The 288,358-nt window shown below is 40.5% G+C and overlaps 4 protein-coding genes across 16 annotated transcripts; 3 read left to right on the forward strand and 1 right to left on the reverse strand.

Annotated features, from left to right (window-relative positions):
• Positions 1-6,599: 6,599 nt before the first annotated feature.
• CREM (cAMP responsive element modulator) lies at positions 6,600-46,133 on the forward strand. 12 transcript variants are annotated; one of them, XM_082324072.1, is made up of 9 exons: positions 6,600-6,736; positions 7,642-7,775; positions 12,636-12,759; positions 19,822-19,968; positions 23,864-23,955; positions 24,098-24,243; positions 30,770-30,958; positions 38,950-39,106; positions 40,849-41,381. In XM_082324072.1, exons 3-9 carry the CDS (start codon positions 12,640-12,642, stop codon positions 40,991-40,993), a joined length of 996 nt encoding a protein of 331 aa, XP_082180198.1. In that variant the 5' UTR covers positions 6,600-6,736; positions 7,642-7,775; positions 12,636-12,639; the 3' UTR covers positions 40,994-41,381. The 12 variants fall into 12 exon arrangements, with proteins under 12 accessions (XP_082180198.1, XP_082180200.1, XP_082180202.1 ...); XM_082324074.1 differs by lacking the exon at positions 7,642-7,775 and having other exon boundaries at positions 41,250-46,133; XM_082324076.1 differs by lacking the exon at positions 19,822-19,968.
• A 22,900-nt stretch (positions 46,134-69,033) lies between these two features.
• Positions 69,034-195,043, forward strand: CCNY (cyclin Y). 2 transcript variants are annotated; one of them, XM_082306089.1, is made up of 10 exons: positions 69,034-69,263; positions 144,257-144,331; positions 150,162-150,196; positions 162,345-162,445; positions 166,017-166,052; positions 169,870-169,927; positions 170,028-170,147; positions 183,924-184,090; positions 188,682-188,844; positions 194,799-195,043. In XM_082306089.1, the coding sequence occupies exons 1-10, from the start codon at positions 69,110-69,112 to the stop codon at positions 194,913-194,915; spliced, it is 1,026 nt and encodes a 341-aa protein (XP_082162215.1). In that variant the 5' UTR covers positions 69,034-69,109; the 3' UTR covers positions 194,916-195,043. The 2 variants fall into 2 exon arrangements, with proteins under 2 accessions (XP_082162215.1, XP_082162216.1); XM_082306090.1 differs by lacking the exons at positions 69,034-69,263; positions 150,162-150,196 and having other exon boundaries at positions 144,305-144,331.
• Positions 195,044-212,509: 17,466 nt separating this feature from the next.
• On the forward strand, positions 212,510-216,962 carry GJD4 (gap junction protein delta 4; the record flags this gene model as incomplete). Its single annotated transcript, XM_082308102.1, has 2 exons — positions 212,510-212,573; positions 215,782-216,962. 2 exons carry the CDS (start codon positions 212,510-212,512, stop codon positions 216,960-216,962), a joined length of 1,245 nt encoding a protein of 414 aa, XP_082164228.1.
• A 19,645-nt stretch (positions 216,963-236,607) lies between these two features.
• On the reverse strand, positions 236,608-239,927 carry FZD8 (frizzled class receptor 8). Its single transcript, XM_082306623.1, has one exon. It carries the CDS (start codon positions 239,247-239,249, stop codon positions 237,234-237,236), a length of 2,016 nt encoding a protein of 671 aa, XP_082162749.1. The 5' UTR covers positions 239,250-239,927; the 3' UTR covers positions 236,608-237,233.
• Between the last annotated feature and the right edge of the window lie 48,431 nt (positions 239,928-288,358).

Here is a 288,358-nt window from a genome sequence, read left to right on the forward strand (position 1 = left end):
GCCAGCTGGCAAAATAGCATCATCAAGGAGATAAATTAGTTGGGCCAGCATTTGATAAAAGAGATTCCCTCTTCATGAAAAATATGTTGCTTTAGCCATTTATGTGTGTTACTGGTAGATTAAGAACGTAGGACTCTTGACATGGAAGAAATACAAAAGCTCTGTCACATAAACTGGACTGTGAATAATAGCCTGATAATCTCCTGTTATACTGAATACTATTCCATTTCATTATTTTTCACTTGTATCTCTTCCTTCTCTTATAGCTCCCAGACACCTCTACTTTGCAGCTAGTGAGCTCCATTTATTCAGTTGCTTTTGCTTTTCGTTTTTTATTCTCCACTTTTGCCCTTCACTGTCATTTACAACCATCTACCGCCACCACCACCAAAGTCTGCTCCCCCATCGAAAACAACCTACAGGTGCTAGAAAATCTAATCTACAGCCACACTGTTAACCAAATGCAAATTCTTCTTAGTATTTTTTCATATTTTCATAGCATATTTTTGAATGAATATGAGATCTTTCTATGCATTTGTCTTTTACTGCATTATCTGAATGGTTGATGCCATTCACCTTTCTGTGAGGCAGTTTCCCAATGTCTGTATTAGTGCCTGCCACATTTTTGCATTGGCTTACCTTGGCAGGTAAGGATTTATCCTTTATCCTTGGCAGGATAAATCTTTTGCAAAGCATGATCGTACAACAGCGAACAGTTTGTGGTATGCACATTCCTGTGGTACGGTATATTCACATTAAGCTACCTGACCCTTTCTAAACCTTTCAGGAAGCTTTTCATACTGGCAAACTCTGTTTTCTGTGTACTTCTTTTAACACAGCCTACTCAGAAGACTTCTAATAGTAAAGTTTTATGTATTTACATTTTAAATAGAACCCAAGCAGTTGTTTGGAAAATGACATCAAGTAATATTCATGTTATAAAGTACAAAATAATGTTTTATACAAACCTTATGCTTTTCACCAAAGAAGCTCTCTACAAACAGTAATAAATTGTAAACGGTTAAGAATACTGTGAAGTACATATTATGTTCATGTTACAAGGAAATTATTATATAGGGAAAGTTCATTATTCAGCAGAGGAAATGAGAAAATGTCATGTAATAGATCTCAACTGCCATTCTTTTTTTCTGCTGCAGCAGAAATACCATCACTGAACTCACCAGTCAATTCTTTACACATTTCAGCCACCTTACACTGGTACCTAGTCAGACTATTATTTTTTCACTATAATAATTTTTCTCATGAAATGAGAAAGTGCCAAATGAGTACACAGCAATCATAGAACGTCAAGTTATTTCCCAAACTATGAGTTTTCCCATTTTTTACTTCGTTCTGGCTCCAGTGTGTGGGGAGACAACAGTGCTGGAGGCATGACCTAGGAATGGTAGATGAGAAAACAGACACTGTGAATCGTGTCAATTCTCCTTCTCATCAAGCTTTCCTTACAAACACCACATCAAATACCTAACTACACATTCACAGATCATTTTCGTCATTTGTGTTGTTCAGGCAGTGATTAATAATGTGACTGCAGTTTAGCTGCTAGTGTACTCTGGCTTACTTTGGCATGTTTTGGTGCATCAGTAAGTACCCCTCCTTTCAAACTCCAGGACGTAGCAGATAGTAGCGCATCACTTGTGATTCCTGTTTAGTATTTATAAAATGAGATTTCTGATTACAAATCCCCAAAAAAGTAAAAGAAAAAAACAAAACACAAACAAACACATTGAAACGTTGTATTTCAGACTGTACATCTGTGTTTTGGGGTGTAAAATATTGTAGCATTACTGCAAGTTATTACCCAAAATCAAATAATTACAAACACAAGAAAATCAAAGTAATGATAGTTTTAAAAATTTATGTTATTTACATGAGACAAGGCAATGCTGAGCTAGCTGAGGTACTGCAAAGCCTCACAGCTGTTAGGCCGCACTTGTCACCATGCTGTACCTGGGACTCCTCAAGGCTATTCCTTCCTGCGCTTCTGGCTTCTGCAGCCCACAGAAGTCAAGGCAGTACCTTAGCACAGCACTAATTTAGGCAGTATTAATTTTCAGAGGTTCCAGCAATGGGCAGTAATGAAAAATAAGAATAAAAAACCCAGTAATTTGCTCTCATACTACTCATACAGTCACTTAGTCTTAATTCCATCTTAACAAGGTTTAGGAAAGGAAACATAAATTTTTTTAAAACCTATATACATTTGGGGAAAAAAAACCAACAAAACCAACAAACCTATTTATAAAGCTTTTACCTTTTACAACATTGACCAATATTTGACTTTTTAAGGGTGTGCCATTTCTGTTTGTATTTGTAAGCCAATTTAAATACACATTTTTCTTGCATTGCCAGCAGCTTATCAAAAGAGAATAGGTAAAATAAATGATTAGTCTTATATTTTATATTCATTACAGTATTTTATATTTTATACCCATTACAGTGTACTTCTTGCCTAACCTGTCTGCTGTTTCAGACAGATCAGGATTCTGTTGCAGCCTGAGGGTATTGGTTGCTTCTGACTTTCATCACACTTACAAAATAAGTTGTGAAAACAATGGCTGTGTGCTGCCTGCACTTTCCTGTGACCACTCTACAAGTGCTGCACTTGTCCTTCTGTTCCTTTAGAGGCAGTGAAAGAGTAGAGGTAGGGTTATTTAATGACCAGCTAAAATTTCAGTGGTCCGTGAAGAGATCTCTGGTACAATTATTTTATGGTAATTCAGTCTCTTCTAGGTTCATACACCCAATAAGGAATTAATTTATGACCTATGACAATAATTATAAACATGCAATCTTTAAGGAAACAAAGATGTAGACATCAAATATCAGATTGCGTAAGTGAAGAAAAACAGAACGCTGTTAGAAAAGCCTAACGGTGAGCTTCATTAAGTGTTACATGAGAATACATTTCCTGGACATCTTTCAACTAAGCATTCAGTGGCAATTATTTCTGGCATAATAAACTACCTGTAAGTTATAATTTTCTTTATATAAATAACATTTAGGGCATTTCAGACATAATTTGAATAAAGGTTTTCCTTTAACCTAAAAGTTCTATTTCATCATTCCTAAATGTTTAGGATGTGTAGGTGTGGAATGGGCTGAAAAGAGATATATGTAACACACCAAATGGCTCTAGGATGAAAAAAAAATATCACAGAACAAACACTTAAATGTCAGTCAAGATGGCAATAATGGGATCATTTCCATAATGGATAACCAAAGCAAAATTATTAAATATCAGTATTATTTCAAATAGAACGCCAGTCTGTTTTTCTGTCAGTCTAACCTACATTATCTTCAAATGTCTGGATCCTAATTAAAAAGAAATCTATAACATAAGTAGCACCCCCCTTTTTCCATCTTTACTTATGCCATGACGATCTATGAACTTTTTTTACAAGAAAACTACATAGGCATTTCATAAATTATAACTGAAATGAACCAAGTTCTTTTAACCCGATTCCTTCAAAAAACTATTTAGGAGAGCTGTGAAGACCCAGTATGTAAAATCAGCTGTCTGAAGATTACATAGATGGCATTCATATTGATGTAATATGCATTGGTGAAGTATTTATGTTCTCTGTAAAGAGCATCGCATTTCTTTTGGCGTCAGTGCCAGCTGAAGTTGCTCCAACTCCCTGCTCATGTATTTACCCCCTCTCGGCTGCGGTAGTACTGCTCTCTGCGTGATGGTGTAGTGGACCAGACTTCAGCACTGATCCAGGTTGAAAGAAACTTTCTTTCTTGATATATTGTTTCTAATTGGAATTACTTCCCCAGACAGGGTTCTGGGTTGCCCAGGCAGTGGTATCAATGTAACTGGGGGGGTGGGAATAAGATGCCAGAGGCTACCTGGGGCTGCTTAAATTGACACTGCTCTTTCAGTTACACTTTTAACTTCTCTGTACAGAACTTTGCCCACCAAAGCCAAAAACCAATGAAAAAGTAACTGCTACTGAATCATTGATACTTCCTTGAATCTGCAGGACACGGCATCAGGTTGGACGTTTCAGGTCAGAGAGAAGGGATGACCCAGGTAGTCATTCTGATGGCAGCAAAGTGCCTGGATTCCACATTTATGTTCAGTACCATCCCATGTAAATTATGACAATCATGAAGAATCCTGACCTGGGCGGTCTTCTTATGGATTGCTTTTGGTCTTAGCATTTGAAATTGAACTGGTTCATATCAGGGATTGATACCAATTGAATTAGAACAATTTCAGAATTATTTTAGTTAAAGTGATGCACTTCTGTAGCAAAGGTTGTTTTGGCCTCAGCTAACAAATACCATGCCCCAACCCTGTCACAGTAAGAATGCAACACTTCTTCATTGCCCTCCTCTCCCAGCCCACCAGCCCTGTGGCCAGACTAAACCCTGGCAGAACTTGACCAACTTTGGCAAGCCACGTCAAGAGCTGAAGCTGGTTAGTGGTCTTTGTGTCACCAAGGACTAAATCCCTTTGGCAGTTCACTCACTCCTCTGATACACTTCATTAAATTATCAGAGAAAAGAGGTATGAACAGTAATAAATTCTTAGTTAAACACTTCAAAGCTGCTTATGACTTACTTGAAAACAAATTGAAAATAACCGCTTTTCCAAATTCACACTGTAAGAGTTCCATGGAAATTCTCAGCTTGTTTATAAATAACTCATTCCAGTGGTTTCCGTTATTCAACGCACTCATTCGAAATTTCTTCCTGTTTGTAATCAGACTTCTACCTTCAAAAATACTTTTGAGGTGCTACTAGTATCACAACAGCTACTTTTGCCTTTTTAAGTATCCTGAGCAAAGACAGAATTTCTTCCAAAGGCTTCAGCAGAGTTATTCTCAGTAGTTTTACACTTGCTTGCTCATTTGATTGACTTATTATTCTATCCAATATTTTCTAATTCACCAGAGGTTTTCTAGTAAAGCACACCTTTTGATGAATGGGCATAACAATTTTGTACCTAATGGGTTACCTGTCAAACCAGAAGGTTACTAATCATGGGAAGAGAAACTCCTATTCAAAACCCTGAAAAGACACATAAAATATATGCACCAAACAAAAGGAGGGAAACAGAACTCAAAACAGGAAGGGGGTGTTGTTCAATATTTCAACAAAGGAAATGTAGGATGAAAACTGAAAACTTGCATAAGCAATTGGGACATTAAAAATTTTGTATTCTTTGCACGAGATTGTGATTTGGATAGCTGTGTTAAATAACTTCTGTGAGGCAAATTAACAAACTTAAATGCTTAAAGGCAAAAACCTTTGTAAATAAATCAAATTCATCTTTCATGAAATGAGAGAGAGATAAGAGTTATTTGGCTTTTTTTAAACACATTTTAAACACAGGAAATCAATACCTAGGTTCTCTTCACTCCGTGAATAAGACTGAATATTTGACCTGTACAGACATATTACCAATCCTGACACGCACATCCTCCAATTCTTCAATCACAATGAGTCATGTGAAATTAACTTCTTAGGTTTTTCATTCTTATTTAGCACACTATTGAATAGTTTCTCACAGAAAAAAAGATTACGTAAAAATGGGTAAATACATTACGTGACTTCAAAATGTCAGTGTAGTAACGTATAGACATGTAATTTAAAATATACTGTAGTATAATCCCTTCTGACGCTACTCTGTAAAATACTGAACAGCAGTAAGACATATGATATTAAAACACCACTAGTAACACCAGAGTTTAGAGCCCATGCATTTATGGCATTTTAATATTATTAAAACTGAGAGTATGGGCCCTATACTTCCCGGAACAAGAAATGCTCAAACATTCAGTACAAACCAAACATGACTCATGACATTTGAGCGTATCCTGTGGCAGCCAGTGGGGAGACACGCACGTAGCTCCCCTTCGTTATCTCTTGGCAGTTTCTGCTTTGTTTAGCCGAATAAATACAAAATACGATGTCATACTTCAAAAGGAAAAATACGCAGTATTAGGAATCACTGGTGCAAGGGACGTGCTTTCAGGAAATAGAGGAATTAAAAAACAACCTGCGGGCACTGGCTCCGCGGGCGGGCTCGCTGCCGGCTGTCCCCCCGGCCGGCCCCTCAGCAGGTTTCCTTGCACCCCGCCACTCCGGCACCGCCGAGGGGACAGGCAGCGATCTGTGCGGGGCCCCCTGCCCTGGGGACGGCTCGGGGAAAGCGCCAGCCTGGCCTCGGCCGGGCTCTGTGGGGAGGCCGCTCCGCCGAGGGCCGGCGTGGACCAGCCGACCGCCCTTACCGGCGGAGGCCGGCCGGCACGGAGAGCGGCCGGCACCGCGCCCCTGCTACCGCACACCTCGAGTGCAAACCCCGTCCGGGGAGCGGGGCCGCCCCCCGGCCGCCGCTGAGGGCGCCCCGGCCCAGGCCGAAGCCGCCCGGCGGCCCGGCAGAGGCCAGACCCGCCCCTCCCCGACACCAGCCGGCCCGTCCCGCCCCGGGGCCAATGAGAGGCGCCGCCGGCAGCCCCTCGGCGGCGGTTGGCCAGCCCGCCGGCCGTTGGGCGCCCCCTAGCCAATCGGCGGCGGCGCCCGAGCCCCGGCTCCTCCTCCTTCCGCGGCCGCTGGGGCTGGGAGTCGCCGCAGACGCCATTTCCTCAGCGCCCCCGCGGCGGCGCGGCTGCATCAGCGCTGACGTGAGGCCGACGTGCGGCTCCGCCCGGCCCAATCCCCCCCACCCCCTGTGACGGGGGCAGCACGTACAGGGCGGCGGGTGAGTGCGGGAGGGGGCGGGGACACGTGTGCGCGCAGCCCGACCCCCCGCGGGCCGGGAGCGGGGGAGCGCAGAGGGCAGCGGCCGGCCCCGGCGGCGCGGAGGGCAGGGGCCGGGGCCCGGGCCCGGGCCGGGGCAGGGGCCGGGGCCGGTCCGGGCAAAGGGGGCGCTGTGCCGCTCGGCTCAGCCCCTGCCGCCGGGAGCGCGCAGGAGCGGGCGGAGGCGCGTCCCCGCTGGCGGCCGGGAGCGCGCCGCGCTCAGGGAGGGCCGCGCAGGGCCCGCCTGCCTCGCTCGCCCGGCACGGCTCCGTCGGGCGGCCGCCAGCCCTCTCCGCAGGCCGGGAAGGGGGGCGTGCGGAGCGCCCTGCCCCGTGACAGCCCGGGAGCCGAGGTGCCCGCCGGGCCCCGGCAGGCTGCGGCTTGGGCCCTTCCTCCGGAGCGAGGCTCGGGAGGGAGAGCGGACCGGCTCGGCTCCCCTGTCGGCCGTCCGGCGAGGGAGGGGACGGGGCAGCGCGCCTGCCCGCCGCTGTCAGAGAGCCCCGGGAGGGCAGGTCCCGGGGGGCTCCGGGGTGCTGCCCCGGCTGCCGGCGGGGTGCCCTGGCGGAGGGGAGAGCGCTGGCCGTGGCGGGGTAGGCCGTGGTGCCTGGCGGTGTTGTCCCCTTAGTCCGGTGGGCCTGATTGCAGCCTTGCCCATGGGGTTTTCTGAGGTGGGACAGGAAAAGAGGTGGGAGAGGATCACGGTGGGCTTCGTGAGCCCTGGGTCTTGCTTGAAGTTTGAGGGTTTTGTCTGCATCCACCACTGCCGTGGTGGTGGATGCAGACAAATTGGTGATTGGTGCCGAGTGGAGCTGCATGTTAAATGATTCCATAGATACTGATGCTTAAACGATCCTCTTACCTCTTCAGGGACTGGTTGGGCTCTTCTTCTAAACGGGGACCGTGTGTCCTCTTCACAGCAGGCGCAGCACTGTCTTGTCCGGACTATTGAGGTGGCAGATGCAGAGTGACTGGTAGCATCCTCATGCTTGCAGTAGTGGCAGGTTGGGCTTTTAAATTTTTTTTTTGAGGATTTTGTTAAGATAATCTAGGAAGAAAAGGATGGGGAAGAAAAACAAGGAAGCACACTGGAGTTTAGGAGACACAAGAAACTTAGTATTCTGCTGATACTGAAAACTTAACAGAAAGATTACATTCTCAAAATCTGGTCTCTTGCAGTGTCGGTCATTGTACCTGGCAGAATGTTGTGACCACCTTGCCAGTTGGTGTGCTTTACAAAGCAGTGTAGTAAAACAGATTGTAGACTTCATACTTGAAAACACAGTGCTCTTTTGAAACTAGTGCGTTCTGAGAGTTTCCACACTCACTGTGGGGTCATCAATAAGTGCAAAATAGGTGTTTGTACATTCACATCCTTGTAGTAACTTCCCCGTGAATAAAAGCCTTCAAAGAGATTTGGAGCAAGGGCTGAAACTTATTTCTTAGCCTCTTACAATTTCCTTTGTAATAAGCTACCTTTGTATACAGTCTCTGATGTATAAAGTATTGTTGAAATAAAGAAGTTGTCTTTAAAATGTGTTTGGGTATTTAATTAGACAGTCATACATTTCCAGTTGTGCAAAATACTGTACCAATTTGCTTGTGCAGTACAATTTCACCAACAGCCATTAAATATTTATATCAATATTCAGTGATGTACTTGCAAAACAAACAGCAGTATTTGGGAGGAGTGAAAGGATTTTTTGTGCTCTTTGTTACACAAGAACACATCTTGATAGGGATGCTCTCCTTAACCATTTATCTGTGGACAAAACTATAAAAGGTTCACACCTCTAGCTGCAAATGACTTCCAGTTTTCTAGGTCACCTGGGGAGCGTTTCCCTTTAGCCGATGCTGTCTGTCAGTATTGTCCCGTCAGGGAATCTGCTATTATCAGCTGAAGAAGCTTTTGATGTGCACTATATACATCTTCTTAATCAGTGTTTACCTGCTACTGACCTACTGTATGTTAGTCTCAGTGACTATAGTAAATGTGTGCTAATATATGTTGAAATGTTACTAGCTGGTTAACGTTAAACCTCCTGCCAGATCCTGATGATTTCTTTGCAGTTTTGTAGGAAGAAGCAGGTACCTTTGCCTACATTATGGAAACCCATTTTTTGCCCCTTTTTTATAGGAGGGGAGAGGTATAACTTGTTTATTAATTTAAAAATCGAGGCTAATATTTAAAATTACTGTTCAATGATGGTAAGCAACCAAGGTGAAAAATGTAAGAAATGAATGTATAATACTGAATATAAGACTAAAGCTTGTATATAATTAATCATACAATGAAGAAGAACATTATATAATTTTAAACAGGACCTAAGACCGTATACTTTGAAACTTTGCTTGGTTTTCCTTGAAAATAGGAGGAATGTAATGTAAACTTTAAAGTGTGATGTGTACCACTACTGATACACTTTCATAAAGGATTTTAAGTACTTGGCAAAAGATTTTTCTTTTTTCTTACTTTGAAACTTAAAAGCAATAAATGTGTTAGAATTTCCTTGTAGTGTAGACTGATTGTGATACATGTTGAAACTGTTTATGTTGGTAGTTTATGGATTGGATTAATAACTGTTTCTTACCACAGTCCATATTACTGATGTTTTAGAAAAAAAACATAGTTACGATCTTGCTCTGTATTTTTCTGTGTATTTATTGAAAACGCTTCAGTGTACTCACGGTAGAACAATGTATGAGATAATACAGGAAATGCAAAACCTGTACAACTCGGGTTACAGAAATTTGAGAGTTTATGAGCGTGCACTAAAGACAGCGATAACCTGGACTGGACTGTGAAATTCAGGAGTTTCTCAGCACGCGTGGTCCTGAGCTGTGCACAGGCTCACATAAGGTGACATGGCCCTGTGGAGCTAAACCACTTCTAACCCTGTGGGCTCAAATGACTGCAGCTGACCTTCACCTGCAAGCCTAGTAATGCCCTATGGTTATGTCTACTGAAGATTCATAATATTGTAACATGTCTGAATTATGATACTAATGTGCTACATTTTGTCCTCAGTCATCTTTTCCATTGAAGTTTTATGCCAAGATAACTAGTGTATCTTTTAAAATTACCTATGTCCTTTGTTACTTTTGTTTTGGTTTTATAGGCTGTAGTTAGGTCTTTATATTTGGAGGGCGTTTTTAATAAAGTCTCTGTTTACAAACATACTAGAATTAGCAGGTTGTCAAAAAGAAGTGGGTTTTAGCTTATCTAGAAAGAGTATTTTGCTGTGTGTTCTCAGGTAACAGTTGCATTTTATGGCAGTCAGGAAAAAAAAAAAGCTAATTCAAAGCAGTATACAAATTTTCAGATTTTACTCCACATTGCTAAAGATTTAAAATAGGCAATCATTTCTGTTAAGAGTCAGAATATACACAATTATAGATGGAAAATCTATTTAAATTCTTGAGTTCTTTATGTATCTCATAAGTCTTAATTTGTCATTTCACTGACATGTATAATACTTGCTGTTGTTTTTTCTAATTTAACAGATAATCTAAAAAATACAGCCCTTTGTACCGTATTTTGTAAAAGACTAGGAATAAATTTTTATTAGATTTTCTGCTGTGCTGGTGCTTTTTTCATAGCTATTTGCTAACTCCGTTACTGGAGCATAGCAGATGAAAAGACTTAGGGAGAAAAATCCTGATAATCAAAGTAGTAAAAATAAATAATCTTTTTATAATGTTCTGCAGTCATTGAGGAATTAAGCTAAAATTTAGAAACTAAACCCTGTTTTTCACTACATGAAGAATAGCTCTTTCCAGGTAAAATTTCTATGGAATGCATTCAATGTCAATAAAGATACTTGATTTTTTTTCCCAGCAGTAGGTTATCTGTGACAGATGGCTTTGGGTAAGAAAATACTTCAAGGCCTGTATAAAGTGAATTAATTCTGAATATATTCCCATCTTTAGGAAGAGACTGCAATGAATATATTGCCAGTACCTATGCCTTATTTAATCTTCCTTAGTGTGTGAGCTGTTCTGAAGCTTATGAAGGCATTCTTACATGAACCAGATAAAGCTTTCCTGTTTGAGACTCTATGGATGGTCCTAGTTTACTGAGGAGGAATATTTTTTTTCCTACTTTTTTATTGTTATATTGAATGCATATATAAAACTGGAATGATTTTATAGATAAACATGTTGTTGTGGAAAGTTATGGCGGAAAGCTTGGTGAAAACATTCTCCCCGGAGTTGCTCAACTTTGGTGAATTTCAGTAGATCTTTAATTAGATCGTATTTGGAGAAAACAGTAAGTAGTGGTAACTAACAAGACAGGAATGTAGAAAGATATAGGTGTAAAATGCCTCCTTATGAATCTGATCTGAATTGATACTGGCATAGAGAATGTAACTTCTGTTGTCAGAAATACTAATGTTAACCTGTAAAAGTCTTGAACTGTGTAGAGCTTGGCTACCGCTAGCCGTAGTACTGCTAAGCCTGGTCAGTAGAATACCATTAGAGGAATACAAGCTAGAAATATGCTTCTCTGCATCATTTGACTGGATTCCTTTATATGTTTTCATGCCTTTATTCTAGGCAAAAAGGGTGACTTTTTTAAAAAAAATTTCTTTATTCTCCTTGAAGACTGCGGAATATTCTGTAAAATAGTGCTGCAGAAGGAGTTTGGTTTACATTTAATTTGATTTAATGTATTTAACTTTTAACATGTGGGACTAAATTCAGGAGCCTCAGAGTCAGGCACATAGCAGATTTCCTTCCCCGTCTCTTCCCTCTCTCAGTGTAAGACCTGAGAAGACACTGCAGTAACTATCAGCCAGTTAAACAGTTGAGCTTCGAGTTCAGATGGGCTTCTCATCCCCTAGTTACAGTAACTGAACCTGAGGAAGTGAGATTTGCAGCCTCTTAAATCCTACAACTATATCACGTCTTCCTTTTGTGGCCTCAATTCCTTGTGTAAGTAAGGTGTAGGTGGGAGTGTGCCTGCAGGGTGTCCTGCCTGCCTCTGTCTGACCCTGCCCTGCCTCTGTTCTGTTTGTAAACTGACTTGTTGCCATGGCAATGTTTGTGACATCACCTGTTCAATGTTGCACCTTCAGTGCAGGGTTTGGTAGGAGAGAAAGGGAGCTGAAGAGAACCAAGCTCTTGTTTCAAAACACACACCTTCTATTATGACTAAATGTGCCAAGAAATATGGAAAGGCAACTGTCAGGTAATTGCATTTTTATATAGCAGATATATTTGGAAGCTTTCTCTATGGAGTTTAAACTCATAGTTTAAATGGAGGGTCAGGGAGTTGCTTATTCTTCTGTGAAACTTAGCCTACTTTTAAACCTGCAAGACGAGAAGAATTGTCGTGGGTCTTGAGCCACGAGTAGTTTACAGACAATTCAAGCTGTAGATCCTTGCCCGGGGGTCAGTATCTCAGAAGGTTCGAGAGGACTGTGGCAGCACATGGCTGCTGGTCAACTTGAGCCTTGTCCGGTGGGAGACAGGAGGCACGAGAGACCTGCTGCGGGCAGTGCTGGTGGGCTGCTCTGGAGCGCTGCGCTCCCAGCCCCGCTGTCGGCGCTGCACAGGACCCCAAGACTCTGTGCTTGTCCTCTCATGCACTCTTGTGCATGAGAGCCATTTCCAGAACTGCCCCTCCTTGCAGCTTTCCAAAGTAGTTGTTTTAGGGCTCTTGGCTGTATGAATGAATATTTTAATACGGAGGAATGGGAAGAAAGGACTTCAGTAAATCTAATAGTTTTGAGAGAAAAAATCTATTTATTTTCTGTTAGTTGTCTGCTCCAAATATAAAATAGTCTGGAATTGCTGTTTTCTCCCTAGGTGCCTGATATACCTCCCTGTATTGCATTATTTAGACGTGTACTTACTTTTAGGCAGATGACCATGGAAATGGTTGAATCACAACAGGATGACAATGCAGTGGATTCTGTGCCAGAGAGAGATGCTGGTCATCTTCAGAATCAGCCAGGCCGAAGTCAGCTTTCCCCAGTATCTGAGGTAAGTTGAAATGTGGAAAGATGAGAAGAATCAATAAAGTGATATTCAGAACTGGTATGATTTTTAAATTACCAATTTGTATGGAGTTCCCATGTTCTATAAGTCTTGTTATTAAATAGGAAAAATATAGCAAAGGTATACTGAAAACTATGCCTAATGTACTTAACAAAGGGCTAGGATAACATCAGGTCTGTTAAAAGGTAACACTTTTAGGAGACCGGACTTTTCAGAATGATCAGTAGGCACTTTTTGTTTGTTTTTTTTTTTTTTTTTCCACGATGATTATGTTTGTTATGGAGATGGGAATAGGGTCTTAAAGAGTTGAGGTGGGTGCAAGATACACACGTTTTAGCTGTGTTTGATCTTGAAGATGTCTTGTATAAGAAAAATTAAAAATTAATAAAAATAACCACGATTCTTTCCTAGTTTCATTTTTTTGTACAGAATGTGTTTCATCTTCTTGCAAGTACATTTTTAATGTATGCTTGTTTTGTTTCATCCCTGTGCATCCAATGACAGTGTCTGGAGTTCTAAAAATATACCTTACGTGTTCTGTATGGTAGTCATACCTGGATTCTTCTTTGGTAGTTAATGGACAAAAGGTGACATAATAATAATTCTCAAGCATTAAAAATATGCACTGAAATGTTCAGTGCTTGAAAGAAACTGTGTTCTTGCCAGTACTAATATTTATAGCTTCAGGAAGCTGTATAGACCACTTAGAAGGATCTTCAAAAACCCGTTCTGAAATAAAGGAACTGATTTTAAAAAAAATCTTACAGAATTTCTTAATCATCAGAAGTTAGAAGTTACTTGGTAAGATTCCTGTCCAATCTAAGGGAGGGATGCTCAGTTATCTGATGCCATGTGTTTGGAATGTTAGATACTTGATTTACATTATAGGTATATTTTCAAGACTGAATGCAGCTGTTTTTTGTCAGGTCTTCAGACACAAAATAGACTGCAAAATATTTATGAACGCTTGTTTGTTGGTTATGTTACCTGTGGCATTTGTTGTGGTTTTGATACCTGCAGCATTGGCAATACTGTTTGTTTTGTTTTTTTTTTTCTTTAAGAACAGAGCATGAAACCAAGAATTTTTGTCACTGACGCTGTAGGAGGGCTTCTGCCGGGTCCCCAGGGAAAACATTTTTTATGTTTACCTGCATATGATGCTTGAGTACCTTATGTGAAGGTTCAGCCATACTGGGCATGGGCCTCAGGTCTTTCACATTAAAACTAATAACTCTGAAGTACTGATGGGTCTCGGTCAATTAGCACTAAAACAAAACACATGCACTTCAGTTTGAAGGCTCAGGATAATAGTCCGGAGTTTACATCTGGGAGTCCCTCTTTTTGGTCAGACGGCCTAGAGTGCCGGCCTGGACCTGTCAAAGCGGCTCGGCGCTCATAGCTGAAGTTGATGTCCCTCTCCTGGGCCATCCGGAAAAGTGGGGTTGATGCGGTTGTGCCACTCTGTGAAGAACAGCGAAGCCGAAGGCCACCGGCAGGCAGGCCTGTCACCTCGCTGCCTGGCAGTGCCGCCGGCCTCCTGGCTGCTGCTCCCCGGGGCCTGCAGGCCGCGCCGCCACCTCCCTGCCTGGGGCAGCTGGGAGTCCGCGGCGCCTGGAGGCTGAACCGCCACAGCGTTTCTTTTGGTAAAACGGGCCCTGACGGAGAGCTTACTGCTGAAAGGCCTTGTTGTGACATTTCTTTGGCTTAAGATGAGGAGGACTTTCTTACCTTATGTTCCTACCTGGCAGGCTCTGAAGGTGAGACGCTTTGTCACGGTGAGGGTTAGAGGCGGACGTTGAGAGGTTAACCCCCGCGCGAGGCAGGGACCTCGTGGGGGACACCTCCCGTCTGCTTTTGCTGGTATGGGATGGGAAACTCGGGGTGTTCCTGAGGAATTCGTGCCTGCGCTGCTGGTCCGGCGTCTGTGTATTTTGACTGTTACAGAAGGGCACAGGTAGCTCCTTCTCCCTCTTTGCCCCCCGGAGGAGTGCAGTTAAGAGAAGACAACCACTTAAAGTGACTGAAATATACTTTGCGCCAACTTCCAATCATCTCTCCTACTAATTTTCTTGCAAATGTGCAGAAATATGAGAAAAGAATGACTTGGTTCTTACCGAGAGGTAAAAGGCCTGGTAACTGAAACCGAGGGCTCCTTTGCAGACATCTCTGTTTTTTTCAGCCAAATATTTGTTCAACCTTGGTTTTGTTCAGTCTGAAGTAAAGCATTTTGGTATATTGTCTTTTAATACTCAATTTGTAGTTTTCTGTGTATTATCAACGAACTGCAGAATGGTTGAGGTTGTCAGGGACCTCTTGAGATCATCCAGTCCGACCCCCCTGCGCAAGCAGGGTCCGCCAGAGCAGGCTGCCGAGGACCCTGTCCGGCTGGGTTGTGAATATCTCCAAGGATGGAGTCTCCACAACCTCTCTGGGCACCTGTGCCAGTATTTGACTGCCCTCACAGTAAAAAAGGGTGGAGTTTTTTTATGTTCGGATGGAATTTTATGATTTTTTTCATTTGCTCAATTTTTTGTTTAATTATGACTTTGGCCAGGGAACGACTAGCAAAATGCTGAGGGATACAACTGCACAGGAGGTGTTTTTTTGTGGGTTTGTTTTTCTCTCCTCTGGAATTCAGGCTTTTTAAAGAAATACCCAGCATTTAGTTTTAAAAAGGCAGAGAAGGTATTCAATAAGATGACAATCTCTGGAGGGCAGGCATTGTTTTATGGTGAAGCACTCTTAATGTCTTCCCTGGGGAGGGAGGGGAGACACTAAGAATGTCTGGGCTGGAGCACTATGGTGTGATGGGGTAACCTCCAATGCTAAGGAGGACCTATTATACATTATTAGTAGAGAAAAGATAGTGTCCTTTTTTTTTTTTTTTACCCTAATTTGTGTAATAGATATTGCTATATACTCCTGCAATTTTGGGGGGATGAAAGTAAAATTACTTTTTCTGCAAAAGTAAAAATTAGTAAATTAGAAACTAGCAAAAACGAGATGCATAGATGCATCTTTCATCCATTGAAGCAAAATTGACAATTTCTGTCTTTAAGGGTTATTGTTTAAAATATTTAAAATTTTTTAAAATAAAAGTAATTAATGTAGAATAAGATCGCATTTATAGTGGAATTTCTTGCATCCCTCACTTTCAGCCAGTTAATGAATTGACATGGTATTGTTTTGGTGATCCAGCCACCAAAAGAATTAGGTAAGAAAGTATTAATTTGTAAAAACCTTGGTGGTTGTCTTCAGAAGCTGCTGGAACAGAAGCTTGATGCCTTTTCTTCAGGGAAGAACAAACGTGCAAGGTGGAAAATTTCTCAACCTGTTTTGAGATGGGCTCCATGGGTTCTGTCTTACATGCGTAGATCTTATGTTAATACATATAGGGCTGTTCTTAAAATGAATTGAATTTGGATTGAAATATTCTGATAATGTTGATGATAGTCAAACTTGTATCTTAGAACGGTTACATCTGCATTGGTATTCAAAGAGAAATTACATGTTCCTTTTGCAGGATTTCTAGAGGCCATATTGCATTCTGTGTTGCCCTGTGCTCAGCTACCCTAAATATAGCTCTAAAAATGTAAGAGCAATGTACTTAACCTTTCTCATATTTGACAAAAATACTTTCAGTTGTGTGGGTTTTTTTTTTCTGTAATCCTACATCCTTGATGGGTTCTTTGAATTGCTTTTTGTAAACTTTGTCTTATTCTGTCTATCAGTAGAGCTGTCTGGGTCTGAGATACCATCTGTTGGCCTCTTGGTGCTGGCCCTGAACTAGACATGGGTCAGGATTTACAATGTGAGAACTGCTGTCAGAGAGAGCAGAGGGAGTTTTCCAGAGCCCGGAGTGCATAGCCATTGCAAGCTGAGACTGCTCAGGTTTAGCACTTAAGGGGTATTCTCCTTGTGGGCTGCTGGCGTCAAACTTTGTGTTAAATCTTGCTCCCATCAGATTGAGCCCTGTAGAAGTTTGCCAGGCTGTTGTAAACATGGCTCTAAAACCAGCCTGCCAAATGCAAGTCCAGGACATTCAGCAAAATTGATGCTACAGCATTATAAACCTGCAGCCTTGTCACCATTTTCTGCTTCCTCAAGGGTATGCTGTCACCAAATGGCTGAAATCAGCCTAACCTTGTTGTCCTTAAAACTATGTGCTTCTTTTCTGTCATTAGCTTTGGAATTGACCAAAACTTCCCTGTCTTCAGCTTTTCCTCATAGAGGCTACTCAGTGCTTGAGTGTGGCGAGTCCTTTGCTCTTTTATTAGGTGAATCCAGGACGGGTTTGCTCTGTGTTTTCCTTTTCCAGAAGTACTTTTCACTTTACCTCTGGAGTCCTCGTAGTGTTTAGATTCTACGGCAGGGACAGAAATCAGATGGAGCTGTGCATTGCGTACTTCATATCAGCAGTCTTCAAGGTATGAGGGGTTGAATGTGAATGCAACCTCTGTAGTACTCTGTAGGGAAAAGTTATCTGACCTTGGGTGATGAGAGTGCATATATCCGCAGCATAACTGTTCAGATGGACAACGCATCGTGACTTCAGATAACTGATGAGTAACCCCTTTCTCTGAAACAATGCGTGCCTCAGTATGAAGGTAGTTAATGATCTTTTTTGCTGGCTACTTTTCTCTCCCATCTTGGAAGAGGGAGCACTTATATTTCCAAACATACGAAGTATGGGACCATACTGCTATGACAGAATGCATGATTGGTAGTTGTGGAAGCTATTAGACTTGACTGTTGCATACCTAAGAGGATAGAACCCCAAAGGACGTTACAACATCTGAAGTCTCTTTGCCATTGCCAGGAACGTAACCCTTAGACTATTAAACCAGGTGCTTAATGTGTTAAGCTTCCCCTCACCCTCTGTGTTCCTGAGGTGCCTCTGTGGATTGTTTTCAGTCATTGTGCCAGACAGCCCTTGAAGTAATGATGTTAAAGGTTGCATCGCTCATCACTGATGTCAGAAAGTCATTTTTTTTGCCAAGTCTGTTTTAGTCAGCACTTATGCGTGATAGCGTCAAAAGGTTCTGGATTACTGGAGTACTGGATTACTTCCTGATTATATGTGCCTGACCCATTGCTGATTAAAAAGAAACTCATAAACTGTTCACCTTGTACTGTTTCGTGTGTGTTGTACTCAGAAAGTTCTTCTGATACACAGAATATTGCAGCTCTGACAAAGATAGCAGTGAATCGAAAGGTTTGGTGAAATTGCCTTTGTAATGTTTTGAAAAGTTAGCGTGTTTTGTAAACATTTAGACTGCTCCATGCTCTTTCCTTGAAGCTTAAGTTTAGGATGATGTCAGCTTTGACACAAAATATATCATACTCTTCAGATCTTTGAGACTTTATAGATCTCAATCTCGAATATGTCTTTCTGATAAATTTCTGATAATGTTTGTTTCATAGATTGGGAAGAAGATTTGTATGTCCTATTTACATGTTGCCATTTAATACCATTTAAGAAATGAGTGTTTCCATTTTGGGGTTAGAAATTCTCTCAATTGTTCTATTTCCTGAAAAGCAGTTCAGTTTCCTATAACAATTGAACAATTACATAGTGAATGTTGACAAGATCCTGTCTGTTTCCTAGAAACATTGTTTCTTCAAGATAATTTGAGCCAACATTTGGTCTTTTTAATAGTAGTGCATCTTAATAGTGGTTAAAATTTTTCTCTTGCTTCAAGAAAAGAATGTTTTCCAGACAAGCAATGGCTTATGGATCAGGAATGAGAGCTTCTTTAATATTTGGAATTAAAAAAACCCTTCAGTGTGAATACAGAAAAATACAAAACTTTAACTTTTTTTTTTTTTTATATTCAGCATTCATCATGTTTTTCTTCTCACTGTCATCTCTTTTTACCTTTACTGCTCATACAAGTTACCTTTTGGGGCTGAGAACAAATCTAGGAAGGAAATAACAACAGAATTTTAGCTATGAGTCTGGGTTTGTTCTTGTACATGCAGGATATAGAAATAAGTTTTTTCAATGGTGTTTACTTTGAAAAACACGGTATCCCTTTTTATCGTATGATTTATGTTTGTCGTTAGCTTCCTTTTCTGAGTTTAGAGAGGTTTCATCACACAACTTGAGATCAATAATAGTGTTTTCCCTTTTCTTCAGTATTTGTTTCTGTTAATAGATTTAACAGTAATACCATAAATATTGAACTATTTCTTAGCTTGTAGGTATTTAACTGTTTCTTAACCCGTTCACCTTCAGTACCGATGGTTGAGAGCCAAGGGCTGGGGAAAGCTGTGTGTGCTCTAAAATGTCATGAGAAAAAGGGATCAGATTATTCCTAAACAGAACACTTTCTTCAGCTGTGCTAGACTTAAAGAAGATTCAGCTGTTCTTTCTTTTTGTTGTTGTATTGAAGCACTCCAATGCTTTTTTTATATATAAATATATACATAAAGAGAATTTATTAAACTAAATCAATTTACAAATCCATGTATTGCTTTATTTAACAGGGTTTTTTTTGCTATCTGAAAATTTTTCATGTCTCTTGAGACAGCTATCTGAAAAGCATAACTTCTTGCCTAACAAACAAAGCAAAACCAAAGCAGGTCTGGATTTTTTTTTTAAATTTTTTTTTTTTCCTGAGTAAGAACATTCTACCCTGTATGTTGTTGCAGCAACGTACCACTTCAGTGAATATTGGTATCTTTTGTTACATTTCTTGAGGGTCTTCCTAACCCTCATGCTAGCGAGAGCAGATTTAGTGTGTGATAGCTTAGGGTTGTTTCTAATTGAAAAGAAAACATGAAGTCTCTGGATTTAAAAAAAAAAAAAAAAAAAGAAAGATTTGCGATTTGTTAGGGGACAGTTTTAAGCTTTCCATGCTGTTTGGAAAGATACAAACCAAACTTTTACTAGTAAAACTAGCTTATTTCTGTGTGTGATAATTACACACATCTAAGCTATTTTAGATATGGCATCAAAACCAGTTTGTTTTAGTTCCGCTTCTAAAAGCATTTGCTGAAGTCTTAAGGCATGTTACTTAAACATGATGATTGTAATTTTTGCAGGTTTCTGTAGCTGCATCGAGTGCTGGAAGAGGATCTCCAGCTGTAACTCTAGTGCAGTTGCCTTCTGGTCAAACTGTTCATGTCCAGGGTGTCATTCAAGCCACACAGCCCTCAGTCATTCAATCACCACACATGCAAGCTGTTCAGGTTAGCTCTTTTATTGTTACATTTTCATGAATATTTGGTTCCTCATAGCTCTTCCCCCCCTCCCCCCCCCCCATCTTCAGTTTCTCTTCATTCCTACCAGTGCTTCAAGATTTACTCATATGGTGCGGGAAACGGCAGGGGGGAAGGTGGCAAACCGCCAACCAGTAGCAGCTCTATGAGCATTGTGTAGCGATTCCTTAATGCTTCCTGTTTATCTTTTAAGAAATTATGTCTTGGAACCTTGGAACTTACGCAACAGCAAATTTGTGTAATAACGTGGCCTTACTTTAGTGTATCTTGCTGTTTGTCTGTTTTGTTAAATTCTATGAACATTGTGTTTCTAATGAGACTACGAACTCATAAATTTGCAAGTATCTCATATTGTATTTTTGGAGATCATCTGGATGTAATGGAAGTAACCATATTATAGTCAAATAATTCCTTGTTGTTATTAGCAGGCCCTGTTAGAGCATCTGGTATTGCTTTTTGTGGGTGTGGATATGTAAAGACCAAAAATAAGGGCAGCCTCAAACATTTATTTGGCAAATCTTCACATGTTTAAAGTTGCTGATGTTAGAAAAGGGGGACCGGTGCAAAATGCTGAAGAGTTTTCAGAGCTTTTAAATAGTGAGAAAGACTAGAGAGAATGAACTTGCAGTGTTTTGAAAATGACTTGGCCTTCCATTGGTGTTTTTCTTGTAGCTAGGAATGCCTTTGCTCTAGTTTTCTTAAAATCTGATTGTGAAATGTCAACTGAATTGCTTTTTGCAAACAGAATTGATCTCTGGTAAGAGAGGCTATACACTTATGTGTGAACTGTTTAACCTGCAGTCATTGCAACATGTTAAGGAAAAGACATGCGTTGTCAGTCTTCTTGAGAAGCCACCTTTAACGTTTGAGACTTCTTAGTAGCTTTCAAGTATAATAAATAAAAAGGCATATGTAAGTATGATTTGTCTTAGAGGTTAGAGAAAAAGAATAAAACCTTGGCCAGATACTGAATATTTTATTTGTAAGCAGTAGGTGTAGGTGATGGGACCTGGTAAGGTTTTGAAATTCTAGATCACTACTGAAGGTGCAGTAGATGGCAAGAGACTTGGGTTTGGTCAAACTTGAAGTCAAATCAGAGTATTCAAAATATATACCTTTTTTTTTAATGGAATTGTTTCTAACTGTAATTTACCAGAGTGAACTTTTATCAGATAAGCATATTACAGTCATTTCCAGTTTCTGTCATTGCTTTTCTTCAAGTCAGTATAGTCAGGATATACATGCAAAAATAGAGGACTTGTTCGAAAGCTCAGAAGGAGGAATTTCTCTGGAATCTCTTGCCGGCTGCTGCTGCGTCCTCTTAGGGGAGTGGAAGTCGACTGTTTGTTGTATTGAGTGAACTTTGGCTGTCGTCTTTTTCCCAAAGGAGTAGAGACAGGAAAGCTGTGTCCTGATTAATACTGACCAGTTAGTTCCAGGGTTTTGCTTGGGTTTCATTTGAGCATGCTAATGGCAAATAAGGTGACTCTACAAGAAGGGCTTGAAGATGCTGTAAAAGACTCCATTACACAGATTGTTCACCCCTTCTGTGATCCTCTTAAGTACTTTATCCTGTCACCTGGCATTTCCTCCAGATCATTTGGCTTTAACTTGACATCCTATCTCTGCCAGACAGTGGGGAAGTTGGGAAATGATATCAGTTTAATTACACACAAAAAAAAGTGTGTTGAAGGTTGATGTTAAAGCTTGCATGACCTCTCCCTCAAACACCTGCAGCTTTAAACTGGAAGGTGTTCAAAATTTTTTCTTGTAATGCTGTTGCTTTTGGGATGAAAAAAAAGCTTATCTATATCATGTTCCTTGCTGTTTTGTTAATGTTGTTTTACTTGTAGGAGGGTTTGAAGATCAGACTGTTATTTAACTTTTCTACTTTGCTCCCCCCCTGTAATGTATCAGGTATTGGCAGACTAACATGAGCTTGAAGTTAAATTTGTTCAAACACAGAGTGGTGTGGTAAAGTTGAAGTCTGAGCGATGTCCAAGAAAAAATGACAATGGTTTCCATTGGTTAGCATTGTAAACGTGATTGTTTGCTATTAGAACAAACTGAAATGTTAAATTTATCTCTTTGTCTTGATGAAAATTAGAACTTTTGAAATTTCTTGCAGAAAATGTCATCTTCCATATTAAAATGCTTAAATTGTCTTGTGATTTCCTTACCTTCTTCCCAAAGTACGACTGTTCCTGACCTCTTTGGCCATCTTCACAAACTAGGGGTGGCTCCTGGTAACCCTTAGTGGAACGGAAGTTTTTAAAGGCACTAAGATCTTGTTTTCCTGCTGTTTGTCCTGGGACAAATCGATTTCCTTCCCTGCCCCCCCGCAGAATGAGAGTTCTGTTTTGAGATAGGATGCCCATGCCCTCGGCTATGTAATACTGTCTTAGTTTTGAAGGTTTACACTAGAGGCTTGAAGGTCGATACACAAGCAGATGCTCTAGGGCACTGGAGAGAAATGCCTTTCAGAAGATGTCTTTGCTGGTCACCATTGGTCCATCCTGCAAAAAGATGAATACAAACTTTGTGAAGCTCTTTGCCAGTCAGCTCTGAAGTCTGGTGTGGAGCTATACATCTGTAGACATGGAGAAGTACCTCTAATTATTTTTAGGTGGTCTTTTTTTTTTCGTTAGGCAGGTGTAGAGTTTTAATGACATTTCCTACGTATTGCCCAGCAAAATGAGGCTACATTAAATATTTTTACACAGAATTGGAATGTAATAAAATCAACAAGTGAAGAGACAATTTCATTCTGCAATAACCTGTAGTTCTTTCAAGGTGTAGTTTTATAGGTTTGAGTTGGGGTGACCCAGGCCTATGAATTTCCAGAGCCTTCCAGCCAGTCATTTTCTGTTGAGGTCAAGCACGTTTTGTTTCTAGCACTGAGCACTCGAGCCTGGCAGCTGCATTAGTTCTAGAGCTCTTCCTTGTCTTCCTTGAGCTGCAGAGAAGCCTCCGCTGCACCCAGCCTTCTAGTCACTTAACTCATGTTTATTCAGTGTTAGCTTAACACAGCGCTTAGTCTGAAACTGCAGTCTGGTCTGTCTTTATGTGGAAAGGTCATTTTCCACGCTAACTTCACTGCACTGTTTCAGTTTGGAAATCTTAAGCACCAGTAGCTCTGAGTAGTTAAATGAGTTGAGAAAATTGTGCGTTTTCCTTGTTCAATAATCATTTTCAGTTCTGTGTAATAAGATAGTTGCTGGTAAAGAGTGTGATTCAGCTCCAGGCCTTAATGTTGTCTTGGGTAATTTTAAGAGAAAAAGAACCTGTGAAAATGCTACTAATAAAGTTCTGAGAAAATGAGACGCTGTGGACTTGTCAGGGGTTTCTAAAACTCACACAGTATTGCTAAGCAATGTATTTGTGTTCATGAATATGTGTTGGTAAGTGTAATAAATGTGTATATTTAAATAAACTTATTTTCTAAATAGCTTTGTGGTTGTGAAGAGGCTTTTGTGTTGTATACTGTTATTTTAGGTGCATTAGTATAGTATTCTGTATTTTAAATGTTTAATTTCACTTCAAAAGTTAATTAAATTGTGTAATATTTTTATATTTAAAGAAATCTTCTGTCTTCAGTACTTTTTCTAGGTATCATTCACAAAAAAGTAACCTGGATTATTTTCATTTTTTCCTTTTTCAAATGGAAGATGTCATCTTAAGTGGCTATGTGTAGCTAACTTCATAATTTGTGATTTGCTTTGGAAAAAGAAGTCCAAGATCACATGATTAGTGATAAATAAGTGCAACTTGCAAGCATGGAAGGAATTTTAAAAAATAATCTTTTACTCTGTTGCTATCTTCTTTTTTTATGAAGTTACGAATTTTAGAAACTTTGCTATTACAGGTAGCATCGATTGCAGATGAATCTGCAGAATCGGAAGGGATAATTGATTCTCAAAAACGTAGGGAAATACTTTCAAGGCGGCCTTCATACCGGTAAGGAACTTTTATTTTGGTTTTTCTGGTTTTTAAAGGCAGCTTATATGTTACAGCAGAACTGTCTGATAAAAGCCAGTGACTTAGTTTTCTCATGGATATGGAATTTCAAATATATAAAGTTATTTACATTCTTTTTTAGAAAAATTTTGAATGAACTCTCATCAGATGCTCCTGCAGTACCGAAGATTGAAGAAGAAGAAAAGTCAGAAGATGAAGGAGCACCTTCTGGAATTTCTGCAATGGCCATGCCAACCAGCCTGTATCATACTAACACAGGGCAATACAGTATGTTTGCAAAGATACTATGTGGTGTTGCAGAACATGTATAGGAACAACTTTGTTTCTAAGAGTTCTATAATGAAGTAGAGATGTTGGATTTTGGTGAAGAATAAGAGCTTCTGTATTTCTATATGATTTCAGTTTTTATATTTAATTTTTCCTAACATTGCCATTATAGGCTTTTAGTCTGTTTCTTGTAATGTTTGTTGGTTGCTAGATTTAGTCCTTCTAGAACTCCTATGTATTAAAAATGTGGAGGTGAGGCTCAGGTGAAATGAAAAATGTTGACACTTTTATGTGAACGTTCAGTGTTAGAAATCGTTGCAGTTTCAAATTACTGCGATTTGCTATGTATGAGTGCTTTTCATTACATGAAATGACAATTAGTGAGTTAGACTTTTTTTAAAGTGTAATGTTGAAGTATAAAATTATTTCTTAACTTTGAATTTTCCTTCTTAAAAGAACTATGTCTCTTCCTCTCCAGTGTCAAATATGAACACTTTAGCTGCAGAATTAACTTAAATGGTGGTCTCCAACATTGGATACTTCATCCAAACACAAGTTAAAAGTTAGATTCACAGTTCTCCCCGCCCCCTCCCCCGCCCCCCATTTATGTTAAAGATGTTGCGTAACTTGGTCCCCATAGCTTCTTTGGGCTTAATCATGTATAAATTAAGGGATAACTTTCTAATAACTCTTTTTTCAATTATGTATTGCATAAAGTTTCACTCTTACAGGTTTGGTTTTTTTTTTTAAATATCTTTTCATGTGTAGCCACACTGAAATGCAGGCATTTTTCCTTTGATATAATGACAGGAAAATTGCGAAAGAAATGTTGTGGGTTTTTTTCCTGAAACAAGAGAACAGAGGAAGTCTATTAAAACATTGCAGTGGCATATAAGAGAGGATAGAATGGCTCTCTAGTTGTATTCTAGTCACCCTTAGAATTATTGAGTTATTTTTAATTTATGCAACCAAAGTAATTATCAACTCTGAGAAAGCAGAATTTCCTATAATATTATCTACCCCTTCAGCATAGAAAGTAATTTTGCTTGGTCTGCTAAGCTGCTTTTCTTACCCTTTCTGTAAGGTATAGACATAAAGAAATGTCTGCTTCATGATGTCCAGCATCTGAAGTGCTCTTTTCTGTGGACTTGTGGTCATGCTAAAGGACAGTTATCCAGTACAGAATCTGGCACGTATCCTTGACCAAATTAAATTCTTTTTTTTTCAATTTTTGAATTATATTCTTGGTTTGGCTTAGGTTTAGTTAAAAAAAAAAAAATTTGCAGTTTCAAGGCTTAAAAAGAAGTGCTGTAGTGTCTGTACTATGTTCTAGTGAGCCTCCAAATGTTTGAGGTTTCTAAGAAATTAGTAGTTTAGGTTTCTTAATCATATATTCCTCTAGGAAACCAGAGTTGTACTTTTACTCACAATGTCTTGCAGGAGGTGATTCTTACTTCTTAATTGAGGATGTTTTAATTTGAACGTAGCTATAAATTATAGTGCCAGGAAGGTGTGTATAAGAATAATGAAATTTGCAGTTTTTGCTTTCTTGTTCAATCAGACATTTACTTCTGAAAAATCAAACAACAGAGAGCATCACCAACGATGTGCTTGAATTAAGAGTCCACAAAAATTTAATTAAATCTTAATTTAAACTTGGCTTTTGCATGAGCCAGGCATAGAAGATTTCTGGTTTATGCTGCTTTTTCTTTGAATAAGTTATATTCATAGCCCAAAACATGTGCTGTATACTTAAAGTAATTTTAATTGTTAAATAGATTCTCAGCCATAATGAGGCATTGCTTCAGGATGCAATGTCAGCCTTTACAGGCTCTCCTGATTCTGGCTCAAAAACTTTGTTTTGAGAGCTTTGTCTTCCTGGAAATGTTTTTTCTTACCCAATTTGTTAGTTCCTTAATTTGATTTTTTTTTTTTTTTTTAAAGTTAAACTTTGTAGGTTAAAATATCACACATCTTTTGCTGCAGTGAAGTCTGTATGTTCTCTCTAATTCTGATTAGGAAAAATTACATCAAAATCTTTCTTACGATACTGGTCATTACCCTTAAAGTTATCACTTGCAGAAAAGTTAGATTTCAGGTTGAATCCAAGTGGCAGCAAGAATGGTCATCTCCTTGTAGTAGAGGGGGTCTTAATCTGGAATTAGAGAGCTTTACTGTTTACTTCTAGTCCTTAGGCATATAAGGCACTGATCTGCAGCATTTCTGAGCAGCCATCCTGTTGGCTGCCTGTGGTCCCTAGGAACTGCTGTCAGCTAAAACCAGGAACACTGTGTGGAAATGCAGCATCTCCTGCGTTGATTTCCATCTTGATAAGATGCAGAAGGTCACTACATGTATCTATTTTACCTTTACATCTCCTGTCAATAGCTCTTTACTTCTGCTTACCATTATTGTACCTGAATACTCTTCTTGGCCGGCACTGATTGTGTGGGATCTCTTGTGCCGGCACCCAGCAGTTCACGCATAAAGCTTGTACAGTGTTCATGGCAATGAAGAGCTGGTCTTGCAGTGTCACTACAGCCATCTACGCTGTGCCCCGGTTTAAAACAGATATTACTACATTTGCTGATTCCTTATGTTCTCTACTGTTCTCTCTATTCCTGCATAGGAAAGTCAGTTTAGTTGAAAAGATATTGACTGTGTATGTTGGTGTCTGGATGTCTGGGATGACTATTTTTGGAAGAACTTGATAAGTAAATTTTTCTGAAAAACAAATACATTTTTTTGTATTAGCAGCAGCGATGGCTGTTCTTTGCTTTCTTTTTACCAGCCAAAAGGGTATGTTGCCATGGTTTCCAAATACCTTTTTCCTCAGAGCTTCTTGGCTTTGGCTTATGGAAGCAGACATACTGACAGGCATGACCAGCTAGATAAAATGTGTTTACCAGTTGCCTCCATCAACATGTGTATTACCTTTCTGTAAGGGGAATGGATAGTTTTGTGTACGGTGGTGTCTGGAGTATGAGCCTTGTAGCCTGATCTGACTACAAACCTTCTCTGTTGGCTGTAGTTCCATCATGTTGGTTATTGATGACTGGAAAAAAAAACCGGTTTGCCTCACCTGTGGTGGTGGTCTAACCATGCAAAAGTTGTTTGTTTAGTTGGAGTGTGCGACTCAGCTGCCCCCCCCTCCCTGCCTACTTGTGCATATCATGACGTTATGTCTGAAACAATGCAGGGGAAATGAAGATTACTAGTTCTTATGCCGTCTGTTTGGGTTGCTTGCTGTCTTAGGACAGGTTTTTAACAACTGGAGAATTAAATCTTTTGGGAAAGACCAGCTTTAGTTGCTTTTCTGGAAGGGAGGGAAAATATCTGATTTTTCGGGATTAGATCTGTTGATCATACTCAGAGAATGGTATTTGTCATATTCAGTCCAAGCTAGAAGAGAAGACGCCACTTACATCCACCTGCATGAGGTACAACTCCACGGACTGTCCAGGGAAGTCCTACACTTTTCATAGAAGGCCCGATTTCTAGTAGAGCCCCAGCACAACAAAAGTCTGGGCAGTGGCTGAGATCAGGACAGTGAATGGGGTGGGGGCAGTGTGGTGTCCTGGCAATATGGCAGGAATCAGTCCTGTAGGGGGGAGAGTTACTGGAGTTAAATCACTCTTGTTTAGAAAGAACTGGATTGTGATCTGAATGAATAATTGCAGGACAGCTGTGACATAATTGTTTACCCAGGCTCACTGTGGAGCCAAGAACTTTGGATGATTATGTGCTGATGTTCTACTGCTCAGGAACCCAAATGGACTTTTTTATGTGGTATAGTACTGTGATGGTGTAGACATACCATTTTTGGTGCTGACTCTGTGAGAGGCAGAATTCAGCTGTGCATGACTTCTCTGGGAGGTAGAGGCGACAAATCCTGCTGGGAAGCTCACGTGCTGCTGAGAACCTGCTCTTGTCCTGGATCTCATGAAGAATAGAGGAGACAATGATTTATTTTTCTTGCTTCTCTTCCACTCTGCCCCAAAATGGGGTGCTTTCTGCTTTGGAGGCCTGACCGAAACAATATCTTGCTCATTTTCCCCCCTGCCCCGCCTCACCCACACCTTGTGGAGCCTGCCTGCAGCACTCAGCTAGTTCCTACATTACGTGTTCCCAATTCCGAGGGTGGGACTGGAGGTCTATGCTGAACCCTGTTCCAGTGTTGCAGACAGGGCTCAGTGCTTCATTCAGCATGAGAGGAATTCCCTGTTTTCCCCAAAAACAAGCTAATTGAGCTGCTGGGATTTGGCCGTTTTGGTAGATAACTCTGCTATGCTCTCAAAAAATTGGTTGAGCTGAGTAGATAGTTACTATGGTCTAATTTACCAATAACAGTTTACTAATCAACTGTTAGTATTTCAGTGCTCTTTGAACTGTTATTATGTGGTGTTGCCCTTTCAAGATAACCTACTATTGTCAAGACAGAACATTTGAAATCAGGTATCTCCAAAACTCACATGTGTGTCTAACAAATCATGTACTCAGATAACCAGATCTGAACCGTCAAGAATGTCATCAAATATCGTGAATCCGACAGTGAAATCAGAGGAGTTGGCAATTCTTCATCTGTACTTATATGTGACTTTTGTACCGTCTCAGACCACTTAAAATACAATGACAATGATTGTAGGGGATTGTCTCGGGAATTGGGTTCTCACCGAAAAGTTCCAGGAGTATTTTAATTAACACAAGAGACCTGGATTTGATGGGTGGACAACTCGGTGGATAAGGAATTGGCTGGTCACATGCAAAGAGTTGCGGTCAACAGCTCGATGTCCAGGTGGAGACCAGTGATGAGTGCTGTCCCTCAGAGGTCCGTATTGGGACCAGTATTATTTATCATCTTTGTTGGGAATATGGACAATGGGATTGAGTGCACCCTCAGAAGTTTGCGGATGACACCAAGCTGAGTGGTGTGGTTAATACTTTAGAGAGAAGGGATGCCATCCAGAAGGACCTTGACAGGCTGGAGAGGTGGGCCTGTGCAAATCTCATGAAGTTCAACAAGGCCAAGTGCAAGGTCCTGCACCTGGGTTGGGGCAATCACAAGCATGGATACAGGCTGGGCGGTCAGTGGATTGAGAGTAGCCCTGTGGAGAAGGACTTGGGGGTGTTGGTTGATGAGAAGCTCAACATGACCCAGCAATGTGCGCTCGCAGCCCAGGAAGCCAATGGCATCCTGGGCTGCATCAAAAGCAGCATGACCAGCAGGTTGAGGGAGGTGATTCTCCCCCTCTACTCTGCTCTCATGAAACTCCACCTGGCATACTGTGTTCAGCTCTGGGGCCTCCAGCGTAAGACAGTCATGGACCCGCTCAGGTGGGTCCAGAGGAAGGCCACGAAGATGATCAGGGGCTGGAGCACCTCTCCTATGAGGAAAGCCTGAGAGAGTTGGGGTTGTTCAGCCTGGAGAAGAGAAGGCTTCAGGGAGACCTCATAGTGGCCTTCCAGTACCTAATGAAGGCCTACAGGAAAGAAGGGGAGGGACTCTTTATCAGGGAGTGTAGTGATAGGACAAGGGATAGTAATTTTAAACTGAAAGAGGTTAGGTTTAGATTAGATATGAGGAAGAAATTCTTCGCTGTGAGGCACTGGAACAGGTTGCCCAGAGAAGCTGTGGATGCCCCATCCCTGGAAGTGTTCAAGGCTGGGCTGGATGAGGCTTTGAGCAACGTGATCTAGTGGAAGGTGTCCCTGCCCATGGTGGGGGGTTGGAACTAGATAATCTTTAAGGTCCCTTCCAACCCAAAACATTCTGTGGTTCTATGATATTTCTGCTCTTAACAAAGACAATGCTAATTTCAAAAGGAATATACAATTAATAATCTCTGTAAGGAATTTGATTTTTGTCTAAATATTTAATTATGGTGAACAACACTGATTTTTTTTTTTTAATGGGGAAAGTATGTATTTTTCATATTGTTGATTACATGGGTGGGGAAACAACTTTGTTCTATTTCTCTTTGGACATAAGTATTAGACTCTTTACAGCTTTTTACAACTGGGAAAAACATTGTTGGGCTAGAATTTCTCTCACACTAAGGAAAGGATTGTGAGTGTCAGAAGACTTGCTCTTCCTGTGTCTAGATGTTCTGGGTTTTGTTTTGTGGGAGTTGATAAATGTAGGTTTTTTTTGTTTTTTTTTTAAATAACTTTTTTACATTAGTGTTTAAAACAGCAATGATTCCCTATGGTTAGGAGCTACTATTTTTTCTTTTTTTCTTGTATTAAAACTATTGTAGGAGAGTTAATATTTCTGGAAGCATAGAGGTAAAAGGTGTGGAATGCTGCTTTTTGTCTGTTATACACATGGCATGTACTACATAACAGGCTTTATATTTGTGGAAATCAGTATTAACATAATTTAAGTTTTACTGTGCAATTGATCTTTAGCAAGGAGAGGACCAGGAGTCCTATCAGGGAATGTTTATTTTAAAAAGGGAGATGTGCTTTTTAACGTGTGTTATATCTTATTCTATTGCCTAACCGTTCTTTTTCTTTTTATGTTTAGTTACTATAACTCAAGGTGGTACAATCCAGATTTCTAATCCAGCCTCTGATGGTGTCCACGGACTACAGACATTAACAATGACAAATTCAGGAGCTCCTCAGCCAGGTGCTGCCATTGTGCAATATGCAGGACAATCACCTGATGGCACACAACAGTTTTTTGTTCCTGGAAGCCAAGTCGTTGTTCAAGGTATGTTTTATTAGTCTACTGCCTTTTAGTTTTTTCATATAAAGCGATTTTTCTGAAAAGGCTTTTTATTTTGTGTTGACATGATTGCACTGTTAAATAAAGTATTTGTGCATAACAAGATGAAAGACAGTCTTAGGAGGAGACTCAGTTTATCTGCTCAGTAAAGCAACTACTTCTTTTGATTAAAAAAGTTATGAGGAAGAAGTAACAGTATAAAATCACTTTCTGCTTTGAATTCTCTTGTCCAGACTTTGAGAGATATATTTAATTGCAGTAAAGGTGCTGTTATAGATTGGAATGAGATGCTGAGGGTGCATCTCATTTAATATATGAAACTAATTTTTTTTTTTTTCAGCAGTTAATCAATCTTAATAAAACACATTCTGGAGTTCTTTGGGTATGTTTCGGGCAGAATTTCCTTGCAATTTAGGACTCTTGTAATTATTAGAAATGAGATCCTTTACTGAAGCTAGTTTTTTCACAGAAGAACACTTTGTAGGTCCTATGAAATGCACACATGTGAATTGAACTGTGAATAGTGAATTTTTGAATCTTACTGTAGTTCACGCAGGATTTTTTTTCCTTCCACTGTTCCCAGCCTTTTGGAAACGCTGAGGGAGATTGAGAACCAAAGGTATCTTGGATTCTTACCAATACCAGGGAAAATAGGGTTGGGATTTGGGTTATGCTGAGGAAAACCTTTGGGGAAGAGATTTCTGTATAGAGAGACTAAATTAATGGCTGCCATGAAGGATATAGGGAATTTATTTCTCCCCCTCCCCCCCCCCCCCCCTTTCTTAATTGGTACAGAGAAGTAGGGGGGGAGGGCTGTATGAATGCTTTCTTAAGCCAAAACAGCTATCTGAAATAAACCATGAAAAGAGCTAGGAGGACTTTAAATATGTATTCATGGAGTGGATGAGAGTCATCACCTAAATGTAGACACAGATATCTGAGATAGCTGGTGAAGACCAGGTTGAGGTGCCTTTTTTTTTGCCCTAATATGGATGTTTGAAATAAGTTCTGTCTTTAAGTGGCTGTTTCTCTCCCTTTGCTGTAAAGGAAGTCCAAGATGTAAGTAAGGCTGATAGCTTGTAGATACCTGAACTTTTTGAGACGGTGCTAAATAATGATACCAAATTTGAATTCTTCCATTGCCTCTGGTTAATTCTTTGCTGAAATACATTGTCTTCCCAAGACTTCTCAGAAGCATTTCAAGGAAGCTCTAAGACTGTGATATGAAAAACCCTTAGCCAAAATGTTCATTTTCATCCTGCAGAGAGTAGTGTTATAACTTCCCTAAATATTATTATGAATACATTCTTAGCAAAGCCTTAAGACCCAAATTTGGCTGTCCCCCAAACAAATTTCCCACTCTGGTAGTCCGTGTTTTCTGAGTATGAGTCTAATGTTTTCTGTACATGTGCGTACACATCCCTTAAATTAGAGGACTTCTCTGTCTCTCTACATTGACTGTAGTATTTTGTATGTATTGCTTTGATTCTTCAGAACTCTGGGGTGGGTGGGCAGAGAGAGTAGCTCCGCAGTTGTTTCCTAAAACCTCCTCAGTCTGTGAAGAAGCACAGAACTTAGAGATTGTATCTGGCAGCATTTCAGTCCTTGGGAATTTCATTTGCCTGGCCTTCCTTTACAGGCTCGTCATTACATGGTTGTCCTCTGACAGGGCTGCCCTCTAACCTCCCTGTTAAGTCGCAGTGGTGGGCTCAACTACTTGATGGCATAGCCCATTAAGTGTCTTGCCTGTGATGAAAACTTTCAAAAAGGATTCAGAGACAGTTGCTGAATACCTGCTATATCCTGTTTCTGGAAGCTTCTAAATACTTTTAACTAAATTGATTTGTTCTCTGTCCATGCTCGGAGAAGTTGACTTCTTGGAATTCTCTGTCCTTTGGCCCAAAAAAAGTCCAGTGCTTTAGTGATGCTCATAGATATTGACACAGAATAAAAATGCTACGTAACACGTACAGAGAAAAATACAAAGGGAATAGTAAGTGAGCATGAACTCAGAGATGATGAGAAGATAAAAGGTTTCAACTTATTATACATGCTGTTGATACTGGAAAATCTTAAAAAAAATCTTTAATAAAAAAAGGAGTATATAAAAAGAGTATGAAAGCACCTGAGGATGTTTACAGTAATACAGATCTCTCTGTGATAATAATTGCATATCGTCAACAAACCTGAGTTATTCAGGATGGAGTGAAACAATGGAATTAGTTGGATATACAAGTCTCTAATATGTCCTTACTACAGGTCATCTTGCCTATGCTAAAAAGTCTGTAGGAATATAGTTTATGAACATTTGTCATTTACATACACTTTGTAGTTGACCACCTAATATCGTGATAGTACAGATTATAATAGGAAAGCAACATTCTGCTTAGTAATCTTTTCACTTATATGTATTTTTATAATGATTTTGGGTAGACAGCGTATAAATTTTATTTGTAATAATCATAGAAGTAAAAGGGAAAAAAAATAACAAATATCAGCCCTAGGGCAGAACAGATCTGTTTCAGAGTCTTTCAGAGAGCATATGTATTTATATTTTTTCTAAAGTATTTGTTGATGAATCTCACAGAATAATGGATGGCATCACATAAACCCTGTGCTTGATATTTTCTGATAACCTGTGATGGGGAAAAAGGATTAGTATAAAAGCGCCAAAGGTGTTGGTCCAACTGAGTGGTATTTCATTTGCTACAAGTTCACATTCATAGTCAAAGTAAGAGGCAGTTCTGATGTTCTGACAGTTTCCTAATCCAGGTTAAAGGTTTTTTTGCTAGCTGAAGCAGAAGAAAGTTTTTAATTATTAGGGAAAAAAGAGTGTAGAAAAGTGGTACCAAAAATCATTCTGTTGGGATCTATGTGTTTTCATAATATGGTCAGTGATATGAACAGTGATATTTGAGATCTGTGGCTTGAATTTCTTGCGTCCTTCAGTTCTGATCGCATGTTCATATGATCCCAAAGTGGTCCTGTAACCACAGGGCACTCCTTTTTTGCATTCATGCTTCCATTATTGCTGTCCTTGGCATAGTTTCACAGTTGACAAATTACCAGTCTGAATTTGTTTATTACAGACAAAAGCATTAGAAGTTTGCTATGCCCTACATACAAACCAGTGCCTGGACTGTTGGCCTGAAACCAATTTCATTTAAATTGATGTAAATAAGGAGTAACTCTGTTAGAGCTGAGGTTTTTTTTGTTCTTTAAAACTCAGTCAACCAGATCTCTTGGACTTTTTTTGAAAAAGGAGGCAACGAGGGAGAGGTGGCCCTTACCCAGAGTTACTGTTCTGCCTGTTACAGCATCTGAAATCACTAGCTTTAGGTTGACTTACTTTGTTTGAGCTTTCTTCAGTCTTTTCTGAAGCTTTTAACTGAAATTGCATGAGTGGGTTGTGGGTTTCCCCCCCCAAAGCAAGGAGCTTTAGCCTTTCATTTACCTATTTGTTATAGCTTATTAAGCTTTCCTGTCTTGCATGTCTGACAGAGTTCTCTGCCTTTTAGTGGAACTGTTCCAATCAAAACAATTGTACGGCTTTTTAAAATTTCCCTATTTTCTATCCAATCGTGACTTTATCATTCGGATTCATTCATGAATTCTAGAGCCATGTTTTAATTTCTGTCAGTCAGTGCTGTGAATTTTCAGGTCTTGGTTTACAGCCAGCTTTGTGATGAGTGCTCTCTGTAGCCTTATGAATAATTCAGGGAAAAAGAACAAAGCTAGGCTTATAGAAATATGGAAGAGGAAGGAAAAAAAAAAAAAAGGTTTACTGGAAAAGGAGTTCTTTGGGCTGCAGTTTGTGAGCTGTTCCAGTGGCAGAGCATATTAATGACAGTGGTAAGCAAGTGAGGTCACTGTGATGTCAGTGCTCTTGCCTGTAATCCTGCACATGCTTGCTAGTTTGGAACAGTTCACGCTGAGCTCTGGTAGAGGAACAAGAGAATCGTGTGTGCAGAAGCTGATCATGGCTGTAACAGGAGATGAAACAGGTAAAAATTTTCTTAGTCTTTTACATGATATTTTTGGATCTCTGAGCAGTGCTTAGTTGGTATTTGTGACATTTTCTTTTGAACCTGTTGCTGTAACTTTCATCTTTCAAAACTGGTACAAATAGCTTCTGGTTATATCTAGTCAGTGCAGGATTTCAGGGCAATTTTAACAGTTTCATTTGGGGGAAAAAAAAACCACTGTTAGTGCATGAGTTGTTGCACAGATTGATTTAGATAACTAATCTTTACTATTTCATGCAGGATTTTGCTGGAAAATCCACCACTTTCCTTTTAAATTCTTCTTTATTGTGGAGATAGCCATATATGTTACTATGTTTATAATTGGTTTTTATTTTGTAAAAATGACACTGCTTTTTTGTTTAGCAATAAACACTTCAGATTTGATAGCTAAAATAGGCTTAAACATAGTTGTAAGAGAAAGGTGTGCATTGTTTCAGTAGTGTAAATAAACCCTATGCTTTCATTATTAAAGAAAATAACGCAAACAAATTAGAGAGCGCAATAATTTTAAGTATTGTAACGCCTGCGTGTTTTCTCCTCCACTGTTAAAATGGTCTGTTCCTCAGCTAATTGAGTTCAAAAGGCTGACGTCATTAGATTTCCTGGAATCGCGTTGCAGTAGGGAACTGGAAAAGTTAAACTCCAAACAAGATACACATTGACGTCAGCTCCAAGTCATGCTGCGATTTAGTCAGTTCCTTTCTGCTTCGTCAATTGCCTCCGGCAGATCTGTAATGTTAACCAGTTCGCAGCCGGTACCTACGTGCTGCTGCTCATTGCTGGGACATATTGTTTCGTTAATCCAAAGATAAGTATCTTCTCCAAGTCAACGTTTTGGTTTCTTTTTTTATGCTCAAAGGGATAATGATTCATGCCTTGTTTAGCTAGTTCAGTGGTGAAGTTAAACACCCTTTGATAATCTAGTCCCATCATTATGACTCAGAAGGGGAGAACAGGCGTACTAATACATAGCATGCATCAGGCTTTTTTTTCTCCTGGATAGTCGCTGAAAGAACTCAAGTGCAGGGATGCTCTCTAGTGTTCAGCAAGTTACTTTTTCCAAGAACCTGCTGATACAAGGTGGTTGATTCTTTGTTGCTGTTTTTGTTTTTTTATTTTTTTTAATATAGATCTCGGAGCTTAATTTACAAGGTTAGTTGTACTCTTCCGAATGTGGTTTGTTTTTTGGTGTGGGCTTTTTTTTTTTTTTTGGTTTGTCTTCCTGTTAATAATTTCCTTTCTGTAAGTCTCAACTCAAAGCTTCAGGTTTTCAGTGACTTGCATTTTTAAGGAGAAAAGAAAAAAAAAAAAAAAGATGACCTAGGGCAATGTGTTAGGGTTTGTTGCTTTGTTAACAGTCTCAGTCCTAGGTCTGATACGTTAGGAATGACTTGAAACCTTCATGGAGTTTCATTAAAAACGGCCACAGAGATTTGTCAGTCTGGGTCAAGGTGTGGGATTTTTGTCTCAGATGCTGAAATGGAAGGTACCCTTCTCTGTAATATGTTGATACATTACTAGACTTAAATTAAGATTTTTTTTTTTTTTTTTTCCAAAGGTATTTTATCCCCCCTGCTTAAAGCCTGTTTCATCTTTCCCAATGCCTTTTTCAGGAGAAACAGTATTTTATTGTAACTTTTTGAGATATTATACAAAAAAATTTTGCAGACTTTGAAATAATTGATTTGCAGTAATGTATTGTAAAGCACGTATTACTGCACAACTAAAAGATACTTTGTCAGTGCTATGCTTTTTTTTTTTTTTTTTTTTTTTAGCTGCGGTGTCTGGGCTCGGCTTACAAGGTCTGTACCACCAAAATGGTTATTTATCTCTGTTACCACGCTGGTAGGTTTATAAGTGAGCCAACTGTTAGGCAGAGACGGGCACTACTGGAACTGGCTCAGACTATTCATGCAACATGTTGTTACTTACAGTGGTGTTTGCTGATTGCAGCTGAGATAGGGACTCACTTCTGTTAAGCCACGTTGCGGGTATTTTATCATGCCAAGCCCTCTTAACAAGAGCAGCAGTAAGTCCTGTTAGCTAACATCTGAGCATAAATCAAAGACAACACAGTAGTTAGTCTTGCCAGGCTGAGGTGACCTGGGTTATGGGCCTTTCCCTATGGCTTGATGTACAAAACGGTTCACTTGGATTTCTAATTCATTGTAGCTAATGCAAACTAAGATAACATCTCTTTTTTACCTAGTGATGAGAGATAGAAAAAGGTAGTTCTTACCATAGAGTCTATAAAATGTATGTAATGTGGCCAGCATAAAGGTGAGCCTGAAGAGTTTCTAAAATTCCATTTTTATAAATAGTGAGCTGAAGTATTGTCCCATTGACATAACTGGGACTACTAAGAGATGTGGAGAACTTAAAGAAAGGGTTAAGTAATTCTCGTGTAGATGTACAAGACGACCAAGCCCTGTGCTCATGGTGGCTGCTTGTTAGTGCTCACAGGGCTGTCCTGGGTTGATTTCTCTCTCCCTCCCGCATCCCCACGGGATTATCCATAACCCAGGTCAGTTCACTGGTCCAGTTCATCTTGTAATTCCACAAAGGCTTTTACCCACAGGACTGAGAGAGGGGGGAGGTGCACAGTGTTTAAGCTGATAATGATTTCAGGACATGGCTGTGGAACTGTAGTCTGAACACAGCTTAATGCTATTTTTTTTGTATTTAACTAGTGAAGCACCTGCTTAATAAGAATAATAGTAATTTTTTTATTAAGTTTAGGTTTTGGGTTTGTCCCCCGTCCCCCCCCCCCCCCCCCCGTAGTTGATCAATGTCTCTTTACTGCTCTACTCATCAGCCTCCCCAAAGTGTTTTTGTCTACATTTTATTTTTCCACATTAAGTTTTTCCAGTATTTGACTATTGCTTTAAAGAATTAAAGTATAAATTAAGTATAACATAACAGCCCCTGAAATTTCATCTTTTGTATTCAATTGCTTTAATGACAAAATTTGAAGTTCTGTTCTGTGATAATAGAAAATATTTATGGAAAGAAATAGGTAAATACTTGCTTATAATTTGAAGAGGGATAAGTTTTTTGTTTGATTCTGTTTCTATGCCAGAGAAGACACAAGTACTTAGGACTTTCATTGTGGTTTAAATGTGGGGTGCATCATCTAGTAACAAAGTACCTCAGAAGTACAGAAATGAGTGAGACTATCAGAAGGGTATTGGTTCCAAATAACATGTCGGATTTCAGATCTGCGTTTAGCCTGGGGAGAGCTCAAAACTGGTAGGCGCAGGAGCTGAATCTGCACTTTTGCACTCCCATTTACTGTGTGGCTACACCCCTTCCTGTGCAACCGCCACTACCTCCTCTTGCCTGCTAATGCTGCAGCATCCTATTTGTGGTCCTCTTGCTCAAGGAACATACTCCTGTTCACCATAAGCACTTGTCTGTTGCTTTTTGTTTTGGCAACAGCAGCTCTCGCTGGTTTTCCAAGGGTTCCCAAGCTGTTGCTGTAAAGGTAGGAGAGGCAGTAAGGCTGATAGTGTTGCTATCACAGGGAAAGAGGAGAAAGTTGTCTCCTGAAGCCTCTGTTAGAGGAGAGGGGTAGCATATAAACCTCAGTGGCTGCAGTAGCAGGACCATCTTTTTGTGGGATTGTGCAAACAGGAAATAAGTGTGGATGTTCTGACAGTGTATCTCAAACAGCTTTCCCTATGTTGGCTGAAAAGAGCCATGTGGAAGCTTTCACAGGCTTCAGCCTGGCTGGCTAGTGGGGCCACCTGCTAGAGCAATTTAGATAACTTATTTTGCAGCATGGAAATAAATGCTAGTAAGATAACAAATGTAGTTGTGACGTTACATGCCTGTGAAATATTTTATGTAGCAGGGATCCTGGATAACTCATCAACAGAAATGTTATTTCCAGAGAGACTTTTGCATAGTTCTTTTTTGCCATAAAGTTTAAAATATGATTCTTTTATACAGCTGCCACTGGAGACATGCCAGCTTACCAGATTCGAACTCCCACTACTACCTTACCTCAGGGAGTGGTAATGGCAGCCTCACCAGGGACTTTGCATAGCCCTCAGCAACTGGCAGAAGAGGCAACACGCAAGAGAGAGCTGAGACTTATGAAAAATAGGTAAGACTATATAACAATTAATAGCTGGTGATGCAAAAAAAAAAAAAAAAAGCCCAAAACATACTAATGAAGTTTTCTTCTTAAGGTCATGAGCACTGCCTGTGATTGATGAAGGGAAGGCATGAAATTCTTTGTCAGTCATCCCACATCCTTATAGCATTGAGTATTGGCTGTTAACTCTGGAAAGTTAGAGTTGACCTTATCACCATGGATTTTTAGTTCTAAAATATTATGGTAATTCAGAAATCAGTATTAGTGTCATCCCTTTCTGATAATTTTTGTGATGATCTGGAGGTATGCTTATTGTTGAATTACCCGCCCTGCCCCTACTGACAGTAAAATGACCAGTATGGGTTTGTTCACTTTGAAACATCCCAGCAAAGAATTGGTTAGGAAAATATCTGAGGATCTCATTAGCAGCTGTCCATTAATGATGCTGTGAAGAGGACTTATTCTAGGATGGAATGATAATTATAGACTTTCCTAAGTACTTGGCTACTGGGATAAGTTATTGTGCAGTGCCCCTGTCATTTTGTGAGGCATATTCTATGAGGTGGCTGTATATTTTTTAATTAGTTGACATGGACTTGACTGTATGCTGTAAATGCCAGTCTTTCTCTGTGCATTCTTCTTGCTATTCTTAGGGGACTCTTTCTTTTTTTTTTTTTTTTTTTTTTTTTTTCTAAAATGCGTAGCCACTGCTATCAGTGGCAGTTAGATTAATGGAAGAAGTAGTCTGCTATGCAGATCTCCAATACATTGAATAGCCACTTGCCTTATGATTGAATTCATGGTATTGCTTTGCTCTCATGCCTGTCCTTTTATTTTAAATTATTCATGAGGCTTGCTGCATTGTTGTGCCTCTTGTTTCTCCTCTCTTCAGTTTTAAAAAATAGCATCTATACTATCTCTCATATAACTTGCTGGAAAGTTACACCCTCACAATCTGACAATTTATCATGTTCCAAGATGTTAAAGGAGTGGACTTCCAGTACTTCTAAAATTTCTTCTGGAATGGAATGCTTGTTCAGTCACATGCTTCTGAAAATACTACCCAAAGTGTTTAGCTTCAATATAACAGAATTCTGAGCAGAGCTATGAGAATGGCTCCAGACTGCCATTTGCCAGCAACAAAAAAAAACTAGATGCATGTGGCTGAAACGTGCCCAGGTGGACAATTCTAAAAATGCTAATAAATTGTATTTGTTTGGACTTAAATTTTACTGTAGATTGTTACATGAAGGTAAAAAAACAACAGCAGGTTGTAAGCTTGGCATCTAGCTTGTTATCTGAAGAGAGGAGTGTTACGCTTGTATTTTCTGAAAGTAAATTCTTTGAGTTTGGTTTTAAGATTTTGATTGCAGAAGATAATATTCCTGATAAACACAAAATGGAATGTGACTGGAAGAAGAAATGCTGCTTTCAGTCTTAATGTTTAGTACAACTCAAGTCAACATGCTATCATTTACTCACTGTTTTTCTCAGTTCCCCTCTGTATTAATTCCATCTTTGTATTTGTTGGTGCTGGATTTGTTTCAAGTTCTAGTTGTTTTGAATTGTATTTTAACCATGTTATTGCTTATTGCTGTTATCTGCTGTTCTGTTTGTGCAATCCAACAGTTGTTGTTGTTGTTGGTTGTTGTTGTTATTGTGGAACTGCAGGGATTGCAAGTAATTTCATTTATCCAGTCTTTGCCATATTGTGGCTGTTCCTGTAGTCATTTGCCTTGTATTGGTTCCAGGGAAGCTGCCAGAGAATGTCGCAGAAAGAAGAAAGAATATGTCAAATGTCTTGAAAATCGTGTGGCTGTGCTTGAAAACCAAAACAAGACTCTCATTGAGGAACTCAAGGCCCTCAAAGATCTTTATTGTCATAAAGCAGAATAACTGTCTTTCATTTGGACCTCGTTTATTATGAACTTTAATCAAGGCATGAGAGGAAGCAATTCTACAGATTGCCATATGAACTTGAGAAAGAGACACTTGAGGCCCTTGTGGAACCCAGTTTTGCTTAGTGTTTTCAGACTGATTTGGGAGATATTCCAAATTTTGGAATTCTGTCATAGTCTCCATACTCTGCAGAGCTTTCTAATGGCATGCAAATGGCTTTTTTGTTTGCACTTTTTACTTCTGCTTTTTGCAGGGAAGCTGCTAAAGAATGTCGACGTCGGAAGAAAGAATACATAAAATGTCTGGAGAGTCGTGTTGCAGTGCTAGAAGTTCAGAACAAGAAACTTATAGAGGAGCTTGAAACCCTAAAAGACATTTGCTCTTCCAAAACAGATTAGTAAAAATATTTATTATACTGTGAACTGACTAAAATATGTCCAGTTGCTTTATAAAGCAATACATAGCCAACATGAATTATGGCTTTCTCTTTGTGTCATTTATATTATATTCCAACTCCTAACATTCCTGAAATGCTTTCCTGCTTTTTGTCAATTCATAGCTCTAATTTCAGGTTTTTCATGCTCCACCCTTCCATCTCCCAAGGAGCCAAATGTTAAAAAAATGTAACAAAGTAAAAAAGCGCATAATTTCTAAGAGTTGTTTCTTTGCCATATATTTGCATACTACTTTTTACATGTTACTGAGTGTCCTGCACATACAAAATATTTTACAATTGTTTTAGATGAATCGTAAAGATAATGCATCCAGTAATACAAGAAAATCAAACTACCCAAGCTATCTCAGGAAAGAGTTTATTAAAGAATGTTATGATTACATGTATGTACTAGCATACTAGTCTACAGATGATTTTATGGCATATTTTTATATTAGTTGCTTTGTGGAAAAAAGTATTGTATTGCTGTCACTGAGTGCCATGGTTAAAGATAGTTTTTAATAGAACCATGTTGTTTAACCTGTGTAGTGTCTGATTTCCTTTAAACATCTGGTTATTTGAGATGCTTTAAAACCCATGAGTATCTAGAAAAGGACAAAGGAAAAAAGCATACCTAAACTCGTGACATGATACCAAGTATATTGTAAATACCTGAAAAAAGCTGTCTGTCATATGGCTGCTATTTACTTAAATTTCCTGTAGTCTGTAGAATATTTGGTTTATTAGAGGTCTATATATCGAAACTCAATTTCGCATCCTGAATACTTCATGTCCTAGATCCTGGACAGTTGTAGACAGATGCCTATAGCGAAGGCTGATGGTGTAGTTCTTTTCACAGTTTCTGCAAAGTACTCAGAGGAAGTAAAGGTGACTTAAAGAAGGAAGCTTTCCAATAAATAGTAACTATCTGCTGATTCGCAGGGTTCCAGAGTGGCCTATAGGTGAGAGCTGAAGATTTTTAAAATAAATCCATGCTTAAACCAGATTACAGTTCTGGTAAATGTAGTACATGCCAACTTTCCATTGTGCTTTGAAAGAAAATAGTGCTTCATGCAAAATTGTTTCTGGGTATTTCTTTAATTCAGGAATGATCTAACTGTCTGTTGGCCAGTACAGTCTATGAGCAGAGTATTTGGGAGCTTTGCTGGAGCTAGCAGCACCGTTGCCTTACTGATGTGGTAGGAAGAAAGGCTTAGTTCCTATTTAATTGGCTTTACTGGGGGGAGTGGTGTGTGTGTGTGTGTAATCATACCATTCCTAAAGTCACTGAGACTTCTTCACTTAAACTGAATTCATATTTAACCCAGTCTTCACTCTGACACTGTTGGAGTGGGGGGGGAGGTATGGTGGGTTTTTTGTGGGTTTTTGTTTGTTTTGTTTTGTTTTTAATCTGGTTTTCCCAAATTACTTGAAATACACAGGATAAATTTCTCAAATCTTTTGAAAATCCCACTAGGTACCTAAGTGAGAGCATTTGTAAGAAGAGAGATTATCTCTCACTTCCTGCAGCCATTATCAGTTGATTTTAAAAAGGAAATGGCCTGCCTTTGGGGCCCACAGGGTCTGCTGCAGGTCTGGAACAAAAGTAAAGTAAACTTTGAAATATCTGTTTCACTGTGAAAATACATCTTAAGTGCTAAAGTCAGCAGAATTCAAAGGTTCTGTTAAAGCTGGACAGGATGAGTACAGTATGCAGGTCCACATTGCAGCCTCTAGACGGCAACAAAAGTGTCCAGCAAATTGTTTGTTGTGGCTTTGTCACTAGAATCTGTTTTCTGTTACAGGTAGGCATTGCTCCTGACTCTCAAGGGATTTGGAAACTTGAGTGGAAAGAAACTTGGCCGCATGGTGGATGTGTCTCCAGTAAAAATTCCTTTTATCTTTATCTTCCCAATAGTATTTGGTATAACTGCAGTTAGAAATTTGATAGGAGGAATCTTTGTTCCACATCTATGTAGTCTACAGTCATTTCTTTGCTAATACTTTTAAAACACTTCATTAATGTTTATTTTTTATTTAAATAATTACTGGCTGGGGTGCTTTGTTGATAATGGGAGCTAAACCCTAATGCTCTTGGTGTGTGTTTGGTCATTCTGAAAATCTCCGTTTGGCCTGTTTATCTGCACCAGGGAAAAGTATCCTGCTTCAGAAAAGTCAACTGCACAAAACCTGGCTCATTTAGACTAAGAGTAGAAAAAAAGAAAAGTTTATGACATATTATTCTTTCATTCTCAGTAGGTCAGTTTTGACAGTTTTAATTTTGACAGAATTAGCAACACACATTTCTGTATTTTAAAGTGAGAGTGAGTGAGTTTGTTGGTGAATAAGAACACTTAGGATGTATGGTCAGTAAATTAGAACCAAGACGCATCTTGTGGTGAAGGAAATATTTGAAAATGAGCAAAGACAGGTCTGTACAAATGTCAAGGATGTGTTGTCAAATTGCTACTGCAAAAATTAATACTTGAAACAATAAATCCAGTTCTGAATTGGTTTGAGAGATGTACATTGAAAACCTTGTGAGAGACTTCCCTGAGATTAAATGAAGATTTGAAGGAAAAGTCAATGTACCGCTGGGGTTCGTCAGAGAAATAATACCAAAATATTTTATGTGACGTGGGTACCAAAATACTTATGTAAGATGGGACTGCTGGAGCCTGGGTCTCTGTTCAAGCAGTATATCAGAGGATTAAACCAATAAATAGGATATATGTTAGGATATACAAATTAGTTTAGATTATAAAGGAAAATAAATCATATTAAGTCTTCCTTCAGTTTATTTTTTTCTCTTTAAAGTGTCAATATAGCCCTCTCAAGTTTTAGATTAGCTGTGGGACTCATTTTATTCTACGTCAGTGTCATGTTTCTGAATGTATGTCAGCACTGGAATCCAGAGTAGATACACATGTGCTATGAATGAGAAGAGAATTTTTCTTTCCACTTGCTGTCTGTCAAGCTTGCATTTTTGCATCTAAGTCCTGTGCTTGCTAGTGCTCCTCTCCAAGGGCAGAGAAAGTGAAAATGGCTGGAACTATTCATTGTTACTTATTACTTTTTATGGAAGAAAACTGAAATTTGACTGGGGTCTGAATTTGTAATGGCCAAAGTTCTTGGGAGGTGACACTAACGTTTTAGGAGCTGTGTTGCCTAATGTTCCGGGCGAAACTGCCTGTGCTTGTATAATGGCACCCACATTCTGGATACCAGGCCAAGAAAAGGTCAGTTTATAATGATTGTGTTGAACTTCTTAGGGTAAATCTTAGGGTTTTTATCAAGATCAGTTACTGATCTTTTTCCTGAGGATACATTTTGATGGGAGAGAGGAAACTGCTTTCTGCATTTTGTCTGTCTCTTCACTTTGTGACCACTTTTGGTTCATCCGAAGGCCAAACAATCGGTTTGTAGAGAATTACCAAGTGGATCAGATGCTGAGCTCAAAGTATTTCCTTCAGTGACAATGGCTGGACAAGCTGTCCCTTTGAGTTTCTTCACATCTCGTTCTTTGTGTAAATGATGGATCCATCTCTTTTTCTAAAAGTATTGTAATCTAAAATTGTACAGTGCAAGCATGCAAACTAACTGTTGATTTTTGTGAAAGGTCTGCGAAGTGGCTGTCAATCGTATACCTAAGGAAACACAAGGTCAGTGGCTGTTGTGGTTCATGTGAGTACCAGGACTCGCCCTCTGTCCCCATTTTACTACTTCAGTTCTCAGTTGAAGTAGGCTTTGGGTTCAGTACTCTTTCCAAAGAACTTCTTGACCACAAGATCAAAACCCACCTTCTGTCTTTTAGCATGTGTGCGTTGTTAGTTTGAACGCCTTTTGCCACAATTTGGTGATGTTTCTACTCCCAGAGGTTGCTAAGAATGTACAAATAGCAACTGAAGAGGTGTTCAGTCTTAATTATCTTACTCAACGGCTGTGTCACCATCTCATTTGACAAGGTTGGGAAGCACCTGCTTTCTCTAATAAAAACATAGGTCTGAGCTTTGGATACCAATGTAATTTCCACAGGAATCTGATTCCAGTTCAGATTTGTGAAGCAGAGTGCTTGGTGTGGCGCAGGTGAAAGGCCTTTTGAATGCAGTATTAGTACAGAAACATCAAAGGAATCTGAGTTTGTTTATTACACGAGGATTTGAGCACTGCCCAAGCTTTCATTTATCAGAGCCAGGAATTTTATTTTTTCAGTACCAGAAAAAAAGGCTGAAATAATGGTGATTTTCTTTCTGTAAGAAAACCGCATCCCTGTGGTACGAAACTCTTCTCCCTTGCTGGAACCATGCAATTGTTTGCAAATTTCTTTGAGGCAGATAGCTAGAGGATCTGCCTTTACTTTACGGGAAGGTGTACACAAGACTACATGGATGGTTTGGTTTTGGGTTTGTTTTTTTGTTCTTTTTTTCAAATAGAATTTCATGTAGCTCAGGGGAAATGGTCTCTTGAAAAATGTCTTCAACCTCCTAGAGCTGTGGGCGATGAGGGATGTAATAGTCAGCTTCCTCTTAAGGTACAGCTTTGAGTCATAGCTGTTTTCTTCCCCATCTAAATGGAGTGGGGAGCAGAGCTGTAAAGACAAATCTCTAGGCTACTCAGGCAGAGCTCTCTTGACTTGTCTAAAACAGCCTCAGCTGTTGTGAGCTGGGAAAAAAGGGATTAAAATAAGTGTGGTGTGTGAGTAGGTGTGGCTTTGGTTTGTTTTTTTTTGGGGGGTGGGGTGGGGTGTTGATTGTTGGTTCCCATGGATTTTTCTGTTTGCAAAAATAATTGTAGATTTTTCTGCCTGGACTGATACAGTCCTAAGGAGTGCAAGCTTTATTGTCTCCCACTTGGTTCTTCAGAGTTTTCCTTCCATTCTTATCAAGCATAATTGCTGACCTATACTGTTATCCTGCAGACATCAGTGTAATAGCTAAATCAAGCGTGATCTTTTTCGGAATGAAGTATCACTTCAAAGAAAACAAAGGGTTCTGCTCAGCTTCTGGTTTGGATTGACTCATTTTGCCCACAGTTTTTTTCTGTTTTGTCCACTTGGTGTTTTGTGCGTGGGTGTGTACATGAGAAGAATGTATTGAATGCTGAGCTGTTAAGCAGCTGATAGAAGTAGCTGCGTTTTGGTTGTCAGCATTCCTGTACAAAATACTGTCTTATGGGGAGTGGGTTTAATTTGACTGGGAATTTTTTGTGTTAAAGCACTATGAGGCTCTTCTGGATGAGGGATAACAATGATTTCATTATTCCAGCAAAAGTTGCGTTAGTTCTAGTATTTGCTTAACTTAAAAACTGAAGAAAATGAGTTAGTTAATTTCTAGGGCAATTTGATAGTATCTCATGCAGACTGGCAATGGCAGGTAGCAAAAATCACTTTATTCTTCTTCTGTCTCTAATGAATCCTTTCTAGGCCATTTTCTCACGTTTCTGTTTTTTCCTACTTCTGAGATAGAGCTTCCTTCTTGCAACTTGCTTGTTAGACATAGTTAGGAAGCAGAAGCTGTGTGTATGCACAAAGTCTTAGAGAGGGTAATGTGAGAGTTGAATGCTGTGTGTAGACTAAGGAAAAAAATAACTTCATTGTATTATGTATGACTTGAATGGAAAAAACAGTGAAGGAAGCGTCTTTGTTACGGTAACTGCTGAGGTTTTTCCTCTCCTTTAATAGCCGTATCAGTGAAATCGGGTGTCGTTAATACATCTTGTGAATGGAATTATAACTATAAAAATGTCACAATTTAGAAATCTGGTTACCTAGCCAAGTAATTGTTTTTGTTTTGTGTTTTCAAAAATATAATTTCTAAATGGCCTTGAATGAGGCTCTTAATGGTCTCATTTTCAGAGTTTTTTTATTTTTTTCAATTGTGGTTGTGCTCATACCAGGTAAAAACTGCAGCAGAGTTGTTTAACAAGACCAGTCTAGTCCATAGGGCCTGCTTCTTCTAAAGCAGTTCTTTAAAAGATTTTTTTTTTTTTTTTTTTATTTCACCAAGGTATTTATCATGTTTCTAGCTTTCATTAATTCTTACAGAAGTGAGAGAACTGCAAACATATTTTTAAGTTTAATGCATACTGAGGTGTTTTACGCGATGAAATTAGTTTTGAAGAACTAGATTCTCAAAGATCCTGGTTGTATGAACTAAAAGCTTTCAGAACTTTGTCAGCTGCCATATAAACAAGAAAATGCTTAAATCCTTACACACCTGCCTCTTTACCAGTGACGTTGTCAGTTACTTCAAAGATCCAGACACGGGCCTGGAACTTCAGCCTTCTTGACACAAGTGGGCAACCAAAATCTGTTGAGATCTTTGAAGCAGACATTCTGTCTCTCTGATTTGAGGCCTGACCTAATTAGTTTTTCTGAAGCGTGTCTACTAGAAACGGGCCTAATATGAAATCTGGCCGGAGAGAAACTGGGAAAAAAAATCAGATAGAGTGAACGAAGGGTTTGAAAGCTGTGGCGTTAGAGAGTAACACAAGCAGGCAGGTATTGTCAATTTGCATGTTGGACTTCTTATTTTTCTTTTTTTTTTTTCTCCCCCCCCGCTTCTGTATTTTTTGTGTAAGAATCCTGTTGGTCTATGCAGGGATCAGAGCTCTGCTGTATTGAGCACAGGATGAAAAGCATGAACATTTCAAAATTGCTTCCAGTTTCTATTGTTGTATCTTGTGTAAATTGTCATCTATAGCTATCTCCCTCATGGTAACAGATCTGTTCTATACATTCTGTGTCCTTTCTCAGAGATGATTTTCATTTTCTTGAAATATTAATCTCGTTTCCAGTGAAATGACAGTTAGGCACTCATGTCTGTGTCTGATTTCTTCTAGTATGTTTTGAACCTGATGGTCAATTTCAATTAAAATTGATAGATGGTGAAAGATCTCTCAAAAGTTCATGAAAATAGGTGGTTACCAAAGAAGGCATGGACGGACTAAAGGAAAAGCTACAATGTAAGCTTTGTTAGATATAAGAAGACTTACTTGGAATTCTCTCCTGTTAGAATCCAGAGAATTAATTTACCGATTGCAGGTGAACCACAGAAAATGAGGCTTCATTAGTTTTATTGCTGACAACTATTTGTATTTTGGGGAGAATGTTCAAATTTCTATGGAATACACCGCATTTATTTAAAAGGAAAATGTGTTTATAGACAAAATGTATTTTATTAAAAACCTTAAATGTCTTGCAGACCCAAGCTGCTGGGTCTGAAGTTGTTCTATGCCTCTTCACTAAGCCAACAGTAGTTGACTAAAGGGTAATGGAATGTACCGTGATAAAATAGTTGCTGGATGCTCTCCCAGATTTAAACAGTTACTGACAATTTTGCAGACTTCAGCTAGGCACGTAAGTTAAAAATAGGCTGGTTTTGACATACACTATTTACAAGAAAAAATACCCACTGCCTTTACTGTTACATTGTAGTAGCTTTGAGTAGAGAGTCTGGTAGTTCGCTCTGTTAAAGTTGAAATGCTAGTCATTTCTGACCTTTTGGGTTAAGTTCAAAACAAGAAGACATGATTTTTTCCAGCTGTTTTAGAGTGACACCTTGTGGAGTATAAATGTCCACACTTTATTTCCAAACTGATTAAGCAGCGAAAGAATATCACAGAAGTAGAGAATTTCTTGTATCCCAGGGTGGGGAGATGGGGTGTTTTGTGGCTATTGAGAACACAAACTCATTTTTCCTGCTGTCCCTGTGTTAACATATACCTAGTAAAAAATGGTTTATAATTTGATAGCTTTCTAACAGGAAAAAAGAAATCTTATTGATAAATTTTCAATTTATAGTATCTTCCTGACCAATAGCCCCGTTTAGTGAAAGCCAAAATGAGAATTACTAAATCTTGATTTATATAAATTCTAATAATCATAGAATGTTATCTGAATACTTAAAAATGATATTACAAATACTGCTATTGAAGCACAGTAGCTACTAGTTCTAGGTCACAAAAATGAAATATAGTAAAAAACTTTATTAAAGGATATTTATCAAAGGATACCTTTGAAACATAATGGTGTGAAGGGAAAAGGAAATAATGCAATTTTAATCCAGGCATATGAAAAGATCATTTTGGTAATGGAAAGGGGTGGGGGATAAAAAGTGTGAATACAGAAAATAGAAAAAGATAAAGGCACAGTGAGGAAGAAAATCAATTTTTCAGGCTAGATAGATTTCACTTTTCTAATAAATTGCTCACCTCTGCATTACAACCATGAATATATAGCATTCCATCCCATAGTCACATCTGCAAGTGGCTGGCTGTATGATAGATGATACAGGATTGTGTGGTGTAGTGTTTTTCCTTAGCTCCTGTGAAGCCTGAACTGAGTTCCTAAACAGGACTTTTTGTTCCTCATGCAAGAGAATTAGCCAAGTGCATCAGATGTGATCTCAAGATCTAGAAGAACAAATGAATTTCCATATGGTAAGTTAATGGGCCTGTTCTATGAAAAATGAAGATAAATGGTTTCAGAATTGTTGTCATTAAGAGATTCACTTAAATATTTATATAATTTAGTGAACAGTTAAATCAATTACTAATACCATGCAATTTCCAGTCATAAACGTGATGTTAACTTGGTCACAGTTTAAAGCTGTTCTTAAAGTCTGTGTTGCAACTGAGACAGTCTGAAGAGGGTCGGTATCCACTGTCACCGCAGCGTATGACTGCAGAGCTTATAAAGCTGATTTGCTCTCCCAGCTGTTTGCAGTGTAGCTGACTTGGCCAGCGTTGGATCTGGTTGTGTGTCTCTTCCCCAGACTGGAGCGTTCCTGAGGTCAGAAACGTTACGCTCAAACAACAATTAACATGAGCTCTCGCTGTTCGAGCGGATCAGTTGGTTTCATAGACAAAGCCCTTCTGTTTCCAACGCGCCGCGCCGCTCCTCCTCCCCCGAATGAAGGAAATAAATGCTATGTTTCTTTAGCCAATATTTTAGCCCTGGAAATGGTTACATCTTCTGATTGGTCTCCTGCATCTGCCATTAGTGCCCGGGGGATCAGAAATGGATTTTCCCTCGTAACGCAGCTGAGCTCTTTTCTTTTACTGACAGCAGAGGTCTCACTCTCTGACTTGAAAACGAGTGAGGGGAGAGGAGAAACAACTCGTGCAAACGTGCATTGCAGTATCTGCAGGCCTCGGGTCAAAGCCATCTCATAGTGGCACACTTGTCCCAGATCTCCTTAATAAATGACTGACAACAGAACCTCCGCTCGCTACTGGACATTTGCCCAAAAGCAGGTATAAGAGAACTTGTACAAGTTGTTCTCATTTCTGTGAGTATCACTTTCTATCAACACCTTTTAATTTGTTTTTCAAAGTCTTCCCATGGAGTGATAGCTCTTGTAGCAGAGTTTGACCTAGCTGCCTCTAGGTAACAGTGTCCAAGTTTGAATTTTTCTCTACAAAAGTCAGCTTCCACCTTTGGCAATAGAACTTGTTATGCTTTTTCATACACGCTTCACACTAAGGGGATGGCTACAGAGATGTCGAAGAGCTTTTTCAAGTGTACGAAGGTAAAATAGAGGCATATGCTCAAATTTGAAGGTAGGAAAAGCTTCCTCCCAGCAAGAAGGGCACCCCCATAATTATCAAAGCTGTGCTCTAAAGTTTCGTAACAGACACTAAATCTGGCCAAAGCATTTCCTCACCCACCCCTCTGCCCCCTGCAAAAATTTTGAAAATGTGACATTTCAGCTGTACTGCCAGTCTAAAGAGTCTGAAAGAATCAGTTGACAGCAAATTATATATATAAAAAAATCTGATTCCAATGCCTACTACTTCTGAAATTCTAAGAAAACAAACCTGGCACTTACGTGGGTTTATTATGCGCTGCATAAAGACTATATTTAGGACAGAGGAAAATGTGATTAACAGTGTCAACATAATTTTTGGTTAGGGTATGGAGCAATTTTATCTGACTGAATTAGTCTTTTTAAAAATTTTTGTATACAGAAAAAATTGACTAATGTATAACAATTTATGCAATTGCATAAGAGAAATTATATATAGATCAAACAGAAAATCTGAGTCGATTAGTGTCCCTTATGAATGGGCACAATGGTTAAGTATGTAGGTCACTTTTTAGCGATTAGTTATCTGGGATCTTGGATAGATGCCCAGTGAAGTGAAATACACTTAATGGAATTGCTGATACAAAAATAATCCTATTAAAATAAAACATGAACTTTGCAGTAATATAGAGAAGTGGTGTAAAAACAGCAGGTCTTTTAAAAGACATACTTGATAAAGAAATAAACCTATTGAATAAAATATCTTCATAAGCACAATGACTGAATACATCTTAAATGTGATTAAAGATTATATTCCTGATGAATTGATCTGCTTTGAATCTTTAGCAATATAATGCAAGATAAAACGTATTCAAAAATACTGTGAACGTAGCTGAGGTGTGACCCAGGTGATACTTGGTGTGTGACATTTAGCCCAGATCGGCAGGTTTTGTTTGCTCATGTCAGTCGATAATTGTAGCAGAAAGCCTTGCTGGACCTGGCAGCAGCTTTTCCACGTCAACCAACAGATGCTATACTGAACTTGTCTTTTTTTTATTTTTTAAGCTACTTACCTAAGCAAAAAAAAAAAAAAAAAAAAAACAAAAAAAAAAAAACACAACGCTAAACCCAGAACAACCAACCAACCCCTCCCCAACAACAAAAAACCTCAAACGGAGTAGGTACCTGAGGCAAAATGAAGGAGTTTTACTATTTTTTCCATCCCATTTGTTCCAGTAATGCCTACTGTCTTAGCCAAGTATTCAGTAGGAGTGGTACAAAATGAGTCTGGAGTGCTCTGCCTGGTTCTCCTTTAGCACTCATGAAGCTGAATATGTCCAATGATGGGAGAAGCAGAACAGCCTGAAGAAGTGTGCTTCACATCTGGAACCTGAACTGCAGATTTACTTGGTGCCTCGTCACTGCAGAGGCTCTAAAGGGGGTGAAACCTTAAACAGCATCCCATGTTGATGGTACCCAAGAGAACTACAATGGCGTTGGGGAACCTACTGTAGGAAATAGTATTACCTTAAGGGCCAGACATTAGATCATACAGTAAATTGTTGCACGTCTAAACTCTTAATCCGGTAACTGGATCTCTGTCTCAATGTGCACAAGCTCTACGTGGTACTGACTGTTACATGAAAATTTGGAAATGTTTATAGGAGCAGACATGGAGCGTCCCAGACTTCTTTCTTCAGACTCCTGGCCAAGTTTGTTGATTGCTTGAAGTAACATTTGTCTTATCTAACAATGGTCATCTAAAATCTAGGTATTCCTCTGCAGTCTAATTCTTTATTTCAGCGGGATCGCAGGCAGCATTTGCACAGTGCAGTCCCTAACTCTCTGAGGATGGAATTATTTGCCCTTGATGAAGTCCCTTTCCTTCCACTGAACATACAAACAGTTCAGAGAAGAGCTGGGAAGAGAGGGCTGACTCTTCCATAGCTAAAGTTGGTCAAGATACACCCAATACCAAGGTTATAAATTCCTGACCTTTCTCGAGACAGATCAACTTTTATCATGAAGAAAAAGTTCTGAGAGGACCAGCTGTGGTAAGGAAGTGGAGATTGTATTGTCAGCAGTGGCATACAGACGGCAGACTCTGGGTAGCGTGGTAGTTAAAGGCTCTTCCCAGGCGAGGTAAGGCTGGATGTTCTTGGGCAGAGGAGGAATTGAGTGTGGGTCCCACACATCTGGGAGAGTAATCCTGATTCTGTGCTACAGAAGATGCTCCATAAACATCCCAGGTGTGGATGATGTCATTTTAAAGGGTAGTAATAGCTTTGTTGGCTTCATATGTCAAGTTTGATCTGAAAGCATGAGGTAAGTTTTGCAACTTCGAAGCTAATTGAAATCCCTAATGGTATCAGGCCTGCGTTCTGGATTCTGGTTAGGTTGAGTGTAAGGAGCCCTGTGAGGACTGAAAAAACATTAGCTGTTCACAGAAACTACACAAAACTGTAGTCCTGTCAGGAGCTCTTAAGATTAAGAATTGAGGTATCCAAGTTCATTCATAGAATCATAGAATACCAGGTTGGAAGGGACCTCAAGGATCATCTGGTCCAACCTTTCTAGGCAATTCATATCCCATTTTAGGTAACAAAGCCTTTCTTTGCATCTGACGTTGTTGCAGTATATTTAGTCAAATATCATGTTTTCATTAATTTTTCTACCTTGGTGAAGATGGATATAAATACTTTCATAAGTCTAAAGTAAGAAGATATCCGTGACCATTAAATGATTGTTTTATTTCTCTTTTCTTTGCTCTTCCTTATCAGCTTAGCATATTTAGCATAACCTATGGTTTAGTAAAATCTTAATTATTTCTGAGTCGTTCTTAACCTTTTGAATGTATTCTAAAAATATTTTGTGGATATTTACAGAGTTGGACAATTGCATAGGAATACAAACAGGGCTTAAACTAATGTGTGACTCTGCAACTCTTGGGAATGAGTCAAATGTTCAACTGGAATTGAAAATACACAATCCCAGGAGAAGGTTCTGAAGTGTTGTCGAGCCATTTTGTTAAAATGTGTTGGATTTTTGTCAGTAAGTTAATTGTCAGCAATGGCATGTAAATGAGAACTCCCTGTTACCTGTGAAACAATCTCACAATAAAACCCCTAAACTCACAGGCTTTTTTTCTTTTTGTTAGGGAGGAAGGTTTAAAATCAAATATTGTACAATGTGCAAATTGTATATTGCAATAAAGTTCCCCAACCCATATCTCTCGTCTAACCTAGATAGATAGTTAGTTTACTTCGACTCCAGATGTCAACTTCAAAAGTTATGTTATTCAGATGAACAACATAAATTAATTATCAGTGCAGATCTGGAAATGTTTGAAGTTATTTTTGTCTTCATTTGCAGCACCACGTGCCACTGATGCTGGCAGCTTTAGGACATCTGTGATTACTTCTCTGTGCAGACAGGAACCTATTTGTTATCCTGTATTTAAGCGTATGCTTTCAGTCATACCAGTACCTCACAAAAAAATCTTGACTTACAGAGTTGAGTTACGGATCTTGCTTCTCCAATTCTGTATGTCTATGACCTGGTCAGTCCGATCTGGATCCAGTGCTTGTCTTACACTCTTGCAGTTTCTGTGTGTTACCCTCTGCACCTCCCTGTTCTGTTTACTTATACAATCTGGCAGATTGGAATTAAATCGATTTGCATTAGTAGGTAGGATAGCAAAATCTTTTAATTGGTGATGCCCAGTACATATGGATACAGAAATACAGATTAGCTTCCTGAAACCGACTGTTACGGAAGTTTTCCCTGAAAATGGGTGTTACTTTGCTCCATACAGTTCAATTACGTACGTAACAGGGTTCCAATGCATATGTGCAGTAAATATAGGGCTCCAGGATACTCGGTAAGATCAATGGTGGAATTAACAATGACCTAAAGAGTTACAAAACTGAGCTCCTTAGTTGCCAGAGAGAGAGGTACATAGACATCCCATAGACACAGAGTTAGTCTCTACTTGCAGTCCGTCAGCACCCCAGTACTTCCTTCAGCACTGCTTTTCCCTTTGTTGTAAGAAGGAAATTGGTTAGTGACAAAGGCGGCTGCCTCCTGCTGTGGCTGGCTAAAAGTATTTGGTTTGTGATGGAATAATGTTTCATCTCTCTTATTACACACACATACAAAAAAAAAAAAAAAAAAGGCACAAGAAAAACCCAACCAACCCCCAAAACTCCACACAAGAAGCCCCAAACCAAACATGTGTTGCCAGTGAAGGCTTCTGACTTGACAGCCCAGGAGTATGAAAGCCCAGAATGGATACAACAGCATTAAACACCCCGTAATATCTTCCCTTGGCCGCTTTTGACCTGAAGAGACCAGTGGGTGTGATGAAGATGCCATCTGGTTTACGGCTTTTTTATGAAAATGAACTCTGGAAAGTATAGAATGGGGTGAACAGGGTACTCTTTTGTTGGAGACCGGCTCAATACCATGAACGCCGTTTAACTTGCATCCATGATGGCCGTGATGCAGGGAGTGAAGGCGGGTGGCTACAGTGCCTGCTCTGTTAGGAGAATTCCGACCTTCTCCTTGGATATGTGATGAAAGAAGAGGGCTGCGCAATTAAGACGCATTCCGAAATAAGAGCTTGAGCAGAACAGGATATCTTGTGTGCACTTCTCTGTGCTACATTCATTAAATGCTGGGATTGAAGCAAAAGCTTAGTGTAAATGTGTATTTGATAATGCTTAGTTAATGGCGCGTGTGCATCTCTCATTGCGGTGTTTACTTCTGTGATTTCAGGATCTCAAATCTGTGAACCTGTAACCTAATTCCTATTCTTACTATATCCAACAAGTTCTTGGATGGATCACAAATAAGCTCGAAATGCTACACCAGTAGTGAAATCCTGATCCCTTAGGCAGTTGCCTCAGCTTCCCGTACAATGCTTGGGGCCGACAGTCTTGCAAAGAAAATCCTGTGAATCGCATCGGAGTTCTGCTGAGTTCGGTGGCTAGCGAAGACGGCACAGCTTTGGGTGCAGAAGCTTGAGCTGAAAACTGTTCTACTGTTAGTCCCACATCTTATACACGGATCTCACATGAAAAATGCCAATCCAAGTTGTGCAACACTTCTCCGCTTCAGGCCTTATTAGAGAGCTGGGGCTTGTGTTTATTCAGGCCAAGTGTTTGAATCCACTTGTTCTACGGTCAGGGCAGGTTTTGTACCACCCGAGTCTGAGGGCTTGCAGTCTATCCCTGATTTGTAAAAAATGCATTTTTATTTCGTAGCAGACTGACTCAATCTTGTTTCCTTTGACTTGATAGCTAATTACACAAATGAGGCAAGGTTCACTTCTAACGTGAACCTGGTATTCCTCAGAGATCTGCCCTAAAAACTGGATGAAGGCTGGAGGGGGTGGACTCCTGTGCGTATGTGAGGATGGGGGTACGCCGATGTTAGGAATTCTGTCCCAGGGCTGCTGGCCAACCTGTGCCTTATGCAGCTCCCAAGTTCTGCAGCAGAAACTTGACTGTGAAGGCAGGAATTGTTTCTTTATTAAGTTACATTTACATATTCCAAAATTGCACTGCAGAGGGACAATTTTATTCTAAAAATATTTTTTTCAAATAATATTTTTAATTCTCTTTTTTACTCTACTTTTCTTAGTCTTCATAATTTTTCATGTGTATACAGGGTATGGTAACCGAGATGGCCGGTACGCAGCACTCTATGGACTGTGGGTGAGGGAAGCTTCAAAGATGTGAATGATGCTAAGATGAATAAAATAGAGGTACTAAAGAGGGCCCATTTCCCTCCTGTGTAAAATGAAAAGAATAACTGGAACGCCTTGACAGAGAGAAGAAAGTAGGATTTCCCAGCTCTCATGGGCAAGAAGCAGCAGGTGTGCTTGGCCCACACAGCCGTGAATGCTGTGAATCCACAGTGCTGCGAAGCTTTTCAGGGAATGTGAAAAATTCACGTGTGTAGAGTTGATGGCTCGGTGGGTGACGTGGGCAGTGCGGTAGCCAGTCTGGACACAGCTGGGCCTAGAAATCTTGGACAAAATCTGAAAAACCTTGACCTTTGTCCACAAAAAATATTTCCAGGGGAAGTCCCAGATGTGTATAGTAAAAAGTAAAAGTATTTTTGTAAGTAAAAGTATTAAGAAGATACTCTGGACAATACACAAGTATCTTTATCTCAAAAATGCCCAGAACTGAACCTGCCCACTCTTAACCCAGACTTCAAGAACCGAAGGAGTAATTTTTCTCTTCTTTCAGGTGGAATTCAGTAAACTTGGAGACAACTGCAAGGAAGCTAAGATTTAATTCTTCCAGGCTATGCTTGTTCTACGAGTGTGTGAAAATTATTTTTCTAGGACTCTCATGCCAATGCTTCCATCAAAAATAATACTGTATAATCTCAAAGGTGTTAGTAATAACTGAGAGCGCTTTGCATTTGTAGGCCCTTCCTCAAAGGGTAAACCACCTCAAATTTATTATAATTGGTTGTTTCCCGATGTAATATATTTCTGTTGGTTTTGTGTAGGGAGCAGCCAGAGAATATCCTTCTCAGTCTTCTCGATGGCATCACCTCCTCTAACACTCGAGTAGACTGGTGGAAGTCAAGAGCAGCATGACATCACAGCTTTGCAAGTAGAATCCAGTAGCTTGCGATTCCCGCACGTCTCACCGGCAGTAAGCTGGAGCGGGTGGCTGATTGTGCAGCAGCTGTTCAGATTTTCTCTCTGAGAAGTGGCATGAAAAGAGGTTAAGTTTCACCTGGTCACATAGCCTCTCCTTTCCAGCTGAACTTTTTTCTGTTGTCAAAAACATGTAACTCCTTCTCTGACAGAACGTTACGATTCTAATTTTCCTTCGACACAGCAGAGAGCATTGCATCTTTTACTTAAAAATACATTCCCAAAATTATGCAAGCAGAGGTCCAGCAGCTCTGCTTGTGAAATGAGATAATTCAGAATTATGATTTCCAGCGGGATAGATAAAGATAACAGGATTTAATAAAGAGCCAGGGCTTGTTTCAATATCCATATTGTGTATTTTGGAGTCTTAGTCTGGGCTCAGCGATGCTGCCTGATGTTCCAGGTTCTTGAAGTGGAAGCAAATGATACAACCAATAGAGAGAGAACAGCACAGTGGAGGATTTCAAATAAACTGCTGAAGCTACAGTTGTCTGGCACTAGTCAAATTCACTTGATTAAAAAAACTGTCCTGCTTTTATTTCAGCATCTTACTTGGAGAAAACATTGAACTGTCCTGGACAAGGAAGTGGCAGCGTAGGAGTAGTAATAGAAAGAGAGGATTGATGAGAATCCATTTGTTCCCAGACGTGATTCCCAAATTTAGGCTGCTGTCTCTGTCACTTAGGCCCCTCGAGTGAGACCATGACCCAGAGAAACAGTCCTGTCTTTCCCCAGTCGCATGTTCCCACTGCTTCTCCTGAGCTAGTAATGCCCTCAGCACAGCTACCTGGTCAGCTGGGTTAGACACTGCCTGAAAACGGTTTTGGCTGATTTAGCTTCAACCAGAAGAGGCTCCTGATGTAGCTTCCTATACGGCCACACAAATAGTAGCGTTGGCGGAGGGGAACAGACATGGCCATGCATACCGGAGGTCGGGACAACAGTTTTGTAAGAGTGAACGCTTATGATTTAGGGTGAGTTTCAGATAGCATATTTTGGCTTTTTGGGGAGATGTGTGTGAAAGTTAGGACACTGCATGGTCGGGGGAGCACAAGTTCCCAACTCATGTGCGCGTCTGCGCAGAAGGAAATAACGCGCCGCGATGTTCCTTCCTCTGGTTGCGTACAGTGCCTTGTCCCAGGGCAAGGAGAGAGGGACGGGCTTGTGCCTTTCTGCGCTTGCCGTTTTGAGATAATTTGCGTACCGTTAGCAGGATCTAGAAGTTCTGCATATTGGAACCATACAGGGTGTAGGGTTGTAGGGTGAGATTTTCAATGGTGCAAATGAAAGTGAGGCTGTTGGTCCTTGTTTACTTTCACTGGAAAGGAGGCATTTACCTCCACAGTTCGGGGTGGCAATCTCTCTTCTGAAATGACCCCCTTAGATAGGTGCAAGCGTTTCTGTCATTGGGCCCGAGTGATTTGGCGCAGTGTCAGTGGAAATACGCTCTTTACAACATGGCATATCCTCTATGAAAAAAAAGGAGTATTCTTAATAAATATGGGCTTGCTAAAACAGAGCAGCGACTGGTAGAGCGAGGGTGAAGCAGTGGTCAGGCTCGGTGTTGGAGTTGTTGGGACTCTCCCTGTGACCGACCCTACCATTCGGTTTTCAGCGCTGCTTTATTCTGCAGAGGCCCCCGACACGTTTACTGCTTTGATGGCATCTGCAGATCTGTACGTTAAGTTTAAGCACGTATAAAAGCAGGATATTTGGGGGAGTGAGCTCTTGCAGTGAGGCAGTTAACTTGGTGGTGGTATTTCTGTTTCTTCCAGTGGTTGCTTCTGCGGAGTTTTGTTCTGCAAAGCTGGTTTTGGTTTGGGTTTTTTTTTCCTTTTCTTTTTTTTTAACTCTTCTCAATGGGATTGTGCATGATTAAGGGTATAGATCAAACTCAGAGAGTCTGTGAGCCCTAACACTCTAGACGAATGATAGAAAATGTATTTTGCATTACTTTCATGTATAATTTTTTCTCCTTTTCTTGACTACACTGTGGCCAGCAGTGTGATTTATCCTGAACCTAAACACTTTGCCAACACGTTTGATGAGAAATATTAGCCACCACCAAGATACATATTTTAGCCATGTAGGCAGCCCCATACCAGCTGTGAATTCTTAACATATCTCAGTCTGAACAACTGGGAATTATGAAACTGGTTAACAGACTCAGAGAAAATACTGTATTATCATTACGGATAAACCATCGTATTTAAACAGTGAGATGTATCTTTAGCAACTTTATTATGGACAAAGACAATGAAGGTTGAGGTTAGAGACTTTGTATAACTTGAATACATAAATAAAGTCCAAAGACTGGATTTCATTGGCTTTAAAGCTTTAAGGGGCAACGGCGAACATCTGACCTGAACTGCCTAAGCGCTCCAAAGAAAGAATTTTGCTTCGTAATCTTGTACCAAATTTTGCAATTTGTGTAATTCACCCAGTATTAGAAATTATTTTAACTCAGAGATTGCAGAAACAAAAAAAAGTCTTTTTTTCAATTTTGCTTTTGCTATTTATTGGAAAGATCTTGCTGCAATTTTTACTATAAGCTTTATAATAAAATTTGAAGAAAACGTGCATATGCTTATAGACAGATATTCTGTCCTGTATTATACAAGATAGATACCTTTCTGGTTTTAAAAATGAATTTGAGCAGGCCTGTCTTCTCAGTTTGGAGCCAAGCATATCTAGGAGGGCTGCAATTTATAGTCATATGTTGTAATAAGTTTTATGTTATTAGAACTTAATTGTCAAAATATGTGACAGTTCAAAGTTCCTGGAATGTAAAAACCTGGTGTCTAAATCCTTTCCCGTTAATAAGCTTTATAATAAGGGGCACTCATCCCCAAATTAGTCAGCGTTTTTCAAGTGTCACACTCACAAGAGCAACAAAATTATGCTACAATAAACGTGGCGATGCAGTGAACAGGGCCCAAGCAAATACCTGTTCTGAGGCACGTATTTAATTTCCTGAGGCACGCCCCAAGGGCTGTTTTATGAGTGACAGAGGTCCATCAGCAGAGGACACTTTGGGAAAGTGTTAGCTGAAGAGTTCCAGCAGTGAAGGGCAGCATTAATCTGGAAGGAAAAACAGCAAGCTAGATCCTTATTTGAGATAAAAATGTCTTCATTAATTGTATTCTCTTTAATTTGAAATATAATTCAAATCGACTAGATTCTTCCCAGCGTTAGTCATCAGTTTTCCACAGGAATTGCTGTGCTGCGCCCCCTGTCCAAGCGCCCGCTGGTAGATGCAGTGGCAGATCACGAGGCCGCCTGGCCGGCCAGCTGCTACAACGCCAGAGCTGCCGCAAGGACTGCAGGATAGTCAAAATATTTCATCATTTCCTCATTAAGAGTTTAAAAAGGATTCCCCGATTTTTATTTTTATTAAAAAGTAGCTTTAAATGGGTCAATTTTCCTTTCCATTATTTAAAACAATTGCACAATTGTTGATGTATTTTTATTACTTGTACTCCTCGGTTTTATTTTCACGGTTGCTAGGACACTCTATTCTTTATGGCACCATATGGTCCTGCTTCTTTATCTGCTTTAGTTCTTGTCCCTTTTAACTGTGTGAAATGGATCCACAGACATCCAGCGGGAAGTGTTTGTAGGTCAGTGCCTAATTTTCCCAGGCCCGTTTTGCAGACTCCGGTGATTTATACCAACTCTATTTATAGAGGACAGATGACTTTTTTAACCTATGAACCTACTATTCTCACGTTGGCATTTCTTCTCTCAGCTGATGTATCTGCTTGTTGAGCAATGACGACAGCAAAGTTAATAAGCTACACAAGTGGCAAAATGCACTCCAACATCCAAGAATTTGTTTCACATTTAGTGACAGGGACAGGCACCGTTAGTGTGCGCATCAGAAGTACCGCAACAGCAGAGCATATCTCCGGTTACAGAGTAATCTTGCCATTTTATTTGGTCTCCTTTCCTATAACACATGACCAACTTGCTGGTTTAAAGAATTTAGTCTTAAAAAATACCCTGTCATATAGTGAGATTATATGATTCCCATTTCACTGAAAGGGATCTGAGAAACAGGGACGAAGGGGTTTTCAAAAGGCTTGCACGCAGTCTGCAGTGGAGCAGAAAAGTGAATTTGGGTTCCTTGACTCTGTGCAAATCGGTGGGTTGCTATTCTCAAACATAAAGCAAGCAGTCCTACTATCTCTGTGATTCCAGAGTTTAAAATGTAGTAAATGAATAAGCAGAAAGAGTTCAAGCTGTCCCTTCAGGTGACTTACGATGTGTCTGACTGAAGGCTTGCTGGCAGTGACCGAAGCAAAAATAAAGCGAGCTTCACCTGGTTAAAGGAGAAAGCCGCCGCTTCCTTTTTTGCCAAAGTAATGGAAACCGATTCTAACCATCATGCCAGCTTTTGCTATAGTTGAGGGAAAATTCTTAAATGTTCACATGGGAGCCTCAATTTTAATTCTGTAGGCTTCCTTATGTCCTGGGTACTTTTTCTCATTGAGAGGGAAAGGACTCCGGAAATCATACAAAGAGGTTAATGTTTTTATTGCTTTTGTAGGGCAGCCTTGCTACTCAGAGGACGCTGATACCGATGCCCATTGAGAGTGGACAGAATTCCCTGTTCAAAGAGAAAACAAAGAAAAACCTTTGGCCCATTTAGGTGCATAGTTTTCAATCTTACATTATTTTTCAAAGGAAAGGGTACTGCCTAATACCATATAGGACCTGAGGAGGCCGAACAAAATCTTTAAGAAGTACGCATTCAAAATGATATATCTGCTGTTCATTTGTTAAGCGCATTAATTTTTAGTTCTTTACCTCTAAGATCCATATCTCCATTTTTCTGTATTTTCCAGGCATATACACAGAAACTTAGGGGATTTGTCTTGAGAAGGGTGATTTTTGGCCTCTCTGCAGTTCTAAATGAGTTCCTACAGGTATTTACAATCGTAGTACCTTGCTAAAAATCAACAAGGTTCATGCCTGCACACTTCTCTATTGAAAACTTGGATGCTTCAAGAGTTTTAATTTTCATATTGAGAATTTCCTCACTCTTTCATTTCACCTCGATTTGAAAATTAACTGAAGAAAGTCTATTTTCACTCAGTACAGATGTTAATACTTAGCAGACCTTTACTCAGTTTCACAGGAACAGTTCTTGAGATGAGCTTGTACTGTTCACCATACTTAGCTTGATTCCCCGTCTCTGAAACCTTTAACTTTTCTTCAAATCTGTTCTTCAAACAAAGCCCTCTGTTACTCTAGTTAAAGAGGCTGGTCTTCTAGGGAGCTGTAGGCTAAAGCGATAAACTTCCCTGATGCTTTTCTTCATACAGAGGGCTCGGCCTGAGCACATGGATGTACAGACACATGCTTTTCTGAGGCGCTGTTTCTGAATACTTCGATCCTTTGCATATTAACCTATATTGGTTCCTAATACAGGACTTGTAAGCTCATACTACACATATAAATGTTTCTAACTGCGAGCTGCCATGCCTGATGATACTCAAAATTGCTGGGTATTGAGAGTGGGGTAAAAGTGGTTTTTTTTTTATTTATTTTCTTCAGATGAATTTGAGAGAAAACAGTTCTGTCTGAACATGCTACCCTGAATTGCTGGGCCTGGTTCAGATCTCATTCTTAGCGTAAATTAGGACTAGCTTCATTGAAACTAAAGAAGTTATACTTGCCTAGACTTGTATGAAATCAGAACAGATTAACAGATATCTCTTTATAAAATAGGATCTTTCACAAGCAGAAAGGACTAAAACACAGTAGGTTCTCATTCATGCTCCATATAGACTGTATAGCTGGCAAAGTGCTTTGTGGCAGCACTGCCTGTTTTTCCACATTATTTTGTTTTGTTTAGTTAGGCTTTTCCCTACAAGGGGTTTTGTTGTTCAAGAGGGGGCACTCCCACCCTTGCTCGTAGTCGTCAGGCCATACTATTGGGTAATTACTGCGCTTTCCGTGCCAAGATCTCAGACCGAGAAAAGGCAGCCAGCCCTGATATGGGAAGACACACACTGGCACCGAAAAACTTACTGGGGAGACAATGAAGAGAGAAAAACACAGAAAGAGACTGTATGGGATTGTGCTCTGTCTGCCTACGGCAGCAGCATCAGGGGCAATGTTGTTTTTCCCCATTAGCTTTCCAATATAGTTACTCCATTCACTGATGAATTAAGAGTATGTGAAACTGTGCCAAAGCTAATCCAATCAAATTCCACCCAGCTGCTTAACTCCAACTGCCCGGGCCTTCCTCTGCAGTGCCAGAGCATCCATGGCACAATTTGCTAAACTGACTCCTCCCCTCCCAATTCTCACTGCAGATCGGTGCTGCACGGGTGATCTTCCCTCATCTGCATAATGCGCGGGTTTCTGGCTGCTTCCAAGTGCAGATCCTATCTTGTTCCATCCCTGAAGAAATACAAAAAATTGTGAACGGTTATATATATATATATATATATATTCTAATATTCCAGCATAGTTGTTCTTGAAGTACTTCACCTAAAACAATGAACCATCTATCCCTCGTTGAGGGGGAACTGCCTCTTTCTGCAGTGATTTCAAGCTGGTGAATAATATGGCAATAATAAAAATTATAATAATATAATATACACTTATCTGGGCTATGTATGTTTAGGGGAAATATTCTAACACCTGCTCTCCGGTGTATCATCACCTTCATTCCTGAATTGCCTATGTCCTCCTGCGTAGTAAATGAAAATAGACAGGGTCCTCTACTTGCCGTGCACTTCAGAGCAGGACCTTGACTTTGTGCTCTGTATTATTGCCTGGAACAGTATCTCTTCATCAGCTAGCATGACATTAAAATCCTAATCTATGCATTAAAGTTAAATGCATGAACTAGGTACCCCAAATTTCTCCCTTTATCTTCAAAAGAAATCTTGATTTACTATTTTCAAGTTTCTCTCTGATTCAAAGAAGGTACTTGATTTCTGAGGAATGAGAGTGCCATTCACCAAAGGACGAGCTTCACTGATAATGAGTATTTTTAAGCAGTAACTCCCATCTCTTAGATACTTCTTCTTAGGTCTTGATGTCTTTCCCGTGAACAGCAGCTGCAGCTCCCTGCTGAGTACCACAGAACCCCCCAAATCTCTCTGATGACAGCAGAATGGCTGGGGTAGGCACGGAAAGCGCTTCGGATAGCTTGTGACAAGGCTGAAAGGATGTTTTTTGGCAAGCACTGGATTTCTCCCTCCAAGAAAGAGAAGACTGCCTTAATCCTAGAAGAATCAACACCTTAAGGGAAGGGGGAATCTGCCAGAGGAGTAGTCCATTCACATCCATAGGGGTGGGAATCTCAGACAAGATCCACGAACGCGCTCTCCTGAGGAGCACAGTGACAGGCTTTGCCACACGGGTTAGGTCAGCGTCAAGGATGATGCATTCGGAACTTGCCTTGAGGAAGAAAGTCTTTTACTGCTACTGAATTTAGGCTTGTAATAATAAACGTCAGTAATTACAAATATAATAACAAATAGAATTAACATTCCTTGGGTGTGTTCACCACTGCAGTTTTAACTAATTTGGAATTTAATATTATAGCCAAAATAAATTTAGCTATTACCATCAATAGAGTTTAGGGTATGCTTCAGTTGGCCAGCCAGATCACTTTTTATGTAGGAATGCTTATTTTAAGCTTTTGCTTAAACTCCATAGAACGATGAGCTCTGTGATAAATTTGACAATACGGCATTTTAGAGCGAATGTATGCCCAAACCGCCAGTAGGACTCTTATTAAACATTAGATGGCGGTGTGGGGAAGGTATTGTGTGACACAAATCTCCGGCTGTATCTGAAAGACAAGCAGAATCAAAAGATCTGGTTGTCACCAACCATTTATCTTGAGGATTTTTTTTTTAAAACTGTGCTTCCCGTATCATTTGGTTTACAAGCAGAAAATAGTCTTGGATTAAATAATATTTATCATTTTTATCTACTCAAAATAGATAAAAATCTTACCTAAACAAAACGGTGACCTACATCTGCTGGTTTGAAACACTTACGTTTTTCGACACTGTTCCAGGAAGATTTCAAGCACGAAATTTAATGGGTCACATCATTAATATTTAACCTATTAAATTTCGTTGTCTTCTGTATAGTGGAGATGCTACAGATTTAAAAATATCTTTGTGCAGGAATAAGCCCTTTGTAAACAGAGGTACCTCGGCACTGACCGAAAGGCTGGGCCTTAGTTTAAGGAGCTTTGTGGTGTTCCTCAGCTGATGCAGGAAGTTGCTCAGGAGGGCAAACTCATTAAAATACATAATCTTAAACCTCAAGAACAGAATGGTCTCTAATCAAAGAAAGACACAAAAGATCTTCTTGTGACATACACAACACCTAAGCAAGTCGGTAAGCTACAGTGAACTGTTCTCCCTTTGCTGTACCAATGTTTAACAAACACCACAATTACCTTTGCATCATACTTGACATAGCTGAAATAAAGTAACTATAACTGAAAACCCAACATGCTTTCCTGACATACATTTCACCTATGTACTTTTCTCAGTTCTTAGATACCAGCAGGAGACCATTACCCTACAGCAGCGTTCCTTTTCTGTGACTTTCTCTTTAAATATGTATTACGGCACCTTTGCCATTAAAACGTACTTCAGCAAGCTTTTAGGGTGAAAGGAGGAGGAATAAAGGTATGTGAAAAATTCAGAACAAAAGACTGCAAGTAAGAAAATAGCTAGCTACATAGTGATTACTTGGTCACAACTGATGATCGCAAGTTTTAAATACATTTAAAAACATTTAAAATGTTTACTTTTAGAATATTAGTTTTAAATATAGATCAAAGTTTAAATCATTCCTTTTCAACAAAGAAAATGTCTTTTTAAGCTCTGCTTATCTACTTAGAGAAGCAGACTTTGCAATTAACCCATCTCCATCATTATGTCGTTGCCTGTTTTGTTTCAAAGCTTATGAAAATTGTGGCATATGTATACATTGCAAGGTTTGACTAAGGATTTGCTACAATAGATTTAGAGCTGTTTAAAAGTTTCTAAATAATTAGGGGTCACGAAATGTTTGCTGTATGCCTAAAAAATTCAGTGGGATTGGTACAGCAAAGCAACACAATGGCTTCCCAGTTAACATTACCCAAGCATGTCCTCAAAAGACAACGGCACTGATGCCGTAGGAGTGGTAATGCCGGGACACTACAGGTCAAGAAGGCCATGAACGGGTAAGCGTCCCTGGTTCTGACAGGAAGGTAGGATTTAACAAGGCAGGTCGGGGAGCCACGGCAGGCAGGCAAACAGCTAATTCTTCCACAGAGGTCCCTCTAGCTCTGTTGAGGTCCTCCTGTGAGATGTGGTAAGCTAGGCATTTCAGTAACATTTTATTATTCTATCGTATATATACTAAGACAGATTTGATTCTTACAAAATTGCATTTGAAATTTTCTGATCGCTGCTTATGCCCATTTGCGATTTAATCAACCCTGCTTATGGCCAGCCCGGGTCTCAGCAGCGGAGCGGGCTGCGGGCCGGCTCGGCTGGCAGCTGAGGAACAGGGCGCGCTCGGAGGCAGGAGCCCAGCGTGCCCCCGGGAAGCAAGGACCTACGACGTGGTGGGGGTGGAAGGTGCTAGTTAGCATGACATCCTACGCGGTAACATTTCTAAACCAGAGCACCAGCAAATATTTAATTTCCTTTTGTGTGGATGCAAACTACTGAGGAGGCCAATACACAAAAGACACTAAACATATTTTTATTTATCTTGGGTTACTCAAACGCAAAGGGACAACGTAACTCACAAACCGCTGCCCATCCATGCTTGGGGGGGTGTCCCAAAATTAGTTACAGAAAACATCCTCAAAATAGTCTTTAAAAAAAACCCATCCTTTTTCTTTCTTCTTGTTTTTTTGTATCCCACTAGGGTACATTTGCATCAAATAAGCATTCAAAGACAGTTGAAAATTAAAATTACTTTTTCTTTGCCATGTGTGATCTGAGAAAAATGCAGGATAAAAACTTGGAAGTCTTTCATGTAATCATCTGACTTGAGCAGATCTTACGAAAACATCAGATATCGTGAGATGCCTGGTAGCGTCACATGTGACGGTTCCCTGGACACGGGGCTGCAAGTCAAGGCATTTTTCATAAACACACAACTGCGTTTTTCTTTTCTTGAATTATCAGTGTAGCCATTCAACGACCATGACTCAGGTCTCCAAGTAGTCGTGAGATTTGCTTAGATTACAGAGATTTTGTAAATGAAAAAAACCTAATGAAAACCACGCACGATCCCCATCCTTAGCATTACACTGATGCCGAAAAAGTGGATTTTGACTGGGAACGCTCTGAACGCAGGGAGAGCGGTATGTAAGGGCACGTTACACACCCTCCTTCCCCTTTGGCCAGTTATCTTTGACACCGGCAGTCTGAAGGAGCTCTTAACAACAAGTTTTCAGATACTTGAGCATCCGCTCAGCAGCGAAGCCAGGCGGGCGAGCGCTGCCCGCCGGTGGCTGCCCCCCGGCCCCCCGGCCGCGGGGCCCGGCCACGCCGCCGTTGGGGCCTACATCAGAGGCGAACGCAGGAGACGCCGGCCGCCGCGCAGGGCCTCCCGCGGCCCCGCTGCTGCGGCGATGCGCACGGCGGCTCCCCCCGGCCCCGCTCCACACCGGCCCCTTCAGCGCGGTCCCCAGCCCGGCGCCTCCGCCCGCCGCCCCGCAGCAGCTGCTGCCACCCCCCCGCTCCCCTCAGCGATCAACCTGCTCCGCTCTCCCGTTATGTGGAAGCGTGCGCGCGGTGGGACCGCGGCCGCCCAGCGCGGCAGGGCCGGGCTCCCGCCGGCTGCCGGCACGGCGGCGGCCCCCGGGGGCTCCCGGCGGGCCCTGGGGCCGCCCGCGGCGCTGAGGGGGCCGCCGCCGAGGGCGGGCTCCGCCAGCAGCGCCGGTGGCTGCCGGGGCGGCCCCCGCCGCCCCCCCTCCGCCGCCCGCGGGGAGCGGGCGCGGCGGCTGCCGCCGCTCTCGCAGCCCGCCCGGCGGGAGGCGTTACCGCCCGCTTGAACCGGAACCGGTTAGCGGGGGCCGCCCGGGGCGGCTGCTGCTGCCGCTGCGGCTGCCGCGGAGGCTGCGGCGCTGCCGCGTGGGTGCGTGCGTGGAGCGGGCCCGGCGGCTGCGCGGGGGCGGGGGAGGAGCGCGGCGGCCCCGCCGCCGGCGATGGGGCTGAGCCTCGGCGGGCCCGGCGCTGCCCGCCCGCGGAGGAGGGCTTAGCTGCCGCAGCCCACGCCGGCGGGCCGCGCTGCGGGGCCGCCTCCGCGGATGATCCGCCGGGGGGACCCGCCGGCGAGTGCAGCCGCAGGGCGCCGCAGCCGCCGCCTCTTCCCCCGCCGCTCCCCCTCGTCTCCGCCGCTGCCCATGGCTTCCCGCCGCCCCTGCTGACCGGCCGCCCCTCGCCTCCTCCCGAGCCGGGCCGGGCCGGGGCCGGGCCGAGAAGATGGGGAACACCACCTCCTGCTGCGTCTCCTCCAGCCCCAAGCTGCGCAGGAATGCCCACTCCCGGCTGGAGTCCTACCGCCCCGAGGCCGACCTGAGCCGGGAGGACACGGGCTGCAACCTGCAGCACATCAGCGACCGGGAGAACATCGACGGTGAGGGCGGGCGGGCGGGCGGCCTGGGGAGCCCCCGCTTCCCGTCCCCTCCCCTCCCCTCCCCGCGGCGGGGCCAGGGCTCTGCCCCGGGCGGCTCCCCCGCGGGTGGGGCCGGTCCCGCCGCCCTGCCCGGGCGTGGAGCCGCTGCCGTGACACCGAGCCCCTCCGTGCCGCGAGGACCCGGGTTCGGTCCCCGCCTCCGCCCCTGGGGGGGACGGGGGTTGCGGCACAGCTGCGCGGGTTTTAGCCTCCAGAGCTGCTCCGTTCCCCGGGCAGAGGCGTGCGGGACCCGTCCGGCCAGGGCTGGGCAGCGTCCCGGCCCCCGCCGCATCCTCTGGCGAGGCGCAGTGGCGGGGTCCCGGGCGTGCGCTGCCCAGACCCTTCTCCTTTCGGGCTGCGGGGGTGGCGCTGCCGGGGCGGGCCCGCACCGCGGCCCGGCGGCTCCCGCCCGCCTCAGGGGTGGGCTGCGGCGGGAAGGGCCCCTCGCAGGGCCGGGCCCGGCTCCCGCCGCGCCTCTGCAGGGGTGGGAATTTACAGGACAACCCCAGCCAGCAATACAAGTGGGAGAAATGTTTCCCATGACAACCTTCTCCTCCAGTGACTTTTCCTTCCCCTGTTACTGTCGTGATGAGGCACTGCTCTGTGAAACCGTGGATGCCTCCTTTCCCTCTCTGCCTCTGCAGTGGTATTCAAAAAAGCCATATTCCCGTTGGTTTAGTAATGACTGAATGTGCCGCTGTTTTGGCTAACCAGAACACAGCTTAATTTTAAAGATGTGGTTTAATGTATACATGTAATTTAGTTTTTGATTAGCTGAAGTATTTAGTCCTAAAACTTTACTTGGTAAAAGGTCAGCTACCTCATGGATTCGTTTACATGAACTGCCTTTGGTAGAAAGCCAGAACGAGGGACTTTGGTGCACTTCAATTTGACTGCCACATTTTTTTCATAGCTTATTCGATTGTGATTTTATTACAGAGTTTTATGTTGTCAGTTCTTGACACTGGCAAAGTTATGAAGCCCATAGAAGCAGATCGGTTCCCTCTCTGGTTAAGATTATTTCTTTTAATGAGATACATTTTGGGAATATGAGTGTGTTTTCAGATGTGTTTGCTTCATGCAGCTGAAAAATTGGAGTGTAACAAGAGCAGTAGGTGGAAAAAAAATATATAATGATCTGGTCTGAGAAAGGCAGGGAGATGAAAGAACCAATTGTTGATCTATGAATGATTAATTCTTCCCGTAGCAGTGTTGTCCAGCATAGCAGCATGCAGCCCTCTCTGATGGTACGGATTTCTCCATCTATACCAACACAGTCTGCAGTGAAGTTTTTGGTCAGAGATGTGTGGGTTTTTTGCTTTGTTCTTGATGTGTTTTTTTTTTTCTGGATGGGAAGAAGGGCATAGGTAGAAATAGTGAGTGTGTGTGCACTTGTTAAAATATGCATGTAATGCAGATAACTTCCTGCACCTTAGCGGTTACTTGCAAAAAAAAAAAAAATCTATTGGTTATTTGTTTCATTTGTTGGATGAAGGCACATGTGTGCTCTCTCTCTTCTCCTTTAAACTGCGGCATGTTTCAAGCCTTTTGTGTTAGTTATTTTTCAGTTTTGTTGGTTTTGATTTGGGACTGTTGGTGCAATGTCGCATTTTCAAATGGGCAATTCTGAAAAAGAACAAACAGCTTGCGTTTCCTTTTTGTGCCTTTTTATGGATAGAGTCTGAGAAATAAGTTCTCATTGAGGAGACTGATGGGCAATAAATATCTGTACACGTAAAACAACTGGAGATACTTTGGGTAAAACAGCTTTTTGAAGCGTGCTTTGTTGCAGGTCTGTTACCCTGGAGTCATAATCACTGAAGGTCTTTCGGTCAAAGATGGTAGACTGATTACTAAATGTAATAAGATGTTACTGTGTTTCTGAAATTTTATTTCCTGTTAGACTAGCTATTATGTTTTTCTTGTTAGATTGTTTGAAGTTGTATGGCATACAGATGTTTACAGATGAGGCACTGGGGTGGGAAAAAAACCCTTCACAACAGAGAACTCTAGTGATGTTTTTATCATTTTACAGTGATATTCTTTACAATGAAAGAACAATAGTCTTGTTTTCTATGTCATGAAGAGAAAATGCTGGATGTTGATTCCTTAGTATTCCTGCAAATCGTAACGTATTTCCAGGAGTTTCTCATATTGATAATGTTGCCAAATGTACTTTTTTTTTTTTTTTTTTTTAAGTGATGATGAAAGACTGATGCACTGAAAGGAAACTTTTTTTGACACTTCAGATTTATGTTTCTTGCTGTTCTTCAAGTGAGAGCCCTTCCATCCGGCTCAGTACATGTGGCAGTGACAGTCAGGCTCTCCAAGTGCAAATCCGTGTCCCTGGCAAGCGTTTACTTTGTGAGTGGTACTTTCGGGGACTGTAACCAATCATGACATGCAGTGTCTGAGTTAATACATTTCATGTGGAAGTTGCCTTGATGCTCATATTCGTGGAAATTCATGAAACATTTTATTTTTTGGAGTGAGTAAAGCCGCTTGAATAAAACAAGAACTTTTAGAACCTTTAAATCAGCTGTGGGCTGTGTAAGCCTTTCAGAGAGATGAGTGTTTTTCACTGTTGCAGGCCCTATTTCTGGCAGCATGAGAGGGAGAAAGATAAAGATGGAGGGATGTCAAACCTTTAAGAGTGATTTAACTGGAAGTTTTAGTACTAGTGGAACTGTTTGAAGTTTGCCAGTCTTATATACTTCATAAGGAAATATTCATCAAATCTGCATTCAAGATCATGCCTTTGAATTATCTCCTATAATTCAAGTACAATACCCAATCCAGTAACAGTTTTCCAAAGAACGGTTGGAGGAATTCTGCTTCAGTAGGGATGAGTTTTATAGCAAGATTTTACCTCTACGTCACTGGTACCTTGTCAGAAAATCTCAATTTCTGTAATATTTCACAACTGCTTATGAAGTGGTATCTGAAAGAGAAGGGAATTTTGAAAGAGATTTCATTACGAGGAATTTAGCGAATGACTTATTCTAGAGAATGAGAATGGTGGATTTCTCTTTCTTCCTTCCCCCCCGCCCAGTATTTCTAAGAAGGTAATGGACTTCTATAAAAATCCATACATGTGCAAAATTGCCTCTCTGAATATTGTGCAGTCACCAGAATGCTTTTTTTTTTTTTTTTTTTTTTTTTTTTTTTTGTACAGGCTCATGATAATGAAGAACACCTAACAGATTTTTGCTTGTGGTTTTTTTTTTTGAGAAAGAGCAAGAGGATAATGTAACATACAGAGGTTACCATCTGTTTTTGATGATTTATTGCTAAGGGGGAGCTTCAACATTTTCCAGTGCTTCACATTTAAAAATTTACTTTAGGAAAATTATAGCAGTGGATTCAAGACTTGCAGATTCCTAGCTGTATCTGTTTGCCATCAAGATATTTTTTTACAGCAGTGGTAATGACAATAAGTGGTAGAAACCTTAATGTATCGCATTCTGTATCTCATTTGCATATAAACTTCTGTCTGTGCAAGCCATGTAAGCATCTTGGTGTATGCACTGTTCAAAGCCTGGCTAGCTGGACTGACCGTAGTCTAGACTCCACTTATTCTTTACGTCAGCAGGTCACACAGCCAGACCCACTGGTGGTTTAACTTGTGAAAAAGCAGCGTGTGCTGATGTGCTCAAATGTGATTTCTCCGTTTGAGACATGATTTCTGTAGTAAGGTTTTCAAGTATGGAGCTGTAGGGAGGGGGCAAAGGGGATGTCTTACCACAAATACGATGGCGTGAAGCAAAGCTGATGCCCTATAATGAAATTGGCCAAAAGGCTGTTCTTGAAATAGAGACTAGATGGACTAGAGACTAGGCTATTTGAAGGAAAGACAGTTGTTAATGATTAGCCCCTTTCCTGTCTCGTCCTTCCCTCTCTTCGCCTGCCCTGCCGCCAGCCCTCCAAAAATCTGATTTTTTTTTTTTTTGCCCCCTCTTTGTAGACTCCTGCTAATGTCACTAGGTTATTTTTCATTGCTAGCTCAGATAATGTCATCCTGTGCAACTGTGCATCACTGATAAACCTCTTCAGCCCTTTTCATCGTGCGCCAATCATGTTAATTTTTTGCTGCATAATGCACAAGCTCCGAAGAATGGACTGTTTTTTTAAAAGCCATTTATTTGTTCATTTACATATTTTTTTCTCCATCTTCTTGAAACTGGCATATGGGAGTCTCTGAAATGAGATTAGTTAGTATTTGTGTATCGCTGTCTACTGGGTTTTATAAGAATTATGAGGTTTTAGCAAAATACAGGAAAGTTTTAAAACGTCTACCCCATATACCTAATGAAATTTTGCTGAAAGGGAATACTGGTGTTTTCAAGAGCTAGGGCATGATGGGCTTGCATGTTGTGAAGGAACTGACCTACATTCGCGAAAGTCAAGATATAAGCACTTCAGAAGCAAATTAAAGATCTAATATGTTGCACACAGACATTCCTGCGAACACCTGGATCATAAAAGGATAGCCCTTCTTTAAAAAAAAAAAAAAAAAGTCTCTTTGGTTTACAGAAAAGTCTCGTTCAAAAATTTTCTTGTTCCCTTAGCCGGAATTCCTGCACAGAGGTGATCTATATGCTTCTCACTACCGCTGTTTGCATTACCTACCTAAGCATTTGTCAGAGGTCATGTATCAAGGTACAACTGCAATTGTGTGCATCAAAAAATTAAAAATAGAGCCTGCTGTGGCCTACATTGCTGAATATATATCACAGTCCTATACTGCATGCTGCTAGTGATGCATACCTTGCAGCTTTCGTTTTTTCTTCTGCTCTCAGCTTCATCTGTTTGTTCTGTGCTGTGCCCTGCTTCTCAAAGAGGCACCATCACGTTGTACAAAGCCTTCCTAAAACCTCACTTTCGCATTGTTCACGTCGAATCAGTGAATTTACACCCTTTATGAAGTCAGTGTTCCCATATTTAGCTGTAGAAGCTTTCAGATGCACACATGCTAAGTCTAATCATATTTGAACATATTTCTAACCAGTTTTATTAGTGCACTGTCATCTGATTAAGATGTTCTTTGAAAGTGAGTTGCACATGATCAGTAGTCTTGGCTGGGTAAATTGGTACTTGAAGCAGAATGACAAGACTGAGAATTATAGGTCCTTGAAAATGGAAGGACGGCTGTATTTTGAGGTAGTTTTTTTCCTTTAGATTTTACATGTAATAAGAAAAATGTATTTAAAAGGAATGAAAACCTCTCTGCTGTGTGGTCATAGCTATTTTACGTAATTTTATGTGCTTACTGAAGGTTTTTCAGACTTCCAGGATATGTTTACTGCATCTTCAGGCCTTGCTCAAGGTCAGACGGTACGAAAAGCAGTCCTGAAGTTTGGCACCCACACGGTGGGACACCATTTTCTGCAACACGCTTTGCTGCACACATATGGCAACTTAACTGACACTGTGAAGGCCTTTTTCTCGCTGCTCTCTGTAACGTAGCATGAGGTCGGAAGGGGAATAAGCGAGCAGTGCCTAACGCTACCTAATAGCTGTCCTCGTCCTGCCAGCCAGCTGCAGATCAGGCACAGTCTAAATATCTTCCATGGATAATATCTTTACAAGAATATGAAATACACTTTACAGACTGAAAACATAAACAGTGTATGGCCTTTCTCTGAGCTTTCTATGTAGAAATGAATCTGAATTACTTTTGCAGCTTTACTTTTCCTTTGAACTTGGGTAACTAGAGCTTTTAAAATCTGTTAGTTGACATACGGTGTGGTCTTTTTTACTTCATCCTGCAGAATATTTAATATATGTGCCATACATCTCTGAAATGTATGTGAAGAGCTAGGAAATGTTAACAAACTTCTTTTAAATTTAAGAATTTGTTATTTAGATAGAATACTTCCAGCAGTATGCTTAGGTGGTGCCTTCACTGGAGTAGTTACCACTTCCTCCGTATCTTCTGTAACGGTTCTGTCTCCTTACAATCCAACTTTAAAAGCAAATACTCTAGAATTGCTGAAATGAACTGTTGGGATTCTCATGTTCCCCAAGCTGAAACTTTCTGCAGACGTTGACCAAAATTCAGAGATGGTTTTATTGAGCTCGACTTAAACTACTTCTGCTGCTGATTGTGTAGACCCCATATGCCATTGTAACCCATCCCCCTGGCCAGTTCAGTTTGAGCATCAGCAGCTCTTGAGCTTTTTCTGGGAGGACTAGCTTAAATTGAGAGCAGTCATAAGCCTGAACTGGAGAAGGAACTTAGCAGCAGCAGCATTGTCCTAAGACCAGCTCTTAGCTAGTATAGAAGCTGGCTAAGGAGTTGTGATTATGGCACTAATGAGAAATTACTAGTGAAAGCTGGTTGGAGAACTTGCATGAAATCCCTTTTTTTCCCCTTTGTTTTTTTGTTTGTTTCCTTTCTCGTCACGCTTGTAACATTTTGGGCCTGCAAACTCTAAAGGATTTATTAGACCAACTATCCTTCAGCTAAGACAAGTTTCTCAGATCAGCAAGAATGTACATTTTCCATAAGCTGGTGTTATTTACTTCTCTCTTTATTTCTTTGCAAAATAATTCTATTTCTGTTAAGTCCGGCTAATGTTTTAACAATTTTGCTGAAATACCTTTGCTGTGTCACCATAGATGCAGTTTGCACTGCAAAAGTTGTGCTCTTGTCTTATAGCTTATGATGGTTTCAACAAAATATATCCATAAAAGCAATGTTTTTATCACTGTGAGTGGCACCTTATTACTATCTTTGTTGGTATTAAAATGTTGCAGAAAACTGAAATATTTGAATGCTAAGACAAGTTCATGGAGTAGAGCTAATCCTAAGATTAAAAGTGAATTGTCATCCACCTCGCATAACATTTCCCTCATTTTTCTCCACTGTGGTTCTTAGAGGGGCAGAGCATCTGCTCTGCTACCTGTGTGATATCCTTCTCTCGTTGCAAGAAGAGTCAGCCTTCAACTACTCTTTCATAATTTTCTTTAAAAAAACAAAACAAAACAAAAAAACCCCCCAAAACCCCAACAAACCCAGCTTTAGTTAAAAAAAATTGTATCTCATGCTTTTTGCTTGCTTGTTTCCTTGTCTTCTCTGACACACCTGTGGCTGACATCCAGAAGATATCAGGTGGGAAGTGATTTACTTTCAACAGTATTGAAACCAGTATGAGACTGTGTTGAAATTTTAAAAACATCTTTTCTTTGCTGTATTTGTATTTCATTAAAAGTGGGAATTGATGAGTTATTCCTGAGTCCAAAAGTTGGATTGTAAGGAGACAAAAATATTACAGAAGACAGGAAGCGTTAACTGCTCCAGGTTTTTAGAAAGGCAGGCTACCCAAAATGTCATGATAGGGTGCCCTGTTACTAAATGAAGAGGTGAGACTGGTGGTACAGGGATCCTTTTCTAGATTTGGAGCAAAATTAGCAGATTATTGGCATGCTTAAAACTGTATCTGGTATGCAGTTTATCCCTGCACATTAGTATTCTGAGAAACAGTGCCTTTTTGTTGCTGTGTTGTTATTTGTGTGATGACATTTTACTGAATGCTTCCAACTGATAAAGAAACTTACTGCCACCTTTGTTCCTGGAAAGAACGCATTGATTTCGGATACTGAAAGTCATACTGCATGAGAGAGAAGCTATGCTTGATCAGCAAAGATGCTTTGAAATACTATAATACTATCCTACACTTTCTCGCTTCTATGCGAACCCTCTAAGGAGGGGGTAATTTAGGAATTGTGAGTGTATGTGAGGTTGTGTATGTGAAATTACTGGCAGTAGTTATGCTTCTGTGCTTGTACTTTTTTTTTTTTTTTTTAGTATTTATCAATAGTTTCATTTTACACCTAAATATACTGTGGTTTCTTTATCCTGTTCTCTGACTTTCATAAGGAAGGAGATTGCATTCGTTGAAGATCCAAAATTTGGGAATTGTAACTGGGCCTGAACAAGGCAGGACATGCTTCCCTGCTTCGGCTAGAAGAACCGTTGAGGCTGTGGTCAGTGAGCTTTACGAGCAGTAATACGTCTCTGAACTACTTTGTGGGCTGTGTTATTTTGTAAAATGATGCAAGTGATGTGAAGACCTTGAAGAAGGTCTTTCAGCATTTGAAATTAATTAGAGCTCTTGATTCCTAGGCTGATGATCAGAGTTTTAGATCTCATCTGTTTTTCTAGCTTGAAAAAAGTTGTCTCTATGTTATACCGTCATATATACAGTTTACATTCAGTAAGCTGTAGTCTCTACTAATTTGGTCTGCGTCCTCCCCACTTCCTCCTCCTCAAAGAATTCTGTTAAAAGAACCAGTGTGAAATACAGGTTAGAAAAAGTTATGATTGAGAACATGCAGATAATCCTAATAGAAATTTCTTAGTTCAAGATGGTTGGTTTGCTTGTTACAGAATTGCAGTCTCCTGTATGTCCGGGAGACAGTGTCACAGCTGCTGTGAGTCAGGATCTTTATAATGTGTTCTGATACCTGTTTGTTTTGTTTTGTTTTCATTTTGAAGGACTTCAAAGGACTCATTTTGGTTTTCTTAATTAAGTTTATGAAACTGTATAACTGAAATCAGAGATAAAATTCATAATGGTAGGTCCAGTTATTGCAGAACGTTTTGCCTAACCATTCAGTGTATTTTTCTACTGTGTCTGTACTTAGAAAAAAACCCCACAGTTTCAGGTCTTATTAGAAAGAATTTTATTTCTAGTTGCTAACACAGTTTCAACTACAGCTATAGGCAGGATCTTAAATTTATTCCATCCCCAAAGTCAGTAAAGTCTGTTGGGGAGATCTTACTTTAATTTGAAATTCTCTGCCATTATCACTATTAAAATAGAGAATGCAATTAACCTCTTGACATAGTTGTTCAGATATATGGTTTGAAATTCTAGTGTTTTGAATATTAAATAGAAATGAATGATAGATTTATTTGCATTTGGAATGAACATTTCCTGAAAAGGGATTCTGAAATGAAGATACAGGAGCTTTCTTCTTATTAGTATTTTGGTATTTCTTGCTATGTGGTTATATGTAGTAGATTTGAAGTTCAGATGTTAAAGTAAACATCAAGATAAAATCCAGCTTCACGAGTGAATGACAAGATCTTTTTCATGTGCCTCTACTATAAGCTATGTGTCAGTCCCACCTGATGCTCCCTATGAACGCCTAGCTCCCAGTGGCCCTCCGTTCTCAAAGCTTTTTGTTGTGACTATTCCTACTTGGCAGAAATCCATACGCGTTTTATTCAGTCAGTCAGTGGAGGTGGAAAGGGTGTGAAGAATTTGGAAACGCAATTGTATTTTAAGCTTTCAAACCATGCTTCCTGCAGCTAAATGTCCTCCTTCCTTTTAGGATAATTAATTTGGGATGATGTGTCTAGTATGCTGCATTGACAATACACAGTCATCCTCTCTGTGTCAGACATAGAAAGATAGAAACTGGAACTGGAATTTTACTGAGGGGTATGTGTGGTTTTTTGAGGGTTTAGGTAGGAGAAGGATTCCTGTAACTGAGGTGGTCCTGGAGATCCAGTCTGTGATAAAAATAACACGTAGGAGGAGAGATATAGCTGGTTGTTTTGTGGACCAGTACTGCCTTTGAAAGCTAAAGCAAACAAAAAAAAATCATTTAAAATTCCATATATAAACAGTGATGTAAATTCTACATCTAGTAACTTGTTTCCCCTTGGCAAAATGGATATTTAAGTGAAGTGGACATTGCCAAGTTAAATTTAACTCGAAATGAATGTTTTGTGAAAAGTAAGTTCTTGACCTCAAGTCACATTTTTTTTAAAAAAATATTGTAGTAAACAGTTATTTTTATAACAAGTACTTGAATCACAGTTTATGTCATCCAAACACTGAAGCTTTATGTTAACACATGAGAACCTGAACCTAAATTGAACAACGGCTCTTATATTTTCACATATCTGGTTGTGTGGGGTTTTTTTCTTTCTTTTTCTCCTTACTGCATGCTTTAATTTTTGAATTTAAATTTGCAGTTTAACAGCAGTGAAGTTATGCATGGATGTGGGTAGAAAAGGAGAAGACATCTTAAGGGAGAGCATCAGTAGTTCTTTTGTTGCTGGGTTTTGTGGATTATCTCAAAATAGCATCACATGGATATCAGTGTTATTCTAGAAAAAATTGTGTGTTACTACTGGCTTATACACAGTGGTTATTCAAGCGAAGTATGGTACTTTTTGAGGTTGTGACTTCTGCCAAGCATCGTATGCTAAGAGAAGATAGCTGCTCGCTGTGGGCAAGCCACTGCATGATGGGACTGGCGTGCGCAGCGAGGTCCTGGGCACGCCGCTGGTGTCTTCGTTTCCTTCTGCTCCTGGTGGCCAAGGTTAGCTGAGGGCCTCTTCTGTTACTGGGTTGCTGGATAACTGTGCGATGTAAACCCAGCATGGCTTTGTCCTTGGGATATTTGGGAACTTCAGGAAGCTCCAGAAGTGAAGGCTAGACCTCCTGGCTTTGTTGGGAATACAGACTAGGGTTAGGTAGCAGACTCTCCCTCCGATTTTTTTTTTTTTTTGTGTGTGTGTGTGTGTTCTTGAATGAAATCTTTGTACCTAAGATTTTATATTTAACAAATGTTTTGGAAAATAGCATTATTAAAGTAAAACGTTGTTCTCTCTTTTTTGTCATGTTGCTGATATAATGTTAAAACTAGCTTTGAGCTGAAAGATAAATACATGTCTTTTTGATTATTGCCCTCCTCCATCCCTGTAGCTTTAGCAAGATTGTCTGATTTTTCTCTTCCCCCCAACCCCTTTTTTTATATCTCTGTCATAGTCTGCCTTACTTGACTCCTGCCTATGCGTCTCAGCCCAACCTTTTTCTACCCACAACGTACAGAAGTTCCTGTCTCTGATCTCATCACCTCTTATTTGACCCCTTACGTTTTGCCGTGCTTTTTGAGCAATGAGAAGTACACAATACATACAGTGCATTCGAGAGCAGGGTCTGTGTGATGACTCCAGGACGGCCTCATAACCTTTAATGTTGATTTCAAAACCCTGTTTTAGATTACATCATGTTTGCATTTCAACATTTGCTGCACATTCCTAGTTTCCTACCTCTTCTGCATGTGTTGCAGCCAAGCAAACAAAATAATCCTTGTTCTCTCAGATCTGTGTGACAGTTACTCACATATGGGTAAGATTTCTGTATTCCCTCCCCGTATCTTTGGACTTTTAAGTAGCATTGAACGTGTTTTTTGATTTCTATGATTTTCTTGATGACTTTTGGAAATGTGTGCTTTATGATGAATTTATGTCCTGGATTACAGTTTGGGATTACAAATAAACCACAGTCCATAAATTTGTAATTCTTTAAATGGGTTCTGAAGCTGTGTAGGTTTTTTTCTTTTTAAAGAGTAGTGGAACGCATATACACTGCTTTCTTCTAAATAAAAAGCTGAAAAGAGATTTAGTTAGTAGCAGTATTAAGATTTGCAATTCATGGAAGAAATTTCTTGGTAATTACGGTCTCTGTAATTGATACCCTGCCCATGCTTCAATGTGTCCAGCTGTATGTAAATCTTCTCTAACTACATATTTTTGCATTTCTTTCCTCATGTAAATGAGGAATCTCCTTGGTTTCCATTTGGGGACTCAAATCTGATTAATTTGGCACCGCCTAATTGAAAGGCAGGATCTGTTGCTGAAAAAGGTTTTTCCTTGTATGGAGGGAGTGCGAACGTGCAACTCCTGAGCTCAGTGGCGGCTGATGGGACTGGTGACTGGCCTGTTCTGGCCAGGGCTACCCGGCAAACCAGGTGGCCCCCTGGGGGTTAGCAGGGCAAGGAGGGCTGCTGCGCTCTCACTGCTGGGTTGCTGGGGTCCGGCTGCACGTTCAGCCCAGCCCTGTCCCGCTGGGGTACGGTGGGACCGAGAGGGAGTTTTCATCTCCCACTTGTGGCCCATGTCTGGTACTCTTCCTTCCCTTGGTTTTGTTGCTCTGTGGCTCTTGTCCATGTGAAGGTTTTAGTTTGTGGCTCTGTAAGTCAGAAAGGCTCTCTAGCTCTGTTGTCAACTTCTTCTCTTAAAAAGTGTTTTGCAGAAAGTTGCTGAAATGATCATGAGTGCTTTCTGTGCTCTACTTGCTGGCCATGCCATCGTCTCCCCAAGCAGCTCCTTCAGTCCAAGGACGCTATGCTAATCAAACCTATAGGGAATGTCACATGTGAAGTCAGCGCACTGCCAAGTGTTGCTGTAGCTGTATGACTTGACTTGTCGTCTTATGTGACAGAAATGAGTGGAGGCACCTAGATCTCAAGAGAATGTGCTGACCTGCTTGAGCCAATGTCAGTTCTTACGTGGGGATTTTAAGTCTGTTTTTCATCAAGGCAAAATAGTTTTGATGCAGGTATACCAGAAATAAGCTGTTAAAGATAACCTATCAAAAAATGGGGGGGGGGGGGGGGAGGGGGGGGAGGTACCTCCTGATATAACCGCTTTGGCAGGGGTGCAGCAGTATGTAAGTATTGTGAAGCTTCAGTTCAGCAGTGCACGTAAACTGAATACTCAAGTCCATTGCTAGCTGTAAAGCGCTTATATTTGCAATGATATGAAAGCATCTGAGCTTGTTCTTATCTTGCAGTTAAGTCCTATAAGTTTGTTAAACAGGGCCTGTGTGAGAATAATGCTTGTTAAAATAATTGAGAACATGGAGCTTGCTCTTCCAAGATGCTTAGCATTCAGTTGTCTGCTCAGCAAAGCACTTGTTGAGAGAGGATATTGCGTCTGATTTATAAATAGTCCTATTACAGTTCTTTCTTCAAGTAACTCAGGTACTTTTTTTTTTATATATCTGTTAGAAAGTAATAGGGAGAATATGTGCTGCTAAAGTTTTATTGTTGATGTCTTCAAGAGAGTTGGTAATATCTAGCTGTAATCTAGAAAATAATTTGACCCAGGAGCCTGTTTGATCTCTGGAAAGATCTCTGCAGCATCTTTCAAGTAAGAGTCTGACAATATTTACTTATTGTTTGGAGAAAAAACTAAGACTTGGTTCAGGAAAACGGTTTTGTGTCATTGCTAAATGGCATTATCGCTGTCTATCTTGCTGTCTGGGTCTGGTTTCTTTGTTCACTTGCTATATTTTCATTGGATCCTTCCCTTCTCTTTTGTCTTCTGTTTATCCCTTTGTGGCAAGGTTTATTGTTTTGCAACAAGTAAGCTTTCTTATCCTAACAGGCTGAAGTTATTATCCAGGACTGGGTCATGATGATAGCATTTTTTGATCCCATAAATAAACTTGTGTTTAGTGTATTTTCTTAATGGAGCTTAAAACAGATGGAAGGAAAAGGTCAGTTTTCCTATGATAATATGTAGCAGTTAGCACCAGGCACGTGCCTATGTATCTTAAATAGATAGCTAATACATTGGTAGTTACCATTAATTATTTCCATTAGCTTCATTCCTTTGATTAAAAGGGATCATTATCATCTCCAGGGTGGTACATTGACCTAGTAAACAATGGAGAATCAGAAATTACTTGCAAATGAAGGTTGTTGTGATGAACAATACTCTTTATGTATTCATGCCCGTGCTTATTAATATAATATATTAATAATGGGTGACTTATTTGTGTTTTCAAGCTCAGACAGCAGTAAAGAAATGTCCTCACCTCTCTGTTTACCAGAAAGATGGGATTAAACAAAAAGGACTGATGAGATTTACAAAGAAAGCTGAAGGCAATTTGGGTATTAAATAATCTTGCAAATACTGTGCCTGGCTCTGGGGAAAAGAATTTATTTTTAAGTTAATATATGTCCTCTTCCCCTTAATGGAAATTCTTTTATTTCTCTTTATAAAAGATTTTTATTTTTTAAAGACAGTATCTTGATGCTGCAAGCTAGCATTAAAAATAACAGTAGGCATCTTTCAAGCAAAGCAATCTCCATGTCAACAAGTAATATTTGTGAGAGAATTAAAAGCCCTTGAAACACATTAGAAGACATATGGGGAATGGGTAAGGAAATACTGTTTTATTCATTGGTACTACAGACTGTAGTAGGAATTTCAGTGTCCCTAAATTGCTTGCTTAAATACCCTTCTCTCAGCTCTAAAACTCACTTAGGGTTAAATACTAGTATGTTGTAAATAAGCTTAACTAAACTCAGTGGAATTACCTTTAAGAATATTTAGCTCTAATTTTCCAAGGTGATGTCTCGAGGCAGCTCTTGAAGTCAAAACCAAGTTTTGGGAGTTCCTTCAGGCCGCGTCAGTTTTCTGCAGACTGTAAAAAAAGAAATGGAGAGGTTTTCTGCCAGTTTAGATCAAGTAAAAAGTTAATCTGGTTCTTGTAGTAAAATTGCTTCCTTGAAAGTAAAATAATGCTGTAAGATTTATGGAATAGGTTTGGTTTTGGTTGTGGGATTGTGGTTTGTTTTTTTTTTTTTTTTGTCTATTTGTGTATTTATATACATATGTATATATTTATATATGTATATATAAAAAAACCCCACAACTAAAACCTTTCTATAAAGAAAATCAGGGGTTCTGTGTGAATGTAGAAGCCATTGGGGCATAGGTTTCTGCCAGGAACACGTAAATCAAATAGAGCTGATAACAGCCAAAGGCTTATTTTGCTAATTCCTTCACGCCTCTGTACACTGTACAATAGGTCGTCTTGACTTTTATTGTTTGTTCTAAAAAAAAAAAAGGGGCGAAAAATAACCTTCCTGTTTGCAATCAGAAACTAGATATCCTTCTGGGTTTTGGTCCTTAGTTCATGGCTCACACAGGAGTTTTTCATTCTCACCGCTCCTGGCTGAAAATTGTGCTTGCTGTCAAGGCGCGAAGGAGGCGTACTGAGAAGCGCCTTGTGGGACTGGCGCGGTGAGCAGCGCGGGGCGTGCTCGTTGGGGTGTGCTCGTTGGGGTAGTTGGTTGCGATGTATGTAAGACAAGATCAGCAACTTTGCTCTCCTGTGGAAGATGAATTTAGCATTAAATGATACATTTGACTTGCAGTTTTCTTTCTGAGTGAAGTTCAGCAGTGCGTCTACTTACAGCTTAATTTATAGTTGCTTTGGTAGTTGTTACAACCTTGAACTATGGAAATCCTTTCCCACCTTTTCATCCCCCTTGTGGGTTTTAGCAAAGGACAGATTTTTTTCCTGTCTCCAATATTTTCTCTGTGAAAGTGTATTTAGAAGGTAGCTGACCAACTGCTCTTCTGTCTCCCTCTCTTCCTCCAAACTAAGGGTCTGTTACTGCCTACGTTATTTTCTGATGAGTATTTGCTATGTATATGCTATGCTAAGATATTTACTGTATATGACTGACTTTCATAAAGGCAAACCACTTGATTACTCTGTAAGGTTAAAAAACAAATGGAAAATAAGCCTTTACTAAATTTTACCTCCTTTCAAAAAGTGCCTTACATACTCGTCTTCAAGTGTTATATTAGCATGTAGCAGAGAACTTGAGAAATGACACATTTGGTCAAGCCAATGTCTCTGACAGCAGTGGCTGCTCAAAATGTGCATAGAAACATCTGCCCCATGCTGTATTAGATGACGAGTCTTACAGAACCGAATACCCGTAAACATGTAAAAGACAGAGACAAGAAATAGAACTGTCTTTGGATGTGACCTTATTTTTAAAGGAAAGATGATACTAGCCTTAAAAAAAAACCAAATTTACATTGCTTGTTTATAAACTTCTGTATTAGATTTGGGTTGCTTCTGGTACAGGAAAGTAAGTTTGTGGGATCGTTTTGGGGTGCGCTCCTGTATTTCCCTGGCAGGAGGGCACATGCTGGAGTCCTACAGAAATACGCTGGTACGCGAGCAGCAGGCATCCTTAGATATTTGACGCTTTAATTTTGCTGGGCCTAGGCTACATTGAGAGTCCATAAGCATACTGTGACAAGTTTTCAGAGTCAACTAGAATGTTGAAAAATACCAGTTATTTTTGTTTGCTTAATTTTTTTCATAACAAAAAACAGAATTCTGAAAGACAGTTATCATCAGAAACTGCTAAGTTTTATAAGGACATGCAAATCAGGTTAGATTTTCAACGTGAAATATGATTTTAGTCCTTATGCAGTGAAATTGCATGCCCTTACAGACTGATGTTTGCTTTTGGCCTTAAAGGGAAGAGCAAGGGGTCGACTTTCTCAGAGTCAGTTACGGAAATGCATAGGCTTTCCAAAACTAAGTTACTAGTTTGCTTCAGTCCTGGCCTCCTCATTTCCGAGGGAGCTATAGGTCAGCCTTACGGTGCCTATGGTTCTTAACTTTTTTTTTTTTTAATGTAGAATGCTGGGGGTGATTTGGGTATTACATGGCTTATAAACACTGTTTGGTGGGAACGTAGTGAAACCATCAGCTGTGCTTCATAGTCTGGCTTTTCCTTGCCTAATAGTAGTGTGCGAAGGGGGAAAGAAACTGGAAACATGAAACTTCTGTTAACAGTTACGTTTTTTGCTGCTCTGTGTCTTGGAGAGCATTGTTAGCACACTGAGAAGAAAACTGGATTTGTCTTGGGAAATGCGTTACTGGATAAAAGGACATGTTTGCTTGTAGAAGAGGTGTCTTCCAGAATGTACTGCACTTGATTATATAGGCAGATTTAGTAATTGCAAAAGTTACATACTTGAAAGGTAAGGAAAATTCCGAGGTTAAGCTAACGTTGAGGACTAGCCACATGGTGAAAGTGGATGTGCGTATCAAATCTGATGGTGCCTTAAACAATATATTAGGGGAAAAAAATTTCTACCATTCTGCCCCCGCCCCGTCCTGCACTTATTCACAAGATAGATACTCAAGGAGGAAGCGATACCGCAATTTGAGACCACAGTCAAGTGTTCATGCATTTGTGGCGTTATTGTTTCGGTTCCCTTTCATTTCCAACGAACAGAAGAACCTTTTCAAAGATTGCATTTCACAGAGGAGTAGTGCTCAGAATAATCAGTTTAGCATAGTCAACAGGTGACATTCTAGACTGTAATTTTTATGTATTTTATCTAAAGCCTGTCCAGGACACTGATTAAGAAAATACTTTTACTTTCACCTTTTACCCCAGCAATTTTTGGCTAGTTAAAAAAAATAAAAGATTTAATTTCTATACATGCCTTTGCATATCTTGATTTGAAGTCTCATGAGGAACCCAACAGATAAAACGTACAAAATGCTATGCTGCCAGTATTTTTGAAACTGCCCCTTATCCAGCTCAAATTCTGAGGTTTGAAGTCTTGTCCATTTTTTAATACAGCTTCTATCATTGTTTTAAAGCCCTCGCCAGTCATTTCTGAAATTGCGATAAAATCTCTACATTGTCTGATGCTATTTTACAAAGTCTGGATATGAAGGTAAATAGAGAGGTGATATTATTCTGTCATCTCTCTGTTATTGCTTGCTGTTACCTACTTCTAGCCACTGCCTGTGACTTCACGGGTGTCTCAGAGGCTCCGTTCTGCTTCTTTCCTGAAAGTAAAAGTTTTATACACAGGCAATAAACAACCCTTTGGCGTTCTGCAGTTTCTTGTATCATCTTAAGATAAAAGAAAACCAGCTGATAAGGACCTCCAGTGCAAGTGTACAGTGTGACATGGAATATTATCTGCAAAATGGGCATTTTAGCAGAGTATCCCCTGCCCGGTGGTGGTCTCTCAGTTGCATTCTGTATCTTACCTTCATGAGATGTGTTCAGCAGCGGTAGCTGTGGCAGGGACAAGGTACAGCAGATGTGTTTCTGCTCGGAGGTGGCTATATTTAATTGGTGGATGAACAGTCAGAGTCCACTACCAGTTTTAATCCTGTTATTGTTTTCTTAGCTGGAAATTGTTCAGTGATGGGCACGGAAACTCCAGCTAGGCAGACGGAAAGACAGCAGAAGGCTTTTAGATTTAACAAAATGAAAGTCTTTGCTTTGGCATTTACCATTTCATGTCTTTCTTCTGTTTGAAGTTTGTCGCTAGGGAGTGGAAGAATGTTGCTCTAATTAAAGAAAAACAATTGCAAGCAGGTGTTAATATTGTTAATTCTGGTTTGTGTTTGTCCTTTCAGCTGTATCTGCTAACCAAGATACATAAGCATTCTGTCATTTTGATAAGATTAAGTGAGCTCTTAGACTACTAGTAATTCATTCCAGTTTTATTTGTATTGCCATTGAAATATTCTTTATGCATTCATTACAGATTTTCATGCTGAAAATAAAATTTTCTGTTATTCATGAACACTGCTTATTTTCTAATTCAGTTGGACTTCCTTACCTCCTGCTGATTGATGCGCAGAAATCCCTGTAGACTACTGAAGAATTGCCTGCTCTCTAGATGCCTGTTCTTGTTTTTTCCTTGTTCTGAATAGTTAAATATGCTGGTTTTGAAATGAATATATTTTTAGAAGCTTCTCGTTACAATTGAAACCCTACCAATTTACTTCCAACATTTTCCATTTCAAGTGATCCTTTATAGTCCTCTTGACTATTTTCTGCTCTTTTTTCTCTGCTGCTGTGTGAAAAATGTCCTTTTGCATTGGGTAAATTCACTGTTTGCTGATATGCTCAGCTGTTTTATAATATGCTTGTTCTTAATTTTTTTAAAAATTTGAATAATCCTTCTAGTAACAATGACAATTCCCACATATATCTATTTGCTTATATATATATATATATACACACACACACACAGGTAAAATGGAGAACGATTTGGGACTTCTGATTGTTTATACACTGCAGAATATTGAGAACTGCAGGATACTAGCAAAACACAGCAAAGTGGTACAGAAGCCAAAATACTGTTGTGGAGATTCTAAGCAAATATAGTGTCTCTGTCCCTCCCTCTCTGTTTATGTATTACCCACTGCTTATTAAATGTTTATTTACAAAATAGATGCATCACCTTGAGATGTAAGTGTGCTAGAAAGTGAGATGAACAATGTTAAAATGTCATGTTAAGAAGCTGAACCAAACTAAGAAATATATATTTTTATTTTAATTTTGATTAAATAATTGATGCCTAATGATGCAAATTAACTTTTTTTACAACTGTGAGTCTTCTGTTTTCATTATCGTAATTTTGATGTGATCAGTTATCTGAAATTAAAACTTCTTAAAATAGTTTCATTATATTTCCAGTTTTGAATGAGGACTTCTCAAACAGTTAGGAAAGGCCAGGTACATGTGCCCTTTGTAACAAGTACTAAATCAGAGTAATGCGGATCTCCTTTTTTCAAACAGAGTTTTCTCATTTTCTTCTGTGGTGCTTCTCAGTTCATAAAGTAGGCATCCACAAAGAGAGGAATCAAAATCTCCCTGGAAGGAGTGCAACTCAGTGTATCAGTGAGAACAACACAAGTCTGTATTATTCTCAGAAGTCGGAGAAGACCTGCTGTCTTAAGAGACACGCTTATTATTCAGTTTAAGTAGCTTGGTGGGATAGCACTGTGAAATTAAGATACAGGAACGCAATCTTTAAAACCTCTGTTATAGCATTTAAGCGTGTGAAAGATTTGACTGGGTTATTTTCCTGTCCCCTTTGAAGAAAGCAAATGATTCAGTAGGCTTCAAGCATATAATAGAATGGCTTTTTTTCCAGGGAATTCCAGTTATGTTGTTTTTAGGGAAACACTTACCAAATGACATCTGTATGCCTTAGCATTTAAGTGTTTAAAATCTTAGTTTTGTATTGATTAACAGTATTGCTGGAAAGTATTTTTTCCATCACAAAGAAGTGGAGTTTCCCTTTTTAAGGCTGCTTTAGCCTGTTGCTTGATGCTGTAATGCAGAGATTGTTCATTTCCTAGCAAAACTGATGTTGGAACAGAATTGCAAGTGTGCTGAGAGCAAAAAAACCTTCAGGGTTAACCCTGGTCTCTGTGGGACATTGATCCCTTGGAAGGAATATCTTTGTGTGTTTTGTCTAGCTCTGATCTTTGCGTCTGTGGTGGAGAAACTTAACCCCTGAGTAATGAAGTTCTTCAGCAGATTATTTTCCTTCACTAAATTAATTTATTTACAGACTTTAAGCATTCTAAATTCTTGAAAGTCCCGAATTCTGATGCTAATTCCAGATAAACCGGTGACACCTGTGCTCATTTATGTCAACACTGTAATCCCTTTTAGGGGCTTGAATTCTCCTTTTTAATCTGCAGGCTCACATCACAGTGTCTCCTTTCAAAGCCACTCATGCATGCACTGAAGTTGGTCGCTGATATCATCTGAGGCCATGGCAGGCTGGAGCCTGATGGGTTTTATCTCTCTCTGCCATTATGTGCCTATAGTAGGCAAAACTTCTGGTATAATCGTTTTAAGTTTGTACTCTAAAAATATTAGTCAGTTATTTTCTATGGAACCAATACAAATAACCAATAAGTAACCAATACAAAACTATAATTTAAAAATAATGGTTCTTGTGCAGTCAATACAAAGCTGCCATGTAAATACTGGACTATAGAAATGTGTGGAAGACTTCAAATTTTATAATATTTATGAAATGACTATGCTGTTTATCAAGCAGTGGTACCGTGGGTCATAAAATGTACAGCACGCTTTGGTTTTGCCTTGGGAGAGCGCTTGCAGATTCGGGTTGTGTAAAACTCTGTTCCCAGGGTTTTCTGAGGTGAATGAGATGGTGGGCGTGGAGCCTGCTGCCCCATTGAGAATTCCGTGCCCCAAACCTGGTAGAATAGAAATACAGTAAATTTGCATCCTCTCTGTGTGTGTAGGTCCTGCTTCTTGGAGATGTAAGGGTCTTTCAGTCCCTAGAAGTATTAGCAATCAGAGCTGGCCTTAAGGTCTTGGCAAAATGGAGAGGGGACTCTGGCATGCTCCAAGAGAGAAACTGGATAGTCTTTCCTTACTTTGCAGTTGAAAGCTCCTTTACGTTTGTCTGTGAAGTCACTGTGTGGCTGTTGTAGGAAAAGAGCAATTATTTTCTCTTTTTTTTGCCACTGTGAATGTTGAGTTATTGCTTCTTCCCTTTTGGGAGTCAGTTGGGGGTGGACTTGAAGGGGAGGCACTGTGAAGGTCCACCTTTAGGGTTCCCCATGTCTGAGTCCTTATCAGAAGGGAGCTATATAGGTTCTAAAGTTCATGTAAAACAAAACCAAATCCTAAACCAATTATGTCTTTTCAGAAAGGTGAATGGATAACTAGTAGAGGCTGTATTTTATGTTGCAAAGCAACACTCTTATCTAACAGAGGGTGAATAAATAATTTCTAACAGGTATACAGCTTTCAGATAGAAAGGAATTGCAGTGTCCTGCTTAGGGGCAAAAGTAGATACTGGCCATCAAAATATATGGCAGATATGATAGCCAAAGTGTTAAAGATCCTTAAAACATTGTATTGGGTTTGGGGTTTTTTTATTTGTTTTTCTGTTTTGGTGGTTTTTTTGTTTGTTTGTTTTGTTCGCTTTTTTTTTGTTTGGGAGTTGTAAAAACAAACAGAGGGATCCCAAAACCTTCCTATGTAACTGGCCTCTTGATGCGCAGTAGGTGTGCCTTTTCTTAAGAGGAGATCTGTTTTACATTTAGTCATCTATGTTTGTTTTCCATGTGTTAGAGACAAATATTTTCAGAGGCCTTTTCCAGAGCTATATAACACCTAAAATTTTTTTTACTCAGAACAATACTGTTAAAGATAAGCAGCAAACTGAGTTTGGAGTTCCTGTAGTCTCCAATCTGACTTAAGGAGTTAGCTTGTTTTATGCCAGAACTTGTTTAATTCTGAGATACTTCAGGAGTAGGACCCCATTAATCTTTCCGTTTCAACATCAATGACATTTTTAATGGTTTGATTGATCACGCGTATCTTATGGCATGTTGGACACTGAGAGCGCTGAAAGTTGCCATCAGAGAATTGACTATGGAAGAGAGTTTTGGAAGTAATTCTTGTTACGGCTGAGACTGCTGCAAAATAGACCTGAGTTTAGCTGGCACTAAATGAAAATGTTGGACCTCTGTAACAATCTGTTTTTCAGCTTTGTGCAATTAAGCATGAGCAACTACTGAACAAGTGGTGAGGAAACTGTCTAAATCACAAACCTCTTGCACAAGTGTAATATATTGTCTTACCTGATAGTAATGAATTTAATGTTGCTTTTACTTAATCTTCCTAAAACTTGTTTTCTGATTTGAGGGTTTTGACTTATTTTTGTGTTTTTCTTGGTCATTGATTTGTGGATATCGGAGGTGCGTAACTCATGCCTGTCAAGTTACGTCAGGCCTGACGGGACAGTTCATGTTAACTTGTGGTTTGCCTTTGGCTGCCCTCTTTTCTGAGGACTTTGCAAAGTCCCTGCCAGATTTTGACCTGTTTGAATATGTAGTGGTTAAGGCCACATGAGCTGTGTGTGCTCTTGAGTTCCTCAGCTAGGGTGTTCCTATATACAGGAACATTGTGCTGCACCTGTGTAGAGAAATAGGAAATACCCTATGTGTCCTCGGTGATTTGAAACTGAGATTTTGTTACATACCTGATGATGTTTAAAATCAAATTACATTGCTCTAACATATTTATTTACTCATTGAGTTGTACTCAAAATTACGAACATTTAATATTCTCTGAAATAATTTGGTTGACAAGAGTTCTTTCTCCTTTTTTTCCTCTGATTAAAAAGTCGCTGAAGTAGAAAAACGTGCCCTGATTCTTTTGCTGTTGCATTGAAATGTAACCAATGTGCTGGAAATACCTTTGAATTCTTATTCTGAATCACATGTATGTTGTCATCTTTTAGATTAAGTTATTTTCCCCCAATTATTCTGTCTTCTGCAAACAGAAGTGCTACATAATTGGACTTCAGGAGTCATCCAGTGGAGAGCTCTGCATAGCCTTTTCTTTAAACCTGATGAGGTTGTTATAATTTTTAAGAATGAGCAATTTGAAGCTAGGATCTGTTTCCCATAGGCTGGTAATGTTGGGAGGAAAGTTATCCAATTCCAGCCTCTTTGTTGAATTTCTATTTTCTACATGTTTGTATCACTGGGGAAGAATAATTTAAAATTATTTTCTGGTTGCAGAAATGCTTATTTTCTTTCTGTAAATTAGTTTAGCTTTTTACCAAATGACTTTGAATAGGCTTCCTTCTCTCCCCCGTCCCCAAATAACCCCTCTTCCAAATGTCGTGCAGTTTAACTTCATTTTTGATACCAAGGTTTGTAAGAAAGAATATTCATTCCAATGCTTACAGTGCCAGTACTGTTATATTTTAACTTCCTGGTCATGCTTCCCTTGGCCGAGCACTTTGTGACGGGAAAGAAAGCCTTCGTGTTTGTGCCCGGCTGATCAAGCGTGCTTAACCAAAGTGGACGCGTAGCCTGAGCAAGCGATATTCTTCTCCTCTTTCTTAGGGATGTGCTCAGTGCTGATGCAAACCTTGGAGACTTCTGTTATGGGCTAACTTTTGGTAACATCATAAGGATCTATCGGGTGCCCAGTGCCATGTTACCTTCACCTGGAAGGTTGTAAATGTATTGTGTTTTCATGGGGGAAAGTGTCTTATAAGCGGGAAGATGTTTGCCAAGAGGAAGTGTTTGGAGAGCTCCCCTGCTCCAGCAAGTTTGTTCAGATGTCTGACCTTTTTTGCCTGCAAATGGTCACCCTTCCCAGTGTTTGCTCTTCCCTGTGTTGAAGTTTGTTTTTCTTTTGGGTTGAAATAAAGCCAAGTGTTGATTTGGCCCTGGCTGTCTTTTTCTTACAAGTTTTTTTGAGTTTGTCCTCTCCTCTGGTTTTTGTATACAAGTCCAGCAGTAGTGTGGTCTTGGAGGAAAAAGAGAAAAATAAAACATTTCTTGCATTTTTGTCTGTAAGATTACAGCTTGGATTCCTGCATCTGAAGCACCCATCCCTCCTTGGCCTTCTCTTTTGTCCTTTGGTTCCCTAGTTAAACTCACTGTCGATGATGGACGAAGAACTTTTTCCTTCTTTATCAGGGTAGCTTGACAAAATAGAGGAACAGAGATGAAGAAACTAAAATTTTACCATTTTCTAGTGTGATAAAGTTGAAAACAAAGGAATAAATTTGTACTGGGCGGTGGAAGTAAAGGACTTGCATCCTTAAAGATGATGTAAGGTATTTTACTGATAAGCAGAGAAGTATGCCTGTAGCTCAAGGGCTGTATATAGCATAATTCAACATATATATATTTTTTTAATGGATGCCAACTAGTGAAAATCACTGTCACAACATCAAAAGTAGAATGCTGAATGTACTATGCAATACATAAAGCAGGGTCTTCTGTTTCTTGCTTTGACATAGCTAAAGCAGTCTTTGGGATAGTTTTGGTTCAAGCGTGGCCCCACTGCATACAGACATTTTCCCGTGGGCCAGCTTCTTTTTATTTCTTATGGTTAAACCACAAAGTGTGTGGTAGGCTGGACTATTACGTTGGTTTCCTTCATACTTAGAGAAATGTACTGTGAATATTTTACTGCATAAAAAGTAGCCTGCAAATTAAGAGATGTGTTGGCTCCCAAAACCTTTCCTGTTCCCTGAAAATACCTTCGAATGGGAAGTATTTTGTAGGATTGTGTTTAAATACTGTCTGGAAAATAATAATTTCTCTAAATCCTTACAACTGTCCCTACAAATATCAAATGGATATCTTCTGCCCCACCTCAAGTGGGAAACCTGAACAAACTTGAAGTCTTGTTTATCGTGCTGTCTGAGATTGAGTGAACACTGTTAAGAGCAAGTCAAAGCCCAGTAACTACAGTCACAGAGATAATGACAAGTATTCATAGCTTGTTGCAGTAATTTTCCTTTTGACAGGAGTTTTGGTATTTACTCTTAATTCCTGCTGCTTTCCCATATGCAGTTTAACTGAAATGGCATTAATTATAACGCTAGATAATAAACATCCTGAAGGCAATGAGGTGGTTGTTCTCAGTTCCTTAAACCAATGCAGACGGAGACCGTCTCTACGACCATTAACTGTGCTGTAAAGTTGCCGGTGCTTTGTTTTTCCTACCGCCAGTCTTGTTCGGAGAAACACAATTTCTTCTGACACGTCCTACCAGGGAGTCAGCTGGTCCAGATTAAATGAGATGACTTTTAGCGGCGTTTGGAGGGACTTGGGCTGGGACCACCACACTTACTCTATTTTAGACTTCAAAGTAGACTCTCAGAAGTTAAATAATCTTTCAACCCACACAGCTCCTGCCCATAACATTGGGCTTTTTGATTATTGAGTTAATCCAGAGGAGCTAGTTCCAATTATTTTTCTCTTTCAAATGGCTGACCACTGTGTTTCTGTACTCAGGATTACAAAGTGAGTACTAACATGCTTTCATATCACAGACTGTTCTTCGTGCTTGAAGGTGCTTTTCCAACATTTTCTTCCGTAAGCTTAGAATTTGGGGTTAGAAACTCAAGGTTACATAAAGGGGGTAGGTGCTCTTTAGTGACCTCTTTATTCCTCAGTAGCAAGTATGATGAGTACAGAGTGTTAGTGTCCTACAGAAAAATAGAAAATCTGTTGTATGTTTAAAATCTCCCATGAGTTACATATATATAATGAATGGTTTAATTCAATTTTTTTGTAACAAGTCTTCCCTCTCCTCCTCCTGTTTTCATTCCTTCTTCTCCACAAGTTTCTGTCGTTGTCAGATCCTGTATTTGTTTTTAGTGTTGCTTTTGCTTGTGTATGAGAGAAGCCAGTTTGGAATCTTGTCATATAAATTGAGATCCATGCTTTCAAGGACCAGTGCTTGAAATTAATCTTTTAAATAAAAGAAGCCCAGTTATTAACGGTGTGCTGAATGTACATTATTTCTGTGGAAGCTGTGCATGACCCTCATGTTATCCCTCTTTGATTTAGGATACTAGTCTTAGGAAAGCATTCAACTTTGAAGCAGCTTGTTATGTTTATGTTTTAATGATACTGAATGGCAAACATATTTTTGTTCTTAATTTTAAAATGCATACGTACTACAAAGGCTGTGCTTTTAAGTCATTTAAAGCTCTCCCTGTGATGAGGCCTTTAATCGTTTCCCTTTTACCTAGATTTGATAATGAATCTCTGAGGTGTTTGGCGGAATCTGCTTAAGTGTTAATGTGCAGCAGGAGTCAAATATGTAAACTTTCACAAATGATAATTTGTAGGCGAAGTCAGGGAAGCATAGACCTGCTTCTGCTGGATGGGACCTGGATGTCACCTTCTGTTTGAGTCTGTTGTTTCTGTGTGTCAGGTGGCTGGTAATGCCTTTCGTAAGTGCTCTGCCCTCGAGATCGCAGCATAAATAACTCCATTAAGACAAAAGGAGGAATAGAATTACAGCATCTTCCGTCTATTCACAGTAACATAATTTGGCTGTTACAGTTCTTTCTTAATGTACAGTCAGCTAGGAAAGTCTCCTAATGCCCTCTGCACCCTGGGAATTTTATCTCCTGTCCTTTCTCATGATAGATTAATAGAAATGGGCTTTCCAAGAGCTGTGAAACAGATGTCAAAAATGCAGCAAAGAACAGTGACAAACTCTGCCTTCTGTGTTTCTTGTTATCCTTGGATGTCAGCATGGTTTCAAATCAGGATGAAAGAAACCACGTCAATGTAACAATTCCTTTTGCTTGCGGTGGGTGTTTATTGTAAGTGTTGCCTTCAGGAATATTTTTGGTACGTTCAGAAATATGTCTGTTAGAACAGCAGGAGAAGGCTGGTTTGGGTGCATAGCTGCAGTGCGCTGAGGGGTCTTTTGCCTTGCAATCGGTAATGTGCACGGTAGTGTCTAAGAAATCAAAATGTTGCCTGCAGTTCTCCAGACTTCCTTTCTCTTTGACTCGTGAAATAAAAAAAACTTTGGGGAACTTTTTAAAAGAAATTAGTTCTAAATTAACTTACATTTTAATGTTTATTAAAAGCTGTCGTACAAAAAAATGAAGGTAGAGCTGAGATCTTAAGGGATTTATCACTCTGGGAGTTTGCAGTTTGGAAAACATGGAAAGTTAAAAAAGTACACTCTAGGTTTGTCTCACTATTAGAGAATACTTTTTTCCGTACATCCTCTTCAGTCTAGTCTGTTCTTTACATGTTATTCTGAAGCTAATGATTTTAGGGCTTGAGGAAGAGGAAAATAAATATCACCATACAAAGACTGTGAGATAAAAACAGCCTTAAAAAGTATTAATAAAGTGTGTTCTGTTGTGAATAGCCTGAATTTGTACAGTGTCTTGATTTGTGGAACACTTGCACATACGTTACAGTTATGGGCTAGATCACTGAGAGAGATTTTTATCCTTAGAGTCAGTATTTAGTGTCTTGTTTCTCTTAATAGTGTTTGAATGGGTGACTTGTTACACTGCAGTACATCTAAATAGAGAATTCTTGCAGTTGCTCAGTCGCTTTATAACTATTATGTTCCAGCTAAAAGCAGCTCCATTATAATTTCATTTCTTGCCATGACTCTGTTCTCATTTACAAATTTTTTTCTTTATTTTTAATTAAGATGCAAGATTTTATGAGCCTATACAGTTTGAGTGGAATTTTTGCCATTTGTATCAGTCTGAGCAGGCACGGGCTTTAAAGTAGTGTTATGTTTGATGGAGATTAGATTGATGATAATTTACCGTGAAGAAAAAGAATGCTGCAGAATTTACTACCCAGGCTAACTCTCTGTTGCTCTTAACTGAAGAAGAACCATGCTACCAATAGGTTTGCAAAGATTTTCAGAGAGCCTGCAGGTAAACATTGGATTATTAAACAGGTTGTTACTTGTGTCACGGAGGTCAGTAGTCCTGTATCAGAACTAAGGGATGTGCCCTGTTTCTCCAAATAAAACAAAACGTCAGTTTGAATGTATAGTATAAAGGATTGTTTATATCCATTACTTGAATTCTTTTTTAATTAGTTTCTAAATTGCTGCCTTAAGAAATAAAGTTTTGAACCCATGTGGCAGAGTAAAATATGTCAGTGGCAAGTGCATGGGAAGGAACCTCCCCAAAGTGTCTGCTGACTGTCTTGCTCTTGTATTTCTAAAATGTTGAAGCCTGGGTGTAGGACCCACCCCTGCTTAGTCTTTCCTATCAGGGATTTGACACAGAGATGACTTGCTGCAAGTCATTTAATGATTCACTGTTGCTATGCAGATGGCTCAGGTATTTTGAGGTGTTTTTCTTCAGGCATCCCATACCATGTGGCAGGCTCTGATGTTTTGAGGCAGTGTAGGAAATCCCTCCATCAGCTTAGAGGTCAGAAATATCTATGTTGTCCGCAGGTATACTTCTCCAATGTGCAGTTACAATTATAATATAGAAAAATACTTCTAAGTTCACATTATTTGGTGGAGAAAGATTTTGTGGAAACACCATGTTCAGGTGAGTTCAGAGCAAGAATCTTGCTCGGATTGGAATGATTCATTTTGGTACTGTGCAAATCCAAGCATGTATCCTCATATGTTCCCTTTTTTCTTTGCTGTAGCAAAATGAAACTGAAGAAAGTGTTTAGTCTTTAGACATTCAACTTTAATTTGAACACTAAGAAGAATCACCACATCAATAAATAAATTGCTTTCAAAGGTTAATTATTCTCACAGTTAAAATGTAAGTTTTATCTAAATGTATTTATCACTGCTTCCAGCTAGTAGGTTTTACTATGGCTTTAATAATACATTATATTACATCTACTATGTACGTATGTGCCCCTGCAATTTCCACTTTATTTTTTTTCTTAAGAATTTAGCGCTCATCAAAATACTGCTGTCAGTGGTTCGTGGGCACTGTGCTTTCTCACATACCAGCTCTGACTGGTAAATTAAATCATTACTAGAGTGGTAAATTATATTTTTATTTCCTCGTCTTTTATTCCATTAAGTAATCAGTAATCAGTTTGAAACGCAATCAGTAATCTTCTCCATCCAGCCCATTTATTCAACCGCTGTTTTTTCCCGCTCTTCCAGAAGGAGCCGGCTGTATTCTGCTCTTTTTCTCTCCTGTTTGTGTGCTGCTCTGATGACAATAGAGGGGAAGTCGTCTGTCACATAGCCTCTGGGTCGTAATTTAGCCATGATAAGGCTTGTCTGTACCATAGCTCGTGACAGCCTGCACTTCGTGTTGGCGCACTGTGTCTACCAGGTATGCTGTGAAACAACAAAACCTGCGAGAGCCTTGACAACAAGAAACCAGTCCAATTTATTACTTTCTAGTTCTTAAAGTGAAGGGAGCTGAAGGTGGTTTTCTGGAAGAATGCTTGTAAATGGCTTTGGGAGGGATTGTGGAGGCAGACTGCAAGTGGTGTGCCTAGCGCAGGCGGGAGCAGGCGGCGGGAGGGAGCCGCCTGCGTGCTGCCGGCCTGGCTGCCGCCCGCCAGCGTGGGGAAGGGCTGGCGCCGCGCGAGCTTCGCCTCTTGGTGTCGGGCTCCCGTTTGTCGTGCGAAGAACTTTTGCCTGCCAGGAGGCGCCTGGCAGCGGGCGTTACGGGCGCCCACGCCTCGCTCCACACCTCGCGGGCCTTCAGCAGGGGCTGCTGGGCAGCAGTACCTGGGGCCGCAGGCGGGAAGCGAAGAGCTGCGGCTGGCTGTGCCTTGGGAGCTGTTGGCTCCGTTCAAGCAGCCAACACCAACATTTCAAATGACTTGGTACGGCAAGCCGCCAAAGGTAAGACAGGGCTTCAGTCATACCTCACGAGAGCGCCCGAAGCCATCCGCGATCCCTCCCGTTTGCCGAGCAGGCAGGGTGTGGAGGCATGGAAGGACGCTGCGCAGCGCCTGTCATCTGCCGGTCCTGAGCGGGGAGGAGAGAGGCAGCGGGCTCTTCCTCTGGCGTTCGGCATTCACCCGCTTGGGAAGGAATCCAGGCACTCGGAGCTGTTTTCTGGCGAATTGCCCAGCAGGGAAGTTTGGTATTTTCACAGGGTTTCTGCCTTCTTCTGGAGAGAGGTTGTATTTTTAACTGCGCTTCTGATCAGGTGGGAATTATTGCACAATTAAATGCAGCAATATTGAGATTACGCAGCTTTTAAAAAAAAAAAAAAATTGAAGACATATGCAATGCTAATTTGGCCTTATTTTTTAATTTTCTCAGGTGTAGGGTTTTTCTCCTTGGTATTTGTTTGAGATGCTTTCATTTTTTTTTTTTTTTCCTAGCAAACTTTGGTATATGAAGAGTATGCAGCATAGACAAGCTCAAAACTTCTTGCTTTTCCTAACCTTGTACAAGCTTATATTAAGCTTTGATAGAGCTTTGGGATTAATTAATTTTCTTCAAGAAAAAATTAGCTATGCTTATTACACTAGCTTTGAATTTTGTATTGAGGTTTCATTTTAATAAGGTGACTGAGTTGTAGGAGGAAAACATCTCTTGATGTCTGTCCCAGCTATGTTTTCTGTAAATATAGTTTTTACAGGGCTAGGCTGTAGATCCAGGCAATACGTAAGTTGGATCTGCTATATCAGCTATATCTTTTTCATTTAAAAAAAGAACTTACACAAAAGCTACATTTTTTTTGGAAGTTAAAGTGAACTTCTGCGTTCTGAACACAATTTTGTTTTTCCGTTTAATTTTTTAAATTTTTAAAAAATTTTTTAAATTTTTTAAATATTTTTTTAAAAGTCTTTGGTCGTATATTGATTTTACTTTGGATGATCATAATACATAAATAAATGATACTTCACTGTTCTGCAATTCTGTGATCTCTCTAATATGATGCTAATTTGTGGCCCTTGATGATGCTCTTTATGTACATTAACTGCAAATGGTGGTTGGCAATTGTGGTTTCTGTTTCTTTCCTTGCAAACGTCACCTGAATTGGGGGTGCTTTCTTATGATTTCTCAGTGTCACCGCTTGTTGCACTGTGGATGAGAAGGGTGAGGAACACCACCCCTCTCGTGCTGCGAATTTCTGTCCTGCTTCGTGGAATATGCCTGAAACTAAGGCAATACCTAATTTTTGTAAAATGTTTGTGTCCTCTTCTGAAAATGTTAGACCCTAATACATGATGTTTTAGCACCAGTTGCCTTTCTGGTAAAGGCAGATAAAATGGGCAGTGATTCCTGAGAAGGACAAAAGCTATGGTAAATTCCATTAGGATCTGAACAAATGCTTTTAAGTGTTCTTGGAAATTAAAAAAAAAAACAACAACAAAAAAAACCCCACCAAAAAAACCAAATCCCCTATTACTTACCATCTGGCATTGTTTTAGATCTTGCTGGGAGGTCTTGACTGTTTTATTTCAATGATTGCGTAACCCCTCGCTTCAGAAGCTTGTTCACATTAATAGCTGGCTAAAGGAAGGATGGACTTTTATCTTCTTTAGGATGTATAGACTTCAGATTTTAGCTTTAATGGGATTCACAGCAAGAATTCAAAGTAGCTTTCCTTGTCAGCTTTGTTGCTGGAAGCAGGGGGACTCTTCCTCTGGGTAAGAAATAGCTGATTTCTTTCCTTCCCCCCCCCCAATAAAGTGTGGATGGGCTTGAGAGTAATTTAAGAAAAATTCAGAGTCTGAGATATCAAAAATTTTTTTTTCTTTCGTTTAAAGGTGGGATGACTTACATGGAGAATAGTTGACATAAGGAATGGTTGACAGCCTCTGGTGGTTGAAGTTTAAAAAGATGAGAGATCAGAATGGCTTTTGTAGAATTATTAGCTGTTAATTGTCTACTTTACATGTTTTTGGATTATATAGGATCTGCAGCCTAGTATTAGCTTTTTTACAAGAACTGCTAATAAAGAGGTTTTTGGTGTTGTTTTTTTTTCCCCAAACTTCTCCTCCATTTCAGGATGTTAAATCTTTCAGGCACTGATCTGCTTATCGTCTTCCTTGGGAGATGCTTGTCATAGTTTTGAAGCATAATTAGTGAAAATTTTTCTTAAAGATTCCCCCCCAACATCTTCTCTCCAGTTTTCCCTCTGCACATATCTTCTATAATTTAAATGGTGTTAGGAGTTGCCCTCAAGATTTTTTGGGGCACAGTGTAAGAGGAAATAACTCCTGCAAATTACTACGTAACTATATGCCTTTAATGGTACCAGAAGTATTGTTGGGTGTGATTTCAAAGTCTGAGAAGACACTACACTAATTGTTGCTTTTTTTGCTTTTAGAGTGATTGGTCCTGTGAAATGGGAGGGTTGTGGTCTGGGGTGTGTGTGACTTGTTCTGGGGCGACATTTAGTATAATTTCTTTTCCGTTCAGGGAAGAAGTCTTTGCTTCCATAACACAGATGCACATCAAAGCAGCATTCTCATTAGAAAGGCACTTATTGTATTCTTGATTCACTGCAGATTTTTTTGTTGTTGGATTTTTTTTAAATAAAATATTTAGCAGTGTAGATACATAATACATTTTTACTTTGCAAGGTTGATAAATCTGCCACTCTGACTCTTGTTGAATAATTCACTTTCTCAATAAGTGTAACTTTTTTATTTCGTTTATATAGTTTATTTGGTAGAAATACTTGCACAGTAGCATCCTTTCTAACATGATTAAACTCGCAAAAAATAAATCCAATGGCATATTAGATGCACTCTGTATTATATAGGGAAAATATTTCTTACAGTTCCTACCCTACTATCACAACCTGCTTTTATTATTGTAATCTATCAATTTCTGTAATGCGGTTTCATGATTCAAATTGTTGTGGAATTACACTCTATGTCAGTAGGGATCTCTTCACCTCAGTCGCTGCCAGCTACTGCAAGTCTTTTTCTAGGTGAAAAATACTCGTCATTGCATAAACCCCAAAAATGAAGCAGTTTAAAGATTTGGGTGGATGTACCATGGGCTTCTAAGGTTGCGTGACTGGAATTTTTAGCCCAATGCTAAATCTATGCTTCTGTTTATGTCTAGTAACAAATTATATTACAGTCCTCATTGGCCACCATCTTGGACCTAGATTTAATGCAGAAGCTTGTGAAGGTGGAAGCTTGATTTTGAAAATGAATTAAGTGGGCTTGTCCGCTACAAAATGAGGGCAAGTAAACAGTATATTACTTGCTTATGTCTCAGGACTAAAATCCGTATTTACTTCCCTAGCAAGCTTCATGCTTCCTATTTCTTCAGGCCTGGGTTATTTGAGCACCTAATGTGTGCAGTGTTAATGTGTCTGCTTTTGTATCTTATGTCTCGACAAACTATTTGCCAATGCCAAAATATGGGCTTGTGGTTCAACCAATTTCTTTTAGCGGAGGTTTCACTTAGCATGTCGTGTTTCCTAGTGCTTTGGCGTTGATCCTATTTATAGTTTGTGACCAAAGAGAGAGAGAGATTGTAGTTAGTGGAAATCTTTCTGATGTAATAGTACACAACAGTGGTGTTACATCCATCCTGTCGTAGTGCCCTGTCTGCTCTGTAAAAGAGCCATAGCCTTTTATAGTGGCTTTGTGTCGACCTTGACACCTGCCAATCAAGTCTCAATCTGTGAATATTGCCATTGTATTTATCTTAGGCCTCCAAGAATGTTAAGTCACCTAAGTACTCCTGAGGTGGAGATTTCATCTATTTTAGCTGGATTACACAAAATCTTGAATAAGTCTTCATCCTAAGGAAGCTGGTTTTCTTTTAAAATACTGAATTGTGGAGAAGAATCAACCTGAGGCAACCAAGTATGCAAGTATCCCATCGCATAGACCAGGATGATTCTTCAAAACATTCAGTGTTCTTCTTTAAATTTCCATATGCCTTTAATGAGGTCTTTAAGCCGTCTTTAAAACTGATACGGTTTTGTGGCTTCCCATGCTTCAGAATAAAGAGCAGGTAAGTATATAAACATATTTGTTATTGTAAGACAAACCTTAGTTCTGTATTCTACAGCCTGATTATTTTCCCCTTCTGCAAGGGTTATTCAGGTAACTGATCTTCCTTTCCTTCTTCCTCCTGCAAACTGAATCCAATGCTGGGTGAAATGGACTGTGTAATGGGCTGCCCGCGCAGCCTGGGACTTACTTGAACCCACTTTTCTTATTGGGTAGTTACTATTATTACTATTTTAAAGAAAGAACAAGACTTGGAAGATTGGAAGCATCCACGTATTTGGTTATGGAATCTGCTACTCTAAAGAACATTGACTTAATGGCAAGATAATTATATTAAGTCCTTGATATTTAGAAATAATAATTTACAGTTGAAACAGTCGAAATAATTAATCCCCAATTTTTTCTCTTTGTTATACCTTTTTTGGAAAGTTAAGTTAAAAGTCGTTCTTTTGTTTGTATTTATGTTCTAATTTTATGTTTCTAATTATTTTCATTATCAGTTTCTCCCTGACTGAATCACTTTGTGAAGTATTGCTTCCCCAAAACAAGTGTGATTTTTACCTGACATCCATAAGTACATATTTTATCCATTAATTATGAGCCTGAGTAGATGCTTAGTTCCATTGGCTTTTGTGTATTCGTGTTAGTTGGGCAGTGGTGTTGCTGGTCAGCTTCAGCACACTGCCAAGGGACAACGTGGACCTGAACTTACCTGAGCTCGTGTAATTTTTCTTGTGAACTGCTGTTTTCTGTGCTTTAGCGAAAGTGTTCGTAAGTGAAGTCTTGTTGCATAAAATACATGGAAAAAGAAAAAAGTGTGAGGATGCACTGGGCTTCCTGAACATTTACCTCTGTCCTTCATTTTTCAAATAAATGTTGTTAATGGACAGAGAAGTGGGCTGTACGCGTCGTGCATCCCTGCGAACCCATGCGTATGTAATGCGTTGCGTTAGAGCCAGCGTCTGCTGGCATGAACTGCTTTATTCATCTGGCCTTGGCAGCAGGGGGGAAGGGGTGTTGAGCATTCTCCAGTAATGGGGTTTGGGTTTTTGGGTGTGAAGTTTTTTTGTTTGTTTGTTTCCATCTCCTCTCTGGAGAGAGGTGTGTCTGTTGTGGGTTTCCAATAACTATTTCCTATAAATACTTGAAAAATGTTGTGTGCAACCAGTTCCTTTTTTATAGCTGCTCTTCATTCTTTGACCATGACAAAAACCTGCTAATCTCTTTTGGCTTTGTTCTGTTATTTGTCTCTGTATCTTCTGAGTCTTCTTGAAAAATTAAATAAGTGGTATGGACAGAATTGGATAGTCTGTGCTTTGGGGTTGTGGATTTGGGGTGCTAGAGATGATGTTTATGTTTCCCTTCATTGTGGGTTCCTTGTAGAAGTGTGTGTTTGTCGAGGGAGATGTCCTCCTGGAGAGGCTGTGTTTGGGCACTGCTGCAGAAGGCACTCTGCTTCAGGAAGAAGCTACAGAGTTTGATAACTAACTGTCCTGATAGAATGAGACAAAACACTCAGGTTTCCTTTTGATGCCAGTTATTATCTGAAAACTTAAAAACAAAAACCAACAACCCACCCACAGTGCTTTTGCCATTGTTGTTCTGGAGCCTTGGAGTGTATCATCTTCATTTCCACCAGCAGACCACAGATGGAAATGTTCCTTCAGGGCAGCACAAAGCCTCTGAAACATCACTCTCCAATTGCCTGTCTGTACTCACATCTCCCAGCTGTTTGGGAAGGGGTGTCCTTGATCTGACCCTTTTTTTTCCTGGCTGCTTTTCCCCTGTATCTGTATGTGCGGACTGTTCTTTCTGTCTCGCATTCTCCATCTTTTCACCAGGGCTCCCTGCTCTGCAGAGTGGGGCTCAGCAGAGCTGGCTGCAAAGAACCATGTGGGTGTTGGCTTTCTGCAGCTTATTGCCGCAAATACTTTTTGAAACGTTTGGTTTCTGCTGCGCTGTGGGTTCCCTTCCCTTGGGCATTTTTCCGTTATTAGAATGTTAATGGGAAACAGTTCATGTCCTCTCCTGGTGAGATTGGTATATCTGGAAGTTAGACGTGTCTTTCCTTCTTCAGGATTTAGTAATAAAAGGTTTAAACTCTCTTATATTCTGCTGCTCAACAAAATTTTCTGTGCTGCCGTTTTCTGCTTTTCCTTAGAGGTCCCATTGCTACCATTTGCTCCTTGGTTTTGGTAATGTAGCTCTATTTTGGTAAGAAAGTGATCTCTCCTACCAATAGCCCCAGATGTTTTCATCTACATTTCTTTCCTTGAGAAAGGGCTCTTTAATTTTGCATGAAGAGTATTCCTAAAATAAGCACCACATTTCTGTGGATGAATTTGTTCACTTTCTTTCTGTCAGTAGTAATTCTACTTGCATAAGATGTGAAATTGCATGTTGTAGTGTTGTTGTTCTGTTTTGTTTCTTTTTATAATTTCAGTGGTGCAAGGCTCAATATTTTGCTTTAAAAATTTATCAAGAGAATTTTGCATATTTAATGGTCTTATTCTTATATTCAAAGATGCTTTTCTTCTTATTCTGAGTCTTCTAAGCAGAGGAAAATGACCTTAAATATATATCTCTGACAAAGATCTTGTGCCTGTTTGCTTTACTCAAGCTGTAGCATCCCACAGAATAGTGCTGTGGTGCTTGTCAGGTAGCAGAGACCTGTGAAGATTCAGTGATACTCAAGATGAAATATATTAAAAAAAAAAAAAAGACAAACCAGCTTCTGCTCATAAGAGGAAAAATGATAGAACTAGAACAAGAGGAATTGCTGGTGGGGTAATATATCTTTTTCTTCAGTTTGCCTCATGGAAGCAAGGGCTTGTCCTAGGAGTTGTGCCTGCTGTGTGAAGTGCATGTTACATATACCTGAGGTCTGGTTTGATTTTTGCCTTCTATTTGGTCAGTATAGATCTAACCGCAGTCAGTGCATCCTGCTGAAGTTCTGCAGAGGGACAAACCAGGTCTATTTAGGCATTTCAAATTTGTGGTCTCCCCTATTGCATCTGGAATGAACGGTTTCCTTCCAGTCTTTTAAAATCAGTATCTAATTTCTGTATAAGTATATTCCATTTTCAGCTGAAAAACTTTCAAACTCCCTTTTGACATAATGAAACAACTGAGCTAATTAAATTTGTTTTCTCTCAACTTTAGAGGCACTCTTAGGTCATTAGGGGTATTTTTCAGTGGTTTAACATAGTGGTTCATTTTGCTATCTTACTCTGTTTTAAGCAGCCAGCAGACAGAGTGTGCACATGGAGTAACATTGGTTCTTACCTCTGTAGAAAAGCACGTTTTGCGGTTCAATAGTTAGTGTCCAAAGAATAACAAATTTGCTATTTCAAGTATAAGTGAAGCTTGGTATAAGGACTAAGTTAAAGGAGTAGATTAAATGAGATAAAACCACTTTTTTTTGTTTAATGCAGCAATAGAAATGATTTTTAAAAAAAATACTTCAAAAAGGACTTGACTGCACTTCAGTACATCCAAAGCTTGAGTCTCCAAAGATGAGCTCTGTGAAGCAGTAAATTTGTCCCCTCTGTCTGTGTTTTTCACTACTTGGTGGACACTGAGCAGGCAACCCAGCTTTTGTAAGGAAAACTGCAGATTGAAGTGGTTGGTGACATGTGCAAAGTAGTAACAGAAGCCGGATAGAATTAAGTCAGAGCAGTGCAAACCAGAAGTATTGATAGAAGCTTTTTTTAATATGGTCTGCAAAATGCCTACTTTGAAGGCTTCTGTTTTTCTAGTGCAGGACTGTGTTTATTTTAACTATCTTGAAGTGTTTTGCGAGACCAAGTTTTTAGCTGTGTTTATGGGACACAGCTGTCACTAAAGTGTTTTGTCATCCCCAGTGGAGAGGGAACATTATTTAATTTTAGCATGTTGAATTGCTCCTCTGGAAGGTAAAAAGTTGAATTAAAATTGCTGAAAAATGTATTTATATATTTGATGCTACAAAACAGTATTCTGTGCCAGGTAGAAGTCCTTGGAGAACTAGGTAACCTTTGGATCAATTTATTAAAATGTCATTGGGCACTGTTCAAGGCAAACTACAACAGTAACATAGCTTACTACAGCAGTGGATACTAGGTTACAGCGTTATATTTTCATTTTCTTAAGGTAGGCTACTGCCTTTATCCAGTATTTGCTCTCCTGTTCTGACCTTCGCCTGCCCTGTGAAGGGTTTTCCTTGCCTTTTTCCCCCTTCACCCTCTTTGTGCAAGTTCCCAGCTGTGGATGTGCATCCCTGCGTGCCCATCTGCAGCGCGCGGGGCGGTGGAGTGGCGTGGCTGGGGAGTCCTTACTCGTCCTTCTTGGGCTGTGTTTGGGCTGTGTTTGTCATCCAGTTGGCAGCCTGAGCCGAGTACCAATTTCTGATTTATAGACCTTATTGACCATGCATGTTTTTCCTTTTCTAAACAAAAGTCTGGCTTGATTTCACTGTGTGGGCCCCAGGGTGTCCTCCCATCTCTGCCTGCAGGACCCACCCCAGCGGCAGGGTGGCACAACCACGTCTGTCCTTACCTGTGTGGCACTGGTCTTCTGCTGAGCCTCCTCGCTATGGTAGGGAGTATTTATTGCAGGCCAAGTCTGCATGTGTACTGCCTGCTATGTAAATGAAAATGCAGTTTTAAATGTCATTAAATCATTTTGCTGGATTGTAGCTCCCTCCAGAAGCAGAGTAAGAGTGGCTTATGGAAGGGTCTCCTGCGGCCAGTGCTGTTGAAGGGAACAGTTAAAACCACATTGCTAGGCGCAAGGAGAAGGACTGAGACATTTTCTTTCCCTTATTTGGCCACGATAACCTGTTAATGTATTTAATTTGTCTGCCAACAAGCCGTTAAACAGTGACATTTCTAGTTTTCTTCATTTCCTGGGCAGTATGTGTTCTGGATAAACTTGCATCTGCATCCAGGTTTAGAGTGCCTTGAACTTCTGTGGGACATTTGGGTCCGAGGTTTCCAGCTAGTGTTTTCTTCTTGCAGTTTGCCACCCGAGAAGGTGTCCGGGTGAGGTCAAGTAGTGAAGACTGGTTTGGGAAGGCATCGTGTGTGCTGGCGTGCTGTTTGTGTGCCTGGCAAGGGCACTTATGTAAAACCCCTAAATGAGCAGGCATGACTTCTTTTGCAGCCCGGGGGGAAGAATGTAGAATAAAGACTCATCTTAGGCTTCTGGATGTGCATTATAAAGTACATAAATATACCTCTAACAAAAAAATAGCAGAGAGACTGGAGCTGTCAGCTCTTCGTCATGGTCTCAGAGTCACTTTGGACTTGCTCTGAGTTTTTCCCGCTGGCCCACGGATGGATTCCACCTCTCTCAGTAGGAGAACACCTGCGGGACAGCACTGTCACTCACTCGCCACCTCTGTCGGTGACCCGGGAACAGGGGTGACAGTTCAGAGTAGCTGCTCTGTGATATGAATGTTCAGTCTGTCCAGAACTGGCCTGAGATGGAAGGCTAATTTCATGGCTACTTCTGTGATCCTTTCAGTAGGCATACTTTGTTCTTGTGGTTCCCTGTGCCATTCCATTTTATTCCTTCGGTCGAGTAATCAGGCTGCTTTTCAGTGTTTATGGCATAGCAGTGGTCCTGCTGGTATTAATGCTCTAGTTTCATCGAAGCTGCTGACCAGCCACTATAGCGCTAATAATCGGGATTGAATGTGAATGAAAGCCAAATCTTTATTTCTCTCATAAATGGGTAAGGAAAAAAAAAAAAAAAAGAAGCTTTTATTCTTAGAGGAAAATCTGTACAGGCTGGATTTTTTTGTGTATTTTGTTTTCTTTATAGCCAAAATTTTGCCCTAGTTAGTGCAAAAAGGCAGTTGACATTTATGTGCTTGTACATATTTTTTTTTAACTTCTTATTTTGAAACCAGTAGTTCTCTAGCTTTTATGCCTGTATTACAAACCATAATGCAAAACTTCCCTCTCCCTTGGCCAGCAACATGAGAGATTCATAGGACAAAAATGGTTTAGAGCAGTAATTCCTCTTACAGGTCTGAAGCTTACTTCTTTTAATACAGTGTTGAACATTGTTTTATCAGCTCTTCAGTATAGAAAGCCATTATTATATTGCATTGAGCTCAAAATTCATAACTGTCTCTTAAAAATAAATTTTTGAAAATATCCTTGCAAGAGATCATCAGGCCTGAGTTCATCCCACCTCATGAGGTTGCACAGGTGCCTCTCATCCCTAGCATTACTTATTTTTAAATCCACATCTCTCTTGTTCAGAGGATTTTTCTCGCCTCCCTTTATAATGGTAAGCAAACATTTCAGGCTGCAGAACCTTTGCCATTTTTATCAGTAACAGAGAATTATGTGGCATCTGTCTCTCTTTCTCTCAAAAATTTAACTACTAATAATGAATATTGTCTTACAAAGATGTGTACCTTTTCTAATAAAGGTATTGTGACCCATTTTAGTCATTTGGAGGAGTGTCAGTGTAGTCTTAAACAGAAAATAAAATTTGAACTATGTATTTCAGTATTGCAGTGGTTATTTCATCAGGGATAGTAGGGTCTGTCCCCAGCAGAGCTTTAAACCTCATTAAGGTGTTTGTTCTTCTGTCTTTATAGTGATGTTTATCTGAATCTGAATTCTCTCAGCGCCAGGAGGCACACAAGGCGCGAACATCGTTCTTCCACTTCGATCGGTCTGCGGCTGCGTGCTCTGGAGTCCCAAGGGCCACAGCGCAGTCTTCTGTTGGTTTTTTCCTCAAGACATGACCAATCCAGTTCCATCTCCTCCTCCTCACTGCATTACTGATTTTTTCCATCTCCAAGTTGATGCTCGTCGTTTCTGCAACTTTTTTTTTTTTTCTTTTTTTTTTTTTTCCCGGGAGGAGGTAGTTGGCCTCCTGCCCAACCCCCATGACTTGGAGGGCCAGTGGTTTTTCTGTCAGGGTGGCCTTCCCTTAGGCTGCGTTGGTTCGCGGCACCTTCTTCAATTTTATCTGGTGCACCCTCCAGAGAGGGATCCCCTATCCACCACCCAGGGGACGCGCCTTCTAGCCGTGCAGCCCCAGCCGAAGGGTGATGTTTAATGAGCTTCTGTAAATTTTTTTTTTTTTTTTTTCCACTAGCGAACACATTCCAGAGTAGTTGTGAGTTCATAGGCGGCAGGCCTGATGCTTCTTTCCCTCCTGCTAGGCGTGGATGATGCACGTGTTAGCAGGCAAGAGATGGCAAAAGACTCATCCCCAAGACTTATGTTTCTTAATTTGTTTTCCTGATTGAAGGTTTTGGCATGATCATATACAGCTGAAATATTCTGCCCAAGCCTAAGTTTTAATTCTGGATACGTTTTGTGGTACAGAACAGGAGAAAGCTTCTGGAGCTTTGTAATAAACCTAGGCCTGTCGTAATTCAGGGCTGAGTGTTACTTGCCCTACAATTAGTTTAGAATCCTTGTAGGTGTAACCCTCTGCACTGTTTTCTTTCCCAAAGCAATTAGTTGTTGAGTACATGCCTTTTCAGATGTGCCCCTGATGAGTACACAGGCTGTCTGCTGTGTGCTGCGATTCTGTCTTGTTTGTACCCGTCGTTTGTGCACAGAGCAGGGAAAAAATCAGTAACATAATGTGGGGCTTGCAGGATTTTTCTACGCCTGCATTTATGTGGCAATGTATTTTTTTTCCACCTTCTGTTCAGTGTGTTCCAGCACTGAAAAAGAAAGTCTTTGGAGACTTAAATAGAAGAAAGCTTTTTTGTCAGAAGATCCTACAGTGATAGATGCCTTAGAAATGTGGATAGGTATTCTGCAAAAGTACCTATCAGTCAGAAAACCATTTAGTTCTGTTCATTCAGTGGTGTATAAACACCCTTAGTTCAGCCTGATGTTTAGGCTTGCATCTTGAATATAGAACACTGGGAAATACTATTGCTTCGGCTTAGCGCTAAGAAAATCGAGAGGGTTCTAGTGAGATGACAACATAGCAGCGAGTTGAAAACTGACAGAGTTTTGGGCAGGAAAAAAGATTTAGTGCTTTGCTGTTTGACATCATTTGTAACTTGAGTGATGCCTGTGGAGGTGAAAACCTACATCTGCCCACTCTCTTATTTATTTCTTCCCTCTTTTGTCTGCCTCTTTTTCACTCCCCCCTGAAATTTTTAATGCTAGTATCTACAAGATGAAAGTCTTGGTGTAAGTGGGCAGTGTATCTGACGGTGTATAGCGGCTCCCATCTGTAGGCTCAGATATGTAGGGAGGGGAAAAGCACCTGAAATGTTTCCTGAACCATCTGTGTGAAGTTTTTACCAAGACAGGAGACCAATAATAAAATTTATCATTAGGTTGTAGTCATTTTGATGCCTGTCTCACGTTTGTGTGAGATACATGAATGATATAAAGTATATATGCATAATATACACATTATTAAATCAGATATGCAGCATACCATTGTATTTTATAAATTAAACATCTTTTTATCTCTTTCTCTCTCTCTCTCTCTCTTTTTTTTTTTTTTTTTTTTTTTTTTTTTAAAATGTACTCATGCACTTCTGTTTGAGTTACGGCACAGAACTTGTGAATGGGATGCACACATTTGGTGGGTGCATTATCCCAACTTGCCAGGTATCCCTGGTAAGAGTGCAGGCAGTGGGGGAAGACTGGGAGCTTGCTAGAGAAATCAGAGACGGGGAGGAGGCAAGGACCAGTCAGATCTGCTGGGAAGAAAATCGAAGATGCTGCCAGCTGTCTAGGATGAATTAAACCATTTGAAGGGCAGTGAGCATGGGGAGATTGGAGAAGTTGCAGACCACATGTGAGAGAGTACAATATGCTTAGAAAGGCTGGAGAGCAAATCCCATTCCCAGCCTCACACTATTTCAGTTTTAAACACACTTTTAAAAATTTACTCACCATCTCTTTGCCTTTCTACAAACACACCAAAAGAATGTAGTAGTTTAGTTGCATGTTAACGGATTTTTTTTTTGGTGTTGGTGTGGATTTTTTTAGGTAATTCTTCTCCAAATGGAGTCAATTTCTCTTTTGTATCTCCATGTTGAAAAGTGCACAGAATAACATATAGGCGTTAAGAGTCATCTCTGTCAACTGTGCAGGGAGGCTGAGATGATTAGCCCTTAATTTAGGCTTTATTTAGCAAGATGGGTTGAGTGTGAGCCTAGCAAAGGGATTTTGTTCTTTTTTGGGAAAATTAGTGATATTTAAGTGTAATTTAGTGTTCTAGTATGTTCTCTGTTCTTATGCATGTTCTTACTGTTCTCATGTAAACCCCTTTAATCTTCCATTTTTCTAGGCCACAACCTTCCTTTAAGCTGCTTTATGATTTAGCACACTTCCCCTACATAGCAATCGTCTATTTTAGCAACTGCATTTCTTATATTGAAAACATAAATGCAGTGTGGCCTTTTCTTGTGAAAGAATTGATAAGGCTTCCCTTGTTCCACCCAGCTTTGGCATTTATGCAGCTCTCCAAAGTTGCAAATGCTCCTGTCTTTTTCAGAGTCAGTCGTGGTGTTCTGGGTCATCTCCTCTCCTTCACCCTAGGCCTTTTTGGCTACCTGAAGCCATCTGGCCCCCGCAGTAAAGGCATTGCCTGTAGTCTGAGTGAGCACATCAGTGCCTAAGAAATCATTGCCACTTCACCTCTTGCATACTGTGACTGTCCCTGTTGTTGTTCTTAGTGTTGAAGCCCTTAAGTGAGCCCTGCCAGTATATTTCGGACTCCGATTTTAGTGCTGAAATAATGGAGGTGCAGGTAGCTCAGCTGCTGTAGAGTGGGCAGGCACCGATGCAGCTGCTTCGTGTTTGCTCAGTGCTACGTGTATTCCTGGATGGATGGAAGTGGGTAAAGAAAACAGAGGAAGTAAGTGAACCTCCTGAAGAAATAACTCATGAGTGCTCCATGTTGGTGTTAGGAGTAGGGAGAAGTAAACTTGTCTCCAGTTTCTCTTCTGCTAAGGAAGAGGAAGGAGAGAAAATGTAGTAAACATAAAATCAAAGCCCCAGAGCAAGACAAATAAATACAAAAGAAGGAGAAATAATGTAAATTTGAAAACATCTATCTGATGCAGGGAAAGCAGTCGAGCTCTGTGACTGCAGGGCAGGAAACCTAAATTCCGGAAAGGAGAAGATGTACAAATAGATAATGCTGTATGTGACTGTAACATTAGAAGTTGTTGTGGAAAATAACAGAACATCTGGGAACTGAAGGAAAATTAGGACCAGGAACAGGTTAATGGGAGTAGATGCGTGGTGATGCGACTTCCCAGTTGATGACACAAAAGTAATTTATGGTGGTTACCAGCAATAAGGCTACGGACACACAGGAAAACCAGATGCCATTAGTGAAGTTCTTCCCTGTCTTTGCTTCTCATTGCATCTGGAGATTTTGTTAAGACAGATCATGTTTATGTCCTTGTTCCTACAGGATATGAGAAGAAACATGTAATTGCTGTTCAGAATGACCATTTGTATTAAATAAACTAATGCAATTTACCTCAATTTTTTTAATTCAATCTGAACATAATTTAGCCTTCATCATAAAATTATTAGTGCCAAGGGACATATTTTAAAGATTGCGAGGAGCACTTAGGATCATTTTAATCAAGGATGGATAAGGCCCGTTAAACAATTGAGCTAATCTTCGTGCCAAGGCAGGGCATAGCATGCTATATGCAGATGTATATATGGTGTTTCATGAGCAGCAGGTCCAATGAAGTCCCCCTCTCTCTCTTTTTTTTTTACCCCCCTCTTGTCTTTTTTTCTCACTAGATGCTTTTTACTTGTACCCTGTGCTGCTGTGCCCCGTCTTCCTCCCATGTTCCTATCTCTCTGATGGGACACCAGTGCTCTCCCTGGGCTGGACATGGCAGGGTGCTGGCAGGCCAGCCGCTGCACCTTGGAGTGAACCATCACTCCCTCCTTCCTCTTAACAAGGTCTTTAACACACTGCCTTTCCTACACCTGCCTGCCAGCTTTCCCAAAACGTGCAGGAGGGTTGTACATTTGTGATACTTAGCCTTTTATCAAAATTTGTCGAAGTTGGCTGTGGGATCAAAAAGCATCAGGAGAGAGGGCTGAGCATTAACACACTTGCATACGCCTGGTTTCCTTAGGAAGTTAACTAAAAATAGAATTATGCTTTAGTATTTATCTACAAGCCAAGAAGCTGACATCATCTATTGTCTGTGAGCCCTGTTTGGGGGACAACAAAATAAGCAACTTTGGCACTTCTGTATGGGTCAATTTAGAAAAGATGATAGCTGAAATTTCCTGACCTAGGTAGCAAAACACTGCATACTTCCATACTTAGTTTTTTGCCGAAATACATCCTATCTTTTAAATTTTTTGCTTTTTTTTTTTCCCTTCTTTCTTCTTTTTACTCTTTTTGTCCTTTCTTTCTTTCTTTTAATAGATGCTAACTGTTTTGATGTAGTTAACTACCTAGGACCTGGTTTGTATAGTAAACATATGTTAATGAATGATCTGTATGTGCAGAAATTATGTGAGATTTAATCTAAATACACACCCAATTAGAAGCACATCTTAGAGTAAAATGGATTGCGTAGGGAAATTGTTGCATATATAAAATACCCTGTTATCATTATTTTATTTTTTGGTAGGCTGCTTGGGCTTTTGGGGTAGGCAGTGTACTCTGCATGCCAAGTAGTACTTTGCCAAGTGGCCTGAGTTTTGATGAAAGTCTCCCTATGGCAGCCGGTTTTAGCAGCGTAATAATAATGAAAACTCTGCCTGCAGGCAGTTCATACCTCTCCCTGTTTGTGTTGCCCCAATCCAGAGCCTCTTTATGTGTATGTACCTGCTTTAGGGCCAAGATGGATGAAGACAGTTGCTGTTCGAGCAATGGCCCTCCTACATACACTTAGATTTCCATGTAATTAAGCTTTTTGTCAAATATCCTCTATTTAATACCTGCTAGTTAACAAACAGTGGAAAAATTGGTCTCCCCAAGGCAAGCTTTACTAGTGTGAAATGTAGCACTCACTGGAACAAGCAATAACGAAATATTGTGTCAGAGACAGATTTGTAATTTGGGTGCTTATTTTTATGCCCTGAATATTACCTGCATTTGTTGTTCCAATTTTCCTCTGTTGTCATGTTTTTTTAGATGATTATACAAAACATTTTACAAATAGCCACGTATTTTGGCTTTAAGTTTTAAAAGAAGGCTGCTTTTTACCAATGTGATAATAGTGTTTTGTGATTTGAAGTGCGATTCCACGTTGAAATCTGCAGAAACACAGCACATGTTTTCTCAGAAGAGCAACTTAGTTGTTTATTCGGTCACTTTTCTGATGTCAATCTTTTTCTTATGAATTCTAGCTGCTATTAATAGCACTTAACTGTAAGCGTAGGGCAAATCAGTTTTAGCTGTTTAACCCCAGTACAGGCAACAGATTTCTAATAGGATTAGAAATATTTGCAGTAGAACTGGGAGATGCATTTAAAGCCCTGCTTGTTCTGTTCAGTCTGGCACTTACCATGAAGATGCAAAACAGGACAGCGATGATCTTGGTAGGCTTACAGGTGTGTTCACACGATATAATATTAGCAACGTAGCAGGCTCTGCTGTGCTCTGAGTGGATGGGATGCTGACATAGTCATAAGACCTCTGGAGATGAGGTTGAGCCATCCTGCGTCTGCCTAAAATATTCTGTGTAGGTAAGCACACTTTTTAGTGGAACAAAACTCACAGGGAAATGAGCACTGCTTGATATTTAATGAAGAACTGGAGATTAACGAGACCAGCAGCTTAGCTACTTTGTTTACTTGGTAAACACAGTAATATAAGAGGGCATACATTAATGGATTTGAAAATACAGCATTAAAAACTGTTCTGACAGCTTTGTGGTTTTTGTTCTTCGTTGCAGACCAAATGACACTGGGCAAACATTTGCCTATCTCAGTTGATGCTAAGGCTTGGTTTACTTAGTGTTTATTCAGAATAAGGATCTGTGTAGTTACTTACTAGCGTAGTATGTTTTATCATTTACAAACAAGTGGTTCACAGGCATTTTAAAGGACTGTGTCATTTACTGCATGCCTGGGAAGCTGACAGCCAAATACCTTTTGTTGTGATGTTCTACTCCCGAATTCTAGAGCAGGAACCGCTCGTTCTCTTGAACATCTTATTGCACCTGACAATAAAAAAAAATATATTTGTCTCCTAATTCTTGCCTTCTGGATACAATAAATAGATAGTCTAGAATGAAATCAAGTTTAAAAACTTCTTTCAGGGTTGCACTTGTAATGAAAGATCTCGAATTCACAGTAACTATTAGAAAAATTATTTAAATTATTTGTTAGTAGTATATGCTCCCTTTTTTTCATAATGCAGTGGGGATTGATTGATTGATTTTCATTCTGGACTAATGTTTTTAATTTCAGGTGGATACTTTAATAGAAAAAGTTGCTCAGCTGGAAAACCAGAAGAGAAGAACCTGCTTTTAAAATTATATAGTGGTCAGCTGTGAAGCACAGTTCCTGTTCCTCTAAATTTTTTGTGTAAAGCAAATACAGTATAACATTTCTTGAACATGTTATGAAGCAGATGGGCAGTGGGCATTCTCTGTATGAATTGCGTTATAAATGGTGCATTCAAAGAATACTAACTTTCAAAAATCAAATGCTTGAAAAATAGGAGATGTCAGGAGTTAAAGCGGCCTCTCAAACCTAATTCATCTTGCTGTTCCCCTCATTATGCAAATTCCAGAACCACGGACTCTTTCCTGCCTTACTCAATATGCTTTTCAGCATCTTTCTCATCCACTGCTCGCTTTGTGGGCCCAAGTCTTCCGCTATTCAAATCTTGTTCCAAGGTAAGTTACACAGTAGTGCTTGTGGACACAAGTGTTTTTTCTAGTCTTTCAGGAGGTTTATCAGGTTTACCCTTACACTGCAGATGGTGAGTTCATATGCAGAGGAATTTTGGAAAGGCCTGCTAATTTAGTGCTCATTTTTAAGTGCCCAAGAACTCATTTTTCCAGGTACTGAGCATTATGTAGTGGTTCATGTTCTGCGCAAAGCTGCTGTTGTTGGTTGAGGGTTGCAACTCTTGTTTACTCTGGCAGTCTTTTAATCAGCCCTTAGGAAGAGTTGGACATGCAGAATATGAGGAACTGGCAGCTAAGGATTGCCTCTGTAAAGTTTGGGTTTGGCCTAGCAGCAAAGAAGCACTGTCTGGAGGCAGAGGAACCATTTTATCTGCCATCATGAGAGACTGATTTCTCTTTTTACAGTCTACTGCACTCTGTGTTTTCTATGATGAGAGGAGGAGATCCTTCAAATAACTTACCTTCATTCAGTGCTGCAGATTTGTTCCTATAGCTGTCGTATTTTGTGCCTTGTGTCTAGTGCCCTTGTAACCACTGGGGAGAGGGAAGTTTATACTTAGGATAAGTAAAGGCTGCCAAAATGAAGGAGGCCTGATTAAAGTTGCACATAGACCAAACTGCTTTGGCTGAACTTCCCAAAGTCTGGGAACTGTGCTGAAAGCTTTCTGCTCACTTACAGTTTTCCAAAGTTGTAATAGGTCAAAGTCTGCATATTGGAAACAAGGTGATCAGCTGAGAGTGTTGGGGAGGCTACTAGCCTGGCCAAGTGTAAATTTTTCAGAATACAGTACACAGAAAATTCATACATAAACCAATACCTTGTGTATTGATTTCAGTTGTGAGGCTGTACCTTCAGTTAAACAAATGGTGAAAGTTTCCTTAGTCCAACAAATGGGAGATAACCAGGATATCTCAGGGTATTTAGGGTAATAATTTAGAATATAATAATTAGGATAATGATTCAGGATTTTTCAGGATAATAGAAATTAACTGGGAGCTCATGCTACATGCTTTACACCTTTTACTTGTAGTCTCACATGCCAATTATTTCTAATCCCATTCCTGTACATTTTCTTGGCTCCCTTCAGAGAGAGGAGCCTGTTGTGCCATGTGTCCTGATCTCCAAACGCACGGAAGAACCGCTTGAGGAGAACCTCAAGAGAGGTGCTTCATTAAATCCCCGTTGTCTCTGGCGTGGGAGTGATGCCTGAATTGTTGAGAATCACATGTGAGTCGTGAGCTGTGCATTAACCATCCCTACTCCAAAATCCCTTTCCTGATCTGTGTCATCACTGGCAACAAGTAGACCAACCATTCATTCTGTAGTCACAGAGTTTGGCTCTGTTGGACTTTCCTCTGTCCCGGTGAGAATTAGTTTCTAGGTTACTTCTCTTAGTATTTCATGTAAAGAAAACAGTCATTTCAGTATGGGATCATGGGGAAGCGTGATAGGAAGTAGGTAAAGAAATTTTGAAGAGAAAACAAAATGGAAAGGAGCACTTATGAGTTTTGGACAGCCCCCTAGTGCAGAACCTGGTTTTAGTAACGAAAGCATTCGTATTATAGTTATACTCAGTAGCGTAAGATTCCTTCTTGATAGCGTTCCTATTGTGGAACAGAAATCTTGACTGGGGTGGTGTAGACCTCTGAGTGATGACCTTTTCAGACTTCATTGGCGTATCATTGGCCCCCTGACTGCCACGTTGGAGAGCAGGATTTGCTGTGCCATATCAGACCATCAGTCTGCCAGCTCGGGAACCCTTCTTCTGCAGTGTCCTCATAGTACCTCAGGGTTCAGAGCGAAATGAATAATGGTCTTCTTGCTAGAATATCTGACAGGTCAAGGGGAGTGCTGTCCTGAATTTATGTCCTGTAGCATGGCACTTACGTTTCCAACATAGCATTCATAACTGTAAATGTTATTAGCCTCCAGAGTATCCCATCTGCCTGAGCTATGCTGCATTTATTTAGTTTAAATAGAAAATATGTCCATGTAGTGATTATGTCATGTGTTAGGAGGATAAATTGTGTTTGAAATTTTGTTACAGTAGCAGATATTAAATGTGATTGTGAAATGACCCTTATGGGCTGTATAAAATGACAAACTAACTTTTTTTTTTTCTTTTGACCAGTGAAATTGATATCAGTATAGTATACTAACAGTTACTTACTCAGAATGAACACAGAATATATCTGGAGAAATCTCAGATAATACTATAGGTATTTCTGCTTCTAAAGTAAAAAAGGATCCAGGTTGTCTCTCTATAAAAACGTGGGGAAAAAAAAAATAAAGTAATAATTTCCCTTAGTCTGTCAATCATATCTGTCATTTTAGAACAGAACTTTATATTGTATTACACTTTTTTGGACAAATGTATATGGTTTGACTGAGGCTGATGTGCTCCACCAATAGTGTTTATTTACTTTATTATGGAATAAAAAAAAAAAAAAAAATACAGTTTGCCCTACTTTATGCAAAGCATCTTAAGGTAGTAAAAATATTCTTAGTATTTATTAGGAGTTTACCTTGCCTTAAAGTATGTTAGCAATAAGAAGCAAAAAAAAAAAAAATTATGAGTTGTTATTCAAAATATTTTTAAGTCAAGCTGTTAAACTTTCTTATGGAGATAAAAAATACAGAGAGAATAGTGACATATTGTATCTCTGTGTAATCTAGAAAGTTTTGGCCTATGTATTTAAGGAGTATTTTCCTGGTTTGGCATGAAGGAAGAAGTGTCGTGCCTGCCTTACAGTTACAAGTAGAAGGGTAGCAGCTAAAAGAAACAAAAGAACCAAGCTACTTTTAAAGCAACCAAGCCAGCTGACTGACTTTTTATTAATTATTCATGAAGAATACATTCATGTGAAGTCCTTCATTGTCTGAAGTGTCAGACTTCCTGCTATTTCAAAATGAAATATAATAAACCTCTCAGTGAAAAGGTTCTATTTATATATCTTCAAGCTCCAGAAAGGATGATTGTGGTAAATAAGACCCTGTATCTTTTTGAATGCCTGATTTGTTATTTTTCTGAAATCTGGTTTGTAATTGTTTTCCCTGATGTGCTTTTCGTCTTTTGATCTTCCAACTAATCAACCAAATCTGTATAAATCTGGAATGACTGTGCTGAGATTGTTATTTAGTGTAAAATTTTTCCCCAGTGGCCAAAGACTTTTTTGTTCTCTCTTTTTATTAAAAACAAACAAACAGCCCCACTACAAGAAAGTGAAATCATATTGTGTTTTTTGCCTTAGGTCAAAAAGACTTTGTCCATTAGAATGCTAATTTGTAGTATTTTTTCCTTCTTGTTTTTGTCATACCTTATTTCTTTATTAGCATCTTCAACATTTTTACTTCTTTTAGTATTGAAAATAATTAGGTTAATTCAGCTTTGTTATATCTATCACCACATTGTATAAAAAAGTTCAAGAAAGAAAGTAAAGAAGGAAGGAAGGGAGGGCGTATTGATGGACGTCCAGGTTTACCCCTTTCCTCAGTTAAGTTACCTGTAAATTCTACTGTCTTGGTCCTCTGATATTTTTTCTGTGGTGCCCTGTTTGCTGTCTTCCACTGTCTAAAATAGGGGGGGGGAGGTGAGATTTGGTGGAATGTTGCTTTCTTTGAATTTGCACTGCAGATTCCAGGGTTGCATTTTCTTAGAAGCAGAGCTACAGGATGCAAGATTTTCTCAGCCTTCATGAAAAAAAAAAGCAAGTTTTAATTTTCATGGCACTGAGAAGATGCATGACAATCTAAACGTAGTGAGACGTGTAGTGAGTCGCCGGCAGAACTGAGAGGATGATTCAGCAGCAGTCCAATGCTCTGTCCCGTGGGGAGTCTTTTCATCTTTGCGTAGCTGTTCGACCTAGTAGAGAGTGGGCCAAGAGCAAAGCTTTTAATTGCATCAGGAGAATGGGCAATGTTTTTTCATTTGCATTTTCAGTCACTGCAGCCTGTTACTAGCTATCAGGATGATGCTAAAAATCAATTATTAGAGAAATGCTTGATGAGAGGTACAAATGAACCTCTCTTTTTTCCCCTTTCCTTCACATGCTCCAGTCAGTCTCTGCTCCCTGTTGATTTTCTTTCCACTGCTGTTTCTGTACATTGCAGGCACTTGTTGTCATAATTTTCCTCTTGAGTTGTCTTTGCGTGCTCCTTGTGAAAAACAAAACAGAATGGAGAAAGCCCTCCCCATGCTTTTTTGTTTGTTGTTTTTTTTTTTTGTTTTTTTATTTTTCTTTTTAACTTAATATACTGTTGTTCCTCAGAGCTAATAGACTTGTGGGAATTCAAGCAAGATGAAAAAGAGATCACCTAACAGGAAGACACATAATTTTTAATTGAAAAATCTTCTTGAACCAACTCCACAATCTAATCTTAGTACCATTAAAAAAAGTCTCCAAAGAGTAAGGAACATCTTTCACCAACACCTAAAGGGTCTAAAACATTTTGGTGAGGAAAAAAACGAAAACAGATCAAGGTACCAAAGCTGAAAAGTGAGAGAGCCAGATATTCCTGTTCACTTTCACTAATGATTGGCGACATCTCCCTGTGAAATAATAAAGCCATAACATATGTTTTTGTGATTTTTAAAAACAGAACTATTTGCCAGTCTGCTGACATAGTCATTCATGCCATTGATCATTGTAGATTAAAAACAACAGCCTATTCTCTAGCCAGTGTTGTAGTATGACAGAATGATAGTAAGATATCAATTCATTTGACCCAAATTAAAATTAACAGGGAACTCCTGTTTAACTGTGCAGTACTAGTTGTAATGCATGATGAGTTTCAAAGGTGCAGTACAAGAAATGAGGTTCTAAATGGCAAGCATTACTTTATATTTTCAGTTGTTTATTAATAGAAACTTGATCTTGGAGCAGTTTTGCAGCAGAATGTATTTTCCAGTAGCAACTGTAGATAGTGGTATAAATGTTTGAATATGCTTTTCTGTGGCAGTTGTGATCATTGAAGCTATGTTGCCATGAACTTCTTCAAAGCTTGAACAAAGTCTAGAAGGGAGTAATAAAAAATTGGATGCTATTTTGAGTAAGGATGTATCTCAATCCTTATTCAAATAAGGAAATTGGAAACTTGGATTTAGATTCATGTTTTACATTTTCGGTTTTCTAAGGGAGAATAGGTTAAAACTGTTTTATATAGTAATTCTTTTTGTTGACCAGAGAAGAAAGATCTACAGGTTAGATAAGCAACTGCATAGTTTAATCAATTACATAGGTTAATCTTTATATTTCTGTTAGAAGATGCTATATGATTTTTTTTTTAATTTACATGAGAATAAGGTTCCCCAAGCTATATGTATCGCTAATAATATGCAAACTGCTTCAGAGTGATAAGCAGGTTGATGTATAGCAAGGATAACTACTGGTGATATTTGATGCTGTCTTTCAAGGTGTCAGTAGGGGTAGTTGTGCTTGATTAAAAATACGTACTTGAAACACTGTGCCAACACATAACTCACTTTTAAATATGGTGTATGTCAGGCTCTATTTGCAAGGGATTTAGGATTTAAAAGCAATACATAAAACCAGTTAAAACTGTCTTACTGGATATAGTAACCCATATACTAAGAATGGCAAGAAAGGGAAAGTATTAATGTATTTCTTAGACTAATTTGTTAAGGAGGAAGATACAGTAACTGTTGTTGGACTGTTTCTAGACCCTTTATCCTTCTGAATTTTACAACTAATGATTTAATCTCTACTGGTTCTATTTATAGAGTAATCAAGTTTTCCTGGTTCAAGTCAAATTTGACTTCTTCACTTGGTTATATTAATGAAAATAGCTTCTGCACTTGCAGAAGAAGCCATTATTGACACAAACCAGTTGAACATTTGGCCAGCAATTTGTATCAATTGAACCTTTTTAAAGCATCAGTTGAAAATGTAAGGGAAAACTTAAGCAAACACCCTGACGCCTAAGCCTAGGACAGACAAAACTCCCAAGTTATTTAATGTTAGTTTTTATAAAGGGAAAATTTTAATTTAAATACCTTCCTTTGACCGTTACTTCCCTTGCCATTCACATTGCAGAGATTTCTGCCCCAGCTTTGACTGGGAACAGCAATGCAGGAGTTTATTGTGGAACAGACCTTTGGCAGTCGGAGGAGACTGTAGGATAATATTATTCACAGCCTTTTGGAAATGGAAGCATGAAATTTGTTCTCACCAAACACCAGGCCCTGGCTTTAGAGCTGTATTAACAGCTGCCTTTCTAGACTTCTTCTAGCTAGCGCTGGACAGGAGCAGTTTTATGTTTTGCTTAGACTTTTTTTCTTTCTGTTATTCTCCCTTCTATTCTTATTTGCATTTGTAGGAGGATCATGGACCTTTTTTCTGAGTCTCTTCTCTTCAGGAGGTCTTTGTGAGGGCCTGTGCTAGAGCCTCCCATCTTGCAAGCAGCCCTTTTGCAGAGCCATGAGTGCTTCCTCACAGTAGCCGAGTAGAAATTCCTGGAGAAACCTCCAGGATGCAGCTTGCTAGTACACTGAATTTGTTCCAAATACAGTCATTTGCTGTTGTTTGGCACCCTCTGACCATCTTGAAAACATATTTTCTACCAACTTGTAACTGTTTACAGGTTTATTTTTCTCAGGTTTTTCCCCTATACAATTATGTCTGAAGTTGAGGCATGGGGACTTGCAAAATGCACATATTCCACTTTTCAATACAGAGTGGAATCTTCTGGCTAAGATTTTCTAGCCCATCGTGGTCTAGACAGTGTTTAGACAGACATTCTCCAAATGTTTTATTAGTTAGTAAGATGTGATCAGAAAAAACATTCAAAGCCTGGCAGCGTTGGAAACTATTGTGAAAGGATGTACTAGAGCACATGCTTGGATGGAATGGGACATGCATAAGGGGGGAGAATGGTAAAATATGTGTTTGGATGAAGCAATAGGGTGGTAAGTAATGGATGATCACCAGCTACTACTAATTAGACAAACTTAGTTGTACTTGGAGATGGGGAACTTATATTGGTTGCGGAAGGGATTACTTTTGATGACTTGGATAACCTCATCCTTTTTCAATTTTTTGTTTGGTTTACTAGAAGACCCAAGTAATAAAGGAGTCCTGTTTGAAGGGTAACTTATCCAAAACATGTCACAGTGTTCAATTCTACACTACCAAGAGCAGAAGAGTGAATTTTTCCAACAGTGTGATAATATTTCTACTTCCCAAAACAATGTGTATATACAAATGGCTTGATTAAGAGACTAATAGTCATCTCAGGAGAACAGAGCAGACCCTTAGCTGGAGGATAACAGCTGTGTGGGCACCAGACTGCACCAGTAGTGTTGAGAATGTAGATGTTTGCAGGAGATGTTGGAGTGAGCTAGAAAGAAGGAATTGCTTAGCAAGATATTTCTTTAAGCTCTGCTTTTGGCCTGAGTAGAAATCAAATAATAACGGCAAGATAGGCTCCTCTTTTAATATAGATTTAATCAAGGGCCTTTACCAATAAACTGCATGAACCTTTGTCTGCCTACAAATAATGAAGGCTTGAGATAACTGAGCGTTGTAGAATTCAGTTCTCTGTGCAGTGGTCTATCGTTTCTTATGCCTTTACTGCTGAGTTCTTCCCTTTATGAATAGAAGATAATCGAGGCTTGGAATTGCCAATGTAGAAATGAGAAAGTGGGAAATGAAGTGAGAAAATGGGAAACAGGGGTTAGATTCTGTGAGTACAGTGAAGACTAGTGCAGCCTGGATTACTGTTAAGTGTCATTTACATAAATTAACAGATTAGCTGTCTTCTTAAGGCTTCCGCTCTTCATTTGCTGATGCGTTCATTTGCAATTTTTTAAAACTTCTATTGAGAGTTTTGTTCGACAGAAAAGCATACATCTTAAGGAAAATTAATATGCAATCAATCATCTTTCTGTAAATGGTGAAACTTATAATGCTACAGAGGTTACACATAGCTGGCAAAAACTTGCATTCACATGCTTTTTTTCATTCCAGGAAATAGGAAGTTGGCTTTAAAACGCTCTTGGTGGTGCTAACTCTTTTTTTCTTGGAGAAATCCAATAAGAAAAATTGATCTTGGTAAAAGAAAGGGAGGTAAATAAAGATATTTTGCAAGCTCCTATTCTCTTCTAATCATTCCTTTTTCTGTTGCTTATTGCTTTATGTGGTGGATTGAAGGGAACAATTTTCCACTTGATTGTATATGTGTTACTGTATGACAGTTGGAGACATACTAATTTATTACAGAATGGATATGAAATTTTTCTAGTGAAGAGAAGTGGGAGAGAAAGCAAAGAGAAAGATTTTCTTATGACAGTTAAAAATAATGAGAAAAATTTGCTTGGGAAAATAACATTTCAGCGGAACTTTCTTACAGCTATTTTGAGAGACCAGCTTCTCTTCTCTTTGCTAGAATGTTTGTTAAGGTCACCTTGGAGTCAGAAGTGAACAAAGCGGTGGCTTGGAAAGGATGCCCTCTGTTAGTAAAAAATATGATTCTTCTGATGCTAACGTGACAAACACAGAACAAAAGTGAAAAAAATTAGCTTATGGCTTGTCAGAAGAAAAAGATGTAATCCTGTTAGATATTCAGGGAAATATGGAACAGTTTTCTGCTGTGTTCTGGTCTCACAAGTTTAAAAAAATGGGAGCAGAACAACATGGACTGCCTGTATAGTTACATAAACCGTAATAAGTGTAGCTCTCTGCATGCTTGCTCTTTGCAGAGTGTCAGCAAAAGAGAAAGTGGAAACTTATTCACGCAGTCATGGATTCACCCAGTGACAGAAATGCAGGGATTTTTGATTTGTAGTTTTGTGTCTTTGCCAGAGCTGATCTGACTGGTCCTTTTTTTTGGTGGAGCTGACACTGATCTGTTTGAATACTCCTCCACCTTCACTCAGTCTTAGGGTCTCAGCAGTGCTGGGACATCTGCTGTGTGTCTCAGGAGGCCATGGTATTTCTTTCTTGGCACATCTGAAAGATTTCCTGGTTTTACGTTTATCGTTACTCTGTCACAAAATGGAGCTTTATGTCCCGACTGTCTTAGACTCTCAGGTCTGTCCTGACGTTCAGGCTATTTCGGGGCTTAAACACCATGGTGTCCCAGATCTCCATCCATATTGGTTTTCTTAGTAGCATAAAATTAGGCAGACAGATTAGGCAAAAGTGTATACCCTCTGCACTGTTTCCTCTTATGGAATACTGTTTTGGCTTGGGTGGAAGATCCAAGATTCTTTTGTACGAGCACTCACGTTCATCCCTTCGCCATCTCAAACCTGCCCAAAGCCTGCCTGTGTCAGCTCTGTCCTCTTGCCTTATTTGGTATCTTCCAGTCCCCAGACTCATTTTCTTAGACAGCTAAGAAAAGTAGCTTTTTCAACCATTCTCATTAGTCCTTCAAATATTTGGTTTAAGTACGGATGTTTAGTCAGCCATCTTAATTTGGTGGGCACATGTGAAGGTCCCTTTAGAAAGGATAGACTAAGGCACTCCAAGATATGTCAGCTTTCTTAGTAATAACTTCTTAAAATCTGGAAGTTTTCATAAGCTTTATGTAAACTCTTCCTCTGAATCATTACACATGGCTATTGATTTGAAATAATTTGCACTGCTTTAGTGCAGACAGTCTCTTACAGGCTGTCTATATGAGCTATATGAGGCTTGAGGTGCTGTGTGGCATACTTACAGCAAGAAACAGTCATTCTTCTAAAAGGTTTAAAAGTGTGAGTCAGTCGATACACCAAGGTTAGGAATCCAGAAGAATTATTTATGCAAATTCACATAGTAAGTTTGTGGCAGAGTTGAATGCTTACCCTGAATCTCAGGAGTCCTAGTCTTTTGCCTCAACTGTAATGACAGCATTCTTTTTATCATGCTGAAGAAAAGACAATGCCAGAAATAGTGGTGGCTGATGGCGTATGGGTGCCATGGAACACAACGTGTGTACCCAAAGCCAAGGCACGAGGCACTTGGCAAGCCTTTGAGATGGGTGTCTCAACAGTTGTTGCTGTTTCTTCAGTCATCCTGGTATTTTGAAGAAATGAAGTACTGTGAACTTGCAGAACGTATTTCCTTATTCAGTTGATCAAAATAATTTAGGGCATCTCTTGTCAGCATTGGTGAAAAGTGACTAAGATCTTAAAAAGACTTCAGGAATAGATTAGCTATTTCCCACTTATTTATATGGGAGAGAATTGGCGTCCAGTTGTTGGAGTTTCATCTGCATATCTCAAAGAAGAAATGTAAAAAAGTCAAAATTAAAAACACTCATAAAGTGATTTTCAGTATGCAGATATAATTGTATTGAGGACAAATCACTTTCTGCTTTTGAAGTCAGACAGATTGGAGACAGCATCAAGTTTTAAAGGTTGAAAAACAGAAAACAAAGGTGATGCTAATGATTTTTCAAAGGCTGATACATTTCAGCGAGATTCACCTTGCTAGTCCTTGTGCTGTAAAAATATGTTGAGTTGAACCTTGTCTCTCTTCTATATTTTTCTTCAGTTTTGTGAGTCTTCAAATAGAATAATAGGAACTTTCCTTAATATTGCAAAAGTGAATTTTAAAACTTTTTTCTGTGGTATTTTTGAAAATCTTAGCCTATTGCTGGTAAATGAAAACAGACTGACTGCATTGATACCTGGAAGACTTCCAGGTGCCTTAAGACCAAGGCACGCTGAAGAGTGACGGATAAAGGGAACAGGAAAACCTGTCTAGCGCTGCTGTCACTGGAACTACTGATGTGTTACGTGCCTGAGAGTTTGTTGAAAAAAGGCTAAGGTTCAGGCGGTCCACAGATTCTCAGAAAAAGCTGCCAGCAACAGCGACGTCAATGTCAGTTCTGGTGGCTGTATTTTACGGTGGCTGATCTGCTGGTATTTGGACTGAAATCACTGAAGTTATTGGATAGTGTAAATTGGTGTAAATCCGTTAACTTCTGTGGAGCTCTTCTCATTTACAACAGGACCAAGCCCAAGTTATGGAATAGACGCCTGCTGTATTTTTTTTTAATTATTTTACTCCCTTCCCTGTGTGGCTTTTGGTGTTTTGGTAATGTTTTTGATGATACAGGGTGAAGGAGCGAAATTGTGATTTCAGCTACATGGATGTGTACTTTGGAAAAACATGCTGTCGAGCTTTTGAATGCGTAAGAAGTGGCAGGTTTTCAGGCAGGCCTCCAAAGCCCTCCCACATGGCTGGAGATTATATAATCAAATCCTGTGTGTGTTTCATGTCGCTAGGACAAAGTACAAACAGCAAAGTGAAATTAATTCTTCTCCTTACATAAAAAGAGGCTGGGAGCTGCCAAATTTTGCAGTATTATTGCAGCAAAAGTAGCAGGGAATTTTTGTGGAGGGTGGCGAGGATGAAGCACAGATTGGCTCCAAACTGAACACAGGCAGTAGGTGAAATTCTGGTCAGTCAACTCATTTTTCTGCACAACTAGGATGCGAATGAAGGGCAGGCGGAGAAAGACGGCCTTCTTGTCTTTTTGCAGGTGGTCAGAGGCCAGTCAGGTCTGTAAATCATAAGACAATGTTGTACCTTCCAACATTTTGGAAGAAACTTAAGGCAGTGAGAGAACTTTTAAACCTCATAGTTCAAAAGAATAAAAACTTTTTTGTTTTGTTGTATTTGTGATTTGTCTCTCTAGCTGGCAATGGTCATGATTTACAAAATGTGGGAAATCTCTATTTTAAAAAGTGTGTGTCAGAATGAAAACTCTACATTGAACATTTCTCTGTATCCAAAACCTGTTAATTTTTAGAAATGTGAACTTGTGGTATTCTGAAAAATACTGACAAAAAATAGTTCCACCAAGGTCTTGGGGTGTATAAAAAGCAGCAGCAGTAGTTTTGATCTGTGTTTACTGAGGTGTTAAAAGTTTCTCTGGTTCTCACTGAGCAGTGATGTGCTTCTGGTGTTGGCTCTTTGGTGGACTCGGGATCCAGTCCCTCCTTTCAGCCAAGGCTTTTTCAAAACCTCACTCTGTTATATACATGCCTTATAAGCTATGTGTTGAATAACATGTTTAATAAATATCAGTCAAAAGTATTCAACAAAAGCTGTTGGATGCTAACTCATGAGCCGTTGCCTTGCCTTCCTGTGGTTTGGTTGTCTCCCCTGCCTGTTTCTGAGTAGGCTTCTGCATTTTAGGTATTTTCTCTTACTAGCTGTTGCAGCTTTTCTTTTCCCTGTGCTTTACAGCGTTGCCTCTCCAGTATAGTGCCTCTTTTTCTTCCTATTTCTGATTTGAAGTTTCTCTTCTTCAGTTTATTTCATACTCTGTTTTCCTGTTTCTCATGCTATTTCACATACATGAAGCAGCTGCCCACTGCAAAATGTAGGGACCATAATAAGCAAAGCAACCCAGAGGAAAGCTGAAATCTCTCTTGTGTTTCTTTCACAGATACCAAGAGCCTACAAAATCCTCTGCATTTAATCTGTTTTCAAAGTGGCATGTGGAGAAAAACAACCCAAAACACCAAACCCAAAACCTAAAGCCTCTGTTCCTCACTACCCAAAAGTACTGTAATTTTTTTTCCTGCAGAACTAACAACTCTAGCCATTGTTTTACAAATCAGAGATGTATGTTTTTTAATATAGGGCTTTATATGGCTTTGGTCTAGGTATACACTGGTAGGAAAAAGAAGGTTAGTGACCAGTTCTTCCTGGACTGGTCCAGATCCGTAGGCAATTTGCAGTGGATCAACATGTATATGGTGTTAGGTGGGACATGAGCGTTTTTCCAACTGGAAAAACTGCAACACGGCAATCTGCTGACCTGAGAGTTAACTGGAGCAGTAGCATGGCCTGCAGCAGATGAATAATCGGACCCTTACTGAAAATTTGGTTTGGACTTGTTTCGCTTCTGACTCATCTGTGTTTTGGTTCCTGTGGTCGATGCAGAAGGCATGCAGTACCTCCCTTTCCCTCTGCTTTCCAGAACATCAGCTACCAGAACGACAAATGCATGTCTGGTTGGTGGTGTCTGAGGATGAAAGTCCATATGCTGCAATAAATCTGATGCTAGAAAGCTGACAGCAATGGAGAAAAGTTGGTTAATGTTAAACTACTAGGCTATGACAGCTTTTCTACTTGCTTAAAAAGTACACGCTGGTCTAGTAAATACCCAGCTTTGGGTTTAGACTTCAGATATTTTAGTAGCTCTCAAAGACAAAGGACCTATTTGGTTCAATTTAAGCTATTCATTTTTCTAGTTTATCAGATTACAATGTAACAGGATTTTAATGTGAGCAGTGTGGTTTCTGCCGAAGTTCTGCCTGGCCCTCTGTCCTGTCTCCTGCAGGAGCCGATGCCAGAATATAAAACAGAGAAACATAACAACAGTTCTTCAGAATACCTAGTTGCCCTAAGATTGCACCTGGGGAACTTCGTGAGCAGTTGCTATATACTTTGCAAGTCTTAGTGAATTTGTCTTCCAGGAACCCGTCTAATCCCTTCTGAACCCTTTGAAACTGTAGGAACTTCAGTGTCTTGTGGAAAATAGATCCACAGCATTAATGTTGCTGAAGAGCCTCCTCCTTTTGTGTGGTTTGAATCTATCTGTACTAGTTGCATTTGTTCCCAATTCCTACAACATATTTCCTGAGTAGAAATATTCAAAGGTCATCGTTTTGAAGATGAATTCAGATTTTTTTTTTTTCCTCTGTGTCCCATTTTTTTGCATTTATCTACATCTGCCATTTTGTTGACCAGTAGCTAAGACATTCTTCATAGCTGATGCTAGTTTGCTATGTTATGTCCTATTATCTGCAGACTTTGCAATCTTATTAAATTCACTTCATGGTTTTGAATGTGTTGAATAGTTGCTGAAAAGTGACCATTTCATCCTGTGCTTCATTTCTCATTCTTTTAAGCAATTTGTGCCTGGCCTTTCTGAGTACTGAACGTCTGCTTAGTTTCAGAAGCAGGTGACCTTGTTCAAGCCTTTTGGAAGCCCAGGTAGGTTGTATCATTATGCAAATGTTTGTTATTCCTTTAAGGAACTTCAGAAAGTCTGAGAGACATGACGTCCCATTACAAAAACCTGCTTGACCTTCCCTCTGTGTATGCAGGTACTTTAAATATCAGGACACTATTGTTAAAAATAGCTTCTTCAGAAGAGTAGGACCTTCAGGTAAATACCACATGCGGTGATTCCTGAATGTATGAAATTTTTAAAGGGTGGTCAGAGTTTGGATGTCTGCTTCTATACCTACAGCGCTTGCCAGTAAGACCTCTCCTGTGACGTCAACTGTCCGTTGCATTTTAATGAAAAAACCTCTGAGGAGATTTGAAGTGAGGAACTGCTGTCCTGAGTGAAATGACTCACTGTATTTAATTTTTTTTATTGGCAGATTAGACATAGGCATTCAGATTGGAAGATTTCACGTCTGCTTAGCAATTGCTTAAACATCTCATCTATGGTGTGACTAAATGCATTCCTGACAGGAGCAGAAATTGCTAATGATGTGGTTATTCTTCCCTGTCAGTAGATTCCCTCAGTAGATTATCTTGGAGAAGACTTGATGAAATCATTCTGATTAGCATGCTGCTTTAGGTATTATCTTTTCTGATTTAATATATTGTTTTTCTGATTTTCTTTTGTCACAGCAGCTCTGAAAGCAGTATTGTAGACTGACATGAGGTGACTTCAACTGCTCTGTGGTAGCAATTCACAGTTGTTTTCAGTGTATCTACCTGATGGGTTGAGCACAGGTCTGAATTTTGCAATGAACATTGGAAAGTGTTGAGCTATTTAAGGCAAAAATAGCTCAAAAGAATTGAACTTGGTGAGTTACTTTAGCATTTCCTTGCCAGGCAATAATAGGAAATGTTCATCCAAAAATGTTACATTACATAGCGTCTGACATTTGCATGTATCTTTCCAGTAGCCTTAGTATATGGAACCTTTCCCATAATCTGGAAATAAGCTACTGCTTAGTAAATAAGCAGCACATAGTGTCAATGTGAATGATCAGAGGCAGACTATAGCAAACTTTGCCTGGCTCAGTGCAGCCCTTTATGTATATTTTGAATTAATTCCCTAGTACCTTTGTCAAGAAATATATTGGGAAAGATGAAGGGTCAGCATGTCTAGAGTATGATGCATCTGTTATATCCCAAATTTTTGTTTTGTGGTTAGGCAAAGAGCCACTGAATAAATGCACTTCTAAAAGTGCGTGCTTTATTGACTGTAGGGCAACTGGGTGACTAGCTTTGAATTAGGCATCAAAAAGTAGCAGTATTAAGATTGGACAAGATGGTCCTATGGTCCCAAAGTATGTGCTCTTCTTTTTCTGTCTAACTATATAGATCGAGGCCTGGAGTCTGATCTGCAGAGGTGTGGACTAAGTGCAAAAGGGCACCAGGATTGTAGTGATGCATTGACTTTATTCACTTGCCTCAGTTTCTCATCTGTAATGGAAATGCTAGTACCCCCTTTAACTTTTTGTCTGTACTGTACGTAATTTAACCTTGCGTGTGTTCTCTGCAACATGTCTTTGGATTGCAGTTTTACAGAGACCTTCCCCCTTCTTAGCAATAGCACAGGTATCCCTGTTCTGGGTTTGATCTGGTAAGGTTTTATCTGCCTGAGTTTAGAATGGCTGCATTACTTGGGGCTGATCAGGTCAGCCTCAAGAGCTGAATATTATATACAGTGGCTGTGTCCACATGACTGTGAGAAGAACAAATAGGAAGCTGCTTTTATCCCTTTTTCAGTTGCCCAGAGCTCATATTAAGAGCTAGAGAGTTGCAAGATATTGGATCTGAAACTAATTACTGCTCTGGGACTCAATGTTGCTTGTCCTGGGCATTGAGCCAATGTAATTTTGGGAATTGAGTCCATGTTTGGGACAAGAACAAAACATTTCTGTATGCTTTTGATTTAAAAGTAAATATGCAAGACTTTTCTGTGGTTGTTTAGAGCTATTCACATGTTCAGAGTAATACGGTAGATCACAATGAAGATGGATGGCAGTGTTTTAGATCATTATAAATTCACAGCAAATAACAAGATACCAGTATACTGCTTTTTATCACTCTGGAAATGGTACCTCCTACAGTGACAATTTTGCAGCATATTCAGTTGTTACAAGGTGCTTCTCCAAGATCAGCACTTAATGATTCTGAGCTGACTCTTCTGCGAGCAAATGTCAATTAAAGAACTCAATCAAAGTCTGAGAAGAAATGCCAATTAAAGATCTGCAATTGTTTTCTTCAGAGTTTAATGCATCTTTTTCTCTCTTCTTGCTCCTTTTTCTTTCCCTGGTGTATAGGACATGTGAGCATGGGTTAAGGGGTTTTTGAGGAGAGACAAAATACCTGGAGGTTGCAGGTTTTAGGTTTCGGAAGCTATAGTGTCTGGAGTCTGGGCAAGAAGTACATGGCTGCATCTGAAGTGGATATATGTTGAGCAAGCTATATTGTATGTGTTCTGCCATAAGACTTTAAGGAGACTGAGCCTCCTGGGCTTAGGGACAACACTACAATTCAGTAATGGAAGTGCTCAGTGGCTCAGGTGTGTGTATATACATGTACGCATGCTTTAGCTGGATGTGTTTATGGGCTTTTGCATACATGCACAAATGTAGAGTTTCAGTGATGAGAGAGGTTTTTAATTTAATGTCAGTCGCTTTTCAGTTTTAGGTGGCAGTCTGCATGTAGCACTGATTTTAACACTGTATCTTGGTAGCATGGTAATTTGGTTGCCATGTGAATACAAATCTGCAGGGGAAAAATTGAAAGCCTATTATTGTAGTTTACCAAGTATCCTGTGGTGTTCCTCAGAAAAGATTGCAAATTATATTTTTGCATATTAAAAAAGCAGCTGCTGCCCTTGAAGTCACAGATGTACCCTTACAAGTGTTTTATAATACACTTGCACTAAATTTTCTGAGAAACAAGAACAGATTCTTTTTCTGTTTGTATTTCATGGATTACCTATTAGCTGTTTGATAAATACTTTAACTTTTAGGTCACACAGCTCAGTAGGGAAGCAAAACAAAAAAGAAGAGATCCTGGAAAGATGCCATTTTCCCTGGCATTTATTAAAATCATTTCCATAAGGGAATGAGGAAGGGTAAGCTCAACCTGCTCTGCTGGGCTGGTGCAAGGGCTCCTCGGAACGTGAGTCACTATTACGGAGTTACTTTTTTCCAGATAAAAGAGTTGAGCTGCAGCTCAAACTCTTGTGCCCTGATTTGCAGAACATAACACATCCTTAAGGTCATTCCGTTTCTTAATGATTCACATGGCAATAATGTCTGTGTTTTGAGGAATGGTGACATGCCTACACCTCGATGCAAAGCTGCAGATAATGCTTCAATCTAAGATTCAGGTTTATAATGTCAGCCCAACTGGGATATGATGATGATGATTATGCCGCTGACTTTGTATTGATCTGTGTCTTCAAGTAAAATTGGTTCACTTTACTGTAGGTTAACCCAACACTTCTGCTGACTGGTATTGTTTGACTCAATGACAAATAATTCCCTGCCAGCTGCTAACCTCTGGGTTAAATTTGTGGCAAGGGTGGCTGGGATCACGGCCAGCCTCACATGGGGCATTGATGGCTTGAGGCCTCTTTTAGGGGAGAGCATGGTAGTACTGCTTGAATGTTTTGAAATGACAAGTAAAATAATTCGGTATGGCAACAGCTGGTATCATTTGTTTAGGTCTGTAATGATACTGTGTTTATATCTGAAAAGATTTAACATGTATCATGTTAAATGATTATCATAATGAGTGATAAGTGAATCATAAGGTAACTTTTTCTGATACAGTTATAGGAAGAAAAATAAGGTGTTTTTTTTTTAATTATTAATATTTTTTTAAAAGTCTTTCACAACTGTTTCTATTCCATTCTTTTTACCTTTGGATCTAATAGGGCAGAGTAAATTCATTTTCAAGTGGTCTATATGTTAAGTAAAAATGCATCAGGGAAAAAGCGTTTGTGGTGCTCAGTATCACTGGGGCATTAGAGAAGCGCATAAATTTCAGTTTGAGGTTAATAGGACAGCGGCTTTGTTCCTTTTGTTGCTGTACATGCCGTAAGTGGGACACAAATGACGTTGGCAAACGCAGGCAGTCGTCAGGGTGTTGATGAAACCCGCTGGAAACAAGTGCAAAGCCGTCCAGGTGGTGACGTTCTGCCGCCTTACGCAGAAGTGCGCTGGGGCTGAAGAGCGGCCAGCCCGTGTTCCTGCGGGGATGCATGCCGGTACAGTCACATGCCGGGTGTAGCGTGCGTTAGCTGGCCCTGTGTCATTTAATGGAGGAGGGTTGTTAAGAGAGAAGGTGGAACTGGGGAACTTGAGTACCGTGTTCTCAGGTGCCAAAAAGCGGTGTTTAGTAACAGAATGGAAAGGTCGGCAGTGAGAAAATGAGCAACCATGGGAGATGCACAGCAAAGTGCAGAAATGCAAAGCAAAATACTCTTTTTAAAGCGTGCACTGTAGTTCCTCCTTCCATCTTGCATTACTTGAAGGCAACCATATGACATATGATTATTGAAAAAAACATTTTGTGGGAATAATATCTTCATATTATTGCTTATATTACTTATAATATTGAGAACAGACCACGCTTCTGAAAAAGTGATGGCAAGCCTTGCCCCAACGTAGTATTCCTACAGCAGAACTGCAATGTTGTGTGTATGTTTCCTTGCCTTTTGGTGAGAAGCATTAGACCAGCTTTGCTTGGCTTCGGCTGTGTTTCTCTGACAGGGTGTTCTTCCAGATGAGCTGAGGCAGGTGGTTGTTTGCAGACCTGAGACCTCTGAGGGAGGCTGCTGTGTCTGCAGGACCTTGTTCTGGCTACCTGACTCAGCTGGGCTGAAGCCTGCTTCCTACTCGATGCCAAGGAGTCAGAAGCAACGGCAGCTCTTACGTGTGTTGGACTCGCAGGGCTCCACTGGCTGTCTCAATGTAATTTTTTCATTCTAAAAGTCTGTTTATACTCTCAATATAATGAAAATGGGGGTTTAGAATGAATTTTTGTTCATCAAAACCAGTAACGTCATAGGGAATGTTGTCCCTCATCTCTGGAGTTAGTTTGTCTGTATTCTGGCACATGTCCACTTGATAGCCCTGGATATCCTGCATATGAACAAGTTTTGGGTCCAGTTGTGATTCTTGGGCTGGATTCTGTTGAACACTTCATAAAACAGAATTTAATTCTATTTAAAACACTGGCGCAGGGCTTTCTGGGAGGGCAGTTTGCAACTGAGTATTTATCAGTGTCCCTTGTGCTGCAGCACGTCGCGAGCACGCTGGCAGGAGGGGAGGGAAGGGAGCCGTGTGCACGCATGTGCTTCTCATTACTTTTGCTGCTTTTAACAGGAAAGTGGTTTTGCTGGAAAATCTTAAAGGTACCGTATTTGAAAAGTTGCTTCTCTTTGCTGGCCTTAGATTTCCATTCGGATAAGTGAAGGGAAAGTGACATTCTTTATGTCAAGATGCTTCGACATAAAGAACTGGCTTTTGGAGTGGACCATGTTCTGCATTCCAGTGTTGTATTTTATTTTGTTTACACTTCGAGTGTTTTAGGGTACTGTAGTGAAGAATCATGCTTTATGTTATATTCAGAAGCCAAGGCAGCGGTATTTGAGTATGATGTAAATATATATATATGGACAGCCATATATTTTGCGTTAGGCACTTTTTACAGTGGACAATTCTGTTTAATGGTGGGGACGCTCCTGAATTGATAACAGCACGTAATTGTTGCTCTCAAAGTCCATGCTGAATTCTTCATGTAACGTGGAGAAATTGTCTTTTCCTCTCTGTTTTCCTGAGAGGGGAGGAGATGGATATGTTTGCATTTTTTTTTTCTTCTGCTATCTTACATATCAATAAAACTTTTAAACTTCATTTTGGTTACAGTTAAAGCAAAAACTAATAAATGCAGTACTGGAATATCTGGAAGACATTAATGAGATAAACTTGAGAGGGAAAAGATTTATTAATTGATATCTTTTCTGTTCTTAATACAAGGAGATGTTAAAAAAGAGACTGACATATCACGTAATGTCAGATGATTTCATTTGCTCTTGAGATGTGTCTAGTTAGTTGGGAGAGACTACTGTGAAAGGGGATGCAAATCCTGAAAAATGATACGAAACTAAAAATCCTGGATACAAACCTCATTCAGCCTTGTTCTGTGAAAAGTTATATATGTGATTTTTTTCCTTCTAGAAGAGAAAATAAATACAGCTGTGTCCATGAGAACTGCTCTATGTTGTAACTTGGCTGACTGGTCAGGAATAACTGTACAGAAACGAGCATTATTTGCCACAGAGGGCTCCTTTTGTTGATGAACTATCTCTGTGTCTCCCTCGAAGACTGAGATCAGAGCAGAGCTTGGAACAGAGTCACCATGTAATTGAAGCTTGCCGAGAAATGTCGTGCCCATCGTTTGCTTGGAATGGTACGCAGAGAATATCATAGCTCCAGGGTAGCAAAGATCATATCCAAGTTTTTCCAGTGACCTAGCCAAACCTGAAGGAGTTTACCCTTCCAGCCAATTGCCTCCTGAAAGCCTTCCAATTTCCAACTTTCATTTCTTTTCATAATCACTGTTAAAGTGTACTGGAACATCATCATTAACATTTGTTCTTACAAGAATACTGCAGGCAGTAACACAGCTGAGAGGCATTTTCTTTTGGGGTTGATTAGTTGCTGCTTACACTAGACATGAAGTACTGTAAAAAGGTACAGATAAATCTTGTGGTCTGATAACAGATAAACCTTCATGCTGCAATTGTGTGGTGTTTGAGCAGCATGAGCTGAAACTTCTAATAGTGGGTCTCCCATCCTGGAAGCTTTAGTGTGAAAGCAGATGCAGTTATTGTTATTATCCAGCGAAATCAGCCTATGCAATTCAGTCTTATTTCGACTTGAAAGCTATAAAAACTTCTGAACAGAAAATGTCACGGTGCTTTATTTATTTGTTCATCCCAGTGAATTATTTTAGTCTCAGTGCTTGGTGCATCCCATGTTTTAGAGACATTAATGTACAGAAGTCTCAAATGGAAACTTTAGTACTAGATTTAGTCATATGGTTTTCCAAATGTAATATTGTATCCTGGCTTCTTTGCATAAATCATGGTGATTAAAAATAAAGTCTAGGAAAATGGATTATAATGGTGAGAGATTACTTTCTTCATTCTTGTTTCTTTGCTCCCTGTTGTTTTTTAAAGTAATCTTTGGTTTTTTGCTTCATTTGACTAGAGACAGATGAGGGAGATCGCCTTAGCTGAGGTACCCATTTAACTCTTACCAGCTTCTGAGGGAATTATAATAACATAATAATGTTTAAGGAAATATTTTCATTACTGTATGTTTAAGTGGCTAATTGCTGTTAATAGAGGGGAGCAGCCCACCAGAGTAAAAGAGAAGCAGAAAGACATAAGGTGCAATGTGACTTTCAAAATTTATTTCAGCATTTTTTCCTACGTTCAGTGTTGGGGAAACTTATCTCCCGGTCTGTGCCTGGAGAATTCTGTTTCTGTTTCTCTTCCCACAGATGACATCGGCTCATTCGTACGGGCTGGTACACTGAAAGCTGGAGCAACAACTTCACTCTTTCTGCCAGCTGGAGAAATAACATCTCAGGTCCTGCTGGTCCCATGGAGGTGGCATAGGCGAGGGAGGCACAGCTGTGCTCTTCCCCACCCGCATCGGGGTGCACCGAAAACCCTGCCCTTGGCACCTCTCTGAAAACCTTTCCCTTCCCTCACATCACCTGTGCTTCCCTTTCCCTCTGCTCCCGTGGCGATTGTTTTCTCTTCCCTTTCGGCAGCCTTTCTGGAACGTGTAGGGCTTAATCAAACATTGCTCCTTGCTTGCATTCTTTTAATTTCTTGATAAGCAACTTTGTGGTGTTTTTGTTTTTTTCCACCCATCAGGCCATACCAGGCCGTTGCTCTGTAATGCCAGGTTGTGGGTGGAGAAAAGATGCAGAGAGGTTAACTAATTTGTGCGGTGTCCAGTCAGCTGCAGTTCCCTCCGTGGCATGCCCTGGACAGGTCTGTTCTTCTCTTACCTGAAGTCCCTTTAAATAACTAAGAAAAAAAAAATCTTCTGGGAAGAAGAAACATGGATTGATTTCATTTTTAAGCATATGATAGGTCATTAAATTAATATGTGACACTCTCTTTCCTTAATGATAGTGGTGGTTGTGCAGTGGCAGTGATAGCCAATGGTCCCAGGGGTGAAGGGAAGGAAGGAAAGTAATTTCACCAGATTATTTCAGAACTATTTAAGTCTAAAACAAGTGTTTTACTCAGTTTAGACTTTAGTTCGTTATTGAATCAGCACCAGAGCTTTGGCAGTGCAAACTTGCCCAACTTTCATTGTTCAAAAGGAAGGAAATAACATCTTATTTTTCTGATAGAATAAACATCTTGTCAGACCTGCTCCCTGTGCTGCGGCCCATGTGCACTGTAATAAAAGCAGCAACTGTGTTGGTTTTTCCTGTTTGTGTCATGGCAGAAGCTTTGATACGTATTGCTCAGAAGTGAGTTGCTACAGCACCCATTCTTCCTCCTCTCGTGGTGCGTGTTTCTAAGTCAATAGACTCATGAGTTGAAGAAACTTTTTTTTGTTAAAATTTTACCATGAAAGATTTAGTCTCATCTTTTTCTGTTTTTATCTTGCATAATGTATTCTGACCACAAGTCTTAAAATGTAGCTCTTTCTGAAAAATTGCGGCAGAGTTTGGTGTAATTTTAGAAAGTTTACAGATGTGCCCCTGGGATTTGCTGAGGTTTTATGCTTAATAATTTAAATATTGCTATTTCTGAAGATTTTGTAGAACTTAGGCTAGAGGCCCCTGGGATCATCTGATCTGACCTGCATATGAATCATAAGCCAGTAACTTGCATGTAGTTATTCTTAAATTGAGCCTAAATACTCATGCTGGACTAAAGCCTAAAGATGTTTGGCTGAAGCAATCTTCTAGAAGGGGAAAACATCAAAATAAGTTGAGTTCCTTGGGTGTGGAGCTTCAGTGCCTAATTATCCTCCCCCTTTTTTTTTTCATCCAGGTTCATAATTAAGATGTTTCTGCTTTCATTTTCCACTGTCCTTGTTATGTTGTGTGCTAGGCTAGAGAGAGCTTTTAGTACTTATTCTTCTTTCCCTGTGAAGGTACATGTGAACTACAGACACCTCCTGGTTTTCCTTTTTCATCAGCTAAACGGTTTGAACTCAGACTCTCATTTGAAGGCATTTTCTGCAGTCCTCCAGTCATTCTTGTAGCTCTCTTCTACGCTCATCTGACCTTTATGGTTATCCTTTTAAAAAGTACAAACTGAGGCTGTATTCAGTATTTTTGGTCTCAGTAATGCTTTTTAAGATCTTGTTTTGAGATTTAAAATCTTGCCTGGGCTTTAGCCCAAGTCTGAAATGGAACTGTTTTACAGTTCGCTTCTTTTTATGGCCATATCTGAATGCAGCTACTGTGGCTTTAGGAATTGAGTTTCTCACAATGCCCAGGGTGAATCTCATTGTGGTCTTCTGGTGGCTGTCTTAAACTTCAGCACAGCTATGTACCAAATTAAGTTATATGTAAAATCTACCTTTTTTTCTTGGAGCAACTATGAATTTATTTTGACGTTATAAATCAGAATGCCCATGATAATAACTGTTATTTTGACATGCTACTAAACAAGGAAGAGAATGCAATCTTATGTGTATTTGTCGGTATTTGTAACTCTGGTCTTACCCAAATCCTCCAAAATTGTATGAATTCTGTTAGGCACATGATCTCTTAGCTGAAGTGTACCTGAGGCTGACTTTGCTTTGGCTAACCAAAAATTAGGTTTGATTTAAATATACATCTATATAGATATATGCATGTTTGTGTATACACGTATATGTATACACACAGCTTTGGCTCCTAATCCTGAGAAGACAAAACCCCTGAAATTTTCACGGGGCATCACATGATTTAGGTGTTTACAGGATGGGAGTTATATTTTGCATAACTTAACAGCCCTTTAGAACTGAAAAAAAGAAAATGCAATCTTTGATATATGAAAAGATGTAGGAAAATATTCCACATCTATGTAAGTGCAAAGAACATCTACAGTGAAAGATTTTTTTACTTGGACTATCCATGAGATAGTGACTTTTTTTTTAAAAGCTGATTTTGGAGTGCAGGGTAACTGTTGGAAAAAGTACCAACTTTAAATCTGTCCTTTGTAAGGCTATGATGAGTCACAGAGCAGACTGCCAGCAATGGAGAAAATTTTTGTGCAGATTTCAATAATTGAAATTCTGGCTCTCGTTTTCCTCTCTTTCGAATAGTAGAGTATTGCTTGTGTGAGTTAAATCTCTCTTTATCTTTGACTATTCCATTACAAAATGGGTAGACCTTTCATATTGTGCCTGTTTTTCATGATACTTTTCAAATACTAGAAAGAACTACTGATAACGCTAAAACAGTATGAATATATTATTCTCTTTCGGATGGAGGTAACCTTTTGATGGATAATGCCCTTTGGTGATGAGTTACTAGCTTCAGATATGTTGTATCATTTGATCTCTTTCTCCTGTAACACGGTTTCTAATGACAGATGTATAAGAATTTGTTGCCGAATTCAAAAAGGTGTTTTTCTTCAAGTTATACAATAAGTTAAGACATCTAAGATCAACCAGAGACTGAAATCTTACTTGCATGTCATGAAATTTCATCCGTTCTAATGTTTCTGTATGCCAGCAGTGGTGGCATGGAGCGGTGCGGTCCCACAGGTGGCCTGTGGGATGCTCGGATTTGCCTCATGCTTTTCCCTGGAGGAGCTGGGAGTGATGGAGTTGCAGGTACACCCCAAACAGTTAGCATTTTCTTCTGCCTGCAAGCCCATGAGACCTATGCTGTTCCTCAGAGGGCGGTGGGAAGCCAGTCTCTCTCAGCAGTGCTTGTCTTCTTCTGGCCACCTTGTGCTGGGTAACCTGCCCTGGCAGGCTCTGCTGCTCCCCATATCCATGTTCTTCTCCTCTGATTTTTGTGCAGGCAGTTTGAGAAAGACAGATGGATGTGTTTGATAGCTGCTGTTGCTGGGGAGGATGAGAGAAGGGATGTGGAGAGAAGAGGACGCGTGGTGCTTTGTGGGGTTCAGCAGTGGGAAGGAGCCATGGCCACTGCCTGGCAGCGGGTACCTGCCCCTCCCAGGATGGTTCAAAATCCCTCGTCTGGCCTCTGCAGCTGCTGAGATTGGATTTTGCTGGCCTTCCTTCAGCTCTTGTCTGAAGATCATTTAGTTTATCCGAGAGCCAGTGCTTTTTGGTAGTTCATGCTTTTTTCCAGAAAGACTTTAAGCCCTCTGTTGGTTTACTGCTTCTGCATAATAGCCTTTTATAACACAGGAATCTTAAATAGTTGCAACTTGACTGCAAGACGTGGCAATTGGTTTTCCTTTCTTTTTGGCCCTGCAAGCAGTCTGTAAGCCTGTACCGGGTTGGTATTACTCCCCAAGCAGATAATTTTCTGGGCCTGAAGGAAAGGAATGCCTATCTGTTCAGGGGCACTGTTTTGTGAGTTCAGTTTCATGTTGCTGGTCCTGTTGGGTTGACTGAATTTGCATTCCTGTACTTTAAAAGACTTGTAGAAAGATTGTCTGTACTGGTTTAAAAAAAAAAACAAAAACAAGGCATTTTTTTGTTTATGGTGATGTATCTTGCTGTTTGATAAAAGATGACAAGGATGATAAAATTCAATGTATTTTGTCATTTTAAAATGCTGATTAATCTTTACTTAATGAATTGCATCTTGAATTCTGCTTAGTGGAAAAACTATCCTGAAATGGACAATGATCTTTACCAGCACTATCTATCTCAATGGGTGATTCTTTTTTTCTTCTTTTGTATGTCTAAATAAGATGCAGAAAGTAAGAGGAAAACATTCTTTCTAATTCACAGTCTTTTCAAGTCAGAACTTCTAGTAGTAAGGTGACCTTCCTAGAATCTTCTCCAAGCTTGCCTGCAAACTGTGGTTTCTGGGAGAATCAAAATCACTTTTCCTTGAAATTCTTAGATTTTTTTTGGTTTTTTTTTTTTTTCCTTTGTGGGTTTGATAATAAGCCCCCTTTCCAACAGAGGAATTGCTCTTCTGTGTTTTTGGGTTCTTCCTTGTAAGTAAGATCTTGTTTATTCCAGAAGTTATGGCCAGGTACCAGCAGCACGTCAGGCTGCTCATCTCACAGGCTGCAGAATGCAGGGCGATGCAAAGGAAACCAAGAGAGCATAGAGGGGAAAAATACAAATAGAAAGTACATTTGTAGAGAGGTGTGTAGTCGGGAGAAAAAAGCAGGGAAGTGGAAGACCTAGTAAATTCGTAAATAAAAGGGAAAGGGAGAAGAGAGTCTGATTGGAACAGGGAAAGCTGTAGACAGGAGAACTTAACCCCTGGGCAAAAAGACTTTGTTTTGTTTTCACAAGACCTGGGGCTTAATTTCCAGTTTTGCTGAGCTTTCACAGAGATATGAAAGGGGAGTGAAAGAAATGTGGAAAGCCTGGGATAATCACAGAAGATAAATATGTAGTCTCACATAAGCGCCTGCAACAAATGCAAGAGAACATATATCTAGAGATCAAGAAAATGTAAGAGAACTAAGGTTGAGATAGCCACACTGGGAGAGCAAGAAAATGGTAAAGAATGATGTGCTATTTTTAATAGCACACGTTCAAGTGGATGCAGGCATATGAGTTTTGACAAATGATAGGAATTTGGGAACAAGTAAATTCAATTGATTTTAACCTTGACAGGGAAAATAGCATTCCTAAAAGTATGTATAAGCAAGCTTTGATAAATTTTAATCTTTAACCTGGTAAATGTTTTTTGGGACTGCTTTGTCTTTTGGGTTTTTTGTTTGGTTGCTTTTTTTTTTTTTTTTTTTTTTTTAAACCGTCGCCACAGCAAGGAATACGTTCATTTGTGAAGTATCAGGAAAGTTCCAAGATTTTGTACTCTTGACCATTTAAAACACTCTGGCCTAGACTTGTTTACATTCAGCTGCAATAACTACTTAGTTTAATCACATCTAATCTTGGAAACCCATCTATCTACAGAGGGTTGCGTATTTGTTTTATAATACTTAATTCTTCTATAATTACATATAACAAGCTGTGTTCCTGTGCTTAGCAATGGCTTTGGAGCATGGTGGGAAGAAGTGGATGGTAAATGGATAATTCCTGACTTCTTGTGTACAAACTTCTTAAGCGGCCTTATCTGTTTTAATCCAAAAGCAGTCCTTAGAATCGAAGTCTAATCCCAAAGCTGTGTTGATGCAAATGATTTCCATGCCAAAAAGAGCCACTTGTGTGAAGAAGGATAAAAAAGTGGGCCTCAAGATGAATTTTGTTTTACAATAGCTACTCAAGTATGTAAACTTGGCCTTATTAAAAAGAAGGAGAAAATCTGTGTATACTGTTGGATAATCATAAATGTTTTTGTTCTATTCTTTCTTTCTTTCTTTCTAGATTTGAACATGGAATTCAACCCATCAGATCATCCACGGGCCAGTACGATATTTCTCAGTAAATCGCAAACAGATGGTAGGTTACTGAATTTATTACAGTATTTGCTATTGCAGTTATCTCTAAACCCTTTATTAGAATGCATGTGATAGTCTTTTAATATATAATTCCTGTCCCAAAAAAAAGAGGCTTTTATGGGCATCATGTTAGAGTTGAAAGAAGTCACACCTTTAGTTAATTATTTTGTCAGACCAGTAGTAGAAGGTACAGGTTTGAGTCCTGTCATGTCCTGAAATTGTAAGTTCCAAGTAGTTGTCGTATCAGAACTGCAAATACGGATAAAGCTTAATGTAATTATATTTTTAAAATATTTTCCCTAAATCCAAAATTTTCTGTGTAACTGTTGTGTTTTTTTAAACTTTGAACATTAGACCAAGCTTCTGGGAAATGTGTGGGGAGTATTTTGTTGAGAAAATGCCAGTTTACATTAGCTAAGAAGACAGTCCAGAGTTTCCTCTGAACAGCTGATACTGTAAATAAGCTCAATACTAGATTTTAATAACCAAACAACCCCCATCCCATCCAGTCTCTCTTCTCTCATTATGGATTTGGTATAATCATATATTTGTCTGGAGTATTTTTTTTAAATCATAGACAAAATGATCCCTCTGGAATTACATCTGTTAAGCAAGCCTCTTGATAGAGTTAGTAGAATAGAAGCCATTTATTCTGGCTCTTTCATTCCCTGTTGGACATGTATGACATGTTGTTTTAGAAGTAGATGAATAATCGATGCAAAACACATTATTTTCTACCAAGACTTTCAAAGCAGTTTCTACATGGTAATTCTGACTGTTCAGTATGAATTCTTTGTCCTTCTTTCTGCTGCCTATAAATGCCGTTTTTGATTTACATAGTAAATTGCAGTGTCAAACTCATCACTTAAAAATAATGTAGTTTTCACTTACTGTATATTTTTTGCTGATTTTTGAGCATGACTAGAACAAAGAGGATATACATTTAGGCCCTAATTGAAGAGTTGATTATGTGAGTACCTCTTTTGCCCTTCAGATTGTCCTTCTGAATTCAGCCCTGGTTCTGTCAATGCCTTATTATGTGATTTTGGATGTGATTTACCATTCTAATCTGGTTTGGTAGTCTGTAAAATGAATATGATAATATTGCCATAGTACACTCTATTATGAAGATTGATTTCTATTTTATAGTAGTTTTATAGTGGTTTTATAGTGTTTTGAGACTGTATAATCCCATATGGATGCTACATGTTTCTCGTTACAGCTTGTTGAAAAAAAGGACAAAAAAAAATCCCAAGTCCAACAACTAAAATTTTAACCAGATGGTTATTCTTACTTGTAGTAGTAGTGGTTAATTTATTACAGCATGGAGTTTATTCTAAACATTTTTTAAAATTACAGTTTACACCCATGCTAGAGTTGGTCTATGAAACTTTTTTCTAGTTTAAGTAATACAAAGAACATATTTTTGAGTGAGAACAATGACTTTAGTGAAACAATATAGAAATGTTACCAACAGAAGTGTAAGATCTGTTCAGCTATCCTTGATCATGGTGGAAAAAATCCAAAGTCTATCTTGCTTGTACAAAAGAAAAAAGATTCTGCAAACATTTATCTGCTGATGTATTGCCAAGAACCATCTCGTTCTGGTGGGACAGCTCACAGTAGTAAGCATTTTGCTTGGCTGTACTTTGGGCCCGTTGTGGAACCAAGTGAGCTGTAGGAGTTATCACACTAGTCAAGGATGTTGCCTAACACCAAAATGCAATAAAATCTTTGTTAAGGGGAAAATATAATGTTTTTTTAGGGTGTGTAGGGTTGTATTCTGCCAGCCTGCTGTGGAGCCTAGGGGACCCCCAAAACTTCTTAAGTCAGTGTAGAAGGGAGAGAGCTGAGCTGGCAATGTTCAAAACACCGAACTTGGGCATTTAACTACCTCTCTCCCTTACTTATATAGTGTTGGGCTGGCAAACCTTCCTGTTGACTATAAGTGAAAATATGTCTATAGATAAGAACTGCAGACATTTGAAATATGAGGGACATCATTTTAATGATGAGAGCTGAGGGACATCAAGACTCAAGGTTTCATCCAGGATCTGGCTGTGACTCTTTGAGTGTTCACCACGTATTTCTACAGCGGGAAATGGCCAAGTCCATAACTACATGCTAGTGTGACTTGGCAATGTTACCTTCAGGCAGTTCCACATTTGGCTTTCTAGTAGCCCTGTACTTTTTCAGCCTCAGCTGCTAATCTTGTAGTACTGTCCTGGCACAGGAGCTGCGCTTGAGCTGCTTGTGATCAACACGTGAGTGAAGAGCAACAAGCTGACTACCCCAAATATAATGAGACAGGACGTGGCGTCTTTGGATTACGTGGTCTGAATTTCCCATTGTTCTGTGAAGCTTGGATGCCATGCTAAGTGTCTATATCTGTCCTGTCCCTCTTAGTCCATAGTCTGAATGCATCCTTAATTATGTGAGAGTTCAATGAATCTGTAGAAGAGTTGAAGACATAATAAATATTAATTCAATTCCTAACTAAAGTAGCTTTTGTAAATGTTTCCAGCTCTTTGTGGGAATTTTCTAGGTGCTGAATCTTACATGAGTAATTCTCCCTGTTTAGGGGGCTAGTAAAGAATACCACCTTTTATTGTCTGTAACTTCTATGAGTGCTTTATGCACGTTCTCCCTTGTTTGCTGAGTTTGGACTGTAAGCAGGATGGTCTAGGTGACTGAAAAGCCATGCACTATTTAGTGTGTGGTTGTGGTTAAGCCAGGATTTCCAAACCTTAGCACTGCAATAATGTAACTTCCTTTCCTTATAATAGCAAGAGGGCAGCGGTTCCTGCTTCAGGGTGCTGGTCATGGTCTTTCCTGTACGTGGGTTACAGCTGTCCACCTCTCCTAACTTACATTAGGCTTTACACATTCAATGTACTGGCTAAATTTTGCAGTATCAGTCCAACAAAGGGCTTCAGACAAAGAGGATTTTGAAATTGTATTTATATAGTGGATAGAAGTGAAATAAGCTGCGCTTACTCTTTAATGTTAACTAGGACCAGTCTCCTGTCTCAGATAAAACAAAAAGAAATGATTTACAAACTCCCAAAATGCGAGACATTTTTATTGATGTAATCCTCAAGGATTTTGTCTTCGATCCTGATAGAGGTAACATTAAGATAGTCTATAGAAATTGCACAAAGAAAGTTTCTGTTACAGCTCAATGAAAAACACATACATACATATACACACACACATACATATATGTGTGTATATGTGTGTGTATTTCCTCACTCCCTTTTATTTCAGGATAATATATTTTCCTACTATTGCGAAAGTTCAGCAATAACAATTGAAAGTGCCTGCAGAAACAGGAACAGGTCGTTGACCTTAAAATGAGGAAAACTAAGACAATTTGGCAGCATCTCAGTCTCCACTTGAAGAGTTCCATTCCAACTTCCAAGTTTTAAAATGTTAGAAAGAAAATAGAAGTTTGTTTAAACTGACTCTAAATCTGTTCAGCTTCATTTCTTCAAAACCCCGTGCTTGAAAGCCAGAAGCCAGAAGTTGCAGTTAGGCATTCATGCTACAAAATGATGGTTAATTTTAATACTACGGTCTGGTCTGCTGAAGACCATGCTGTGTTCTGAGAGCAGTGCAAAGTGTCTTTAAACTGACTGAAGCCAAGTGATGGAATTACTTTTTTACTCATTTTAGCTTGGCAGAAGTGGCCTTTTGCCTTGTGCAATAATTGTCTTTCCCTGGTTTAAAGGGAGGGTTGTGATCACAAAAGAAAGTGGTTGTGACAAAATGGGTTTCTGCTATGCCCGATTTCCCCTCGGCATACGTTCTGGAAAGAGTTGAGCCTTACGCTATGGCAGAGTGGGCCAGAAGCACAAAAGCACAGCTGCCTGCTTGCCTCACTGGAGAATCCAGGTTAACTGAATTTCTGTTATATGGGGAAAATAAGGGAAAGGAGGTCAATGTGGTGCTTAGAAGAATGTGCAGCACAAGCAATGCTTGAGCAGGGAGAAGTGAGGGGTGTGTATAAATGCATTCATATATTCTTGTAGAGGTTGGAAATAGCAAATGGGTATGAACTGCGAGTGATATTTTTGCTTTGGTAAATAGATGAATGTACTTTCTTGGGGAATTGAATAATGGATACAAGGGAAAATACAGAAGAGAAAAACTAAGGTAGGGGAAGAAAGGAATTTGGAGTGTATGTGCAGGCTGTCTTTATAGGATTTTGTCCATAAGAACTTTGTATGTGGTATAATTTTTTGTGATTAAAACACTGTTAAATACTTAACTGTGTTCAAAATTTTGCAGTTGATAGGTGTTAATTTTCAGTTATGTACTCTATTAGGTTTACATGCAGCTTATCAGAATTGTTTACTGCCTGTACATTGCAATATGCAATGCTAGACAAATACTTTTGCTATTCTTAGAAGTGAGTATCTACCATCATTTTGTCGTTTCCCTTTAGATTACTTATGTCCCTTGCTGGTGATAAATACAGTGTGTGGAACTTAAGTGTAGTGCAGTGTTTTAGCAGGATTTCAAGCAGTTTAACTATTTACTAGATGGTCAGAATTTTCCTGCTGTTCCTGTTTAATTGTGTTTACAATGTCCGTAATTGTGGATCTGAGCATGTGCTAAGTGACATGGCTAACATCTGTCATGTGTGATTCTCCTTTCTGCTCCCTGGGAGGAAAATTATGTAAGGATTTTTAAAAGTTTTTTCTTATTTTCTTTTCATTTTATGTCTGCATTAAACACAATTATTTCACAGTATTCACACATACAGCCTTGTTTATGTGAGATTGCTTGCTTATAAAAAATCACAAATAATGGCTTCTCATCCAACAGGGAATGGACAGGCTATCCCACCATTATGAACACTCTTATTTTGCTAAGTGCATTGGGTTGCATAGCTTTCAATTCATGGTGCACCAAAGTGCATTTAATCACCTACAGCATGAAACCATTATTATTTTAATCCTGCAGTTTGATTTATGTGTTAGTTGCCTCCAGACTTGTATCCTAAATGCTATGGTATTTTCACTGGAACAGAGCTCCACAGGCTCTCTATGGGGTGAGTTAATTGGGAAAGTGCTTTAAAAAATTAAATAGAGTATATTTAATCAGCTGTCACAAGGATTTGCCTGACAATTAAGACTCTATACATCTATCTCCATTGTTGTTGCTGTTTACTTTCTGAATATTTTGGCTAATTGTGGCTTTGACTTGCAACCCTTGCTTGTGGTGACTGGTCCATACTCACCATAGTAATATATTTTCATTGTTATATCTGACATGAATAATAGTTTCAGGCTTGCCCCTGATCATTATAGAAGGCAGTGATGTAATGCATATGGTTTCAAGGCTGCTCTATGGGAGTTAGTGCACAGTAAGCTATGATGAGAATTTGCTAACTCCATGGTGTAGCTATTTAGGTGCTTTCATACCTGCAAGGTAGTGTAGGCCGCTTTGCAGCAAGGTGCCTTGCACAAAGGCACTGGTGGCTCAGGAGTACCCACGCAGAGAACTGGTGAAGGATGGCTAATCCATTGCTAACTTGGACTGTAGCTTACTGCATATTCACTTTCCCATGCGGACCAACGCCTGGTGAAGTACCCAAATGGATGAGAATTTTAATCCATCACCACACTAGTGGGCGTAAATGCCTTTATGCATACAGATCTATGTTCCTTCTGTGTTTGATATATAAATATACTTGGTTAGTGCAAAAGCAGTTATAATGTTGCACATAGGTAGCCTCCTGTTCTTTTTATTATAAATGGTATATAAGAAGCTTAATCGGGAAAAATAGTCATGTAATATTTCTATCATATTTTGTGTTTTTGCAGTGAGAGAAAAACGCAAGAGTCTCTATATAAACCACGTAAGTGAAAATGCCTCGCTATGCAGCTTTCTCCTTGTTGTCTATATTATACAGTAAATAAGAGTTATCACACGTGTTTTCCATATTGGTGAGAGGGTGCTGATGCTTCAAATGCCTGTTCTGCATCAGGAGCCAGAAGTATAGGTCTTGGCTATTGAGTTAGTGGAATGGATCTGTTGATTTGAAGACAGTATCGTGCTCACAACCAGTGTACGTAGGTGACTGGTACCTGGGACAAAGAGCTGTACACATTAGTATGATTTTTAAAATTATTACAAAACTCTAAATTGCATTTGGCAGAGAGCTGCAGCATTTGATGTTTACACAGAAGTTCTGAAGTGCCTGACCAGTGTTGATGCAGTGTAAACGTGGATTGACATGGGGTACATGCCAAGTGTGGAGATGGGGGTTTGATATGCTTGTGTACCCTGGGCATTTTTCACTTCAGTTCTCTTCTGTTTGAATCAAATTCCTGGTGAAGCTGAGAGCAAATCCCCTGTAGCCTGCTTTGGGTACGGGACCAGGCTCTTTGCCCCAGTTGGTATTGTTTGTACTACTGAAGCACCTGGAACCAGTGCGGTTCCCAGTATGTTAAGCCTCGTGCTGAAATATCTGGAGTCACGCCTCAGTAAAATTGAGGAGGGAAAGAACTAATTGTCTCCCAAATGGTATTTGCCTTTAGGGTGAAATGGGGAGAAGTTCTGAAATGTTTCTTTATCTGGAGATATAGGCCATAATTCCATGAATCATTTTTAAGCCGGTACAGCTGCTGAAAGAAGCAGATGTGGTTTATAGCCTCTGCATCCCTTTGTGCTGGGGTGAACATTTGTGCAGCCCCAGGTAAACTGGATTGGGGCACAAATGCAGGTAGATTCAGCACGACTAAAAGCTAAAATGGATCTGTTCCTAAATGTGGTTCACTTCAGGGCTTGCAGCCGCAGAAAGGGAGGGAGGCACAGAGGCAGGAATGAGCCGCCGAGTGGGGTGAGAAGCAGGACTGCTTCATTTGTTGGCAGAAATGGTTTGTGCTGAGTGTTTCTGAAACTGCCGCCTAGCTTCAAAAGCAAGCTGAGATTTTCACAGTTTCCCAAGAGTTAAGATTTTGAGAAAGTCATGAATTACTGTGAGGCTTATAAAAGTCTTGAAGTTGGCCCCACCAGGCTAGCAGATATTCTCAGTGCTTCCCACCTTCTCTTCCCCTGTAAAACATTGCCGTTGTTTACAGTGCATGTGAGGGTGGTTTGCAGTGCAATTGCATTGTTATAAAATTACTTGTAAAGTTAAAGCGCTGGGTTCCTGTAAACTTAATAATGTGTGCTCAGTAACTTCCAGCAGTCTTTTTAGCCGCAAACTTGGAGGGTTCAATGCAAAAAAAAGTAATATATAGACACTGCAAAGCAAGGAATTAACTGAGTTTCTGTGTCCACCTTGTGTCGTGGATGAAATTCTCATGTGTCCTGAATCGTTTCATGTCACGTGAAAGATGTGTTTTGCATTAGGCAGACTGCAAATGGACTCATCTGGTGGGTTACACAAAGGTGACTATTACAATGCTGCTGGAAGCACACTATTGCAAACCCTGGTATAAAATATTTTTTGGCAATGCTAGAGTTGTTGCAGAAAAGGGTAGGATGATCATATCACTGAGGAGTTGGGTTGTTGGAAGCTCAATGTGGCAGCTCAAGCAGTTGATAACCTAAGCGCTAAACCTCTTCCTAATTTCCTATTTTTTTTTTTTTTTAAAGTATGATTCAAAGCATTGGTTAAGGTTGCAGCAATGTAAACTTCCCCCAGTAGTCTGGTTTACTGCTTCCTTAAGTCTGACTTCTTTGTACTTATAAAGTACTTCTGAATTACAAAGCTAAAAATAACCTTTATGAAGCTGAAGTCCTTGCTATGGCTTTCTCTGTGTGTGTCGTTACAAGTCAGTTAAGTTTTTTAGCCAATACTCATAGATGAGCTATATTTTCAAATGTGGCCTGTGATATTTAAGCTGTTACTGAGACGTGTGGTTGACTTCAGCACACCTGTGAGTATTCATTCAGCACCTCCTAAATATTCGGTCTGCTAAAGCTGACGCACAAACTGGTGATCATTTTTGAAGTGGTTGCTGTGGCCTTTAACTGGGAACCGTGTGTAGGTTTGTAAACTGCAGGGAACCATCGTAATTTTCCTAGACCGCCTTGTTTGAAGAAATTTGAGGAAATATATTTAATAATTCTATGTGACAAATTATGGGTGATATTTACATGATAAGCAAATTTATGATATACCCTATTGGTTGATCAGTTCTTTTCCACCATTTTTCAGTGTGTGCCAAGTGCATTTCTAACAGAGCTATTGCTCGTCATCTGTTTCCTTGTTGATGTGAAGTTCTGGGTCCCCGCATCTGCTCTGGAGGAAACAAGCCAGAGGACATAAATTTTGGAGTGTTGTTTTGTCTTCCTTTTACAAGAACTTCTCACCATAACGCAGCACGCTTCTCTTTTGTGGTTTTTCCATAACGTCATCTCTTTCTTTTTTCTTTTATATGTCTTTTATACTTATTCTCCTTTTGTGACAAATAACCAAGATGAGCAACAAAATATTTTTATCCTTCTGTGCAGTATCTTATTGGTTATTTTGCAGGCAGAGTTGAACATCTCCCAAATGATCAGCGTGGCTGGCTAGCAAGAGAAGTATCAAGAAATGTTGTGCTTTTTCTTCTTAAACGGCTTGTCTAGTTCTGTGTAGTAATAGATGAGAATAGTAGTTTATACAAGTACAGTTTCAAAATGTTATGTATGAAAAAAATAATTTAATGAAATAATACTGACTCTTTTCCATTTCAAAATGTGCTTTCTCAGTATGATAACGCCACTGTTCTTTTCCTTTCTTGCTTGCTCTTTTTTGTAGAGTATTTTAATTGGCTGAATAGTTTCCTTTCATCCCCAAATACAAATAGTGGGTTCCTGCTTTGATTTATTGCATTTTGTCAAGGGCTGGCGTTGCCAAGTTTCAGATTCACCTTGTCAGCAGGTGTGATGGAACAGCCAGCAACTGTTCTTTTTTTGGGGTGAGGAGGGCAAGGAGGAAGGAATGAAGCGGGGGTGCAGGGTGCTATGGAGAAGCTGTCATCTCTCAGTCTTCCCGCAGAGCCCAGGGAGACAGATGACAGGTTGGGGATGGTGCTGGATCCTTTGCATACCTACTTACAGTGTACCTGGCGTGTTTGCTTTCTTCCAGCCTGCTTTAATTTCTAAGCAGTTGCAGCAGACTGTACTTCCCTTTCCCGTTGAACTGGCAGTTGTTGTTTTTTGTTATGGCTTTAATGCTGCTTCAGTGTGCACTTGTCTTTTAATCTGCTTAGTCAAGCTGCTGAGGGGGATAAAGATGCAGACTGAGATAGAGGCGTTTCCTTTTTCAGAGAGGAGAGATTGCATCAGTATCTCTGCCTGTACAAGGAAAGCAAACAGGAAGACATGTTTTGTGGGTTTTGGGGGGGTGGTGGTGGAGAAAGAGTGAATTTTTTTCTTATTGTTTGCAGTAGCTAGTTCTTTGTACTGGGTGATTTCTTTTTTTTTTTTTTTTTAGGGGAAAAGAGCAGGGCAGTGGAGGGAAAAGTTAATTATAAAAATAATATCTTATAAAAATAATGTCTTCGTCAGTGACATAGACAGTGGGATTGAGTGCACCCTCAGTAAGTTTGCAGATGACACCCAGTTAAGTGGTGCAGCTGACACACCTGAGGGACGGGATGCCATCCAGAGGGAACTGGACAAGCTTGAGAACTGGCCCCATGTGAACCTCATGAGGTTCAACAAGGCCAAGTGCAAGGTCTGGCACCTGGGTTGAGGCAACCCCTGGTATCAATACAGGCTGGGGGATGAAGGCACTGAGAGCAGCCCTGCTGAGAAGGACTTGGGGGTACTGGTGGATGAAAAGCTGGACATGAGCTGGCAATGTGCGCTTGCAGACCAGAAAGCCAACTGTATCCTGGGCTGCATCAAAAGCAGCGTGGCCAGCAGGGCGAGGGAGGGGATTCTGCCCCTCTACTCTGCTCTGGTGAGACCCCACCTGCAGTACTGCGTCCAGCTCTGGGGTCCTCAGCACAGGAAGGACATGGACCTGCTGGAGCAGGTCCAGAGGAGGGCCACAGAAATGATCAGAGGGATGGAACATCTCTCCTATGAAGACAGGCTGAGAGAGCTGGGGCTGTTCAGCCTGGAGAAGAGAAGGCTCCAGGGAGACCTTATTGCGGCCTTTCAGTACTTAAAGGAGGCTTACAAGAAAGATGGGGACAAACTTTTTAGCGGGGCCTGTTGCAATAGGACAAGGGGTAATGGTTTTAAACTAAGAGAGGGTAGATTTAGAGTAGACATAAGGAAAAAATTTTTATTATGAGCTTGGTGAAACATTGGAACAGGTTGCCCAAAGAGGTGGTAGATGCCCCATTCCTGGCAACATCCAGGGTCAGGCTGGACGGGGCTCTGAGCAGCTTGATGTAGTTGAAGATGTCCCTGCTCATTGCAGGGGGGGGTTGGACTAGATGACCTTTAAAGGTCCCATCCAACCCAAACTATTATATGATTCTGTGATCCTATGATTTCTCTATCGAGTTTTTGCTAGAAATTTTCCCTTTCAGACAAGATGAAAATGCTCTGTTTGCCAAAATACTTTCTTCTATTTTTGACAAGATATGCTTTTAAAGTTGAGTCTGGGTTTACGAGCAGTAACATCCACTAAAAATACGGGGGGTTTTTTGCATATTGGAATATTTCTGAAGGAAGAGAAATCCTGTGGAAAAGGGAAGTAATATCTCTCTTCAGTTTTGTTTTATTATTATTATTCTGTAGGCCCTTCATCAGCCTTGTAGCAACAGCCTCCTTTCAGCATTGTCTTGTTTAGGGATCTGGACATGACTTCCAGTCTGCTGTCCTCGCAACTGGATGTTCAAATCCCAGCAGACTAATACTGTTTTTATCATTCCAAATAGAAAAAGTAACACCTGTGCATAGACCAAAATTTTTTCAGCATGCTGGGGAAAAGTCCCTGGGCATCATTCGTGTTAGAACCCTGGTCCCTGTAAGTGACCTTGTAGTGATTCACATCAGGGGAAGCTTCTTCCCGGTGGCAGTCCTGCTGATGGGGACTAGCGGAGAACAGAGGGGTCTTTTGCTGTATGTGGTGTGGCACAAGCGATTTCTGTGAGCCTTTTTGCATGGTTGAAATGATGTATGGTATTTGCTTCTGCATAGCCCCCAAATTTTCCTGTCAGAGTGGATAAAGAAGCTGTTCTGCTTCCCTCTTGTAAAACTACTAGGCATGTGACTGGTAATCAAACACTTTCAGCTTAGTGATTATAAGAGTAAATATGGTACATGCTGAAATGGAACACAGTCTGAAATGTGCTTTAATCCGTGAAAAATGCAAACCACAACATAAATGTGAATTGTTGTTTTTGTTAAGTGCCTGAGGCTGGCTGTTCTAAAGGTTTATAATTGCTGTCCAAATTTCTTAAGATATTTTAATTAACATTCCTTACTCAAACAGAAGAACAAGATAAACTGGAAGATAGATTAGAGGCTTCTCAGGTGCTCTTGAAGCTCTCCTAGAGATTGCTTAATCTGGTCTTTACTCCTCTCCATTGCAAGACCACAAAAAAAACAGGTCTAGAGGGGCCTTCATAGGCCATCTGGCCCATCTAGCAGATTCCTTATACTGATGCCATTCCTAACAGATGCTATTGAAGATGCTTTTTCAGGCTTCCAATAAGTTAGAATCAACAGGTTTTCTTTAATGGCTTACTTAAACTTACTGTTTGAAATGTTTTTTCTAATGTCTTTCAGACCCTTGCTTCTTTTCCTGTCCTCTAGGGTGAAGAATTTTACCTCTCCTATCAGCCTCAAGGCAATAACTTATATGAAGTGGCAAACTTTTTTAGGGGGAGGAACAAAATTAACTTTTCAGGTGGAATGAGAGCACACAGGAGAATTCTTTTACAAGGTTGCTATACAATACTTGCTGTTCTGGGAGCCTGGTAAAGTCCCTCTGGTCAAATTGCACAACACTAGCAATTATACGCTATGTAAATATAAGCCTTTGAGCTGCTTTTAGTGTTCAAAGAAATATTTAATCTTTTCAGGCTTGTAAAACATGGTGCTTTATCAGTGGCTAAGTAGGGCCTGTGTGCGTTGCGGAGGAGTTTACGAGTGGCTGCTGAGCCCCCCAAGAGCTCGGTGGTACTCTGACATAATTTTCTATAGTTTACATGAGTAAGGACAAGCTTTGAGGGCAAAAAACTTGCAAGTACAGATCTAGTCTAAGGCATCAGTTTTGGACATTATCAAACATTGGTGAGGCTAATCAACTGAGGACAAGGTTGAATCATGTCATAGACTGATGAGGTACAATGGGTATTACTTAAGAGTAGTTGGACTGGATTTTTTTTTTTTTTTAATTGTAGATGTTGGTAGAGAAAGCTAAGAAGACAATGGTGCAGTTTTCTGTAGCTTTTGTTCAGGTGAATATACCCATATCTAGCCGCTAAATGTAGACAGTTGTGCTGTAGTATCAAATTATGCAAGATGAAAATAAATGTAGAGCTTTGCAGAGCTGTGCAGAGAATTGTGTTGCATGGCTTGCTTGATTTTGGAAACACTTTGTTGACCTGTAAAATCATGTTTCTTCTGTGAAAAATGTTGTCAGAACTAAATCGTGTCCTGAAGCATAGAAGATCCCCAAGATAGGAACCTCCCTTTTCCAAGTCAGAAGCAGTCCTGGTATTTTTGCTTGCTGTTGTAATTTGGCTTCATGTGTGCTTTTACAAGCCAGTTTTGCCTATTAGCATTTTGGCCAGCGTCTGCTGCCTGGAAGCTAATGGGCATGTCTCCACAGACGGGTGCAAGCAGGCCTCAATTTTTCCATGGGGGGAAATACTGTTTAATAGTACCTTGTAAAATCATGCAATAACTTACACTTGGTTTGATGGAAGAAGAGACAGTACTATCATTATTTAGGATAAAAGCTGCAAATTATCTTTTGATGGACAAGTGCAAAAGAACACCAAAAAAGGCTAGAGCTCCTCTGCCAAACTGGAAGCTGACTGGCTGAAGGCCAGCTTTGGTACAAAAGCCGTGTAGCTTCATTAGGGAAGTGTTGAGCCCAAAGGAACAAATCCTGCTGAGCATCAGGGCAGAGTGCCACACTAGTGCGGCTGAAGAGCTTCCAGGACAGAGCTGGCTGGTACCCCTTCTGGTCAGTTCTGAGTGTGAGTTTTGGTCAGTATGCACCCGGCTGTTAGAAGTTTCTACCCCAAAAACACCCTGAAATTACTATTTTAACAAAAGAAATAGTAACACTTCCCCTTTCCTCACAAATTTAGGGTTAATTTCTGAGTGATGCTAAAATGAAGGCTGAGAGAAATTCATCATTTTGTGTATTCTCATTGTGAATTAGTTAGGAATTTGTTGTGATTCCTTTCATAGCAGGTACATAGAAGCAGCTCTGCAGAGCTTGTATGATTTTGATGGGAAACTAAGCCATTCTATTTCTGATAAGATGTATTTTATATAAACTTCAAGTAAATCATATTGTTCAAACATCTTAAAACAAATGTGATTTAGAAAGTTGGAAAGTTTCAGGATGAAGCTGGGAGAAAAATAAAGCAGTGATATTTCCTTAGTACTACCTGTGCAAGGGGGAAAAGCTGCTGGTTTTAAGAGCTAGGAACACCTCGTGTTAAATTGAATCTTGATCTCTTAGAACTTGTTCTGTAACACATGTAAAAGCTTAGCAAGTTATAAAGCATTTTTTTTTTCTGTTGTTAATCTTTTTCTGTAAAGAAAGAAACTCCACAAAATAGCTATTATGTATTTATTGTAACCTACATTGCCAGCATTTCTTAATGAACTTCTTTGGTTGAAATGAGAAAAATAACAACTGCTTCTGCAGTAAAGAGCTACGAATCCTCTCCACCAAAATAAATCACAAAATGATAGAAAATTGTTGCAGAATTAATCTCAAGAGGTTTTTCAGTCTGGTTTCTTGCCTCAGAGCATATAAGATATTCCTGACATGTGTTTGTTTTGCCTCTTCTTTACAGCTTTCAGTGATGGAGATTCTATCACTGCTCAAGTCACTCAAGCTGTCCTTGCCATTAGAAAAAGGTGATAGTTTGGGGTGGGTTTTTTTTGCCATCACCTCCTCTCATACTTTCATGTCCACTCTTAATTTTCCCTAGTTCAATATAAGCCTGCTCTTTCTTATTCCATCCACAATGGTCATGGAGAACAACATTCCCTTCTTCAGAACTCCCTTCAACATGACTTAAGGCCAATATTGTTGCTTTGTTCCTGGAGAAAACCTCTCCAGTCTTTCAATTTTTCCTTCTAAATCAAGTTTTTCAAACCTCTGATTAATCTTGCTGCTCTCTCGTCTTGACTATCTGAAATCAATTCATCTTTCTTGAAATACGGTGGTCAAAACTGGGCATAATATTCCAGATGAGCAGAGTGGAAGGGTGCTCTATCCTGTTTTATACACGGTAACTCTATTTATAAATCCTATATGATAATTTCCTTTTTTATAAAAGAGTGAATTTGTTGTCATGTGATCTGCACATCCTTTTGATGACAGCCTTGACAGTTGCTTGCCATAGTGTATTTAGGCAGATGGTTCTTCTCTAAGTGTACAGCCTTGCATCTGTTCTTAGTGGATTGCAGGGATATATTTTTGTGCAGACCAGTTCCCAAATTTGTCAAGATTGTTCTGGATTGTAACCTTGTTTTCTAATAATTTTTTTTTAGTCCTCCACAAGTTAATGTTAGCTACAAATGCAGTAAAGAATACCTTGATTCTGTTATCAAAGTTATCGCTCAATATTTTATATTGAGTAGACCAGACCTCTGTGGAACGTCTCTTACTTCAACCTTCCAATTTGAAAGTGATCCATGGGTAACCAGAGTATGGTTTTCCAAGTTGTTTTTACCTACCATGTTTTCCTTGTTCTGCCCTTTGGGAATTTTACACAAGATGAAGTGAGAACTCTTGCTGAAGTTGGGAAGCATGACGTCTACTGAATCTCAGCTCAGGTACAAAAATATTACTACTGCAAGTTAGAGTACATTTAAAGTGAATCCCACGTCATGTCAACGAGGTGCTTTAATTTGTAATAGCAGAGATTGCCAAGGCTCCACATGTGTCCTCTACTCACTGTAATGTTTGCATATGAAGATTTACAAAAGGAGCTGTGCCAGTCCTTTCTTTCCCCCGTGTCAGCCTTAACGGTGGGACAGAACCTGAGAAGGATCCCATTACTGACAGGGGGTTTGGCTAATTTCTTCAAAGGCTCTCTGTTCTTTCTCAGCTCTTCTGATTTTTCTTGCTTAGAGCCTCTCCGACTTGTCTAAATGGAAGATTCTTGTGGTCAGACGTGACAATTTTGAAATGTGAAGGCATTAAGCTCTTGTACAGTTTTGGGTGGACTTATTACATTGAAATGGACACAGAAGGGTTCCTGTATAGGACAGTGCTGCATACTGAGGTGATGCTCAGTAACCTTTTTGTCCTTTGCAAGGATGGAGAAGGTTCACCTGCAGCATTTTATGGAGGCTCAGAAAAGCCTGTTTGACCGAACTGTGGGACTTGAGGTGTCTTCCAGCTTTGTCAAGCTAGAATATGAAACTGAGGGTGTTTTCCAGTAATTTGGAAAAGGTAGCAAATCTGTTTCCCAGCATACCATATGGCTGCAATTGGACGTCAGAGTAGAAGCTGGGAATGTTGATCTACCGATAGGTTAGTTACTCACATGGCACAAATGTGTATATATACCCAAGATAGTAGGTTTACACTTGGCACCATTTTTCAGACTGGGAGAGGTACCTCTTCCTGCCAAGTTGTTATGAACAGAGAGTGAGGCATGAGACACCACATATTTTTCTGAAGTGTGAAAAGTTCTAAGCCTAACGAAGTGTGATGTGGGCTGAAAACCGTGGAGAGTTCTGTGATGTGGTAGTTTCAGAAATAAGGTGCATGGCTCTAATTATTGACATGTATCAAATGTTGGAGTGCTATTTACATAAGAAAATTTAAATCTGATAGTGGTGTTGCTACAGAGTTGTTTTCTGTTTTTTACTCATGCTTGCCTTGAATGAATCCAGTCCATTTATCTTAAATTTTATCTAAACCTTTAAAACATGTTGACACTTCAAATGTAGGATTAAAACTTTCCATGTGCCTTTTTTTTTTTTTTTTTTTTAAATGATGCTGAAATGTCTATACCTCTTCCTTTTTTCAACCACTAAACAGTCTCATTTGCAGTTGTTTTTAAGTTGCTTTGCCTTTATCATGCCTTCGGAAGGTACTCAACAGTCTAATCCAGAAATGTGAACTAAGCTGTGGTAGAATAAAAGGTATAAATCATCGGTCCCCTAGTCATTCTGTCTGTATACAGCAATGCTAGTCAGTACATTTTACAGCATTAATGCTTCCAGTGCTTCTAAATTTTCTGTTTGTTGCCTTGCTTAACATGTAATAGCTTGGAAGGTGGATGAATTGTGAGCTTCTAAAGTACTACAAAGTACCTTTCCAAACTCCTGGAGAATTTTTGAGAAGGGATAATATTTTTCATTTTTTCAGTAAACTTTTTCAGTTCCAAGAAAAGCAGTTCAGCCTACAAATGTATCGGTCAAGTGTGGGACCTTGATAGAATTTGTTGGTGAACTTTGAAATAATTTCAACATAATGTTTCTACAATTGCAACAGCTTCAGAAAATGATTTTCTTCAATTAATGGAAGACTTTGAATGCTCTTTTGCTCATAGCTGGAAAAAACAGAAGGATGACTCAGATGCACATAGGTTTTACTGGGAGTCTGTCGGTTCTGTATCTAATGAGTGCTGCTAAGAAGTCTGCTGCCTATGGAAAATAAAATCTTAGTGAGATGATGGAGTGCTGGCACTTGAAATAATACCTGTTTTGGAAATAAGGCAGGGGAAGATGTTTTGAGGTAGGAGCCTCAGGACCTTAGCCTGGGTACTCAGTTGCCCTGAGCTGCTAAATGTCTGGATTCCACTGACGGTATTGACATTGGTCTCTCCACTGAAACGCTGGAAACAACATTCATTGTAAGGCAAATTAAAATTGTCATGTGGATGTACCAACTGAATTTTAATTCTATTCTGTTGTAAGTTAAACATGTAATTTGACTGGTCTTAACTTTCCTGACACAGGTTCTTGGTCAAGGTATTCACTTGTGTTGGTAGAATAAGCAAGGATAAAATCAAAGAGCATTAATGACTGTGATAGCTATTAGCTGATATGATGAAACTATTCTCTTTAGACTGGTGGACTGCTGGCTGCTCTAAACAGCTGAAGGGGAAGCCCTCTCAACAAAAAATCTTCAGAAATAAGTTGTGTTGTCAAATGTCATTTTGTGGCTGAGCTTTCCAATGTTTTCCTATGGTAGTGCAGAAGTAGGATTGAAATCTGTTGAAAACTTTTTTCTATTAAGAGATATGTTTCTTTTTTATTTGCATATCCACTTTCTCTTACATCCTTCAGTCAATTTTCTTCCTGTCTAATAACAATCTTTTCTTGATGAATTAATTTTTCTGAATTTTCCCTATTAATTTTTAGATATTTTAGTAGTTCTACTGTAAAGACCTCTTTCCCCTACTTCATTCTGTTAGGGTTTGTTTGGGGTTTTGTTTGGTTGTTTTTTTTTTTTTATAATTCTCTTTTCTCCAAGCATGGTTTTGTATCTGTTTCTAAATCAATCTTCATTGTTAACATGATTTCTTTTTCACTCTTCCACTTACTCTTTTGGAATGAGGACAGAAACATAGGTCTTGTTCATCTTTGCTTTCCAAATGTATGTATGTATTTGAGTAATTCTGCACACAAATTTTTGCATGGTTTTTGGGAAGGAGGGATGATGGAGGGGAGATTGGGACTTGAAAGCATTAGGCAAGGCTCAGGCAGGGATAGTTGTGATTTTTGCACTGGTAATTATTTCTGAACTTTCTGAACTGCTTCAAAACATGATCACATTACTGTGTGCGTCATTGTGAGAGACAAGAGAAATTTGTTTTTTCTAAATTCTTACATCTCCTCAGAAAAATGCTTTGGTATTACATAATTGCTATTGTTCTTTTGCATGTTTTTCATAGCATCCTCCTGGGCAGCTGAGAAGGAAGTACAGTTCCTGCTCCACTATTTTCCTGGATGACAGCACAGTCAGTCAACCAAACCTCAAGTATACCATCAAATGGTGGGTTTTGTAATTTTTTTTTTTGCTAGAACCTACATTACATATATGTATTTATGTATAAATATTTCTGAACAATTAGTAAGCAAGCTTCAAAGGTTTTAGTTTTTGAAGTAGTAAATTTATTTAATCCAGTCATGCTGCAGAGGCAGTGAATAGGATGAGCAAAGGGTAATACTCTTATTTTAAGTCCTTGCAGAGTCAAATGCCCAATACTGCGTATCTCAACAGAAAGCAGCAATTAAGGATCTCAAATTCCAGCAGCTGAAATCCTTGTGCTTCAGTGTTCAACTGGTTACTTGTTTTGGATGAGTCCTCAAAACTTACTTGGGTACTTGTTTATTCAGAATTTCAGAATTATCTGAAATTGAAGAGCTCTTTTCTGTTTATGAGAAAATGCTCATTTGCTAAGCTTTCCTTCCAGTTTTCTATTTGAAAAGGAAATTAACTGCCTCCAGATTCATTTCCTTATTGAGTACAAGGGCACAGGCAGTTTATTACGCAGCAGTGGGGAGCTTTGTGTGTGGTGTGCACATGGGCTTACCCTTGGGTGACGTCTCAGGTGATCATTTCAGGTTTCACTGGTGCCTTTTTACATCTGGAGAGAAATGAAATAGATATTTATAGAGTATTGTTCTTTACAATTTGTATAGTAAGGGGAAAAAATGAGAGAACAAATGCTCAGGCATTTTATGCTGTTTGTTTGTTATGATTGCTGATACAGTCTCTTGAGTTGTTTGTAGGATGGTTACCTTGGTGTACTCAAATGCAAACGTTTATTAAGACAAAATTTGTGCTACAGAGATACTTACATGAGAGACAAATATAATCAGATTAACGTGTCCACCGGAGTTTGTAATGTTGGTGGTCACTAAAACATGTTCTTAATTTTTCTGTTTAAGGAAAAAAGAGGGAATTGGAGAAGGGATTTGCAGTCAGACTGACACCTAATTCTTCATCATCTATTTCTGCCTGAAATATAGTCTTGCTTTTCCTCAAGTTTCTTTAATTAGCAACTTAAAAATAATTCAGATGAACACTGGAAAAAGGTTTTTCATTTTGAGGTTTTTTTCCCATCCTGGAATCTCATACTCTTCTGCTCTAAAATCCTTTGCATGCAGATTTTTGTAAGTGCAGCCTTTTGGGTGGGTTTTGGGTCCCTTTTTGTGTCAGAACTGAGACTGCTTGTGGAAAAAAGAGATGGGTTCTGTTGGCCGCAGCAGCTGAGAAGCGTTTTCAGTGGGCCATGGTGGCCAGCAGCAACCTTGTGAAAGAGGAAAGAGAAAGGCAAGCTATGGGGGAGAAAGGTGGTGATGTTTGGGAGAAACTTGGGCTGCGTAGCGGGGGGCAGAGCTGTAGGGAGGAGAGGACACACATCAGGCTGGACGAGCCAGCGCTGGGTCTGGCTGGGAGGAGTTGTGCAGGGCTGGGGCCAGGCTGCCAGCGTGGGAAGGGTTGGAAGCTGCAAGGGGTCAGAGGGTTTGAAAAGGGGTTATGTGGGGTGAGAAACTGGACTCTGGCACACGAGGCCTCTGGGTGAGGAGTCTTTGCCTCCTCTTCTCTCCTGTCTGGCTGCACATTGAACAGATTTATGGGTGGGGAGATTGCAGGATTATTGCTTTTGTAGTACAACATCATTTCTTGCCACCATCCTGTCAGTCTCTGCAGATAAATGACTGTTGCCTGTAGGTAAATCTATGAGGGATGTATTTTGGCCAGCTCATTTATTTCTTCTGGGTCACGTTATGCACCAGCCTGTTAAAAATACTAGTGCATCTATGGGAGATCTGCAGCATCAGTAGGGTGGCCAGGGTAGGGTGATGGAAAGCTTCATAAGCTTCTTTTCTGCACACTGAGTGCTAGCTGAACCAGCGTATGAAAAGCAGAATGAAACTTGGATCTGAGTTTATCTATTACAGCTCTGAAAGACCTTCAGTTTCTGATCTAGATGTCTAAGTAGTAAATATTTTCCTAAATCTAATTTGACGTTTTGTTACAAAAGCAGCCATATGGGCACCAAGCAGACCTCTGCACATAGATTCTTGCATCAGCTTTCATAAAGTGAACTGGAGCTGCAAGTGTGTTCCTAGGGGCATAATTAAAAAATAAATTTTAGGACTAATTCATTTTGTTGAATAGCTTTCAGTCAAATTAAATTCATTCATAAATGTGGGCTTTTGTGTTCATTGAGAACTGTGTCCTTTAAATGTCCATGCTACACAGTATCTCTTCATTCCTTAAATATGTGTCTATAGAAAAAAATCAAATTTAAAAAGCATTTATGATGTAAAAACTTCTAATGCAGCCAGGTAAAAACTATAATGCTCATACAAAGTTAGTAAAATATATTTACTTTCAACTAAGAAAAAATATTTTCCACTACATGGCTGTTCAAAAAAACCCAAAAAACAAACAAACAAAAACCCCAACAAACACAACCAAACCTCAAATAATTTAAAATTCTACTAATGGGGTAGCTCCAACATATTGTTTTCCTAGCACACAGTATGTCGGTTTTCATGTAAGAACTCTGGAATAAAATTACAGAGCAACCAATCAACTCTTTTAAAAGGCCTTTAATGGAAAAGAAAAGGAGGGGAGTTTTGCGTCAGTATAAGACATAAGCATCTTACAGTGAATCACTGACAAAACGAATTGTCAACAAATAGAATCGGTGAACTCCCTCCTCCCTTCTCCTTCCCCTTTAGCTTTGCCTGGGTTTTATGGTGCTGGAACAAGTAGGGAGGGATAATAAAGCTTCTTCAATAAAGCTCTTGTCATGGGTAAAGCATATGTCCTTCGATAAAGCTGGAGTCATGAGTTGGAAACTGGAGAAGAGCCATGAGAAGCCACGTCTTAATTTTCTTCAGTCTCGAATGTGAATGGGATCAGTTGTATACGTAATTGAAATCTTAGTTTTCTGTGAATATAAGGACACATTTTGTCTTTGCGCAGGACATAAACAGAGGTACTTGGATGTGTGGTCAAGAACATGGGAAATGTATAATGCAGTAAGTTATTCAGGGAGTCATCTTTCCAGAGTTCAAATAAGTAACTTGATGCCATAAAACTGTAGAAGCCTGGTATTTGAGTCTGGTTTGTGAGTAACTACATAGAAAGACAGCCAAAAGTTAATGGATTTAAATATAAAATCATAAGGCAATGGTGATTAAAACATTTCATGTTAGCCTAGCAGCATTAGCAAACAGTAAAAGACAATGTCCAATGCCTGCATGCCTTATCTTCAACCTTGGAAGTCAGTGGGAGTTTTAGCATTGACTTTAGTGGAGTAGGGCATTAAATGGGCAGTATGTGCAACTTGGTATGTGGAATATGAGGATTTTTGTAAGGTGCTTCATCACTAGTGAAAAGGAGGCACTTGGAGTGTGCTGAACAAATATTACAAAATTGTCTATTTACAGCAGTTTTCCTGGTATCTAACAATGGACAGAAGAAAACAGGCTGTTGAGCATACTTTTTATCATGCATTGTGCTAGGTTTTAAATTTGCATGTTAATATGGCAAATAATATAATTTGACAGTCCTGAGATTAACTCTGTATTTTTCTTTACAGTGTAGCTCTTGCAATATATTACCACATCAAAAACAGGTACGTGAATAATGAAATCTTGTAGTGAAGATATCTTTAATCAAAACAAATTAACTGCTCAAACCCTAAAAATCCATGCTCTGTTTCTTTCAAAATGTTTTTGGATAGTAGTTTTCTTATTTCCCATGTTAGAAATGAGAACATATTCTTTTGTATTTTTTATATATATTATTTTGTTTAGAAAAATAAAAATTAGAGGATTCCGTACTATAAAAATCTGGAAGTACAGTTCAGCATTGAAAAACTTTGGTGATTCAGTGTTCGGTTTTATATGCACTGGGCACTTCTGTATTGTTGCATATGTTGCAATTACATGTAGAGAAATCTGAATAGTGATTTTTCAGAGTTAACTGTGTAAATCCATGATCAGTTAATTGGTTTTGAAATAAAAACTATTAATTATACAGTAAGAGTGACATTGTAAATAGATGTAATTCAAGATGCCTCAGAAACAGAGCAGGTTCTGGCTTATCTCTTCTGGTGTAGTATGTTTTAGATCTCTGCTCAGTCAAGGTGATTGAAATTGAATAGAAAATAGGTTCTCTAAAAAGTAACTTGGTACGTAAATTAGCTTTCTTCATGTTGAAATGCACTTTTGTATCTTAAGTTCCTTGTCCTCGTGATATGTCACAGTATCATAAAATAGTATTTCCTGACATTTCTAAGGAGAGATTGTATAAGTATTTTAGTGACTTTTGTTTCCATGGCTTTTCAATGTGTCTTTTCAGAGAACTTGGCTTAGATCTCGATCTAACAAGCCACTTACATATTTTTTCTTCTGGACTGTAAGAAGTCCGACTAGAACAACAGGAATTACTCATAAGTTTAAAGTTCACCGGGTACGTCATTTGGGACCATGTTTCAGGTCACTGGAACCCATCACACTTCTTAAAACAAGGCTGACATCTAAAGAGAAACCTTTAGAAGTGCACAAGGGCAGAAAGGCTCAGGGCTTGATCCCTGCTGAAAGCTCTTAGAAGACTTTCCAAGACGTCAGCGGGCCTTGGACTAAAACATGGCAATATGTAAAGTAAAAGTGGGAGTGAAATCTTTTCACAAACTTTTAATCTCATTTCCCAGGAAATGAGGCGTGAGTGATCATGCTTGGATTACTTGTTTATCCATCTGTGGTTCCCTTTTTCCCCTTACCTCCATCGTCCCTGAGTTAGTTTGGCTAACTAGTCAATTTTTACTACGCTTGACTAAATAATAGAGGTATCACAGGTAATCAGACTCTAAAGTTTTGTGGAAATAAGTTATTCTTAAGCACTCTGTTCAGTATGATGCCAGCTGAGTGAAAGGCTCAGGAGAATGGAGCACGTTAGGGACTACAAAGGGTGAGAAACTTCAGTAAGAGCTCACAGTCAAGCAAGAGGGATCCAGAGCCAAAGTACACCAGACTCGCTTCGTGCCGATTGCCACAGAACCGATTGCTGTCTGCAGTAAAATATGCCCATTCGTGGTCTCACAGGACTTGATGCAAATTTGATCTACAACTAATAAACAGGGAGGCTAAACCTTTATAAAATAGAGAGTCCCATGTCAGTGTCTTGAAAACAAATACATTCTGAATGTTATCTTCTTGGGAATCTTGTTATCTGTCCTTTCGCTTTTGGGATGGAGAGGTGATTTATTCGGGAGGAACCGGTTGCTGCGTCTCCCTCCTGAAGCTGCCCGGGGTTGGGAGGTGTGTTGCCAACGCGCCCTCTGCCGCGCTCGGGACAGATGGTCTCGGCAGCGATGCTGGAGCAGGCTCACGTACGTCAATTAACGACGCTGAAACGACTGTTCTGTCTTCGGTTGTCTCTGATTTAGGAACAGAGGGACAAGGTGATAACAGCGTTCAGTTGTACTTGCTGCTGAAACAGCAATAGCAAAACATATGTTCTGTTTCCTGCCATTATAGGCGAGAGGAAGTTGTTGACGTGTGTGGTAGATTTTGGTTCATTATGGGGGGTGGGGAGTAACAAACCGCTGTAACTCTTGTATAGACTCAAGGTTGATTTTGACAGAAAACGAGTCAAGCACCTGCTTTCCCAGAGAAGAATTCTTTTCAGACAATATTTATTTGTTCCTTTTCTCCTGCACAGTAGGATTAAAACTAAATTACTTTCTAATATTCCAAACTCTCACCAGTCCCAGTTTTTTGCATATGAAATAGAATATTCCTTCATATGTTTCCCACATTTCATTTGATTGTAACATTTCTATTTATCATTCCTTCTTTTCCCAGTGTCTCCTATTGTTGTTATATTGATTGGCTTTCTGCAGCTTTTGTTGTGCTTAGCTATTCAACAAGTGGTAAAAGACTGCACCTGTCTTGTTTTCGGAGGAATGCATAAGTATTGGTGAATTTGCTACATAAATAAATAAAATAAAATAAATGCCAACAAACTAACCATGAAAAATTCTTAGATCAATTAGTAGATGGTTCATTTTTGAAAGATAATGAAGTGAATTTGTTCTAATGATGACAAAAACCTATCAACTGGTTTTTGGTTTGTTTTTTTATAATAGATTTTTTGAGGGCAATCAAATGTGCCTTCATAGCATGCAGCAGCTACAGTATGAAGAAATAAAAAAGGAAATTCTTTCTCTCTTCTCACTGTGAAGGGCCACAGTTTACTGTAGCACATCAATGATTCCAGTGAGACTACTTCTGCACTAAGATACACTAGCCTTTTTATGTAGGGGTAAAAGAGTCTGGCCTAAAATCCTTGCTGATTAGGAATTTTCTAGTAATTATCTCAATCTGCTTTTTTGTTTAAATTTAGGTACTACTTAAAAAAAAAAAAAAAAGTTCATTTCCAGTGTTAGCAAGCTTTATAGTAGAAAAAATGTCACCTTCAGATGTTCAGGTTCATGTGTTAGCTGCTAATAAGTACATTTTGTAGACATGAATCCACTGTAAAACTCGTGTTTGCATGCTCTGAGAGGCATGTGCTGTTGAGTAAAGATAGATAACATATTCAGTGGTTTCTCTTTTAAGAACTCAGTGACCCAAGTACCAGGGATGCTATAAATAAAGGAGGGATTGTAATAAGTAAGTGACATGGATGCATCTGTCCAGAAAGTGTCCAGTTCTAACTGGTACTGTTATACCACTTGCTTTTGTGGTTGTTCCTGTTTCTGCTGAGATTACACACAGCAAAAATCTTAAATTGCATTCTGGATGGTAGGCTCATGAAGTTGCATCAACTTTCATGCTGATCTTGAGCAACAGGGATCTGAGAGCAAAATAGCAAATAAAACCAATTAATAGGAATATTATTTTGTCTGAATTTTTTTTGTGTATACTCCTTTTTGCTTTCAGAAATCATTAGTAGAATAGGGTTTTCCAAAGAAATAAAAAGTGAAGTATGTATGTATTAACTAAAGGCTAACTGTAAAAATAGTGCAGCACGTTTGTAAATGTTCATGATGTTGACAATAGAGGAGGAGGAGGAATTAGTTAAAAGAAGAGATTGCAAGAATTAACAGTTAAGGAAAGGAGAGTAAGCTGAGCTGATTTTATGATAAGGTTATAGTAGTACCTCTTAGGTTGTGAAAAAGCCTCACAGTACAGAGTGCAAAAGCTGTGTGTCTTCGGCATTGAAAGCTGAAAACTTTAGCATACTTTGTAATATGGATTTCATATTACATGTGAACCTTACGGCAGAATAGATCCAACTTCTATTTGAAAATGACATTTCTGCAGTGTTCCTGAGCACCCTGCAGCATGAGAAGTATTGGAGTTTTGATGATACGCTTGTGCCTATAAGAGCTGCGTGCTGTCGTGTTCAGATAATGACACTACTTTGGTTTTAATACCTTTTAGGGACACAGACGGAAGAATGCTCTTAGATATTTTTGATGAAAACCTTCATCCCCTTTCGGTAAGTTCATCTGCCTCTTCTTCCCTTTCATGTGAACTGTCTTTCCTTCTGTCTGCTTTGTTTTGTTTCGGTCACCTGTTTGGAAGTATTTCTTCCTCAGAAATCCGAAGTGCCACCAGATTATGACAAACATGACCCGGAGCAGAAACAGATTTACCGCTTTGTTCGGACGTTGTTCAGTGCTGCTCAACTGACTGCTGAATGTGCCATTGTCACCCTGGTGAGTGTCTGAGGGATGACATCAACGACGTGACAGACCCGGTTTTGTTCCCAAAGCTTGGGTTTGTATGATTTAATAGATCTAGGTGCTGCCATGGAATTTTTTGTCACCCTGGAGACCAAGGGGATTTCTTGATTGGAAGAGCGACTACAGTTCATTTTCTTGCAGCGAGTAAGTGATGGAAGAAGCGATTGGGTAACATGCGACACAAAAGCCAGGGTTACGTCTTGCTGTTACAGAGTGATAATGTTACAGGCCACCAAGGTGACTAATAGAAAACACAGGTGGCATAAGTGGTCTGAACAGGAGGGAATGTTAAAAGCAGAAAGGCTTCCATTTTGGGGGGGTTTGCTGTGTATCATTGTAGCTCCCAGCAGAGACTCAGGAACAGCTGTAGGTAATTTAATAGCACTAATAAGAATTGATGGGCACATGAAGGATTCTGTGAGTGACTGGGACATGTTGGTGATGGATCTTTTTTACTTGCACTGTACTTGTCTTTCAGGACCACGTCATAGGATTGAACAATTGTACTCAAGGCTGAAGTTTAGCTACTTAAAAATAGCACGACACAAAAGAAGGTTCAGATTTTCAGCTGGTGTGGATCAGCATAGCAGTGTGGATTAAAGGAGCTAAAGTGATCTCCACCAGCTGAGAATTTCTTAATTTTCCTGAAATTTTTATCCTGCCAACTCTAATAAGCCCCTTCAGCTTTCAGGCACAATTTTGGCCATGTTCTTGACTCAGATTTTAAAAACACAAAATGTTTTTTACCACTACAACATGTGGTTTCATAACAGCTTTGTTATGCACTTGAGATGGAAGAAGGGGAAATTGGAGAAGGTGGATTTTGAAGCCTAGACCTACTCATTTCCTCTGTTAATCTCTCTCCCTTGGCTTCTAAGATTAGTTGGCAAGCTTTTCTTCTTCAAACAGTCAGAATGAATTGTACTAGCCAGTACAGAACAGAAATATGAGAGAAACAGGGCAAGAAACACCCTGCAGTGCTCCACCCTTACATTTTGAAGTATTACTCTACCTAGATACTTGACCCAGCCATTACTTGTTTTCTGAAACAACATTTTGTCTGTCTCTTTTACGTAATTGTACTAAGTTCTTGTCCTTCTTCCTTTTCTTCCTAAGTGTTTTCTGCTGGAAGCAAGATAATGTTGTATGAATCCGTATGTTCTTGTGTAGTTTAATTAATCTACTGTCAAATACAGTGGAACCTTGTTGTAGTTATCTGTTGTTTGATCTTAGGTTATTTGATCAATGAGGGCACTGTTTAGTAGAAGGGGAGAGGGCTTTTCTTAAATAACAGTATCTTCCTGTTATTGCAATGCATGGAAAGTTCTTCCCCACAAATCTTGTTAACTCAGGCATATATTTCAATATCTTTCACTTGTAATTACATCCTTGCCTCTTCTGGTTCTCATGTGGTTTCCCTGCAAGTAACTCTTTTGGTGTCATCTGCAATGAAGTATAAATGTTTTTAACTCATTAGTTATATCGCAGAGGCAGTTTCCGTAGTTAGTGCTTGAAACCTTAGGTGGCTTGGGTTTTTTACCCAACACAATGATAACAGATAAACTGTTTTATAGCCTAGTTCTCAACGCAGCCATGCAGATGTTTGTGGATAGATTTTGTGCAGGTGATCAGCATTACTGTTCTGCTGTTCTTGCCCATGTTTTCAGCATAACAGCACCTGCCAGACCCCCTCTTTCCAGAAAGCTTCGGAGTTTTTGGATAAATAGTGTTTTACAAGTATGAATTTCTGCTGCTGCTGTTCTCAGTTTCCTCTGTAATTCTAGATGCCACTTCTTTATTTGTTAGTGTCATCAGGAGGGGCCCCAGAGACAGATCGTGTTGTTTCTGAAATGTTCAAACGTGGAAATTAATGTGTTAAAAAGCAATCAACTTTCTCCCCTCCCCACACTCCTGAAATCTTAATAGTGTTGATACTGCTGTTTATGAACCTTCCAAGTGCTTTCAATTTTGCTATCCTGTCTGGAGAAGAAGAGGGCAGCATTCCCTGCTGGAGCTCATGTTTTGCCACAGTCTGGCTGTCCGTCGGAGAGCAATCTGATAGCCCTGTCTGCCACTTGTTCCTCCTGGGAGGGCTGCCAGAAGGCAGGACGTATATCTGTGGGGATCACAATACATTTTGAACAAGATGCTACAACTATTATCTTTCTTTCACTCACTCTAATTATTTTTAAATAGTCCTAACCACCCCTTTTTACTGCCCAGATTATTAACATCGTGTAAGGTGTGTAGTTGAATGCACTCGCTGTTTGTCTTTTTACGTGCCGTTAGCCAGGTAGAAGCAGCAGTTACAATTGGTTATATAGCAGTCTCTATGTTCAGCACAGGAGCTGAGTAAATGTGAAACTCCAGACTGTTAGATAAACTAGTCTCCAGCAAAAAGCCAGCATTGTGTTGCTTCAAGCACTTAATTAAAATATTTCAATTAAAGCCTCCACTATTACAGCAAACCCAATTTATAATTAAAGAAAAAATTTAATTTTCACACAGCCTCCAGAGCTGCCAAGAGACTTCCCATACTGAGAGGTGAAAAATTAAAATCTCAGGTTGAAACAATTAAATGCTAATTCACATTATGTATTTATAAAATAATACCATAAGAATAAAATTAGTTTTAAGAATTGTGTTGCTGATATAAAGTCTTGCAAATAATGGTTTTCGTCCCAGTGAACAGCTGAACTATACTCTGTGACCTGACTTTGTGAGAAAAATAATGTACATGCTTCTCCCTTGACCCAGAGTATTCCCACCCTTGCTAAAACTGAGAAATGCCTGTCTCATCTTCACCGTCTCCTCAAGTGCAGAGGTGGCAGGTTGCACTTCTGTTCATCTACTAATTGGATAGCGAATAAAAATTAAACAGGAGCGTTATCCATAGCAACAGGAAAACAATACAGTGTTTGCATGTCATGAGAATTAAATATTTATGCTTTGTTCTTTTGTTCTGTAAAAACAATCCTATTAACTAGACCTGAAGAGGAGAATGGTCCAAGTTTTCTGCTTTGCCTTGGCATGACTTTCTGAGTTTCTTTGCAAATAAGCCAAATCTAAGGCTCCTAATATGCTTCCATGTCCGCAGTAGTTTCAGAGAGGACACATTTTGCATTTGCAAATATGCAAATAGGCATATATGCTAGGTCTATATGCTTTAGACAGATCAGATACAGTGATATGTAAATATGTACAATATGTGAGCTGAATTATTTCTGTGAAGTTCAGAGGAGTGTGCTTTTGAAATATGTTACGAAGTTCATACTGTGACTGAGAGGATTTGATATTGGGAAATTTGAAATTTGAAGTACATAAGAAAAAATTCTGCTTTTGAAAAATAGGGATTTAATTAATCCAGCCAGATATTCCTGAGTTCTTATTGTATTCTTCAGTCACATTTTCAGCAACTAGCTGTAGAGAGAAGATTGTTGAACTGTGTGAAAATTATAGTATTTGAGGAGAATTTTGTTTTCTGTATGTTTGGAGGAAAGGAAAAAGCTTTTAATTGATTTCCTTTCACTGGATTATTTTTATTTGTAAATGCTGGTAAAATACCTTTTTTTTTTTCCCCATATTTCAATTAAGTATCAAAAATCTGATACTCGTTTAAAAGAAAACAAAAATGCCAAAAAAAGTGATCAGAGTCCATAGAGACACTTGACCTGCAGCAGAGGTCCTCTTCAGCTGGCCCAATATAACTACCGATCCTTATGCAGCTAATGGAAGATGCAGGTTTCTCCGAAGACCTCAGAGTACAATGCAAAGTACTGTTTATTGCCTGATTTGACGCTGTCACTCCATCAAGTGACCATAAGGGATCGCGAGTGCAGTTGGGTGAGCAAGGCAAAGCACTGAAGCTAGGTTCCACCTTGTGTAAGAAACCCATGAGAAGAGTTGTGTGTATCCAGTATTGTTGGTGTCCAGCTTTGTCCTGGGCTTCAGGCATTCCCTGGGAGGTGCCCGAAGCCCACCGCTTTGCCACATCTGAAGAAGGTCTCCCAGGTGCAGAGAGAAGGTCTCTCTCTACCTGTGCTGTGGATCCTGAGCCCCTTGGCAGCTGGCCATGTGTCAGGGTATGCTCTGGAAAAGGGCAAGAGGAACAGGGGCTTCGTACCTGTGCTCCAGGCACTGGTGGGAGCAGAAGACTCAGATTCTGGTCCCTGGTTTCAGGGCTATTCTCATCTTTTGACTACAGTCTTAACATACAACACATGAATGATTATCAGTTAATACTTCTACGTCTCTTAGTCAAGTCTTGCTTTATGCCTGCTGGAATATACACTTCATAAAAAGAGAACGTTCAAGCTGGGGGTTGGGAGGGAATTTTTTTAAATCCCCAAGAAAAGAGGACATTCAGTCAAAGAATGGGTGTCTGTTTCCTGATACATCTGTAAGGGCTTCTGTGTGGGCCAGGAATGAATAGTGATCCCAGTTTTAGACTGGAAAGTCGATGTTGCCTAATAGTTTGAGTGCATTTTACATGTATTACAGATCTTTGTCTTAACATGAGTAAAGTAGCGGGCAAACCTGGAGACGTGACTTTTCTCGCAGTTCCATTAGTGCTTCCTATCAATATCTACAATGGTACTTTGCAGTTGTTCACGTGTTCAGAGTTTTGTGACTGCGTTTGTTATTCTTTTTCAGCATTTGGTCTCAAAAATAAAAATTGGATGAATTTGCAAGGACCATGATGATGTGATGTCCTTTACCACCAACTGTATGGCACCAGACCTTTGTGGAACATTGTAAATGCCCAGCTGGGCAATTGCAAAGCACAGTTATTTCTGGAGAGTCGTGGTAGGGAACTGGCTGATTGCTTAGAACAGAGCATATGGCAATTTAGTGATTAAATTAGAGCCATAATTTGGCTATATGGGACCCACTACCAATTATAATTTTTTCCATACAAATATCTTTTTTGTTTCAAGGCATTGTGACACATTGAAGTTTTCTCATTAAAGAGAGAGGACTGTGTATTTCTTTGTGATGTGTTGGGATGGAAACTGTCTTCATTAGTTATTCTGTGCTCCTGCAACTTATAATGCAGGTTACCCAGTGAGTTCATATGGAGTTTAAATGGGAGAGGGAGGGAGTGAGGTTTTTGCAAATACATGTTCATTTGTAGATTCTCAATTGTGGTAATTAAAATACCAAAAACATCATCTCCTTTCTGTCAGTGTAAATCAAGTGAGAAATAATTAAAGCCACTAGAGTTTTATTGGTAAAATAGAGGTAGAATGTGACATAAAGCAATATAAAAACAGCATGAGAAAAGATAATGCTTTGCTCTTGCCGCTGCCTCAAAATTCAGAATTATTCTAGTAATGTCAGTGACATTCCTTGGTGATTGCCCGTTTCTCTAGTGTGCTGAGACTCCCACTCAGCCTCCTCGGAGGCAATGCACAGCTCCTGACCCCTCCACGTTGCACCCCAGGGAGCCCTAGTCCTGCAGACAGATATAATCACAGAATCATTTAGTTTGGAGGGGACCTCTGGAGGCCACGTCTGGTCTGGCCTGTGCTCAAAGCATGACCAGCTGGATCAGGCTGATCGGGGTCTGACCAGTTGAGTTCTCAATTTCTCCAAGGATGGAAATTTCATAACCTCCATAGAAAACCTGCTCCATTGTTTTAGGGAAACCTAAAAAAAAGTATTACGGTATTTTGAGTGCTTAGACTGCAACTCCAGTGTGATAAGAGGCATCAGTGGGATATTGGAGGTTAATGTTGAATAGCTTCAAAATGAAGTAAAAAAGAGAAACAAAGCTTTTAGAAGAACCTTATAGTAAGATTTTAATAAAATTTGAGTGTTCCTTTGGATTAGGAAATATTGAAATGAAATGATTTGACACTTTCATATTTGATATATATCCTCCTGAAAGGGGGAAAAAAGGAGGAAATAAACCTCGTCCAGTATTTTAACTTTTCTTTCTACTTAAGAGTATTATATAATATACAAAGTATGTTATCATGTCCTCTGAGATGGAAAAAATGAGATGCTGTTTCGCACTAATTAAAACTGAACCCTTCAGTGCTATCTTTAGTTTTCAATTTCTTCAAATGGATTTATGTTCTGTTGATTGGGATGTTGTGTAACCAACTCTCTGCTATCCAGGATCATGGGGAGCAGGACATCCTAGATAACTGGGGCAACATTGGATGCTGTGGTTCCTATCAGACACTCGGGAAGTCCAGGATGGATTCACCCAGCTGCAATAATCACCCTCTCAGCAGCAGCCCTGCTGGAGCAGCATTGCTGGAGCTTGGATGCTGGTGCCGATCTGGTTAGCCTCGTGCTGTGTTACAGTTCTGTGTCTGGATAAAAAAAGCCCCCTAGGACCAGTGGTGATAATGGATGGCTAAATGCCTCACCACCATGCTATTGCAAGTCCAAGTCCTGGGAGTTAAGATCAGAAGCATCCCAACTAGCTCAGCATGGAGTCATTTTGGGTCTGGCAGATTTATGAGCTCTGTTTATTTGTGCTGAAACAAATCAGTTCTGTACCTCTGCTGGACTTGAAATGGCTTTGGAAGCCATTTAACTACATTCCTGTGGTGCTGCATCTAAGCTAATGAACCTCTCCAGAGTTCACTGAACTCAAAGCCAATTTGGGATTATCTATACCCACAGAGTGGTTATTTTATGTAATTAATAGAATTACATTCTTTTTAATTCAGATAAATGAATTCTTAACAAAGACAAATCACCTGATTGGTTTAACTTCTGATTAAGTAATAATTTGCTGATATTCCAAGTGTAAAGGTCAATCATTGCAAAATCTTGGTGCGAGTCTGTGGGAAGAGATGGAAAATACTAATCCAGTAGTGCTCTTCTGAAATCTTAACTCTGTGAAGTGTATCTTCTGAAGTGGGCTCAAGTTACTAAAATGTCTTCAATGAGCTGCAAGTGTTGTCCATCAAAGCTTGTTAGACTGACATATAAAGACTGACGTATAAAACCATATGGTTCATTCCCAGACATAGTAGACTAATAATGGAGGCATCAGACTCCCAAGCTATTGAGTTTGTAAGTAAAAATGTATTGATGCACCGAAGTCCATTGACATTTTCCAGATCAGAACTGCATTTTCATTTCAGCTAGGAACTGAATTATGTTGCAAATTAGTTTTGAAGATTGTAGTATTGTTGGTATTAACACTGAGTTATTGTTGGTATTAACACTGAGTTATACTTGTTTGCAAGCTGGGAAAAATTCAGAATGGTATGTCGTTTGACTGGAGCCACTGACAGCTTCTGCTAATGTCACATCAGTAACTTTAATCTTTTACTTAAATAGTCTTGCTCTCATTCTGTAAAAATCTATAAAGATACAGTCATAGAACTAAGTGGGTAATGATATGTGTGAGAAAGATGGCTCTTGGAAGCTATTAAAGTGTTGGAGGAGAACTAGGTGTTGAATTAAGGCAGAATAAATCTGTTGCCTTTTTGGAATTGAACTTTTGAATATTTAGGAGAGAAGTGCTCAGAAGTTAGGCCACAAAAGCTTACTTTCAGAAGAGGCACTGCAAAGGATGAATTAAATAGAAGAAAAGTAACATTAGTATAGCAGCTTTAGTTTGTTTTAAGCTTTAGTTCATCCGTAAGCATGGATCCAGCTATTAAAAATGAGTGGAGGCAAATCATGGCATTTATTTTAACTTATGTCTTCTGGATACTAAAGGCTTATTTTATCTCTTTTTAGTTCTGGATCTATAAAGGAACACCTGCTGAAATAATCCAGAGGAAATGAGGTTTTCAGACTTCTGTTTAAAAAACAACCCCCAAACCAGTGTTTCTCACGTTGTTTCTTCTGCATTTTTTGGTCTCTTGACATCTAAGTAAATTTCTTCCAGCGTTCTGAGATGCGAGTTACAATATTCTTTTCTACAGTAAGCTTTTAAAATTCAGCTTTATTATATGACTTTAGGGCAGCTAGTCCTAAAGAAAATGTAGAAGGTTTTGCTTTTGAAAATTAAGCCAGTGAAATTCATTACAACACATGAATATACTGAACCGCATAGTACACAGAGAATCTCAAGTCTGTTCAATACAAAAACTATATTTAAGGAAATGACCCCTGTGTTTATGTTTAAGACACTATTCAATGTGTAGACATAATTGCATACAAATGGCATTTTCATATGTCACATTTACCATTACAAGGTCAATGTTTGCAGTGATTTTTTTTTTTTTTTTTTTTTTTTTTAATGAGGTGGAGAATGCCTGCCTGCATGTGGGAAGACTCGCTCGCTTTTGCCAGCAAAAGCAGGTGGTGTTCTCCCACCAGCCACGAGTTTGTTTGGGATGAGTAGCGTAGTGACTAACCATCCACCAGCCTTCCTCTTCAAGTGGGCTGGGAGCCACCTGGCCCTTCTCCAAAAGTCTGCACTGATTCAGCACATCTTTGCAGCAGCCAGGAGCGTCTCCTTCGGCACTGCAGGCTGCCGAGTGCGTGGCAGGCTCTACCTCTCCTTTCTACTCTGATGTCCCATCAAAGTCAAAATCTTGGTGCTTGGGCTGTTACCGTGGCCTGGGCCTAGTATATTGAAATGCTCTGAGATGAAAACAGTCAGGAATAATGAACTTTCTCACATTTGCTTAGCAGACAGACACACACTTGTTTGTATGTATACTGCTGTTAGGAGGATGCTCTATGTCAGTAGGGCGAGAGCTCAGGTATGTACCAGCCTTTCTTCTGCCTAAATTTCACTATCTGCAGAGTCACCTGGGTCTCTCCAAACTAGAGATAGAGAGAGCTAGAACGAAGACTGCGTGTAACTGAGCTTGATAGAAAGTTGAAGAACTACGCTAATTGACAGCATAGGCGTATCTTTGGGAGACAAGTCCTAGATTACAGTGAATTCCCACGTTAGCTGAGGACCTTGATGAACTTTTACAAATCTTTGCTGCAAGAAGTCTTGTTCTTTTTCTGTGTTCTCTTGCTTGAACACATACACTTAAAACCCAAGACTGAGTCAGGGAGGCCACAGCAAGTGAGCACAACAAAATGGTCTCTTTTAGGGCATTTTCAAGAAAGGAGCCAGAGGCCAAAGCACCTTTCTCCTGGTGAGGTATTTATCATCTTCAGCTTTATCAGACAATGATACAGAGCCTCACTCCAGCGAACAGTATGTCTGGGGTTAAGCCCAAGTCATCACCAAGGACTCGAGCGATTATTCATATCCCTCAACATGCTATTGGAAGATGCTCAAATATGGTAATGAAAGTACTCTAAGAATAGTGTCTTATCAAGCTCCTATTTAATTTTTAGAGCTGATTGCTCAAGTATGTGCTGGTGGAAAGGTAGCAGCAAGTTTACACTCCCTTTTTACTTAGGTGTAAGTTCATCTGTTACGAATTATTCTTTACGTCTTTCCTTGCAATATCATTCTTATCTGTTCTTATCAGTTTACTTTTTCTTCTCTGAATGCCTTTGAGTTTGAGCCCACAACAAAATCCTTATTTGGTTACTTGGTTTTCTTTTCTTTTTTCTTTTTTTTTTTTTCTTTTTTCTCTCTCTTTTCTAAGCTAGAGCTGTATGTAAGAAAGAATAGTATTTTCTGATTTTTGTATGCTTTGTCTATCTACAGATGTGGAGTAGTCATTCAAAATCTACTAAAACTGCATGTGGGAAGTGGAAATTTAAGAGGTTTGCTTTAACAGTAAAGGGTCAAATTCAGCACTGAAGCAAATGAAGTTCATTTCCTAATTTAAGAGTGGCATGATATTATGGCTTCCATACGCTTTCTGCTTATGAAGCTCCCTGCGTTAGCACAGTGTATTGCTTTGAAGAAGTCTTCTGCTTCCCGGGGACAATTCCAGGGAATACTGTTTGTTCATAATTCAAGGAGCAGTTTTGCTTGCTTGCTAAGTTGAACGAGTTCGTTTGTGTAACGTAGCGTGCAAGGGGTTTGTTTATGCAGGCTGCCTGGAAAGTAAAAGGCAGCCTTTTAAACACAACCAGGTAGTGCAGACTCTGGTGAGATCCATGTGCCACCTTTTTACTGAGCTTTGTATTTCTGTGGTCTCCCAATACCAAATTTTATACATCAAAATCTTTTCAGAGTGATGCTCTAACTAGAAGGTCAAAACTCTTATTTTTAATAATGGGCTTGACACATAATTTGTAATGTGTAATTTTGTGCTTAAGTAGTGTTTTGCCTTCCTTATAAAGGGAAATACATTTTTTAACAATTAATTAGTGATATTTTGTTTTGCAGTATTATCAGATAATGTTATGGTTTTCTTCAGCGCTAGGATGGCAGACAGGGGTAAATCATAGCTAAAGAAGAAATGGTGTATTCAGGAGTCTGGCATCTGGCCTCTTGAAAAATTCAGCTTTAGGTTTATGATATCTTGCTACCTATATGTTTCTTATTTTTTAAGGAAGAAAAAAAGAAGAATCAACAGTTTTATCTGTGCTGTCTCATGCTGTAAATATTCTGACTTTGTGGCTGAGTATAACTTTGTTTTCACAGATATTTTTGAATGTTTATTATGCCTGTCTTTTTGTGCCTAATGACGTAGCTTGAGTTCAACGAAGTGTCTAAAACAAGATTAAGGTTAATTCCTCATTAACACAAGAAAAATAGAGAACCCTCTGGGGAGTGAGAAAGCCAAAGGTCTTTTACTGAGCATTTTTTTTTTTATTTGCCCAGTCTGTAATATCCAACATACTGTAAATATTCAGACTTTTTGAGTATTCTATAATTTCAAAAATTCATTGAAACTGTTTTGGCATTGGTAGTATCAATGAGATTATGCTTTTCCAAATAAGATTTCTCTGCATCTACCATTTTGTGTGTACGCTCCTTTTACAAGTTAGTTGTTGTTACTTGTTTAAAGTTAGTCCAGTATTTACTTGAAGGTACAGATATCCCCAAAACTTGGGATAAATATTTTCTGAATGTTTTGTGGGTTTTAGTAATTATCTATAAATCAGTTGTAATCCCTCATTTAAAAAAATGGTTTAAATTGGTAAGTAAAAAACTTCAACATTATTTTAAAACAGATATACCTTAAACGAGTATTTTCAGTTTTCTTAGCGGCCATGTATTTCTTCTGTTAGAGCAGAAGTAAATTTCCTTCAGCATCTGTGGAACAATATCTTTAGGTATTTAAAATTTAAAACAAAATGCTGGCCCTTCAGAATCCCAAGCAGTGTTCTGTTTTTATAAAATATGCAGCCTTTCAGTTAGGTATAATATTTTGCATGTATATTGTACTTTCATCAGAGTATCTCATAAAAATCTCCTGCTAGTTTCTGCCAGTCGATGTAGACTCTTGTAAGAGTACTAGCAACCTGAATAACCACCTAATTGATTTTTATTACAATGCAGTGAAGAGGGTATTATAAGATCTATTACGAGATACAAAGAATAGGTTATTCTTCAGTAAATGCAAACCTGTGTTTTTATAGAGTAGCATATCAGGACTAATTGTTGGTTGTAGTGAATGCGTCTGTGTTGTCGTGTTGAAGCACTTCCAGTTTCAAGTTCTGCTCCTTCATGCACAGCAAGTCGTTCTGCAGGTGCGAAACGAAACTGCAGAACAAGTTCACTTCCTTGATGCTAGTGAAGGCAGTAAAAAATTTTGTTTTGAAATCAGAGCAGAATTTACTAACTTAATAAATGACTGCATCTGAGTTTCCTTAAATCATTGCCAGAAGAGCACAGTGAAATCTGTTTGAAACAACCTCCCAGTGGACTGAGAAATCTGTTGCTTGGGAGAGGTGGTCTGTTGAGGGGAGAAAATTTTATACTTTTTACACATGAATTCATTGTAATATGACTGTATTAGTGACCATTACAGACTCTGTAACTCGAGTTTTATTTTCATTCAGTAAGAGTAGGAAGCAAAGAACTTACACTTTGTGGTGGCCACTTTGAACAAAAGTGGTCTAATACTCTGTTTTGTATTTTCCCCATGATTTTCTTGCTCCATATGCCATTTATACTGTCGAGTGTGTGAGACACTTCATTTTGTGGGGTGAATATCTGTGTACATGTATTCAGATATTTAATATTTTTCCATAAAATATATTTTTTTTGCTGTAAAACTTTAAATTGTACAACAGCTGTCTGCTGTTTTTGAGGATCTTGTTGCCAAGCTCTAATTACTTGTACATATCATAATTGTGAAAGTTAATGAACAAAACTATATGAAGGATGTAATTGGCCTTGATGTTATTGGTGACTCATAAAAATACACGAGCTTCAAAATATATGAATTATTATTTTTTAAGTATGTAATATTTTCTACTAGTGCTAGACCTTTCCAGAAGCACAAATCACTGAAGGTCCTCTGTGTGCTTGTACGAGTGCGTGTCCTTATAGAAAATCACAAGCGAGCTGTTCCCGTTTTAAAGTTTTCCCCCTACGTCCCCCCTTTTCCCCTTCCCCTCAAATCCTCACCAGCATGTATCCTGCATTGAATTTTGGATATATTAGCTATTCTTTGGGTATTATTTGGTAAGGTGCTAATAAACATTAACTTAGTCAAACCACAAGATATTTATTCTGTGTCTTCTCAGCTAGCGTATAAACTGTTTAAATGTTGTGGATTGCAGAAGTATTCAGTTTTGTTCACCTCACATGTAATATTCATAATTGCTGTAATTTCCCTGTCCCTACAGGGGATAGAGTAGGGGGGCACACAGATCACCCACAAGCAGTATTTCTTAGAATGCATTTTGTTTATCAATCTGTTGTTATTAATGTAATTGAGCTGCTGTTATCAATACCAGGTAACTATTCACAGCACATTGACTTACTCGCTCCCGTGGGTCCCTCCCATACTCACCCGTAGTTCCCTGGCTGGAGCATCAGCTGGGGGGGGCCAGCCTCGCTCTGTGTTTGGAAGCAGAGGGTCATACTGCACTCCCCCCAAGCAGTTTTTTTGGTAGGTGTTCAGAAAGTCCCTCCAGGGTCCCTTGCTTCATCAGATGTGCGTGTATAATCCTGTAGTGTTTGTAAATAGTACCCACCACCTTCTTGGATGAGGTCTGGGTCATACGAGCTCTGGTCGATGCTACCCTGCTTTGGTGGCCTTGGGCAGACTGGGCCAGTCTATGGTGTCCTGAGTTTGTCAGTTCTCGCAGATCCAACAGGACTACTGTTATTCATCTCCAGAGCTTATCGGTCCAGAGGAAACCGTTACGAATTACCTTCTTAGCACATACTTCTCCTCTCTGTTCAGCTTGCTGTTTCTGTGGTAACTGTTCCTCCGCCCGCCCTATAGGTGCCTATAGAACCTCTTCACACAGGCTCCCCAGAGGGGCCCGGCATGACATGACGCCATATCTGATAACTGACTGCCTGTGAATTACAACTATAGTTGTTTGTATAATAGCTAGTAACTATTACTGGTAGCATACCCTTGCCTTTCTCGTTAGTTATTAGCATTTTATTTATTTACATTATTATTTTAATAATTTAAGTGATCATTTGAATTCATTCCAACATGTGACTATATTACCAACAGTTACAGATATAAAAATAACAGTTTTGTTTCTGGTAATATGATCAGAAGGCAAAGCCCAACTAAAATATGAATTTGCAACATTCAGTCTTGAGCTTGGCATAAATATATGTATTTAAACCTACAGCTTTTATAAAAGAATCTTCTTGAGAGCAGATTACTGTTATAAAATTGCTGGAATGGGTTTATGGGAATAGTTTTCTTTTTCATTGCTGCTTAATAGCAAGATAGATTAAGTCTTGATTTTAATGTGTTTCCACAGGTATATCTTGAAAGACTTTTAACTTATGCAGAGATAGATATTTGTCCAGCAAACTGGAAGCGAATTGTACTGGGTGCCATTCTACTGGCATCCAAAGTTTGGGACGACCAGGCAGTGTGGAACGTGGATTACTGCCAGATCTTGAAAGATATCACGGTTGAAGACATGTGAGTGCAGTATGTTTATCTTTGTCAATGAGTGCCAAGATCTGTGTGTATAAGGGGGACGGGAAGTTCTCTCATAAATTATATAAAGTTTGTATATCTGCATTGTATGTAAACGTGGTGGATGCTGATAGATGGCATGAGGTCTGCTTGACAGTTCTTTCCAAAGAAGACGTGAATTATTTTTGTTTTCTGGTTGAAATCTATTTTGCCACTGGATGTTCATGTGCAGTGATGGAAACAGACCTGCAGAATATTTAAGTGTATGACTTGACAAAAAAAACCCACATCCAGTGAGTCTGCATGTATTCACTTCAGCAACATTTACTGTCATGCTAATTCTCCATACAGGCAGTAGACCAACATGTAAGGCAGGGAAAAAAATTCTTGTGGTCCTAATGACCCTTAGATGATCACCCACTTATTTATTGCCATTATTCAAAATTAGTTCTTTTGGGGTTTGGGTTTTTTTTTCCCCTTGTATTCTGCTGAGTTTATTTGCAAGATGTTAAAAATTTAGTATTTTAACTTGCAAAGAGAAATTTCCATTTTTCTATTTTTTTTTTTTTTATCTATCTGATGGCATTCTTAAGAAGTGCATATTGTAACAGCACAGAGAGTTGAGATATCTGGCTGGATACTCCCGAGTCGTATTAAGAGTATATTCAACAGTAATAAAAAGAACTGTAACAAGAATAAACACACTTAAGATCGTAATGTTTACAAATACTAAATGAATGCTCGTTCCTCTAAATAGTCTAGTGCTTTTGTTTGTTTGTTTGGTTAGCAGCTATTACATATATTGGCTGAAGTGCCTGGGGTCTGTGTCATCTATACGTTCAGGGCTGAGTCACATACCACGCACGCTTGCCAAGGCGCCCTTACCTGAGCTGGCGTGCGTGTGGGAGCGGTTCTGGAAGGGCTGCAATTGGAACTGGCGCTGGGATGGTGCTGGCGGGGACGGATGCCTTGACAGGCCACTGTCGCTCGTGCATTCGGAGAGTGATGTTTTCTGTCTACTGGGGCACGGCACCTCTTTTTTATAAGAACTAATAACAATAAAATTATTAAAAAGATTATTTAGTACAGTATCTGTGTGTTTCAGAGCTCTTTTAAGCAGAGCTAAGTATCTGTAATGAGAACTATATAGACTTATCTCTGCTTTAACTCGCTTAAGTCAGGATCGTGGCCACTGAAGAGGGTTGTGGATAACCACTCTGGGAGGAGGGGAGGAGGGAAGCAGATGAGAAGAAATGTTTATACAGGCAGAATGTTTTTTGAATCACAGTTTGCAATCTCAGAGCAGTGAAAGGCCAAGCGTTTTTGCTAAAGCAGCCCTAATTTAGTTTCTTAATAGTTCGCTGTTTGTCAGATTTATAGCTGGTCTAAAAATGATCTGTAAGGGAAAGGTTGAATGTTAGGAGTCAGCTGATTGCTTTAAATTAAGCATGCTCATACACGGCTAGATAAGACTTATAAATTGTGAGTAGCTGTCATTGCTCAAGTATTAGAAAAGTTATCTCTAAATCTTGTACTAACAAGCAATTTGTAATAAGGTGGGGTTTTTTCCCCGAGTCAAAGTGAAAAACACAAAGCTTGCATTTCTGTGGTATGCTGCAGGTACTTTCATTAGCTTGGGGGAAAACTCTGATTTCAAAATAGGGGTGGGAAATACCACATAATGCCATTTCAGTATCTGTTTCAATATATGTAAGTTACTTTGAGGATGGTTGATGATACTTCTTTTCCGACATAACCTAGACAGAATGAGATTTCCAAAACAAAAGGGGGGGTAGAGGGGACAAGAAGCTAAAATCAGGCCCTTGACATTTCTGTGTGCAATATTATTCCATGCAGAACAATTTGATAATGCGTCCTTGACTGTTTTGAGTGTTTCCTGAATGAGTTTGCTAAGCTACTTTTCCCTTGATCCTTTTCTCATGCTTTCGGGTATTCAGTGGCAGTAAGGGCCCCCCTCCATTCACTCCTCCTCCAAGGCAAATCTGGGACCTTTTAAAGTATTTCTGAAGCTGGGACATGAGCTGAAATAGATTGCTGAACAGCTTGCAGCAGACTGGCAGGTTTGACTGTGCTGTGTGACAGTATTAATCAGGAATGGTTATAAATACGAGTTTTGAAATTGCTGATTCTCAGGGCTTTTTTTGAAGGCAGGTGATGAGGCGTACTGTGATGGTGTGAAAGGAAACAAAAAAAGCGGTTATTGTTTTTGACAAACACATGTGATGATGCTACTGTTAGAAGTTGCACTTGAGCTACATAACACCATTATCACGTGGCAGACCCGTGCTAACATCGGCCCTCTTCCTGCACTGCACATTCCCTGAGCCAAACTGTGATGAGTCCTTGTCCTCGAAGTTTTTAGCTTCTTAACCTTTTCTTAAAGGTTTAAGGGTTCTCACAAACTGCAAAACCAGAAGCCTTTGGGGATCCTGTGCGCTCTATATGGTACTTGGTGATCTGGCTCATGGGCTTTGTGTTTTGGGCTCCTTGTCAATCCTTCAGCAAAGATTTTGGTGCTTGTTGATGTTTATATTCCTGCTGCCAGTTGTTCCAAAGTTTTTTTCTTCCTATCCCTAGTGTGGTGGATTTTTTTTTTCTTTCTTATTTTTCAGGTAGTTGGGACAGCACAGTATGACAATTTTGAAGTGTCTAGCTCTACGCAAGTCAGGGCATTGTTTATATTAGTAAGGCAGAAAAACTCTAGGTCAAAATCTTCAACTGCTGTGAATCATATCTTGCAAAACATCATGTAGACCTTTCTGAGTTTTGTAAGTCACCAGCAGTACATTGAACTGTGCCTAAAAGCTAACAGAGAACTTGGGAGGACTGAACTGCAGTATGTCTCTGTAGTCATGTAGGTAGCATTACCTTGAGTTTTGGTGTGAGTTTGGGGAGCGGCCACAGGAAAGCATATGCTAAAGTAGTCTAATGTGGATGTATCGGGGAAGAAGGGTATGGTGCTTAGTTAAATTACATTAGTTCAAATCCGACATACCTGTATTTTTTTGTTCTTTCTCAGCTGTAGTTAGTCTGCTGATCTAACCTTCAAATCTGGGACGTAGGGGATAGTAAGGATCTGAGGCTAGTTTCTGAAACATTTGGGGATGCTTTTCAAAAGAGGTACAGCCAATGTCTTTCTCCATTAAAATAGGCTTTATATTATCCATTAACATACATCTTTAGGCTTTGCTTGGAGAAAGTAAAATATTGGTAGTATAAAACGACATTTAAAGATAATCTTCTGTATTTGTTCATAAACGTCTTAAAATGTAATTTTTTTAATTTGGATTTTTTAAAAGCTAGAATCTTCAACAGTGTGAATTCATGCCAAAGAGTCCATATCCAGCTTTTAGATAGTCTTTTAATGTTAATTAATATTTCTCATTATGTAAATATAGCATTTTGGCAGAGAGAGAGTGAAGGCAGGGAAAGACAATGATTATGATGTAAGAGTGATGTAAGAGTAAAGAGTGAGAAGAAAAATCATTCAGTGTTGAAAAACTACTGTACCAGTACTTTTCATCCTCAGATCCTTCCTCTTCTATTGCCAACTGCCTGCACATTCCTTGCACACTTGCACTGCAGTCAAAATGTAACTTAAATGCAGTATCATAGTCAGTACCTGCTGGTAACGCAGCTCTGCAGTTCATATACCCTTCAGCAAACACGCACAGCTTTTACTACCCATTTATTTTTTTATTTCTTGTATCTTGAAATCACTGTTTTGAATATATCGTATGTCCCTACGTAAGTATTATGTAGGATATCTAGTTACCATGCCATTTATGAAAATTTCCAGTCCTTAATTTTTTTGATCTACTTATTTCTCAACATACTTTTTTATTACTTACACCAGTAAATGATGTATTACTATACCAAAGTTTTCATGGGGTGGGAGCTCAAATAGGACCTCTGTTCCTATCAGGTATTTTGACAAACACATTTGTTTTAGGTACGGAAAAACAAATGATCATCACTGTGAATTTTGATTGCACGTCCTAGGGAAAAATTTCTTCATTCTGTTCATAAAGATAGATGAGACAGTATGCTGAAAAATTCAGGTTTCCCATGACTAGTTTTAAATGATTGATTATGAAAGGCTGAAGAGAGTAAATAAGTTCTCCAGTAATTTAGGTGTTAGAGTAATTTGCAGCATTTTTGAGAGATGTCTGACAAATTTAGGGCATGTCTGTGTTTTGTGTTTGCATAACTGTGTGTGCAGATCCACCTAGTGGAGGTACAGCAGAAACGACAAGAAAATTTTTTTCCTGCTAGCTTTTCTTTCCCAGATTGTATTAGCTAAACTGATAAAGGTGCCCTTCCACTAGGAAAAGTTTGTGTCTGGGTTTGATTGGCATCACTGTGGCAGCTGCAAGGTGCAGCATCTTTCATATTCCTCATTGGCGTACGTAGGCTGACAGAACTTGGTAGCCTAGGTCAAACCTTAGGCTAGGATAATTGTGTCTGGCAAGAATAAGAAATGAACTTGGTTTATACCATTTGCAATTTAAAGTAAATTACATTCAGAATGCACAGTCTGAAATATGTTTTCACATTTATCTTCTTTCTACAGGAATGAGCTGGAACGCCAGTTTCTTGAGCTGTTGCAGTTCAATATTAATGTTCCCTCCAGTGTTTATGCCAAGTATTATTTTGATTTGCGTTACCTGGCAGAAGCGAATAACCTGAGTTTTCCTTTGGAGCCCCTCAGCAGGGACAGGGCGTATAAACTTGAGGTAAGACTCTTTTTAGATTGCTCAGAGTTGAATATATAGGGGGATTTGGAATTTTTGTGTTGTTTCTCCCTTTTCCTGTCTCTTCCCAAATATTCCCGTGAGATTTTAGGTTATCACGTGCCCTGATTTTCATAACTGTTTTGTTTGTCCTTTGGGTATTCATGGATGTGGGGACAGCTTTTTGGCCCAATTGCCTTCATACCTTGTCTTGTTTTCCATTTCTTTTTCAGTTCTAGTTGTCTGAATTGGCTTTGTGAAAGTACCCCCAAGTTTTACAATGACTCTGTTCACAGTCTGGTTTCATGTGTTCATTTGGTTTCTTAAAACTGATTATCCACTTTAAAGGACAGAGTATTAACAAGTATTGCTGAAAATAACTATTCCATGTGCTTGTTATCTGCTACTGCTCCACTTCACGTGGATCCAAGTCTGTTATCTCCCGTGGTGTTTTTCTTAGTAATGGGAAAACAGAAAGGAGCACACGTCTTTAGTGAATAAATCATGAATCCTTGTGAGACCTGAATATACCATGTGCAGAAAGCACTATGTCGGATGGTCTGGACCTGTGAAATGCAGGGCACTATGAATTCCCACAGACACAGGAGGAATTTAAAATCATCAGCCAACTGCGGGCACTTTGCAAGACTGGAATCTATTTTTCCTGAGCTTTCTGATATGAATTTTTTCAAATAAGGGCATTATTGCATGAGCATGTACACATTTTGTTACTAATTCTGAAATTTGTCGTTAGATGCTAACTGCTTTTAACATTGCACGTCTTTAATTATATAACAGCTTTGCCCTGGAGGTTGTTTGCCTGTGGGTTAGAGTGAGCTTTGCATGTTCTGAAGCTCCTAGTGCTCCTGTAGAACAGGCAGGCAGTACTATACACGTTTTTATGGGGGGAAATGGTGCGTGGGAAGGTTAATTGACTTGTTTGTGACTGTAATGGGAACAGAAAGTGGTGGAGAAAGAATCAAAGCAGATTTCACTAAAGTTGTGTTTCGCATTCTTTCTAAATATTCTTTCTAAATTTCGCAGATAGCTCCAATAAGAATGTAACTTAATTCTGTGTATGGAGTGTGATGTAAATTTGCATCAAATTTTGTTTCTATTGAAAAGAATTTTAAAAAATGAAAATTCATTGGGATTATAATCTTAAATGAAAAGAAGTAGTTTACTAAGTTATTAGATGGTGAGTCTTGATGATAAGTGCCATTATATATAATATAATTGAATGAATTACTTTTTGAAGAGAATTTAGTACTCAGTGTTCCCAACACTGTCAATCTATATCGCATACAATATATAACAGCAGGTTACAAATGACTGTAACAACGATAGCTCCTAAAACCTTAGAAGAAAAGAAAATAGGAAATGACTGTAAATACCCAGAGAATACCAGTGGTTCTTCTGTACTAACTAAAGAGAAGGCAGATTTAAAAAGAAATAATGGAATATTTTTTTCAATAAATCTGTATCATTAAAAATTTTCCCATGTTGGGGATGTTTGTGCTGCTAGCAGAAGTTGGCTGTAAAGTAATGCTGCTAGCCAAAGAGGATGTCTTCAGGGAAGAGGATGAATATCTGCTGTAAAACCAGCTTGGTCTAGCAGCTCCTTGCCTCTGTTCTGTGGCCAGAAGGAAGGGAGCAGGATGGGAACTGCCTTGTTCCCTGGCAATACTTGGTTGTCATTAGTGTGCCCTTGAAACTAGTGACAGCGTAATTTATAGCCTAGTTCCTTGAGCACAGTTAAGCATTTAGCTTGCCAAGAGTTATCAAAATGCATTTGCAGCACTTTTCTAGGTCTCTCATGTGCTGTTCAGCCCAGAGATTCTGTTTTTAAAACAGTTGCCTGGACTGTCAAGGGGAGTAGATATAGTACCACACAGGCAGTCATATTTTTGATACTGGGAGAAAAGCTGCAGTCCGTGATGAAAGACAACAGACTCATAGCGAAGGTACATATGCATTGGAAGGATTTGCCTTGTCTGGTAAACTGAAAGGACCTTTCTAAGTCCTAAGATTTAAAATAACTTATTTACTGACATTGGAGATCACAAAAGGTCTTGCATAGAGAATTGGTTATATTATAACACGTTTTTGTTACTTTTGCATTTTCAAGCTATTTTATGTATCTAAAGCAGGAGTATTACATCTGGCATGGCAGAACCTGCATTGCTATTTCTGCAAATATCATGAGGTTGACATACCTGTAATGAAAAAAAAAAAAACCAACAACAAAAAAAAACAAACAAGAAGACCAAGGACAAAGTTAGTAAATACTGTTCCTCATCAAATAGAAATGCTGGACAAGATCCATCAGCTTAGAGGTGTTATAAGAGGTTATAGTACTTGTTAAAAATGACATCACTTTCTGGAGCATCTGCAGCGGATGTTTTGCCTTATTTAATGTTCCCACAATTGACACTTAAGAAGCAGCTTTGTCTTTTAAGTGACTAAGTGAAAGCAATTTTTTCTTACTTTTTGTCAGCCTGTGGCCTAAAAGTGTCCTGACTTTGTTATACTAGTCCACCTAGTAGCCAGAAACCATTTTCATGACCCCTCTTTTTTTCCCCTATTTTATGGAATTGTGCAAGTTAAAAATGGCAAATAACCTTTCATTAGATCATCCAGTCTGTCCACCTGCCAATGCTGTTTGTTCCAACCAGCATATGTTGTAGTGTGTTTTCTCCTTCCTTTTAATTATGTCAAATGTCAAGGCTTCCTTTGCTTCTCCTGAGAACTATTTTTTAATATGGGAGATTTTTCTGCCAAGAAGGTTGTTGGATATCCAGCCTTAATCCACTATTTTGTAATTTCCTACTCTTGCACCTGGTTATTCTCCCATGTACTGAGCTAAATATGAGTCAGATTCTGCAATTTGGGGTAAGTCCACAAAATGTGCCTACCCTATTTCTGCTTGTCATCTTAGCACTGTGCTCGTTTCAAGGCTAGATTTTGTAAGAGCATTCGTTAGTGCACTCCCCATTTAAGTGACTGTATGTTTGAGCTTTTTTGTGTTAAGATAGTGCTTGAGCACATAGTTCAAACCCTTTGAACTACGTGCTGTATTTTCTTGACCCTAAAGAGATACAGTCCCACAGATCAAACACAAAAAAGAGGAGAAAAATATGTAAGTTACAAGTAGAGAAACGTCTTTCTATCCCTCCAGCTTCCCACTGTCGCAGTGATTGATTGCAATCCTGCGTGTTTTGTTTGTTCAGAACCCTCTTAGCCAAGAAGCGAGGGGAGAGCAAAACTCCCCGGCTCTTTTGTCAGGAGTAACGCCACTGCTCTTCTTTTCATTCTCCATAAATTAAGGAGAACCCCCATCATCACAACTCCTAGTTGCTCTAGTGCCTTTTTTTTTTTTCTTTTCACATTTTCCTTATATATAACCCTTCCAGACTTAGTGCTCTGTGTCCCCGCTGAGTTCTCTCCGGTTTGTCGATTTTTTGGGGGTGTTGAGGCACTTGCAGTTGTGCGCCTTTGTGCATTCCCAGCAGTGAAGCCGTAGCCAGCCCTGCTGCTTTCCTGCCCTGCACAAACATGTGCACGCAGCCAAAATTTATACTAGTACTACTACTACTGTTGCCTTTCTCCCCCTCCTTTCTCCTTACCTGCCCCCCTCACCAGTGACAAAGTCTCATCTAGAGTCATATAACTCAGCAGGGGAACTGACTTCTAGTGCTGTATGCATATATACAATGGAAGAATATGTACATATGCATTTTTCTAGCTGACTATAGATATTGCAGTCAAGTCCAACAAAATTTTACATGATTGAATGGTGTTGCTGTTTTAAAGAATGTTTTGATTTCATACGAGAAATGGTACCTTGCAACTGTCAAAAATTGGTTTCTTTTTCTAGCAATAAAAGCAACAGAAATATCAGATGACAGAAAGGTGTTTATAAGCTATTTGGATTTATTTTAACTGAAGGACAATAATAAATATTTACAATTTTCTGCTTTTGTCTTGTTTCCCCATATGTTGCGCTGAAGTTGACTAACTAACTTGCCAAATAGGCTCCAAATGTCAATTTTGTAAATTATTTGCAAATGAAGAGGCATCTTTAGATACAGGATTGCTTCAAACAGCAGTCACTGTGTTTCTTATCCATATGATTAATCACCAGAGACTAGAGATGCCAAATATTAAGTGCCACTTCCAAGCAAAATTTCATTTTGTCTGACCAAGTGCCAGAACAGAAGTTTTCCTGTGAAACAGAAAATTTTGAAGTGATTACCTTCTCTGGCTGTTTGATGCCTAAGGTAATAGCCTGATTTGGCAGCTGAAAGAAGCCGAGCTCCACCTCAGTACACCTATTTGCCAAGCCATGCCTTGGCACATTATTTCGTGATTGAATGCTTTTCATCTATTGGATTTTAAATCCAATTGAACTGCATAAACTTTCTTAATCCATTGGGTTCCTGGTTAAATTAAATAAAATGTTATTAAGCAGTTAAGTTATGGTCTACGAAGCAATGGGAATATTTGCATTAGTTTACTGTGTTGTTCTCTTCATGTGCACCAAGAAAGAAAACTGTCCAAGAAAGGTCTTAACAAAAGGAAATTCGGTTTCCAACTAAAAAGTAGCAACTGGTTTCTTAGTGGTGGTGGTAGGCTTTGTGGTGTTTTGGGTTTTTTGTTTTTTTGGTTTTGTTTTGTTTTTTTTTTAATTTAACCACGCTTTGTGGCTGGCTTGACCAAAGCGTTAGGTGAACTTGCTCTCAGATGTACGAGTTGTGTGCTTCTGTCATACCTTCCTCTCGTCTTTGCAGGACTATTAAAATTAAAGGACTCTTCACTGCTATAACTTGCTGTGCTATAGAAGTAAAGACCAAGAAAGAAAATTATGATCAGTGGAGTCAGGCTCTTTCTTTGTATTGCTTTGTTTTATAATCAAACACTTGTACTGGTTTTGTTTGTACAGTACTTTTTATTAAATATCCTATCTTAAGACACCACTTAAAAGCATTCCTGAGTAAATAAAAATACTGTTTTAGTTCATCTTATTTTTTAATTTGACCTTGAGTACTCCTTGCAGTGAGTTTTCTCTGCAGTTCTGTGTGTTTGATCACCAGAGTTAACATCCCTACTGATGCCAACCATAGCCTGTCCCAACCATACGAACTCTAATGGACGTGCTATTTTAGGGCACAGTATATTTGTGCATATGAGGTCCGTAATAAATAAATATTTGTTTTAAACTTGGCTAAAAACAGTAGAAGAAACATAAAATGTTAACTCCAGTATAGTATAATATGAATCGACATTTGAATAATATTTGTCTCTCTCTTGAAAAGGTTTTTAACATTTGTATTTATTTTTAATGCAAATTAAATTATTCTGAATATGAGTTATGTTTCCCACTGGCACCATATAAGATAGCCTGATCACATAGAAATCACCATCTCCTTCTGAAAGGCAAGCAAACATCAGCTCTGTAAGTAAAGCAGGGCGAGTATTCTGCCAGACCATTTATCAGTAGAGAAAAATAGAATTACTACAAGACTTTTTAGGAAATAGAAAAATTAAGAGCCATCCTCTTTATAAATTGTCCAAATATATGTACAATTTTTATAATGGTTTTATTAAGTTTTCCACAATTTTTCACCAATGAAGTGCTACATATGAGTTACCATATAGCAGTGGGTAAGCACTGTCAGCTACCTCGATGAGATTTGTGACGGTTAACCTGTAAAGAAAAGGCTTGGAATACGCTCACGGAGCCCTTCAGAAGCAGCTGTGGTGGGCAGTGCGATGTCAGTGTGTTTCTTTCTTTTAAGATTGAGAAAGAGGATCTGGGGAGAAGCTCTTCACGTGTTTTGCTTAATGAAGTGATCTTTTGTAATTCTACCTATATGTAGAAATCTGCGTTTAGTTTTATTTTACCTGTACAGCTGTGGTCAATGCGATAGAGGTTTTCTCATTCTTTTGTCTTACAGGCCATTTCCTGCTTGTGTGAAGATAAATACAAGGACTTCAGGAAAGCCGCAAAGAAACGGTCAGTCAGTGCTGACAATCTGACTGTGGTTAGATGGTCCCCTGCTATTATCTCCTAACAGAGGAGACTGGAATATTCCTACGGACATACTGTTTCATCCATCCATTTTTTTCGGGGTGGGCTGGGGGCGGGGGGATAAAGAAAAAGACTTTTGATTTTTTTATTTTTAAATCTGTCAAGCTGCCTTTACAGTGCCTCCCCATTGTGTAGCACACGAATAAAATACCTAGTGGAAGGAGAAGCGGAGACATCGGTGTTTGGGAGAGAAGATGAGCAACAACTTTTTTCTCACTTTCGCTAACAGCTTTACCCTTTTTATGAGGAAACAGCAAATCAGGTGCTTGGAAGAAGAAACAGAAAAACAAAGTAGAGGCAGAAAAATATTTAAGAACTGTGCCATTTTCTAATATGCTGTACTCATGAAGAGAAATGGCAGCATGAAAACAAAGCATGTAGTCAGATGACCGTGCACTAGAGGAATGAAGTAGGGAGAGTTCCATCCTAAAGGTGTCTCTTAATATCTTTTTTATTTTTTGTTGGGTTTTGCGTTCCTCATTGCTGCTTCCCAGGATAAATTCTTCCCCTTGCACAGCAGCAAATACGAAGTCTCTATTTACAGTAGCACAAGCCCCTGAATAAATAGCGTTGGGTTTTTTCACTGCACTTTTCTCTGTAAGCTGTCTTATTAGCATTATTCTTCATAATTATGCATATGTTATATTTCTTGTATGCCTTTTATTGTATTTCAGAAGAGAGAACTTGACCATAGTGCTGAACCAAAAGTGTGTACAGGGATCAGAAGATCTTCCTAATTTCATGATGTGTTTTATTTATAGTATACTTGGGTGCGTGTGCCTTCCTGAGTTCTTGGAATCATTTATTTTTCCTTAATATAAAGATACAGTTATTAAAGTATTCAGATGATGATGATGATAAGACTTGGGCCAAATCTCTGAAATTTGCAACAGATCTTGTGATCCTTTTTGCAGATTTTCATAGCATTAGAAGCTTAGCAGAATTCATTTTGAGGGAGTTTTTTTTTTTTTTTTTTTTTTTTGTATGGCCTGACTAGTTCATTCCTTCACCTCCAGGTCCATTGTTGCAAGCAATATTCTCAATTTTTATATGTTTACTTTAAATCAAAGTGAGTCTGTTTGTATAAAATAAAAAATAACAAAAAAAATTGTTCCAGTGAGAAGGCCTGTAGAAGAGCAGAATGGAAAACTTAACAAGGTATTTGTCACCAGTAGATTTGATTTTGAAGCTAAAATACAAACCCTTGTGTTTTTCAGTGTAGGTGCTTATAGACATTAAAAGTAACCGAACTGTGAACATAATTTTCAACTCTGATTATTAAGCTCTTCTGTTGTTGTTACCAGTTCCCTCTTACTGTGGCTGTTGCCCCCTTGGAATTTGTAAGAACCTTTTATAGAAAATAACTTGTCAGTATAAGCATATTTGCTTTATAATGCCCCAGGGTGATTTTTTTTTCCCCATTTTTTTTGCACAGTTTAGAAAGATATAGCTGGAAACTCTCAGTTCCCTGAAATCCTTTCTTTGCGACTCTCACTGAAATGAATGGCAACAGATGTCCCTGATTTATGCACTACTGTGGTAAACCATAAAGATTCCGTATTTGTTTTATTAAGCCCTATGGGCTTGTAGCAAACCTAGGGGCCCAGAGATGCACACTTGACTTCCAGTGCAATGCTAATCGGATGCCTCCGGGCGGAGAGGCACTGACAGGATTGAAATAGTAATACCAAACAGTTTTCTGTTAACTTTCTAATGTGATTTGTGTAGTTTGAGACATGAAGGTTTTGTCCATAAATTCTCCTGATGTCCTTTGGGCCTTTAAAATATTCTAATTCTCATCACTTCTTCTTGTGCCAATGCATCAGAACTGTGAGTATCCAAGTCCATTTTTCCCTTGAATGTGGAATGTAAGGAAAGTGTTTATAACAATACAAATGCAAATTACAGCATTTGGAACCTCTTTACAGATAGTATCAAAAGGAACATTTTCAGAGCATTTGAAATTCATCCTTTATAAGCATAAATTTAGGCTTTAAAATATGTAAAATATTTTGATTTATCAACACTTTGCTAAACTATTTTCCATTTAACTTGATATCAGGAATATTGGTTTTATCCATTTCTGGGTGATAGAGATATGAACTTTGGATTATGTAAAGATCTCAATGCATCTACTATAATTTTTGTGAAGTTTATTAAACTACTTTAAAGATTGTATAGTCTATTTATTGTATGTATGTACATACAGTCTGATACTTTAAAAAGTGGATTCCGTAAAACCTGGCTCAGTCTTGTTTAGACTATTGAATATCGTTTTAGCCTTGTGCACTGGACTCTACCTCTGTATAGGAGAATTTTCCATATTCTTAATTAGTACTGATTCTGTGATTAACTTGGTTATGTTTCTTGCACTAAGAATTAAAAAAAAATCTGCTGTAAGTGTGGATTTTTTCTTTAGTTTAAGTTTTGCCGTATGAATCCTCTACATTTAGATGGATGTTTCTTTCCCTTATGGTTATAGAATAATTCTTTGCTTTTTCTTCTGTTTTGTTCCAGGGTTGCCAAAAAATACAGTACCCGTCAGTAAATCTTAACGAGTGTCTTTTGTTTGCAAGGTATTCTATAAGATGTAATTAAAAATGAACTATTATTTAGGATTATGTTGTGTTTAGTGTAGTTTTTTAAGCATCACTGTGTGGAAAATGCCATTGCAAGGTTAGAGAATCGCCCAGGGTGTGAGAAGGGAGGAGAACCAAATAGCATTTTAATTAACAGCACAAATACATGGTGTTTTTCATTTCAGAACCTGAAACTAAACTTGCTGTAAATGTTTTCTGGATTAAGGTTTTCATTATTGCTTTGATCACCGGCTCAGAAACAAAAAGGTGTAGGAGATGTAATAAACCTGTCCCTTCATGCATCATTGTCTTAATGAATTATTTTTATATGTTGAGCCAGTGGGCCATTCATTTGGTCATTTACGCATTGGTAATTGGATAAATATTTGAAAAAGGCGTCTTGTAAGGGTTTTTATTCATGCATCCCTCTGCAGCCCAGAGATGTTTCCCGAATTCCTCTTTCCATCTGCAGACTTGTTTATATTTTGGGTTTTGTTTATATTTAATTTTTTGACAGTGATAGATGTCATTCTGACAGACACTGTTCTTTGGGACTGAGAACACTGGAGTCATGTGATAAAGTGCAAAAAGAAGAAAAAAGTCAAATCACCGTTTCCACCTTCCACAAACCCTATCACTCTCACGTTTTCTATTGCTAAAAACATACAAAATCCTGTCCCACAGCAGGGTAACGGTATCCTTTTCAGCAATTGCATTTTTTATTTCTCTCTCTTTTTTTTTTTTTTTTTTTTTTGAGAGAGAGAGAGAGGGAGAGAAATCAGCTTGTATGGCTTAGTTTCCCTTAGCTTATTTAGCTTAGTTTATCATGTAAACTAAAAACATGATGGAAGAACTGTTTACATTTATGGAGTCTTAGTTCAGACTTTGTTTTTTAACACCTCTTTCTCTAGTTCCTAGCTTTCCTAGTGCCAGAAACCTTAGCTATAAATTAAAGAGTAGAAGTAGCAAAAACCTCATCAGAAAAGGGTGATGGTGTATTGGTGGCAGATGACAAAGTGACATCTGGTAGTGTTGGCTATATATAAAAATAGCAGTATGTGGGAGGAGATAGAGGAATTGAAAGGGCAGAACCAGAAAAAACCCAAAGCCTTAACAGCTGAAGCAACAAATTATTTACAGTCGTCCTTTGTTGGTAACGAACATTGCATTTTCCAATGACACGTTTAAACTACTAACTGAAGTGCTGCACATCCACTGCAGACTCAAATACAAACACAAACATACCTGCTTGAATGCGGCCTAGATATACACGGAAATGTTAGTATCTACACCCAAAGTGCAGCAAGTGTCTTTCTGCTGTTTCTGTTTTTTCTCTTCAACTGAACTACATCTTGAGGAAACCACAGAATGGAGGAGAGTTTGAGTTGCGTAGACTAAAGGTAACGACAGAAGATATGTAGCAACCACTGTTTGTTAGGAGAAAATGCTGTAAAAAAGGAAACAAGATTTAGGAGAAAAGCTACTGATCACAAGGAAATAAAAAGTGATAGCAGACATAGATTATGATGCTGAAAATGATTGTTTCATACTGTGTATGAACCTGCTTTTCTGGGTCCTCTTCTGAGAATCTGCAAGAAGTGACTGATGAAGCCCAGAACCACGGCTTGAAAGTGACTGAACGCATTAGCCAAGAAAGCCATGCTTGAGCTTACTTCTCTTGTCTGGGCTTGGTCATCAGGCTCTTCCCGTTAAAGAAAGAAGCAACAGGATGGCAGATTGAAGAAAGGCAGGTGACAGAGCAGTACAAATAGACTGTATTTCTTGTGTTCCTTCTAGAATGGTTGGTCTCATGCAATTTGATGTGGAAAAAAGAGAGTTGTTTTTTCATGCCCTTTACACCATGTGTAATGTGTTTCAGCATTATCGGCGGAGACTTTGAACTGTTGTCAGCTGGAGATACTCTTTGGTGATGATATGCTAGGCAAGCTTCTTGGTGTGGCGATAGGTGACAACAGTATACCTGCGTTTCGCATATGAGCTGTCCAGAATCTCTGTAGGTTTGTAAAGCTCACTCCAGGCCCAGGACAGTATCTTTTGTGAAGATGTCAATGGTCTCTACGGATTGAGAGCAGCAAATAACAACAAAATGTAAAAAAATGTATTTGTGAAACTGTACAATTTCTGCCTTAATGTACTTACATAATTTAGTTTCATATTTTTTGGTTTTGTTTTTCCTTGCATCTCTGACACGTAGACTGGGGTGCTGTGGTAACTAATGCGGTCAAACTTTGAAGCTAGAAAATCTGTGGAACTAGCGCTGCTGCCTCCTTTGAACTCGCTGGCAGTGAAGCACATGCTCAAAAGGCAGATGAAGACTTACTCATGTGACGAGCGCTTTACTACACCAGGCGTTAGGGTAAGACACCTCCTTCACGTAGGAGATTCTGCAGCGCACTTAAGTCTAGAGCTAATTCTTCTCTTAGCTATACGTTTTCTTGCTTCACTGCCCCCGGGTTTCCATGCCCCTTTATTTTACACATTAGTACAAATTATTCTCCATGGAAACAGTATCTTGGGAACTGGCAGCTGTAATACTTGATATTTAAGCAATACAGATCATCCTGTGACTGCATGCTTCTCTTTCATGTATTTCAGGCAAACTAAACATTCTTCTGTGGAAAAAGGAGAGGCCAAAAAGATGGGGATTGGTGTGCTAGAAGGGTTATAAGGCAGAATTAGGTGTGCGTAGTTTTAAAATAAACCAGGAAATAAAGACAGGCAAATTTATTTGTATCTTTTGTGGTGTCATTAATGCCGAAGGGCATTAATGATACTTCAAGTAGCGTGATGTTGTTAAGTTTGTTGGGCAAGGAGTTTGAGAGAGAATTGTCTCCCTTCAACTGGCCGGGATATGCAGATTGTATTGCCATAAATCCTAGGAGGGAGAAGACCAGGTTGTACTGGGCAAAATGGCACAGAAGCAACATGTGAAATACATACACCAAATAATCTTGAATATCGTGCATTAGAATCGCAGCACTATCTTGGTGTTGATACACAACCTAGCAGTGTTTGGAAAGTGTTGGTTGCCACCTTACTTGTATAATTACATCCTGTTCCCTCTGTGGCCTTAAAGTAAAAGGTCATCCTGTGTATGCAAAAGCTTAGCTCACTTTATCAAGTACTAGAATATAATCAACAATATTTGGAGGTAGACTTTAAAAAAAAAAATGGAGAAGAGCTCCTGTTAAGAACAAAAGCTGCTGGGGGTAATCTGGCGGTGCTGTGGGGCTTCGTCAGCATGAACGTGGTGTAAAGAGAGGGGTAAAGAGAGTCTCCTGCTTGTGACGCCTCCCAGTATGTGCCAGTGACACTTCTGAAGTCACAGGGTGGGAGGGTGAGAATAATTGCAGGCATCCCACCCCCCCAAGAAAAAACCCCAAATCCATTGTTGTAGTTACAGTCATTCTGCATTGGCACTAGCAGAGTTGGGAACAGAGATGAAAAACTATGTTCCAACTTCTTTAAGTAATCACTTTGCACAAAAGTAAAAATGAAAAAGTAAAAAGACATTTCCAAATCACCACCAGCATTTGTAATGTTAAATATTTCACTTACTTATTACTGCCAGCAAGTATGCACCTTATATTTTAGCATAGGAATGAGTCCACAGTCTGTATGTGTACTTTAATGGTGCTTTATAAGGCACCGATTCTAAATCCGTCCTCTAAGAAACTAGAGAATTGATTCCTATATCCTAGAAAAAATAGTTGGGTATATCTTGAATATTTTTGAATACTGTCAGGTAAAGTGATTTTCCAGATCTGCTTGGATTTAATACTTTGCATCAATGATTTCTTCTGCTGGACAGAAATAACTACTACGAAGTATAAAGCGGCAGTACTGACTTCATCTAGAGAAATTACGGTCATGTCACCCTGACACCGAGCTTCGGTGAAGAAAGGACTGGCCCGATTCTTCTGCTTCCCCGTTTAATAATGAATCTACTTCTGAATCTCAGTGCCAACATCTTCAGCATTTCTGACCTGTGAGAAATCTAGACCATGAAATCACTGCTTTTCTGCGGTGGCCTGTCATTACGGTACATCAGAAAGGCGTTTTTTGTTCCGCTCTGTTTTGCTGGCACGTGGCAGAACAAAGTTGTTCTGCTCCTTAAAGCATACAGATAGCAAAACCATGCGTTAGCTAGAGCTGTGTGCTTAGATGTCTGATCCCAGCTGCCGCATTTTCCCTTTAACTTTTCTAAAAGAATTTTCTTCTAGAAAAAGAAACCAGGGCAAGAAATCAGTTGTGAATTTTCTCTGAAATACATAGATTGCAAATCAGCATCTAAGTTTCCCATTTCAGATTTTTTTTTTTTTTTTTTATAATTTCAGACTTGAGCTGAATTTTCCTTGATAATTTCAGTATGTGAGTGTGCGTTCAAGCATTTATTTTTGGTATTGATTGCATTAGACAAGGAATTTCTATGGCCGTTGCTAATAGAAAAAAACCAATTATTTTAAATGTCATTTGAACCTGTTGTTTCCCTCCCGAGGAACGCATTTGTCTGGATTCTTTGACTTAACTAAGAATAGGTAAATCCAGTGATACAAGATTGCAGGTTTTGGCACTGTCCCCTTCATATTGTAACATGAACAATGCACTCCTTACAAATTACAGTATGAACTGAAAGCTTCAGGGGATTGGGGGGACAGGGAAGGGAAGAAAACTGGAACTTGGATTTCTTCAGCAGATTCTAGTATCTGTCTGTCTCCCTCAGCTTTTCTTCTTCATAAAGTGTCCTTAAAAACAGCTTCAGCTTTTACTGCTGAATGTACTGTATTCTTCTGAATGCAGAATTGCTCAGGATTTGCCCAAAAAACCCCCAACCCCATCAATCCCTTTTACGACTTGAGGTGCGCTCCCAGGGAAGTCAGGCTGAAAGGCAATATAGAATGGAAATAGAGGGGAGCGGGGGAAGAGGATGCCTGGGGACAGCGGAAGGCGCCCGCAGGCTGAGCTCCAGCGCCCAGGCCGAGGAAGCAGGCGAGGAGGTCGAGCTTCCCACCGTGGCCCAGCCACCAATTCCTCACCCTCGTCCTTGCAGCTGAAATCCTGAGCTGCCACCCAGCTCCCTCTCTCGGGCACTGAAAACATCTAATTCTGCAGCTCTGTGCTGGTTTGTGTTGTCAGCTTATGCACAGGGTGCGTTTAAGTGAAATTGGGCCTGTATCATAAGGCGGCCCCAGCACTTCTCTAACCTAACGCGTATTTGCAGCCGTTCCCCGCCGCGTCGATCTGCAGAGACCCTCTTGCACACGCCCGGCCTCCACCTGTGCCGTACCGGTCACTGCAGGGTGTGCTGGGGACTCGGGACCCCGCCGGCTGGCCACAGCTCCTGGCACTGTTCAGCAGACCTCACCTGGTCTCCTCCCTGCTCCAGTAGCTGATATTTGCACTAGCAGCAATGCTGCTCTTAGTGTTTGATTACCCAGGTCATTGGTAACGTTGAATTTGGAGGTTACACCAGGAGTTACGAAATCTTTCTTTTGCATTTCAGAGCAGAGCAGGATGGTTAGCCAGCGGTCTGGAAAGGTTTTCTTTGCCTTATTCATCTGCACGTACTTCAGCAGTGTATATAGTGGGGTCTGTGCATCAAATCACTGAAAGCTGTGTAACAGCCACCTACCCCAAGAGCAAAGGGAGAGCGGAACCGACACACCGAGCTCACGGCAGGCACTGTTAGAGACTTACGGTTATTTTATCAGTGCCAGAGGAGTTGAAACCTCTAAACCTGGGGGATGAATCACATAATTGCTGAAGGCAGGGAGAGTAAAAGGGGCACAGTACTTGAAGTGAAAATTACCATCGCCTACTTCTGAGCATCGCAATCTGGGACAGGAATCCCTGCGGATCGGAAAGAGGTGTCTAGAGGATGCTGCCACAAACCGCTACATGGAGCATTAGTCAATATGTAAGTAATCATACCATTAAACAGTAAGTGAAAAAGTTTAAGTTCTCCTGACTGTCTTCGGTGTGGATAAACAACAGTATTATGCAGTTTAAACACGTCCTGAAGGACTCATGCTGATTTTCAAATACATAAAAGATGTTATAACCTTGCAAAGTTGTATATTTTTGCAGATAAAGAAATTTCATCATTGAAGGAAAGACTAATTGTCTAGATATACATAAACATGCCATAACTTCATTTGTCATGTACATAAGAGAATAGAGTTATATTCAGGAATGCAGGTATTTGGTAATTTATAGGATTGGTTTCCCAGAAATGAAAACACCATGGGCAAATTGAGTGGGTTAAAGTACTTAAACAATTGTTCTTTGAGATGTTTCCTAAGACTTTTTGGGTGCCCTGAATATTTTTTCCCATGACGGGAAGTGAAGGCAGCAAAAAGAGAAAACAGCAAAATGTAACAAACGGGGGGGGGGGGGGAAATAGGGAAACTGAAATAGAACCAGCAGTTAGGAGACACAATGCAGTTCACAAGGGAATATATCCATAAATATCTGTGGCCAGTTATAAGAACTAAGACAATTTTTAAATGTGTCAGGAACACAGTAATTGGTAGCAATTTTGTAGATTAGATTGAAATGGCGAAGTATCTGTCATAATGCAGAAGAGGCAAAAAGATTGAGCTAATAGTCCTGTTTTGTCTTTGCACGCTGTGTTCTTGCCTTGCCGTAGTAATGAAATTTCATTTCTATTATCATTACTAAAAGAATTTTCAGTGGAAGCTATTTGATAACTTCGAGTAGGCAAAATCACTTTACCCTGGCGAACTCAAAGGTTTTGCTGAGGCAAAACTCAGTTGGCTGGAGACGTTTCTCAGGTCTGGCAAGACGCTACCTTTGGAATGAAGCTTAAGAAGAATAACTCTAGAAATGCAAGGCTGTTCAGTCTGCACTTGTCCTGGGCACAGCTAACGGGAAGGCTGAAGCGCTGTGCAAGTAGTGGGTAAGTAAACAGAGCATAGTCAGTAGTCCTGTTTCATGGAAAATGGACTGTCAAACTATTATTTAAAAAAAACCAAAACAAATCACATTATTAATAAGGATGGTAAAGAAAGACTTCTTACACACTTTTATGGGTAAGGCTACCAACATATTCTGTTGAATCGCATTCAATGTATTTGCTGTATATTTTCTTGCATGTTATAGCCTAGACTGTGTCTCTGTAAGCTGTAATGTTTCTTGGCCTCCTCCAGTAGTATGAACCATGTAGGACTTGAGGAATCCCCCGCTTTTCCCATCAGCTCTCCAATAATCAGCTAGTGGGAGATGTCTACAGACAGCAGTGGGTTCCCAAGATCTTTGATAGCTAAAAGCTAAATAGCTGCTACCAATAAAAATAGCTGCTATGAGTACGAAGCCAACAATTACGTGTATCAGCAGTATCGGTCAGCAGCTCTGTGGCAGGCTGAACAGAAGAACAGGACAGGCTGCGTTTCCTCTCCACCTGCCTAAACAGGACCTGAAGCAGGACCTAAATTGGCCTCCTTACCCATTTATGCCCTGCTTTACGTTCCTGGCAAAACCTCCTTATTGCTCTCCGCTTTGGCCCGAATGCGGCGTTCAACGCTGTACCTGCCGTGGGAGATGTCCCTGCCCCTGGACTGTGCCGGGAGCTGGCTCCAGGGAGGCGGGCGCTGCCGGTGGGCTCCCAGCTGCCTGCCTTGGCGATGGCGTCCTGCGGGGAAATCCACTCGTGATGATTCCCATCGGTTCTCTTTCGCTCTCTAAAACATCAGAATAAATCCTTCAGGATCCATGTTACCCTTCTGGGGTTATGGTAAAAATTTTCAATGGCATAAATGAGATTTGGATATTGAACTCCTATTAATTTTATTAAGGACTGAGCCATCAAGCTGAAGTTTATGATGTTTTTTTCTTTAAAACAAAAAATCCTGGTCAATACAATACATTAAGTATGAATACTATTGCAGTTTAACAGGGGAATTTCTTGTTTCCTGCCCAGTGTGTTTCGAGTTCATTAAGGAGGATTGTTGAAAATGCTCTTAGGGAGAAAACAAAACAGCAACCATGGAAACTGTAGGCAACCAGCAAGGTAGGTGTGGGTTGTACAGCAAAGGTTCAAAGGGGGAAAATGCAAATCCTGAAATTATAATTTGTTTTTTTTTCCTAATGTTGTGGAGATCGGCCTAGCTACAGTTTGTTTAAAGTGCTTTTTACAAGGCCACTTTAATAAACAGACTATTAGCAGGTCACAGATTAAGATCAAAACAAATCTTGTAAAATCAAGATGAGGTTCAAAAACTCATTTATCTGTTGTCCTGTAAATTATATCCTATGGCTAGAGGTACATACATAACTTGTACATCCTGATATTGATGCAAGAAATCTACTAATTTTTTTCCCTAGTAAGTTGTGAGTAGCAACTATGAGGAATATTGGATTTGTTTTCTTCATTATTCTTAAAACGCAGCTGAAGATCAAAGTCTCTCATTGTGAAAGAGTATGATAAAAGTACACATTCTTTTTAGACAGAAATACTCTTCTGGATAAGGGTTTTATTATGTACAGGATACAGCTTTTAGGGGGATTTAAAGTCATATTTTCAAGATGTAGATAAGCTTTAACAGAATGTACCTTTTAACTTCTGCACAGGAATGAATTTAACTTGAAAATGACATTTCTTCACATGCAAAAAGAAATCCACACTCAGTACTGCCTGCAGTGATTCCTGAGGTTTAAACTGGGGGTGAAATAGAAGGAAGACCCATCACATTGCTCTTTTCAGCTCCCCACTTTCATTTCTGTGTTAGTTTAGCCTTTTCCCCATGGTGCCCCATGCTTGCTTTGAATGACCGCGTAGTTACGAGTCATTTGCCCACAGTGAAAGAAAAAGCAGTGTCAGTGTTCAGTAACAGAGACACAACAGTATCGGTTTTGTTTCTTAAAATGATCAGCCATGAAATACAAGAAGGTGTAAAGAACTCTTATTTTAATGCCACAGCGGCTGCCTGTATGTTAAATCTGAGATGACAGATTTATTTACTGACATCCAGAACCGACACAATAACCCCTTTTGTTGTGCATGTTGAAAACAGGGCTCTCTGTGCTCTTCACAAACCTAGCAATGTTCGTGCTGTGAAGCGATAACATGTAAGTACTGATTTAAAACATAGTCAGCCAAAGGTACTATTGCCATCCTCTGTTTATTGTGAAATCTCTTTCCCAATTACTTAAAGCATTTTTCTTATTTAAACAATTTCCACAATTTCAGCGCGTCACGCTTTCTTGCCTGTCTGACCACTGCTACGTTTGGACCCGCTTGAGTGAAGAACTCAGCCTCTCCTTAATGTCAGGTGTTGGGCACTAAAGACACGTGTTCACCAGCTTCATCATAAAATACAAGATCCCAAAACTTTCCAAACCTTCAGATTTGCTTTGCACTGTGCAAAAATGTAAGTGTAAAACTTGGTGTCAAAAGTTAAGCGCAAAATTTAAAAAACTAGTTGGAACCTCTCTTATGCTAGATTTTTTTTTTTGAGTTACAGCAGAGGAAAGTTCAGTAATAACATCATGCATTTGTGTAGCTACCTATTTCGGTGGGAGTTAAGCAGATATTAATAACGTGCTTTTGAAAATCCCATGGACTCACTTTGTACTTTTACTACTTAGTAAAATTAAATGCTTTTGAAGAAATTGGCCCTGAGCTCCTGAATGAGAATATACTTCCCATTACTTAATTTCCCTTCAGATCAGTCTTGAAATGTTTAAAGTTCTTGGCTGAATAGCTTTGAAGTCGCTGAACCAAAGCCTGAAGGAGATCTGCTTTTTCCATTTGTCCTCTTAGAAGCAGGTTCCCTTTAGAAAGATGACCTTTCTGAACCTTCAAATATTTATAGTAAGGGGATCTGTTTGAGGCAAAGTAAGAGTTAAAATAATCTAAATCCTTAAGAGCATGCGGTAAAACACAGTCTTTTTTTAGATGATTTACTAAATTAGCAGAGGAAGAGAGAGAGACAACAAGATATGTGCGAGACACTATAGGCATCAGGCTTAAGTATCCGAGATGACTGAGCTAGTGTGGAAGTTATTAAGTACAAGTCCAAGCAATATAAGCAGTTAAAAAAGAGCTGAATTCCACTGTTCTGGATGCCCTTCTGGACTGTTTCACACACACATGCATAAGCATTTATATATATTTGAGCATGTGTGTATGTGTCTCCTTCCTGGGAGCGGAAGGTAGACAGAAAGGGAAGGGGAAGACAGACGCCGCCTTGGACGGTTTCCCAAAAGACCTTCTGAACAACGCCGCTTCTGGGGACTCCTGGGTGAAGGCTGAGCAGTGGGGAGCAGGAGCATGTTGTTTAAGCTCCCCATTGAATAGTTCATGATGGAAAACATTCACCGCTCCCCTGCCTCAGTGTTATGTAGGCTCCTCAGCCCTAATTCCGGAGTTTTCATTTTCTTGCTGTCTCCGTGTCTGTATAGCTACGATAGCTGTTTTGAGGAGAGGCTACTTTTGAACGTATTCTGCCTGCAGTGATTATCCGAGTGGCAGACGGACAGAGGTCCCGGGGAATGCAAAGTGCGCAGCGCGGCGCGTGCCTGCGTAAAGCAAGGGCCTCCCACACTATGCTGGCTCCTTCGCTAGCTGTATGCTATAATGGGCTTTTACACACACTGGGAGATTACTCTAAAGATTGTCTGACGTGTTTAAGTGCATGCATAGGCACTATGCATGTCTTTAAAAAAGCATTTGTTCTGGGCAGCTTTTCCTGCTGCTTGCTTGCTATTGTCTTTCACAGCTAGCTTGTTTTCCTCTTCTCACCCTTCTGCCGTATTTTACCAATTTTAAAAATAAGGTCATCAAGATTAATTGCCTTAAGTTTAATGTTTACTGTTCCTTCTGAATAGATTATTTTTTTCCTGAATTTACAGATCACCTTCTGAAGAGCTAGATTTACTGCAAGACTGGTCACTAATACATCATTTTTGCTAACTAGAACAATTCTAAATAGATTTTAAAATTAGACTTTAAAATATTAGATATGCATCTGTGTGTTTTCTTTCTTAAATAATAATCTGCCAAAGAACCTGGACTGAAATGCCAGATCCCCTTCTGTATTAAGGAAGCTGCTATGCTGACCCATTTTGCCTTAATGTTAACGAAACTGGTAGAGGGAGGTTGCTTTATTGTCAGGTGCTACGTAGGGTGCAATCTCCTGTAGTAACTCCCACTTCACTGCACTTACATGTCATTAGTGTAGGTGTGGACTGGGTAAGGCAGATGTGGTTGGGATTCGCTCTACCAGAGGAATGCCTCTAGCTTCTGGGGTTTTTTGGCTTGCGATAGAGACTGTGGCACCCTTCAGGTGACTGATTTGCTCCTGGATTGGGAAGCCCTGAAGTGGCTTCAAATTAACTGTACCTTACCTCTGGATGTCACTTTGAGCCAAGGTCTGGGTGAAGTGTCTTTGCTGGGCTTCGTGCTGAGTAACCCAGGTCTTAGCCTAGGGACGTGACAGAGGTCCGCAGGGAAATGCAGTTCCAGTAGTTCAGAAAGTTTCAGTGGGTCGCTCACAGTGACGGAGTCACACCTGTGAATTTTTGTAGGATCGAGTCCTGGGTCTGTGGTAAGGGGTTAGAAATGTGGACAGCACTTGTGAATTTTAAAATAGATTTAATTGTGTTGTCTTACGTTTCATTGTTGGTCTCCGAAAGTTTCCCAGTGGCTTTTAGGACCCCTTCTAAAATCAGATGTAATGAAATACCACTGGATTTCAAAGTTTAGCTTTACCCAAAACCATGTCCGTGTTTTCTACCCATCTCTCTTATTTAACTAGAATTCAGTGCAAGTTCACAGATTTGACAACTGAACTTTATTACAGCCAGGTTTTCTGTGAGATTCGAGTACTGGAGCGTGTAGGGAGGGATGGGGCTGTGCACCATGTGCCCGTCCTCTGGTGCGGAAGATGGGGCCATGCCAACTGGTGGCACTGTGGAGCTGGAGTCCCTCTGCTACTATATCCATGTCTGTAATATTGCTCTCCCTATTTACTTACAGTATTTACAAACAGGGAATACGGGGAACCGCTGAAAATTAATAATAAACAAGGAGAACTGTATGCTCAGTATCTTCAGATACAGCATTTTCAGATGGGAACCCTGGCCTGAAAGATGGTGCTGAGTTAAGGGATGAAGAAACTACAGTCGATGTTTTTGCACAGACCGAACACTTTATAACGACCACCTCAGCCCATAGCCCAAAGCTGGACTGACGAGAGGGGCTTGTAGAGAAGAGCTGGCCAGTGGGCTGTGGTTTTGTCCTTCTGCAGACACATTGGTGCTTCAAAGGCAGTTTTTGTCACTGCAGTGCCCCTGAGGGCTGTGCAATGTTTACGTTCACTGCCTCTCTTTGACCAAACTGCTCCGGATCATAGCTAAAAGAGGCCTCTAGGTGCAATAAATTCAAGTTGGCTCTGAGGGATCCTGGATGGCTAGACAGACTGTGTCTCTTCCCAATCTGAACTTGGGAAGAGGACACACCACCAAAAGGAGAAGTGTTGGATTGAAGTAAGATACGAGCTGTCTGGAAAAGCTAAAATAAAAAAAAGCTAAAGTTGTCTGGAAAAGCTAAAATAGAATTTAGGCTTTCTGATGTAAATCCAGCCCTATGTTAGGCTCATAAGTTAGGCTAAGGTGAGTCCGAAGGGTAATGTTGCCTGCTTTCTTTTCGAAGAAAGCACATCCATGCTGGAAGATCAGATATTGTCGCCTGGCGTAGTCCTGCAGGCAACAGTTTGGGGGCTTAAATCCCTAGCTGTGATCCGTATTTCATGAATGGTAGAGGTCTCACAACACACGATGAGCAAGAATATTTTAACTGGCAATATTGACAGAGACAATTTATAGTCTATTGTGTGGATGCAGCTGCTGAGCATTCATACCCTGCCACCATCTTGGCATTCCTGACTCTATTTTTGACAAAGGATGTTTAACGAGGAATACCTCAGCATAGTTTATATCTTGGCCATTTGCATCTTTCCTCTGTTCCCTTCCTTCAGCTTTCTTCCCTTCTCATACTTCTGCTCACACACATACGTCTCTGGGGGAAAAAAAAAAGCATGTGGGGGGAAAATGAAGATAAAACCATCATCACACACCATAGATACAATTCAGTAACAGAAGGAATAGTTGTTTGGAAAATATTTTACATAAACCAATTCTGAAACCAGGAAAACTCCTGTATTTACTACTGCAGTTAATCCTTTTATGCAGTTAATGAATATAGAGTTCTGCCGTGTTTTTAAGTGCCATCCTTTCAAACTCCGCTGCTAGGGTTTCCTTAGGACGGGGCTCACTACAGAAAGGATGCTCAGTGTGTTCTGCTGGGTACTGCACACCCTGTGAGCAGAGAGCTGGGGAGAAATGGTCTTTGTACAGTTACATTTTACTTTATTAAATGATTAATTTTACCTTTTTTCCAGGTAAGACATGTTCAGTCATAGAGCTTAGCCTAGCCAGGCTGACCATAAGTAACTCGGGCAGTATCGGCAGACAGCTCCCCGTCTGAGCCGACTCACCGTGCTCCCCCAGCAACAGAGCCGTGGGGTGAAGCATGTGAGCAGGGTTGCAGTGACCAGCCTGTGCCCGCAGTGACCAGCCCGTGCCCGCAGTGACCAGCCCGTGCCCGGGCTGCGGCAGCCCTCAGGTGTCAGGTTGTCATGACATCACTTTTCTCCCTTGCTAGGCAGACTCCTTTTTCTGCTGTTTTTCTAGTTACTGCTACGATTTCCTGACAATAAGTGTCCATGTTATATTTGTCCCTACTACAGCACAGACTAAAAAGGACAGAGTAACATCGCATAAGTAGCTGAACAGTGGGTGGAAAATGGTAGTAGATTATTTTCCCAAAGAGAATTGCTTACAGTAGAGGTGAGGAAAGTAAAACTGCGTCTTATTCCTATCCATGCTTTTTTCCTGGGGTGCAGCGCAGCCACACAATGTCAAGGGCATGCTGTGCAATTGCACCTAGCAGTGAAGGAGCGTGCACCCCACGGGGCATCCTGCTCCGAGAAGACTGCTCACTCCGTCATTGCTGCAGAGGCTTGCTGGGCTTTCAGGCTGCTGGGCAATCAGCCCTGGGATCTTTTGAGTGATGTCCAGAGTACCAAGCAGTTCAGGCAGAAGGAACTGATGTAAATAAAAAGTAAGTGACTTGTGGCATCTTGAAAACCAGCCTCCATTATTTTAATTTTTTCTTTATTAATTTCATTTCATTATTTTATTTTTTTAAATGCTTCCCATTTTTCATCATGCCTGCAGGGAGGCTCAGCCCGCTGCCTGGCTCAGCACACAGGAGAAAATTTGGTGCGGCGGGGATTGACAAGGCCATGATGTCCTGTCAGGGAAGCTGCATTTTAGAAATGAAATTGCTTTGGGAAATTGCAATGGGATAGCTTCCAGTGAACTAAACTGGAAGTGCCTTTCAAATGTAGGGATGCTTATCCTTTTCTATCCCCTTTCCTTCTACTATCCATCTGCAATTCTCGTGGGGAGACAGAGAGGTCTCTGTTATTTCCCAGTCTATGCTTTCCTTCCCTCTCCCCTCTCCCTCTCTTTCACCACTGAAATATCCCAGCAATGCCAGGAGGCTGGTATGCCCCGGCAGGGTAAGAATAGTCTACAATGGCAGAGATCACTCCTGTTGTTGTTTGTCTACTTGCAGTTGTCTGGACAGAGGAGCCACACAAGAGGTAGGAGCAATTGGATCTGAGAGGCTAGAGCTGTTGCAAGACAAACTGTTAAAGCCTTAAGAAGATCCGTTCCAACATCCAAAATTAACAGCAGCCCTGTTCAAATCATCAAAATAATCCTTCGTCAATATGTTGTTGTGGCCAGGTTTCTTATTTCCATCCTTGACCCTTACCAACAATTCCTTTCTTTTTTTTTTAGATTTTTCCCTGCCTAGGTCTAACCGCCTTTAGAAATGACAAAACTGTTTGGACAACAGGAGCTGGAGGTGTTGTGAGCCTGTTCAGACATGGAGCGCTGGGACTCGCTGGGATTTTTGATTGTCACGCTCAACTATAATGTGACTATTGTAGGTAAGTACTTTAAACCAGCTCTCTTCCTTCTTTTGCTGCTCCATATCCTGAAGCCACCCAAATGTCCTACTGATAATCAATTTTAATTTCTAGCAATGCCTCTGTGATCCTTACAATAAGAAGTTTTTATTTAGGTACGTGATATGAGTGGTTAATGTATTTCTTTTTTGTTAAACAGATTCCTACTCCCTCTCTGATAGATATTTTTCTGAGCTTTATGTAAAATATTCCGGCAAGGTTTTAAAATTTGGCTTTTCTTGGTGCTGGAGCTTGCAGTCAGGTCTAGCAGCTGTTGTAGGGATCATGGTGAAAACACACAGAAGTAACGCTTTATTGATACCACATAAAGTGAGTGGTAGAATGTGTGCAATAGCTTTAGTGATGAATTAAAAAGTTTAAAGAAGGGAAAAAACCCTCTCTCTCTTACAGGAAGAAGTTTGTGGTTTATTACCATTGTGGTTAATTACCATTGCTTTTCATTCTTTATTTTTATAGACCAACAAAGGTCACATGCATTTAAAAAGAAATACAGTTGTTTTTTCCTCAGCTAACAGTCGCCTGGGTGCTGCTTTTTTTTCCTCTTCCTATTTAAAGAAGACACTGTTCCTTTTTCATGGGCTACTCTGAGCAAAGTGTGAGCCAGAGAAAAACTTTCAAGGGCCTTTCAAAGACCCTTCGCCTCCGGTGGCGGGCACCTGCGGTAGTTTGTGCTGTGCGTGGCGGGGAGTACCCGACTAAGCCGCGGGGGGCTGGTGAGGGGGCTTGTTCTGGTGTGTTTAATCAAGATGGAGTCATTAGGGAACGTGACGCGTGGAGGGGTTATCTCTAAAATGTATGTCATACTAAACTACTTCCTCAGGAGCCATTGATTTTTCTTAAGCAGCACTCCCTATTGTACGTGTTCTAATTAAAAATTGATAGTGAAATAGCATGTAGTATTTTGAGCTTAATTAACTAATGGGCTTCAAACACTTTGAGGTCCTCACAGGGAAAAAATGCCACCTAAGTATGAAACATCGCTTGCTAAAGATGACTGATTCTGTACAGCTGGTGTTTTCTATTAACCCACACTATGTTGAAAAGAGTAACAGTACAGCCTGTCACCAAAATGCAGGAGGCTGAAAACACAGCAAAACCACCACTAAAGGTCAGGTCCTTAAAGATAAAAGGGAAAGGCCTCAATTTATTTATGGTTAGATAATATATTATTTTGCCAGGAGCAGCAGGTTTCTCTGATGATCTCTCATACAGCTTATATATCCTTAACCTTTTTCCAGGTTAAGTTCTCCCTCTTCGCAGTGCAGTTTTACTGCTCTAGCCCGTAATCCGCCTACTAGCCACAAACGGGTTACACGGGGCGTTCAAACTGTGTGTTCAGTACAATGATAGGTATCATACAATGTTGCAGAAATATTTGAATATTTAAAATTCACACCAACTGCAGGGAAATAGCTTTATGGGTAATAGAAAAGAATGTTGTTCAAGACAATACCTGTAAATAATCATATATTTTATAGAAAAAATGCTTTGGGATCTAGATTTTTAAAAATCCTTTAGAATGTATATTGGTGCTGTTTCAAAGACTGCCTTTAAAACCTTGTGTGCACGTGAGATGTGCAATCACTATTAATGACTTGAGGTTTTCAGTGCATTTCTCAACTATTACCTCCATATAACGTGCTTCTCTTTAGTCACTGAGTTTGCTGTTTGTCTGTTTGTGGTTACAACTGGTTTCTTAACCATTCCTTAAAGCACAGAATTAATCTTAGCAGTCTTTTCTGTTTTTTTTTTTTTGTTTTTTTTTTTTTTTCTTTTTGTTCCTAAGTGCGTTTTTTTTTTTCTCTTTTCTTGGCATGTTTTAAAAATATGTGAAATTAAAGCAGGGGATTATTAAATTAAATTATTTTTTCAAAACCATATAGGGAACTAGTGATAGGATTCAAAAGGAAACGTGAGAAATTCAAGTGCTAAACTTTTAACTTCAGATGTTGAATTTTTCCATGTATTTGTACAGAATACATTTTTAATTTTTTACAATATAACAGTATATCTTTAGGCCTTCCTATCCTGCTCAGGAAAAGGATTTCATTTTTCTTTTCTTCCTTTTTTTTTTTTTTAAATAAATAAGTTTTTGTCAGTAATACAGCAGTATGTGTAACTTCACAGAAAAACTTTTAATAAAAACCTACCCATCCACAAGCCCTCCAAAAAACTATCATGAACAATACAGCCTCATTCAAAAGATCTGATACATAGAGTACCAATGCCTGATCTTTCACTGCTGTTGGTGTAATGGAATAAGGATAAGGCCTGATCTTTTCCATCAAAGTGCATAAGACCAAGCCCTACCTAAAGCAATCATATGAAAGAATTCAGGGAAAGATGAAGCAAGCAATGTATGAAAATGCCAAACTTGTAAGGCTTCCCTTGGTGTTGGTACCAAGACAGAGGGGAGCTTTTGGTCTGAATGGAAAGAGCAGCTGTGCGCCGAGGTGAATGAAGGTTGGAAGCCACGATCAAGATGGGGCAACCAAAGAAGCAGCAGAGAGACATGACCGGGGTACACATGTGCACACACAAATGTACATTTGTAGAACATTTTGCATAAGTTTGCTAATAGCACCTGTTAACTAGCTCGCTGGTAAATACCAGTCTAGACACAAGAGAGAGATTTTGTTGGCTATAGTAAACTTTACATACAAAGACCAAGAACTTTACATACAGCCAAGACCAAGAACAAATACAATGTCACGGAACAATCTTTTGTATCTAGAAGAGTTTCATGCTCTTTTAGCTGATCTATATTATTGAAATAGGACAAAATTCAGGTGCAGAGGTATGAAACCAACAGCAAGGAAGAACTGTAAGTGAAATGGGATTATTCACTAAATTGTGAACTCTTTTCATCAGATTTGGACATGTTCAGAGTGTTTTCGTTGGGCTGAGGTTTCAGTTGGCATGGCTTATTGTATGTCAGTCTCCTCCACGGTTGAGTCTAGATGAAGGTTATGGAATGTGTCAGCTAACACATTGTCACATGAGTTTCAGTCTCAGTCAAAACAAAGCCAAAGAGGAGCTTTTAAGAGGGGAGACTGATTACAGAGGCTATTTCAACCATCTTGTATACAGAGAGAGCATCACTACATTACCTGCCTCCCGTTCCTTCTCAGTGCTCTGACTCCTTTTCTTACCTTTTCTTCTCTTCTAGGAAAGATCTGGCTAATGTTAATAATTCTGCTGCGAATGGCAGTGGTAGTGTTAGCAGGCTATCCACTCTACCAAGACGAGCAGGAGCGCTTCGTCTGCAATACCCTCCAACCAGGATGCTCCAATGTTTGCTATGACTTGTTCTCTCCTGTATCTCACTTTAGGTTCTGGCTCATTCAAACTGTGTCTATCCTGCTGCCTTATGCTGCCTTCAGCATTTATGTTTTGCACAAGGGAGCTATGTACATTGTAAGAACGCACTGCTTGGTGCATGGATGCAAAGGGAATAAGGACTTATCAAGTCCCAAAGACCTGAAGGAGCTCTGTAGAAGTGCTGTTGCCAATAGATTAGATTGTGGTGCAGACAACCTAAGTGTCCTTAATTTTTCTGGGGCATATACTGTTCATCTTTTTTTTAGGACACTACTTGAGGCTGCCTTTGCAGCTGTGCAATATTTTCTTTTTGGATTTTCTGTTCCTGAACGCTTTTCCTGCTACCATTCACCTTGTACAAGCACAGTTGATTGTTATATCTCCCGGCCCACTGAGAAATCCATCATGATGATTTTCATCTGGGGGGTCAGCAGTCTATCCTTTCTGCTTAGCCTTGCTGATCTTGTCTGTGCTCTCCGGAGAATGACAGCAAGAAATCAAAAGAACAAGCTCCTGGCAAACCTCCACGTAGAGAATGAGTGCATTTTAAATCTTCCCCCGGTACAGCATGGTAGTTCTCCTCCACCTCAAAATCAAGACTGTCCAGGATCAAAAAGCAGCCAGACCAGTGATGGCTCCTGCTCACCTCTCCCTGAAGAGGAAGAAGAGGCTGTTCTTCATCCTGAAGTGGTCTCTCAGCAAACTGCCAGCACTAACCTTAACAGCAACAGCAACAAGCCCTGTATATCAGGAGATCTTGCTGAAGATGCCACTGAAGAACCCTTGTATGCCAGTGACCACCAAGGGACTACATGCAGGCAAGGGAGACCCAGGCTTCAGCAAGACTGTATTAAAAATACTGCCCTGACTTTGAGACCTCAGATCAAGTCTCACCTTGGAGTTTCTTCCTCTGTAGTTCAGAGCAAGCTTTTAGAATACTACCCTTCAGCTGAGTTAAAAAACCCTGATGCACAATCAAATTATAGCAGTTCTAGTTGCTTGAGGTCAAAAAAGTCAGAATGGGTATAGAGCCGGTGAACACTACCCTATGACCCTGGCAGGACAAATCATTGCGTCCCTGAGGAGGTTTCAGATAGTTTCAGCTGGATCCCTCGGCTGCGGTTATGCTGCAGAGACGTTCTACTATGCTGTGTTCCTCCATTGAAGAGGAAGCAAAAACCTCAGATAAGAGTTTGAACGAGATTACATTAAGGAAACTGTTCTTTGGAAAATGTAACATCTTTATGTTTTTCTGAGTGCAAGTAACTTTAAAAAGCTGTGGACTGTCACTGATGTGACTGACCTGATTTTCCAGGAGTACGTGTGAAGACTTGTTTACCCTAACCTAGTTTTATTGCAAAAGATTGAGCTTAGGAAAGGCGTGACTTTTAAACACAATTGTACATTGTCTGCTGTCAGAAGGTTAATTTAGCTCCTCATACTAAATTCTCAAAGCCCACTCTAAGAAAGGATATTGAAGCAAGAAGAGCAGAGAGTGAATAAAATAAAAACACATGTTTTGTAGTAAAGTATTAATGTGTAAAAAACCCCTGGATGTTACTGGTTGAAGGCTATACCTATCCTAGTTAGCAACGCCATGGCAGTACCTTTCTTTGAGGTCAGCTGGCACAGTCTGACCGTGCCTGAGTTATCCAACTCCAGTAGCCTCCAAAGCAGGGCGGCTGCATCCAGATTAGCTGTTGGGAATGGTCCCGTGCTCAAGAATTGCTCAGGAGATGACTAGGAGGTGTGAGCCAGAAGGGTGTCAGGGAGTGCTCCAGCAGCTTGACAGCGCAGGGGACCGAGCTCCAGCGCCCATGCCCTGGCACTACCGACCGTGCACTAGGGTAGATGTACTACTGACACGTTTACAAGGCGTTACCTGTCTCAATCTGAAATAGTCACACTAGGCTCTTGATTTCAGTAGGGGGGATGACTCACCTGACCTGTTTTAGGCATCTCTGAAGGTAAGATGAGTCACTTTCTAGATATACCTATTTCTCCCACAATGTGATTATCTCAGACCTGGGCTTAGGGAAAATGGCTTCTACCCTGAAGGAAGGATATAGTGGCGATGTCTATATTGAAGTGCTCACCCTCTTTGTCTGACAGGCTTCTAGTGCTAATAATTTGAAAACGTGTCTAAATTGAGTGAATCACAGAAGATTTTATTACTGTCACGCTTTGTGCTTTCCTCCAATGTTAATTCTGTTGCATTTACATAAGCGTGGTCCAGCACTGAAGCACAGCAGTGCGTGAGCTGAATTTTCTTTTAACTACAAGTCAGTGGGGGTTGAAGGTTGCATATACCTGCAGATCATCAGTGGGAGTGGATGTGGAGGAGCAGGTACTCAGAGAAATGTACTGGTGGTAGTGTCTTACAAAACAGATTATTCAGAGGGTGGCGAGAGCTGGTATTTGTAGACGCTGCTTGGAGCTGGAGTAGCTCCCTCTCCATTTAGACCCATGCAAAGGAGAGAATAGGCACAGATCCAGTCTTGCTTTTACTCTGTCATATAACAAGTTTCTGTAATGACTTAATGGCTGGCTCCTCTGCACAGAACACCAAGGGACAACAGCTTTCACATCATTCTTTTTCTCTCCTGTGAGTGCAGAAGTCTTTAAGACAGTTTGGCTCGTAATGTCTGTGTATCATTTCTCACATATGCAAGGGAAAGACTTAATTATCCTACATCTTCTGCATCCCCTCAAAAATTAGGTAGCTTAATAGATGGACAGAACTGCTCTTTGGGTCGGGAGGCAGAATTTACTTCTGCCTGCGAAGTACTTTGGGATCCTGAGGTATGCTACAAAGGTTTTTTAATTACTGCCTTCTAAGTAAAGTTTTCCTCTCTGTTAGCTGTGTTTGTTTCTTTTATCACGCGTGCTTGTTGTATGATTTGTCATTTCCAGGGTAGGAGCAGCATTAATTATTAAACTTATCATAGGCAGAAAAACATTAAATATTTAAACTTCTCATCCTCCAAAGCCTCTTTACCAGGGTCTGTGCTGATTACGCATACCATGACAAAACACTGCAACAATGAAACCTTTTACGATTCATTGCATCTTCTCAGCTGCGAGAAGGAATGCAAGGAACAAATGTGGATTCAGTCTATCCTGTACATCCCGCAGCGTGAGATATAAATAGGGTAGGATAAATAATAAATGCGTTGTGGCTGGACACAGTTTGCTTTTTTGTGTCTCTAGCTAGACATCTTTTAATGGCTAAGGAGTCTCATTTCAAATCAGAAAGATCCTGTTTGTGTCTGAAATGGAAAATGAAATTAGTGTTCTTCCTTATTCTGTTTGCGGTTTCTTGTTGTGAGATTGTGGCCTTTGGTTTGTGTCACTCAGCTGCAGACCTGGCTGCTTTTAGGACTTGTGGACCCTTTGACTCATAATTCAGAGTCAGTGTAACAAGCTCTTCATGTGTTTATAAAAACTGCATACTAAAAGAGCAGGATTTGTATGGGCTTTTCACTGGGGAGTGAATAGAAGCTTCTGGCATCAACAACCTGCTCCTAAGGGAATGTCTCCGAGTCTCTTCTAACAACTATTTCCAAGTCACGTTTATTAATTACAAAGACATGGTTTTACAAACTGGGTGGATCTCCTAGCAAGGGAAGACCAAGGGAAAATGTGCAAGTGTGCTTGAACTATTCTGAGTTTCCACAGCTCAAGCAAATGAGAAGAGACTGTTGGCAGGGGCATCTGCAATGGGGAGGAGGAAACGGGAAAGAAGATCTGTTTGAAAGAACAAAGAGGATCACCTCTAATTTCTCTTTATATTCAATATCGCTGAATGTTAAGGTACTGTGAAGATGTCTACATCTCCTACACTGAATGTTATGGTACTGTGAAGATGTCTAGATGTCCTAGAAAGAGTAAGTAAGAGAAGTAATAGATGTGGAGCAAGGAAGCAACAGGATTTTCTGCTGTTTAAGCAAAGATTTAGTCTTTTAAGTTTGTGAATTGGTTTCGTAAGTCCTTCCAGAACATATTTAATGCTCAGAAAAACGTTACAAAAACCACTTGTTAACATTTGCCGGTGCGTCTTTAAATCTTTTCTTAACCCATCTACTTCAGAAAAGCATTTCTGAAGATGTGTTGAAAACACGATACTCCTAATCCTGCCCTCAGGAAGCTTCGTCTTGCGTTCAGACAAGGCTGCCCCAGCCGCAGCGCAGGTACCACTTGCACCCGGAGGCGGGGTTACGGACCAGTACATAAGCTACATACATTGCTCATCCAGCCTCGTGTGGTACCGAACATGAGACTATACAGAAAGGAATTGAGCTCCCTGGAAGTAAGAGCTGGAACTGCTCAGGAAATCTGTCATAAAATAGCTTTCACATGGGAAATAAAATTTTTATTGGAAAATTATAAAATGCCTAAAAAACCGTTGTTTTCTTAGTACCTTCAACTGCATCATAGCACTTCTCTTGCTAAATAAGTATCTACTAGGCTGCTGGAGACCCAGAATTTCCATGTTTTCCATGCAGCAAAATCAAGTATCACTGGGAGTTTCTGCAGTATCAGCATGATTTAAAGAGGAAAAAAAATCAATTTTTTTACCCCTAAATAAGATGATAGATTTAAAAAAAAAATATATTTCTAAAAAGAATTTTTTCAATTTCTTTTGTTTTGCTTTAGTTTGGAATGTTTTTATTAATACTGAAATAGAAGCCAAACCCCAAGTTTCAATTAGTTATAATCACTTTCTCCTCTTTCCTCACACTCTAGGTTGGGTCACTTTGATTTACTCTCATCAGCATAATGGAAAGCTGTGACTCTCTCTTCTCTTGTGAAATACACTGTAGACAGGTGTCTAGGGAATGCATAATTTCCCATTAGGAGCAGTTGTTCTCCATGAATCTCTCAGTTCAGACCAGAGTAAGTATTAAATCTGAAGTTAACAATGTAGAGAGATCCTTAGTGTATTCTTTCAAGTTATTAAAATTATCTGCCCTTATGTGATACATCGTTATTGCAGTGATTATCTTTCTAGAAGGGATCATTAAAGAGGATATTAATTGCACATTATTTTATTTTAATGTCATGATTACAATGGAGAACAGATAAATTATTACTGCTTGTAGTATTTTAGGATAATAAAGAAATGCATCTCCAAAAATAGGGGAGTAGTTGAAAAGGCTGTTCTTTAACTTCTGTCTTTTGTACTACTTTTAATAGCCTGATGTTCAGCTGATAGAGAAGTAATTTTACAATGTAATGCTCTTGCATTGTAATTGAGTTGCTAAAATATTCTGCAAATTAGATGGTCTCTGTTCAAAGTCATAGCCTGAACTCTTGGCCTGTGATGCACAGCAAGGCCAATTCTGGAAAATGAGTTCACCAAGGAAGAAATCTGATCAGAAAGTGTGAAATGTATCTCTACAATTACAATTATCCAGCATCCATGTAGCTAGATTCCAATCAGAATCTGGTTCACTAGCTTTTGCCTTCTCCCACTTTCCCTTTTTATTTCTGCCTTTTGGGTTTGACAGGCAGGGTGTCCCAGGCCATCTCCACAAGTATGATTTAGTTAGGGGAGTACACATACGGGGCTACGGCCAAGGACTGTTTTCTGATCCTGCGCCATGCGCAACGTGGAAATGCCAGGAGACAGAGAGCTGTCTCTAATTCAGGTTCTGCAGCTAACGCTTTAGGTTGAGTAGTGGATTAGCTTTGAAAAGCTTTCACTGGTGAACAATTTACTGAGTAAAGATGATGGCAGATTCTGAGCTTTTCTTTAGAAACTGAAGTTTATATATGGTGCCCTCGACAACGATGGAGGATTTGGGGTCAGCAATCAGAAGTAAGTCCTTTCACTTCTGGCTTTCCTATGTGTGTAACATTTGTTTTGCCTGTGAGGCTTTAGGCACCACACACCGGAGTGTGTTTGGGGATTTTCTTTCACTGAACGTGTTACTTTTGGCAAAGAAATAACAATAATGGAAAGGAACAGAAGAATTTGACCTAGCACAATGAATTTTTGCTTTTCCTCTGTGATTTCCTGCCTTTTCCTAGTACTGAAGGTAGGCAATATATTTTTTTTTAAGAGAAACCAGGATAAGATGCTTTTAGAGCCCCACTAAGCTTGTTAAGCAGTGCCTTCCTTGTCCTGACAAATGAGACACCCACTTAGACACCCACTCCTTCTGCTCATTTCTCTAGAAGTCAGCGTGAGTGATTCTTACTTCTGACAGACCACATACAGTGCAATTAGCTCCTTCTTTCTGGTACCTGCTTTTTCCTAAAGCTCTGTGCTGTCCTTGAAGGCCTAGTGGAGATATTCAAAGGCAGGCAGATGGACAACTCATGTGCTACATTGGCTAACAAATCCAAGCTTTTTTTCTGCTTCAGCAAGCTTCTTTCTAAAGTGTTTTTCTGAGACATAAACATGGAATATCTATAACACAGTTTACCAAATGTGATGCATTGATAGATACCTGTTTGTACAGGTTCACCAGAGACTTTCACATATGTCTTGGTGCACAGCCTGGAAAGGATCCTGATCTTTGAATGGCTGGAGAAAACCACAGAATTTGCATTGCAGCCCTGCTCCTGTCTCCTACCAGTCACTCAGAACTGATCCCACAGAGCACAAACCCATATGAAATTCAAAAGGTTGAATTAAGGAATGATCTAAACACAGATTTTTTTTTTTTGTAATGCAGATAGATAGAGAGAGGTGGTAACAATTATCCACTTCATGGCTTGGAGTTATGTGAAACACAGAGCTGTTTCAATTTAGAAGAAATCCATCTCAATTTTCAGAGTTTATAGCAATAGAATCCGAAATGTGCAGACAAACAGGAAATAATTTCTCCAAATTACCCATGTCTGAGAGACATATTTCATGACTTCTGGACAGAAATATTGACAGCCCCTTAGAACAACAGTCTTATGTTTCTTATTCTGTACTTCAGCAAAAATCCTTCAAATGGTACCAGCGTCATTTAAACTTGGTGGCTGACATTTCATTCCTCCGCAGGACAGTACTTCTCACAGAAAAAAGAGGGGTTGATTAAAACATCCAAGCAGTTGTTTTCTTCTTATATGAGATTCCTAGAATTTTCCTGCAAGTTCACTTCCAGAAACAATTTGGCTCAGCACACTTTCCCTTCTGAGAAGTTTTCATAGAATCATAGAATACCAGGTTGGAAGGGACCTCAAGGATCATCTGGTCCAACCTTTCTAGGCAAGAATTTGCACAGTCTAGACGAGATGGCCTAGCACCATGTCCAGCTGGGTCTTAAACGTGCTCAGCGTAGTGGAGTCGGCCACTTCCCTGGGGAGATTATTCCAATGATTGACTGTTCTCATTGTGAAAAATTTTTCTCTTGTGTCCAATGGGAATCTCCCTGAGAGTAACTTGTACCCGTTACCCCTTGTCCTCACCACATGACTCCCTGTAAAAAGGGAGTCTCCACCTTCTTTGTAGCTACCCTTCAAGTACTGGTACATGGTGATAAGATCACCTGTAAGCCTCCTTTTCTCAAGGCTGAACAAGCCCAGCTCTCTCAGCCTATCCTCATATGGCAGGCTTCCCAGACCATCTTGGTGGCCGGATCATCTTGGTGGCCCTTCTCCGGACCCCTCCAGCCCGTCCACATCTTTCTTGTATAGTGGAGACCAGAACTGTACACAGTATTTCAGATGTGGCCTGACAAGCGCTGAGTAGAGAGGGATAATGACTTCTTTATCTCTGCTGGTGATGCCCTTTTCAATGCAACCCAGCATCCTATCGGCCTTCTTGGCCGCAGCAGCACACTGTTCGCTCATGTTGAGCTTCCTGTCCACCAGGACCCTCAGCTCCCTTTCCACGGAGCTGCTCTCTAGCCAGGTGGATCGCAGTCTGTGCTGCACTCCTAGATTATGTTTTCCCAGGTGCAAGACCTTACACTTGTCCTTGTTAAACTTCATAAGGTTCTTGTTAGCACACTCTTCCAGCCTATCCAGATCTTCCTGCAGGGTGGCTCTCCCTTCCAGAGTGTCTGCTTCCCCACTCAATTTGGTGTCATCTGCAAACTTCATCAGGCTACGCTTGATCCCGTTATCCAGATCACTTATGAAGATATTGAATAGCATTGGGCCCAATATCGATCCCTGGGGGAATCCACTTGTGACGGGTTGTCCATTTGAAAAAGAGCCATTTACCACCACCCTTTGGGTGCGGCCTGCCAGCCAATTCCTCACCCACCGCACAGACCATTTGTCCAGGCCATAACGCATCAATTTCTCCAGGAGGAGGCCATGGGGAACCGTATTGAAAGCCTTGGAGAATTCCAGGTAGGCAACATCCACCGCTCGCCCCATGTCAACCCAGCAGGTCACTTTATCATAGAAGGCCACCAGATTTGTTAGGCACGATCTGCCTTTTGTGAACCCATGTTGGCTTTTCCCAATCACATGCTTCACTTGACTCGTGATGCCCCCCAGGAGGATCCGCTCCGTAACTTTCCTGGGGATTGAAGTAAGACTGATGGGCCTATAATTACCCGGATCCTCCCTTGAGCCCTTCTTCTAGGCAGGGGTAACATTCGCCTTCTTCCAGTCCTCTGGGACATCCCCCGATCTCCACGACTTCTCAAAGATTATAGAGAGTGGCCCCACAATGACATCAGCCAGCGCTCCCAACACCCTCGGGTGGATGGCGTCAGGGCCCATTGATTTGTTTTGCTGCCAAAGATCCTCCCAATTAAAGATAAAGGCTTCAGCAAAACATTTAGCATGTTCACTTCTGTTGAAATGCTTGTTGATACCAGTGGGTAATATTCTTGTTGCGTGGGACCCAGGGTCCAGCCTACTAGAAGCTGGGCACCAGCTCAGTTTAAATATTGTCCTACACTGCTTCTGACACCAAATTCTATACAGATTTTGCCCTGGTTTTGGATTGTAGGTGCAGTCATCACAAGAACAGCTCAGCTGGGGCACCAAAATACAACTACTTTCAGGACTTTCCACTCCCTACAGAGCTGCCGACTGCATCCCTGCAGGCAGCCTGTAGGCCCCTGCCAATACAGACTGAACACATTAAACATGGAGTACTTCTGTTGATTCATGAGAAGTAGATTAGTTGAAACGAATCCTATGCTACAGGGTTACACTGAGAAACTATTGCAAAGCTAAGGCCACCTTGCAGAGCAACCCTGTAGTAGATATGTAATACAATTGCATGCACACCTCTGTGTCTGCAAAGTTAACTATAGATAAATTTATGTGGACTGGAGAATCAGCAGGATCTTCCTTGAAAATGGATTATATAAAGAATGTCATGATGGTATGGGTGCTTCAGTCAGCACCTGATACAGGACCTCACCTGTCATCTCAGTGAGGACTGAGCTCCTTCGGTTGAGTCTTCCCTGCAATTTGGCACACCACTATGCAATGTGCATGTGTTTGCAGGCATTAGTTTGTAAAGAGAAAGCGCTAGTGAGTGTCAGCTACTTCCAGTTTTGCAATGTCTCTATATTCTGTCTGCCTCCATACCAGGTGGGGTCTCATGGTGCAGAAGGCTGTGGTTTTCCAGTACACGGGCTGCACCCCACATGGGGTTGCCCCAGCTGCCAGCATGCATCCCAAAAAGCAGCAAGGTATGGCCTCTACCACCCACCCTGGAATACCATTTCCACCATTTCCAGGATCTTTGGCAAAGTGTGTATCCAAAAATGAGGCAGAACTTGTTTACCAGACTGCCTGCGTTGCTGTACTAGTCGTATCTGACTGTGTCTGCCGTTACCTTCCAGCCTACCAGCAGAAGCTAGCCAGTGCCATGCAGTTACTGAAGAGGCAGATCCTGGTATGAAAGATGACCCAGGAACTGGGAAAATGTGGTGATAAACACAGTCTTTAGCTGCACATGGAGCATTTTCTCTTGCTGTCTTTCCCCTCTTTGCCTGCCTTTCCCCCACATCGAGCTAGTGTGCCAGGACGAGGCGAGCGTCCTTGAGACAAGCAACGGAAGATGGGTATAGGCCCTATCCTCTTCCCGGCTCTTCCAGCCCCCTCTGGCTTTGTTACAGGCCAGCCCATCTGTGCCTGGCCTAGCCCCCTGTATGCCCCAACCCATGGCAAGTCCATTTTCCAGAAGAGATTTCACACCTTGCTTCGGTGTAGCCTTGGCAGCCGCTCTTATGCTGGCAATGCTTTCTGTCTGTCCAGAGCTGTCTTTTAGTGCCCCTTGCGTTTACCAGAGCTCAGGTGGTTATTTTGGGGAAGGTGGTTCCCATTGGTACCTTGGTACCTGGTAATTTGAAGCAGCTGCCACCAGGAGGGCTGGTAATGGCGATGAAATGTAGCGTGGGTCACGGAAAACGGCGAGGAAAAGCTGCTCTGCTTGCAGCCATAGGCCTTCTGCAGATCTGGAGTCACTTAAGTTGGCTTAATTGGCCAGGCTTACATCTGAGAGAAAAGCCTTTGCAAAAGCTGCTTTAGACAGTTGATACAAACTCAAGCATAGGCCAAGAAGCTTTACTGGCAGAAAAACTTACTGGAGACAGGCCTGCAAACACTAGCGTGTTTTTGAAAGCTCTTTTTTATGGGTTTTCGTATTAGGATGAGTTTGCCTTGCTGTTAGGTCTGTGTCAGCTGTGCGAGTACTTAGGCAGGCAGCTGTCAATCTTGCTTTGGAGACTGATTTTAAGGAACAGAGAGACCTTTGTCCTTCTTTTGAAGATTTATGTATTATTTAGGTCCAAACACATGGTGGTGTTAGTCTGAAGAGGTCTACAGCTGGCAAGACTTTTTATTACTTTGACTATTTTTCTTAAAAAAAAAATAATTGTGGCTCGCTGCCAGGTGCCAAGGTCCCTTAAACTCTAGTGCACACCAGGAGACAGAGCTCCATCTGTCAAACGCCCACTGATGGCCGTGAGGAACGGAGAACTTGTGGGTGTTTCTCAGAAAGTGAGTGCTTCCTCTTGGCTGACAGCCCTGTGAGTAAGGCCGGGAAGCTTTACAGCCTACGGATCTGGTGGGCATCCAAGCCTGGTCCCTGGCCCAGGCTGCACCTCCGTTGCTTTCCTTCTCACCTCTGCCATAAGAGGTTGGTGAGTTGGGGCTGAGCTCAAGCAGGGCTTTTGGGGAGGGCAGGGGGCTGCATCCACACTAAGTGCCAGGGCTAGGACAGTTCTCAGACAATGTCTGAAAATGCCAGGCTCGGGTATAGGACCTCCGTTCCTCGTAGTTCTTTGCTCTTTATCAGTACTTAGCTAATTTAGTTAATAAAGATTGTGAGTGTTTCAGGGAACGTTAGGTTGAATCATGTTACTATTTTATTTGAACATATTTGCTGCTCTCTAGAGGAGCTGATGGAACTTGCATGGCTTAAGGATACATGGTTACACACTTTAAGCCGTCCTAAAATCTGGATAAATGAAGAAAACTGAAGAAAGCAAGCAAACTAAAGTAAACAATAGCCTCCCTAAAACGCTGCCAGGAAAGAAAGCAGCAGCAAAATAAATTTCAAAGTATAAAGTAAAGAGCAGAGAAGTTAATATACTGCAAAGAGGTAGAAGAAAGCACATAGATATCATTACAGGTGAGGGGACTGCCAAAAAAGGTGATAGTAAAATAACACCTTTTCAATAAATTATGATTATACTGAATAAATTATGATTATACCAATCAAAGGCCTTGTCAGGAATAACCCCTCCCAAATCCTTAGCAGACAATGTGCAGAGTGCTTTTAAGGGAGTCAGAGAGGCCAGACCAGTGGCTAAGAAACCACCTCTCTATTGAACAATCGAAACTATAAATTGTACCAGCTTGTACAAAGACATGACAGAGCCCAGCAAAAAGTGTAAAACTTGAGGAAACGGCAATTAAAGAATCCACCACTGAGAAAAATACCAAAATCTTGCAACAGAGACGTGACTGATGATAAAAAGAATCACCAGACTCACTTGGCAGGGTTCAGCTCAAGATTAAGTCACCTGCCTTTGGAGGCATAGCTGTGAGGTAGGTGTCCAAACTCTCACTACTCTCCAGGGAGATCTGGTCAAATCCAGATTTGGGCTCTGACTGCCCACAAAAGGTATCCTATGTTGTTGGAGTTGCCAGAGGGTAACTGAGATATTCACCTGGGGCTTTCAGACGTGACAGAAAATTACAGCAGACCCACGATCATTTGGAGAAGCAGTCTCCGGGACCACCTGGGGCCTATGTCTAGGCAACTGAATTAAGGCCCACAGGTTTAATTTAGAGGGAACCGACTCACCTTCCAGGACCCACTGACTACATTACTAATGCTCCATTGACAGCAACAGGGGTTTATGTAATAGCTTACCTTTAAAAAGAACATATTTAGATACCTACCTGCATTTAGATGCCTTAGTCTTGAGCTGAACCTCAGCCTTCACCTAAACATGGTACTTGCAAGGGGAAAAACAAGAAGAAAGAAAAAACGAAAGTATGAAAATATTGAGAAATATTTAAGCAATGATCACAGCTGGAGAAGTACTACTGCAGAGGATGTTACCTTTCACCAAATGTGATATTGTTTTTGCTCAACAAAAGAGACGGAGAAAGCAAAGTCAGGAGAACAGTATCGCTATTGACCTGGAATATCATATGATGCCAAACATTTTCATAGTAGAATTATTTAGGAAAAGAGCAGGAAAAACAAAACCACACTGGTCATACCTTTCACAGATCTCAAAAAGACATCTTGCAAGTCACCACTGCAACATTCTGAAATCTTCTAAAATGCCAAAAGAAAAATTGACACTAAAGTCTAACTTTCACAAGTACAGTCAATATGGCCACACAGCTGTAGACTGAGCTCTTTTAATTCTTGTGTGTATTGTTGCTAACGACTTACTTGAGAGAAGTGCATAAAAAGAAGCGCTGTAGTTCCACAGAGATATGCTAGGAAATGTAAATACACAGCTGGACCAATGCTTCAATAGAAACAAAAAGATTGACCAGTGTTGACAGAGATCTATCATCTCTCATTATCAGAAAACACAGCACATCAGAATCTGCCACCTCAGACATTGCTTCAAAAGACAAGATGTTTAGAGGTAGATGCATTGCATTTTAGGAAACATTAAATGAAAGTTTGTTCTGCCCAGTGTTTGTGACAACTGACTGGAAACAAAAAACAGCAGGAGTTTCTTAAAAGCAATTCTCTTACTTTTCTCAAAGACAAAATATAATATCACTTAATGTAAAATAACATATCCCTTTTCTTCCAAGAGACTGCCATTATCTATATAATGCCTTATATTCAAAATCTTCCATAATGTAGTTGGGATGAAACCAGCAGAGGGTCTATGAAAGTTGCTCTGTGAACATTTGGGAAATAGAAAATTTTACCCTGAATAATTCTACCCAGAATAATTCTTCATTACCTTCTTTTAAGACATGCAGAAATATGTAAGTTTTTTATTCTCATCTATCCTATTTTCCCAGAAGGAATTAAGTTTGAAAGTTCTGTGTAAAGTCATGAGTTTTAAACTCTTAATTCAGAAACGCACTCTTGTTCAGGAAAACATTTATGCATATGCTTACTTTAAGCATCTTATAAAATCTCACTGAAATCAATAGGACTTTGGCATGCACTTAAATAGTCCTTACCACCCTACATGCTTATGATCCACTTCTATTCAAGAAAGCAATCAAGCACAAGCTTCTGAATCAGGATCTAAAGGTATTCTGTGAAAACCATTTCTATTCCAAGCTCTACTAATAAATTAGGTTTTTTGTGATTTTGCTTTTTTTTTCATTAAGAATGTATAACGTGAATGTGCTTTGCTTCATTTTAAGCTGCAAAGGCCCATTTTATATACTGCTTGTTAAATCAGATTCTAATGATTCTTTCCCTCATGCAAATCTTTCCTCTCATTCATGGATTGTATTTAAATTCTGCTCAGCTTGCATTCATGATGCCTTGTCAGTGATTTGCATTGCTCTGATGCGTTTGCCCTGGTTGCACCCCTCACTCACTTTGGCTTGAGAACATAGAAGCCATAAATAACTCTTTAGCTGCTAAAAACAACACACACAATTCTTGTACACTAATGAGCTAGAGGATGGCAGCAATGAAGCTCCTTGTGGGTCTCCCTGGTTTCCTGATCTGACTATTCCTAACGCCCTGCTCCATATCCTGGAAAACTCTGGTTTTCCAAATTGTTACAGGCAAAATATCGCTTCCCTAGAGTTTTGCAAAAAAGTAACTTCAGCTTAAAAATCAGAACTGTAATTGTGTTTTCTGCCCAGCAGGTCTGGGGAAAGCAAGCAAGGCAGCTCCCCGCCAGTGGCTGCCTCCCCTCTGCGCGGCGCCGGGAGGCTGCAGCTCCAGATGGCAGCGATGTACAGAAGGCGCGCCGCCCCAGAGCCGCAGGTTCTGCGGCTGGACGGGAACATTTCCCCTTCCCTTCCAAAAAGTCAGATTTAATTTTATTCCCGCCCTACATTTGGCCAGAAAGCCAAAGCCAGTCGTTTGTTTCGTAAGCCTGATTGATTGCTACATTTTCTGATTTACATCGAAAGAGACTGTTTAGATTTCAGCCACTGAGAAATGATGAGGGTATCATGTCGAACGCACATTTTGAAGCAAGTCAGTTCATAGCGTGAAAACTGTTCTTTCTAATTACAGCAGATGTGAAAATGGGACATTCTAGTTGCAGGTTTATTTTCTGGAAAAAAAATCAAGTAGGAAAAATAATTGAGACTAATGATTCTTTGTGAAAAATGTTAGGTATAATTTAGCAACGACAAATGTTTGGAGGAAAGAACATCTAGCTAATGCATTTAAAACATACATGAAAGCATCTAACAAGTCACACATAAGGCAAAAACGATTGGAAAAGAACCATTATTTTTCTGCAACATATTAAAAAAATCAGATAGTATCCCAGAGAGAGAGTCCAGCTTTCTCCTTTATAATACATTGGGCATGTATCGTAACTTGCCCACATCTTTCTGACTAAATTTCTCTTTTCTTGGAAAGCTGTGTTTTGCAAAAGGGCACGGCAGCTCCCTTTTCCTCTGCTGGTGGCAGTCGCCGCCAGCCCTGCCCCGAGGGTCCCAGCGCTGCCCGCGGGCAGGGCCCGGCCAGGCCCCGGCGGCCACCGGCCGGGCCAGGGCGGCAGCGCCCAGGCCGCGGCCTCAGCCAGGCACCGGAGAGAAGGGAAAAGAGCCGAGCAAGGCTGCGGGCGTGAGCTGGGGAGCCCTGCGGGAGCAGGGCACAGCGGAAGGGCCCGGGGTGAAATTCCCGGTCTCTCCCAGTGGAGGGCACTGCTGGATGGCGAGCAGCGCGGCGGGCCCCCCGCCCCGGGGCCCGGGCCCGCTGCAGGCTTCTGCTGCAGGCTTCTGCTGCAGGCCGGCCCCGGCCGCAGTCCCTCCGTTTGCCCGATGCAACGCCAAACCTATTGTAAACCCTCTTTTCCATACCTGCCTGCCCTAGAGAATGGGAAGAATGAGCCTTTTTTCTCCACTCTTTTGCAAGCCGATTTAACTTTAGCCCTTCCGCATACATAGCCCAGCTTTGTCTGGGTAAGCCTACCGCGATGGCCCCACGCCGGCCTGCTTCTGTTCACCTAACTCCCTCACATCTCTTCGTGTCTCCCGATGAAGAAGGCCACATCTCTCCCCCAGGTCCCTTGGAAGGGCCAGGGTGCTTGATCAGCTGCAAAGGCAGCAGTGGGATTGGCGTTTGAGAGCGCCAGCTTTACCCAAAACCGGCGATGGATGTGGTGCCGTGCCTGGGAATCTGCGCACGCTCTGGGCGCACGGGACCGTGGCCATGGAGGTGTTGGGGGGAACTTGGTGGGGAGGGCATAGGTGTGAGGGAGTGCTGGCAAAACGGAGCGGTACTGGAAAGACGGAACAGAGGCAGGAATCCAGGTTCTTCCCCTAGACTTATCACTTAAGTTTCATTAGCCTGGGTATTACTGCAATTTGGTTTTTTTTCTCCCGCGAAGAAATTTCACTATTAATTCACAAGTGAATGTAAAGTGTTTTGAGATCATAGATAAGAGCCTTGTAGGAGTGAAAAAGTATTATCTTGGCCTTCAAAAAGCTTGGTTCAGCATTTGACCTTAGGGACTAGTTTCTGAGGTGATTTGACTATCCTTAGTCACCTCAGATTATGGCTCCACATTTTAATACCAGACACTAGTTATTTCCATACCGCCATAGCATTTATGATATGTGATCCTTTCTGCTGAACTAGGGAAATTCATATACCTGATTACAGTAATGATGGCATTTATAAAAGCTTAAATAAATAGAGCTGTCTGAACATTTCTAATTGAGTTCTCTTAAAGGCTGCCCAGAACTCATCATGACCACATGCCGGGAGTCTGCCCTGTTTAATATTTCTTCCTTGGACCATTATCTGTAAATCACTTTCCTTATTCTTCTAAGGCTCATCCTGTTGCTTTCAGGGTGACCTTTGTTGCCCAGCCTCTAATTCGAGTTTTGGTGTGCAGGGCAAAAAGAGGGAATATGGCCAGAAAGGGCAATGGAGAGAGATTGTTCCTCACTTGCCTCCCTGTTGGGCCAGAAGCTGGGTAGGCCACAGCGGGTGGGAGTGGGAGAAGCATGTGCCTAGGGAAACACGGCTGCGTGGCTCTGGAAATGGGGTGCAGGAGCAGGGCATGCTACAGGCAGGTTGTAACAGGCACTTTGGAAACTGGTTGTGATTCTACAAGCTGGTTTGACTGGCCCACGCTGGGCTTTCCTCCAGCATGATCTTGACTGTAGGAGAGCTTTCACTCCAGGAGCATCTTTTGCTGGTTTTCAACATTCATTATCACCAGTTTGTTTTTTCCCCGTATTAGGTGGCCTGTCTGTCCCATATAAAATTCCATGCCTTTATTGGTTATTAACTTCCGTGGGCAGGCTAGGTTTGGCTTTTGCACTGCACATCGTGCTTGTGAATGAAGCATGTTGACACAGTCACCGGCGTCAAACGGTGATCTTTCTTTCTTACTTGTGTTGAAGTTTTTATATTTCACAGTGGACCTGCGTTTGTCCCAAGGAGTCTGGTATTTCTTTCTCAGCTACTGATTCCTTTTTAAATTTGGACATTCTGCTTTGGCTCCCAGTACTGGTTTCTTCTTGAGAAAAACCGCTGTTGATTTTTCCTACAAGCCACCTTCAGGTGTCTAGCGAGGTGTCCGCCCGAGTGAACCTGGAAAGAGCCTGGGCTCTTAAGCTGGGCTGAAGCACACTGTGGGGCGTGTGCGCACAGAGGCATCTCTGCCTCCAGCTGTCCTACCCCACCTGGGAGACCTTTTAGGACCAGTCAAGCACGTTTGAAGAACTCTTTAATGAGTGAGCATCCCAATACTTTGATTTTAAAATATTGTGTAAGAAAGAAGGAAAGGCACGCAGTCCTTGTGTGCCAGTCTTAGCCTTGATAGCCTTCCCAGAAAGCCTGGCCACATTCATATTGTTTAAATATATAATAATTTCCCAATTCCTCCCTGCCTGAAGTTCCTTGCCTTCCATGATTGATTATCAAAGCTCCAGAGAAGCTTCCCCTGCACAGGGCAAGCTTTGGAGCAGGTTGCAAGACACCTGCAGGTAGCTCCCAGGGCCTCGGCAGCAGGGCCCAGGGGAGGTGCGGTGTCCCTCCCAAGGCTCCGCAGCACACCTGCGCTGCTCTGCCTCTTTTTAAAAGGCCCACTGGCAGCTGGGCCGGCTCCTTTGGAGGCTGTGGGATTATTCAGTCATTACAGCAGGAGGAGGATAATCCATAGGATTTCCTTTTCAAGCAGGAATACGTAAAGCAGGGTGAGGTCCTGGAAAGAAAAGGAACACTCTAAAGGTATGTATGTTGCTTACTACAGAAGAAAAAAACAAATCCTGAACCATGTTTCTCTGCTAGCTTAGTCACTGTCCTGAGCAGAGCAGTTAGCTAGACCTTTCTGTGAGCTGCAGCAGGCTCTTAGTTGCCATCTATCCAGCTCTCCAAATGTTGCTATACAAGTTGTGCGATGGAGCCACATCCGTGATAACAAAACTTTCCCTTGGCTCTCATGAGCTGGTGTGGTTGCTGGGGCGTGTGGGTGCTGCCCCTGCCCACGGGTGAGCCTACGCCAGCAGGGATGCCAAGGGCGCCTCGCTCCACAGGCAGGGGCTTGGGCCGCGGGTCTGCTGGGACTATCTTTAGTAGCTCTCTGGCATATTTAGGGAGAAGGCAGTTTAGCATCAGACCTTGAAAGGTAACATTTAAGTCCTGCCACCTCATCAATATATTTTGGATCTTCACAGCAAATTGATCTTTAAAGTCTGATAAAGGGTATCATAATAATGTGAAGTTCTGTGTAGCCGTGGATTTTTATCTCTTGTGCACCTAAATGCCTTGCTGTTGGTTTTTCTGATTATTTTTTTCCCTGGACACAAATTTTTATGCTGATTCACAAAAATCTGCACTTGTGAATTAACTTCTCTAGCACGATTTCCCCAGGTTTGTGTCATTAGCCATTTTAATTTTGTCTCATTTTTATTTGTTGAACCTTTGTATTATTACTCAGTCACTTCCAAATGCCAAAGCAGGCATCTTGTTAACCTAACTAGCTCCGAGACTGCTTTCCTGACCAAGTCCACCTGCAGCACCTCTTAGCTCCTTCCAGGGGAGGTTAAGTCACAGAGCTACTTCCTATCTTTTTACTAGAAATGCTTTGATCCCAGCACTGGCAACCTGTACCAGCAGTCTTCGAGAGACCTACCTAAATAAATTCTCACAGAACACTTGTGGCCGTGACACTCGGTCTTCCTCGCTGGAACCCACTGGAGGGGAAGGAATACAGATTTTTATCAGAAGAAGTGACTGTGCTTCCACATGTGGGGCTTCCCCAGCAGGAAGAAGACCTCTACCTTAGCCCCGCTGACGGCAGGGAAAATTGCCACGTTGATTTAAATGTTTCAACGACTGCTAAAAAAATGTTTCCAGCAATACAGGAACATACTAGGGCCTTTTCAACTTACAGGTATGTCAGTATTCTGATCCTGGTCAATTGGTGTATAAATAGGCACAACGCATAAATCCCAGTGGAACATCCTTTCCATTTGAGAAGTTAAAATTATTTTTCCCTCCAAGCAGTTAGAGATGATTGGCATTTTAAATTCCTCCTTTTCATGATCCCAGTAACTTTGTAGAAGTGGAAGAGTCTATTAAGTTACGGGATCTTTGAAAGGGACACCAATAATCAAGTCCGTGCTCAATGGAACAAGGTTTTTCCCACAAATCATGATTGATATCTGTGTCATTAGTAGGGTAGCTGCCCATCTCTTATCATGATTGACAGGTTAATAAGGGACCTGGGGCTATCTTTTCACTGCTAGCACACAACCTAACCAATTGCTTTTAAATGATTGCTAATTTGACAGAATATAAGCGAAAGACATAAAAATATCTAGAATGTCTAATGCAGCTTCTACTCCTGGTATTCTGAGCGATCCCATTTTAGAAAACAGATTAGAACGTAGTTAATAGATTTTCATTTTTTTTTTAGACACTCGGTTTTTAAAGAAAATCTCATAGTTGTTCTTTGGTTCAATTAGGAGCAAAAGAGAAGGGAGTTTTGTAATGCAATTGTCCTGTAAAGGAAAATGTTTTAAATTGGGGAGATTATGTGAGCAGACCACCTGTAGGGCATTCATAGCTCTTTTCTATAATGCTCCAAGCCATGCCTTGCTGCCTGCAGTCTGGCTAACAATGCAGGGAAAAGCTGTTTAAAAGGCTGTTCTCCCTTTTCCCTCTGGTGTTCACTAACTGTTACAAGTCTTCCTCTTAAAATAAAAAAAAAAAAAAAAAGTCCCAAGTCCCTTTAATTGAAGAACTTTAAGGCTCCATGGTGGCCAATTGGTCTGCAACAAGAGGAACCAGGCAGCAGGGAAAGAAACTTCAGACTATACATCACGTTTGGTGAAGAGAAAAGATCAAAGTTTTCCCAAACTCAAAAGAAACCAAGTTCCCTACAGATTAACCCTATTCATTTAGCTCCTCTTAAAGGAATGATGTTCTGAGCCACTGGGCAGACAGGTAAAAAGTTCAACAATTGCCAAAGCATTCTTCTGTTAATTCAACAGCCTTCTGCTCAAATAAATTAGCTTAGTCCTGACAGAAGAACAATACCTTTTCTCTGGAAAAAGGACCATATTTGATATACAAAAGTTAAGTATGAAAGGTTAAGATGTTAGTTTAATCTGTTAAGAGATTGATCTAACAAATCTCAACTCGCTCTTCCACCATAGTACATGATCTATGAATTTAAAACGTTAACCTTTTACGCTTCGGTATGCATCCCCGGCAAGGCAGGTGCTTACAGAAGCATAGACAACAGGTACGGGAGGTGTGTGTGCACATTCCTAAAATAACACCCCTTTTAAAAGGACACTTAACATGCCATGTGAGATGACTCTTTTGTAAAGGCTCAGTTTAAAGACACCGTCATCTTTGGAAAAGCAGAGGAGAACTATGGTAACGCACCTCCCAGTTTTGGCAAACGCTTTTTCAGAACAACTTGTTGAATGACTTGTTTTCCTCGTGTCTGTGGATCTCACTGCTTTAACAGAGGCAGCTGTCTATTATACAGTAATGACTGGAGCAGGAATGCAGTTTGTAGTTTATAGAACCACTAAAGACATAGCAGCGGGAATAACCAGGGCAGGAGTAGGGGAAAAGCTTGAAAAAGTCATTTATCAAAAGTCATTTTATTGACAAAATAGAATACTCATATTTGCTCTTACAGGGGTAGCCTCTACACTTTTTTACAAAAAAAATTTACAGACTGTATAGCTTTGGATATATACATATTTTACACAGCTGTACAAGGTAACAAATAATTATATAAATACATCCTTTAATGTAGGAAACCCGTATTTAGCTGGGGTGTATAATTAAGACATGTTTTGATTCAGTCTGTGTTGTAAGGCATTTGCCCGGTCACCAATATCCCAAAGACCTGCAGTCCCAGCGGACTCCCACCTCCGGACGGGGGGAGAAGAGCCTCCCTCCCACGAGCGACGAGCTGCTGCTAGTCCAGAGTGAATCAGAAGCCTCTGTGCCTTGCCCTCTGCAAGACACGGGTGAGCCTCTGCCCTCCTCTGCCAGCAAAATAATAAGCTGGCTCCTTGAAGTACATGCTCCCTGCATATGAATGGAGGGGAAGGAGGAGGGGGCTGGAGCTTGGGGCCTCTGCCAGCTGCATTGTTCTATACAAGCTGTGGCTAATAAGGACCATTAGGGGTTCATTAATGGCACCAAACAGTGAGGGGGCATTTTAGGCAGGCCAGTGTCCCTCATTCCCTAACCTTTGGCCTCTTTCCCCCTCCTCACACTTGAGACAGGGGCATCTGCTTGGGGTAGGAGACAGAGCTGGCGGTGCCCGACCTCCACGTCAGGCCAGTGCTGACATCGCTGTAGAGGGAGCCACCGCCTCCGGCCCCAAGTCCTCCTGCTGCGGCGATTGCCGCCTGGCCCCCCGCTCCTGCCCCTGCGCCCCCAGCCACGGCAGCGCCTTTGCTGGCCCAGCAGCAGCGGGTGCAGAGGGCCCTCCAGGACTCAAGGGTCTTGCCCGACCAGACCCAAACGCCAGAGGTGATGCCCACCACCAGGCACATGAAGTACTTGAGCATGAAGACAGCGTAGTCAGGACGGCGGGCCTGATCGGGCTGCTGGTCGCGCAGGCAGGGGCAGTTGTGCGTGGCCTCCCAGCGGGGCCGGTTGTGCTGCTCGTAGAAGAGGCAGGCGACCACGCTGGCAGCCGGCACAGTGTAGAGCACGGTGAAGAGGCCCAGGCGGATCATCAGCTTCTCCAGCTTGTGGGTCTTGGTGGGGCCGCCCTGCTGCTTGATGACGCTGCGGATGCGGAAGAGCGAGACGAAGCCGGCGAGCAGGAACATGGAGCCGATGGCCAGGTAGATGAGCAGCGGCGCCAGCACGAAGCCCCGCAAGTTCTCCAGGCTCTGGTTGCCCACGTAGCAGATGCCAGCCACGGGGTCGCCGTCCACGGAGCTGAGCGCCAGCACGGCGATGGACTTGACGCTGGGGAGCAGCCAGGCGGCCAGGTGGAAATACTGGGCGTAGCCGGCGATGGCCTCGTTGCCCCACTTCATGCCGGCGGCGAGGAACCAGGTGAGGGAGAGGATGACCCACCAGATGGAGCTGGCCATGCCGAAGAAGTAGACGAGCAGGAAGACGACGGTGCACAGCGCCGGGCCGGTGCTCTCGTACCGCACGTGCTCGGCCCCCGCCAGCTCCGGCTGCAGCTCGGCCGCGCCGCCCGCCGCCCCGCGCCCCCCCGCCGCCGCCGCCCCCGCCGCCGCGCCGCCGCCGGCCCCCGCCGCCCCGGCCCCCGCGCCGCCCGCCCCCGCGCCGCCGCTGCACGCCACCTTCTCGTGGCCAGCCACCAGGCGCACCAGGTAGCCGAGGGAGACGAAGAGGTAGCAGGCGGCCAGGAAGATGATGGGGCGCTCGGGGTACTTGAAGCGCTCCATGTCGATGAGGAAGGTGGAGACGGTGGCGAAGGTGGAGAGGAAGCAGAGGACGGACCAGAGCCCGATCCAGAAGGCGGTGAAGGCGCGCTCGTCGGGGCTGAAGTAGGGGTTGTGGCAGGGCAGGGCGCAGTTGGCGATCTGCCCCGTCTTGACGCGGTTGTAGAGCGGGTGCCGCTCGCTGGACACCGACACCATGGGCGCCCGGCACTGGCAGCCCGGCTCGCAGGGCGGCGGCGGCCGCGGCTTGCGCGGGGCCTCGGCCGGCGGCGGGGCGGCGGCGGCGGGGGGCGCCTTGGCGGGGCCGCCGGGCTTGGCGCCGCGGAGCGGGGGCTTGGCGGGCGGCGGGGCGGCCGTGGTGAGGTCCGTGCGGTTGTAGTCCATGCAGAGCGTGTCCGGGCTGCCCTGCTCCGGGAGGCGGTCGCAGCGCATCCTGTCGGGCCAGGCGAAGCCGTACTGGCGCATGAGCGGGGCGCAGCCGGCCTTGGCCCGCTCGCAGACGCTGCGGCAGGGCGGCAGCGGCTTCTTGTAGTCCTCCAGGCAGATGGGGGTGTACATGCTGCAGAGGAAGAAGCGCAGGTCGCTGGAGCACTGGATCTCCACCAGCGGCCAGAACTGGTGCACCTCCAGCCCGGCCTCGTCCTGCGTGTCGTGGTTGAACTGGTTGGGCATGTAGGTGTAGTTGTAGCCGATGCCCTTGCAGAGAGGCACGGTGATCTCCTGGCACGACAGCTCCTTGGCCGAGGAGGAGGAGGAGGCGGCGGCGGCGGCCGAGGCGGCGGCGCAGCCGGCGCGCTGCAGCAGGGACAGGGCGGCGAGCAGCGAGGTGATTTCCAACAGGTAACTCCACTCCATGCTCGGCGGCGGGCGGCGGCCCCGGCTCCTCTCCCGTCCCGCTCGGCAGCCACGGGGAGCGCGGCGCCGCGGCACCCCCCCGCCCCGGCTACCCCTCGGGGGGGCGGAGGGCGGCCCCCTCCGTGCCGGCCGCAGGTGAGAGGGCTCACAGCCGCCGCAGGGCTCCGTCGCCCGGGAGGGAAGCCGGTGAGGGGGAGCCGCCGGCGAGCCCCCGCGCGGCGCCGGAGGAGGGGGGTCCGCTCAGGGGAGGCCCCTCAGCCGCCGTCGCATCGCTCCTGGCGGGGCTGGCTGCGCAGGGGGGGTCGCCGCCCCTCTCGCCGCTGCTCCAGCGCCGGCCGGGCACGGAGCGGCGGCGGCGGCAGAGAAGTTTCGCCGTCAGGCCCCGGGCGGCGCGGTCAAGATGGCTGAGGCGTCCCGGGGACCGGGCGGTGCGCCCCGCGGCGCCGGGCTCCCACCGCCCCGAGCGGGCGGGCAGCGGCGGGGCCGGTGCTGGGGCGGCCGGAGCAGCTCCTCCTGCCGCCCGCCCGAGGGCCCGGCTCTGCGGGCGACCGCCAGCCGGCCGGTCCTCGCTTCTCCGCCTCCGCCGGCGGGGCGAGCCGGCCGCCGGGCGCCCCTGGCCGCGATCGCGCCACCTGAGCCGCGGGGCGAGCGCGGCAGCGCCTCCGCGCAACTTCTCGCTCTCCGGCCCCGGCAGCGGCACTCCGGCCGCCGCGCTCTCATGAATATTTATAGCGCGCGCCGCCGGGCCCCGCCTCCGCCGCCTCGGCCGCCTATCACCGGGCCCGGGCGGGGGGCGGCGGGGCCGGCCCCGGCCCTCCTTAAGGTGGAGCCGGCGCCCCGGCGGTGGCGCGGGGGGCGCCCCTCAGGTCCTCCCTCGGCCGCGGGGGACGTGGCGGCCGTTCTTGTCCTGCCTTGCAGGGGCTGTGCCCGCACGGAAAGGTGCGGTGCGGCACCGGGAAACGCTCCCCGCCGAGTGCGTGGGCGGCGGCAGGCAAGCAGCGGTGCGGGCTGCTGCAGGGCGCTGCTTTCCCCTTGCGAGGGTTCCCGGTCAAGTCGGGTTGGCCCCGGGAGCAGCGGCGGCTCGGCAGCTGCCCGGAGCCTCCCGGGGAGCGGCGTTCTGTCAGACCGCTGATGTCGGCGGGAGTTTCCCGCCTGTGCCGGTCTGAGCACCGCAAGCGCCGGCGTGTGCCGGGCGCCGTGGCCGCGGCGCTAAGGCCGGGCTCGGGGCGGCTGCTGCACGTGTTGGCGGAGGCGGCGGGCGCGCGGCGAGGCTGGGGACCCGGTGGCAGCGAGCGGCGGCTGGGCCGACGCCCGGCCTGGCCTCCCCGGGCCGCCCGCCTCCGCAGGTCCCCCGCGGCCCAGCTGCCGCTACGCGCGGGTACAGCGCCTGGTCTGACGGGCAGCGCTGGTGTTCTCCTACGGGGGCCAGGGCTACGGCTGCGCGGCAGGAAACGGGAACGTGATTCATGGCAGCGGGGCTCCTCAAGCGCAGAGCGCCGCGGCGAGAAGCGCGCTCGCCAGGCGGGAGAGCTGCCGTGCAGCCGCGCCAGCGCCGTGCGCTCCCCAGGGGGCGGCCGGCGGCTGAAGCTGCCCGTGGGGCTGCGGGAGCAGCCCCGCGCCCCGGCAGGTGAACGAGCGCTTTCCCGCCGCAGGTGTGCGCGGCCGCTGGGTTCCAGCCGGTGCCCCTCCAGCCAGGGAGGGGCCGAGGTCCAGCTGGGCGGCCCGCCGTGCGCGCACCGGCAGCCCGCGCCGCGGCCGCCCCTGGCGAGCGACCCGCGGCCCGGCCGGAGCTCCGGGAGACCGGCTCCAGCCGGGCCGCGGCTCCCCGAGCTTTCGCGTCCGCCCGGCGGCGGAGGCGGTGACCGGCTGCGGAGCCGCGTGCAGCCGCCCGGGCCGGCGCCCGAGGGAGCCGGGGCGCAGAGGGGCCGCGCCGCCTCCCCGCCGCGGGCAGCCCTCAGGGGCTGAGGCGCCACGCGCGCGCCTCGCTCCCCGCGCAGGCGCCGCCGCGCAAGGCCGCGGGCCGCCCCCTGCCCCGCCGCACCGCGGGCGAGGGCCGCTGCCCGCTGCCCTCCGCTCCCGGGGGCCGTGGGGCGGCCCCGGGGGGACTCGCTGCTTCCCCCCGCCGCGCCGGGGAAGGCGGGGACGGGGAGTGGGACTTTGGCGGCCCCTCCGTGGCCGGACCACCTTAAGGGGAGCGGCGGCGGGCGCGGTTGGGTGCGCGGCGGGGCCGTGGCGGGGGGTTGTCGTCCTCCCGGGACGGGGCGTTTGTTTGCTAATTGACGCGCTGTTGCGCTTCGCGCTTGTGTGGAGCTCCCGCTGGGGCCGTAATGACTGTAATCTCGGGAACACGCCGCTCGGGGAGCCGGCGGGGTGGCGGCGCGGCGGGGCTCGGCTTTCGGCGGCGTGAAATTTTGTGATTCACCGGGTTTCACGCCGGGAGAAGCGGAGCCGGGGGGGGGGGGGGCGGTGCGGGAGCGGGCGCCTGGGGGGAAATGAAACGCGTGAGGCAAAACAAAAACGCGATCGCAAGTTTGTTGTCCGTGCTAACAGGATCCCGTCCGCGCCCGTCGGCCTCCGTTTGAGGGAGCACGCGGGTTACCCCGACAGGAGGAAATGGGCGATAATGGGGCAATAAACACGGTCACTGTGTAATCGCCGCGGCGGTTTGCACCCCCCCCCCCCCCCCCCCCCCCCCCGGCCCGGCGCCCACCTGAGGGAAGGTGCTGCGTTCCGGCGTGACGGGGCAGTGCTGGGGCGGCGTCTCAAAACCAGAACTTCCCCCGAAGCAGCAGATGGTTATTCTGGTGCTAATTTAGTTAATACCCCACTAAGAAGTGTTAGGAGTGAAGAAAACGGAATGATCAATTTGTCATCTGGCTGGGATCTCCGTGACTGACAGAGGTTTAAAAAGTCTCTATTCAGTCCTGGATGCGATGCTCCATTTTAAGAAGCGACTGTTATGCTCTTAGCTGCTTGAAGAGTACCTTACTTAAAAATCTCTACAGAATGTAAAAACGAGTGAGCCTAGTCAGGAGAGCGGGTGAGTCTGTAAATTACTGCTCTGTCAGCATTCCTGTTGCCTGTTACAAAGTACCTTTTTACGCTGAACTTAAGCTCTACACTACAGAGACAGCAGATGTGAGGTGATGCCTTCCAAAAGCAACACAGATGCTGTAAAATTTCCATTGCAATATTTCAGCAAGGAAACTCAGGAGACATGCCGAATGCTACAGTTTAGAATTACACTATAACTCTCCTAGAAATAAGAGAATACCAAGTTTCTCAACAGTACACTTGGCTTTGGTTTTACTGTCGTTCATATGCTCGTTTTCTTACAGTGTGAAAAGAGATGCAGCACAAAGATAATGTGTGTCTTGAAGCTGTTCAGTTAATGACAAAATTGGTAATATGGAACTTTATGACAATTTAGTAATGACTGCATATCCAAATTCCCTAGTAAGGCCATTATAATTTTTTAAATTGTCTTTCAGGTATATAAAACAGCACAGCTGTGGGGAGGCTGCTTTACTCTATGTGACTGAAGAGCAGCCTGGATAGCTCAAGGCTGAGGAATCACAGCCCATTGTCTGCTCCTCATATACTGAGATTTCCCTGAAGTAGAAGTACTGAGATGAAGGAATCAAGGGTCGAGTCTTCAAAACCGTTTGTGTGTTTATTCCAGAAAATACAGCATCTGCCTCTTCTGAAAAGCTGATCTTTGCTATAGCAATACAGATTACTTCAGAGCACTTTTTGCAGGGATTTCAAAACAGATGTCCAGTCATCCAATCATGCAGAAATATAAAGCTGGCAAGAATGTTACAGGTACTACAACCTTTTGCAAACCTATAGATTTGACAACAAGTAGATAACACTTCTACAAGTCTTTGTTGCCACAGATATTCATGCCTCTTTTATGCAAACATTTAGGTTTGTCATTGGCCCTTCTAACATAGGCTTAATTTTTATGTGCATCTGAGGCTTTGCATTTGGGATTATATGGATCACACCAAACCAGGTAATGGTATCTACAGGGCATTTTAGTTCGAGACTAGTAAATTGGCTCTTGATTATTATTTTTGTTTTTTTACTGGAAAGAAAAATACCACATAAAATATAGGATTTAAAATGGTATTTTGTTTATTTAAAAATACAGATGTTTAGTTTATAAGATTGAAAACTTGCTTTTTAATTCCCATCTAATATTCTCCAGTAGATTTCAGTGTGGCATTGTTTGCATTGGATAGGTCAATGAATGGTGCTTTTATAAAAATGTTTGAAAAGAAGAACGCAGTCCATGGAAGTTGTTCAAATAATCTTGTTAGAATGAAGCCTTGACTGAAGGCAGTAATGTCGGGGATTAAACCCCGAAGGGGCTGTCTAGGCTGATCTCCTTCCTGTCACAGGCCACAGAGCTTTGTCCAGAGACTGTCCACGCAAATCCTGGTTAGCTACAAGACATAGGGGGTTTTGCATGGCCACTTCATTGAAAAACACTATGAAACTAGTAACTGTGGAACTTTTTGAGGACAGGGTAAATGGGAGCAGGAAGAAACAGTATTTTTACAGGCAAATTAGTAGACAGCATAAGGTGGAGTTGTGGCATCTTACTATGTTCAGCTTTCCCCTAAAAAGTACCAATTAAAAGTAAGAGAAACTGTTTTTTCCAATCCATCGTTTTCTCTCACATGCAATGTGTAGTCCAGAACTGAGCGACATGATGGGCAGTCCAAGTATGGGTGGGAATGCATTGATTTGTACTTCTGCAAGTCTGCAAAGCATAGAATCATAGAATCATTAAGGTTGGAAAAGACCCTTAAGATCATTGAGTCCAACTGTTAACCTATCACTGCCAAGTCCACCACTAAACCATGTCCTCGAGCACCACGTCTACACCTCTTTTAAATACCTCCAGGGATGGAGACTCAACCACTTCCCTGGGCAGCCTGGTCCAATGGCTGACAGTCCTTTCGGTGAAGAAGTTTTTTCTAATATCCAACCTAAACTTCCCCTGGTGCAGCTTGAGGCAGTTTCCTCTCGTCCTATCGCTTGTTACTTGGGAGAAGAGAGCAACCCCCACCTTGCTACAACCTCCTTTCAGGTAGTTGGAGAGAGCAATAAGGTCTCCCCTCAGCCTCCTCTTCTCCAGGCTAAACAACCCCAGGTCCCTCAGCCGCTCCTCATAAGACTTGTGCTCCAGACCCTTCACCAGCTTCGTTGCCCTTCTTTGGACATGCTCCAGCACCTCGATGTCCTTCTTGTAGTGAGGGGCCCAAAACTGAGCACAGTACTCGAGGTGCAGCCTCACCAGTGCCGAGTACAGGGGCACGATCACCTCCCTGCCAGCAGAAATTATGAGTAAAAATCCAGCACTGTGAAGCCTGCAAAGGGATGGGAGATTACAGCATGCATATGTATCTTATCTTTTAATAGATACTTTTCCTTTCACAAAAGAAATAAATGGCATTGACACATCTTCTGAGGCAGCCTGTATTTTATTGTGATTCATGAGAACTTTTTGCTGACAAGAAGAACAATATTCTGCTTACATCTTTTCAGGGATGTCAGATCTGATCCGGGATGGGTACCATGATGCTGCTGTTGGTCACTGAGATGTGAGAGAGCCTTTAGGCAAAAAGAAAATAGGCTGAATACAACCTGCTGCAGTAGCTACTTCTGGCTTCAGTGCGCAGCTGGCAGAGAAGGAGGAGAAACTGCTGGAAGAGTACTCTGCTGTCCCTTTACCATAAAGGAAGATGACAAGTGATTGATCAGTGCTGTGTTGTGAGGATTGTTCCAACGGTGAAGCTGCAGGTTGTGGCGCTGAATGTGGCTGGAGGATTTTCTACTGAGTGTAGGAGCAGACCATGATTAGGCTTCTTCCTGAGGCTGCTTTGGATGTGTAGGCTGCGCTAGAGAAGCAGCACAAGCAGCAGAATGAGCGTAAGTCAGCAGGAACAGCAGTTTAGCATAAGGGCAACACATAAGATCAACGTGTATTAAAGGGCTTGCCTTTATTCTCCCACGCTATGCAGTTGATGATTGGGCTGCAATGTGTTGGCTCACTCACTGTAATCATATATGGCTTCATTTCTCATTAGTGAAACAATGCAGGAGGAAGGAATGCAAGAAAATACAGATTATAAGGATTATGAAAGAAAATAAGTGTTTTTGAGGGCAATCTTTTTCATTTTCCTTAACATTATTTTTTAATTTTTGCCCATTATTTAGCAAGCTTTATTTATAATCTACCTGTGCTACAGATCGCAATACCTCACGGTGTGGTGTTTCACACATGATAAATCATCTGGCTTTTGAAGACAGATTGTCCTGAGTTAAACAGTCTATTGATTCGTTGTCACCATATTTGGAGGATAATACAGAGGATAATAATCATGCAGTTAAATTGCTAACCATATTAAGTATATAGTGGGTAGTGTTGTCTTTCTCTGATTGCCCAGGTAACCGTTAATTTACTTTCTGGCAACTGCTAGAACATTAGTATGTAAATGCACTCTTGAATCTCGGGAAGGTTATGTGGATCCAGGCTGGCAAGGAGAGTTTTGGTCTCTGGGGATAATACGAGGGTACACAGATGCACCACTCCCTCCTTAAAGTCAAAGCTTGTCCAGACCTCTAGCACGCCAGTGACTGCTGCAGTCATATTTGTGATTCTCTCTCCACGCTCCATCAAATTGTTGCTAATGCTCAGATACGCTCCAATGGCACATGCACCATCGTTACTCCCAGCGTGGGCTGGGGAGTCCGTTTGGTCAGCCTTCACTTTTTGAGCCCTCAGTTTTAACAACTTGGGTGTAAACCCCTACAAAGTTTCTGGTAAATACCCACTGCTACTGCATTGCCACCTGGCTTACCTGACCGAGCCGTAGCCATCTGGGGTGGGCAGCTTCCAAATAAATATTACAGTCTGGCCTTAAGATGATATGGCATGCATGTATCTGGTCTTTGACGTCAGATCTACTGGAGGAATTAAGGGGGCTCTATCCGTTAACTTGACCTACTTAGCTTTGTGGCATCTGTATTTGTGTTGGGTGATAGCGGACAGGGTAAGTCCAAGTCCAGTAAGTCCAATAGCACAAGTAACTCTTACTGACTCTGCGTATCGATGCTGACGGGGGTAAGGAAGAACCCCAACGGAGAATCTGGGGAGTGCAGCATTCTCTCTCATCATACACTGTAAATCAGAGTGGGAGCGGCTCAGTTTCCACACTGCAAGGAGCCGTGGGACTTCTGGTCAGAAATCTAGCCTAGCCTGCGTGCAGCTCCCTACTAACTGGTCCAGCCTGGTGGAAGTAGACATGAACGAAGTAGATATGAAAGGCTTTGAGCTAAGGATGCCCCATCTGCAGTAGGCTAGTCTGGGCTATCTGAGTTGATGCAGAGGCAAGATTAGGCAGTGTAGTCCACTTCGACTTACTAACTTTTGCATAAACTATATGGAGACATTAGCTGACATGTATGCCCTCTCACATGCTATAAATTAAATGAGAAATTAATGAGGTGATGCACTTACAAGTAAGAAGTGAACTGAAGAAAAAATGACACTTTGGGTTGAAAGGCATGGATAAAGATAAAACCCAGATATGAGAAAGTGAAACTTTGTATAACTGATTTGAAGAGGAATGTGTGTCATTAAATCCTTGAACAATACAAAGTTGTTCATAAATTCTGACACTACTTTTTGCACCTCCGAAGTCAGTAATAGCATAATTTAAGGGAATAATGTTTTACACACATGCTCAAATTGGACATTTTTTAAGTTTCACTGTTTCCAATCCCAATTTTAGATGGAGGATGCACAATAGTAATTTTTAAAATACTGAATGATAAAAACCACACTGAGAAATTCTTACTGAAATTACTCATTGCCCTGAAGTCAAAGTGGAAATAACAAACATATCTTTCATCACTCATTTTGAATATTTATTCTTTGTATTTCACTTACTCTAAACAAATTTTTTATCTCTAGGGTTAGATCCTGACTAATCCTTCACTGTGCTAATTTTGCTGGGACAACACGTAAGTGGCTGGTGATTCCAAATATGAATAAGGATAGCAGGCTTGGGCTTGTGCTAATTTTGATGAATAAATTGGCCTCGAGAATGACAAGTCGTGTTAGCACTTTTCACTTTATAACAATAGACAGTCAAAGATGTTAACTCTGTGCAGGGAATCAGCATTAGGCAGTGTTTGGCACTGCTTATAGGGAAGTCTCAGGTGCCTAGTCTCAGCAGAAACTCCCTCTTAAAAACCTTTCTCTATTTTTATTTTAGTGAAAGAAAGATGTGGTTGAAAAGCAAAGTGTTGAGAGGAATTTTGCTGTAATAGCAGAATGTCCTTCCTTTCGTTTTACCCACTGAGTTTTTAATAAGGACATTCCTTTGCCAGTTCCTTTGAATTTTCTTGGTTCTTAGTTGGTGCTAATGATGGCACTAATAATCCTCTGTCTGTGTGGTGGGGGAAGAGAAAATAGTACCCCACTGGTAGGAGATTTTTTGCAGTTGTCTTTTGTGGGCTCACAACAGTGTTACGAAAGATGCAGTCTTGATAGATTTCTTGTCTTTTATTTCTTTTATTTATACATTTATTTTGCCTTCGGGGTGGGGGGACGCAATTGTATGGCAGGAATCAGCCACAAGGGAAGAGATGGCTATTAGAAATTTAGTTCTAAAATTGTCCCTGGGTTAGTTGGGTGCTTCTCTGTCTTGATCTGATCAGGGCGTGTTTCTGGATGAGAGGCTTTCAATTCCTCCAGTGGATTGTGGGGTTCCAAGAAAGGGGTGATAACAACCATAATGGGGTAGGTGTTACTGTCACTTTTTATTGCATTAGCCTTATCAAATTTATTCCTTCTGGTTAATTCACTAATTAGAAAGCCCTGAAAGGGAATAATAAATGGAATCTTATTTTTTTGCCACCTGGCCAATTTTGCTATACAGATTTTTTTGTATTAGAGATTTCTTGCCTACTAAGTGTAGCCATTGTTTGAATCTTATCTTCATCCGTTGCTTTTGTATGTTAGGCTGGTTGGTCTTTTATAACTTCGGGCTCATGCACTAAGTTATCCCATCTAATGAGCCCTTATTGTTTTTGTTTGGTTTTAGCTCCTTGGCTTTTGAACAGTCCTGGTCACAGGACTGCTATGGAAAATTTGAAACATTTTACTGCTGTTTAAAGTTTTTCTGATTTGTGTATGGATGGATCCAGGTGCTAGGTTTGAATCTGCAGTTGCTTGACCCATGAAATTTCCTGCATGAATTTTTGATAAAAAATACAAAACTTTTTTCATTTCTGTCTTAACTTTCCAGGAAAAAACTACATGCTTCCGCAGAATTCAGAGGACTGGAAGGCTTTGTCTGAAAACTAAAATGTCTTGATTTGAAAAATGTTACTGTAGTCCTCTTCCAACATTATCAACTGGATGCCTGCTGGTCCTATTCTGCAAGGCTGATGGCTGCCTACCACCTTCGACACTGTGCCATGATCTTTCCTCTTTGAACGGAGTGCTGGAAGTAGGGAATCCCTCAAAGTGATCTATTATTGGAGTTGTCATTTAAATGGTGAGTCTAGTTGATAGAGGAGATCAGCCACATAAAGCAGGTAAGCCACAGATTTAATGAGATGCTACACTAGCATTTCTTAATAACATTTTTTGTTTTCAATCAAAATATTTTGGTTTGTAAGTTTGGCTTTTTGGTAAGAAAAGTATATTTGCAGAAGCACATACTTAGACATGCCAAAAAAAAATATCCAACCAAAAAGTTTTTAGCTGAAAGCCTCGTTTCCCATCAAAAATAGATTCAGTGGAAAATTTTCAAGCAGCCCTATATTTAACCTCCTTGGATCAAAATTCAGTTGTTGGACTGAGGGAGGCTTGCAGAGGTTTTTTGCTGCTTTTGTTAGGGAGTCTGTTGTTTCACTCATGACATCTGCCTGCTTTTCCAGCTATATTCAACCTTGTTATAATTCTTGCTATTGCAGCATTTTACTGTGCTCAGAATGCTGGTTCCCACTGGACTCAACTTGCTGGGATACGTGCAAACTCACAGTTTCTTTCAAGGGGTGCATCAATTTTGCCTTTTTACTTTGGCTGGGTTTTAATAAGCAGATGTGAGTAGCTGTTTCCACTGAACACTGGATACGCACAAAACGTAGCATCACTGTGATAGGGTTCTTAGTTCTTTGCCCAAGGTAGCCTGGCTTTGGGATGTTGTGGATGCAAACAGTATACGTGAGTTTAAGGCGTAACGGGCTAAGTGCTTGAAAGAGAAGACCCATCGGGCAAGCTAAACAGATAAATCACATCAGTCTCAGGAATTCCTGAGTGGAATATAGTCGAAGGCTGGGGAGTTATTCTGGGAAAATGCTGTATTTGATTGCTTTGCTCATGCTCTCTTGGCTCTGACTTGCGGCTGCTTTTGGAAGCAGGATACTGAGCTAAACGGACCTTTGGTCTGAATTGGCATAGCCACCCTTGGGTAAGGAGAAGTACACTGATAAATGAGTAAGTGTGGGCTTTGGCGGTCTGGAATTCAGCAAAATTTATCAGAAATGAAACTCCTTCCTCCAAGAAAAGCGTGAGCCAATCACAAACGATATGAACATGGGGATAGAGAATTTCATCTGAATAGGTTGTGATTCTGGAGTCTCAAGCTTTCTGTTGATCATCTTTTTGCTTTTGCAGCTTCCATTTCTCTTTCATTTCTTCTTATAGCGGTAAGAATTTGCTACAGCTGTGTCTTAAATAAATACAACTGCGATCCTTTCTGGGTGTTCTTCCAAAGTTGGTGGGTAGAACATTAGTGTAAGACTCTTGCAGAGTTCACTGGACTTTGTATTAAGACAAGAAGAGAAAACAAAGCGAATATTCAAATTCAGGGAGGAAAATTGTTAATGTGACCTACATTAGTTTTAGTATGTGTTATGTTCTGTCATTAGTTCAGTGTTAGAATGCAGTTTGTAGCCAGAATCTATCAGCAGCTAGCAACATGTGGTGTTTCTTAAGCAAAAGTTGATTGTTATTCTTTATTGCTTGTTTTGCATCTTAGCACTGTTACAGAAATATCTTTCCATTTATTTTTAACTTTGTTTTCATGGCAGTTTGATTTAGATTGCTTCATGACTGCTAAGCCATACTATGATTTTTTAGTCTTCATAGGCATTAATGGTCAAATCTGTAAATGACCATATGCTTAGTTCTGTAAGAAAGCAGCTAATTTTTTCTATATTTTTAATAAACTCTTCAGAAGTTTTACGATTACCTGAAAGTAGATATATCTAGTTATACTCATGTGTACTTAAGTTTACGTGGTAGTTATATTGACCAAAATAGATGGAGTCTCTTTTATTTCTTTTCCTGACAGGGTATACATTTTTCCTTCAAATTTCTGTCAGCAGAATTTGATTATAGTACATTGTCAGTACATGACCAGTAATTTCCCTCTTCCCTATCATTGTTTTAGAATTATTTTAAATAAATATTTGCAAGAAAAGATAATAACCAGACAACATTTGAAAGGAAGAAATAGTTTGAGTGTTGTTGAGAAAGAGATTCATCATTCTAGTACCAAAATTGTGGTGGAAAGAGGACGGAGAAAGGAAAGCACAATATTGAGGTATAAGAGTAAGCTCCTATGGTACCACTTTCCAGCTGTTCATGTGTGGAATCCAAATACTTTTTGAAGCATGGTGCTACACAGTCAATTAGCTTTACTTCAAGTAATCATTGTATAAGGAAGAAATTTTAGTACATTAGAATTCATGAGTTGGAAAAAGTAGCAAAAAGAAATTATGTCCATGTTTTCCTAAAAATGCAGTGAAAATATGTAAATTCTTTTAAAATGAACTTAGAAATTTTGTGACGTGAAAGGAGAGATTGTAATCCTGTCTCTAAAGTGTGTCAAGAATAGCGAGAATACTGCAACCTCTCTCACATCATTTGTATGCCTTAATCTGAATCTTAATGATAGTGTCGAGAAGTGAGAAGCAAGTAGAGTTGCCAAATCTGTCCACCCTTTTGAAACTGGAAGAATTGTGGGAAGTAATTGGGTGCAAAATAAACATGCGTTCACTAGTAATTGGACTGAGACTATTAAATTTCTTTCATTTGAGTAGTAGGTAGTAACTACTTAAACTTCAAGGAAAAGAGAAGATTACATCCTGCGAAACTTTCTCATGCAAAATAGTCTATCCTCATGTCAGTGATCCTGGTTACTTTAAAGTCTCTGCTTGCTTGAGAAAAGGTTTGTCAAATCAGGTCTTTAAATGGGAGAGGGGATTAGGAAGCAGCAAACAAAATCCAGCTTGCAGTGGGGGTTAACTTTCAGGGGTGTGGGGCAGAGAATGGACAATGAATATCACCATCTTTTCAATGTTCAGTACTATCAAAACTGTTTTTCTTACAGGTAACCCTTTATTGGCAGAAAATTTGTGAAATAGTCAGTGAAGGAAAATGCTATGGGAAAATACATATAAAGAATCTCCTGCCAAAACCCAGAGAGTTGAGGGATATATCCTCTACAGGTTTAGGAAATGATGAGGGTAAATTGAAAAAGCGTTTCTGTGCTTAAAAAGCCTAATTGTCATTGTGTATATCAGTCTCTTATTTGTTTTATACAGCTGTTTGTGCTCTCTCACTGGTGTTTTTGACACAAACAGTATTATTACAGGGTTCACTAATTTGAATTGGGATATAAGAAATAGTTGTTAGTTTTATGGGTAGTAAAGCCAAATATCATAATTTGCACTTTTAAATAAGCTGCTTCACTCTGTATGTAAAAGAAAATAATTTCAATATGCTTGGTTTTGTAATTAACAAATGTAGAGTTGATCAAAAATATCTTCCCTAGTATGATGCATGGAGATTAGGTTAGGCTGTGTTACAGAATAATGTGATAATAATGATTTCCTTAAGAGAGTACAAAAGCAGCATCTAAGTTTCAGCTGACGTTTATTGACACACAGCATCAGTTGGGAGCCCCATCAAACTTCCTATTCTTTTCTGTTTACCACCTCCTGCTTTTATTTACAGTCAGCATATCTGTTAATTAGCCTCAGGTAGAGCTGGTTCTTCTAAGAAGATCTCTTGTCTTCCTGGTGATGGCCCCATGAGGTGACCATGTACACACAGCCTGTGAGTGAATTAATCTTTAACTCATTAATTTCAGTGTCTGATTCTGAAATGTTTAACTGCTGGCTTGGTTTTCCACTCAGCAATTTGTATTTGGAGAATTGTGTGCCTTGACTCCCACTGAATTCAATGTCATGAACACATCCCAGTGAGCTCTCAGCATCTCATGGTTACCTCACTGGAAGTCATATTTTCTTGTAGTTTTTTGGTTTGCTATGATTGGACCAGAATGCAGATAGCTTGTTGGTGACTTCCAGCTAAATGCTCTATATCACTTGAGGTTATTTACCTAGTTGTCATTGCACTTTTGCAGAATAAAATTACTCCTCCACTTCCTCAGCTCTCTCTGTTGCATAATATCTGAATGCAACATTTTGCAAAAAATATGGTGTAACGGTGCAATGCTTGGATCTCACAAGGGGGTTCTCTGTAGGGAACCATGCTATTTTATAGAGTCTCACCAACCTCAGTTAGACCTTGTGATGACACGAAGCTGTTTGTAGCCACAGCCTGAATGCTAAAGGTGGTGGTTGTAGTGCACTTCTCTCACAGCATGGCTTGTTTACTAGAAAAGAAAAAAGTTGCAGTTATATTTGCAGGGAAAATTCAGGAGCATGATTTAGGGATCTGCTGCCCAAGTCCACAAGGTATGCTAGAAGTGCTCTGAGAGGCGTGAGCTGATCTGTGCATCTCACTGGGGTGTTAGAAATCTTGTGGTTTCAGTGTTAATGGTTGTGTTTGTTTCATCTGAAACCTAAGAAAAGAAAGACTGGTCCACTTATCTGCACGGTCAACTGTAGGTAATGTCTTAAAGTGATGACCAAGTTCCTCACTTTTTGCCAGAATGACATTTATTCCTTCTCCATCCTCCAGCTGGGTAGCCAAACTCTAAAGACCTAAGCATAACTTACAGGTGCCCTTGAAGTCCTGCCCACAGCAGGTGCAAGTATGGAAAGCCATAAAGTACACATTGTGGTAGTGTGAGCATTTTCATAATTTAATGAGAGAATTACTGATAAAAATTCACTTCTTCAGTTTAAAAAAAAGGAATAATAATGAAACCCACCCACCCAACAGTATAATCCCTGGAATATATCCAGCTTTTATACTGGAAAAGTACCCCAAAGTAGTATGACTTCCTCTCTCCAGTGTGGAAGTATTTGTGCTGATCTAAAACATTTTGTACTGGCACAACTGCATCCTAATGTTTGATTTTTGTGGATAGGCAGACTCAGGTGAAGTGACTTAGTTTTAAAGGAATTAGGAACCCTAATCCCTTTAAATCAAATTCCTAAAACATCCAGGTGTCCAGGATGCTGTGAAAAGAGACACAAAAATCAAAAAAAGAGAAGGTGAATATTTGCTACTGATGGCCCATGGCTTTGGAGGGTTGGTTGTGACAAACAATCAATGAAAAAATATCAGTGAAAGTTTCCACCATCTTTAGTGGTAAGAAGCCAATGCTGACTGATCTGTTAATGTTTCGGGGGGAAAGTTGGCACCGAGGGGAAAAGGTGGCTGATATTTCTTCAAAACATGTTAACTGCTTCTATGTATTTTCTGGTTGAAGGACAGAGAGATAAGAGATGCTGGAAATGTTTTCTAGAATTCAGTGGCCCTTCACCAGTTTTTATAGGTACTGTTTAAGCCATCTTTGTTAAGGAGAAGCTCCTTTACTATTAGCATGCTGTCATCTTTCAAATCTTATCAAGGCAGCACCAGGATTTTTTTGCATAGATTTCCTTTGACATACAACCTCAATAAGTATGGAAATTACAACTTAAATCTCATTTTTTTTTCTTGCAAAGCAGCGCAGTGCCCAAATTCATTGAATTTCAACTTTTATTTTTTCTTAATGTTGAAAGACAGATATGCAAATTTCACTAACAATATGCATGGTTAAATTTAGCTGTAAATTTCAGTCAGGGATTTCTGCTTTGTTTATTGTCCAAGTCAATATGTCTGTGGAGAAAACCTCCCGCTGTGCAGGAATACATAGTCAGCTACTTGGAAAAGTGGAAAGTTTAATTATGAAAGTTGATTCTGGAAAAAGGTAAAGTAAAGCAAGCACTGGTTTTTGGGTTGTTTTTTTTTTTTTATTATGACTTCAGCTACAGAAATACAAAGTATATGATTTGTTTTGATACTAACTGTTATCAGACAAACCACTTGATTTTTCTTTAACCTGGTCATCTGTGTAACTGAGGGGGTCTGAAAGAAAGTAGAGGTCATGAATAAATTATGCATTTCTTAAACTTGCAAGGTAGATTGTGACATAAATGAGATAAAATCCAAGTGTGAAGGAAAAAAAAGTATAAACACATGTATTGCTGAGAATATATTCATTAAAATATAGTTTACCCCATGAAGATATTAGTATCAGGTTGCCTGAAAGATGCAAATTTCCTTTGTTGCTTTCTCATAAGTTATTTTCATTTTTGTGCATGGTAACAGTGAAGTATCTTTACACAAGGTTTCTGAGTGGAAGGGTAAATTATTGCTGGGGAATATGTGTTATAAATGATATACAAACGTATTCTCATGTTTATAACAGAAAGCTCTCCAAGGTTTTAATTCCTGGGGTGGTTCTCATTTCTTCAGTTTTTATAAGTCATTTACATGGAATACATTTTATCTAGCTATCTGTATTAAAAAAAAACTGCATGAAAAGAAGGCGTTTCTCCTGCCTACCTAGAGTATATGTAATACTGTAACAATTTGTATCCCTCTTTGTGGTTCAATGCATATTTTTCCTTTCTAAGCCAGTTTAACTGTAACGTGAAGAATGTTTTTATGATAATTCTACAATGGATGATAGTAATTAGATTTACTCTAAGCCAATAAAATTTTAAAAAAATTGCGTTATGGCTAATATTTGGGTTGCATGACTTTCATCAGATGTGTAGGCGTATTCTTTTTTTCTTTGCGTCTGTGTAGGACTGATCCATGACCTGAGCTCGTAGGTTCTACAGTAATACAAATGGTACATGATAATTGTGTGTGAAGAAAGGCTGGCAGCTTTACAGAGGAAATTTCTGAACCTGTAGGTAGGTTCAGGATAAGCAATTGCCTGTAACTTCCCTTCCCCCATACTCTGCATTTCTAGAATACAAGTGCTCTTCTAGTGCTTTTACTGAGTCTCATTAAATGGTCCTATGTGTAGGACATTAAATGTATTTATGGTAGAGTGGCAGTTTTGTTCTGAGTCACTGGTGCATCAAGAGTTTCTTCGTAATATTCTTCTGGTTGCCTAATACAGCTAGAAAGACACCTGAGAAGCATGTACACTGATGCCTTATGGTAGCCATCCTTGAGCCCGAATCCTAAGAGATGTGGAGATGGCTAATTTCCTGTAGAACTGAGTGGGAGTTTAAGTTCCTAAGTAGGATTTAAGAGCCTAAATTCCTTGGAATTCTCCATGAATAAAGCTTAGTTGCAATACAGCCCCTTAATTCTCCACACATCCCTGCATTCTTCCATACATGTTCCTCGTTGGCTGTTTACTGTTAATTGGCAATTTGGATGCTTAATTATGCTTCTGTTTTGGGATATGTTTCTTCCTAGTCTTATCCTGTATTTCTTTGGACTGTCTGTTCCTTTTCAGTTCTTTCCACTCTTACACTTTGTCTGCCTAATAAAGGCACTAGCACACTTAATTTCCAGTGACTAGCTTCCCTCTCACATTGGCATGTATGAAACATAAGACCTTTGGTATTAATAGAGCTAGCTACCCGTAAAGGTGCTATAAAAGGAATCATTAAGGCTCAAAATTGACAGGGATTTGACTATTTTGTTCACTCAGTCAGTTTTTTGACCAATGAACACCCAATACGCAAGTTGCATATTAGTCAAATTCTACTTCGTTTGACTGACAGAAAGGGTAGGGCTAGGGGTATGTGCCACAGGTAGTTAAATAATGCAAAACCTTATGTCAGTCTAATGCTTTTGTCACTGAAATGACTCTGCCAGTTGCTCTTCTGAAACTAGTAATAGTAAATCAGGGCATAAATCAATCTTTCCTCTTGCTGTGTATGATCTGACTTCTCCATCCTTTAGTTCACTACACAGGTTATCTGTAACTGAAGAGCACAATGAAAGCATAACTTTTTCTTCCCATGCCAGACTTTTAACTTCCACAGTACAATTTTCCTTAAAGTGTAGCAGAAGTGGAAAGCAATGAAAACAGACATAAACAAGGACTCTAGTTTATGTTTATGCTATGTAAAATCTACCATCCTTCAATTGCAGTGCATCTTTCTTCATGTGATCATGAACCAAGTTTTCCTCAGGACCACAGTGGTTGTCATCAAGAGGGATCCCTTGCCCTGCGTCTTGGTAGACAAAAGTGACTGGAAGAAGGAAATAACCTACGGGTGTTCGTTTCTGCTGCTGCCCAAACGGTGAGCTAGACAAGTGTCAGTAGCTGCTCTAGGGGGGATGGTGAGGGACAGAGAAAGCTTCTAGGCCTAGGAGGAGTAGGGACAGGGTGAACGAGTGGAGGTGGGGGGTCCTGATTCTTTCAACAAGTTGGTATTGTACCACACTCCTTTTTTTAAAAGGTGAGTAAAGTTATACCGGGGAAGGAGAATGCAGGGAGTGGTTTCCAGCCCCTGAGTGGGATGACAGCGTTGTCTTACCTGTGTGGCTTATGGACTAAGAGCACACAATGCTGACGGTACATAGGCCACCAACTACATAGGAAAGAGGAAATCACCCTGTCGAGGACTGGTGTCTAGGGTGAAAGGATTTTTGGATGGTGCAGCTGAATGGATGGAAGAAAAAGTGTTAGAAGGGCAGTGAATAAGGTGAGGATGGAAGGCGGCACGTGCTCTCTGTTGCTGTTGCCTCATTGCAAAATTGTTGCCCTTCATTGTTGTTTGCAAGAATAAAGCTGATTTATGAGAGTAGATTGGTTTCTGGACTAATAGCAGTGTTTTTTTCAGCTAGTGGTATGCGAACAGTTTTCATACAATCCCAGTTTTGCCACAGTTCTGGCTATGAGTAATCTTAGTGGATTATAAAAAATGCTACAATAGTAAAAAAAAAAAAAAAAAGTTGTAGGAGTAGGATACAGTTTGCAGTAGTGATTTAAGTGCTTAGGTATCACAGATTGCTTTTTGCTTGTGAAACTTGTTTTCTTTCTGTATATTCAATAAAGGAACATTAATTAATTAAAGAAATTAATGTGATTGACTGTTTCTTGTAGCTCAGAGATTCATGCTGCTTGGCTAATCGATGGCCATGAGTGTTGCATGTGTAAGTACTTAGAAACACTTTGTTTTATCCATGCTGATTTTTATCACAGGGCATCATTGCTTGTACTGAGGAACACCCCAGGTGGACCATGGCCCTTGCACTCCGCCTCAGTGAGGGCTGCTTTCAAGGGGCCTTATCTATTGCCACATCAGTGCAAGGCTAAACATATTCCATAAACAATCTCATAGGATCAGAGAGCAACTGAATTGGAGACGATGAAAATATGGTAAACTAGGTTAGGAACAGGTACAATGTTGGTGATCCTTGAGGGACACTCTGCAGCTCTGCCTGTGGCAGCGTGGCTTCTTCCAGTCTTCTCTTCAGCTGTGGGGTTGGTGCCTAATGCCATATGCTAGGCCTATGTATTTAATTATGAACCTTGTATTTAAAAGCTATCTAGCTGCTCTCAAACCAGTATTGTTAACTTTCTACCTAACGATGCTGATTAAAATGAAAGATGTTTGTACTTAGGCATCTTGTTTCATGATCAGATGCATCTGGGAACTCAATCTATAGAATCTCTTCTTAGAATCATTAAATCTTTCTGAATGTCAAATACAACCAGCTGAAATGTCCAGAGATTAGTAGATTTAAAATTATTTTTAGTCTAATCTAAAAATCACAGCACATTTTTACATAGAGGTGTTGGTGCTTCCCATGCACTGGATTTTTTGTGGCTTTAATGTTGTGTAAATAAACATTTTTTAGGTGGGAATGCAGAATATAAGTGGCTTGTCGACTGATACGGTATTTTCACCTACTCTGTATGTGTTAATACAGTACCATATTAATACTGTATTAACCAGTGCTTATGGGAGATTATGCTGGTGGAAAACATGATCATGGGATTTGACCTCCTTGGAAGCAAGGGCTTTTCCAGGTCATGAAAGGCTACGTATTCAGCTCATGACTAGCGTAGAACTCTTTTTCTGTCATAACTGAAATACTGACACCTGGTTTGCACTTAAAAGTGTTATCAAGGAGGCCTGTCAGGGAGGGATATGGTTTTTTTGCTGACATAGCTATGCCAGCAAAAACCCTAGTGCAGAAGCTGTGTAAGAAGTTCTTTTACCTGTACATTTTACTTCTCTTGAGAGATAGGTGTAAGTTGCTTGGGAAGAGGAGTCTTGTTAGTATAATTTCTATATTAACCTTTCTAGTGTAAATCAACTGTAGGCCTCATCCTGTAGGGACTCATATGCAAGTTTATCATTGCACACAGAGATGATATATCATAGCCTATGCTTACGCCACTCTGAAGAACGACCTCTAGAGCAACTCTAAGGAGAGTATGTGATCTCTGTCTCCTGTTCACCTTCTGTCTACAGGGTTGTCTTACAGCTGCAAGTTGCAGGAATAATGCCTGGCAATGCGTGATTTTTCATGTTTAGCACCTGTCCTGTTGGTGGTTCTAGTCTTGAAGATAGTTTTGGGGCCACGCTTAAGAGACAGTATAGGCATAACCATTGTTAAACTGAACTACTTGCAGGAAGAAGGAGGCTGGATGCAGATGTAACAATGAAAAGGAAGGAAGGAAACTCCCTAGCAGCGAAGCTTGTGATGTGCAACACACAAACTAAAGGATGAGAAGTACAAAAGTAGAAGCTTCCTTGGGTGAATCAGTTCCAGAAAAAATAAGCACGTGGAAGCACTTGATGAATCAGGATTGTCCTTTGCTGATCCTACATGCAGCACCATAAATCACAAGTAGTTCTGAAGAAACTGGTAGTGGAACAGGAGAGTAGAATTGGTGTGAGTGAGCTCAGATTATGACTTGAAACCTTGCCTTGTCTTTTAAGATGCAGTTCCTGTATGCTTCTAATTATCTTTCATTTAGATGTTCTATCTTAGTTGGAACTGATTACCTAAAGAGTGGGCTCTTAGTGTTTGTATGCAGAGAGAGACCCTACCTAGAAATTACAGCTAGCCTCAAGCATATGCATATTTTGTATTTGTTCAAGTTACTTCGTAACATCAGAAATGAAGGCTGGACCAGATACCAGAATACATTATTTGCACTAGGAGAAATAATTTCAGATCACACTCTGCAGGAATTTGGATCTGTTCTATTTTTGGGCTTGAAACAGGAATAGCTTGAACAAGCTAGGTGATGTTTTATGTGAGACAAAGGTTTCCTTTTTCCTCAAAGGTTTTTTCAAGAGATGTGGAAAGCCCATTTCAAATAATACTGCCAGAGCCAAAGCTGCATATGTAAGCTCTGTGGTCCTGCACTGAGGTTGATTAATCAGCCAAGGTTAATAGAAATTGGTATTTTCACTTCAAGTCCTAGAGACTTACTTTGGAAATGCATGAATTTGTAGGCTTGCAGTCTCCCTGACAGAGGAATCTAGTCTTGAGGATGGTAAGTAGAGATATAACTATGTCATCGGATGTGATCATAATCATAAAAGGGAGATATTTTGAGATACAGAAATTGCAAATTCAATCCCTGCTGTTACCAGTCCAGCCACAGGGGCCGTTTAACAAAAGAACCCCGAGTTAATGATTGCTGTTCTATGACAGGGATATTGGACTTATTATACACTGAACACAAAGGTCTCTGATCCATATTCGTGCCTTGTTTCCTGCTTGGGATTCAGCACCACATGGTGGCAACTGTCTGCTTCATGCAGGAAAGCGTTCTGCTGTGATATCAGTGAGCGATAGTAGCAGAAAAACATCCATTTTTCCATGAATTTAAACTATTACCGCAGCTAGGTGCAATTATTGAGAATCCCTGTAGAGTCATACAAAAAATGTTGTCTCTGTCCAAAGATGTTGATTCTGGAATGTAGCAGTGCCAGTCTATGACATTCTTAGTTTGGGGTCTCAGTGGCTGCTATAAATTGTACCCTGGAAAATGGTTACCAGGACTATAAAGTATAGAGCTGCATTTCAGGCTCTATTTTAAGTACCAGTGGTTTTGTCAAATTATACACGTAATTTAAATCAAATTTATATGGTGAAAATACGTTGAAGATGAACCAGTGGAAGAAGATGACTTCATGCAAAGAATATTGACTTTGCATATTAACTTCATTAACTTAATGCTGTCTCTTGTGTATTGGAAAATTGTTCAAGTGAGAATAATAGCTTTTGAACTACTTACAGGCTAATAGGTAGTGATTGTAGTCGCTAAGACTTTGAATAGCTGTGGCTGTTGATTACACAGATTAAATGTGAGTGCAGTTTTCAATATGGCTGATTTTCAAAAAACTCATTTTCTGTCCTTCCTTTTGACTTTCATGGCTAATGACACTGACTTCTAATGCATATTAAATTCCAGGAGTGGGAATTAAATTCCTCTTCCTCCATCTCATAGTAGAGACATGAGTGCAGAAGCATGCCATATGCTCATTTTAAATTGTTCGAGATTGAAGCTATATTAAGTTAAATACGAGATTGCATGAGTGGTAATTCCCATACAGTGGGAATTTTAAACAGCTCTGTTTAAACAGCTGATTGGTTATAGATGTTTGCAGTATTCATAGCACTGATTTTTCAGGCACTCCATCCCTTATGTTTTTTCTTCTCATATCTGAACTGTCTGCGCGTCTCTTTGCATCCACTGTGATTTCTCAGTGAATGCTGGTTCCCAAGTTCTTTCTCTATTCTCTCCTTTTTTTTTTTCTCCAGGGCCTAATTATGAAACAGCTTCAAATAAATACAATTTTTTAACAAAAAACATTCTGCTTCCTGTGAACAATGGGCTGAATTTTTCTCTTTATTCTTGGGGAGTTCTTATTCAGTTGGAGTGCTTTGCAGTTGGCTAGGCCTGAGATTTCTGGGAGCTGTAATTGTGTCTCATTAATTCTTACAGTAATGTAGGGTAACTATAAGGAGCATGCAATTAGTGGTCTGGTCAATGAATAGAGCAGTTAATCAGCAGACAAAGGATGGGGCTCAGGACCTATTAGGCTGAAAGGAAGTGTTACTATTGTCACAGGCAGTAGGAATGCATGCAGACATGCCTTAAAGTTGAACTGTTTAAGGGAACTGTGTATGTCTTTTTGCTAAACCAGTTTTCCTACCTATTCCACTCCTTGAGAGAGATTCATTTAAGGTTGCCTGTTAGAAGTCAGAGACCATATCGGAGGTTTCGACAGACTGAACAGGCTGCTTAGTGTATTCTCTCACCTTAACAGAGGCAGCCCCAGGGTTTATCAGAAATAACAAGTGGCCAAAGAGATGTCAGGCATCCTTAGCTGTTCCTCCTTGTCAGAAAGATGGTCGGTGAATGGAGGAGACCGCTAAAGTTTAAATCGGGCATTGTGCAGATTGTCACTCAGTCATACTCGGCATGTTTGTCTTCATAATGAACCTTGTTTGTTCTGAATGGCTGTGCTTTCAGTGCATGTAAATCTATGCAAATACTCATAACAGTTTAAAAATGGTAGCTCTTAGGGTAACAAATAACCTTTCCTACTTTTATGAAGCATTGTCTTTTACTATATCTGGGGTTTAAAATGCAAAAATTACTCCAACTCTAGACAGTGCTTTGGGGTTTTTTGTTAGCTCCAGATCAGAACTTCCAGTTGTTTCTGCCTTTGAAAAAATGTGAACCTTATGAATGCTGTGAAATGTTATGACATATGATGATTATAAAGAAAAAGGCTTTATCAATAAAACACTGCCCTTGAGTAACTCTTATTTCTAGTAGGCATTGCTTCAAATAGAAAGTTATTTCTTCTCTTAAGTAAAACAGACACTTGGCATAAAAAAGCAGTAATTAAAATAACTTTTTTTGGAAAAAAAGGGAATTGAACTTTAATAATTAACTTACATCCAGAGCCTAGTGTTTTTCTCAAAACTGAAAGTAATTTTTTACTGTCTTCTTTGTATTAACAGGTCTGTAGCTTTATCTCTTCTCATGGTATTCACATCAGCAGCAAGTAACGTTAGAAGAATAAAGTCTCTCAGGCTTTATATTAAGGATTCAATTATTCTATATAATTAGCCCTGATTTGTTAAATATTTGAAACATTTTCTACTCTTAGGTATGGAACAGCATACTGGATTGATCAGAACCACAAATGACTTGTACCTTTACTCAGAAAATGCTTCTTATCAAATAATAAGGAAGATTAAACCTAAGTCTCTCTCTCTCTCTCTCTCTCTCTCTCTTTCTGTTTGGATTTTATTCCCACAAGAAATATCAGTTTTGTCCACAATATCTCGTGTATTTCTATTCCCTTGAAATACAAAGAGGCAATGGATTCTGGTATAAATTAGGTAGATTTAATGAAATATATGAATTGTAACTTGTGCCTTGAATATAAAATACTCGAGTGAGGCATAAGGTATTTTGCTGATGCCATCATTGTCACCCATCTGGTTTTTCATCCTTCTGTGCCTGTTTTTGAAACACTTAGGGGCTGTGGAGTCTTGGGAATAACAGTTTTTGTATGCCATACATAGCAAATCTTTCCAAGGTCACATTTTCCTTTACTGTGTCTTCTTTTGAGGAAGCAGGGCAGACTTATCCTGAAAAATGAGAAAATGGTACTACTTCCACACTCAGAAGCTGGCTCTTACCTCAGATATATATGCTACTTTTCCATTTAATTAGAAAGTGATTTCTCATCTGGTGTCAGCATCAAAAAAGTTGCTGCTCAGTATCACTGATAAGCATTACAGATTTAACAGAAGTTACCCTTTTTTTCCCTCAGTAAAGTTTTTCCTGTTGAAACACAGGTTCAGTCGTGGGGGGCTGTTGATCTGGAAGGGGCCTTAAATAATGCTAAAGTCGCCGAAATATTAGTTGGAGAGGTAGCAGATTAATTGTGGTCTTCCATAAAGCACAATGTTATGACTGGAATGGGTGTTATGTTAGAAATGATAAACACTCCTTAATATGTAAAGATTGATTAAAGGTCTTTAACCTTCTTTTAAATTAACAGAATATCTATCTTTGTATCTCTCTTTGCATAGACACATATATTTTTCTTAGCAGTAAGACCTAGCGTTACTCTGATGGACAGTGTTGGGTAAGGTAGATTAAACAACTCTGTTGCTGTTTTGAGAACTGCTCTTTCTCTCTTTCATAGTACAGTGTGAATCTCCCCTGGTGTACCTGGCCTGTTGCACAAGCCTCAACTCTGCAAGAATCCCAGAGCAGAAAAAGTTTATAGATGCTAACTAAAAACGTAATATTACTGTACTTTAAAGTGCATTAGCTTTAAATAAATCCTTCTACATGTGTCCTGTTTCTTCTGGTAGAAGATGACATTGACTATCATAACATGAGCACATAGACATTGCTCTCCACTTTAAGCTAGTGGTCTGTGCTGCTTCATCTGTTGCCAGAACAGAGAGAAAGTATTGCTCTCTGGCCAGTTGTCCCATCTGTTTTAGACTTTGTTCATGAGTGTTTTTATTCTTTAAGTGGCAGGTCTGGCCTTGTTGAAGTTGCTGCTTAAGCTGGTACTGTCGCCAAATCACCCTCCCGTTATGAAAAAGACCCTAGATAATTAATTAAGGGAATACTGGTTTTTGAAAGATGGCTGAAATGAAGTGAGGTGAATACCTCCATAGTGAAAATCATTCCATTATAACTATTTCATGTATTATTTATACAGCATTTCTATCCTGAAGACTCATCTTAGGGATCAGGGTGTGGTGCACACAACCAGTAAGTAATTTTCTCAATCAGTTGAGGAATAAGTTTGTACAGTGTACAATACTGCTGAGAGAAATAGATCACTGAAGTCCCCCTTTTTTTTACCTAAAATAAGATTTGGAAAAGTAAGCTATTTAAGTCCAAAACTGTGACTGTAAGAGTGCCTCCTTAACTGCAGTCTGGCCCTGGAGACACCTAAGCTCCATGAGCAACTTTACCATTCCGTGGTGCCTGGCATGCTGCTGCAGCTGAGGTCCAAAGCAGCCCTGTTTTGGCAGAGCTCGTTGCCCTGCTCCTTAAGCTTGGCTGGGATCCAGGAAGCAGATGTTCTGGGACCAGAATTACCTGGGAGAGCCGATCTGGTAAATGTTCCCAGGGCACACAATGTCTGTGGACAGCTTCGTCTCCTCATAAAATGCAGTGACAGCTGCTACCGCTGGGAGAAAGATGGTGTGGCTCCCTTTTATATGACATAGATAGTCATCCAAGTAATGTCTGAGTGGGCTTGCATCCATGTTGCATATTGCCTTGCGGACTACCCTAGCTCCTAGAGTAGAGGCTAGTCTGAGCTAGCAAAAGAAAATAGTTCTAGTCCTTTAATGGCTTTGCATATGAAATAGTTTGTCTGGAATTTGAACCAGAATCAATTCAGTGACCCAGAAGAGAATATGGAGTATTGGTGTGTGGCATGCTCTGTGCAATTTGTCACAGCAAATAAGCTGCTGTATAGCCTACTTGCTGCAACTGTTGTATAACATTTTCTATATACAGTTTCTTTAGCAAGCCTGCCTGACTGTAACAAGAGCATGAATTAAAATGTCTAGGAGCAAGAAAAGGTAGTCTTTCTGATGGCTGAGCTGAAAGAAAATTTCTTGTGAGTGTTGTTTCCCATTTCACTGTAGTCTGTACTGAAGTAGGAAAAAAACCCCGTCCTGACCCATTGTTTCAGCTGTGCTTGAACTGTGATGATTTGGGGCACCTATGTGCAACTTGGAAATTGTGGCTGACATCGTGACATTGTTATTATATTGCAAAATATCTCTGCATATCTGCTTTTGCTCCCAAACTCCTGCTGGAGGGATAACGGACGCTGTACTTCATGAGTATGTTTTGACTTGCATATGAGAAGGACTGGTGGCACTGGGAAGATTTATCTCCTTGCAAAGACCTAGAAAATGCAGTGCAGAAAATGTCCACATTGGCAATAGCATGATGACAGATATTAATTCACAGACAGAGAGGAAAGAAACTTTATTTAAAAAAAGAAAAGAAATATTTAACTGAAGGACCAGAGGAGGGTAGGGGAAGTGGTTTGACTACAAAGGTACCCCATGTTCTAAAGACGAGTCCTGAAACGTATGAGAAAGATTTTGGACAGTATGAACTTCTCCCAGGGGTGAAGTCCATAGTGGTTGGCATTTGCCCAGCGTTGACACCCCTCAGTTTGAATCCCCCCGCTGTCGGCTGCTATGCCTGCACCAATTTCAAGTTTCATGTGATTCCCCCTGAGTTACACATAACTTTCTTCCTATCCGCATTTATGTCTTACTATCACAAAGTAAGAACAGCCATACAGGATCAGACTAAACATCTGTCTAGCTGGGTATCCTGTTTCTGACAGCAGCCTGGGGGAGCGTATAAGAAAATGTCAAGCATGTGTCGTGGTTTAACCCCAGCCGGCAGCTAAGCCCCACGCAGCCGCTTGCTCACTCCCCCCCCAGTGGGATGGGGGAGAGAATCGGAAGGGTAAAAGTGAGAAAACTCGTGGGTTGAGATAAAGACAGTTTAATAAGTAAAGCAAAAGCCACACATACAAGCAAAGCAAAACAAGGAATTCATTCACTGCCTCCCATCGGCAGGCAGGTGTTCAGCCATCTCCAGGAAAGCAGGGCTCCATCGCGCGTAACGGTTACTTGGGAAGACAAATGCCATCACTCCGAACGTCCCCCCCCTTCCTTCTTCTTCCCCTGACTTTACATGCTGAGCATGACGCCATACGGTGTGGGACAGCCCTTTGGTCAGTTGGGGTCAGCTGTCCCGGCTGGGTCCCCTCCCAGCTTCTTGTGCCCCCCCAGCCCCCTCGCTGGTGGGGTGGGGTGAGGAGCAGAAAAGGCCTTGACTCTGTGTAAGCGCTGCTCAGCAGTAACAAAAACATCCCTGTGTTATCAACACTGTTTTCAGCACAAATCCAAGACATAGCCCCATACGAGCTACTCTAAAGAAAATTAACTCTATCCCAGCCAAAACCAGCACAGCATGTAATGATCCTTTCTTGGTGTACTCTCCTACCCTCTACTGAATCATGTCTTTGGGACTTCCCGAGCCAGAGATAATACTAACATTTTTCATCCCTCCTCTCAATTCCATTAGTGGTGCAAGCCTTGGAGACTAACTTTCTATTTTGTTTAAAACCATCTTCTTACTTTCTTATATGCAGTATCTTGTGCAAGCACTCTTTCTTATGCTGAACTGTAAAGATCATACATCTTGTTCCCTGTTTAAATTCCTCTTTGGGATTCTCTTCTTCTTTGACATCTACCAGGATAAGTTCGTTGCTAATTTATTTCTATTTACTCTGTTAGTTACCCAGTCATTAATGTGAGGGGAAGGGTGTGGGGGTCCCTAGGGAAGCTGCTGGCTGTACAGGCTCCAGCAGGATGGCTCCATTTTAGCTGCTGTGCTAGCGAACAGGGAGGAGTTAAGGTGCTCAGTCCAAGACAAAATAATTGCAAACTAACAGTTCCAGGAGCCTTTCAACTCCAGAAACCTAGCGTTTCTGTGCAAGACAAACTTGTGCAACCCGGGTCCCAGTATGACAGCAAGCAAGCCAATTGCCACTTACACTGTTTTTGAATGATGTGGATAATCAAGCAGTAAAATCATTTATTTGGCTTCTGGTACCCAGCAAGTTGTGGCTGGTTCTTTTCTAAATCAAACCTTGTCTGAAAAGGATAAATGGTGCTACCCTGCACACTGCCTCCCTCCCCCTTTGCAGCAGGAAGTAAATGCCTCTGTGGAAGAGCTGTGGTGCGAGCAAACACAATATCGAGCCAGGAAATGTTTATGCAGGAGCATGTGAAAACCTGAAGGAAAATGTAGATCTAAAAAAATCCCATACCCAACAACTACTTCCCCCTCCCCGCCAAACGTAAAGGGATTTAAAATTACTTGGTATTTTAATGCACATGGATTTTTGTAGAATAACTTCCAGTAGTGCTATAATTCTGAGTTAGATCAGTTCTTTCCAACTTCAGTATTTGCTTCTTCTCTTGGAGAACTCAATAGGCCAGTGTTGGTATTGGCAGGAAGCGTGGATCCATATCCTTTGTAGCTGTAGATGTATAAGTCTCTAGGTTTCCTACATTTGAAAAAATTGCCATTACTACTGAACTGTTACAATTGTAACAATTCTGACTACTGAAATTCTTATCTTTAATATTAGACGGGAAGGAATACGAAGAGAGCAGCTAATCTCTAAAAACTTCATACATAGGGAAGAAGCAGGAAATATTACTGAGTCATTCTTTGTCATATAGTTGCCATCTCCAGCTATGACAAAGAGTTTATAATTTTTTTCTAGTGCTGCTTTTCCATGCGGATAGGTTTAAGTGAAGCGATTAAGCCACTGGAACGCACGATGCAGTCTATGTGTCAGCTAATCCAGTGCTGACCCCTACTTTCTAGTCTCTGCGGGAAGGTTCTCTTCTGCTTCAGCATCTTGTCAGCTACTTTGAATGCTCTTAATCCTACTCATATTTTGTGGTATAGGCCAGGCCAAAAATATGTCCTCATAATTCAGTCCAGGCAAATTAGAAGATATTAAGGCCCATGTTGAAAGGATTTGCCTTCTAGGCAAATTCATGATTTTATTGCTCAAATGTTTCACTGTGAAAGCAGTGTCTTGTTCCTCCTCTGTGTCATAGCAAAAATAGCCTGAAATCACCTGCTTTTCCATCTTCCCCTTCACTTCCAGCTATCAATAATTTTTGATCCTATGCAGCTCTCTTTAGGCACCTCTGTTTTTCAGGTCAATCCCCCTCCTCCATCACTTTCCCCTCAAATTTAGAATCCTCCTATTCTCATTGCCACATGGCCTCCCTGTTGCCAGCCATCGCTCAAAGTCAGTCAAATGTTGCTGTTCTTGTTACTGACAAACATAAAAGAATCTGGTGAGTAACCTGGTTATAATAAATGGAAAAAATGTCTTTCTATCATAAGTAAGTTATGCCCTGCTTTTGCATTCTGCTGCTAAACTTTTGCTTGTTGAGACCAATTTTCAATAGACTGATCATGAGTTAATTTTACATTTTCTGGATCTGAACTCCTTTTGGGTGCAACAGGTTGGAGGCCACTTGTTGGAGGCCTAGCAGCAATGCTAATTTTTCTGTTATCTTTTCAGGTTTTCAGTCGTACACGGTGATATACTGGTTAATAAAGTGTGTTCTAAATTTCAGGGACGGGATTTTTTGCTTATGCCAAGGAAACCTTCCTGTGCTTTGGAACAGAAAACCTGGTAAGAAGCTAGGATTTGGAGGTGAGAATTTTTCATATATAAAAGGTTTGTTTTATTCTCATGGACTGGACTAATATCCTATCAAAAAAGCAGCTGCTATGCTGGTGGCGAGGTCTGAGCTTTAGGCATAATTTTATGAGTTACTATTATGGGGAAATAAAACCATACACATTCTATCTTTTACATGAATGTCTCTGACTTAAAAATAAACAAAAAACTACTTCACTCGGATGCAGTACAGTACTCTTCCTTTTCGTCCACTTGTCTTCATTTTGTTTTATTTGAATGGAGGTGGGTATTGAGCTAGAGGACACAAAGATAGACGATGCATATACGCCAGAACCTCAGTTAGGATTATAGACTGAAATGAAAATAAAAATTATAAGTGCATGCAGCTGTGGTTACATGCTAGTTGGCATGTTTTCTCTGCTGGTCTGCCATTAACCTATAAAAATTTTTTTTGTAATAATGACAAAAGTAGTATTGGCCTCCAAATGTTGAATCTTTCCCTGCATTTCTGGTTTGGAAAACTTGCACCGTGCTTCCTCCTCCTCCTCCTCCTCCTCCTCCTCCTACTACTACTACTACCACTGATACTACTACTACTGCTACTTCTATTATTATTAATTATAGTCAAGTAGTGTTTAAGACATGCTAACTACTACAAGAATACACCAAAGAGATGGCTCTTGCTTTGGAGAACTTGCCGTCTGACACAAGAGACAAACTAAGATATACAGATAGAAACTGCAGTGAAACTGTATTCAGTAGTACCACGTATGGAAGCTGAGCATATCATTAGCATTATTGTCACGGAGGTTTTTGAAGGCCTCAAATGAAAGGAGAGGATGAAGGTAGACTTGAAGAATAATGAAGTTGCCATAGAGTTAGTTATGGGGGTTTCCTGCCTCTGAGGGAGAACATTGCAGAAAGCACCAACATAGTTAAAAACAGAAACAAGTAGGCATGGGAGGTATAATGGGTGAATTAGGTGCTTAAGTCAGTCTCTTGATATACAAAATTGGTACAAGGGTCTGAGGAATGGGCTACAAATGCAAGTAAAGATGAAGATAAGTATCTTACATTTTGTGTAGTAGAGAGGGCTGTATGACAAGTGATACCCAGATTGAAGTGCAGGAAGGGCATAGGTCCAGTGAGTCATGGATGAACTAGTCTCTAAGGCTAGGTTCAGTGCTCTTGGGCATTGCCTTTCTGTGCTGATGGTCTGGAGAGGTGGGGCTGTGTCTTGTAGACATGCAGATTCTGAATCCACTCCTCTACTCCTGCTTTATCTTCGGAAGGTGGAGTGGCTGTTGAAATATGACTTTGTGTGGGTGCTAATCACCACCTGATTCACTATGAAACTGTATTTCTAGCCTTTCAGTAGCCCTATCTGAGCCAGTCTACCTACCATCCCTGCCATATTGCCAAGACTGCACAATTTGTATCCAGCCACGGATTAGCTGTTGCTTTGTACAATGTAGTGTTGTTGGTGCTGCTAAAGTTGTCGTTGAAGTCCACATTATGGAATTGTCTGATGATGTTCGTGTGCCCATTAACGGATGCTGCTGCTAATCTGAATTGTTAAGGTATTGATGTTCTGCTGTGCCAAACACAGAAACTGAGGAGGCCTCGAGTAACTATAAGCCAGATGGATCGTTGGTACTATACTCCAGAGCACCTTTTAATGGAAGTAGAGGCAGGCTGTTGACAAGGTGTCATACAGGAATGGCTGAAACTTACCTACTGAGTTCTAAGCAAAATTTAAGAGATTTAAAAACTTTTTTTTTAAATAGTCGATTTATCTGTCTGTGTGTTGAGAATTCACTGCAGCCTCTCCAGTCATCCCTCTGCCAGATTCACTGTGCTGTAGCTCCTTTGCTCACTATGTTTCCTACCTTCCAAACAAAGACTTTGGTCCTGTGTGCCTCATCTTCCTCACCCTTCTGCCTGAAACTTCCCCTGCCCCTGACATGTATTGCGAGAATTTGGTGGCAAGTGTCCTATGTGTTGAATTAGAATGGTGATAACGAAAGACTAGGTAATTCAGCCACTTTGTTGTCCTTTTCACTTCAGTTATTATGAATTTTAAATCATATTTATTCACTGAAATGATATCTACGTTGTACTGACTGTGTAGTTTACCATTGGGCTTATTGCTATATTTTTAAAACTTAATGCTTGCTATCTTATCCATTGTTTTATGGATGTGTAAAGGGCTCTGAAAGCAGTTACACGGTGGAATTTAGCAGTGGATGGTACATTTTACTAGGATTAAGACATTGTAAATTAATATAGTAGTTCTAAGAGCTTCAAGATATACCTGCCTGAAAAAATAGCAATAGTAACTTGATAGGATATTTGTATGTTTGCTTTTAGTTTGCAGAATGTCTCTGAGAGACAAGCTTCCTGCTAGCCAATTTATTTTTTAGATAACAGGGACTGTCTAGAAGTACATTCAGAAGGAAAACACAGTAATTAATTTGTCACTGAAACCTGAGGGGTCCTCTTCCTCATATAGGTGATAATGAAGGTTTTGCATGTAATTAGCAGGAATAATTAGCACATTTCTGGCAACAAATAGACTGAGTGGTTCTCTGCAAATAAATTAATTGTTGTGCTAACACAGGCAATTGTCTCTTTATTGTCTGACAATGCCCCTTGTTTGCACTAAAGCCTATTTCTTACCTTAGCAGCTTTACACAAATAGGAAAGAGAATCTGTAAAATTGTACCTCATCCATCTGCTTCTGAGAAACTTCAAGACCACCAAGGGACTTGTTTGTCAAGACTTGTTAAACAATTTGTAATCTTGAACGTGTGTTTCACTATATTAACAAATGAATTGTTCAAATCAACTTAGTGGGTAAGCCAGAAAAAACCACACTAATCAATCAAATGCTGACTCTGGGCATCTAGGAAAAGAAATGTCTCTGAAGAATAATGTAGCAGTAAATTCATAGCAAAGCTGAACAAATCCCAGAATTCCACATATAATCACACAATGAAGCGGAACTGGTTTTATGTGGTAGATGTTCCTCGTAATGCAAAATCACACTGTGATATGTGTGCTCTTCGCTTCACTGCTGTAAAAAGCTGAGGCTTCACAGGTCCGCTCCCACATATCCTCTGAGCAGCCTTCGTTTAGATGAAGCTTAGTCAGCCCATATTCTGTCTTCATTTGCTCTTTTCGGAAGATCTAAAAAGCTACTATTGAGCCAGTCTTTCTACTTCAGGTGTTTTGTTTCATCCCTTTTCTCTCTTTTTTTTTTCCTGTGTTTCCTCTGCTTAGACACAACTGTCATCTCAGCAATAAGCTTACATTAGCTTCTGGGTCTTCATAAATAGGGAAGCTGTTGGTTATGGTGAAATCTGCAGATAGGTTTCATTCCTCCTATGTGTCCGTGTAGAGGAGGGAAGAGCAAAGGGAGAAAATGTAGTTTGAAGATGGGATGTTGCAGGTATAGGGTTGGGTAAAATAATAAATTCTGTTTGTGGGAAATATTGGCTTTTCTATTTCTTGTTACAGTAATAATTCTCCAGTCTTCCTCTGGAATGGAAACAATGAGAATATAATTGATGGGTGTCTCTTTTTCTTTGAGAGTAGGGTTACTGTATTTTTCCAAAATAACAATTTGTAATTTCATTTCCAAATGAGTATTTATATTGATGTGTGTTTTGATTTTTATTTTTTCAGTATTTCCTCACTTTTTGCTAGTAGCCATGGCACTGTGCAGTGCTTTTATGAATCGATGTTAGAATAATAATAATAGTATAAAAATTAAAGTAAATCTCAGAACATAATGCCAGCAGTTTTTGGAATGAATGTCTAAAACTGCAGCAGAAGAACCAATCCTGCATTTTTTAGTGAGACATGTTTAACAGAGACGGTTTCCTGGAAAAAAAAAAAAAAAAAAGAAGCAGCAGTTTCCTAAACTGATGTTTTCTGGCATGAAGTGCTTCAGTGAAGATTTAACCATTGGACCTATACATCCCCTTTTTCTGCCTCACTGGAAAAATGCTACTCATTGTACCATTTCCATATTCTTGTCATAGTTGTCTGATAATGTGTACAAGAATATGAAAACCAACAACAGCAACAAAAACCCCACAGCCAAACAATGCTTTTGCAAGCGTCTGTATAATTGTGAAATTTAAGGCTTGTCCATACTCGTAGCTGGTTGACTTCAATCCCTTTACACTAGTGTGGTGCACGTCGGCCAGCTAACTTTTGTTGTGAATCATGTCAAGTGGTATACAGCTTTGGAGGTGTGTGAGCTGTTGGCTGAGTTCACTGAAACTGTGTGAGTGTAAAGGTATTCCCTACTAAAAGCACTGTTTGTGCATCTATCCAGTCTTCCCAGGGAGATCCTGCAAAAATCTGTTGGGCTTCCTCTACTGTTTGCTTGTGTGACCACCTAATGTCCAACGGTCATCGTGACAAGATAACTTCTGTGTATAAATGATGGTGTGGAGAGGGATGTAAGCCCTGCATAGTGTGCAGTCAAGCCTTTTACTTTTTGCATGAAGTTTCTCAGTCCTGAGCTAAGATTTGGAGTTTATTGTCCAAATAAGAGAAAACTTGTTAACAATGTTAATATTAATTAACAGTTTATGTGGAACTGGAGAGACAAATGGTTAATGAAAGTGGGCTCAGCCAGCATAAAGTAGGGAAGAGGGATTCTGAATGGGCTGCCTCAATACTCAGGTCAGCTTTAGGACCTCTGAATTGTTTGGAAGGTACATGGCTTCCGTGAGATGTGAAGGCTTCTGTCATTCAACTTTGTATCCTCTTTCTGCCTGCTGGATTTTTAGGATACCAGTGTTTTGCTTGCTTCGTCTAGTGTAAATTTTCTATCCCATTTTTCTTCCCTCTAAATATGCAAGTACACAGCCAGCACTTACACTTGCTGTGTGGTGTCTCTCTACTGACATGCTTGTTGCTCTCTGTCTCACTTCACCTACTCTCAAAAAAACTAGCTGACCAAGATCGTGGCACTGCATGAGTTAAATAATAGAAGGCTTGAAGGAAAACCAGTTTTATTTTAGCAGCAGAGGCAGAAAAGCATTTGAATTTTTCTGTCTCACAGTTTCATTAATGCCCTCAGCTTTGAGCCAATATGCGGCGTTATGAGACAATTTGGGCAAGTCATACTACACAAGACTTTTCGAAGAAGAAAGGTATTTTACAGTACTTTAGAAATTTGAGTCCTTTTTGATTACTGCAAAATTCTGTTTATCTTGTACTATGCTGATTGTTGACAGCTAGAAAAGAGACTTTAAGCCAAAGGATTACTCATATCACGTGGAGGTGGCAATAGCAGTCCTGGTGTAGCCCGGCAGAATAGTTGACGCAGTCTGCGACCCACTCTGTACTCTCTTTGCTTTCCAAGGGCCCCTCGGCTGTACTGGGTGCCAATGTATAACCTGTCCCGAGTGCCTGCACCCCCCTCCTTGCTGCACTCCTTAGTGCAGCTCTGTTAGTGTGGGGGTGTACCTTAACTCCTAAGATATGGTTGGTAAGCCCAGCAGTGTAAGAGGGATATATTCAGTCATGTGAGGAGATATATATATTTCTATGGGGGTCTCACTGTGGGGTGCATGGTCATATGTTGGCAGTACGCTTGGTTCCAAAGCGGGGCCAAGGCTGTGGTAGATGGCCTTGATGTGTGTTGCAGCCGCAGGGCTGGGCATCATGAGACAATGGGTTAAGTGACTGCATGATTTGTGCTAGTGACAAATGTTGACAGAAGAAAGATAAAATCTAGGATTAATATTGTTCTCGTTAAAGTGTTTTCTTTCGTGCTAATTCTGCCTGCTGAGATATGCTATTCATATTTGAACTGCTGCTGTACACAGAATTTGGTAGGATGGACCAAGTGTAGTTCCTCAGCTTTTAAATAAAGGATAAATTTTTAAAAATAAAGTCAAGATTTTTTTACTTCTGTTGCTTTAGAGACTCCTATATGTGATGACAGCATTGTGGTGGTGAAATAGATGTCTTCTCCCTTTACTTGTGTTCTGTTTGTAACAATGAGCTAAATTCATGTTATGAATCCACTTGCAAAACTGTTATCCAATACAAATTAAAGTATCATCAGTTGCTGATCCTGCATCTCAGTGCTTTATCTACATTTCACAAAACTGAAATAAATCAGGGTGTGATAGACAGATCTTAGCAAATTTCTGCATGGCTTTGTAACAAATGAGTAGCACCAGAACTTCTTGGAAGCACACACAGCACGGCTGTATACAATAGCAGGTAATGCAGACACAAGAATTTGTAATGTTTGCCCCAATCATGTTCTAGAAAGTTCTCTAATATAGTCCAAAATCCAGTATAGAGGGGGACAACTTTAGCAAACTGGTAGTTTAACTTTCCGTGCTGGTTTTCTCTGAAGGCTCAATAGTGCTGGTAACTTTCAAAAGCCGCCTGGAATTTGCTTTTAGCTGTTGCGGGTAGCCTGACTTTCCACGGTAGGATTAACTGAGGACACTTACAAGAGCTGGAAAAGGTTTTCTTTGGCTGTTGTTTAGATTTTTTTTCCTCTTGATTTCGTTTTAATCTAATCTCTTCTGGGCACCAAGCGGAGCTGAAAAGTGAGTGACTTTTTATCTAAATTGAAGTGATAGCAATTGATCAGGTTTTCATCATCTGTCTTTGCTGTCATTGGAGCTTCCTCTGTGATCTGCAGTTGACTGAGAGAAATGAAAACTTAATTGAATTCTTTAGCTCGCTAGATGTTTATTTATAGATAGGTATGTTGAAGCATGGTGATGTAGGGCAGAGTTCTGTTTCTTGCCATGAATATAAAAGCTTCATTGATTTCATTGAGAGCAGGAACATATTTGACTTCCCTGAAAAAGCAGGATGAAACTTAGCTTTGTACCATGACTTGGGAGCTGGTCATGATGACTGACAATAGAAGAGAGAACTGGGTCATCCTGGTAAGGTTTCCAGTAATGCTTATCTCCCACCTTTTCATTTTGTTACTGAGTCAAGGACTGAGAAGGTTTTTAAAGAATGCATTTTGCAAAAATACTCTGGTTCCACTAGCTCTGTCGAATTTGACAAATACCTTGTAGAGTCTTCAAGAAGTGTTCCAACATTTGTTTTTGCTTCTGCTTCAGTTTACCTCGCATATAATTGATATTGATATGGACATCTTATTATACAGGTTTTGCACCATTAGAAAAACAGCATCACTGTGCATTAAGTTGACAAGCAGCAGAGAGAAATTCAGCCTTGTCAAATGAAAATTAACTTCTTAAATGTTTGTGAGTAATAAAAGCATGTAAAAAGCATTTTCTAGAAATGGTTCATTTTTGTCAGCTGCCAGAAGTATTAGTTTAAACTGGAAAAGCAGAGATTTTAATTGCAATATGTTGCCTGGTCACTACAACAAAGTTTTCTGAGGTCTTATTCCAGGTAGATATATTGTCAGTACCAGCTCTTCTAGTCACTGTGCATTGATTCCACCAACACACGGAGAATCATTCCAGTCCAAGTTAAATATTAACATAGTTTTCTGCTTGCAAGCTCTGTGCTGCTTTTTGACTTAGAAAGTAAGCTCTTTGACCAAGGATTTGATCAAATTAGGGAGGAAAAAACCCAAATCACCAAAATAATACCTTAAACTTTAGTTTAAGTTTGATTTTCTTTAGAATGGAGGAGGGCATAATTTCAACATTTTTTTCAGTGAATAATTACATTTCCAAATGTCATGACATTGAAACAGATTCAGGAGTTTGGGGGTATATATGATATTTATTGTGATAAATGTCTTTGAATTCTTCTTGCTAATTCACCATCTATTTGCAGAGCTGATCTAAGCATTAGAGCAAACTATGACAGCTCACGTTAGTAGGAAGCATAGGAGAAAGATCTAAGAATCAGCAAAGGCTGTTGTGTACCGTAAAGGTAAAAGCTGCTCTCCCCCCCACCCCCCCACCATGTCTTAGTGGCTTTTCCCCTGTATTCAAGGGCAGAAAAAATGTTGGCTCAGAGTAACAGCCTTTTTTTATTTGGATCGTTACCCATTGCTCCTTCTTAATGATGCTCACTGAAGTTCACCAACAAAAAACACTTTGAAACATTTATTCACTCACAGCCTACAAATTACAAATAGCAGCTGAGCCTTCGTTGGGCATTTTTTAATATTCCAGAGGGGTAAAAATTGTTTCTGTGATCATTGGAATTTAAACGTTCCTAACACTAATCAAATGTTTCTAGCAGTCAAGTAAACAACTCTTATTAAAGTTATGGGTAAAACCGGAATATATTTCATAGCGGGAAGAGAGGTTCTAGGGGGCAGTGGCTTCTTCTGCCCCTTGAAAGTGTTCTTAATTCAAATCACTCATCGGTTGTACCCTGTAATTTAATCTGAACAAGTGCGTGTAGTATGAAAATTGCTGTGCATGGCACTGTCCCTTTCTAATCTGAGGAGTGTTTATCGCTTTGATAGTAGAAAATGAAATCATATGCACTGAGCTAATAAAATGTTATAGATGCTGTCACTGCATGCTGAAATCTAAAGATATGTAATGAAATAGACCTGATTATGTCTGTGAGCATTCAAAGAGATATCTGTGGATTGCTGTCATCAATTATTCCTACTGCTTAAGAAGAAAACAACAATAATGAATAGCCTTAAACTTCAGCGGGAGGGAGAAAACCCTTATTTTAAGAATAATCAGAAAGCTTTGCACTCTGGTGGTGAGAAATATGAATAAACAAATTTGTCCCTTCTAATTTTGAATTCATTGTCAGGTTGAGGGTTCAACTACTGAATCTGCTTTTCCTATGGAGGAGCTATGAAGGGAGGACTGGAGTAGAAAAGAGCAAAGAATGGCCTGCTTTCAGAAATAAAGCTATAGTGGAAGAACACAGCGACTTCACAGCAAAAATCTTCCATGTGTTCAAAGTATTAAGTACCAACCGAAGGTAGCTTAGCTTTTTCATGGCTGGTAGGAATCAGTTTCAGTTATAAGAAAAATGGATCCCAAATTTAGATTTTATTTTTGTGACTCCTCAAAAAAGAGGTTAAGATATTTGCCAAGTTTCAAACTCTACAAAGTCAACTCAGCCCTCCTAGGAGCAATTATGCAATAGCAAAGGCTGCCAAGGGCTGTTTTGTAACCAGTATCACTGGAATATGCAAGACTCAACAAGATGCTTATCTGTCAGGGGTGGTGTAGGATTAGTGAAATTATGCTGCAGGAGGCTTGGATTTAGATAGCCTTTGAAATCCTACAGACTGAAATTTTTCATAACCCAGATGATTCTAGGAACACATTGTAAGAGCTTTTACATAATGGGATCAGCATTAAGAAGAAAATGTATGTATTTTTCAAAATATTTTTAATATTTTTGTTAATCTTTTATTCTTTCTTGCAAAAGAGGTTCATTTCTGCCAGCATGAATACATTTTACATGAAGTGTCTGATATTAAAAGTGAAAAAGAGCAGAAAAATTACACACATGTACAGAGTTTAATTATGATTAACCTTTAATAATGGTCATTGGCTGTTTTCAGGTAACAGCAACTCTTCATAACCATTTTTCCATGAGAACAGGTGATCTGGAATTGATTACCTGAGGCCTTTTTGCACCAAAACAGAATAATGCAGTATCACATAAGGGATTATCTGGCATTTACTGAGAAACAAAGTTTTTAGAAAAACTTGTGTCCCTGAGACAGACCCTTTAGGTAGGAAGTTTCGTCCTGTATAGGACTCCATGTATACCAAGGGCTTTTTCTTTTCACAGTCATGGTTAGCATTCTTATGGGTCTGGTTGTAGCTTCTGGGCAATGGATGTATGAGGGCCATTGTCCTTTATTGAAAACCTCGGCTTCAGTGGGGCAGTGCGTTATATTAACCCAATATAGAACGTGGTCCAAGGAGCTTTTAATTTCTGGGGAAGTAAGATAAACTTCCCAACCTGATCAATTTGTGAAATTGTGAGTCTTAAAAATGTTCTAGAATTGTAGAATAATTTAGGTTAGAAGGGACCTTTGGCATTCATCTAATCCAAACCCCTGCTCAAAGCAGGCTGAACACACTTAGACCTTGTGGTGAAGACTGAAAGAACACCAGAGCAGTTCATAGCCAGTATTGCAGAGGAAATGTATGACTAATCCAAAATCCCCAGTAAGTCCCAGAAAGGCAAAATGGCTTTTGTGGAAGCTGAATTGATGGATACTTCTCAAACGTACTGAACACTGCTCATGTTATCCACTTTTGTGCTTACATACACTGGCAACACTTCGTTTTGCCACTTTTTCCACATTATTCCTCTGTTCACAATGCTATCTTATCCTTACTCTTCCAATTTATTTTAATCAATTTTTGTACGATTTTCTTTGTTCATAATCTGTGAATAGATCATCTGTAAAAATACTACCAGTTTTGTCTTTTTTTCAGAGGTCTGTGTAGATTTCGGAAGTGTCAAGGAATCTCCTCCCATGACCACATGTTCTTTCTCTTTGAATGAGCCAACTCAGTGGCCTGTCCATACTAGTTTTGTGGTGGGCTGTCAAGCAGACGTTGACTTATATGTGGAACAACTGCTGTTGCTGTTGAAGCGAGAATATCCCATGAAGGATAAATTAACCTTGAGATTGTCTCAGATAATTAAAAATACTAATTCATAAATTATTCTCTTCCCAATTGCTCCAGACTCTTGTGAGACTGATATGACCACAATTTATTTCATATAACTTTATATATTTTGCCAAAGCATACAAGACGAGAGTGTAGGTAACTCCTAATGATAGATGAGCACCTCCAGAGGGCAAGTCAGCTGACCCAGGCTGATAGTCTGCAATACAGGATTTCTCTGTTAAGAACCATGTCCACCTTCATGTCCCCCTGACCTAGCAAACCATTTTGACTGAGGGCTTGAGCTAGTCAAGAATTGCCACTCCAGAATTCTTTCTGAATAATTGTGTGTGTCTATATATTTATTCCAAATACATCTCCCTACACTTGGCTATTCCTAGTTGTTCATAATAGCCACTTAAAATTCATAGGCTCTTTTAATCCCAGTTGAAGCATAAACAGGCTCTAAGAGAGTCAATAATGTTAATATTAATCTTTTCTTGAAGTTACAATGCTTGCTAGTAGGTGCTTTAGGCAAAATACTATAACCTGGGTTTATCACAGCTAATTCTAGCACTAGACTGAGGTGTCGCTGCTAAGGATATTCTGTTTTGTCCTCTCTCTGCAGTTAGACACCTGTGGATCAGGATTACCCAGAAAGCCAATCATCAGCATGTCTAATGTATGTCTGTGTCTCTCTGTGATAGCAGAAAGCTCCTGAGATGAGAGGCTACTTATTTAAGGACCTCAGTTAAACGCCAGCGTTCTGCAGGATGAATCAGGACCAGGGTCACTAAGACCTCCATCTACACAGAAGAAGGTGTTCAGACTTATGTTCTGATTGATATATTTATGTAGCCTCTAGGACACCGTGAAATTTCCCAGGTCTCCTGGTATAGTTTTATTTTCTACAGTTCTCTTCATAATTTTTAAGAAAAAATTTACTGTGTAGTTTGAATATCAATGAAGCAGTGATTTCTGCCCTGCTTTCAATTTCATTGTAGTGTGGAATCCAGAATTCCATGATTTTTCAGTTCCAGTTAAACTTGTGGTTAATATGTGCTATCTCAAATGGGGCAAGTGTGTGTACATAAGGAGAATGAAGGTACATGTGAAAGAAAGTTCTTGTAGACGAAGAAATGCAGAGGAAAGAACCTAAGACACAGGCAGGCAAGAGGAAACCCAAAGACTTGGTCAGGAGAGTAAAGCAAAAGACAAAGGCAGTGCCCTGAAGTAGATTGCAGTTTTACATAAGTTTGCTGGATAGTAAGTTGTGGTGGCTGGGTGACCTTATGAAACTTCTGTTCCTACTGGTGGGATGCAAGTTGAGGCAGTGATTTCTTTTGATTCCATACCTAAATCTGAAAGAATTTGCAAGCTGGAAAACTAATTCAAACAAAATGCTCCAACTTGGCATGAAGAATGAATGATAGTCATCTGGAGACTGCAGTTCCTATGCCAGGTATGGGACACCATGGTGTAAGGTAGCAGTGAACTGTATCGTCTGAGGAAATCTGTTGTCTTTTTGTACGAAATCCTTTTTTTGCCTGTGAGGGTATACCTCAAAGTGATATCCTTTAAAGACAACCCTCCTTCCCTCTCCAAGCTCCCCACCTCCCCAATAAATAGGGATATGGCTTTCAGCCACAGCTCCAGTGCAATTAAAAAACCCAGTCATACTTACAATTTAATGACCTTTTGTGTATTTTTATATTTGAGGTTCAAGGAGAGAGCATCTTCATTACAAAAACTGTGAGACTCATCTAAATTATCTATTGACCTTCTGGAAACAATCCACAAGGTGATAGCCATTCATTTCTACACACAAAGGGAAGAAATGGGTGTGAGCCAGAAGCATGTTAGGAAAGTGAACTTTCCTAGAGTGTAATGTATATTTACAGGAACTATTTGTTAAGTAATTTCAGACAGGCCCATTTGCATCTGATGCATCTGACTGTGGTTAATTTACACAAAGTTAGTCCTTACATTAGTCAAGTAAATTCATCAGGGTAAATTTACCCAGCCTATCTGCACTTGTTCCAATTTTCTCTCATGTGGAAAAGCTTTCCTGTTGTGTTTAACCTCACCACATTCCCATGTGACATTTTCCTTCTTTATTTAGATAGAGCCAACAATGGTAGACGCTTCTGGTGAAACCCTGACCCACTGAAATTAGTGGGGAAACTCCCATGTATTTCCATCAGGATTTCTCTCTTACAAAAAAACTTTCCTGAAAAAGGCAAAATACATTTAAACTTCTGCTTTGTGTTAGACAGTGAATGTAAAAACTGTGACCATACCTAATTAGATCACATTCTCCATTACACTGTTTTCCTGTTATTTGACCTGTACTTAATTAAGGAATTACCATTTCTGCGTGCATCATTCTACATGTGGAACTTAAAATTCCCTTATCACCTTGAGCTTATATTTTAATAAAAATGTAAATATTTCTTTGCATTTTAACCAGTTCCTAACCTCTGATGCTGATGGGAATAGAAGGATTTAATCTTTTAATTCTTTTCTGTAAATTGTTAATCAAAATATTAAGAATAGCTATCTGATGTAAATCCAATGCAAAGCAATTCTTGCCATGTTATGGTGAATGGATACGTTAAATTCTGATCTTCTGCTTTCTGTCTATAAACCAATTATTTAGTCTTATAATTTTCCTTATTCAGTCTCAAAATTTTCCTTAGGGCAGCTTATATTTAATACTGTATGCACTAATCCATCAAGTGAAAAATTGTCAAAGGCTTTCTGAGAGTCTACATATCTGTTGCTGCTATAGTTCATGTCAATGGTTATTTTCCCTAGAACCTGGAAGTTAATAAGATGTTTTGATGTAATTTGGCTCATAAATCCAATATGATCTGGTTTTATATGTCTTTATGCAATTAATACATCTTTTATATCTTTAACACTTCTGCTACTGGCTTTTTTAGCCATTTCCAGAGGTGCCAAGGCCAAGTTAAAGCCACTGGAATTGAAGAATTCACCTATTTGAATGTCAGTGAGCTCTGGAGAACGTTATTTTTTCCACTATTTAGTTTTAGAGCACAGGTATATAGCAGATTCTGTGGACCAGTATGCTTGGTGACATGTTAGCTTAGACCAAAGTCAAATGAAACACAATTTCTTTTTCTTTTTTTTTTTTTTTATTCCCTATATGAATTTTTTGTCCTTAGCCTGATATGTTCTTGCAGACTCTATTAATGTATATTTTAACATATATACAAATCTGTATGACCTACACAAAGACAAATGAGGAAAAATGTCACTAAAAAGCAGTAACAATTGCTTAGACTTGGAGAGCAAGTGGAATCAGAACCAAGAGAGTGTACCGAGACACTTCGAAGGGGCCTTAGCAGCTGAGAAAAGGAGTGCTAGATATAGTAGATGCAGATGACAAATTAGAAAGGTAGCCAAAAGTAAAGGTAACTGTTATTGTTGTGTTTGTATGGATGCTTTTTCTTTCTTAAAAATTTTAGATGTGTGGGTGGGTGCTTTTTTTTCTTTTCTTTTTTTTTTTTTTCAGTAAGTTTTGTATAATCCAGCCATTCAACAGCCTCAAGAGTCAAGACATCTGCCTTGGAGATGTACTCATGTTTTGATGAGCCTTAAAGCATCGTGATTTTTGACATAATGTTGAAATGAAATCTTTGATGCTTGACAGCTGCTGGCTGCATGGAATGCTCTTTTTTTTTTCTTTTTTTCCCCCTTTCAGCGTGATGCTTACTACACATAATAGGAATGTGCATAATTTTGAAGAACAGTTTTAATTCCCTTTATCCAAAAAGTGATAAATTCATAGGAGTTAACATCCTTTTGGTGAAGAATGCTGGCAATTTTAACAGCTGTATTTCTATGTGTGTAAAAGCGCAGACTAGGGATAAAAGGCTGTGTGAAGTTTCACACATGGTAGCAGAAAGATGCCATCAGATGTAATGCTGGAAATGACATTATCATCTGGCATCCTTGACCGGTGCTCACTGTACATTAGAGAGGAGCTGCAGTTGGAAGGCTGTCAGGCTTCATAGAAACAAAAGCAAATGTCCCACAGAAGCAGTTGCAAATGCTGTTACAGTGCTACTAATGTAAGCTGTAAAGCCAGATGGTATGGCTCCTCTGGCTCACGCATATGGGTGAGCAATGCGGGAGTAGTCCCATTGTCGCAAAATTACTGTGGCCGTGGAAACTTGAGGGAAGAAGAATGATCATGTAGCATAGGAGTGGACAACTCATGTTGGTAGTAATGGCTGCCATCTCTGATCTGTAGAGTGATCACAGATCCAGTTATGACTGATAGTTTACACTGATGCTATGACAGCCCTTAGGGCAATTTCTGTGCAGTATTTTATTTTATGTTTATTAAAGGTGGCATCTTCCCAGCTGCTCTTCACCAGCAATAGTCAGTTTTCACTCGAGCTAAAGGGAAAGAACAGTGACCTCTGCCTTTATGTAGTGATGGTAGAAACAATAAGAAGCCAATATCCAAGACTTTGGAAAAGCCGAACGCAAACTAAAACCAATAGGATAAGAAATTTCAGAGGGAATGCTTGCCAGTTCAGCTGATTTGCAGGTGTCCATGGATGAGGGACATCAGTGAACAGAAAGTTAACTGAATAAAGAGAAGCAGAGATGGCAACAGGGAAAGTGGAGATGTTTGCAGAGCTTAGATGTACAGTACTTAATGGAAGGGCAGACTTAGATTTCAAAATAAGTATATTCACCTTTGGTATTGTTTTTTTTCTTTTTGTTCCTTCCTTCTCCAAATAGAAGCAAGTGGGCAAGGCCCCAACTACTGGGGACAAACGGGAAACAAACTTTCCTTAATTTAATCAAGCCTCAATACCTACGGCAGATTTTTGAATGTGCCCAGGCCTCAATGCTACTTTTGGCATCACTCCTCTGAGGTGCTGAAAACTCTGGCCCTGAGCCAGCAGCACGATAGGTTGTGTGAGGGCTTTTAAGTGTGCAAATAGCCCCGTGACTTCAGTGGGACCATTTACATGCTTAAATTAAACATGTGCTGAAGTGCTTCACTGCTGCAGAGCCAGAATGCCTGCTGCCTTGTAGGACCGAGTCCTTGGAAATCTAATCAATACATTTCAGTGCCAAAACGGGGACAAAGTTCTTTTGAAAGTCTGTCAGCTGAGTTAGGTGTCTAAATGTTGAATGCTGAGTTTTCCTAAAAATCTAGCCTTTAAATATCAACCCTGGTAATTTTTGCTGATAGCCAGTTTAGCAGAAACATGCGGTCAGTATTTTTATTCCAATCCTACATGTCATTTACGCATCCTAAGGTGGGGGATTTAATACAAACTAGATAACACATTGGCTACTGTAGTTGTTTATTTATTTTGTGGCTTTAGACACACAAATGTAGGTGTGTTCCAAACAATGGAAGATCTAATGTTTAATTAAATTCAAACACCACACATTTCTGAAAATGAAGTTGCCTTTGATTTTTAAAAGTAGTCTTTCCAGAATGTCTCAGAGTCAATTTGCAGTAGTAGTCATTGCGATACAGGTTACATCACGCTTGTTTTCATGCACGCAGGGCCTCGGATCTGGTGCTAAACCAGTAATAGCCTTTGCTCTACCTGCATTTAGGAAACACTGTACTGCCAACTGCTGTTTTATGGATGTGGCTAAGGCTGTATTTATCTATGCAAGGTTTACTGGTTGTGTTATGCTTACAAATTTCCATAATTAAGACTGCAAATTCCATAATTACAGCTGCAAATTAGAACCATTTTGCCAGAGCTTATTTTGACTGTTGAATTCATGAAAAAAGGATTTTTTTGGGGAGGTGATACAGCTTCAGTTATGCCAGATTTTATTGGTTGACTATAATTCTTTCCTCAACAATGGCAGCGAAAGTTTCAGTTGGAGGCAAGTCTTTTGTTTTGTTTAGTTTGCTTGACATTCTAGTTGCTGCCTTGTAAAATAACCAGCCATTGAGGACTTTCTTGGAAGCTGAAGATGGAGCTGTATTTATCTTGACTATCCTTACATGCATACTCAAAATATAAGCATGGTGGAATCACTCTATGGCTGTTTTATATTAAAAAATGAGGAAATCTTAGTATTATGCAGCAAAATCATGATTACAAGCAAACAGTTTAAACAATTCTTGTTTTTTCTACATAAAAAAATATTGCCCCATAGTGTGAAAGACGTTTATGAACTTTATTCATCAACAACCTATGATTCGTGGTTTGTGACAATCTTATACTTACAGAGGTTGACTCAGTGGCATAGGAATTTCTCTAATGCATCAGAAGCAGTTCAGGCTTGCAATTTTGCCACTAAGAAGTACTGTCCTTGGTATTTTCTAGAAAGTTTTCTTTTATTAGAGATGAGTCAAAAATCAAAAAAAGGAGAAGTGATGTCTGAATAAATCCTCAACATGGCATACGGTGTAGTTCAAGATGTTACTACTTGTCAGGCTGAAGAGATCAGGACAAATTTGAAGTTTGCATCCCATGGAAGGAAAAAAAACCCCGAAACACTGTAGTAATATTTAACTTCAAAAAGGGAAAACACATAAAAATGAGAAAGCTTCTTGAAAAGCAATTTTAAAAAGAGCAGCCAACAGGGTAAAATGATTAAAGACCCTACATTAGAGGCTCAGAGTAAAAGCGTACCACCTATCAAAGAAAAAATTAAAAAAAGAACCTTTTCCTAAAACCAGCTTGGCCAGCAGTACAGCAACAAGATATTACTCAGAAGTGCAAATGACAGATCAGCAGGATGAGATGAATTGTGTCCCAGGATTCACGGTGCCATTGCGAGAGTTCTAGAAGAACTCAAATATGGAATTGTTAAATTATTAGCTACAGTGTGGAATTTATGTTCTCATCAGCCTCATTATTAAAGGAATGAATAGCATTAAAATGTGTTGCCTTCTTATAGAGTAATAACAAGTTAAAGATTAAAAACAGGGGGTAGAAAAGATGACAGGTTTTCATAAAGGGGTGGTCAGTGTGTTCTCCCATGGAGTCTACACCACAACCTGAACTACTCAACATATTTATAAATAATTCAATAAAAGTTTATGATGAACTGCTAAACATGAAGGAGTGGGCGGATATAGCTTTTGGGTCAGTCTGTCTCTAAACTGCAAGTTGCCCAGACTGGAAGAGTACCATAGAAGAAATTCTTGTTTTATTTCTATAGTCTTTCCTTAAGTACCCTGTGCTGTCCACCTTCTGGTACAAGGTAGACTTTCACTTCGACCTTGTTTGGCCAGTTTTATATTCTTATGAGTCAAGTGCGCTCTTGCCTATTTTCTTGATTTGTAAGACTGCTGAAATGGGGGAAAAAAGTCTGGTAGTTGCAGTGATTGTTTCAGTCTGGAGCCTGTGGAGACTGTGTAGAAGGTTGGTTACTTTTACTAATTAATTTACAGAACTTTTTGTCTGGTAGTGGTTGCTGAACCCTGTCAATTCACTGTTCCACTATTTCCTCTGTCACTCAGAGCTCACCAACTGTGCTGTATTTCAGGCTGATATCTCTAAAATACACTTCTTAGAAAGTTCTTTTCATACATTAGTTTAGGCCTGAAACAACTAGATGGTTTTTTTCCACACATCTAGTATTTCCAAGAATTGATCCTGATTTCTTCCTGAGTGAGAGAGACAAATGGGCCTGATATCTTTAAACATTTCCTATCTTCTTATATATTTTCCTAAAAAAATAATGATAAAAATGGCAATTAAAAGCTTGTCTGATGATTCACACATACATATATACATACATATCTCAAACACTACAGACATATGTGCTATTGGTTCTCTTATTGAAAAACTGGGCATGTAAATTTAATTTAAAGGCTCTGAGGCCCTGCAGTGTTGCTGAATAAACGTCTAACAGTAATAATATGTTCGATATGTGAGTGCCAGTGGTAACTTAATTCCGCTTCAGGATATCAAGAATCACGGACACCTTCTTCCCAGTTAATTGCTGTGTTTAATTTGTTTGCTCAAGTAACACAATACTTTGGATTATAACAGAGACCAAAAGGTCTCAAACCGTTCCCCAGAGCAAGCCAAGAAATGCAGCAGAGGCCCAAACATGTTGAATATCCGTCATGAAGAGCAGCTAGTTTTTTGCCATTTTTTGATAACAATTTGCTGACATGAAAATTGACTATTATGTAGGGCTTTTGAAATCCTCCTGTACTGTGAATTCTTTAGTTTGCATGAGGGAAATATCTAATGGTAGCAGACTGCTTATTTTGGACAACATAAAATGACCTGCTGTAAGCATCTTAAATGAAATGCTGGCTGTATAATCATGAGATTAATTACAATCCTGAATCATTTTCTACTGTGCCTGCCACTTGGTAGCTAGCAGCCAGGGCAGACATGGTTGACTGGTGACTGGTTTTGTGGTGCACGCATGTGCATCCTCTGAATATTAGTAAACGTTCAAGGTGGGAACTCATCGTCCTTTGGCAGTAATTTTAGTGGGTAAACTCTGCTAAGCCCATCTCCTCTGGATAGTATTGCAAAATCTCAGGGTACTGGAACTGTTGAAATTGAACCTGTCTAATATTAAAGACCTATTTAGCCTAAAGTCAACAGGCGCTAGGCTTTTGCCTTTCAGCTTCCATCTGGCCAGGTCAAAACTTTCCGTATATATATATATATGAGCTGTCTGATTTTTTTTTTTTCCTAAACAGAAAAATCTATAATTTCATAAAAATAACATAACTTAAAGTTTCATTGTCTCTGAGGTATCCTTCAATATCAGTTATCTGATCCTTAGTCAGGAGATTCTCCATAAAGGAAACTTTAAATTAAGCAAAACATAGTTGCCCCAGATGACCAGAATCTTGGGAAGATGCATCATGAAAGTACAAGTTCTGCAACTTATTTTTCCTTGCTGACTGTATTTCTTTGCTCTTCTTTGATATCTGTTTTCAAGATTTCTGCTGTAGCTGGAATAAACAGTAGATAT

Source organism: Platalea leucorodia (assembly GCF_965183815.1).
Source record: "Platalea leucorodia genome assembly, chromosome: 1".
Classification (NCBI taxonomy): domain Eukaryota; kingdom Metazoa; phylum Chordata; class Aves; order Pelecaniformes; family Threskiornithidae; genus Platalea; species Platalea leucorodia.

Coding starts and splice junctions, on each gene's coding strand:
- CREM (XM_082324074.1), top strand. CDS start 12,640: ATGACCATGGAAATGGTTGAATCACAACAGGATGACAATGCAGTGGAT. Junction 12,760..19,821: donor AGCTTTCCCCAGTATCTGAG/GTAAGTTGAAAT, acceptor TAATTTTTGCAG/GTTTCTGTAGCTGCATCGAG. Junction 23,956..24,097: donor TCAAGGCGGCCTTCATACCG/GTAAGGAACTTT, acceptor ATTCTTTTTTAG/AAAAATTTTGAATGAACTCT.
- CCNY (XM_082306089.1), top strand. CDS start 69,110: ATGGGGAACACCACCTCCTGCTGCGTCTCCTCCAGCCCCAAGCTGCGC. Junction 166,053..169,869: donor TATTACCACATCAAAAACAG/GTACGTGAATAA, acceptor AATACCTTTTAG/GGACACAGACGGAAGAATGC. Junction 170,148..183,923: donor AATGTGCCATTGTCACCCTG/GTGAGTGTCTGA, acceptor GTGTTTCCACAG/GTATATCTTGAAAGACTTTT.
- FZD8 (XM_082306623.1), bottom strand. CDS start 239,249: ATGGAGTGGAGTTACCTGTTGGAAATCACCTCGCTGCTCGCCGCCCTG.